At 40.8% G+C, this 244,970-nt stretch overlaps 3 protein-coding genes and 1 long non-coding RNA gene across 8 annotated transcripts; 2 read left to right on the top strand and 2 right to left on the bottom strand.

Annotated features, from left to right (window-relative positions):
- Window positions 1-3,349: 3,349 nt before the first annotated feature.
- Window positions 3,350-67,452, bottom strand: LPIN3 (lipin 3). Of its 4 annotated transcripts, none has more exons than XM_081948356.1 (20): window positions 67,377-67,452; window positions 35,896-36,096; window positions 33,928-34,023; window positions 32,702-32,946; window positions 27,933-28,043; window positions 26,569-26,686; window positions 25,115-25,571; window positions 23,129-23,228; window positions 21,906-22,084; window positions 21,562-21,658; window positions 18,498-18,567; window positions 16,433-16,510; window positions 16,020-16,084; window positions 14,181-14,313; window positions 12,147-12,295; window positions 10,051-10,137; window positions 8,224-8,376; window positions 7,765-7,879; window positions 7,160-7,263; window positions 3,350-5,395 (listed from the first exon to the last, which is right to left on the bottom strand). In XM_081948356.1, exons 2-20 carry the CDS (start codon window positions 36,085-36,087, stop codon window positions 5,251-5,253), a joined length of 2,694 nt encoding a protein of 897 aa, XP_081804482.1. In that variant the 5' UTR covers window positions 36,088-36,096; window positions 67,377-67,452; the 3' UTR covers window positions 3,350-5,250. The 4 variants fall into 4 exon arrangements, with proteins under 4 accessions (XP_081804482.1, XP_081804484.1, XP_081804483.1 ...); XM_081948358.1 differs by lacking the exon at window positions 67,377-67,452 and adding an exon at window positions 48,689-48,821 and having other exon boundaries at window positions 8,224-8,343; XM_081948357.1 differs by lacking the exon at window positions 67,377-67,452 and adding an exon at window positions 48,689-48,821 and having other exon boundaries at window positions 21,562-21,655.
- Window positions 48,860-52,341, top strand: LOC309389703. Its single transcript, XR_014174990.1, has 3 exons — window positions 48,860-48,989; window positions 50,127-50,264; window positions 50,882-52,341. It is a non-coding gene; the product is annotated as an uncharacterized lncRNA (long non-coding RNA).
- Window positions 66,709-122,717, top strand: ZHX3 (zinc fingers and homeoboxes 3). Of its 2 annotated transcripts, none has more exons than XM_081948353.1 (4): window positions 66,709-67,184; window positions 96,287-96,393; window positions 108,038-110,912; window positions 112,780-122,717. In XM_081948353.1, the coding sequence occupies exons 3-4, from the start codon at window positions 108,182-108,184 to the stop codon at window positions 112,788-112,790; spliced, it is 2,742 nt and encodes a 913-aa protein (XP_081804479.1). In that variant the 5' UTR covers window positions 66,709-67,184; window positions 96,287-96,393; window positions 108,038-108,181; the 3' UTR covers window positions 112,791-122,717. The 2 variants fall into 2 exon arrangements, with proteins under 2 accessions (XP_081804479.1, XP_081804480.1); XM_081948354.1 differs by lacking the exon at window positions 66,709-67,184 and adding an exon at window positions 77,380-77,508.
- A 2,080-nt stretch (window positions 122,718-124,797) lies between these two features.
- PLCG1 (phospholipase C gamma 1) lies at window positions 124,798-242,135 on the bottom strand. Its single transcript, XM_081949650.1, has 32 exons — window positions 240,589-242,135; window positions 187,950-188,102; window positions 186,757-186,850; window positions 186,446-186,493; window positions 172,122-172,206; window positions 170,921-171,004; window positions 170,540-170,562; window positions 169,646-169,718; window positions 165,852-165,953; window positions 164,317-164,435; window positions 163,216-163,301; window positions 162,051-162,171; window positions 160,980-161,148; window positions 159,013-159,135; window positions 155,947-156,048; window positions 154,439-154,626; window positions 152,576-152,776; window positions 150,936-151,055; window positions 150,532-150,712; window positions 149,634-149,711; window positions 148,100-148,203; window positions 147,088-147,184; window positions 145,505-145,577; window positions 144,818-144,975; window positions 143,946-144,042; window positions 143,089-143,313; window positions 142,159-142,307; window positions 133,479-133,593; window positions 130,139-130,300; window positions 129,724-129,812; window positions 128,114-128,298; window positions 124,798-126,318 (listed from the first exon to the last, which is right to left on the bottom strand). Exons 1-32 carry the CDS (start codon window positions 240,788-240,790, stop codon window positions 126,276-126,278), a joined length of 3,849 nt encoding a protein of 1,282 aa, XP_081805776.1. The 5' UTR covers window positions 240,791-242,135; the 3' UTR covers window positions 124,798-126,275.
- Between the last annotated feature and the right edge of the window lie 2,835 nt (window positions 242,136-244,970).

Raw genomic sequence — 244,970 nt, 5'->3', positions numbered from 1 at the left:
TTGGCTCCCATGTAATAGTTACGAGCCTTTGGATTCAGAGTAGGAAAGTGTTCTGGATCCAGCGTGGGTTTTCTAATAGTACCTGTAACTGTGACTATTTTAATACGTACAGTCCATGCTAGGAGTCTGAAGGGCCCTTCCTCTTTTGGATCCAAAAAGCTGCCCTTCTACTTGCGACTCCTAAAAGAGCTAGTTCCTACATGTACCTTCTTCACACAATACACAACTATGTGTATTGGTGGATTGATTTTGTGCAATCAAGCTGGCCTCAAATGTTAGTAGACACATAAATTAACATTCTTGAAGGATGTCACTGACCTGGTCCTTCAAGATTTTCACTCATCACTCCTATAATCAAGTCCACCCACTTTATTGCTGGTTGTTCTCTTTCCTTCCACCTCTCCCAGCATTAGAGATTTCTGAAGTGGTCTAGTCCTTGCATAAAGTGTCCGAAATATAATTTGAACCTGGTCATTTGTGCCTCAGGTGACAACTCTGGATGGAAAACTGTGCTTGTGTTTATATGAAGAAATTGAAGTGTAAGCAAGACTGTACATAGTTACTGCAGCAAGGTGTATTTTTTCCTTTTCGGCTCATTTCCTAACGCTTCTCTTAGCTAATTCGCAACCTTTATCCTAATCAACTGCTAATGAAGAGGATCAAGAGATGCTTTCCTAGTGTACTGTACCTGTATCATTCTTCGTAGTTAAGCTGCTAGTTCCTTTTGTTGTTCTTATTTTTCTTTTTTGGTCTAGCAGCCCAATGGGCAATCAGGAATGATCTACTCTTACTGAGGAATGGTACCCAAGAAATTAATCCAAATTGGTAATTTTATTCCAGTGCACAAAAACTGCCCCTTCTGAATAATGAAATAACGAGCAAAATTGAAAATCAAAGAAGAAAGTTAATACTCTTAATGAAAATGAAGAAATTATCCTAGTGCATCTTGTATTTTTCTATAGGATTTAGATTTATTAGGGGGAAAAAATCTTTCCAGCCTAACCTTTGCTCTAAACCAGAGTATATTCCATTCATCTTTCCCTTTCTTTTACCTTGCAGGGTTGTTGTAAAGATAATGTGCATGAAATGCTTTGAACACTTGAAATCAGCTATGTAAATGTTGCTTTTATTAAACTGAGAAAATATATCACATTATGTCAGACAGTATAAACGTATGTACTGAAAGTTATCCCATCAGACAGAGATTTGAAACCTTTACGTTATTTGTCCTCAAATTCCAAGCCCCCCAATAGAGCAATTTAGTGTTATATTGCAAGGTTATTCTGCAAGTAGAACAGGATGGCCCTATTATCAGGGAAGATTCAATGGCTGCTTCGAAACAGATCAGGGCATTAATTAATTATATTGATCTCAGGACTTCATCCAATGCCCTCCTGATGCAAATCTAAGAGAAATCCGCTATCTCAGTGTTGCATTCTGAGGGCTCCTCAGATAAAGGTGAAACTGCAATTCCATAGTGTTGCCTTGATTCCTTGCTCTGAGAAGCCCCAATAGGGCATCTAATAGCTTTCCTCCAACAGCAGCAACACTGTAGAACAGGGCTGTCAAACCTATGTCACGGAGGTGTCACATGACATATTGCAACTTCCCCCGCTCTTTGCTAAACCAGGTATGGGCATGGCCAGCCCATGAGAGCATCTGGCTCATGGGCCTTGAGTTTGATAGTGCTGCTGTGGAGCATATGCGAGACCCAAATAATACATTAAAAGTATGTAAAAATAAGTAAAAATACATTCAGAAGATGGCGGGTGAATGAGGTCACTATGGCAACCCATCTAGGATGCTGAAGAGTTGACAGTGTCAATTGGCAAGCCTTGTGGCCCAGGCCAGTAGATTAACAACACCAGTATGTTCTGGGCCTCCCCTCAAATAGACTGACAACTTCTCCATTCTTCTGTTTGAATTTGGTGGCATTAGTTATGAGTGATATCTTGAACTCAGTCCACTTTTTCTGAACATTCTGCATTCCTTGTGAAGAGGGCACTGGTTTCACTCTTTCCTCCTGTCTTTTCTGTAACAAATTCTCACGGGGTGGTGGTGTGGAGAGGTTGGAACATTAGTGATTTCATAATCAACGTTTTGGGGCCTGGCAATTGATCTTATTGTATATACATTTACTAGAAGTAACTGTAACTGGTTTCAATTAAACTTACGCTTAAGTTATCTAGTATTTTGAACATGAAATATAAATTCAGCATTCTGAGTTGAAGTCTCCACTCTCTATGAAAAAAAATTAGAGACACTTATGAAATTATAGTTGCATCCTGTTTACTTCCAGGCATTGGAGATACTACAGTTCTAATGTGGAGGTTGTATTTGGTTTATCATTAATGAATAGGCCAATTTGACAATTACATAACCTCTTCACTTTTTCTTGGAAATATTATTACATTAGTTTCTATCACATGCTGTTGGACTGACCTCTATTAAGAATTACAGAACATAATATACCTTCCATTTGTCAATTCCAGATTCCAAACTTGTAGTTAATCCATTTTCAGACTACCAATTTACAAACTAAGAGGGAGGGGAGGTTCTGAAGTTTTCGAGAATGAGGGCATTACGTCAACTTGTGAAGGTTTCATATTTATTTGTTGTTTCTGGTAGGTTGTGGCCATAATTGTAACAATAATGATAACCTTGTTTAGTCTGGTTGGTGTTTTTTTTTTAAATGTACATTTGTTGATGGTTAAAACTGAACGATTGTTTCTATTGGAGGTAGGGGAAGAGAGGAAACTCTCTTAAATGTACATTTGTTGATGGTTAAAACTGAACGATTGTTTCTATTGGGGGTAGGGGAAGAGAGGAAACTCTCACCACTTTTTCCAGAATTGTATTACTCTAACATCTTCTAAAGATACATTCTCAGAAAACTATATAGACATTTAAGATATTGAGACAATGGGAAAAAAACTGACCAGCAATGTTATTTTCTGGATCATTGGTAAAAAAAAAAAAGGAAGAAATGTGTAGATACAGATATAATTTATATTTTACGGCAGTAATAACATTTCAATTTGCAAAATCACGCCATTACCAAACCAAGAGGTAATTACACCACTGAAAGGAAGTCTAGATTTGTAAAAAAAAATATGCTCATATGTACACATTTGGAATCAATCACTATCATTTAAACAGAAGAACATCTCTTCATTATGGGCAAACTCATGACTAGGTATTTGGGATGCTTCTCCCGCCCCCTGTGGAAATTAAAATCCTCCCCATTCTTTGATTTTTTTAAAAACTAAGGATTTGATTGGACAAATCTTTTAAAAGGAGACCTCCCCCCCCCCCCCCCAAAGTAGAATATATCAGCTTTCAGTTTTGAAAATGATATCTTAGGTCCTCCAGCCTGCACAGATCCAGCATGGCAATTGGTGTTGACTTAGGATTCTTTTATTTAGCTCAATCTCCAAACCCAAAATCTCAATTATATAATTGTTTTTGGGGGGGAACTGAAATGATGTGCCCCTATAATCTCCAGGAGCTGTGATATATTAACCATTTAATTTATAATGCAAGGCCAAAAACAAACTAACAAACAAATCACATTATGGTTTAGTATGCTGGACACCTGGTCAATTGCAATCCATTTGTACAAATCAAATTGATAAACTCGATAATGTTCAAATCTGAACTCAATAAGTGCTGATAACATTATGAATCTTATTACACACTAATTTAGCATATTAAAGACTAAGTTATCAAATACGAAACTGTAGCTACCTGTAAGTTTTCAAATGTACAGGATCCTTCAAGTTAAGTAAGCACTAATGTACTATTCACATCAGATGTGATATTAAAATGATGTTTATAAAGTTTTGGGGTTAAGAACGGGAAGTCATTGTTCCTTAGGATACCACATAGCAACAGGGATGCCAAAGAGAACACTTTTTCCTACTGCTCTCTTCATATGAAAATAGTTTCTGCAGTTTTTTAGGGTTTGGGGCTGAAACTCTTTATGTCACTTGCTACCTGATCCTTTAAACTGATGCCAAACTTTGGAATTCCAACATATCTAGCATATATTTCATAACGAGAAATCATCTCCTCTTGATAGAAAACAAGGTATGTATAATGAAGACCATAAGAAATTCAGAGTGTTGCAAATAGATGGCTCATAGGACATGAATGAAGTATCACTTTTGTTCATTGTATCTCCATCTACATTTAACGAAGGAGGAAATCATGTGTGAAGTAGAACAAGAACTGGTCCCCTGAATTCAATTTTCATTAAATTCTCAGCAAAACTATAAATGGGGAGGAGGGGGAATCTGCACAAATCTTACAAAACAAGTGATTTTTGCTTATTGTATTGCACTTTTTCCATCTTTATTATTGGTGCTCTTGTGATAAAGAATATATAATCTTTATTTTCAGAACTACCGTGCTAATGGACATTTGGTGTTTTGACTATATCACTAACAAAGTCATTATAAAAATATATATAATAGTTCATAAAGAAAAGCATTTGACAGCCATTAATTACCATAAGGTCAAAGACTACATTTTTCTTTTATCATCATGATTTAAAATATCCCATTGCAGCAAGTCACAGTATTCATGCCTGTTGCTACATTCAAGAGACAGAGTTGAGGATTCAGAAGAGACTCTGTAAAACCAGGGGTCTAATTCAGAGCAGCAATAGAGAATATTTTTTTTAAAAGTCACAGTACTTAGAAGTAATGTGCAAAGAATGTTCTACCCATATTAGATAATACTGTAATCAACAAAAGCAGCAGAGTATTGAAAGCATTATGAAAAGGGCATCATTTCTTGTAGAATACTAACGTCTAGGTGAAATGTGGTTTACTAGATTTTAAAGCACTGTGCTGGTGAGTAGAAGAAAAATGTTCTGTATAAGCTGCTTATCTTCAAGCCCCTGAGTTGTGTTGACCCCCAAACACCGGGGGATGAAAGGCATGGAGGCTTTCAGCCCTTATTAACATCATGAAGCCTATTTGCAATCTAAGAATAAAGACTAGAGTACAATCACTTAAAAACATCACAAATACACATTTCTTGAAAATACAGCACATAAGTTAAATCTTGGGTTGAAAGATCACATTTCCACACGAGATGCTCCTTACTACAAACGTACATCTTTTCTAAAGGCTAAGGACGTTGCGTACTGGATGAGAAACAGCAAGGTTTATTTTGCTGCCCATCCATCACATTGGAGGACCAAAAGTTAAGGATTCTTTGGGAAATAATGTTGGTTCTGAAGAATCAGACAAAGTCTTCAAAGTCTATGGTAGGCAGGAGTGATTTCCAGTAAGAGAATTGGCTGAACTCCGGAGAAGCCATGGAAGCATTCATATCTTTGCCAATAGGTGGAAAGAGAAATTCTACCACTTCACCCAGGCGCTCATACCTAAAAGAAAAAGGACATGAACAATTAAAGAGAACAAGCATCTTTTCTTGCACATTTATAGTTTCAACCTACCCAACTTTCCTAAATTGTATTAAGGAAGCAAATCCAGGTAGTCCTGGTCTAATTGGTGGCTTAGCAACTTTTCATAGTTATGCTGGACCCCCGGGGTGGGTTTCAAAAATTGCAACAATGGGTTACATTGCTGGGTGGGCGTGGCTATGGTGGACATGGCCTAGTCGGCCTCCTGCACCAAGGGGGGAGGGTTGCCCTCACCAGGCTCCGGAGGCTTTCTTTGAGCTTCCGGGAGGGTGAAAACTGCTTCCCCCAGCCTCTGGAGGCCCTCCAGAGGCTGGAAACAGGCCTGTTTCTGGACTTCTGAAACCTCTGGTAGGCCCATTCCCCCCCCCCCCCTTGAGCCTCTGCGTGGGCCCTGCACTTAGCTGGTATGATGAACGGGCCACGTGGAGACTCCTGGGATGGGAAGGGTGAAATGGGCATGGCAGGGTGGGCTTGGCCAGCTAGGGATGGTATTTGGGGGTTCACTGAACTGGGCAGAATCCTAGCTAGAGGATTGGCCGAACCTGTGCAAACCTCCAGCAGCCCACTCATGGGACCCCCCAAAACAGGCACTTATGATCTCGATTTGAAGTTAGGATGGCTGGCTCCCTTCTGAAGTGATCACAATTTGGGTGCTTGGCAATTGGCTCGCATTTATAGCTGTTTACATCATCTTACAGAGACATGATTGTGATTTAGGTTTTTTTTTTGCCAGAAACTGGCATTAACTTCCTGTTTCTGGCAAAAAAAAAAAAAACCAACTACCACTCATGGCAGATAATCAGTTTATTTAATAACTATTGCAAAAAAACTCATAAAATTAGATTGATCTAGTGGTGACCCATTTAATGGGTCTATGACTATAATGTTGGGTTCAATTACGCTCATAAGTCGAGGACTACCTGTATTTACTCATGTTATTTATTTATTATTTTAATATTAATAAATGCAATTATATTCTTATGTCCACCCAATGCACATACTCCTGAACTATGGATCGCCGATTAAACCCATTACAGAGATTTCCAGTAATAGTGGTAACCCATAATAAGCTTTTTTTGTTGCAAATCATTTTTAGGAACATTTGCCATATAATACCCTGACATTGCCATTAATGCTTCCATAATTTCCTCTATACATGCTGGTGCACAGTCTGAGGGCCCAGGTTACATGTGGCCTTTGAAATTGCATCCAAAGTGCCCTCAAAAGTTGGAAAAATTATAGAATAATTGTAAAAATTAGAATAGGGAAATGGTACTCTGTTTAAGTTTAGTAAAACCTGAACTTATAAAATATATGTTTACATTCAACAAATTTTATTACTTTAGAAATAGCCAGGGCAAAAATAAAATTGAGTAATTTAAATGTAGATTAGATTTTATAAGTTCAGGTTTTATTGAAGTTTTATCCCAATTGTGTTGGATTTGGATGGAGTGCTGTGGATACCTTTTAGAATGTATCCAACAGGATTGCATTCAAATCCAGCACAATTAGGAGAAAGCTTTATGTCTTTGCTACATATGATTGAATGATGTTGGTAGACGTTAAAGAATGTTTCAGCTGAATCACATGATGAAGAAAGAAACCCTCTCACTGCATAGTTTTGGCCTATATTAGTCATTTACACGTTTTGTTTAAGAAAATTGTTCTTTACAACTTCAAGGTGTTTTAAAGTCTGAGAAAGAATGGGCTGATTTGCAAACTTACGTGGACTTGGTAATTTTTATGAGTTCCTGGATCAATTCCCCTTTGGGATTTACAGTGAATATGCGGGATTCTGGCAATGCCACTTCCTTGTAGGCATAGACATCCTGTTGAAGAAATCACAAGCAGCATATATGTCAAAATAATAATAATCACCATCATCATCATCATCATAATCAAAGGTAAGAAATTTCCTTTATACATTCTCTTTACTACATATGTTGATACATTTATTTAGTTATTTATTTATTTATTCTTCGCATTTCTAAACCGCCCCCTCTCCCAAAAAGGGACTCGGGGCGGTGTACAGTCCACACAACACATAACAGGTAATAAGTACAATATAAATATAAATATACATATACACATGGAGGAGGTTAAAAAATTAAAAGATTAAAAGAACTGTATAGAAGAATAACATATGGCTCTAAAAGCCCTAAAATCAATTAAATTTAAAATACTACCCTTAAAATAACCAGTGAGAGTATACTTCCAGGAGGTAAAAGTTGTAACAGTTATAATTATAATTATGCCAGGCCAGCTAATCGAAACAGGTGGGTACATACAGGTGAGTACATACAGGTGAGATACATTCTGCTGATACTCACAGTTAGTCTGTTCCCAAACGCAGCATGAAAAGGCCGGCTATTGGGACCAAATAAATTTCGGATATCTGTCAGACAGGCAATTTTGAACACTTCTGGCTTCTTCTCAATTACTTCCCTATAAAGCAATGAATACACAGTTTATTAAGGTGAACTGCTTTTCTCTCTTCCTGGTCAAGTACTTACGAATTTAAAAAGAGGAGGAAGTAATGATAAAGTATTAATTTCCAGCAACTGTTTACCAAGGTAGATTGTCATTCCAGATGCAAACCAAAATTTTAATTTACAGCTTTCCCCTTTCTCCTTATGTAGAATCATAATCAATGAATTCCAAGTGATACTTCCTCAAACATCCCATCCTTCCACTACTAGGCAACTCTATGATCTCTGAAGAAAGCAGTAAAAGAGTGCTCACTCAAAGTAAGACACACCCACCCTCTTCCATTACATGGAAATACTTACCTGTGAAATGCTGAGAAGAGGCTGCTAGGTGCAAGCAGGATCGGTCCTTTGGGGAGCATCCAACCTTGGTCATTGACACATTCTAAATATCCTTTGGTGATGTGCGCCATGCCAATAGCTCTGGCTGAACAATAGAGAAACTTGTATCCGTTGCTAGAATGGAGATGATACCAAATGGAATAAAGCCATTTTGCTTAACAGCCCTCTCATCTGATCTCCCCCTCCAATAGGAATGGTACAACTGCTTTTGTTCCTAATCAGCTCTTACAACTGGGTCAAAGGGACACACATTTGAAAGCAATAGAACAAAGTAATATAATACTCTTTGAGTATTTCTAAAATACCTCTCCACATCAAATACAGGTAGTCCTCAACTTACAGCAGTTCATTTAGTGACCATTCAAAGTTACAACAGCCCTGAAAAAGTGACTTATGGCCGTTTTTCACTGTTACAACCTTTGTAGGTTGATCATGTGATCAAAATTCAGATGCTTGGGAACTGGTTCATACTTATAACCATTGCTGTGCCCCAAGTTCACGTGGTCTCCTTTTGCAACCTTCTGACAAGCAAAGACAATGGGGAAGCCAGATTCATAGTACAGTCATGTTACTAACTTATCAACTACAGTGATTCACTGTAGGTCATATAATGGGGCAAAACTCCCTTAACAAATGTCTCACTTAACAATAGAAATTTTGGGCTCAATTGTGGTCGTAAGTTAAGGACTACCTGTATATTTGTTCTTTCAAATGAATATTTCCCTACTTCAGTGTCCTTTTATGCTCTGCATTAGGCCACTGTCCTTCCCCCTGCAAAATCCCAATAAATCTGAGATCCTATAATAGATATAATGTTGCCAATCAAATTTGATTTCCCACCACAGTGTCACTATAGGCAAATAAGGTGAATAAATTACTACGAAGACAATATTCTATGTCATATTGGCTATACAGGCAAAGAATCCTTCAAGTTAAACTCAACACATGGAGAATTTTTGGACATATAGTTTGGAGCTGTACAGAAATGGTTTGTCATAAATATCATCCTTCTTTTCTGACTTCCCAGTCTAATCTAGCCCTGGGATTTCCTTTTGGCATCCCAACCAAGTACTAACTATATCCAACCCTACTTTGCTTTTTTTTTGGGGGGGGGGGTTGTTCAAATGAGCAAAATGTTGCAATTTGGCTAGGTTTTAATCATGTAGTTGATACCAAAAGCAATATTTTCAGGACAATGCTCCCTAAATAATTGAATAGAAACAAATGTTGTTGAATGCATTTTTAATAGATTTTAATAATCCTCTTGCCTGAGCAGCGGGAGAGCAGGTACATGGGTGCTCCATTTGTGTGGGCGGTGGGCATGTGTGCTAGCCATTTGCACAAATGGAGTTGTGCTTGCTTGCTGGCCACTCATGTGGAACGAATCCCCCCCCCTCACTGGTCCACAAAGCCAGAAAGGTTGGGGAACTTTGACTTAGACTACCTAATTGATTAAGTCAGGCAAATGCATGATTTTCAATGGCTAGTATGCAAGAAGATTCTTTTAACTTTAAATAATAAAGTTAAACTTTCAAAAATAACAAACAGGAAAAAAAATTCAATCTCCATGAGATATGCATCACAAGTCATCAGCAGTCACCTTGTATAACAATAACCTATCTAAAAATATTTTGCTTGCTGGCATATGAGTAACAAAAAGGAGAGCTAGCTTGACCTGCCTTGGAAGAGGGAATTGGGATCTAATATTTTAAAAGGATCAGCAAGTTAATAGAGTTATTGTTGTACACTATAGTGTTATCTTCATATCACTGAACTACCAATACCTACAGATGGATTTTATGGAAGAGCTTAGCAATGCCTTGATGAGTCCAGTCTTTCCCAAGATGTGGCAAGATATGCCCTAGAGCATCAGACCTGATGAGGAAAAAAAACCACAAGTATATGATAAACTCTGCACAATGTAACTGCAAGTTGTCCTATATATGAAGCAACAGTGATGGCACAATGTTCATAACTGGACATGCAGTGACATGTTTCAAGATAACCTGTTGTGGCCCAGCAGGAGCCGTTGGAGCTGCCACCAGACTTCGACAGCGAGGGTCCCTATGAGTCGGCTCTGGAGGATGTGGAGGACCCTGGACAGGGTTCTGACTCTGAGCAGGGATCAGAGAGGCTGGTTGGCCACCAGGAGGCACGGGAGCAGTGGTGAAAGCCAAAGGGAGGGTGCTCCTGATGTCATGCCTTGGAGCAGTGGGGAGGAGACAAGGGACAGTGAGTCAGATATCAGCAGTGAGTTATTGGATGCTCGTTACCGGTGCGCTAATAGGCATCAGGAACAATTGCGCAGTTACCAGAGGTAATTGCGCTCAGCTGATGATAATTAGACTCCTCTCCAGACTATAAAAGGACTGCTTGTGCACACGCCCTTTTGCAGAAGTCAACGCATGAACTAATGTGGGAGTACAGTCTTGTGAATGTGGCAAGCTGGATGGCTGCTATTGCTTATCAGTGGCGGATTGTTATGAAGGCCGAGTTGTGTTGAATTGCTGCCAAGGACTGTCTGAATGTAAATAAATCTGGTGAAGTAGCTTTGGCTCGGAGTGTGTGTGTGTTGGCGGGGGAAGAGTGGGGTCAGAACAATAACCTATTCTAAAATGGATGTTTTTTGTTTTGGTTTCAGCCCACTAAGAGCTTAAGCAAGCCAGCTTGTTTCTGTTTTTGATCAATGAAACTCTTTAGTCCATATAAGTTATGTATTTTGAGTAGAAACAGGTTGACCCTTTGATTTTGTTTTTGTTCAACTTGCATAAATCCCTATGCCAGTCTAATTTTCTCTGCAATGCTTGCCATGTCCCAGCAGCATTCACGACATCTATTGCTATCTCTCTCCTTCCACTGCCTAGAGTGGCAATTCTCAACCTTGGCAACTTTAAGGTATGGACTTCAACTTCCAGGATTTCCCAGCTAGCATGTCTACATATTAAAGTTGCCAAGGATGAGCAACACTGGCTGAGATTTTCAGGATACTCTTCCTGTTGTTTTTCTGCAGGCATTGGTGAGATGTATTTACTCCTTTCTCCCATTCTAGCAATTGCAATAACTTGCAAACACATTTACGGTTACTGGGATAAAAATGCTTGGTTGCAAAATTGCTCGTATGCTATCCTTTCACCAGTGGTGGGCCCAGCGTCCACCACATGAATGTGTGTGCATGTGTCCTTTCCTCTTGCAATGCCTCCGTGAGCCTCCACGATGCTCCAGCTGCTCGGCGGAGCACGGACAGGCGCTGTGCACTCTGTGCACATGCGCGGAAGCACCGAAGAGCTCAAATACACGTAAGGAGCTCGGGCAGGTGCGTGGGCCCTCCAGAGCACCATACTGGAACAGTACCCAGTGCTCTGGACAGGCACTGTACCCCCATACCGGGGCATACCACCTGCAACCCACCACTGCCTTTCACCGTCATAAAGCAAATGTTAAACACTCAAGGAAAACATGCATTATAGCTAGAAACCTTTCCCTGAAAGCAATCATTCACATGTCTTTTGTAAACTGTGAAGTTGGGGGAATGGGGGGGGGGGCTTTTAAAAAAAAATCATCACCATACTTCCCGGTCCACTGGTGGAACCTCTTCTAACCGGTTCGGTAGATTTGACGAACCGGCTCTACCGAACCGGTGCGAACCGGTAGGAACCCACCTCTGTCACCATCTGAAGTTCAGTTAGATCATAGATTAAATAACTAGTGAACTCAGAGAGATTCCTGCACATTCTCTACAAGCTTGTCAAGGCTGGCAAAAGTGTAGACGACTACAGATCAATTTTAAGCCCCTTTGGGAAATGGTAAGAGGAAATAATGGTGGCATGGAAGAGCCCAGTGGGAATCAAGTATTACTAGAAGCATTACTGCCAGTGGGAATCTACCTGGTGATGGTGCCATCAATATCCGAGATCACCACCTTGTCATACCAATTCCATAAGTAAATGTTGGCTTCACAACGACACGTGCCCTGGTACTGAGTGGTCACACTGAACACAACGTCATTGGGGCCGTCCCTCAGGTTCAGCTTTTTCTACAGCAAAAGAAGAGGAAAAAGAGGCAATTACAGTATCTTTATTTAGAGCAGTGATGGCGAAGCTTTTTTCCCTCGGGTGCCAAAAGTGTGCGCGCTCGCGTGCGCTATTGCTCGCCCATGCGTGCCCACACCCATAATTAAATCTCCCTCGGCATTCTGCCCACCTGCACATGTGCGCACTTCCCCCCACACACACATGAGTGCATGTCTTTCTTGGAGCCTTCCCCATGCCCTCCGGAAGGCCGAAAATCAGCTGACATAGGACAATGCTTCATGTGCCCTCAGATATGGCTCTGCATGCTACCTGTGGCACGTGTGCCATAGGTTCATCATCGCAGATTTAGAGCAGGCATTTCTCAGAGCAGTTTTGCTAGTTATATGTCTAATTCAGTTTCTATTTAGAGGTGCCCCAGAATTCAGTACTGTTTGATTTCAAATAAATGTGAACACAAGGATAACATCGGTCTTCTTTCTCTGCTCTCCAAGCAATCAGACATAATATAGCAACTCATCTGTCAATCACAAATTTGCTTCTCTCAAATGTTTATACTATTTGGAAAAGTGAAGCTACCACACCAAAGAGTCTTCTTTGTTGCTCAACAATTATTTAATTTACAAATTCACAATTTAATTGAAATTAGGATTTTAAAATATCTTGATGTTAAAGAATTAAATACATATTAAAATAATTCTCAATTGAAATTGATGCTCATATAAAAAGAACAACAGGAATTGGTGCTCATACTGTATTTGGTCATGCCTCTAGTGACTATCTACTTTTCATTGAAAATTAATTAAACAAAATACTTCATCTTGAGAAAGACTTGGTTATATATTATCTCTTCTTAATAAACTCTGAGTTTTAAAACATAAATAGACATTTCTTTTAGTCCGACTTTTAAAAAATGAAGAGCTGTATAATCACTTCCAAATCTAAGTATTATAGTACTCATGTCCTGTTTCCAAAGCACTGAATGGAGCTTTCAGAGTTTTACAAAAGAAATATTGACTTTTCATATAGAAGTATTATTTTTAATTCCATTTAAAGCAAATTCAGATTTGGTCTTGTTTCTTATTTTGGAGGTTGTAGTCAAACTTGCCATTCAGATAGGGCTACAAATTGTATATGCCTAAATAATTTTAGTCTTTGCTTCACTGATATTCTCCCCATCCTTTAAGATCTCAAAGTGACTTACATGGTCATCATTTGTTTTATCTGCATGATGCAATGGAGTGCCACATTAGGTTAAGAGAAAGTATCTGGCGCAGAGGTCCCCAATGAGCTCCATAATTGATTGAGGACTTGCACCGGGGATTTCAGTGATCTCAGTTCAATGTTTTACCTACTGGAGAAGTGGTACAATGTAGTAGTTAGAGCAGAACTAGGGAGATTCAGTCATGAAAGCTCATTGGTGACTTGACTTTGGGCCAGTCACTTTCTCTCCAGTTAAGCAACTTCCAGGAATGGAGAAAAATTGGAAGAAAAGGTTACAAACATTCCTTTAGGCCTTTGGATCAAAAAAAGAAATGTATATTTTATGAATAAATAAATAATCGTACTGTACACCACTTTGGAAAATAATTATTGATGATCAGTTAACTGAGGAAAAACATGGCCCACAAAACTTCATCATCTACTCATATTTTAAGCTACATTTCCAAATGTCCAGTTTGCCCCAACATTTCTTAATTTTAAGGGCCAAACTCTGGTGTTTTTCCCCCCAACATGCAACTCATAACTGAGAAGTTTGAACAGTAACTATGAAGTCCACCTAAGAGGAATACCAATTAGGTAGTCTGTTTTGACAGCCCTTCTCTGAACAGAAAGTTATCTTCTGAATCAAACAGCAATATATAGAAAAGAAAATTGAAAGCTACATACAATTTCATCAGAGGAGAGTCTTAAGGACTTCTTGTAGGTTGGAAGAAATTTCTGTGTAATAGCATCTGGTATGGATCTGTCTCCTTGATGGGAGGATACATCATCTTCATCACTGGAGGAATCATTTTGTCTCCTATGGTTCACAGGACCAAAATAGATTGTCAACAAAAAAGAGAGTAAGGGCTAAGAAATATGGGTGAAATATGAGTATTTGAGGGGTAAGGCTTATATTAGGCACATGAATTAAAAACCATACTAGGGCTTATTTTCTGGATATTTTCAGGGAAACAGGGTACATAGAAGCAGAAACTCTTAAAATTAACTTCTGAGTCCATTGTTCAAAAATATCCTTCAGTATGTCCAATGTTAAATATTTTGCTTCGTTGTGCTTTAGGAAGTCATTTTTTCTTCTTCTCTAAATATAATCTTTAGTTCCTTCTAGTTCCCTCTAGTGTCCAACCTTCAAAGTCTCATACTATCGTTTTTATGAGAATTTAAAACAAAAGCATTTTCTTATGGGAAGAATAAGAAATTAAACTCCAAAATCTTATTTCAAATCCACCTGGAGGCTTAGTCTATTTATAACTTTCCAAAATCATAGTTGTAATCAAACTTTTTCTGTTTATTCCAAAAGATTATTTAAGTCCTTAAGCTTGCATGTAATTTTTTTGGGTTAAGGATAGAAAGAAACTCGTATGGTGCTGTAAAACCTGTTGAACCAAAGGTACCTAACAGCTGAAAAACACTTAACAAGCAATTTCCAAAAGTTAGTAGAAAAGAAAGTATGCAAATGCAGTGTCCTTTTAATGGCACCAAATGCAGTTTGAGCTAGATGGCTATTCCATTATCTCCTAGAATTCTAAACCCACTAGGAACCACCTCTTGTGGCCTCACCATGAGAAGCAATTGCATGGAGCACTTGTGGGTGATCTCAAGTCCTTCCTTCCTTCCTCAAGTCCTGGAGAGGAATTACAAGGAACTGGACTATTTGCTACTCACTATTTCTTCCCCGAAAGCCTGTTAATTCTTGAGGATTGACAAATCGATTTGAAAGAAATTCTATGTTACAAAGATCTAAAAGCAGATAATTGAACTTAAATCCCAAATGTCCTCTGAGGTTTTCCAAGGTTTTAAGAAAAAACTTGCATTTGTATCTGATGAACTGAGCTGCAGTCTCAAAAGTGTATATACCTTTTAATAAAATGTATTATCTTGAAAAAGTGCTACAAGATCCTTTTGAATTGACTCATTTTAATTTGTAGGCTGCCCATCTCAGATACATAGTTCTTGGTTGCTAACAAGTGCTGGCTTAAACAGAATAGAAAAATCAACAAATAACATAAATGGCAACTGAAATTAAATATAAACAACCAATATAGTATTTAAAATAAAATTCTGGTCAAGGAATGGGATGAGAGGGGAAAGAGGGCTAATTATTTTTTCCAAATTTTTAAGGTAAGTTTTAAATGTGGATTTGTACTACCCTGTTTCCCTGAAAATAAGACCTCCCTGATTAATAAGCCCAATTGGGCTTTTGAGCGCATGCACTAAAATAAGCCCTCCTGGAAAATATTGCTACACAGCAGCAGCCATGAGGTGACCACTCTCGCCGTCTCCTGCACCTCATAAATAATAAGACCTCCCTGCTTATTTCGGGAGTCAAAAGAAAATAAGATCTGCCTTATTTTCGGGGAAACACAGTAATAAATATTATTTGTCATTTTGAGTTAAGACATTTTAATCAAAACTATTAAATGTCCACTAAAATTATTTATCAAAAATACAGCCATGCCCTTAGTTATGCCAAATTCAATGCAATATCAATAAATCACAACTTACCTCTGAAGAGAAGTGTCCTCCTGATTCTTGCCTACTTTGTTGGACTTCCTGGTACTGATTTCATGCTACAGATACATAAATATACCTTCAGTTAATGTTCCTTCAAGCAGTAAATCATCTTTCTTCCATTTGATATCACGTAGATAAGTGGGGATCACACATCCCAGATTTCCCAGTCAGAATGGGAAACCTACCATGTTACAGAATGTTTCATTAAATTAAGGAACTCATCTCTGCTACAAAGGATTGGCTACAAAGATCATAGATTTGGCCATATCTCTATAAAAGGAGAAATGTGTTAGTACCTAATTTGATTAGGCCTATGTACACCTGACAGAAGTCCATTTCAACTGCAACATTTTGTTCTGGACGTTATAGAGGGATGTTTCCTTTCCATATTATAATATATGTACCTCTTTTCGCCTCCAAGAAAACCACCACCTTCCAACTTTCTTGGGCATCTTCTCTTTCATTAGTCTATCAACAGCATTCTGAAACCACAAGAAAGATGAAGAAATGTTATGGTGAATTGGTTTGAATCCAAAAGCAGCTCTTACAATCTTAATTAAGATTGTAACAGTTCTACAATTATTGGCTAACCCCTAACCTCCAAACATGTCATCAATACCAAATATCTAATTCAAGAATAAAACAACCAGACCACAAGTTTCAATGTTCCCAAGAATAAGATAGACGTATATGAGTATTGCTGCAATTGGTTCAGGATAGCAAAAAAAAATGCGAAGTCAGAAAAGGTTTCCGAGCTTCAAGGTGGATGAAGGATGGCACTGAACTACAAAGCCTATTCTGTCGAGGCCATGGGGCTTTCTCAGCTTGGTGGTTTGCTTGCAGATGTTTCATTAAGAGACTAGATAAATATCAGTGCTAGTAAGTATGAGATTTGTTCCTTGTTTACATACAGTAGCTTAAGACCCTATTCTGTGGTGGAAATAAGTCATTTACCTAAGGAGGAGGCATATATTTTGAAGTAAAGTAAAAAGGCTTGCTTAAGTTGTATGTGGAGAGCTAACAGGCTGGATATTGTCTCTCATTGAAGTCACAGCAAGGTGTTTTTTTTTTAAATTGGACATATTGGATACTAATTTAAAAGCCAAAGTTTTCCAAATTAGCAACCTGCTAAGAGTTGAAGTGGAAATGGTTAATGATAAGACTATGTTGCTTAAAATTTTAAAATATAATTTAATTATATATTTTTCTTCCAATAAATGAAAGGAAAAATATTCAATGTAATCTACACAATAGGAATTTAATGACATTTGCAATATTAAACTTTAATCTATAAAACCTATCTTAACTATTAACTACTAAGTTAAAGTCTTTTCTATTGTTAATATACAAGAAATGGCAAAATGATGAAGGCAGAACTATGAACAGCAATATAGGTGGTAATACTTTCTTTGTAATTTGCAATGACATCAAGTTTAACTTGTTTTGCTACTTCATTATACAAACATACGTTGAACCATAAAACATTTGCAGTAGAGCATCTTACTTCTTTAGTTATCTTACTGTAGCATTTGTTTTATTACAGATAGCCAACAGCTATTCACCCTCTTAGTTTATGCAATCTGCCCTACTTTTTAAAAATCTATGATGAATATATTTTATTTCGAGAATAAACCTAATTCATATGTTAACAAGTAACAAGAAAAAAGTTATTTGAGCATTATCATCAAATTCTGGGAAGCTGGTCTACTTATCACATAATTTTATTAGGTCACCCCCCATCAACCTTTTCCTCACTTTCTTCTATTATTAATTTTGAAGATGTATCATTAATATAGTTTATGTATGGTTTTCTTCTGTTAAGTAGTTTAGCCATCTAATGTGAACATTACAGTGACAAAATTCAGACAGCAGACTGCATTTCACAGCTTAGCTAATTATATTTCCAAAATATATAAATATCATAATCTCATAGTATGCTATAGTGTCCTATTAAATGTTTTAAGAACTTGTGAGAGTACACAATCTGTAGTTACATTTGGATTGGTAAAATGGAATATGGAAAATGGAATATAACTGCCAATCCTAGCATCTAATGTTTGAACAGAAAATTGACATCATGTCCATAAAATATAAGCACCTATCTGGGCAAGTAAATTGTCATTTTTAAAAATTCATCTTATAAGTCTGATTATCATTCTCTGGAAATGAGATAACAAGAATTCATAAAAGCTGTACAGAAAGAAGTCAATTTTGATAAATGATTGCTGTAATAGCATTCAAAAGCATTAAGATAACCTGAAAGTTTGGGTAAATGGTTTTCTTCTCAATAGCCCTGATTAATTAGTCTGGACATTTGGAGAGATAATACCAATTGGTTTATTAGGGTAAAAAATATTTACCATTCTAGAGATTAAGAAACTATATTACACCACTCTTTAAATATTGAAACATAAAAACTTAACTAAGAAATTATACTTCATTACTAAACACAAATTCATATTAACTTACTCTGGAAAGATTCTTTTGGAATGCCTGTAGTGAGAGAACCATGGGAGCTGCGACTGCCCAATTGTAGTATCTGCAATTAGAGAGGGGAACCAAAATAATCTGTATATAGTGGCTTGAGCCTGATAGAAAAGTAATAGATGGAAAATGATCATCAAATTACAGAACTGAAAGATGATGCAGTACAAGTGGACCGGAGGTGGTATTCAGCCGGTTCCAACCGGTTCTGGCGAACCAGTAGCAGAAATTCTGAGTAGTTCAGAGAACCAGCAAATACTCTTGACTGTCTCCGCCCCCATCTATTCGCTGCCTCCTGAGTCCTAGCTGATTGGAGTCCCAGCTGATCTGCTGGGTCTTTTTTTATTGCCCTGCACAGAATGGAGCTGGAAAGCAGGTTAGTGGGGTGGAGAGGGAACTGGGACTTTAGAGTATCCTTTCCCCAGGAGTGGGGTGGAAATTTTACAGTATGGAATGGAGATTTTACAGTATCCTTCCCCTGGAGTGGGGTGGAAATGAAGATATTACAGTATAATTCGCAAGCCACAGCCACCAAGTCACGGCCACCAAACCAATGGCAAAGCCTAATGTTTCAACCCAGCCAGGCTCAACTAAATCTCATCATTTCATGAAGTATCTGAGATATTTGTGCAGATATATTTGTGTATGCTTCCTAAACATATAACCGAAATAAGTTTCATTATATGTTTTCATAAAAATCTAAATCTGGTTTCCTAGCCAGCCTCTAGAACAGCGGTTCTCAACCTGTGGGTCACGACCCCTTTGGGGGTCGAACAACCTTTTCACAGGGATCGCTAAGTCCATCGGAACTCTAAACTTTAGACTCCCCCTCGCGTTCCTCGAAATCCCCTGCGGATGGGCTTCGGAGTCATCGCTGGCTGTGCAGAGTGTCGCTGCAGCTCCACGCCATGGAAAACATAGCTGCGTGCGCACACTCCATACAATTACAGCCTTGGAGACTTCGTAATGGCGGGAAATTCTTCTCAGTCGCCCGGGCTTCAGCAGATGCTGCTCTCCGAGGCTTTCCAAAGCTCTCCGAAGGCAGGAAGCAGCAAGAAGGGGCAAGAAGCGGCTGCCAGCAAAGCTCTCAGCGATGGAAAGAATCCCGCTGCCGCACCGAATTCAGCAAAGTGGCTCAAGCAGCAACTGGACATACTTGGGGAAGGGAGAGCCGGAACTGACTGCCCGGGACTGTTTCTGCGCCACTGTAAAAATGTCTGTTTTCCAGCCGCAGGAGGGAAGGAAAGAAGCCAGTCTTTGGAAAAAACCTCCCTCCTCCTCCAGAGAGCCTATGCCGAAAGACAGGAGGAGGCAGGCTGGCTTGAATGCAAGCGGGCAGTTTAGTGGCGTGCGAGAAAGCCCCCCCCCTGCCTGAACAAGGCAGACGGAGAATGAAAGGAGATCGTGTCAGGTGGGGGGGGCATTGGTCCCATTATTACTGGAGCTGCTTTTGCTTACTCCAGCATGGCAGTGGGACTCTTGCCATTGGTTTAGTGGCCCACCTTCTTTGCTAGTTCGGGCAGGTGGAGAAAGGAGGCATGCAATAGTCGAGGGCGAAAGTGCTCCCCTTCGCCCTCGGTGGCAGGGGTGATTTATCACAAGCCTCCTTTCTTCCTCCGCATGCCTGAGCAAAGAAGACGGGCCACTAAACCGATGGCAAGAGTGCCACCGCCATGCTGGAGTCAGCAAAAGCAGCTCCAGCAACAACGGAACCAATAGGGGGTGGGAAATCCATCAGAGGGAGGAAAATGCATGCATTCCCCACCCCCTCCATTGGAAACAATGCAACTGTCAGAAGAGGGCAGCGCACGCCATGTGGGCTTGTGCAGCAGCCGAAGAACAGGAGATGAGGTGACCACAGTATGTGTGTGTGTGTCCGTGTGTGTGTGTGTCTGTGTGTGTGAGTGAGTGAGTGAGAAAGAGAGAGAGAGAGACAGACAGACAGACAGACAGAGAGGCACAGAGAGACAGAGATGGGGGAGGGAGGAGAGAGACAGAGAGACACACAGAGAGACAGAGAGAGAGGAAGGGAGGGGAGAGGCAGAGAGATACAGAAAGAGAATTACAGAAAGAGACAGAGAGGGAGGGAGGACGGGAGAGACAGAGACACAGAGAGAGAATTACAGAAAGACAAAGAGGGAGGAAGGGAGGAGAGAGAGACAGAGAGACGCAGAGAGAGAATTACAGAGAGAGACAGAGAGGGAGGAAAGGAAGGGAGAGACAAAGAGCCACACAGAGAGAGAGAGAGACAGACACACACAGAGTGAGACAGAGAGACAGAAAGAGAGAGAAAGAAAGAATTGGTGGCTGTTTTGTTTTTTCTTTCATTTTTTTTCTTTTTAAAAGAAAGGCACTCTTTCCACTTAGAGCCAGAAGCCTGCTCTTAAACTTCTCAGACAAAATTTCATTTATTTGTAATTAGAAATAAATATTTCACAATATATAATTACATTTTGTTTTTGTGATTAATCACTATGCTTTAATTATGGTCAATTTATAACAATAAAAATACATCCTGCATATAAGATAATTTACATTACTATTCATAACAGTAGCAAAATTACAGTTATAGAGTAGCAACAAAAATAATTTTATAGTTGGGGGTCACCACAACATGAGGAACTGTATTAAAGCATCGCGGCATTGGGAAGGTTGAGAACCACTGCTCTAGAAGGAAGGCTTAGCCTATAATAACATTTGCAGTCCAGCACATGACAAGCCAATTTCAGCTACAATATATTTTCTGCTGTCATGGTTGCTGAACTCAGTTTATGAAAGTGTATGAGCTTTGATTCTCACATATAGGTATTTAAAAAAAACTTTTTGGGGAATAATTGGGAGCCAGAATACATAAGAGGGGAATGTAAGTTCCATCTTCATACAAAATTCACTATCTCAGCAAAGCAGCCTTTAAGGAATGGCCGGACTAACATTTTTTCTCACTGAATACAACTAGAATTCACTCATGCACACTCATGCATGTACATGGCTACACAAAGCTCTTTTGGGGAACACAAACACCACAAATGAAAGTGGCATTTCTACTCACTTCTTTTGGATCTGTATTACCAAGTTTGGGTCTTCAAGAATTGCTGGGTTCTCTGCAAACTCCTGATAGGACACTATATGCTTCATAAACTTCTCTCCTAAAATGGAAGGCAATATATTTATATTTACATTTCATATTTCATTATAAACTGCCCAAAGGGGAGTCTTTGATAGATTGTTGTCTCCTAATTCATTCAGTAACTGGATACTATTTTTCCCACTCAATATATATCTCCTTTAGAACAACTTTATCAGATAGTACTGTAGAAAGCCAACTCAAAGTCAGATCTTTATAAAAACTCTTAGAGTACCAAATCACATTCCCTCCTTTCCCTCTAAACATACCATGAGTTAATTCTCCATCATCTCCAAGACCTCCACAGAGAGACAAGAGAATGGGGCTATTTTCTGTAGGTTCCAGCAGATTATCGGCATTTCTGTCCCCTGTTGCACCACCCAACACATGGGAATCAGAGAAGATTCCAGGGTCAGATTGTGCTCGTGGCCAATTCAGTTCAGCATCACTGTAAACCAAATAATAATAACATCAATAGCACGTTATACATATTATTGTTGTGGTTGTTAAATAATAATAACAATATTTATACCACGTGGACCCCTATTATTCCTTTAAGGCAAGAAAAATGATGACATATTTTACTTATTTGTGGAAAAATTCCCTATTATTCTCATCTCTGAGCCCAATAAGATTTGGGAGAGGCAATTGGCGTACTAAAGAAAGTTCTTCAGAGTGACTAAATTATGACTTTATCTTTTAAATTATGAACCTTTTAACTTCTGGTAAAAAAAAACAAACTATGGCCTTTGGACTCCAATTTTTTCCTAATCATTATTCACAGCCCTTAGACTGGTAGAAATTGGAATCCAGTAATTTTTGGAAAAAATATCACATTTCCTTATTTTTGCTTCATTTATTTATAAACACACACATCTAAAATGTCATCTTACTTGTACTGGATTAATATTAACCACCCTGAATATAGGCATGTTGTCTCACATTTATTGAAACAGTTTGCACATAAATCATAGTTTTATGCCATATACATGTGTTATAGATTTATGGAATTCAGATTTCACCTTCTCTAATGTGGTAATAAGATATTAAGAAACCAAACTATTCGTTGCAGGGCTTCTGGAATTGCCCATTGCACATAATAACTATAATAACTTTAACTATTGACAGATTATAGGGCAGATTGAATATCCTGTTCATTTTACCACTTTTTAAGGACTTTGATAAATTCTACTAATATACAGAAGCTTCAGTAGCATCTCTGGTGACTACAACTAAATTCTTTAGACTATGTCTAAACTTGAAGCTTAGAAAAAACTTTGTCACAACAATGAAACTTGCTACTCTGGTATACCATGGGCTTCCTTTTGATGAATAATTTTAAACAAAGATTATGTGGCCATTGGTCATGATTAAATCCCTGCATTTTGTTTTGGTCAAGACATTCAAGGCTCTTTCCTACTGTAACTTGAATTCAATAATTCTAATTTCTAATCTATAGTTTGTCCAAAGAAATCAGAAACAATAGCCATACCTCTTGGGGAAATAAAGTGCTAATTGCTCCGCATCCAAGTTTGAAAGATCGTCTAAATAAATATCACTAGGTCCCAGGTGAGGGTTTTTCTTTATGGAACCTCAAAGAGATTAAGAAATGATTACAATGGCCTAAATAATTGAATGAAGAAACTGTATTTCTATAGACATTTCTGTAATCACTCACCCTAATAATGAAGACAGTACATCCCCCCCAAAAAATATCTCAGTGAATACCTATATACTGTATAAATTATTATTTTTTTAAAAAATCCTATAACAATTTCATAGAATACCAAGAATTTAGTTAATAAGGTGATATCCAGGTGGTTTCAATTTCTGATGACTGGAATAACACAAAATGGTCAGAATTGTATGTAATGACACATTGCCCAAGGTCAGGTAATTCCCCACTCTTTTATCCTTTGTAAAATGGGTAAAAGCAGTCCTCTTGTACAGAGCATTTAGGAACAAATGTTTTTAACTAGAAGTCAGCAACTGATTTTGTTTTCTTTGGTATTTCATTATATGTTTCAGTATTTTCAATACTGTAAGTTGCATAGAGTCTGACAATAAAGCTGCATAAATCTTAATGTAATTTCCTCCTTTAATAATAAGGGACATGGACATTATAAACTCACCTGTCTCACTGTCTGCAAAATAGAGTTCTGAATTCAGACTGAGTATTCTAAAGTGGCATTTCCACTTGGAGGGCTCTTTCTTAGGAATACAAAATGTAAACAGACCTTTTGCAAGTACAAATAGTTCTCATCTTACAACCACAATTGGGATCAGCATTTTTATTGCTAAGCAAGGCAATAGTTAAATGAGTTGTGCCCATTTTTACCTTTTTGCCATGGTTCCTAAGCAAATCACTGCAGTTATTAAGCACATCATATGATCATTAAGCAAATCTGACTTCTCCAATTGTCTTTTTTTGTTACAAACAGAGCTGGGAATGTCACCAAAGGTGATCACATGACCCGCAGGATGCTGTCACTGTCATAAATATTTGCTGAATTTTGATCATGTGACCATGGGAGAATACTGCGATGGTTGTAAGTCACTTTTGTCAGTGCCATTCTAATTTTGAATGGTTGCTAAAATAAATGGTTGTAAGTAAAGGACTACCTGTACTTGATTTAGGAGTCTTGGTGGTTTCTACAGTTGGGTATGGAAAAGGGTTGGGAGGGACAGAACGTGTTGAAGAAGATTAAAAATGGAACAGCTTCCCCTATCCTCAAACCAGAGGTGGGTTGCTGCGGATATGGCCCAGTATGGGCATACTGGTAGTGGCCCAGAGCAGATGAGAGTGTACCGGTACGGTGGCCCTTTTGGGCCACCTGCCTGCCCATGCTCTATACCTGTTTTTATGGCAAATGGCAAAGTGCACACACACACACACAGCATGCGGTGCCTGCGCGAGCCCCAACAATCAGCTGGTTGTCACAGAGGTGGTGGATTGCACATGCGTGCACAGTGCAAGTTAGGCACGTGCATGAACAGAAGGCGCAAGTGCGTGACCAGCATACCGGTAGTGACAGTAGCAGAACCCACCACGGCCTCAAACTATAAATAATGTTCAAGATTCTTCAAGAGAATGGGAAAAGATTCTTCAATGAGTTCCAAGTACATTTGGAAGACTCCATTCTAGGTTGATCAACATAGCAATAGCACTTAGATTTATATATCACTTCACAGTGCTTTACAGCCCTCTCTAAGCGCTTTACAGAGGCAGCATATTAACCCCAACAATTTGGGTCCTCATTTTACCCACTTCGGAAAGATGGAAGGCTGAGTCAACCTTGAGCCTGGTGAGATTTGAACTGCCAAATTTCAGGCAGCTGGCAGTCAGCAGTACCTCACTCTAACCATTGCGCCACCAAGGCTCTTATAGCAAAAAATTATCTTAAAGTTTAAGGATGCCTATTACACTTTGTTGACAGATTGCTCAACTCTATCGTAATAGCTTTCAATCTCCACTTACTCCTCCTCTTCTCCTGGTTCACCTCTGGACCACTGCAGGGTTCTATGCTTGACAAAGGTTTTTTCAAAGAAGGCACTTCCAAATCTGGATATGTAGCCTGCACATCTGACTCCTTGATAGAATTTGATCTGTCGGTTTCTGCAATTGCTGCTGTTACTTCTATATCTCCTGGAAGTCCATGATCAGGGCCCACTTGTTCTATAGCCATGCAAATGGAAGGACAGGGCTCTTCATCTCCCAGAAGTCCATATCCAGAAGGAAAAACAGGAGTTGGCTTAATTATGGAAGAAGATGCTGTATCATCAGAGTCCACCGTTCCAACTGTTTCTGAGCCAGCTGTAATAGCCACAAAGTGAGTTGTCTCGTCCATAGGGATAACAGTAGTTGGGTCATTGGCTGCTGTTTCGGGGACATTTAAGACAGGTTTGGTTGCTTCTACGCGGTCTAATTTGCTCATCTTTAAAAGGAAAAAGACATGAAACATCTCACAGAAGAGATAAAACAAAATGATTTGGGGGACACAATTGTTTTTTTTTCCTTTTTCTAACTCTATAGGTATTTATTATTGCATCATGCATGCACATGTATACAATATACTACTGCCAAATGAGTAATTTTACTGGAACTCAAACCAAGATTACAGGATGTTAAAATAATGCAAAGAAATGAAATAACATTTTTAAATTTAATTTTAAAATTAATTTTAATTTTTAATATTAAAATATTAAATATAAATAACATGTTTTGGATGTATCTTGTTTGCATAAAAAAGAGATAAGGGTCTTCATAAAGTCACACACTTTGGTTTAAATTATTTTCACTTGCAATTATTTGTCAAATGTATTATATATTGATATAAATCAGAAAGCACAGTCTAAGCTAAGGTCACAAGTAGATTCCAAACTTCTAGGCTCATTGATCCTTGTTGAGTGAAGTTGCTGAAAAATTTTGCAACTCTGAAGCAAGGACAGTTTCAAAATTGTAGTATAAACCTTAGATAACCATAGTACTGATTGAAGCGACTTATTTCTAGTGGTTTCTGCCCAATCACTAAAACTAGAAAACTGGACTTCCTTCAGATATCACTCTTTAGGTAGGTATCTAACCCAACTACAGATTGGTATAAATCTGATATAAATGACACAAGAGTCTAGTAAATCCATCCATCCATTTCCAGGAAAATACTAAAATACCGAAAACCCTGGGATACATCCCTGCCTACCTTATATCATTTATTTGTGTATTTCAGTTTCTGTCTTCACTCCTCTGAAATATTAGGTATATTTTAGACCATCCTGTTATAAAGACTATAAAAGGGAGTCCTAAGCACACATATACAAATGTGGGTATTCTTTTTTTTTATGATTATGATAATAATGGAAAACATTGTTACATCTATCCATATAAGACATGAAGCTATGCATCTCAGAAATCCTTCCTTTATCTACACCCACCTCTGGCAGTCTTCCCCAGGACCATTGTAGCTGGGATTCAGAACCAAGAGGTAGTTCAGGATTTCTGATCTCCAATTCAGAGTCGCTTTTTGGAGCAGATGAACAACTTTGAGAAAGGCTGGGAAAGGGAGATAAATCAGAACGCTTTTAGTATTGATAGCGGAAAATACTGGTGATCTAACCTATTGCAGGTAAATGCATGATAGAAATCAGCACAATCAAGAAATCATCATTAAGAGTTGATGTAATAGATCAGGAAAGAGGAGTTTAGGAATACCAGTAACCAGACTACGGATGTACTTCTTGAAGTTGTAGAGAGCAAAATCAACTGAAGGATTAGAAAAAGAATCTAGCTATTTTATCCCTATCATCTAGTCTCTCCTAAGGAAGAGTGCTTATCCTTTTCTTTTGTTTGGTTCCACCATATCACTTGACTTGAATCTCTTCATTCCCAATCAATACTTTGGCCAAAACTGATCCAATCCTACTATCTTCAAACAAATAATATCATCACCTCTTCTGTATTAGCTTCTGGGACACTTGAAGAGGCCACATGTCCTTTTCTATGGACATACAAGCAACTGGAAGAGAATTATCCAAGATCACTTTTCTTCTTCAACCATTGTGCTCCCTGAAAGCTCAGTCCAATAGCCTTCCTCTATTTACTCTCCAAAAATGCTAGATATTAGTTAAATGTCAACCATAATGTCCAGTTAGACCAGTGGTGGGTTCCAGATCCCATTGCAACCGGTACGGTGCAACGGGGCCGGGCGTCCACCACATGCACGTGTGCAGCACGCGCATATGTACGTACCGCCTGCAATGCTCTGCAATGCTCCAGCTGCTCGGCGGAGCATCGTGCAGACACGGTACGCTCCGTGCACGTGCACAGAAGCCCCGATCGGCTCAAATACCGGTAAGGAGGACCGGCGGGGTGGGCAGGCCCTCCGGAGCACTGTACCGGAACGGTACCTGATGCTCCCAGCAGGCACCGGTACGCCCGTTTCGGGGTGTACCAGTCATATTCCACCACTGAGTTAGACCCCTTAGATGTCATGAACCTCTTCAGAGAATGCCAAGTTTGAATAATCTGTTATATTTCAGCTCTTCTAATACTACCATGGTGACTCCATATTCCCATACTAGCCAAGATCCAGAGTTCTTCAAATATGTCCAAAAAGTTTGGATGTCCCAATAGAAACTGGAATTTTTCTTTTCTTAAAAAAGCAGATAAATCATGTCAGAAATGGCATACAGATGGGATAGTCCTGGATCCATTGGTACAACCATTGCATTTCCCGAGTCATAGCTCATATTCAAACAAGTAGACATGTTTGGCTCCTTTGCATCTCTGCTATATTTACCTTTGCAGGGGAGCTAGCTCTCCATCAGAGTATGGATGTACTTCTTGAAGTTGTAGAAGAGTCCCATCTTCTTGTTGTGGGACATCTCCAAAGGAGTAGTAGAGTGTGTTACTGATGAGAAAAGATAGAATAAAGTTAGGTACAAAGACACCACTATGGTGATAGGTGATATTCATGTGCATAGACCAAAAACTATAGTGCTGGCGACCTGCATGGCTGCCTTAGCACTAGTGGTAGCACTTAGACTTATATGCCACTTCACAACGTTTTTACAACCCTCTGTAAGTGGTTTAGTCTCAGCATATTGCCTGCAACAATCTGGGTCCTCATTTTACCAACCTCAGAAGGATAGAAGGCTGAATCAACTGTGAGCTGGTCAGAATCGAACTCCTGCCAGTCAGCAGAATTAGCCTGCAATACTGCCTTCTAATCACTGCGTGCATAGAAATATTTCAAGTGATTTGTGACAGCCGCAGTGCTGGGAAGCTCTGTGGGTTACATCAGACTTGTAAATAACCAAATGATGGTTGCAGAATGGCCATTTGCAGACTACGCAGGAGGCAGAAATAAAATAATAGAGGCAGTCCTTCACTTATGACTGTTTGTTCAGTGATTGTCAAAATCATGATGACTCTGAATGAAGGGATCTACAGCCCCTGCCTGAAACTAGAGCTGCAGTCATGTGATCAAAATGTGGGCATTTGGCAGCATGCAGGCCCTATAACTGGGCACAACAACTAACAACCAACATTCCTGGCCCAATTGTGGTTGCTGTGAATTGCAATTCTTTACAGACTTACTGAAGAAAAAAGAATGGAATGAATAGAAATCCCTCCAATTCACACTTTAATGCAAGCTTAACTTCTTTATTCTTCTGAAGTCTATAGCAAAGCAAGCTGCAGTTATTTGTTTGCATCTGTATTTTTCAGTGCAACTTTCTGAACAAAAAATGGTAATATCCCCAAAGTATATGCAGATAAAAATGCATTATGTTGCAAGAACATGCTTGCACAATGTGCTTATTAGAAGAATGTATTCAATTATTCCATATCCTGAAAGTAAAAGATACGAAAATATATATGAATCTTTTTTGAAAAATGTAAACTAATGCAAAGACGGAAAACTGAGAAACTAGTCAGGAAAATGAGAAAGGGAATCTTATACATATGTACAACAGACCTCACTTTTCTAAGCACAAGGATAGGACCACACATGAAATTCGTAAGAGGCTGAATTAATTCTGCTGCTATTGCTTCCACAATCTTGTATAAATAAGAATATTTTAAGCAACGCTGTTATTCATGCACCAGCTTGTTTCTGATGTTTTATCATCATAGAGGGCTGGGATGGGAAGAAGATACATGTCTCAAAGGCCAGGCAAAATAATACATTCATGTTTGTATTGCTCCCATATGATTTTGACCTAGACTTTTCAGGTGGCTCTTATAATCCAAATAAGGAGTTTTGTCACAATCACTCAAAATGTCTCAGTGTATTTTGGGAATGGAACATGCTGCTTATGTACAAATAAATTCAGCTTTAATTAGCCAACTATGCTACTGTGATTTCTTCAATCAATTGATTGCTGGAATACAATAGTCTCACTGGGCTCCAAGCTCAAAGGTTTCTTGACTGATGTGGCAGGCAAGAATGCCAGCTGATCAAATTCTGGTTCATGACTGCAACCTTGTTCGTTTGTTCACTGTAAGCAGTTACAATCCCATTTTTAATAAGTTTCCATGAGACTTTAATTTCAAATTATAAATACATAGCAGTATAACAACCAAAATGCTCACTGCATATATAGCAGTCTAACAAACAAAAACTGCACATATTATGTTAATGAAAAAAATCCTGGGAATTTTTTTTAAAAAAGGGGGTTTTCTTGCCACTATAATAGCTTCAAAGTAGATGCTAAGCAAGCTTTCCTGGGAAGGAATTCTGCAGCCAAAGGTCACATTCCCCATCACCTCCTTTTGCATTTGAAATGCAAAAAAAGAAAAACCAAAAACGATTGGAACTTTATTTGCAAGGCTGATATTTCATTAGCTTAGCATTGCTTTCATTTGGCGAGGCAAATCCTTAGGACATATCAAGTCTTAACTGATCTTATATCTTTTTTTTCTCATGTCACTCATGAACAGTAACATCTACCTTTGGAACCTTTAAACTATTATGAAAATTTGAACAGACTTGTTTCTAAAAGCCACAGAGCCAGTTCTCACTTCTTGTCTTTTGTCTCAGAAGACCACTCGGCAAATTCAAAGATCGCATCTGAGAAGTTGTACATGAGTAACCTTGAGAATTTCATCATCTGAATTCATTGAGATTGGGAAAATGACATGAATAGGGAGGGTGTGTCTTCTTATTTGCATTCAGAAAAAAACACAAAAGCTGAGACATTATTACACTTAAATCCTAGTTGAAAACAAGAAGGCTAGAGAAATGCCATTCTGTCACCCAGAGACTCAAAGCACATTTCATTACATTACAGCAGAATATATTAAATTGCAAATGCATAAACACTGTGGGAGAAATTAAGATTTTGAAGTGTTACAGACTTAAAAATCTTAAGTTCAGCACCCTTTCTCCCAGTGGGCCTCATTATTCTGAAATATAGAAAAGGCAATCAACCATGACACAAATTCTCATTAGACAAGATCAAGTAATCTGAAATCTGAACATCTGCCAATGGTCCCTTAAAATTCAGTAATATATTTCGAGAAAGTTTGATCCACCAAATTAAATACAAACTGATAGTTATTTCAAGTAGTCAGTTTCAGCCATCTTTCTGTTCCCCCATCGGAATAGGTAGAAAATAAAAGATTTTCATAAAACCTGTGAAGAATCATAATACCCTGCTTCCCTGAAAATAAAACCTCCCCAAATAATAAGCCCAGTCGAGCTTTTGAGCGCATGCGTTAAAATTAGCCCTTCCCAAAAAATAAGCCCTCCCCAAAAATATTGCAACACAGCAGCAGCCATGAGATGACCACGCTCGCCGCCTCCTACACTGCAAAAATAATAAGATCTCCCTGAAAATAAGGTCAAGCACTTACTTCAGGGTCAAAAGAAAATAAGACCCTGTCTTATTTTCGGGGAAACACAGTATATGGAGGACTGATTACACTCAGTTTGGTCAAACATAAATTAGAGAGGCTTTAGGGCAGTGATGGCGAACCTATGGCATGCGTGCCACAGGTGGCACGCGGAGCCATTTGTGAGGGCACGTGAGGCGCTGCCCTGTTAGCTGGCCAGCGCTCATGCGCCCGCTGGCCAGCTGAGTTCACCGTTTTTAAAAGCCATTTTTTCACCCTCCCCAGGCTCCAGAGGCTTTATAGGAGCCTGGGGAGGGAGAAAAGACCCCCCCCCCGGAGGCCCTCCGGAGGCTTCAGGGACCGTCTGGAGGCTTCCCTGAAGCCTTTGGAATGCTTAAAACGACCCTCCAAGCAAACCGGAAGTGACTTCCGGTTTGCTCGGAGGGTCGTTTTGAATGCTCCAAAGGCGTCAGGGAAGCCTCCGGACCGTCCCTGAAGCCTTCGGAACGCTTAAAACGACCCTCTCGGAGGGTCATTTTAAGCATTCCGAAGGCTTCAGGGACGGTCCGGAGGCTTCCCTGATGCCTCCAGAGGGTGTCCGGGGGGGGGGCAGGGGAGGGTCTTTTTGCCGTCCCCAGGCTCCTATAAAGCCTCTGGAGCCTGGGGAGGGTGAAAAAAGCATGTAAAAATGGGGGGTTGCACCTGTTGTGCGTGCATGCACACTGGGGGGTCGCGCATTGCATTATGGGTGCAGCACGCCTGCACACGACCCCCCTGCACTCCCCCCACTTGTGGCACCTGAGCCAAAAAAGGTTTGCCATCACTGCTTTCGGGTAACAATACTGAATCCACATCTTATAAAGATCACCAAGTGTGCAGTGTTTTTTTTCCCATGGATTTCCTTTCCAATAAAGCTGTGCAAATTTCATAATTAAAATCAGGGAAGACATTTCTATCTGTCTTTAGGGCAAACAACTAACCCTAATTTTAGAGGAATTGTTTATTTTGGTAGGTTATCTTTACGTCATTTATTTATTGATTTCAGATTAGAAACAAACCCTTGGAAGTTAGCAGGCCAGTGTATTTATGCATTTTTTTCACAGAACTAACAGCTGCTTCACCCTTCCCTCTTAACTTGCTTTTTCAATATATCAGCTGAAATATTGAATATAGATAGTCCTCGACTTACATATAACTGGTTGCTTAGCGATTGTTCTATGTTACAGCAGACTTTGGTACTTATGACCCAGTTCTGAAGTTCTGATGACTCCCCCAGCCCTGCAGTTAGGTGACCACTTGGCAACTGGCCTGCATTTACGGCCATTTGCAACATCCCATGCTCCCATCACCTTTTTTGACCCTTTTTTCCTAAAACCAGTATTTACTTCTGGGTTTTGGCAAAACTGGATCATAACAAACCATTGGATCGCTTAACTGCCACCAAAAAAGGATAACAAAATTGAGTCAGTCGAAGGGGTAACCTATTTTATGACCATCACGACTTATTATCTTGATGTGCAGGCTTCAGTATGGCTGTATCTAGAAGACTACCTGGATAAGTAAAGCAAGGATACTGGGTCTAGCAGATCAGCAGCTAAATGAAAAGGGGGATAAATTCAGATAAAAAAGATTCCAAGCTCAGTACATGCCATCTCAATTAAAAACAACCTCAGCAACAGCAAATGTTTGAAGACAAGACAGTACTACTGCCAGTTTGGTATACACACTTACTTGGAAATCAACAGTTTTCGCTTCTCCTCCGGAGATCTCTCACTCTCAGTCCCTTCTTCTTCCGATGTTGAATCTGCAGATGATTCTCTTTTCTTTGGCTTCTTCTTGCGCCGTCTTTTCTTACGAGCAGCTGTATCGGAGCCCAGGCCATCAGAGTTCCCATATAACTTGGCAGATTTGGCAACAGCATCGATGCTTTTCTCAGTGGGGATGGGAGATGTGCACAAGAAGCTTGGGATCCTCTCCTGGGAGACAGAGGGCACAAATCAGCTTCTCAGCCAGGTTTAAGCCATAACGCCAGGTAAATCAAACTGCAAACTCAGCACCAAACATAAACCAAGGACTGCAGACTAGAACAGGAGTCTCCAATATTGGCAACTTTAAGACTTGTGGACATCAACTCCCAGGATTCCTCAGTCAGCTGCTGGCTGAGGAATTCTGGGAGTTGACGTCCACAAGTCTTAAAGTTGCCAAGGTTGGAGACCCCTGGACTAGACGACCTACATATTCTGATTTTACAAGTCCAGGAAACTATGGATAGGTTTCACCCCATGTCTACCAGGAGAAAATCAACTCAATTAGTCAGGGAAAAGCAGCAGCTGCAAAAGCTAGACCTTCCCCCTCAACCATTTTTTTTAACATTATTAACGAACACTTCGAAAAGATTTTAAAATATTTGTTTCTTGGGACTAAATAAAAAATGAAGAACATACGTGTCATCAACAACAATTTTGAAATTTCATCTTTTTAAAAAAATTAATAAAAGATAAACTATCTAGACCCTCAATGATGAACATATTCCTTTGGATATTATTTGGACTTGGATATTTCAGAGGGGAAGATTGCAGTGATGTTCTCATGTTTTCCCAGTGAAGAGCAATCCCTGGCAAAACCTGAGAAATCAATGAGAAATCTCATTTTGGTAAGGGAGGGTGTGTGTGAGAGAGACAGACAGACAGACAGACAGACAGACAGACAGACCAGACAGACAGACCAGACAGACCAGACAGACAACAGGGCTTAAGAATACTATGTCTTTGGTGTAAGCCAGTGTTTCTCAGCCTTAGCAATTTTAAGATGCATGGACTTCAACTCTCAGCATTCTAGGAGTTGAACTTTATAGATCTTGAAGTTGCCAAGGTTGAGAATCAGTGGTCAGGCCTACTAAGAAGTATGTCTGGGAAGAAATGGCCAGATGCATATTTATGCCATGTAAATATGCCCACCTTTTGTTCTTCTGACTCCTGGACAAAAAAGGCTTCTCCATTGTCACCCAGCTTCATATGCAGATTGACTGGCTCTCCATTGATTTCTATGTCAACCTAATAAAAAAGGAAAGGTCAAATTATTTTATGCCTAGGAAACCATTTCTCAACAAATTCTAACTATTTCCTGTATCAGAAATTGAGGGTGAAAAAATAGATCTGGTCCACACACATTTAGAAATAAAGAGATCAAAATGTAAGTTCATTCAGCAGCATTTCTTTCTTCCTTTTTCTCAATTACTGCTAATATCCAAGTTGGATCCGAATTGTCACCTTTAGAGGAAAAAAAAGAACAAAAGGCAGTGCTGCTACAACAAGGAGTCTTCCATCTGATGTTCCTTGCATAAATACTGAGTGTCTATGGAGATTCTCATTCATCCAGGTCATGGTTGCCGCAAAGGTGCCTTTTTTTCAAGAGGCAACTGGACTTTCTGGTTTTTCTTTGAAGACGTTTCGCTTGTCATTCAACAAGCTTCTTCAGCTCTTCACTGGATCTGGCTATGTCCTTCAACTCTTCCATCTCCAGTGTAATTAATGCCACTTTCCTGTTCCATTTTCTGCTGTGGAGGTTTCTCCCTTTTATCAGTAGGAATGACAGATTTCAACATAGCAGGAAATGGGCGAGAAGATTAAAAGTACACAGACCAGTTTAAAAATAACTGGTGTGTTGCTGCAAAGGGCTCCACGGAGAGACAACTTGGTGCAATGTACGTCATTCAACAGATACACAGAGGACTTTGCCTCTAATTCAAAAATATCAGAAGGCAATATACTTACCTTCTGATTCAAAGGACTTAACTAGCCCTTTGCTACAGGTTGATTTAGCATAAACAATTACAGTTCCCATTATTCAAATAATTATTATTCTAAATATTACAGGGCTTACATTATGGAGCTGAAGGTAGGCCCTCCTTATTCAGTTGAGGAGAGAATTTGAAATGTATTTTTTAGCCAAGCCCTTTAGAATTTCATTGTTCTTGGTTGCTGAATTTGATGCTGTAATTGGTAAATGGGATGTTGCTGTTTGTATTATAATTCAGTAATCTGCCTAGAATGATTGCAATTGAGTGCCACACACATTCAATAAATAAATATGGCTTTGGCAGTTGAGGCTATGTAAAAACAATCTTATAATTCTGCTGTATATACCATGTGTGGCATAGTTGACAATAAAATGAGGCAGATGGATTTAGGCTTCAAAGCATGTTGAATTTTTCAGTGCTAAAAAGTAAACATGAATGGAGACTATTCCATTTTTTTTACATGTATTGAGCATTTTCAGAGACTAATGAAAAAAAAATTGAATTGACAATACAGGAGATTATTATTTATTTATTTTGCCTTCCAGATATGTTAGTTCATAGCCGCCACAATCGCTTTGGATAGTGATAGTAATCATTCATTTCCCTTTGGATAGTGAGATGGACAACATATACATTTAATAAACGAATAATCATCGCCAGCCAAAGGAATTCTGGTTGAAGGCTGAAGCACAAAAAACTGGGATGGTTATTAGATTCTTTCATGAAATCTTTGTATCATGCATAGTATAAAGATTTGTGAATATGCCCAGGGGCTATAGGCTTCCACTTTCTATTCTAAAGAGAATGAATGGGTGGGCATTAGATGCATAATGTAATGAGGCTTACTATATATCTTGGTTCCAGTGAGCAGCCAAAGCTGGAGAAATTTTTGAAAGAGCATTCCATAAAAGGCCACATTTCATAAAAGTGCCAACTTTCCCTATGTAAGCCTGCCTTGTCCCAGTTTAATGGCCTGAATAAATGCTTATTTTACTTATTAATGTGCATCCTGCCAAATTAACACACACACACACACACACACACACAAACACACCGAACTTGAAGGAATTCTGTTTAAGTTGCAGAAAATTAAAGCTTTAGCTGTCACACATCTGTAACTACTTACCACTTTCTCACTGGAATGCAGAACTCGGAGCTTCCCAAAGCGCACGTGGAAAGGTGAACAAGACAAGGACCCATCTGGTTGCCTTACCACAATGACATCAATGCAGCCCGTGAGGGTGGCTGGATTCAGACCTCTGTACAGCTCCTTCACCGTGCCAAACACAGTTTCAGCAATTTGGCCCACATAGTTCATTGTCTGACTCTAGGAGGAGAAAGAATAACAAAGAAAAGCCTATTTAAACAAAACATTAACTGTTGTCACAGGGTTAGATTGTATCACCCAGCAACAGTTTCTGAGGTTAAGAAATGGTATCCTTACAGATATTAATGCAACACTAAAGGCTCCCATCTCTCACAAATTTGCAAGTTTTCAACATTATTCCACAGCAAAAAAAAAAAAAAAATCTCCAGATGTCCTATGCCAAAATCAACCTCAGGTTGCGTCTCCCACGCATGAGGTCCGTTCCCCCCCCCCCATTCCATTGCTCGCACCCACCCACAAGGTTCTTCTGGGCCAGTAGTGGGTTCCGGCAACCACTCCTGCCAGTTTCCTCAGGGATGCCCTGTGTGCGCGCACATATGCACAGTACAACAAAATTTGCCCTGCGCATGCGCAGAAGTCAAAAACAATATGGCGGTGCCGGGAAAACCAGTTCGGGGCATGGTAGTCCTGGGTCACTGCCAGTTCCAGCAACCCAGGCTGTCAAGCTACTTCTGGTTCAGCCGAACCACTCCAAACCACTAGGAACTCACCACTGGTCTGGGCCTGCCCTACTCCTTTTTCCCTTATCCTCTAGCCCAGGGGTCCTCAAACTACATCCTTCACTGAAAAGGCGATGAAACAATGGAGAACTGAGTTGGCAGTAGGGAATGAGAACTATGGAATGGTTAATATCAAGCGAGGAATTTTCCAGGGTGATTCACTTTCACCTCTTCTCTTCATCATTGCGATGATCCCACTATCAGTAATCTTAAAAAAAATGAAATTAGGCTACCAAACAGCCAAAGAAGCTGAAAAAATTTCACATTTATTATATATGGATGATTTGAAACTCTATGGAAAGTCAGAAATAGAAATCCAATCACTGACAAACACTGTCCGAGTATTCAGCACCGATATTTCAATGCAGTTTGGCATGGAAAAATGTGCCACTGTATCCATAAAAAGGGGCAAAATCACTACATGTGAGGGAATTGAAATGCCCAATGGCCAACTAATTAAATGCAACGAAAATGAAGCCTACAAATACTTAGGCATTTTGCAGTTGGATAACATCAAACATGGACAAGTAAAAAATATTGTCAGGAGAGAGTACACCAACAGAGTTAGGAAAATTTTGAAATCTAAATTAAATGGTGGAAATACAATCAAGGCCATAAATACCTGGGCAATACCAGTTATAAAATACACAGCTGGTATAGTTAACTGGACACAAGCTGATTTGGACATTTTGGACCGAAAAACAAGGAAACTAATGACAATGCACTACAGTTTACTTCCACGTGGTGACACTGATAGACTATACCTGCCCCGAAAATCAGGTGGCAGAGGATTATTACAAGTGAAGCAAATAGTTGAAGAAGAAAAACATGCACTAGCTGATTATTTAAAAGAAAGTCAAGAACATCTATTAATCGAAGTAAAGAACAAAAATCTACTGAAGACCCAACAGACGAAACAAGAATACAGAAAAGATGTGATAAAATCAAGAATGGAGAGTTGGCAGAACAAAGCCTTACATGGTCAATTTCTGAAAAAATAAAAGATAAAGTGGCCAGTGAAAAAACTTAGTTATGGTTAACAACAGGTACATTAAAGAAAGAAACAGAGTCACTAATCCTGGCTGCGCAAGAACAAGCTATCCGAACAAATGCCATTAAAGCCAAAATCGAAAAATCCTCTGATGATGCCAAATGCAGACTCTGCAAAGAAGTTGATGAAACTGTTGACCACATACTCAGCTGCTGTAAAAAAATCGCGCAGACTGATTATAAATTGCGGCACAATTCAGTAGCACAAATGATCCACTGGAATTTGTGCAAAAATTATAATATTAAAACAACAACAAACTGGTGGGAACATAAGCCTGAAAAAGTCACCGAAAATCAGATGGTCAAGATCCTGTGGGATTTTCGTATACAAACAGACAAAGTACTAGCGCATAACACACCAGACATCACACTGGTTGAGAAAAAGAAGGTTACAATCATAGACATCGCAATACCAGGTGATAGCAGAGTTGAGGAGAAGGAACATGAAAAAGTCGCGAAATACCAGGACTTAAAAATTGAAATCCAACGATTATGGCACAAACCAGCAGTGGTAATTCCAGTGGTAATCAGCACACTAGGTGCTATTCCAAAAGCACTGGAATTACATTTAAAACAGTTAAAACTTGACAAAATCACCATCAGTCAAATGCAAAAAGCTGCACTGCTTGGATATGCACGTATATTACGAAAATACGTTACGACGTCCTAGGCCCCTGGGTGGGGCCCGACTAGTAATCAATGCCAAATCCGGCGAATCAACTGGCCGCTGTGATACAATCGTATAATAATAATAATAATAAATATTTATTTCTTAGCCGCACCCTCTCCCGAAGGACTCGGGGCGGCGTACAACAAACATATGAAATAAATATGTAAACAAGACAAACATATAACAGGGACATATACGGAGACATACACAAGGAGGAGGTCGGCTGAGTAAAAAACAATTAAAATACAGTGTTTAAAACCCCTAAATAATTAAATATAATTAAAATACCCAGTTAAAAACCCGTCAGGAGCGATATGGTTAGATCAAAGTTGAGCCAGGCCAGCTACTTGGAATAGGTGGGTCTTAAGCTTAATACGAAAGGAGCGGAGGTCAGAGGTATTCCTAATATCTGGAGGGAGGTCATTCCACAGGGCTGGGCCCACCACAGAGAAGGCTCTACTCCTAGGCGCTGCCCCCCGACACTGTCTAGTGGACGGCACCTGGAGGAGGCCCTCTCTGTGCGAGCGGATTGGTCGCAGGGATGTATGGGGCAGAATACGATCCCGCAAATATGAATTGTCCAGTTCATTTCTACCCCTATTCCACCTTCAAGTCCAGATATGTAGTTTTCTACTTCCCCCAAAAAAGCAAATGCATGTGTAGATCTAATGTAGTAAGAATTAAGCTGCTGGACAGGAATTTTCAAGTCCTCAAGTCATGAAAGCTCAAAGACAGATTTTGGACCAGTCAATATCTATCAGCCTAATCCCCTGCACAGGGCTGTTGCAGAGTTAAAACTGGAAGAGGAAATGCTGTTGAGGCATCTGATCTTCTAGAGTAGGGGTGTCAAACTCAAGGCTTGAGGACCAGATCTGACTTGCAGGGTGCTTAGATCAAGGTTGTCCTGGAAACAGCAAAGAACTAGCCTGCAGTGCCTTTGCCAGGAAAAATGGAGCTTGGGAGGGGGGGGGGACACAGCCCTCCCAAGCGCCGTTTTCGCTAGCAGAGCATTCAGGCCGTCGTAGGCATCCCTGACACGAGTGATGTCAAGTTGACCATGTCGACCCTGGCCGATGTCCACCTGGCTCCCCGAGGGTCAAATACAACTCTGATGTGGCCCTCAATGAAATCGAGTTTGACACCCCTGTTCTAGAGGAAACTCTAATGCAAATCTAATATATAAATATATATATATTTCTTTTGTGAGACGATAGATATAGTTAAGTAACTTTAGTCTGAAGAGATAACCAAGGCAATGGCAGGAATAGAAGCCAATAACAAAGATAACCATTACAGAGAAAAACTGATGCAAAACAAAACCACTGCCAATTAATAGGAAAAGAACTTGATAAACAACCAACTTCTAACTAATGGTCCATAATAGCAACTTAATAGTGAAGTAGGGAATCAGGGAGGTTGATCATTCTGATGAGTAACAGAGCAGCATCCAATCACCATTCACAATTATAAAAACTATCAGTGAGAATAAAACATGGCTTTATGCTCATCCCATTCCATTCATCTGTTTATTTGTTTTAGGTGGTGAGTAGCGGTGTGGGATTGTGTCATTCTACTGTTTCTATCTACAGTCTCAACAGCCTCAGCATAGGTGACTCTGATGGGTTGGGAGAAACAGAAGTACAACTAGATCACATCAGACTGGGAGAGGCTGTTTTAAAGGAAGTGGAAGAGTCAGTTTAAAGATATTATTAATATTTTAATGACACAACAACCTTCTTCATTTGAATCTGGATCCTGGCCTTCCAACAAAGCAAATAAATCTGCCATTACATTTGCCTTACCAAAAGTAAAACACTCAACCTAGTTAAATACAAAATAAAGACAGTCGAAATCAATGGTATTTTTCAAGAATTAATGCTCAGTAAAATCATCTAAAGCAGCGATGGCGAACCTTTTTTGGCTCGCGTGCCACAAGTGGGGGGAGCGCGGGGGGGTCGTGTGCGGGTGTGCCGCACCCATAATGCAACGCGCGATCCCCCAGTGCGCATGCGCGCACAACGTGCGCATGCACGCACAACGTGCACCCCCTATTTTTACATGCTTTTTTCCGGACGGTCCCTGAAGCCTCCGGGGGGGCGGGGGGGCTCTTTTCACCCTCCCCAGGCTCCTATAAAGCCTCTGGAGCCTGGGGAAGGCGAAAAATAGTTTTTCAAAAGGTGAACTCAGCTGGCCAGCGCGCGCATGCGCATTGGCCAGCTGACAGGGCAGCGCCTCGCGTGCCCTGACAAATGGCTCCGCGTGCCACTTGTGGCACGCGTGCCATAGGTTCGCCATCACTGATCTAAAGCATCTCTAATTTGTGTCAATCCATTAACTATTTAACAATTTGGTGGTTAAACATTTTATAAGATTCCCACTTTGAAGGAGGCCTAGCTTGTTTTATGACTCCTTGATCAATTTGTATTTGAATTCTGTTTTTGCTTTATTGATAGCATTTTTATTGTTTTATTTGAATGCTTTAAACTGCTCAGAGTTTGTATATAAAATGGGCAGCCACATCAATTTTCTACAATTAAAATCTTTTCTACTTGGCCTTCAGGTAACTGCTAGCAAAACAGCATTAATAAGGAAGCAATATCTCTGTCAGCATTCCAAATATCATGCAGAATTAAATCAGAGTCCAAGGCAGAGCTATCCTTAAAGTTCCAATTTAATAAGACAGACATGTTGGCAATGTACTGTGGAATCCCAAATCTGAAAACTTCCTGGGATTCCACCCAGTTGAAAGTTCATGATCTTATCCCCACACCCATAAATCCATCACATGGTCCAATCTTCTTCGGCCACTGTGGCATCTCCATCCAGATCCTAAAAGGAACATAACTACAGGCCTGACAATCTCAAGATTCGACTCCGTCCTGTACCGTTTTTATTATGGAAAATAACCACAGATATTTCGCAATATCCTGTGTGTTAACTAGTTTGCAATTAACAGCTGCACGTTGATTATGAAATACAGAATGTGATCTAAGGACATTCCAACATTATCCCATAATATTTTAAAATATCACCAATACGTCATGTATAAAACAGCATGACCCAAACAAGGAATGTTGCAGATTCCAAAATCAAACTGCAATAAACTGATCAGCATTTCATCATCTTCAGTAGCTACTGCCAAACAGTACTTAACACAAAAACACAGAGACAAAACCAATTGGCTTCCATTTCCAAGAAATTCCATGATGGAAGTTTCCCCAATTTCATTGAATATTGTAACTAGAAAAGTTTAACAGAAAGGTTTACCGGTAATCTCTGGGTTATGAGCATCCTCTTAGCGAATGTTTGAAATTTAGGTGATAAGCACCCTGTAGCATTTACAAACAAGGCCCAAAACTATTAATCTAGCAGCATTACAGCAGTTGTTCACCCTTATGTACAACTGCAGAGGCTCTGCAACATCCATCCTGCACATTGCCAGCCTAAATGGAGCTTCTGAGGGCAGATACACCCCTCAGAAGCCCCATTTGGCATCTAGAGACCTTCCCCAGCCCATTGCTGGCGGAAATTCAGCTTCTAGGAACCAGACCCAGCTCTCTGACGCCCGTTCAGTTCCCCATGGGCCTCCCCCAGCCCATTGTAGGCCAAAATGGAGCTTCCAGGGGCTGGATCTCAAAGACTAGCTGTATTCAGTAGAACCTCTGGTCACAACCATAATTTGTTCCATAACTTTAGTCACAACCCGATTTGGTTGTGATCCGAACCTAACCAAAATTAATGCAAAATTAATGCAGCGGCCACACATGGGTTGCTGTTGTTTGTAAACAAACAAGAAATTTGGTGCTTACAAAAACCCCCAATTTGGTCATGGTCAGAAGCATTCGTGAACAGAGGTTCTACTGTATTTGGTTAGTTCTTGAATAGGAGACACTCCCCGTCCAGGAAATCCATAGGTTCTAAAGAACTTGGAAAAACATCCCAAAGAGGAGCAATGACCAATCTTTTGCATCGTTGCTGCAATTAAAGCGACAAGGATGCATCTACATAACTACTAAGACAGTGGTGGGTTCCTACTGGTTCGGACCGGTTTGGGCCAGTTCAGGACCGGTTCAGGACTGGTAGTAGTTTGGTAGCCTGGCTTGCTGGAACCGGCAGTGACCCAGACCTGCCATGCCCCCAAATCGGTTCTGCGGGTGCCACTGTAGGTGCCACCGTAGCAACCACCATCTTGTTTTTTTTGCTTCTGTGCATGCGCAGAGCAATTTTTATTGCAGTGTGCATGCGCGTGCAGTGCTCATCAAGCACACATGCACACACGAGCAAACCGGCAGTAGTGTTGCTAGAACCCACCGCTATACTAAGACTCAACTTTAAAGAGACATTTAGCTACAGTGACAAGTAGACTAATTTGTACAACTATAGAGACAGAAATGTATGGCATCAAAATATTTAACTTTTCAAAGACACCTCATTTATAATGGAACTAGACGCTCAAAAATTTGGAGAATACACAATACTTTAAAATGCAATGCATATACGCACTGGAAAGGATAGGAAATGCTTGCAGACCTACAGTGACAAGTAGGCATGCATTGTACAGCAACACAAAGCTTTGGCTGTTGTGGATCATAGTCAAAAGTTGAACATTTCTTCACACACAGTATGACCAAGACAGCTTGCCTTCTTCCACAAAGAGAAACCTGCCTTCATCATGCAATTAATGACTGATTTTATTGTCCCGTGTCTGGGACCTGATATGCTTATGAGTTTTAATATTCCAGAAAGGCCATGATTCCCCCTCCAGAATTCAATGGAGAAAGAAGCTACAAATCTTTGATTTTTGTACGCCATGAGTCAAAGATGAAAGTGAAAAAATTGGATAATGACAACCTCAAAGAACACATAGGTCAGAGTGCAATGAGACTGTTGAAACAGTAAAGGAATTCATATTCTAAAATGGATCAAAGTGGTGACTGCATCCCTGAGATCAGAAGGCATATAGCACTTAAAAGAATTGCAATATCTGCCATGAATAACATCTGAAAGAGTAAAGACATCAGCCTCACAACCAAATGTAGATTAGTTAATGCAATAATTTTTCCAATTACTACTTATGGCTGCAAAACCTGGACTCTGAAAAAGGCAGATAGGAGAAGGTGGATGCCTTTGAACTGTGGTTCTGGAGGCCACTATTACACTTCCCATGGACTGCAAAAATAACGAAGAAGTCTAGATCAGGGGTGTCAAACTCAAGACCCAGGTGCCAGATCCAGCCCGCTGGATGCTCAGATCTGGTCCGCAGGGCCTCCCTGAAAATAGCAAAGAACTGCCCGCAGTGCCTCTGCTAGTGAAAACAGGAATTGCAAGGGCCACATGCAGCCCTCCCGAGCTCCGTTGTCAGCTAAAAATGGAGCTCGGGATCCTGTTTTCACTGGCAGAGCACTGGGGACACCACAGGTGCCCCCCAACACAAGTGTCGTCATGCTGGCGATGCTCCCCCTGGCCACGCCAGTGGTAGGTTCCTACTGGTTCGGACCGTTTCAGCTGAACCTGTAGTGGTTTGGCGGAACTGGCAGCGACCCAGGCCTCCTACACCCCCGAATCACACGCGCAGAACAATTTTCATTGTACAACTTGAATTTTTCATTTTTAATGTTTTGCACATGCGCAGACCTATTTATGTGCAAATGCGCAAGCGCACACAGAGCACAAAATTTTTGCATGCAACAAACCGGTAGTGATGCCAACAGCAATTCACACCTGGGCCACGCCCACCCGGAGGTCAAACACAACCCTGATGCGGCCCTCAATGAAATTGGGTTTGACACCCCTGTCCTAGATCAAACTTCACCAAAAATATCACTTGAAGCCAAGATCACCAAATAGAGGCTGTCATACTTTGGCCATGTCATGAGACGTGACTCACTAAAAAAGTCAATCATGCTGGGAATGATCAATGGAAAAGGGAGAAGGGGCCACCCTAGTAACCACTGACTGGATGTTATAAAGAATGACAGGGGATGACCATGGCAGATCTGAAGAGGCAGTGTGAGACACAGGGCCATGGAGTGTGCTTATCCATAGAAGGCCAGAGGCTGAATGGCTGAAGATGACAAAGTCTTCATCTTCCCCATGCACAGAGCCATGAGGTCATGAGACCTGTCTTCATAGTAATCTCCTGAGCTGAGCATTCTTCTCTATTTAATTGGCAGTTCAGCAGCCAAGCTCATAGCACAGAAGTTATCAGAGTCTACAGTACTCCTTTCTGCATTACTAAGCAGCCATGGTGTTTAATAGTTTTAAAAGAGAGATAGAACTAGTGTACGTACAAGCCAGTGGTGGGTTCCAGATCCTGGTGCAACCGGTACTGTGCAACGGGGTCTGGCATCCACTAGATGAATGCGCACAGCGCACCCATGCATCCATACCTCCTGCGACGCTCCACGATGCCTCCATGATGCTCCAGCTGCTTGACGGAGCGTCATGCAGGCGGCGTATGCTTCATGCGCATGCGCGGAAGCGCTGAAGAGCTCAAATACCGGTAAGGAGCGTGGGTGGGCAGGTGGGCCCTCCAGAGCACCCTACATGAATGGTACCATTCATAACCCACCACTGATGCAAGCAGCATTTCTGAGTTTTTCCATCATGTTTTACTCCATGTTGAACACAGGAGAGAAGACTCTAGCTTTGTGTCTGCAGCAAAATGCAGCAAAAAGGACATACTTTTCTCAGTTTGAAGGTATCCGCCTACTGATAAATTAAGCTGCTTTAAAAGATAAAACTGTTGTAGAAAAGATAAAACCTACAGATAGTTCATAGATTTCCCCAGACCTGAAAAAAATTAAGATGATGATCAGATTTCAGGATACCTCATTAAAAGTTAAAGAGAGTAGATCACTCTCCAAAAAGACTGAAAAGTAAAGCATGAAGAGAACATATAAGTGAATGAAAAGTTTAGCCTTTCTTGCTATACTAAATAGGAGATGAAAGGAGGGACAATAGCAGATTCCATTGGAATGAGTGGATAAAGCTATCTTAAACTATTTTATGGTTTATATGTCATAATAGCATAGTAATTCTTCCCCTATCCAGCTTTTGGATCAAGTAAGTTTCCACTTTGCCCAAGCTGTGAGATCATATCACATTAATACATTATGCGTTTCTGAGTTATGAAGCTTAACTGGACTTTAGAATCTTTCCCAGTTATCAAAGTTCAATTATGAAAGTATCAAAAGAAGTCCAATATTTGAACTACAAAAACTAGGTGAATATATTTACATTTGAAAAGAGAAACACTTTCTAGAAGGCTCTCTCTCTCTCTCTCCCTCCCTCCCTCCCTCCCTCTCTTTCTCTCTCTATCCCCCTCCTTCTTCCTCTCCCCCTCTCTCTCCTCTTTTTCAAAGATTAAAGCAGCCTGTTGAATGGCCCCCTCTTCAACAAAGCACACACTGCAGAAATATTTCAACATGAAAATCCTCATTTATTCAGCAAAGTGTTCTTTAAGGATATTTCCTTAAAGAATTCCTTGCAAAAATTGTTACCATCTTCATCAACAAAGGAAAGCAACTTATTTCCTATACAGGAAATTTAAAAAGTAGGCTTTTAAGAGTACACTAATAAAATAATAATAATGCCATGAAAGCAAATGTACAAAAATCCACTGACAATCGAAACTGCCAATTTTGCAATGACTGTTTCACATTTAATATGTGAATGTAGCAAAATTGCACAAACTGATTGCAAAGCTAGACAAGACCGAGTTGCTAAATTAATCCACTGCTCATTATGTAAAAAATATGATTTATCTGTATCCAAAAAGTCATGGGAACATAAAGCGGAAAAGATTATTGAAAATGAGAAGGTGAAGATCTTGTGGGACTGTTGAATACAGACGAATAGTCATTTAGAACACAACATGCCAGATATCACAGTTGTCGAAAACTGAAACATACAATTTATTGATATCGCAGTATCAGGAGACGCCAGAGTTGAAGAAAAAGAACTGGGAAAAAAATCCCAAAATATCGTGAACTGGCCATCGAAACTACGCGATTGTGGACGAAATGTGTAACAGTGTTACTACTCATTGTCATCAGGGCAATTTGCACCATGTCCAAGAATTTTATAAAATACATCAAGAAATTGCAGCTTCCTGCAATAACACCAGTGGAATGCAAAAAACTGTGCTACTCAGAATATTGTACATCTTAAGAAGGTAATTGGTTGATACCTAGGATGCTGGCAGCAACCCGTATCAACCATCAGTACCAGTCAATGGTATTTGTGATGCATTTTTTAATGTTCATTGACTGAGTTTCATGTTTAATGAATACAAGTTTATATAACAATAATAATGATAATAATGATAATAACAATAATGATAATAAATATCTGTGACATACAAAGCATATTTTCCTATGCAAAGAAACACTTGGGAAATGGAATGGAAACCTGACATACATGTCATCAAATACCTTGGTTAGCAATTCCATCTATGTTTCCACCACTTGCATTCTCAGGTTTTTTTTAACCAAGATCACGAGGGTACAGCTTGCCTTTCTTCACCCATGAAAGGATATTCCTTACCACTGGGGAAACCTTTTTGGATGATGGATAAGATACATATCATACTGAATGTTGGAGGCCATATGTAATAGAGATATGGGGAAGATGGATGCATTTATCAAATCAAAACATCATTTCTCCTCTACTGCTAATCTATTCTCTCGTCTTATCCAGTCATTTAAGATTGAAAAGTGGGAGCAGCTAGAAAGAGAAAGATAATAACTGAGTTGAAACTGACATTAATATTTTATGGGGAAAGACAACCCAGAACAAGACAAATGAGACTTGGCAGGAAAGAACCCTAACAAGAAAATTCAGCAAGGTTTAGATATAAAAGCACAACTGAGATTTCCCCCAAAACTGTGAAATAGTCCAGAGTGTATAACTAAGAAAGGGGTAAGAGCAACAAACCTATTTCATGGGGTACTATTTAAATCTTTGTGATAATTACATATAAACTAGGGCAGAAAAATAAATTTAAAAATGAAGAGTAGATTAGCAGGAGACAGTGAAAGGACAGTCTATTATTTTAATAAAACTTATCCTGTCAGGAACACAACATAGCTATAATCTAACCATTTCACTTCATCCTCACAATCACTGGCTAAAGTTGAAAAATTGAAAGCCAAGGTCCCAAATATTTGGGTCAGTCACTAATTTGCAGACCTTACAGTGAAAGATGGAAGATGGGTAGCCAGCTGTTGCTTCTTGTAATGCAGTGTTTCTCAAACTTGGTAACTTGAAAATGTCCTGACTTCAACTCCCAGAATTCCCCAGCTGCTGGCCATATGGGAAAATTTGTTTTGAAAGCTACAAATTAAAACTGATTTTATCTAGATTTAAATAGCATGACATTACATTAAGTATATTAGAACTCTTCTACATGAATTTAATAATTCCCCCTTTTATTATGTTAAAACAAACTAATTAGAACACCTTGAGAAAGTCAGGTTTTACCAGCTTGATATATACAAATTAGCAGTAATTGAATTATTGGGGAAGTTCATTAGTTACATCAGTTTCTTTTACAGTGAAGCATTGTCTTCCATAATGAATTAGAAAATACCTCATGCCTCATTGAATTGTATCTTACTATAAATTTTGTAAAAGGGACATGCGGTGGCTCAGTGGCTAAGACACTGAGCTTCTCGATCAAAAAGGTCAGCAGTTCGGTGATTTGAATGTCTAGTACCGCATAACGGAGTGAGCTCCCGTTACTTGTCCCAACTTCTGCCAACCTAGCAGTTTGAAAGCATGTAAAAATGCAAGTAGAAAAGTGGGCACCACCTTTGGTGGGAAGGTAACAGTGTTCCATGCACCTTCGGCATTTAGCCATGCCGGCCACATGACCATGGAGACGTCTTCAGACAGCGGTGGCTCTTCAGTTTTGAAACGGAGATGAGCACCAACCCCTAGAGTTGGGACCAACTAGCACCTATGTGTGAGGGGAACCCTTACCTTATACATTTTGTAGGAGAAGGCTAACAAGGTAGCACTTGCTCACATATATTGAATACAAGCAAATAAAAGAATGCACAAGCTGCACTATTTTTACAACACAACTTAGACAATACAGTGAAATGGTTTCTCTTTAAAACAAGTCTTGCTGCTCAGCTAATGCACCTTACTAAAAAGTTCCTTTGTTTCCAAAACAATCGCTAGCAATGTAAATAAATAAATTAAAATTAGGCAGTAACACTTCCAAATTTCTACCAAATAATACAGGTATTAAAATGGTTACAGTTTAGTAACTCACTCCCAGTATTTGCCATTCAGCTCATCTTACCTGGAGTAGTTAACCCAACCTCAGCAATTTGTGGACTTTGAAAGAAGCATGAGATTGAATTCAACAGGTAACTAAGTACAGATACTGCTCCACCCACTGCAGCCCGATGCTTCCTGTTTTCCTCATACCTGAGCAGGTAGGAGGAGCCTATGCTGCAAGCGTCACTAGTGTATTGCAATCAGAGCTTCTGGAATAGTCAGAAACCTACTTAGGCTTTCTGTCATCATAAATATATCTGACTGCATACTTTTCAGCTTGTTGTCACTTTAATTCACTTTGCTCTGCTCTTTTCATGCATAAGGTAATGATCAGATCTGAACTGGTTAGGTTCCGGATTGTTCAAATGACTATTGATTGGTAATGGGTTTAGCAATGCAGTTTCAAGAAACGGGTTTTTTCTAAATAAATAAATAAAAAGTAAGCGGATTTAAATTTTCACCAGTGATAGCAAATAGGCTTTTAGCTATTAGATGGCCTTGAAAATTGCTTTTTTTGGGGGGGGGGGGGTGCAATTTGTTCAGATTTACTTTTAAAAACAACTCTCACTTGAGTTCAGTGGGAGTAGCTTCCTTATAAACAGGACAGGGTTGTTGCCGAAGTATTGAGGGGAAAAACCTGTTTAAATTTTTGGGAATTATATTGTGTATGACACGTTTGTACGTGGGGAAATGAAAGAATCATGTTTGTGTAGTATTAAAAATGAAAGTTCTAGTTTTTATCTTTGGAACTTTTACAGCTGTAAAAAGCAGTGTGCTGAACCAGAAACCTTGGCTTAAAAGCAGAAATGGCCAGGATGGCGTTGCGATATGGCCTTCACCACATCTCCTGTTTAGTCTAGATTAGTGTTTCTCAGCCTTGAGAACTTTAAGGCATTAGGGTTTCAGCCCCTAGTATTCTCCAGCCAGCATGGGAGGCAGGGGGGGGGGGGGAATGGAATTCCTGGGAGCTGAAGTCCACGCATCTTCAGGTGACCAAGGTTGAGAAACACTGGTCTAGATTCAAAATAATGATACTACCTGACTTCATGCTAGAGGATAAACTCTCCTAGCAGTATCATACAGCTATTAAATAAGAGGGATAAGTGTTGAGTCTGGGACACACCACAACATAGGCACCAAGTACAACCTTCACACATGCCCTAATTGCTTCAAGAAGGAGGAGAACCTTGCAAAACACTGCTTCTCACTCCTGATCCTTGGACAAAGTTGAGTAGGATATGTCGTGTTGATCGTGTAGTAAAAAAAACTTCCATGTATACTCATAGAGAAGCTGAGAATGTTAGATACCACACTGCACCTAAACAGCCTATCCATGAATATATACTTTTTAAAATACCATGTTTCCCGTATATATTTATGTGTTAGCTCATCTGCTGAAAAGCAGACCAAAATGTGGGTTGGTTTATCTGTGGATGCACATTTTCCATATTTTTTTGCAGGGATCTCCAAACTTGGCAAGTTTAAGATTTGTGGACTTCAACTTCCAGAATTCCCAAGCCAGCATGGAGTCAGTATTATTTGGGCAGGTTCCCCACTCCTGAGTATGGATATGTAGTAGACTTATCCTTCTAAATATGGTGAGCATAAGAGTTGGACTTAATGATATCATGCCCGACACCTGGGATTTAACATTTTATTTATTTTTCAGTGCAATATACCATATAATTTGGCAATTTTGTTTCCAATATGCTATGTACCACATTGTATATAGAAGATGGAGCTTCGTCATGGCTGCCACCTTAACTTCTTTGACTATTTCCTATGAAGCATAATAAATAAATTCTGAATTTTAAAATAAATAGATGCCTTTAAAGGATTGCACATTCATTTTGGTCATATTTATTCAAAAGCAAGCACAGTTTACTCAATGAAATGCCTTCTTCCTTTAAACATTTTTATTCACATAAAATGGATCTGCAACTAGAGTGATTTGCAAGCTATAGTGCAGTGTTTCTAAACCTTGGCAATTTAAAGATGTGTGAACTTTAACTCCCAGAATTCCCCAGCCAGCATTGCATACTGGGAATTGAAGTCCATGCAACTTAAAGTTGCTGAAGTTGAGAAACATTACTATAAAGGGGGGGGAAAGCATATCTGGGTATTTTATTGCTCTTTCCTAGTCAGATTGCTTTGTATTCATTACTCAGTTGTATTTTGTGCCTTTAATATGCTAAAATTCTGTTTCTTCCAACAGATTTTCTTGCTGTGAGGAAAAAAAATCTGGGTGTAGCAGAAGCAAAGTACAGCTTGACTACTGATGTATCTTGCTGGAGTCTGGAGACTTTATAAAGTTCTATCATGCGGTGAAAGTTTGCCATGAACTATGAGGATGGTAGATGGGAGGGTGGGTTGCTTGGGGGAAAGCGAAAGTGACTGCTGTGTGGGGAAAGTGAGAGGAACTGCTGTATTACCCTCCCCTCCCAGACGCTGCTTGCTGTATCAAGGTCACCTGCTGGGAGGAGAACACAGCTGCATACCAATCTATGCTTGAATTGTCCATTCTCAAAACATCTTGCTTGAACCTGGTTGGTAGAGAGGGGGGAGAAACAGTGATGGGCGGGAGCTAAGAGAGGGAAAAGTTGAACTTAGGGCTTTTGGCACTGGATTCTCCTTTCTGGCTACTCACTACTGCAATGCACTTCACTTCTAATAAAACTATATTTTTCTCAACAAATGGTGCCAAGAATCGTTTCTATTTAGAGCAGGGGTTCCCAATCTTTTCTATATCCCATACCCCTAGAATGCTTCTGATATATTTTTGCAACCCTTACAAAAGTAAATAATTATATGCATATAATTATGCATATGCACGATAATTTCGAAACTTCTAAACCCAAGTTTTCGCACCCCCTGGAATATTATCTCGCAGCTCCAGAGAGTGCGAGCGTGCCTGGTTGGGAACCCCTGATTTAGAGGTTTAAGTTGCGGCAGTAAAAAGCAGCTGCTATTGATGCGAAATATTTAGCCCCCAAAGAGAACGGATTTTCACCACAAGATGGCAATCACTCATCTGTATTTAGTTCCTTGGCTCCGTTTATTAATCCTATTTGTTCCAGGTTCTCTATCTCCATGCTCAGATAAATGGATTCAATATAAAACAAATATGCTGCAGACAGACACAGGGTGAGTTCATGCTATGCCATAATATGAGTTGCTTGTGGCTTAGCATTTGTGTGAACTTAACTGGTGATCATATTTTTTTGCATATTGGCTGGAGCTTTACCACCTTATAAATCAAACTGAAAAATATTAAGACTGTATTCATAGAGCAAGTTAATATTGTAACAGCTTAACCATGGTTTATTGAATAAAATGAGATTAACTAAGTCTAAAGTGCAAGCGAAGTTTTACAAACCATATTGCATTTGAAGGGCAATAGACAAAATGTAGACTTTTTACGGCTTTTGAGTAATGGTGCTAAATATATGAGGAATGTAACTCATTCCCCCAAAAACATATTTATACACTGAATTAATTTTCAAATTTCTCCCTCACAAGGATGTCCCTGTTCCATTAGTTACTGTAAATGGGAAGAGACTGTCAAATGAGTAATACAATTCAAGTATAAAATTAGGTAAAAGAAAACATTTTTCTATACCATTCCTAATTTATTACAATATTGCTCAGAGGCCCAAGTTCAGCTCAGTTCTATTTATTCTCAAGGAAAGGAGCAATGTAATCAATGATGAATTTCATTTGAACGCAAAGCTCACCGTGGACTTTGCTCTTTCAAATAACAATTGTAGCCAATCCCAGTTAATATCTTATTATGATAAGATTTCAAAATACATATCCGTGATTTTCTGCTTATGAATATTTTCAGAATTCAAAGATCCATGTTTTTCCATATTTTTGACTCCCTTAAATTTATTCCAATTTTTCCTAAATGTAATATGAGGATGGAAGTGTGTCTGTCTGAGTCATTGCTCCATGTCATCTCTGGTATATTGCCCTAAAAACACAGAGGCCTTCTCTAATGTTAATTGACATATCTGTTCATAATTTTCAAGTGTCTGTTTTAAAATCTCCCCCATCTATTTGCATATCCCCAAAAATAAATGCATATGTATAAATAAAGGATTGGAATTTGGATGACCATGGAATAATGCCTATTACTGGTATCTTAAAGAGAACATTCAAAGTGAAATACTGTAAGAGCCAACCATGTCACACAACAAGGTACAGATGCATAAACCAACTCATTCCATACATCCACTCCTTGTTTCTGAACAAGTACAATACCACATTTGATGGTGATGGATTTAAAGTGACTTATGAGGTGTGTCTTGATGTGTAATCATCTGGATTAACCTCACATTTTCTTCTGACTCTGCCTGTTTTTCTTCCAAATAGAAAGGCCAAAACAAACAAGGGTATGATAGTAACCTTCTTCAAGTCTGAACTTGAATTTCTATAATTCCAGACCATCAAGACAGATTAGAGAAAGATGACTTATCATTTGTTAGATTTATATTCCACCTTTCTTCCAGAAACTTAAGGTAGCTGTGTACTATAACCTCCAACAATTTTTTCACTATAACCTCCTTGTGAGAAAGTTGGATTGAGACGGTGATTGGTCTAAAGTCTACCACTGAGTTTTATGGCTAAGGCTGGGTTTAAACAAGAGAGAGGGGAAGGGGAGGGGGGAGAGGGAGGGAGAGAGAGTGAGTGTGCAATAGTATATCTAAGAAGTCCTTGATGCTCTCTGAGTTTGGTTGTTGAACTTCAGTGAACTGAAAGTTTTATCTACTTGGGTAATGAAACATCTGCAAGAAAACAATAAAGCTCAGAGAGCACCATTGTCTCCACAATTCAACCCTGAGCTACAAATATCCTATTAATAGCACATTATTCTGTACTGTTGCCAAGCAAGCAATATTGTTGTGTCTATGTAATCATCAAGAATCAACTCTCAGGTATTAATTCCCAAATACATAATATCTTTCGGCTTCAAGTCTAGATTGATCTATCCACCAGGGATGTGCGGTCAGGAGAGGCAGGGGAGGCAGAGCCTCACCGCTCTCATCATGAAAAAAAAAAGGGAAAAAGCGCTGAGGAGCCTCGGGGAATGTGACTACGTGAGCCGTGGTCCCCTTCATGTTGACTCAGGAAGGCGGGGAATGGGACCATGTGTGCAGGACAGAGGGAGGTGCAGGAGGCTCCTCTAGCCTCAGCCTCCCTCCTGCACACGTGGTCCCATTCCCCGCCTTCTGTCGGCTTCTGACCTCGGAGCTCCTGGTTCCAGGGCGAATGCGCATGCGCGAGCAGCTCCCTTCCTCACACTGAGCAACGGCAGGTTTATGGAAAGTTGCTTGCGAAAGGACAGACTTTTCGGACCGTCGGCTACCGTTTCCCTGTCAGCTCGCTCGTGAAAGGACCCTGGAAACCGAGTCGTGGCCGACACCTTGCTAAGAATTCTCTGCCTTCCTGATGATGTCACCAGCCTCACCAGCCATAAACCTCACCGCATGTCACTGCTATCCACTATTGTAGGCCCAATAGGCACAATGCCTAAGGCCTATGGCAAATGTGTTTTTTTTTTAATCACAAAGAAGAAAAATAAGATAAATGTACTTCATTCCATGCCTTTTAGTAAATATTTATTTACCAATAAAGGAGACTATCTGTAGCACAGGGTTGAAATGAGGAGTCCTTGGTGCTCTCTGAGCTTGCTTGTTTTCTTGCAGATGCTTCATTACCCAAAGATTAGATTGCTAGCATTGAGTAATGAAACTAGGTTGATAGTTAGTTTGAGTAATGAAGCATCTGCAAGAAAACAAAGTTCAGAGAGCATCAAGGATGCCTCAAATATTTATTTTCATACGATTTATCAACAACAACAACAACAAAAACTGACAAGAAAAGTACAAACTTTGAACATTGAACCAATGGTCTTATTTGTAATCTATAGGCAAAGCGTGAATACTAAAATTTAGTAACCTTGATGATACATAATCGACATCATTAATCATCATAATGGGAGATTATTACAAAATAATACATATTTTACTCACTTTTCCCAACTTCTCCGTATAAATACAAAAAAAAAAAACATCCCTCCGGCCGATTCGCTCACACAGAGACGGACTCCTCTGGGTGCCGTCCACTAGGCTGTGCCAGCGGGCGACGCCTAGGGGAAGGGCCTTCTCTGTGATGGGCCCGACCCTCGGGAATGACCTCCCCCCCCCCCGACATTAGAATGACTACGGATCTCTGCTCCTTCCGTCAGAAACTTAAAACCCACCTATTCCAGCTAGCCGGCTTGGCCTAATTCCACCTATCCCACCTCAGTCCTATTTCTAAATTTTTAAGATTGGTTTTAAGGTCTGTTTTTTAATTTTTATAAATTGTACAGGGGTTGTTTAATTGGATTTTTACCTATGTGTATGATTGTTTGTATGTTTTCAATTTTTTCCTGTACACCGCTCCGAGTCCCTCTGGGGAGAGGGGGCGGTCTAGAAATTTAATAAATAAATTAATTAATTAAAAAAGAACATCGTATGAATTGTAATTTTTAATGCTGTTATTTTTATGGAGGGAGAGACACAAAGTTGTTATGCAGTTGTGCTTCTAACATTAAAAACTAGTGTGAGCAGGAATTTTGACAGGGAGTTCAACTAAGGACAGGGAAGAAAGAGAAAGAAGAGAAAGAAGGAAAAAGAAAGGGGATAAAAAAACGCTGACTGATTGCTGCTGGTTGCTTCCTGAGAGTTGCTGATTACCCATTGTGTGTGATTGCTGACCTAGTTGAATCAGCTTCAGGAGACATAAACTTGTTTCTCAGAAAATGGACCAACAGGAAAAACAAACAAGTCTTCCGTGGGGAGGCCATTGTTTGTTCATCAAAGGACAAATTCCCTCTATTGTGATAGAGGGAATAGATGTCTTGACTTGCAGGGGATGTGCCGTGTTTGTTTTTCTCCTTGAGCATCCCAGACTACACATGATTCAAGTGTACGCTGACTGCCTTATTGGAAGAGAAAGTGAAGGAACTAAGGCAAACAATGTCCTCTTCCTAGCTCATCAGGAAAGGTGGGAATTTATTGAATCAGATGTCAGACCTGGAAGCCATCTTTTGCATTGGGCCTTCAGGCCTGCCATGTTTTTTTCCTACGGTGGGAAAACGGGAGAGGGGATTATATGGAGTATGGGGGATATATAGTCAAAATAACATTCTTTTCTCAGAGAGTCAAGGACACCTTGCCTGGCAGCTGCGATAAGATGACTGGGAGGCATCTCCTGTTTTGGACGGTGCCTGATTCGACCATGTGATGGCCATGTGGGTGCTGGGAAGGACTTGAACTTTCTTTTGGGTGGGGAAAACCTGGAAACTTTCAGATTCGGGTTTTCCAAAATGTGCCAATAGGACATCTCTAATAAAATGGAATTTTGAGGAAGCTCAAGCCTCGGAGTCCTCTTTCATTAGGGGTGATATTTGGAACCCCGACATCAGACATAAGAAAATGTGTGGTAGTACTTCCAAGAAGCTTCTCAGAAGATAGAAGAAAGACAAGCAGAAAGGATTGAGGTAGAGAACGCTTCAGTATAGGATTCCAGGGCACAACTGTTGTTGATGTATCTGTATCTCTGGTTGAAGAGCTGATGCACAAGGCTCAGAGACTAAGAAAGAATACACTGCAGGTTCTGTGAAGGGAAGGATTCCTGCATATGGTCCAAAGATGCAATAAGTTGTGATGATTGGAAACTTCCAATAAGAGGGGCTGAAAGAACCATCAGTAGGCAGACTGCCTATACCAATGATGGCAAACCTTTTTGGCACCGAATGCCCAAACCGCAACATGTGCATGTGCTGTGTGCATGCATACATGTGCCAGAGTGCTGGAAACCGGAAGAACAGCTGGCCACTGCGTATGCATATGCTGGCCACCTGGTGTTTGGGTTTCCGGAACGTGCATGCATTCCAGACAGCTGAACTTTGCACATGCGCTGGAAACCTGAAGACCAGGTGGCCGATATGCGCTTATGCACTGGCCAGCTAGTCTTTGGGTTTCCGGTGCTCCGGCACACATAAAGACCAGCTGGCTGGTGTGCATGCAAGCACCAGAAGAGCAATTGGCAATGGCGTGCATGCCTACAGAGTGGGCTCTGTGTGCCACCTCTGGCACGCATGCCATAGGTTTGCCATCACAGACCTATGCTGTATATAGCCGTGATAGTGAACCTATGGCACACGTGCCACAGGTGGCACGCAGAGTCCTCTCTGTGGGCACGTGAACCGTCACCCCAGCTCAGCTCTGCTGTGCATGCATGCATGCCTCCCACCAGCTGGCTGGTTTTCGGGCCTCTGCCACGCACGCATGGTGACGCATGCACATGCGTGAGGGGCACATGCATGTAGGTGAGGGGTGGGCTGCACACGGGATCATATGCATAGGGGTGTTGCACGTGGTGGTGTTGCATGCGCATTGCATTATGGGTATGCATGTGCGCTTTTGGCACTCAGCACCGAAAAGATTAGCCATCACTGGTACATAGTATACTTTATGTGCACTTTCCGGAGTACACATTCAGGATGTGATGGAAAGATGCCGAGAGTCTGACAAATATCACTTTCATGGATATTTGAGATTTATTGAAAACAAATGACACAGCTAGACAGAGACTTGAAGACATTTCAGTTATGAATCCCAGAATAGGAGACTATAGACCCAGTTATTGCTTTATTCCCTCCTTTGTGTCAAAGAACATTACTCAGGAAGAGAGAAAAGAAAATGGGAAAGGAGTAACTATGTGGATGATACTCACAATAATTAATTGAATTGCTTGATAATGGATGCATTTTCACAGTGAAGGACTCCTGGCAGGAGACGGGTTGTGTTTCACAAGAACTAGCAAGAATATAAGAATATGTTTGGAAGGCACCTTGCGAATCTGATCTGTTGAGCTTTCAACTAAATCTGGCAGGGGAGAAAGAAAACAATCCAAATGATAATGGAACATCAAATATTGTACTGGGAAGGATGAGGAAGACTGACCCAACAATTACCATTTAACTGCCATCAGAAACAGGTCAAATGGCATGATCTAGGGATTTCATCAACTATATATAAGTACAAAGATTATGGGGAACAACAGGAAGAACTAGAAGTTCTAAAACATGAAGGCCGATATGATTTAGTAGATATTACTGAAACCTGGTGGGATGAAATTCAAGGTTGGAGTGTGAATGTTGAAAGTATAATGCATTGAAAAGGAATAAATCAGACAAAAGGAGAGAAGAGTGACATTTTAAAGGAAATATGTGAACAAAATGCACATATATATTGACATCTTGAAATATAAGCTCAAAAGACCGGTCAAAAATATTTCAATAAGAATATATGAAAGATGAAAGAATAAATTATTACTGTGGGGGTATCCTATAGATCACCATGCCAGGCAAACAATCTCCCTAATGCCCTCTTGGATCAGATTACATAATTTTTAGGGAAGAGAGAGGCATCTTGTTAATAGAAGGTTTCAGATATCCATTTAGTACACAAAAAACCAAAATCATGTAGAATAGCAGTATGCTTATTATAAATCTCTATTTAAAAATCTAGAAAGTCTAAATGCACTTCTCTTATCTTTGTGAGAACTAGGGAGGACCTGAAACATTTTCTCAGGTTACATTTCTGCCCTGAATTCAGTCCTCTTTTATCTGTCTGTTGTCTTGGCAGCATCTCTTTCTCCTTTCTTTCAAGGCCATTCCTCTTTCACTATAATGAAATAATTATTGTTTCATTGTTCAAAAGACTGTTCCAAATTCAAACAGCTTTTACCATTGGGAAATTTGTCCTGATATTTAATAACAATTGACATTCTTACAGTCTAAACCTATTCTTTCTTGTATTGTTTACTGGAATAATTCTGAATACGTCATCTACCTGAATCTGATACTCTTCAAATACTATAGCATAGTTTACTATACTCTGGGCTAATCACACCCAGAGCCTCCAAGTGTTTCTCACAAGCTTTTTTTCCAGTCTCATTATCTTGGACATACTCCATTTTCCCAATGCATGTGAAACGGAGTCAACAATACATGAGCACACAATAGATACAAACTTAAGGTAAACTGCTCCAAACTCGATTGCAAAAAATACGACTTCAGCAACAGAGTGGTCAATGCCAGGAATGCTCTACCTGACTGTGGTTTCTTCCACAAACCCCCAAAACTTTAACCATAGGCTGTCTACTGTCGACCTCACCCCATTCCTAAGAGGTCTTTAAGGGGCGTGCATAAGCCCACCAACGTGCCTACAGTCTCTGTTCTAATGTACCTTTTTATTCATATCCATTTCATGTATTCAAAATGTATGTTATCTAATACATGCTTGACGAAATACAATAAAATAAAATAAAATGAATAAAACTGATGGAACACAATCTAACAGTGAGATGGAGCGACCAAAAAAAACAAAACAAAACACCACCCTGCAATTCTATTCTGTAACAACAAAAATACACTTGGGAATGCTTAGTGTTCCTGTCTGTTCTCTGTGAGTCATGCTTAGAATATTGCCTCTAGTTCTGAGCATTGTGTTTTAGAAAATGCATTGGGAAAATGGAGCATGTCCAAGATGATGTGACTGGGGAAATAAAGCTTGTGAGAAACGAAATGCACAGGTACAGTATAGGAGGTACCTTGCTCAACAGTAGTAATTGTGAAAGGGATCTTGGAGTCCTAGTGGACAACCATTTAAATATGAGCCAGCAGTGTGCAGCAGCTGCCAAAAAAGCCAACACAGTTCTAGGCTGCATGAACAGAGGGATAGAATCAAGATCACGTGAAGTGCTAATACCACTTTATAAGGCCACACTTGGAATACTGCATTCAGTTTTGGTCACCACGATGTAGAAAAGATCTGGAGACTCTAGAAAGAGTGCAGAGAAGAGCAACAAAGATGATTAGGGGACTGGAGACTAAAACATATGAAGAACGGTTGCAGGAACTAGGTATGTCTAGCTTAAGAGAAAGAAGGACTAGGGGAGACATGATAGCAGTGTTCCAATATCTCAGGGGTTGCCACAAAGAAGAGGGAGTCAAGCTATTCTCCAAGGCACCTGAGGACAGAACAAGAAGCAATGGGTGGAAACTAATCAAGGAGAGAAGCAACTTAGAACTCAGGAGAAACTTCCTGACAGTTAGAACAATTAATCAGTGGAACAGCTTGCCTCCAGAAGTTGTGAATGCCCCAACACTGGAAGTCTTTAATAAGATGTTGGATAGCCATTTGTCTGAAAAGGTATAGGGTTTCCTGCCTAGGCAGCGGGTTGGACTAGAAGACCTCCAAGGTCCCTTCCAACTCTGCTATTGTATTGTATTGTATTGTATTGTAAACACTTGGAGGCCCAATGTAGTCCCACCATATTCTATACTATATAGATTCCAGTTAAAAAATACTTCACTAAACATGATTAAAAATCCAAGTTTTTTTTTAAAGGAATAGCTGTTCAGCTGGATACTAATACAGCTGATCCTTATACAGCCTGCGTACAATAAAAAGGGACAAAAACCCACAGTGGGGGAGGAATCTTCACAACATATAATGAAGAGATTTCAGATAACTCTTATTTCTTTTGAGAACAGAGATGTTATACAGAAGCAGAAATGTACCCTCATGCATGTACAAAATATTAAATGTTCATAAATTTTACACATGCAGATGGTACACAAGCACACATGTAGAATATAAATATCCCTTTCTTGCATGTGTATGTGCACACACAAACATATGAAAGAAGTACAATTTTACTTTTACTCCAAAACTACTATACTAACAGGCAGACCGACCCACTATTTTAGTGTCATTTCAATGCTGGAGATTGATCTTGATTTTCTTCCTTTATTTCAACAATAAATACTTCACTTAGATTATCTTTAATGATCATCATTTTTATAGCAAGTTTATTAAAAGTTGCAATTAAAATGATAAACAAATAAAAACTAAATGAAAAAAGAAAAATTAAAAAAAGTGTTTTTTTTTAAAATCAGGGCAACCTGATCTATCCAAATATGGGATGGAGCATACTGCTTCCTCTTTCGTCTTTCAGCCCCAATTCAGGAGCCTTCACGTAAATATAAATTCAACTTAAAAAATAGAAAGCTGCAGAAAAGTAAAAAGTGCAAAAAAGAAAAAAAATAGAAAAATAAAAGCAAGACATCATATGATCATGCCACTTAGCAAAAGCAGTTCCAACAGTCCCAATTTCTCTCATTAAGCAAATCCCATGTAATTCTTAGGTGAAGAGCTTACATAACCATGACTCAAAACTTCCCTACTGACTTGCTTGTGGGAAGCCAGCAGGGAAGGTTGCAAATTGTGATTTCGTGACTATGGAACACTGCAACTCTTGTAAATCTGGAGAAGTCACTAAGCACCCAAGTCATAATCACATGATCACAGAGGCCTGTGATAGCCAGAACTATTTTAAACTCAAGAGAGGTTGGAGTAAAGAGCAAAATAAACTGGACTCTTTCCTGTCTTGGGTGCTCAGCTGGCTCTTTGAAAAGAGGTGTTATATTTTTTTAGGAGATCAACAAAGAGGTATTTTTAAGGAGATGATTCAGCAAAGAGAAAACAAAACAGAAGCACCAAATCATTTTTTTTCTCCAAGAATGTAAATTCTCATGCAGGACAACAAAGCCCAAACCATTTGTTTATATAATAAACCATTGTTTATTTATTTTTTTCTTACGAGGGTGATTAATTTCAGAATGCTAAAGGTCACTGCTTGTGTCAACCCTGAAGTGAACCTGGCTGAGGCCATCTTGGGGGCTTTAGGATTGTCACACAACAGAGAACGGGGAGAAATAGTTACACCGGGTTTTGTGGCCAAAACAATCAAGCTTTCCTGTGGGAATCAAGGACATTTGAACCGGTGGCTGACCAGAGGAGCGAAGTAACCAAGCAACCGGCTAGCAACTGGATTGGACAGCATGACCAGTGACTTGGGTGGGGGGGAGAGGGGAAATTTTTACTCTTAATTAGATGAAAGCCGCAAGAACTTTAGAGTCAGCTTTCACCAGTTGTGCCAATATGATGTTTCCAATAAACTGTTCTTTGAGGAACTTGCCTGCTTCAGAGTTCTCCTTTCTATGGGTACATTACTTGGAACGCTGAGAGCTTGCTTGCATACAGCTTTCTCATAGAATCTTCTCTGAAGATTGTCTGAAAAACTACTGTTTGTTGATAGCTTTCTCTGAAGTGTTGGGGAGGGAATTTGGTTAGGGATAAGAACTTTCCCTACCAGAGAGACATGAGCGTCTTGATTATACCCAGGCAACCCTAAGCAAAGTGCCTTAAGCTGAGGTGAGGAACATCCAGAGGCAACAGTGAGCCAGTATTTTCCCATCCCAGGAAAAAATAGACTACGTCAAGAGCAGTAGTATCAAAGTGGTCTTTGGATCTCTGGCTGATGTTGTACTAAACTTCTTATCAACTCCAGATGACGTGGACAGAGAGAAGGAACTCTTGCATAAGACCTAAGAGGTCTGTAAGGGAGTATGCATAAGTGCACCAGCGTGCCTACCATCCCTGTCCTACTATCCCCATTTATTTGTACCCATTTCCTCTGTTCATGTCCATGTTTATACTTATACCTGTTATCTCGTGTGTTTGTGTGTTATATCTGGCACGTCTGGGGAGGAAAAGTTGAGAAGATGTGGAAAGAATTAATACCTATATTAAAAAGTTATCACACCCAGGCAACAAAACTGAGATAACACCACTACTAGATAGCAACAACAAATATAGCCCTTTGCTAATTTATATTTATTTGTACTTTGATACATTATAGCTCTATGAATTGTCTGCATTTGTGTAGGCAATATGTAGGATTCCTACTTATATAGTCCAACCATAGGATCAAAGTAAGAACTTTGCTCAAAGGCTATTTTCTCTGGGCCTCAAGGATACTCCAAATTAGATACTATTTTTAAATTATAAAAATCTGTGTATCGTATCTCACTCAATTATAACTGCTTAAACTGTAAGTGCTTTGTGGCCTAAAATTTAATGCCAGGCTATCATACTCTTTGTGTGGTTTTGACATAAAGTTTTGCCTAAACCCAACCATTTGTATCTTATTTGATGTGCCATGGACATACAAATAGTGATTAAGCATGACTTGCTATGAGGTGTCAAGGTGTTTGGTGTACTTTACAAGAGTACTGGCTTCCTGGTGTAAAAACGCATAGGTAAATGTGTATATCATATCACCTGACCACCATTCATCATAGCAATAATTAAGAAGTCAGAAAGATTTCTAACAGAAAAGGCAAATCTTGTTTATTTAACTTTCAACATCCTCCTTCAGTAATATTCTATATTTGTTTAAATTAAAGCTCGCGTGCCATTTCATTTTAATAAATACTTTTCTACAGGTTTTCCTCGAGTGTGCCTTGTATAAAAGTGTTCTGTAACAAATACCATTTGAAAGCCATTCCTCCTGATGTTTACTTTTGTTTTAAACACGTGAAGTGCATTGCAAAATCCAAAGAAAAAGTCATCTATACATATAATTTTGACAAGTGTAAATTAGAGTGATGTATGTTAAAAAGCAAAGTCAAGGTCCTCCTAAACGCAGGGGGTAAATAGACACCTTTGCTTTGTTTATCAAGAGGAGGCTACCACTTGGGTACAGCACCACGTACCACTGTTTGCACCATCATCTAAAGAAGATCTTCAGGATGGAGCAGTAAAATACTGTCATTCCAACAGTGACACCCTTTGCAATGAGTCAGACAAGGTGAAGAAGACCAAAGCTGGGTGTGGACAAACATATCATTAACTAAACAGGTTGTGCTTGGAAGTTTCCCTGAATAGCAGGGATGTAGAAATAGTAGGGATGTAGGAAGCATGTTGGCCCAAATACATTTATTTACAAAGTTCCACCCATATGCATGAAGCAAATTTAGGTTCTTTTGGCCTAAAATCTGAAAGAATGTAGGAGTGAGGGTAATTTGAAAACCTCTTACAATGAAACCTCTTCAGAAATACATATAAATACATGTTTCTTTCATCGTTAATAGGCAATGTTACTAGTTATAATCACTTGTCTGTTTTCTGAAACTACAGATTGTTCTCGGTTAATGACTGCCCTGTTTAGTGACTGTTCAAAATTACAATGGAACTGAAAACGTAACTTTACAACCAGTGTTCTTACTGAAGACCATTACAGCATCCCCAGGGGGCATTGATGCGTTATGATGGTGGCAGTGTCTCAGAGTCATATGATCACAATTTGTGCTCTTCGTAGCTTCCAAGCCAGCAGGAAGCTAAAAGTCATGGTCATGTGATGTTTTGCTTAACCACAGGTGATTTCCAGTGGAGCTGCTGTCATAAGTCCAGCACAGTCATGTGACATTTCACTATATGACTGCATTGTTAATGATGAAGTTGCCAGTCCCAATTATATTCTGAGGACCACATGTATTGATTTCCCCCCCCCAAAGTATTCCCAAGATAAATAACAGGGTGGATAGTTTGTTTTGCTGGCAATTCATTTACTTAACGTGGCATAACCAATTGATGAAAACCAATTTAGTCTGCAGACCTATGCATATGTATCAAAGAGTAAGCATCATTACACATTGAAGAATTTACCCAGAGTCAAGTCATTCCTCTGCATTTTTAGTGGAAGGACTTGCAGGCAAGGCAGATGCCCTGTTTCCTAAACATTATGAAGAGATGCAGATGGTGTAGCCTTCTGTTTTTAACCCTTCTCCATCTCTCTTCCCTTCCAAGACACCTTTCAATATTTGTTTTTTCTGGGGCAGTGCTTCCTAACCTTGGCAACTTTAAGACCCCAAGGCTCTGTTTTGGGCCCAGTACTCTTCAACATCTTCATCAATGATTTGGATGAGGGGATAAATGGGGAACTCATCAAATTTGCAGATGACACCAAGCTGGCAGGAATAGCCAACACTCCAGAAGATAGGCTAAAGATACAGAAGGATCTTGACAAACTTGAACATTGCGCACTATCTAACAAAATGAAATTCAATGGTGAAGAGTAAGGTTCTACATTTAGGCAAGAAAAACAGGTACAGTATAGGTGGTACCTTGCTCAGTAGTAGTAACTGTGAGAGGGATCTTGGAATCCTAGTGGACAACCATTTAAATCTGTGCCAGCAGTGTGCAGCAGCTGCCAAAAAAGCCAACACAGTTCTAGGCTGCATAAACAGAGGGATAGAATCAAGATCCCATGAAATGTTAGTACCACTTTATAATGCCTTGGTAAAGCCACACTTGGAATACTGTATTCAGTTCTGGTCACCACAATGTAGAAAAGATGTGGAGACTCTAGAAAGAGTGCAGAGAAGAGCAACAAAGATGATTAGGGGACTGGAGGCTAAACATATGAGGAACAGTTGCAGGAACTGGGTATGTTATGACTGTTTTTCACACTTATGGCCATTGCAGCATCCCCATGATCACAGGATCAAAGTTCAGACTCATATTTAAGACATTTGCAGTGTCCTGGCGTCACGTGATCACCTTTATGACTTTCTGACAAGCAAAGTCAATGGGGAAGCCAGGTTCACTTAACAACCATATTACTAATTTAACAACTGCAGAGATTCACTTAACCCCTGTGCTAAGAAAGGTTGTAAAATGGGGCAAGCCACATAACAAATGTCTCACTTAGCAACAGAAATTTTGGGCTCAATTGTGGTCGTAAGTCGGGGACTACCAGTATGAAACCTTCACTCACCTTACATTACTTATTTTGTAGTTTTAATTCAGAATCTTTATGGACATCTGTGCTTAAAAGCCAATAACTATGAGTAATCCCATATGAGAAAGAAAAGAGTGGGGAGAATTTAGTAGGATATTATCAATTTGGGGTGGCAAGAATACAGATGACCTCTGGGTGGTGGTGAAGAGCTACAGAAAAGTCTCTTTGCTGTCATCTTATGGTCGTTCACATTTGGCACTTCAGATCTGACATGGCTATTTTATAAAGTACTATAAATGGGAGTTGCCCGGGTATTTATTTATAGGGAGAAAATGTCCGGACCGAATGTAATATCTAATGTTGGATTTTCCCCCTTACCAGAGGGAGCCCCCTTATGTAATAATGTGAAGCCATTACCATGGCAACTCCACTACACTGTACAGTAGAATCCATTTTATGGCAGTACAGTAGAAGCCATTTTAAGGCACAACAGGCTTTCTTAACAGAGTACACACATCAAGGAGTTTTAGGGGTGTTTTACCCTCCAGTATTTGTTTCCAGAGAGTAAGTCATCTGTGTACCAGGTTTGGTTGAAATTGCTAGAGGTGTTCCAAAGTTATGCTGGAACATACACACACAGCCATAGAAAAAAAGAAAGAAAGAAAGAAAGAAAGAAAGGAAGGAAGGAAGGAAGGAAGGAAGGAAGGAAGGAAGGAAGGAAGGAAGATTGAACGGATATGCCTTACTGGTTACATCATCCCCTAACAGGGTTTGCGTAACACAGAACGAAAGTAGAAGTTGGCTGGCTATGGCTGATGTGTGATACAAGCTCGGCTGTTGAAATTCATCCAATAAATCGCTATTAATCTCAGAGGCGCAAACATAGCAGCTCGAAAGGCTTTGCTTTGAAAATCTTGGGGACTTGAGTTGCCGGGTTTAATTTAATCGGAATTGTTTTGCCAAGTGGAGCTCGGCTGGATAGCGCTGCCCTTCTCCACGGAGACTTGCACGATACTTGCCGGGCTGCTTCTACGATTTCTGTCCACTTCCTGCCACGCCTGGTGGGGAGATGCCTTTAGGACAGAGGTCTTCAAACTTGGCAACTTTAAGACTTGTGGACTTCAACTCCCAGAATTCTCCAGCCAGGTGGCTGGATAATTCTGGGAGTTGAAGTCCATAAGTCTTAAAGTTGCCAAGTTTGGGGACTCCTGCTTTAGAACGACCCCCCCCCCCCGTTTAATATTTGCGCTCTGTTAATTATGAGGAATTGAGAAATTGAAAAAAAGAGGTGGCGAGAATAAACGCGCAAAAACTGCGCCAACAGAAGAAAAATCCGCCCAAGAAAAGAAAGAGAAACAAACAATTTATCAAAAGGAACACTAAAAAAAAAAAACCCTCGTCAGCCTCAGTCGAATGAACCAACTCCCCAGGCCTGGGCGCATGCGTACGGCTCTGATTACGTCACGCCCACTTCGGCTTCGTCTCCCCCGTCACTTCGTCATTCTGTGTTGCAAGCCGGGTGCTGATTTCCTTGTTTGCTGCGCTCGCCCGCGCTAGTTTTTTTTTTCTTCTTCTCACTCTTCCTCCCCCCCCCCCCGCCTCCCGGCCCGGCGAGCCTGGTGACTGAGCCCACCCCTCGGCTTACGTCGGTGCTGTGGCGTCGGTTCGGCAGCCCCCCCCTTCTCTCTCCCCCCACCCTCCCAGCCGCCTCCACGAAGGAGTGAGCCACAGTGCGGGCCTGGGCAGCTGGGTGGCCGGACGTGTCTCCGATTCTCCGACCGGGAACTGCCTAGGAAGCCACGCTGGAAGAGGTGAGTGCTGGGAAATGGGGAGCTTAGTGGGCTGGAGGCGCCCCGGTTCCGGGTCTCGCACCTGGAGCTGCTCCAGGTGGGTCCCACGGCGTGATTCCCACCCTGCACCTTAAACACCCTAAGTCATTCCTTCCATGCCTTCCGGCTCCGTCTCTCTTCCCCAACACCCTTTCCCGCTCCGCTCCAACATACGGTCTCCTGGGAAGCGGCCCCTCTCTGGTCTCACTGCAGTTTCCACCAGAGTCCCCCGGGCGGGAAGCTCTTTCTCAATGAGTTGCGCTCTTTTCTCTTGACCCAGTTCTCTTTCTCTCCCGCCCCCCCCCCCCCCCATCCACCCCATGGGCTTCCTCTATTTTCTCCCCACCCCTTTAATCTAGTCTGGCTCCCCCATCGCATCCATCTCCCTTTGTCTTCCAGCCACACTGTCCTCCCCAGCAGCGCACACGGCTTCTTTCTCAGCCGCACAAGAGAACAGAATTCCTCTCTGGTTTTCCTTCTGTTCCTCCCTGCCTCCTTCCCGCTGTTCAGCTGACTTGCAGTTCCTTCCATTGCTTCTCTTGGGTTACCCTCAACTCTGATAGTTTGTGAGTCTTTCTATCTATGACCTCTCCCCTTACGAGCCATCCCCTTCTTTTCCGGCCTTGGCTACAAGGCCCTTATCTCTGGACTTTTCATAACTTTTCTTTCTTTCTCCCCCCCCCCCCCCAAACCTCTCCACAACTTCTAATCCGCTAAAAGGCTTTTTCCTCTCAATTCCCTAGAAATGGTTTTGACATCAGTACAGGCTGTCCCCTATCCTAACATCCTAATATTACAGGAATTGGCTCGCTGGCTGGGGCTGCTTGAAGTTGTACTGTCATTCAGCTGTCTCTGAAAGCCACAAGTTCTTCAACCTCTTTACTAAAAAAAAAAATGGCAAGGAAGAAGAGACCTTTGCACACTAACTGTGGATACGTTTTTATGCTTGAATGGCCCTTAGGAAAGTTATTCAGTCCCAACGTTACTATTCTATATTTTTTCCCCCCACTCTTGATTCATTCACGCACTGACTTGCATTTCTTATTTTATCCCTGGTCTCCTCATCTTTACTCTCATTGTTTTTAATCCCTGGATATATGTTATATGGGGAAAATAATTTGGACTGGCCGCACAAGGTTGTTGTAAAGATTTTAGCTGATTTGTGCATGGAAAGCAATTAGAGCAGTCGAAAGCATTGAGGGTGTCATCTTACGCTCTCTTCCTGCCTCCTGATTTTCAAGTTGTTTGGTTATTGCCCGATCTTACTGCCTCCATCTTTTATCCCCTACATCTGGCAGCTTTTCTACAATCCTGTTTTGCAGGATTATGTAAATATTCAATTTACCGATTTGATTTGAAATGTACTTGAATGAATTGTTGAATTAAATTGAGTTTCCTACTTGAACTAGAAAATTTTACTTAATGCCTCTGAATTCATTTGGACATTTCTACATATGCAGAAACAGCTGTTGATTTGGAAATCTGAATTGAAACACTTTGAGTTAATACTTCCACTTAAGTGCTTAAATCGAATTGACTTGATGATACAGATCAGAATTTAACTGATGTTCATAGTTTTGCCTAGCACATTACTAGAAAGCTTTGCAAGCTATTTAGTTTGCCTAAGAGGGAACTGTATTAAAATGTAACAGTGAAACCAATGAAAAACCCTTAATGGTTCAATACATTTAAGTGGTGTGGAATTCACAAGAGCAAATGCATGAAATGACAGTTGGCAGGTAAGAGTCATGTAGAAATGATTGAGTGAAAAAATGGGTAAGCGTGAAATGAAATGGTTGTGAAATGCAAAACATAAGGTATATAACAGTTTTTAATTTATACTCTATACATAATTCATGCAAATAATGTAGAAGAAATATTGTTCGTCTGATGAAATGGACTACAATCCATGAAATATATGTTGTAATAAATCTGTTTATCTTAACTTGTCACAACATTCTCTTGGTTTATATGTAACTTACAACCACAATTGAGACTGGAATTTCAGTCTCTACGTGATTAAGTGAGTCACCACATGACTGGTTTCATTACAATTTTTACCACAGTCGTTGAGCTGATCATGCGGTCGTTAAGTGTACTACACAGTTTTAACCGAATCCAGCTTCCCTAAGGAGGAAGGAAGAACCCTGGTGATGCAGTATAGCAAGCTAATTCTGCCCACAGCCTGCAGTTCGATCCTGAGGGGCTCAAGATTGACTCAGCCTTCCAACGTTAATGAGGACCCAGATTGTTAGGAACAATATGCTGACATTGTAAAGCATCAGAGAGTGAGGTGATGCATTTGGAAATCCCATTAAAAAGCAATTGTAGGGTAGGAAAACTTTTAAGCTGTTTTCATATCAATCTGCATTGGCAGGGCTGCATCAATTTTTTGAAGATATTTACTTTGTTGTATAAAGTATGGCTGTCATTAACCATAGTTGATTTGAAATATATTTTACAAATTATTTTAGTTTCATTTTTTTACAGAAAATGTGAATCTTTCTCCTCCAAAATACCATGCTACTTCCCCTGTACTTCTCTCCTTTTCCCACCACAAAGACCAGAAACTTTTTTTTTATTTCAGTTTTTGAGGCTTTATTTCAGTTTTTGGTGCTAAAATACTGCAAGCCTGAACAGCTTGAAAGCTGTCTGGCGTTGATGTACATATTTCATGAACAAACAGCAGTTAGAATTGTTTGAGTGCTTGAAGCATGTTGATATTTTTCAATATTGTGTCCTTATATCCTGGCAGAAAAATCAAGTGGAATGACTAAACTTTGACACAGTAACAAGCATATACGGATAGTACAGTCTCTGCTCAAAGGGTTAGTTCTGAGCATTATATAGAAAAAAGAAAAAGCAGATAGGAAAAGAGCTCTACAGAATTGAGGGGGCCAGCAGTGAGAAGGATTACAATGTGCACTTTTCAGGAAAGACCCCTATAACAGACTTGTAGGAACAGATAGGATTGCCTGAGAAAAGGCTGACCTTCAAATAATTTGGATTTAAGTTATTTGGGACTTTGATAGTTACATTAACTTGATACAATTATGTGTCATACATTAATAGAGTTATCTCACTCGGAGAGGGTGCTTGGTCATCATTTATTTATTTTTCAAATTTATATGGCCAACCATCTCACGGAGGGCGACTCAGGTTTGCATACAACAATCCAATAAAATAATAAATATAAAACAATTGTTACCTATAACCATTAAAAATATTAAAAATATAAAAGCAAGACTAAAGAAAAAATGGAGGGATGTTAATAATGGAGGCATTTTATGACTTAATCTGTCCCTTGCCTGCGGGCATAACTGGGTCTTGAGGGACCTTCAAAAGCTCAGGAGTAATGAGGCCAAACTCCTCTCTGGTGCGGAGATTCCACAATAAAGGGGCCACAGCAGCAAAGGCCCGTCTCCCAGGACTCATCAAATGTAGCTCGCAATCCAGTTGAACCCGTAACGTGCCATTCTGTTGGATCTTGTGGGACAGGCAGATGAAATCAGGAAGAAGTAGTGTCTCAATTAACCTGGTCCCATGCCATGTATTGCTTTAAAGGTCAACAACCTTAAATAGGACCAGGAAACAAACTGGTAACCCATACAGCTTGCGTAGGAAAGGGATAACGTATACAGAAACTCGTGTAACTGTTCGCACTGCTGCATTTTACACCAGCTGAACTTTCTGAATAGTCTTCAGAGGCAGCCCCAGAGCATACTGCAATGGTTGGACTGGAAAGTCTTATCATGTCACCTGGAGGCCATTTTATAGTGAACCATGTAAGTTGTGTCACTTACAATTCTATGTCTTGATCAAAAACTGAGAACACAATCTAATCTGTAGAGTACTCTGTTATTCCACTGAATTCTGACATGGCAACTGTGTTGAGTATATTAAAGTAAACGTTAGTATTTTATCTCACTTTGTTTAACTTAGATGCATAAAAACAACAGAACTTGTTTTCTTTCGGTTAGTACTGACTGTTAGGTTGGAATAATAATTCGTGCTTCAATATCTTTTTTACCTGTTGTTTTAAAATTCGACTGGTGGAAGTTTTTTTTTTAAGTTGTGATCAGTATTAAGGATTATACTAAAGTGGTTGTTTGTTTGTTTTCAGAGCAACCTTGCATACTGAAATATTAGGATTCACATTCCAACCAATATGGCTGACTTCCTGTGTCTTCAGGCCGCAAACACATTTCTCTAGTATTTTTAAAATATTCACTTGGGATACCATATGTAGTTTTCTTCATAAAAATGTTGAGCTGGAAAATACAGAAATATGGAAAGAAGAGCAATCAGGATGATTGAATTCTCCTGTTCTCACAAGAAAGAATATGCTGTTGTGTCTTTTTAACTTAAGGGCAATGTCTCTCAACCATAACAACTTTAAGATGTGAGGACTTCAGCGCCTAGCATTCTCCAGCTAGCATGCTGAACCCTGGGAGTTGAAATCCCTGCATCTTAATGTTGCCAAGATTGAGAAACATAAAGAGTGATAGGTAAAGGCATTTTATTGATTCAGTTGCAGTACAGAATTTAGCTTGTTTTAAAAGAGGATTGGCTTCTAGTTTTGATGGTTGTGTGTTATTTCCTCAATCATAGGTAGCATACCTGACAAACAAGGTATGTTTTCCCCTGCAGCAGTTAAAGCAACTGGAAATAATTTTGAGTTGGGAAAATAGTTGGTGTGGGTAAAATAAAATGTGGATCTGCCCTTTTAATCCTCCTAATTGTCACACTCTCACTTTAAAATAAAATGTCAGCAGTATAACTCATGGGTGTCCAACTTTTTGGCTTGCATTGAGTGAAAGGGAATTGTCTTGGGCCACATATGAAATATAGAATATAGCTAGTGTACGTAAATCACATAATAATGTTAAAAGTTTACAATCTTGTGGGGCCACATTACTAGCTGTCCAGGGCTGAATGCAACCCACCGGTCGCATATTGGACAAGCTTGCTTTAGATTTATATGCTACTTTACTGTATTTATTTACTAATTTATTGTATTTAGATCCTACATGAGTTATTTTCCTACTTTTATCCTCATGACAAGAATGATGAGAAACAGATTGGCGCAGTCATCCAGCAATCATCATCATCAGGAATCCCAAACAATCCCTAGAATTTTCATTCTAATCTTAAATCTGGGGTTAATTGTTTATGTATAAAAGTACTGTAATTCCGTTTTATAAAGGCTTGCATTTAAAACATAAGTTAGTCAAGGTTGTGTTGGATTCAGGGACCACTTTTTTTGCATGTGGTTAAAGAGGACTTTGGGAATTGGAAATGTTTGAGTGGGATGTCAAAGCCAGATGGAAGGAACATGTGTTGGGATCTTGCGTCACTTTCACTTGGAAGGTTAACATTTCTGGGAAATGACTAGTTGGGATTATCATGTTCTTTAAGCACTCCAGGTTTTAGGAAAGGAAAAGCTTTTTATTTAAGAATTGAATGCCTTAAGTTCTTCCTGATCTTGTCTCCTTTTCCTTTAAAAGTCTTCTTTCACCCACTCCCCAATTTCTAATTATAGATCTTGGGAATAAATATGGGTAGCCCTTTATTTTTGTAGATTTGATTCTTTTCCATCTGCAATTTTAATTTCAGATTGATTTACTCAGTGTTTTTTCCATGCCATCATTTGTGTTTTGTTAGTCCCTAATTAGGATCATGGTGTCCTAAGAAAGTTGGATTCTTCATGGGTACAGAGGAGCCAAAGGTTTCCTCATGAATTGGAACTTCTTAGAATAAAATATATATATATATAAACACAATTTCCTCTTTGTACCAGAGTCTTCCAACAGCCAGCCCACAACCATATAGTGTAGTCCCAGAGCGGCCGCTGCCGGAAAACTCAGTAGCGGATCTCCGGAGTTTGGAAGCCGGTTATGCTTGGAGCATGGCGGCGGCAGCAGGGCAGCGGTGGCGCCCTGGCCCAGCCCTGCAGGGAGAGTTGGGCATGGTGAGGCAGGGAGGCACGCAAGCTGGAGGCAGAACAAGTGCTCGCGCAACCTCTCTTTCCAGCCGGGCAGAGCGCCATGTGGCTTAGCGCCTTTGGGATATTACTGAATCGGTGAGTGACACTCTGCCTGGATGGAAAGGGGCATTGCTGGGGGACTGCTCGTGAGAGCAGCTGCCCGGCAACCTTCCGCTCCAGCTGGGCACAGCGCCACCCACCAACCTAGCGGTAACCCAAAGATGGCAAGCAATGTGAGCGCCTTTGCCCTCCCTCCCCCTGCTCCTGCAGCTTTGTGCCTTCGGGATATCGCTAGGTTGGTGAGTGGCGCTCTGCCTGGCTGGAGGGGGGGTTGTCCAGGGGGCTTATTATTGGGGGAGGGCATATATTTTTGCCCACAGGAAAAATATGGCATGGTCTTATTATCAGGACATGTTGTAATTTTGGAGAAACATGGTAGGCAGAGGTATCATCACGTTTATTCATGTTGTGGGTTTTTTTCTCTATTTTGATAGCTTCCATAATTCTCTTGTTGAAGTGTTCAGTTTTGGAGATTAATTTGGTTCCTTCAAAATTAATTTCATATCCTGTAGCTTTAAGGTGCTGGAAAAGGGAGGAAATTTTTCTTTTTTTCTTACTGCGTTCTTGTGTTCTGCAATGCATGTATTTATTCTCCTGTTCGTTTGTCCTATGTATGTTGCAGGACAGATTTTGCATGGTATTTCGTAGACTCCTTGGTTTTCTAGCTGGATTTTGTCTTTGGTGTTTCTTAAGATGTTAGCTATTTTTGGTCAGTGCTGAAGGCTGTCTTGATATTGTGTTTGTGGAGAATTTTGCTGATTTTATCTGTGGTGCCTTTGATGTAAGGGAGGAGGGCGATGCCGTTGTCTTGTTCTATGTCTCAGTTCTTGGGGGGAGTCTCCCTTTGGATTAGGTTGGTAATTGTTTTTCTTTGGAATCTGTTGGAGATTAATATGTTTGTGAGAGTGTGTAATTCAGTTTTCAGGTGGTCTTTGTTGGCTAGGCGTTTGGTTACCAACCTAATCCAAAGGGAGATTCTCCCCAAGAACTGAGACACAGAATAGGACAACGGCATCGCCCTCCTCCCTTACATCAAAGGCATTACAGATAAAATTAGCAAAATTCTCCACAAACACAATATCAAGACAGCCTTCAACACTGACCAAAAAATAGCCAACATCCGACCACGCTTTAAGCCGAAAACACCAGCCTGAAGATGGTGAGTGAGACCTCGCCAAAACGTTGCCAAGACAATTTCAATCTTACACGGGAAAAGTCCCGAATAAAACAATTCATACATTTAAAACATGTTGAATGAGGTAGATGCATATTTTTGTAAAATGTTCATGTTGAATAAATGCTTTTTCTGCATTTTGGCTATTTTTTTTCTTGCAGCTTTAACCTGGACATCTGTCTCTTGGTTCTGGTTTTACCATCAAAAATTGCTTCTGACCTCTCAACACTAGCATAGTTATTGGTGGATTGTAGCTACTTTATGAGAGTCGTCTTTCAAAAATATAAACTAATATGTAAAGTGTTGATTTAGCCCTTTCTATTCCATAGAATTTTGTAGCATTCTTGCAACATGGTTAGCAAGGCAGCCAAGGCATTTTTTGGAGGACTGTTGCTTATTGATGACACAGGTGTTTTGAACAGAGATGTTCTTCAGATAGCGCTGAAAAATCTGGCCTGAAATCTGTAGGGTTGTGAAGTTGTTGGAGGGAAGACAACCCTAGTGTAGAGACAGTCATAAAAATCAAAGTATACTTCATTCTTGATGTTTATTTGTGTTATCCACTTTGAATGAAATCATGAACTCTTGCGTGGATTTGAAGTTTTTGACTAGTAGTTTGTTAAGCAGTGTCCTCTTTTAATTTTTTTTTCTTTGTTCCTGAACATATAGTAGCTTATTAAGTTTCACCCATAATCTCAGTGTTTGGGGCATTTCTAGCCACACAGATAATATTAATCTTAAATGCAGAGATTCTGACTTATTTTCCCTCTTTGATCATGAAATTAACTATGTTTTTATAGTGATGTAATATTTTATCTTTCTACATGCTAGTTTGGTATACATTTTGAATACATTTCAGTATTCAAAAGCAAGCATCAAAATCTTTCCATATTAACAATAACACTGCTCGTAAATTGTTCCTGAGGACAACTTTGATTAAAAAAAACACCCATTAACTTGTAGCTTGTCTCCTAAGAGAAAGATGGTGTGAGTTGAGTATTAGGACTGAAGAATTCTCAAGAAAATCAAATCATCACTGGAAAACAGAGAGACTACATGGAGTGGTTTACTGCCTTTTGAATCAATGATGACTCAGATGTTCTAGCTGTGTTTGCTGCAGCCTTAGTGTGCTAATATTGAACCATCTGGTTCTTACATTCAGAACTAAGATATTAACCATTTACAAATTATTTTTTATTCTTATATGATAATAGACTTGTCAGTAGCAAAGTTATTTAACTCCTTATTGCTGTCATTTTTTTTTCATTTTCTGAGCTGAGTTTCAGGATCTTCATCTTGCAGGCATTCTGGTGTTTAGAAATTTACTGGATTTCAAATAGATATTTGAATATCCATTACCGGTGTTAGATTTCAAAATAAATATTAAATTAATTTGATGGGGAGCTTCCACTATGCATGTGTAAAACTATACACTCAGGATGAACAGGGTGTAACCTATGGCCATTAAATGTTAGTTATCAATACATGGTGTACTAAATTTATCATGCTTGGGAATTCCATGTATTGTGGCCAAAAGAAAAGCTTGAATGCTTTAGGGTTATAGCTATAGCAAGGCCCATTTTAGACTACTTCTGTGGCACCACAAATCACATTTATTCCTGAAAACCACCAAATTGTCCTGTGAAGGGGAGGGTTTGTCATGGACTGGAAGAGGAAAGGAGCGTTTCAGAGTTCTCCAGTTTCTGAATTAGTGAATTTTGTCCATCCTATATTTGTTATCATTTAATATAATTTATCTGCCTTAGTCCACTAGGATTCAGGTAAAGTACAATATCCAAATATTTTTTTTAAATTAAGTACCCTGTTTCCCTGAAAATAAGACCTCCCTGGATAATAAGCCCAATCGGGCTTTTGAGTACATGTGCTAAAATAAGCCATCCCCTAAAATATTTAACCGCATGCGCAGCCGATCCCTGCCATTTCCTGGGGGGAAGGGGTGAACATGCCCCATGTGCCCCACATGCATCTGCCATCCTCGCAGAATGGCCTCACGGCGGCTGTTCCCACAAATCCCAGCTACCGCGCCCCTTCTCTTAATGGCGGCCACAAAAAGAGTGGCAGGCCCAGTGACGCTAGGACTGGCACATATGTACCAGAAACAGAGACAGAACTTCCGGCCCTCTTTGGATCAGCTGACCTGTGGGCTACAGGCTGAGGTTAAGACCTGCACCTCAAAAATAATAAGACCTCCTCGAAAATAAGGCCAAGCGCTTATTTCAGGGGCCAAAAGAAAATAAGACCCTGTCTTATTTTTGGGTAAATATGGTAGTATATGATATAGTGTGAGATAACACATTTTAATAATAAATATTTTCTGGCACTGCAGACTCCCCAGTGATCAATACCCAAAGGTGTTCCCAAAGAGTCACATTTGTTTTGCAAGTTTTCTCCAAAAGAGGGAAGAGAATATTTGCCATTGGACCCAGTCCTGTTTCATCTTGTAGTAGAAGAGAACCTTTAGCAAACACTCCCCGATTATCTGGATTCAGCAAGGAGAATCTATGTGGGAAAGATGGTCTCTTAGGTACCTGGGCCCTGAAACACATAAGTACTGACCAGGCTGTTAAATTCTACTCTAAAATAGGTAACCAGTGCATTTCCCCCACAATGGCAGTGCCAAGACTATACAGTAACCTTATAGGATGCTTCATTTTGGATCAGCTACGGTTTCCAGATATTCTTCCAGGGCAGCCTTAAATGGAAGAAACAATTATAAAGGCATGAATGATTGGTGCATGCTGTGCTATGTTGGACTGCAACTAATACACTGGCTGAAATTGAGAAAAGACCCTCATAGCCATAACTTCTGTTAGAATATTCATGACTGGGAGAGACATGATAACAAGATCAGCCAATGAATAGGCATAGCAATAAGGTCAGCCAATGGGAGCTGAAAAAGCTAGGGCCCAGGGCGTGGTTTAGCCTGCAACCTTATCTGAGTCTGTGCAAAGAATTGAAGCAGAAACGTATACTCTGTTTGCTCTGAACTCTGAAATGAAAATGACTGTTCTGTCCTGCTTGTGTTCTGCTTGTAACTTCTGCCACGTTGAAAGAATCTACTATTGGTATTGTACATTAATTCAAATGTTATTATGTATATAAAGAAGTTACTGAATCCAGCTGAACCAGTTATCTCTGTGTTTTCTGGATTTGATTTTTCTGCAACAAACTCTGACAACTTTTACCCTCATAGCCATAAATTGTACCTCATCCTCCATTAAGGGACCATGTTGCTCCTACCCCACATCTTATGACTTCTGAGCTTCAGGCATCCTCCTGATCTTCTAAAAGGAATGCTAGCCTGGCAGCTTTACATCTTTACTATAGAAGGCCAAACAAGTTGGGTGTGGCTGAAACAGACTAGGGTATTGGTCAGTTTTTCCCCTTTCTTACACAGTAAACTGTGTAAAGGGAAAGGTTTTAAGATCCTTGGGTCTTATAAAATTGTTTTTCTCTTTTGTTGTAGAAGGGGGATGAACAGAATGTTATGGTTGCAAAAGCTTCAGTAGCTTAGAACGGAGCAGTCATTATCATCATTGCTTGTCAGTGTTTTTTATTGGACAGAAATGAAGATGATTGGGGTTATTTGTCCTGTTGATGTGAAATTCAAGTACTTGTAAGAGTATAATAGTCAACTTACCTTCCTAGTGCTATATTCTATCTAAGTATTAGAAAGTATACTATCACTTCCCCCTCTCAGGGAATAAGCAGTTTTCAAATGGGATGGCATAGTGTTGTGTGGTTCTATTATAATGTACTGTATTTTGATACTTGTCCAAATGTCAGCGCTTGGCCTCACTTATTTTATTAACTGAAATTTGCTAAAGTTAGCTATTCCCAAATATTTCTTAGTTGTCTATAATAATTGGGTTCTTTCTGTTCATGGTCCTTGATTCCTAGAAATAGTAATGAGCCACTTGAATACCTATCTATCTCTTAAATTGCTTGAATCTCCATCTCTCTCTTAAATTTCTAATGCTTTGGAGATTTCAGAATTAAATATATTAGCACTGGTTAAGGTGTGATATATTAACTTTGATTAAATAAGTACGAGACGTGCAAAATAGATATATTGCACCTTGACAGCTAGCTTTGCACAGCAGCAGACTGCGTGTTCTTTCTTGTAAAGCATTGATATAGAGCTGATCTATTGGGCTGGCAGCTCCCCAACCCTGAAATAAAATAGAGAAACCTTAGAAACCATTTTGGTCAGTCAAAGATAAATAGTTAAGTTTTACTTCAAGCTAGTGCTCTGCTTCTTTGATGTTCCATATATTTCTGTGAGGTATATTAGTTTAATGGTAAAGTATTGAAAATCTTACTAGGACTCCCAAAGGGGACATAGTAGGATCCAAGTAGGATATAAGGTGTATTGGTATCTACAAATGTCTACAACACACTTGAGTTACAAATATTCTCTTCTATCGGAATTTGATATAGTCAGGACTAAGCAGCCATTTGATGCTGCACTTTTAATTTTTTCGGCTTTCCAGGGTCTATGGCAGGGATGAAATGAAATTCAACAGGTTCTGACAGGTTCTGACAGGTTCTGGAGAACTGGTAGCAGAAATTTTGAGTCGTTCAGAGAACCGGCAAATACCACCTCTGACTGGCCCCAGGAGTGGAGTGAGAATGAGGATTTTGCAGTATCCTTCCTGTGCCATGCCCACCAAGCCACTCCCACAGAACCGGTAGTAAAAAAAATTGAATTTCACCACTGTACTATGGAACCATAATTTCATTGGAACAGGCAAGGTCATATATTTGTGAGAGGGGAGAGGAGGGGAAGGGAGGATGTTTGCTAAAGGGACTAAAAAGACAAAATGGATCTTGGAACTTTGGAAAATCATGTTGCTATTTAACTCTATCACGATGAGAAAACTGGCCCAATTTCTAGTATGCCCCTTAAAGTTAACCGCCACCCATTCAAACAAATAACCACAAATAACAACCTTGCTGCCTGGGGGGGGGGGGGCACTTTGGAAACTCTAAAAGAGCTTAGTGTAATGTAAGAAACTTATTGAACCTCAATAAAGGTTCAATCTGGTTTTGTTCTTACACATGAAGTGAAGTCAACTTTTGAATGGCAAGCTAGGACTGTATGATACTCCAGAAAGTAGGTCAGGGTAGTATAAAGAAGTGGATGGGACCAAGAAAGAAAAAACTCAGATCAGTTTCAATGTATTGAAACGTGTAGATCACGTGTAGATCACGTGTAGATCACGTGAAGTGTTAATACCACTTTATAATGCCTTGGTAAGGCCACACTTGGAATACTGCATTCAGTTCTGGTCGCCACGATGTAAAAAAGATGTGGAGACTCTAGAAAGAGTGCAGAGAAGAGCAACAAAGATGATTAGGGGACTGGAGACTAAAACATATGAAGAACGGTTGCAGGAACTGGGTATGTTTAGCTTAAGAGAAAGAAGGACTAGGGGAGACATGATAGCATTATTCCAATATCTCAGAGGTTGCCACAAAGAAGAGGGAGTCAAACTATTCTCCAAAGCACCTGAGGGTAGAACAAGAAGCAATGGGTGGAAACTAATCAAGGAGAGAAGCAACTTAGAACTGAGGAGAAATTTCCTGACAGTGAGAACAATTAATCAGTGGAACAGCTTGCCTCCAGAAGTTGTGAATGCCCCAACACTGGAAGTCTTTAAGAAGATGTTGGATAGCTATTTGTCTGAAACGGTATAGGGTTTCCTGCCTAGGCAGGGGGTTGGACTAGAAGACCTCCAAGGTCCCTTCCAACTCTACTATTGTATTGTATTGTATTGTATTTATTAATTTATTGGATATATTAGCACCTTATGTATTTCACAATTTTTCCTTTTGTTGCAAAAGTCTCTGCTAATTATATTTAAGATTTTTGCAGCCTTGTATGGTTGTGAAATTCAGGTAATAGATTTGGTCGTAAAGAGAGATAAATAAGAGGTGTGAATAAGCAGCTACTGTATGCACAGTCAAATAATATGGATGGACAACGTTCTGCTATGCCTGTCTGGTCATGCATAAGAAAGGGTTGATTGACTTCAATATCAAAACAGTAGTTGACTAAATCTATTGTCTTTGAGATAAGTAAAATTCAAGAGACGGAATGATGAAAAAAAAAACTTTTGTGCTAACGCCAGGGAGGATCAACATAAGAGAGTAAACAAGGTGTCTTTCTTATTAAGAAAATAAAGTCAGCTGTTTTAAGAGCTTGTTATGAATTGCTTTTCCTATAAATCCACTCTTGCGTGTAACCCAAACACCTTTAGTAAGGCTGTAATTATCTACAGTTGTCTAGGCTTCCAAATGTAATAAAATTCATCGCTCTGCCTATCCAAAAATACAGGATATTAATTTTAAGAAACCTGATCTAAAGCAAAGTAGTTGATGAGAATTCTAGGTAGGGTCAGGGTTAGAAAAAAACTCCAAGATGTAAGCAAGAAGTGAGGAAACCAAAAAGCAATGTTTATTGTCCAGACATACTTGAAACCTTTCAGGGGTACTTTCTACCCAAACTGATATTTATATTTGAAAGTTGCCTTTTCCTAGTTGAAGTAGTTACTCTATTGAGTTTTAATCTGGGTGCCTGATGTACAATGTGACTTGCAAAATGAAGGAATAACAACTAAAAAAAATAAGGTAGGCATCAGGCAAGCATAGTGACTTCTAGTTTTTGAAGCAGAATGAGAATTAGAAATAAAATCAGCAGTATGCTACCAAGTATATTATTTAAACTATTGACAATTGTTTAAAGAAAAGCATTGAGAGTCCCAAATGGGCATGTGGAAGATTGGGAAAATGGAAATATTCAGAATTCTCCAATTCCTCCTGTATTTTCCATTTTTCACCATCTGTCTTGTAGCTTCCAAATCCTGTGAGCTTCTTTTCTAAGGGAGTTTCGTATAGCAGATCCTTATTCTTGTTCAAATCTGTTAGGCTTCAAAGGGTGTAATACTGGAAGGAATTTGGATAAAAAAAAATTGGAAGAAAATTTTGAAATGATACTTGAAGCTTGAAGTTCTGTACTTCAGTCCAAGAAAGGTCAAACAAGCAGGATTGTAAAATCATAGAATGTAACCTCCTCCTGCAGAACCTCCTCTTCACTGCAGAAATCCATCATTGCAATATCCTTGCCAGACGGCCATCGTTTCTTTGTTTAGAAAATGAAAAATGAGATTCTATGACCCTCCCATAGTTGTCTGACTATACTTTCTATTTGAAAAAAAAAATTCCTGATGCTCAAACAAAATCTCCTTTTGTGAATTGATGCACATTGTTTCTAGTCCCGTCTTCTCTACTAACTCAAAACAATTCTATCCAACATGGCTGCCTTTCAGATGCTTGTAGACTGCTGTCATACTTCCCTTTTCTTCAGATTAAAATATGCAGAGCCTTCAGGCGTTCCTTATTTTTTTTCTTTCTACACCCCTTATCTTCTTGGTTGATATCATTTGACATGTTCCTTTTTCTCAATAGCCGCCTTAAAATATCGGACCCAGAAATGCATGCAATATTGAGTGTGGCCTATCTACTAAGGGTGGTTTGTCCAACACAGAATAGACAGCAATTGAAAATTCTAGGAGAGAAAGGAAAGGATCTATATGAAACTTGGGTGCCAAGAGGAGCACATCATGAGATGCAAGAGAACAAAGGGGGAAACTGAGAGAGAAAAATGTTTTAAGAAGGCGGGAGTAATGGACATGAAGAAAGAAGTGCAGAATTTATGCTGATTTGAAAATCGGCGAGATAATCTACTCTAAATGTTGTATTCCATTTGCAGAGTAAGATATAACAATAAGCACCTAGAAGAATGTTTAGAACATTTTATGCTGTGGAAGAACTTTTATAGAGGCTTTTACAGTAAGACTCACCTGGTCAGCATTTTTCATAGCTTACTCTTTTATTACGCATTATTTATTTTTCCTGGCAACTTCTTGGTAACTTTGTAGGTCAAGGTCTTTGCTGTTCAAAACTGGGTTCTTTCTAAAATACGTTGAAATCTTAATCACCAAAGAGAATAATCCTTTTGTAATTTTTTTTTAAAAATTGAACTTGAGTTGGAAGTTTAAAATAGTTTGGCTGCCCTCCTCTATCCTATCTTTATTTTTCACTTTATGGAACGTTGAGTAGGAGTGCTTTCTGAATAAATCACCACTCATAATTTCCCTTCCATCATTATGGCTTTCAGATGTGCTTGATTTCACCTTCCAGAATTTCCATTTGGGCTGGGTTTACTGCCTAAGTAGAGGGTTGGACTAGATTCCAAGGTCCCTTCCACCTCTGTTATTCAGTTCTGATCAACAATTTGACTAGGGGTGTCTGAGTGAGTCCAGAAAACCTACCTGCAGTATGTAGGGTTTGCTATGACATCACAAACCTCATTCTGCTGTTATAGTTACCAAATAGCATTGGAACACTGCATAAATATTGTAGAAGTGACTTCCAAGTCTGAGTTTAGTTGGAAGATACAGGAATAATGCTATTCTTGCTGTTTTTCCAGAGGTCTAAAGTAAGGGGGCATTTTTGCTTTTAAAGTACTAGAGAAGATAACACTGATCAAGTGAAACGCTCTGAGTCCCGTAAGCTATTATAATATACTTTGCAGAACTGAAAGATCTAAATTCTCCATGCTGTAGTAATTGTTATGTAGCATTGTTTGTAATTGCAATGTTTGCTAGACTTAGGCCCGAAGAAATTCTCAATAACTGTTTATAAAGTTCCTACATATTGTGAATATTGAACTGGGGTTAACCTTTGATCTTTCTGTTGTTATCTCCATTTTATTGGGGATATTTCACAGCAAGTCTGCAGAGGAAGTAAAACTGAGTGAAATTGGGAATTGAGCTTACTCTGTGCATATAAAAGTGAGGAAGAGAGAAAAACTTTCTTTTTCCTACAATTTATACTATGTAACAAATCATGTGTATGTTATAAATGTTCTTACAAACATTTCTGTATGTGATGTAACACCAGTCATCAGAATCCACATTTCTTTTCTTTTCTGAACTATTTCACTGCTGTTTTACAGTATTTTTATTCATTATTTGCATAAGACTGCATATTCTTGTGTTTTAGCTTTTCTCTTGACATTCCCTGCTGCTTTAAACTATTTATTTAATGTATCTTATTAGAATGAATATATATATATATATATATATATATATATATATATATATATATATATATATATATATATATATATATATATATATATATATATATATATATATATGCACACAGAATAATTACAAAAATCTATAATTATTGTTGAATATCTGGTAATCTAATTTTTTTAAGAGTTGCATCAAATTTCACAGTTGCTGGAGAAACAGCTGTTTGATGTGCATGCATTGTGTGAGGGAATGCTGCAAGTATATACATCTTTAAATATAATAACTTAGTCACATTTATTTATATCCCACCATTTTTTTTTAATAAATAACTTAAAGAGCATGTCCAACACACATTCCTTCTCCAAGGCGCTGCTTGGAGTGTCCAAGCATGGGTTAACTTTAGCTTGCTGCCCAAGGACTGAGTTTAAATCTTTAGTGTAGCCATGCCTCCTGCTCCATTTGGGGGTCAGTTTGAAAAACTCAGTCGCCCTAAAAGGATGTATTTGAATTTCCAGTCCTTGAATAGCAAGCTGGATTTCCAAACCGCTTTTTTCCCATTCACTCTGCTGCAGCCTAGTCCCTTAGCAGATCGCTGCCGGGAGGGATGCTGGTCAAGTGGCCTTGCCCTGGGTCTCCAGGCAGGCCTCCCCCTTCCCTGAAGATCTTGATTGAAGGCCACAAGGAGTTTGGCTTTCTGGGCCATTCTTTGTCTTTATTAACAACGCGGATCTGCAGCGCCCTGAGGACTTCTCCTATTGGCACCATTTTGTTGCTGCATTCCCTGCCGCGCCGTTGCCTCAGAGACTCTACTTACTCCAAGCAACCTTCTGAATACCGAGGTTTGAGGGCTGAGAGTTCACCATGACCAGCAAGAGTATGGAGAAGGCCGCAAATCAGGCAGGGCCTACCAGCAGCAAGCGCAGCCCAATCCTTTGGCCAAGGGTGCCAGTGCAGCATGCCCCACTAAAGGGAAGCAGCCTAGAACAAAGAGTGGGTCCAAGGCAGAGGAGAGGCTGGCTGAGAGACGCCAGAGAGCCCTAGAAAAGCAGTTTCAAAAGGCTCAGGGCAACCAAGGGCTTCAACAGGATCTCCCTCCACCTGCTGGGATTCCTGCTGATCCTCCCATTCTAGATCCTCATCTAGATGAGCCCCCATCTATGGTAGAGGAGGGTGACTTTGGGTTCTCCTCCAACCCCTCTAGAGCCTCTCCCAGATCCTTAGCCTCGTCCCTAGAGGAGGAGTACTTTGAGGAGGTTGGTTCCCTATTGGAGGAGGAAATCCCTCTTTCTGGGCCTGTCACCAGGGCTTTTCCCCAGGACCAGGATCACACCCCCGAGCTGACCACAGCCATGAAGTAGGTGGTTGCAAGGGCCATATCTCAAGGGATTGCTGATGGTATCCAGCAATTGGGCCTCTCCCTACCCTTCCCAGGCCAAACCAAAGCCAAGGCAAAGGTTCCTAATCCCCGCAGCAAGCTGGCAGGGTCTCCCCTCTGCCCCCCTTGTCTGTCAGTGAAGCATCTGACATAGAGGAGGTCGGTCAAGATGCCCCAGATTTGTTGGAGGATGAGAATCCAACCCCTGACGTCCTCGCATTTTCGAATTTATTCAAACCCTCCATGTTCTGGGCCATTCTTACCAAGTCTAGGGCCTCTTCTATCCAAATGGGGCTTCCCGCCCAATCAGATTAGAATTCAACCGATCAGGGCAACAAGCCAGTAGATGGAACTCAGGATCTAGATGCAGGACTGTTCAAAGAAACCACTCCCCTCCAGGAGCTGGTTCCACCTCCCCAGTTTTTCCTGGACATTATTCAGTGCCAATGGGCCCAGTCGAGTTCCATGGCAAATCCAAGTGGGGTGGATAAGAAGCTGTATTCTATGGAGGCCGCCATGGAGGATATCTTAAATCTTCCTCAGGTGGACGACCCCATAGTGTCCCTAACCTCAAATTCGTCTCTCCCAGCTGACCTGCTGGAAGGACTTAAGGCTGAGGACAAGAGGGTGGAGAAGTCCTGTCACAAAACTCACATGGCCACACCGTGGGCCGTAAAGGCTTCCTCTTCCTACTTTGGTAGGGCGGCACTATTTTGGCTGCGCAAATTGCTGTCCACTCTCCCGGCTAGTGACATTAAGTCGCGCCAGGATGTCAACGAAATAATCGTGGCAATTGAGTATTCGGCCGATGGTTTGCTTAACGCCACCAAATTCTCAGTCAGGGCCCTTACCTCTAATGTGACCTCGCGTCGTCTGCTGTGGCTTTGCAACCAGGCGCTCTGGATCCTTGAAGAGTAACAACAGATGCCAGCCTGTACGGCTGGGGTGCCCACTTTCAGATTCAGGTGACGCAGGACAGATGGTCACCACAATATAAATTGGCTGGAGCTCAGGGCGGCCAGGCTGGCACTTCGACATTTCCGCCAGCAGATATCCGGCGCACACGTCCTTGATCGAAGGCCCTGATGCTGGAGGCAGAGGCTATTTGGCGTTGGGCCGGATGCCACCTGGGGTCGCTGAAGGCGGATCACATCTCAGGGGAGGAGAGCACAACGGCAGACTAGCTGAGCAGAACGACAATCAGCAACTCAGAATGGTGGCTCTTTCCATCTCTCTTTCACCAACTGTCCGAGAGATTCGATCTTCCGACGATAGACCTGTTGGCCAGTCCGTTGAACACGCAACTCCCTCGGTTTCTCTCGTGCTACCAATGCCCCGGAGCAGAGAGGGCGGACGTCCTGCGATGTCACTGGCCTTCAAGTCTCCTTTACGCCTCCCCCCCTCTCAACCTCATTCCTCAGTTGATCAAGAAGATCCTGCTAGAGGGGGCCAAGGTGCTGCTGGTCGCATCCCATTGGCCGAGAAGATCCTAGTTCGCCAACCTCGTCGAGCTGTCCGTGATCAAGAGCTTGCGCATTCCTCAGGAGCAGATATCCCTCAGCCAGGGGGCCATTCAACACCCGGACCCTCAATGGCTCCAGTTGGCCATCTGGCATTTGAGGGGGAACTCCTGAGGCGTGACAGTTTCTCGGACAGGGTCAGCCACACCATTCAGGCGTCTAGACTCCCTCTACGGTGTGCATCTATGACGCTACTTGAACTGCCTTTTCAGTTTGGTGTCTACCGCGTCAAATTGTCACCACGGCCGCAACTATACCACAAATCCTTGACTTCCTTCAGGACGGATTGGACAAAGGTCTTACCCCTAACAGCCTTCAGAGGCAGACTGCCACCTTGGCAACCATCTTATCCAGAGATGATTCTACACCGCTTAGCAGATACCCCATGGTTCATAGCTTCCTGAAGGAAGCTGCCAACTTACGTCTTCCAACGGTCCACCAATACCCGACTTGGGACCTGGCAGTTGTTCTGCAGACATTGACTTCTGCTCCATTCGAACCACTTCATTCTGTTTCTTTACGCCACTTATTGTTTAAGACTGCATTTCTCATTGCAATCACTTCGGCTCGCAGAATCTCTGACTTGGCGGCCCTATCGATCAGGGAGGACCTTTGTGTTGTGCATCCGGACAGTGTCATTCTTCGGCTTGACCCCTCTTTCATCCCTAAAGTCAACACCTTGTTCCACCAGTCACAGGAGTAATTCTCCGTGATTTCTGCCCACATCCCAGACATCCCAGAGAGCGGGTCTGGCACAAACTCGACGTACGATGGGCAATACGCATATATAAGAAGATGACAGCCTGTTTTTGCAAGTCCGAATCCTTTATTTCCTTCCAGCCCACCTCAATGGGCAGGAAGGTTTCTTCTTCGACTATTGGGCGTTGGCTGCGCACCTGCATTAAACTGGCCTACAAACATCAGACCCAGCCAGTTCCTCCTCGCATCACCGCTCATTCCACGAGGAGCGCCGCGACCTCAGCCGCATGGACAACCCAGGCGCCCATCGAAGAGATATGCAGGGCAGCGACTTGGACCTCGCCATCCCCATTTGTTTGTAACTATAAATTGGACTCCTTTGCAGCAGCGGAGGCCTCTTTTGGCAGGAGGGTCCTGCAGTGAGTCTTAGCAGCTCCGGAACAACGGACTGTTTCTGTTTCCCACCCTGGGACTATATAGCTTGGGTATGTCCCATGCTTGGACACTCCAAGCAGCGCCTAGGAGAATGACCGTTGGCTTACCTGAATGATCGTTCTCTAGGCGCTGCTGGAGTGTCCAACCCCACCCTGGGGTAATCTGGTGGAGCCGAATCACCTCTCCTGAGGACATAGTTCACCTTCTTCGACATCCTTCTGGACTTCACCTCCTCGTTTTTCAAACTGACCTCCAAAGGGAGCAGGAGGCATGGCTACACTAAAGATTTAAACTCAGTCTTGGGCAGCAAGCTGAAGTTAACCCATGCTCGGACACTCCTGCAGCGCCTAGAGAACCACCATTCAGGTAAGCCAACGGTCATTCTCCTCCTATTTTCCCCACAACAACCATCCTGTGAGGTGAGTTGGAGCTGAGAGAGAGTGACTGGCCCAAGATCACTCAAGCTTATCTTCTAGTAGATCAGAATTCCTAAGGAGGTTCTCAATCATCCAGGTCAGGGCTCCCCAGCCTGTGGGCCGCAGTCCATTACTGGGCTGTGGCCTATTCACAACCAGGCTCTGTGAGTGGTGAGCTAGCACACATAAGCATGCATGCAGGTTCATTTGTGTGGGTGATGGGCACCAGCACACCACCCCACTTGTGCAAGAGGTGTGTGTGTGTGTGTGCACCCGCTGCTCACACAAGCGAAACTGCATGTATGCACACATGCACACTTGCCCCTCACACAAAATCATCCCTTCTTCTCCCCCTCCCCCCCCCCCCCCCCCGCAACAGGCCACCAATCCGGAAAGAATGGGGAGCACTGATTCAGGTCATTGATTTTTCGATGACTTGGATCCCAAATTTTAAAAAATATATATTGGAAAGTCTTCTTTTGGGAAAAGGTACTTGAGACATTGGGACAGCCATGACTTGGATGATTGAAAATCCCATAGACATTGTTAGGCAAGGTGGGTATTTAATGAGTTGTGCTAAATTTTATGAGGTTTGTTTTAACAATGATTGTTCAGCGAATCATTGCAGTTACATGAGTCATGCAATCCTTCAGTGAACCTGGCTTCCTCTGTTGACTTTGCTTGTTGGAAGGTTTCAAATGTTGACTTTGCTTATTGGAAGGTTGCAAATGTAGATGAACCTGGGCCACTGCAACGACTGTAAATACGTGTTGGTTGCCAAAAGCCCTATCACGGGGGTACTGCAATGGTCATAATGAAGGACTGATTATAAGTAACTCTTTTCAATCCTGTTGTAATTTCAAACAGCCACTAAATAAATAGTCGTAGGTTGAGGGCTACCTGTATTTTCATTGTTTGTAGGTGGGATCAGAATGAACATTGATTGTCTAGAGGACAGGTCCAAACAGTAGAAATTTAGAGATTTATTTGTTTGTCTTGCTATCTGCAGTTGAGCTTAGACTTGAATGATTAATTATCATGCTCTTCTACTGGTATGTAAGACAGGATGTAATAAGAACCTGCCCTAGGTCTAATTCTTATGGTTAACTGTATGGATTTTTCCAAGGAAAAGGGATCTATAATGACTGTTTTGCGCATACTGCTCTTTCTAAGAATTAATCCTACAATTATGCACTTCAGTAGTTAGTCAGCAGCATTGTCTGGATGTGTGTTGTTAAATGACATCACTAAATAGCTATTGCAAAGTTTTTTTGTATGTGTTACTCAGGGTGATTTAAGAGTTCTTTAATTGTACAGTCGATGCAAAATGTAAGTCCTGAGAGCAGGGTGATTTAATGTGACTGCAATTTGGGCTTGATCACTGCAAGGGAGTTCCATGAAGAAGTATTGACCCCATTCAGATTTTCCTGAGTGTTTGCATATCTTTGATACTGAGTGTTATCAAAGCTTCCTCAGGGTTCTATTGATACATAAAGAGAGCTTGAGAAAAGAAACCGCACCAATGTTTAGGGCTTGTTTCTTTTATTTCATAAAGAGAGTCCTCCAAGATGTGATATAACAATGCAAAAAAAAATTAGTATCTCCCGGTTGTGCCATGTTTAGTCATAATAAATGTCATCACTTAATACGAAGAAATTGAAGTCAAAACCTAAGCCTAATAATAAAACTGAAGCTCTAGGAAAGCTATAAATAGGTAATCCCATGACAAAAGAAAGAATAATGAATGTAATACATGAACTTGGTTCTCTGCCAACCAATGAAAATCAGAATACACAAATGCATGCATCCATCTATTTCTGTTCATGTTAATTCATTTTAATTCACTGATTTCTAAATAGTTGGATTCAGAGGTGGTATTCTGCTGGTTCTTACCAGTTCAGGTGAACTGGTTGCAGCGGCTGCTGGAGGCTCCGCCCACCCACCCTGACGTAATCCACAACCTTCTGCGCATGCGCAGGTGGTGCGTGTGAGCAAAGCGAACTTGTGCGCGAGCGCTCTCACATTTGCAAACTGGTAGCAAAGGTAAGTGAATCCCACCACTGGTTGGATTCATTTAATTTTCAAAAAGCTTGAAAAAGCAAAGGAAGATAGCCTTTCCTCTCAAATACGTCCTTTTTAAATGGAAAAACTCTGTGAATGTGTGATTCTGCTTCTTTTGTTTGCCAAGCAAAACCAATTACCACTCAGGAAACTTGTTAAAAACCTTTAAAAAGATTTTGAAGAAAATTTTGTGGTCGGCATGTAACAATAAGAAATACAGATAGTCCTTGATGTACGACAACAATGGAACCTGGAAGTTAAGTTGAAAGTCATTGTCATCATAAGTAGAGACACCACATGGCTATACTCGATTTCAGGATCATTTTAAATATCAGCCCCAAAGTAAAATCACTGTGGTCATTAAGTGAATCATGTGGTTGTGAAACAAACCGCATGGTCTTTAAGGAAGTCCAGCATACCCAATGGCTGTTCTTTTCTATTTTCTGCTAGAAAACATAAACATTGCAAGTTGCAGTCATGTAACACTGGAATACTGCAACTGGTTGTAAACAAGCAAGTTGCCAAGTGCCCAAACTGTGATTCACGTGATCATGGGGTGGGGCTGGAGTCAAGGATGGGATGTAAGTAGCTGGTGAGCTTCAAATCAAGTACTGAGCGATCATTTAGACTTGATTTGGGAAAAGTGAGTTTGTTTAAACAAAATGTGAACCATTTGGGGTAAGGTGAATAATAATTATCTTGGGAGTGGAGTCAATTGAGCATTTGGCTGATTGCTTTTGTTCATAATCTGCAATCATGGCAATGATTTTCTGGATTGTTTCCCACAAGCATGATATACCATTTGGCTTACCAGTTGCATGGAAAATGGCAATGTCAGCGTGTGATTATGTCAAAGACCTCAGAAACATTTACAGTGTAGCCTGAGTTTATGCAGTGAACACCCCGTGAGACTAAAAGTTGAAAAGCACATTTCATATACAGCACACAAACATTGTTTGTAGATATACTGAAAATGTATACTAGATATCTCGTAAGCTGGTGAATATGGTTGGAAATTTATTTAGACTGAAGCAAATTTAGTGATATTTGAAGCAACAACAGCTGTTGAAACACTACTTAAATTATATCATTTTACTGTGATCATCTTGCATTTATACAAAACTTTGTACATATCTCTATAACTTACATACAATAAGGAATTTTAATTGTTTTTCTATAGACTATTTCATTTTTTGCCCTATTTTTCCAAGTATACAACCATTGCAATTAGACTATGCATAGCATAATTGAGGTACCATTCATGGCAGGCATGCAATTTGTATTGGAGATCAAGTTTTATTTCAGAGTGTAACACTATAAACCAGTCACTTAATGAGGGATATATTACTTTCCAGTTCCATGAATCTTTCCCTACTTTGTTGTTGCAATATTGCAAGGAAATTTGATAAAGAAAAGAGGACAAATAACAACTCTTATCTGAAGTATAAACAGTATGTTATCAGCATTAGAATAAACAAAAGAGAGTTTGTTATAAATCTTACCTTATCTTTTTTTGTTTTATTTTTGTGGGCAAGAGACAGTAATGTATAAAACTTTTCCTATTGTTATATATTTTGTCTTCCCAAAAGTGGCATATTTTTCTTTAAACTTGTGTTGCTTACGTCCAACACATTGCTCAAATGATAGGCACTAACGCATATTGTACTTTTATGTAATAGGTTTATTCTGCAGTAAATCATCTTGGGTTAATTTTCTTGGAAATTGTCCTCTAGTATTAGCAATTTTATTTTGAACTGGTGAAAAACATTTGACAAAGTTCTTCACTAAAAGCATCTGTAAATATAGTTGTGACTTAAGAGAACAGAATCTGGAATAAGCAGCTGACAAAATGCTTAGGCTTTGGGCATTCTCTACCAATTATTTAAAAGTGGCTTAAATTTCAAGTAGTTTCCAAATATTGCACAAGCTTTATTAATCTCAGTGGGAGGCTATGTGGCCATATCTTGCAACATTTAGTTGAGGATTCTGAAATCTCACAATATTTTTGTTTTTTAAAAAATCATAATGGAAACAGAATTTACTGTAAGTTGCAGTGGATGTCACTGATCCTGCTAATACTTGGTTTCCCGTTGCTTTTTTAATTGCTTGCAATTTACCTAGAGTAGAATGTATAGTTTACAGACAGTGTGAAGGATGGCAATTTGTAAGGCTCTATATTGGTATTCTTGTTTACTTAAATATGTTAATAATTGCCATGGATTAAAGAGTATCAAGTTTTCAAATGACAGCAAATTATACAGACTTAGCAGATGTAAGAGTTTAAGAACTGAGTCACTGGATGATAATATACCAGGTATAATTAACACAAATAAATGTAAAGAGCTGGGCATTGGAACATTTTCTTCTAATTTTGCATAGAAGCTCAGGATTGGTGATCAACCAAGAAAAACATTTATTTTCTTGGTTTATGGGGCCAAGATATAAAATTTCATTACAGATCCAAGGTATGGGGAACGGTACATTCCACGGGACTGAAAAATAAAATGGCCATTAACAAGGTTTGCTAAAGCTTCCCTATTGTAGTTGTTTGGACTTCAACTCCCAGAATTCCTACACCAGTATGCCATGGATCTTAAAAGCTGCCAAGTCTAAGAAACACTGAGCTGCAACGTTAATATTGTGACAGAGGTTTTAATGTTTTTGTTCCTCTTTCACGTTTGTTGCTGCTACCATCCAATTTCTGCAGAGAGATGGACGGGGCATTTCAATTGTGAGCTATCTTTATTTACCATGGACTATCTGTTTTATTATTCCTCTGTTATATTACAGTGTAATATTATTATTATTATTTATTAGACTTGTTAGCCGCTCCCTCTCCACGAAGGGACTCGGGGCGGCGTACAATAAATAAATCACATGTTACACGATTAGACATTACATGATTAGACATTACATGGAGGAGGTATAAAGTCACAACAATTGTTACAATACAAAAACAACAACAATAATAAGGTTAAAAATTAAAATACCCCAATTTAAAATTTTAAAGTGTAAAAAGTTTAAAATTGCCAGGAGGATTAGAGATAGAACTATAGTTGAGCCAGGCCAGCTAGTTGGAAAAGGTGGGTCTTGAGTTTTGTACGGAAGGAGCGGAGGTCGGTAGTAATCCTAATGTCGGGGGGGAGGTCATTCCAGAGGGCTGGGCCCATCACAGAGAAGGCCCTGCTCCTGGGCGCCGCCCTTTGGCACTGCTTAGTGGACAGCACCCGGAGGAGTCCCTCTCTGTGAGAGCGGATTGATTGTAGGGATGTATGGGGCAGGATGCGATCCCGCAAGTAACTAGGTCCTGTGCCATGGAGCGCTTTAAAGATGGTGATCAACACCTTGAAACGCACCCGATAGACCACAGGGAGCCAGTGCAGCTCGCGCAGGAGAGGTGTTATATGGAGGTATCTCGTACTCCCCATAATCACCCGCGCGGCCGCATTCTGGACCAGCTGTAGTCTTCGGGTGCATCTCAAGGGAAGCCCCAGGTAGAGAGCATTGCAGTAGTCCAGGCGGGACGTCACCAGCGCATGAGTGACTGTGCGTAGGGCATCCCAGTCCAATAGGGGGCACAATTGGCGCACCAGGCGAACCTGGTGGAACGCCCCCCTCACCACGGCTGCTAGTTCACTTATTTTTGTTCACATGCTTCATAATAAAATCCCTTTCAACCCAAATTCAAGTATTACCAACCAATAAATTAATGCTAAGCCTCTGTGTAGAGTAGAAAAGCAGCATACAGAAAAGCTTAACTGAATAAATATGTGTAGTGGTTTATAAAAGGGTAAAACATCTTCAGCCATGCTGCCCTCTCCCCTTTCTTACACTGTTCAAAAATCACAGCTGCCTGTTAACTCCTACTAACTCCTGCACATTTATAGCTAAAGGCTTATAATTTTATTTATTTATTTATTTTGCTGTATGAGTTTATCTAAACAATTCCTTGACTAGTTGATTATGGCATTTGGAATTTCAGTAAGCAAATGACCTGGGCAGCAGCTGGTTTGTAGCATTTAAATAATTGATGCTTGTCCAGTTTAGTCTGTCCCCCTCCCCCTTCCCCCCCAATCAACCCAATGGTCTCTAATATCTAGTCACGGTATTGAAATTAAGCATGAACATTCACTGGTACTGTTTCTGATTATCACACTTTGTGGAGTGAGAAAGACTGACACTTTTGTATCCTGCATGGAACTCTCCAAGAGAAATGTGCTTGGCATCTCTTGGAATTAGAATGTTTTTGATCTTGGTCTGAATGGTGAAAACATCTGCTTCATTGCCATGTATTTTGAGAGCCAGGAAAGTCTATAGAGTAGTTTGGCTATGGGATCCTACATCAAACTGTAGATCGGGGTCTCCAAACTTGGCAACTTTAAGACTTGTGGACTTCAGTTCCCATAATTCTCCAGCCAGCTGGCTGGAGAATTCTGGGAGTTGAAGTCCACAAGTCTTAAAGTTGCCAAGTTTGGGGACCCCTGCTTTAGAACGAACCCTCCGTTTAATATTTGCGCTCTGTTAATTATGAGGAATTGAAAAATTGAAAAAAAGAGGTGGCGAGAATAAACACGCAAAAACTGCGCCAACAGAAGAAAAATCCGCCCAAGAAAAGAAAGAAACAAACAAACAATTTAGCAAAAGGGAACACTAAAAAAAATTTCCCTCATCAGCGTCTGGAAATTGAAGTCCACAAGTCTTAAAGTTGCCAAGTTTGAAGATCTCTGCTATAGATCATATCGTGTAAACTGAGGGCATATACCGGTCCGTAAACCGGTCTTGTATCTGATTTTTTTAAAAATATAAATGATGCTGTGCTTCAACGGTTAGATAGACACTGGCATTTGAACATAGATCTTTTTAGCATTTATATTTTGTTGTGTTTTACTAATCTAGGTGAAATGTTAATACCGATTGCTAGTCCACGTATGATGTGCCATGTACTAAATAAATAACAGCTACTTCAACATTTTTAACTCATCAGATAGCCATGGTCCCAAAGGTGCTTTTTCAGGAGGCAACTAGACTTCCTTGTTTTTGCTTTTGAAGACGTTGCGCTTCTCATCCAAGAAGCTTCTTCAGTTCTGACAGGATGGTGGGGAATGGAAGGATTTATATCCCTTGCAGAAATCCTTCCATTCCCAACTGTCCTGTCAGAGCTGAAAACGCGTCTTCTCTCTATTTGTTTAGCATTTGGTAAAATTTAATCACAGGAGAAGAGCAAGATGCTTGCATGTCACGAAGTGTACAAAGTATCAAGATGATAGGAATTCAATAGAGGTCCAATGGATTTTATATTAACTGCTGTTGCATCTATGTCTGCTTGTCACTTGCAGGTGGTTCTTTCCATACTATATATGCTTTGGAAACTAATCTCCAGTTCCCATAGTTTGGGAACAGAGTAGGGAGGGAAAACCTGATAGCAAAATGATGCAGAAAATAGAAAGAAGGGAGGAAGGAAGTAGATAAAGATAAAAAGGAAAGTGGCATCTAGGTAAGCAGCGCAAAAAAAGAGCATTGCTGGATTACTATTCAGAACTTACCTTGAATCAAGATGGTTCGTTTCTATCTCCTCATGAATTCCGAGATAAAGACAGAATGCTCTGTTATATTTCTAGAAAAGTTATTTGTGTGTTTCAAATTATCCCACAGATGAGTTCATTAAGGAGTTATAACAATGCTAGGGAATGAATGGCTGATTTCAAACAGAAATGGGAAAGAAAATAATTGGGGTCACATTTCACTTTTTAGATTTATCTAGCTATTATCACCTCTGTCAATTTGTGAGCTAAAATATAAATAACTTGTATTCCGACCTTTCTGAATTTTAAGATGATATTTTCAGAGCAGAGAATATATATATATAAAGATACATTCTGGATGTATTTCAGAAAAATGTATATTAAGGAAGTGTGTAGAAAAAGTACATTCAAAGAAAGCTTGAATCAAAATGTATGATATAAAAATGATTAACATAAATGTGATTATGAGGAGAAATGTTTGAGTCTTTGCCATTTTTAAGAAATACAATGATGTTTATCAAAATGGGAGGAAGACTAAGTTAATTTTAAATTGATAATTATAGATACATATACAATAAATTCTGATATACAACATATACATATACAATAATCTCTAGTGTTTAACTTTAAATAAAAATAAATTGTTCCTTTCGTTTGAAATAGTACTAATAATTTCTATATTAAAATGAAGTTTCTTAATGTTTTCAGGGCTGAATTTGGAATGCAGCTGCCAAGATACAAAAGATCTTATGATGCCTAAAAGGAAAAAAAGAGAATTTGAAAAGAATTAGACTGAGAAATCATTTATTTTTCAGGTATCACATTTTCCTTTTTACTGGTTTTTTAAATTAGATTTAATTTCTTTAATTTGATCAAAAGTTCATCATAATTTTGTGATAGAAATACATACAGTATATGGTATATAATTGTACAATGCATTTCAGCTTTTATTTGTGGATTTTTTAAAATGCCGTTATATTTCACTATATGTATATATTTAAAAAATCTGCTAAGTGAAGAAACTCTCCTATTTCTCCCTTTTCATTTATTTTTACTTAGATGGTTAAAATATTATTATACTGATGTTCTTGATGTCAGTTTAATCACTGTTAAGACTACAGGGGGAGAATACATTTAAGAAGGTGACATCTGTTACCTGTTTCTCTCCTTTTAAAGCCAGACTGGTATCTTCAAAGGGTTTTTGTCAATAGTTCTACCACAGTTTTAGACTTATCTTTCTGATAAAGTCCAACATTATTCTTTAGTTAGCAACTACAGACAATTTTCTTTCAACATCATTAGGAGTTTTAGCAATGAGGCTATATCTCTGCACATATTCATCGGAGAGACAATTGCATTGAACTAAAAAAAAAATGTTTTTCGATCACAAGATGCTTCATCCTTGCTACTCTCTGTTTTGGAAGGGGCCATTTCTTCTTAGCCTATAAACATTTCATTGCTTGTGTACTTTATTTAAGTTATCCAAAGCATAGTTTTAAAACCAAAGTGGTATACAAAAAGCTTTAAATCACAAAACTTAATAAAGATAATGGCAAAATCAAAAGCAGCCGTTAAAACCAGCAAGTAGCAGATACTCATGGTAATTTTAATTCCATTGTAGACTAAGGGTAAATAGGGGTGAAATAATAGGGCACCTCAGCCTCTGTCTCGAGGTAGGCACTTGAATAGCCTGATATCTATTCAGGTAGGCCTGTGTCACTCTTGCTCATCAAGTGTATTGCCTCTGTCATCTTGCTAGTTTATTCTTAGTGTTCCATAAAAATCCACATGTTGGCATTGTTCAGTGCTTTTACAACAAGCTGACATAACTTTGACTGAAATTATTCACTGTAGCTTTCTTGCTACTTTGCTCTAAACTGAGATTTTTCAGTTTGAATAAGCACAATATCTTTTTTTACTTTACTTTACTTTTACTTTTATTCATATTTCTAGACCGCCCCCTCTCCCAAAAGGGACTCGGGGCGGTGTACAGTCAATGGAATACATAAAAAGAATACATAAATAAACAAATACTTAAATATTTAAATTCTTAAATAATTAAATGCTTAAATGCTTAAATGGAGGAGGTTATAAAGACTGTGCATTCAAGTAAAGCATTTAAAATACAATATTTAAAAAACGACCCCTAAAAATACCCCAAAGAATTAAATTTAAAATAGTTCCCCAGAAATTCCAATTAAAATATCTGCCAGGAGGTAAATAAAACTATGAGTGTGCCAAGCCGGCTAATCGAAACAGGTGAGTCTTTAATTTTTGTCGGGAGGAGCGGAAGTCGGTGGTAGTTCTGATGTCAGGGGGGAGGTCATTCCAGAGGGTTGGGCCCATCACAGAGAAGGCTCTACCCCTAGGTGCCGCCCGTTGGCATTGCTTTCTTTTAGAGAAGAAAACTCTCCATCACTAAGTCACAATGGAATGTTTGCACACAACCTACATTCATAGGTTTCGTCACTGGCAGGCGTGCTTAAATCCATGCCCAAATCTCTAGAAAGTCATTATTAGCATGTACAGTACAGAGTGTTATATTTGATATAATGGTCTGACTTAGTAAAGCAGCTTCCTATTTAGGGGAAATGATTCCTAGGGAATAACAATAGTACCTGTTTCAAAATTCTGTGAGTTAAGCAATTGAACTCAAACGTCCCCATTTAAGCATTGGATGAGGAAGGGAATGGTATTTCTCAACCATGACAACTTTAAGCAGTGAGTTGAAGTTCTCAACACTTTAAAGTTGTGAAGATTGAGTGACACAGTTCTAGAAAAATATGTACTCCATTCATTCATTTGCTTGTAATGCTAATAACCTGTATAGTACTTCATGTGCATTATTCTGAACTCAAGATTCTGAGAGATGTTTTGCTTTGTCATTGTTCTTGTTGCAATTTGAGAAAGGGGTAGATAATTTAGCTGTAGTAAGATGGAACAACAATGTGATGGAAGGAAGTGGAAGAGTTTTAGCCCTTTTTTTCTCTTTTGAAGGGATTTTTTTTAAAAAAAGATTTAGAGATGCAGTAAATCTTTGTTAAAGAAATTAGTAGCCCTTAATTTGACTTCCACTGACCTGCCAAAAACAAAATACGTCTCTATTATTTCCAAGAAAATTATGCGTCCATATAGTTATCAGCAACAAATTTAACATTAAGGAGACTTTACCAAACCCTTACAATAACTTTTTGCTTAAAATTAATAAGCACCCATTTCCCTTAGATTATTCAACAAAAATTAAATGAATTTCAAGTCCCACATAGATTTCCTGCCTTTTAAAATAGATATACTTAAATTGAGATAACTCACATGCTTGGGTATATCTGCCTTCCCCTGATGAATTGTCCCTGATTGGTAACTTTCTATAATCTTTCTATTATATTATCTGGTAACTTTCTATACTCTTTCTATTATATTATCTTTTAATGTTGTTTGTCTAATAATGATGTGTATTGAGCCAGCTTTGGCTTATTTAGTGAACCATATCATAGCACAATGCATAAAACAGCATGGAAACTGATAGCCACAAAGCAAGAAGTGAAGAATTCGGTAGAGTTTGTTGTTTAGCTATTTCTTATTTTCTTTATTTGTATACATCCAGTCTCCATTGCTGAGTTTAATGAAGAGAACTTTAAGTTTCACTTTGAGAAATAATATTTTAGTCAAGCAGTTTCAGATTCTTTTCCAGCTTATTGACTTGCACATTTATTTGTTTAAGTACACTTTCTGGGGGTGTTTTTACCATTTGGAGAACCCCTTGTAGATGCATTCTAACATTAGATGGGATTGGGGGAGGAGTCAGAAAAATCACTATGATAAAAGACCAATTTTTAAGCTCTTGAACAAATCGGGAAGCCAATGAGTTTCTTCTGAGTTTCACATGCTGAAGAAAAATAGCTTAGTCCTGATCATCTTTCTTTTCTTAGGTTTCAGTCAATAAAAGTTAAGTATCTTTCTAATAAACATTGGCATGGCATGGACTTTATTCTTGCTGATAGTAACTGGGGAAAACCCAGCATTTTTCTAATTTGGTTCTTTCTAAGATTTCTAAGGATTTTGAAAGTTGCACAGATAGTCTTTGACTTATGACCGCAATTGAGCTCAACCTTTCTGTTGTTAAGTGAGACATTAGTTAAATGAGTTTTGCCCCATTTTATGACCTTTCTTGCCACAGTTGTTAAGTGATCGCTGCAGCTGATTAGTTAGTAACTCTGCTCTTAAGTGATTCTGGCTTCCCCATTGGCTTTGCTTGTCAAAATGTTGCCAAAAGTGATCCCATGACCATGGGACACAGCAGCAGTCAGAGATATCAACCAGTTGCCAAGCATCTGAATTTTAATTACCTGATCCTGAGGATGCTGCAAAAGTCATAACTCTGAAAAGTGGTCATCATTTTTTCAGTGCGGTTTTAACTTTGAATGGTCACTAAATGAACCGTTGTAAGTTGAGGAGTACCTATAATTCTGTAATATTGGGAGAGTCCGAGTTAGGAGGACTTGAAATTACTCCATGGCCACAAGTTATAAGTTCTAGGAATGTTGTAACAGCACATTAGCAGGAAAGAGTTTTCTGAATCATTCTGTGAAAAATGATGACATGAGAAGTCTTTGTGACAACCTCGATGTGTCCATGTTATTTTCTTGGTAGAAACGATTTTCCCCCTCTCGTTCCTACCAATACTTGAAGAAAACTGAGGTTTCTACAACCATCCACAAATCAGGAAGTATCAGGCCCACAAACCGTAGATTTCCTTTCAGTTTTATTGTTCCCAAAACATATTGAGGGCTGTCATTTACCTCTGCTCAGTACCTTTGTGAACTTTATACCTGCTGCTTGACTTGACCTCCCTTGACATTTTGTATCTTGGCTCTAGAAATATTGCCAAAAGTAAAAAAAGAATCTTTTGTTAAAGCTCTGCCAGCTCCTTTCTCAGTGTGGTACAGTTTGTTTTCTTATAAGAATGAGCCAGTTCAGTGATTCAATGAATACATAGCTGTAGACCTGCAGGTTGTGGGAGGGTTTGGGGGGGGGGGGGACTTGATAAAAGGCTCTAAGGAAAATAAAGAGGAAAGTTTACCTGCATTTGACAGCTGAATGTTTTTTCTTGCGTTGGGTTTGGTACGTTCTCAACTCACTGTGGCATAGAGGAACAGCAAATTGTGCATGTATTCAAAATCAAATTCAAAGTACATTAATAGGTCACCAACTAAACTTACAAACTGGGTGTCTTCCACAGTTTAATACGTAGGCTTTGTTGGATGGGATAATAAGCCAGGCTGAAATAACCTCTCAGATTATATTGCAGAGAAAGATAATATAATTTTATAGAACTGGCTCAATCAAAAATGTTTACAAAAGTTACTGTAGTTACTGTACTAAATTTTAGACACAAAATACACTGCTAAAGAGCTCTGTTAAATGGATTTAGTCAAACTGATCATTTGAAAGAGGGTTTGGTGTATGGTTTAAGGCACCAGGCTATAAATCAGGAGACTGAGTTCTAATTCCACCTTAGGCACTAAGCCGATTGGATGTTTTTGGGCCAATTCTTCTCTCTCGGCCCTAAAAAACAAATAAGCCACTTCTGATATCTTGCTGAGAAAACTGCAAGGACTTGTCAGTCAAGTCACAAGACATCAACACTGACTTGAAGACACAAAAATAAAATACAATTCAATACCAATTTGAAAAATAAATGTGAATGCTATATTCTCTTTCAGTATAAGCCAATTAAGCATTTTTAAAATTGGATGCCATCTACAAAGCACAACTGGATAATAAATGAGCCTTAATTGATACCAGTGCTAATTTGAAATTGGTTGGGGGCCAGAGTTTGCACAATGGAGTCACATGTAAACACATTCTCCTAGGCCAGGGGTGTCCAAACTTGGGAACTTTAAGACTTGTGGACTTCAACTCCCAGAATTCCCCAGCCAGCCATGGCTGGGAGTTGAAGTCCACAAGTCTTAAAGTTCCCAAGTTTGGACACCCCTGGCCTAGGCGCTGCTTGGAGTGTCCAAGCATGGGTTAACTTCAGCTTGCTGCCCAAGGACTGAGTTTAAATCTTTAGTGTAGCCACTCCTCCTGCTCCATTTGGAGGTCAGTTTGAAAAACTCAGTCGCCCTAAAAGGATGTGTTTGAGATTTCCAGTCCTTGAATAGCAAGCTGGATTTCTCCTAATTGTATTAGTGTAGCCTTTTATTGTTTTTTTCCACTGTGGTCGTCTTAGATAGACCTAGGTTTTTTTTTTGTTTTTTACCAACGAACAGAGTTTCCTTCATCTAATTGCTTCCTCACTCGTGGACCAGGCTGCTGGGAGCATTACAGCCTTCCTCGTTTCCACAAGGCTCTGGCAGTACCGGGAGGCTTGTTGGCGGACGCTGGCGAGCTTTGGGGTCATGTAGGGAAGTCAGGTACCCTTGCAATCGGTCGGAAGAGTCCTCTTAGCTCCGGACACTTTATTGGGCACTCCGGATCTCTGACGGCAGCCCGGTGTCGCTCCAAAATGCACGGCGGCCATTTTAGGAGGGAAAAAAAGTGCACGCTTTAAATCAAAGCCACTTTTTTCCTGTTCTCTCTGCTGCAGCCTGGTCCCTTAGCAGATCGCTGCCGGGAGGAGTGCTGGACAAGTGACCTTGCTCTAGGTCACCAGGCAGGCCTCCCCAGAAGATCTTGATTGGCGGCCACAAGGAGTTTGGCTTTCTGGGCCATTCCTTGTTTTTATTAACAGCGCGGATCTGCAGTGGATCATCCTGGTCTTCCATAACACCTCAGCAGTGCCACAGGCTGATAGCTTCCATGCCACACCACATTGAGGCAGTAATTGCTGCAAAAGGGGCCCAAACCAAGTACTGAGTACATATGCATGCTTATACTTTTCAGAGGTCTGATATTGTTCTATGTACAATCCTTGTTTTATTGATTGCATGTAATAATCTAATTTTCTGAGATGGTGGATTTGGGGTTTTCATGAGCTGTAAGCCATAATCATCACAATTATGACAAATCACAGCTTGAACTATCTTGCTTTGCATGTAATGAGTCTTATCATATATTAGTTTCACCTTTTAAGTTGCATTACTGAAATAAATGAACTTTTGCACGATATTCTAATTTTTTGTGTTTCACCTGTACAATTCCAGTTAGGTAGTTCCTAATTCTTTTTTTTTTTTTTTTTGGAGTGGGTGAAGAAGGAAGATATACTTATCTAAATCGTTTCCCTTTTCTGAAAGACAAACAAAGAACAAGAGCAATGAATGCATCACAAATCTCAATAAGGGTTATCAGAAACATTTTCTGAAACTGGAGCTTAGGAGACATGCTATTATTTTTTTTCTTGCAAGTTCAAATTGAGTGGAATCAAAAGCAACTGCTTGATCCTTGCACTGTTGGCATCCTAATGAATGTAACACATAGAACGTGGTATTCCCTTGAATAAATCCATTATTTTGATTTGCTATTAACTCCTATTTTTAACAGGTTTGGTTACTCTGTGCTTGGAGACAAGGATTAAACCTCTCTAGAACAGAAATAGAGATAGAAGTAGTGAAACCTGCGCCCTAAAACATGAATATTATCATTAACATCTGCTAAAAAAGATGTACCATTAAATGGAACTTTTACTGTAACTTTCAATTTCAATATTACATTGCTTGAAATAAAGCTAAAGAATAGTGCGTTTTATATGGGAATATTGCAAAATGGCATATATTGTATGTATCTGGCACAGATATGTATACTGAAAGATTAAAGAACAGAATAATTTTGTTTAAAATATTTAAAGCTGTCTTTTTAAGTGCCAAGGAAAGCAAATAAAAATAATTTAAAAGAGTGTACATGCAGCCAAAGGTAGCCTCTGAGTTTCATGACTGAGTTTAATTTGAACCTCGGATTTGAGCAATTCTTATTCAACACTCTAATCATTATACTAGGACAGTGATGGCGAACCTTTTTCTTATGGCATGCCAAAAGTATCTGTGTGCGCACTATTGCGCATGCGTGCCAACACCAGATCAATCCTCCCCTCCCACTTTCACATGCACGTGTGATTCCCTCTCCCACACATGCGTGCACGACCTTTCCCGAGGCTCTGGAGGCTTTCCTGAAGCCTGGGGAAGGCGAAAATGGCATCCCCCAGCCCTCCAGAAGGCTGGACGTCAGCTTGCCGGTGCAGGCATGCACGCCAGAGGTGACAGCTTGTCCCCTGTGGCACACGTGCCATAGGTTTACTATCACGAAATATTGTGGTCTCTTCCAACCCTATGTTTCTCAGATGCATCGCACTAAAGTTAGATCAACCAGTAGTCTCTATTGCTGTATAGCAACCTCATTCATGTTGCTGTGTTAGAGTAAATCAATCCTATGTTTTAGTAACTGTAGTCTGTTGTGCTGTGAAACTGTAAGATTGCATAGTTCTCTTGCAACTATGCAAATTCAGAAGCTCAATTTGCCTGTTAATCAAAAACATTCAGTAATGATTGGTCTGATCAGGACACAACTCAAGTTGCTGCGCCAGGTTTTTGATTGTAATTATATAACTGTTCTAGGGGAAACAGAAATGTACAAACAGTCCTTTCGATTACACTTTGATATGTGGCTGCCGTGCTTCAGTTCAAGCTAACTTTACATGCAAGGGCCCAGCAAATATTAACTCTGAGGGAATAAGGTCAGGCAGTTTAAAAATGTCAGATTAAACTTGTCTAGTAATTTAACTGCATCAGACTTGAGTTTCCCTGGTATGTGGTCTATAGGTGATATACTTGTCATTGTTTTTAATTGTGAGAGTCTTTTTGAGAAGATTAATGAATTTAAGGAACATTCATTGGAGCCGTAATCCCAGTTTATGAGATGTATAATTGAAGTTGTTCTTTTTTTAAAAAAAAAAAAAAACACCCTTCCTGTTTGCATTTGAGGCCTTTTTTAAATGGGACATTACACTGCTCCACTGAGAAATTATATCTTTTGTATCAATAGAAGGAGTGATAGGCAGGGAGGGAGAGTGGGAGACTGATTCTTAAAAGCCTCCCAAAGTTGTTTGGGAAGTGGATGACCAATAAATTAAGTAAATAAGGAGTAGACCCCCTTGAAGTTTAGTCATGGGTTATATGGTTTCTGGGTTTATTTCAATTTAAAGGAGCTTATCGTGACCATGGGGGGGGGGGGGGGGCTGCAACAGTCATGTGAGAAATAGTAACAAGTCACTTGTTTTATTGCTGTTGTAATTTTGAACAGTCACTAAATGAATGGTTGTAAGTCGACCCTACCTATACTGCACCAATAAGACCACATTTGGAATACTGCGTCCAGTTCTGGTCATACTAAGACAAAAAGGATATTGAGACTCAAACAGTGCAAAGATGATTAGGAGTCTGGAGGCTAAAAAGAATGATGAATGGAACTAGGTATGTCTAGTCTAGCAAAGAGAAGGTCTAGAGGTGGCATGATAGTGGTCTTCCATTAGGAACTGCCACAAAGAGGAGGAGGTTGTCAGAATATTCATGAACTGGCAGAGACATGGTGACAGGGTCAGTCAATGAATAGGCATGGTAACAGATCAGCCAGTGAAGCTTATTTGGAATCAGAAACTTAAGTAAGAAGTCTGGGCGTGGCTCTGAGTCTGTGCTGAGAAACGAAACTAGTCTGGACTTGTCTGCTGATCTGAACTAAAATGAAACTGTTCTCTGCTATTGGTATTCTGTGTGTGTGTGTGTGTGTTGTATATAAAGAAGTTTCTTATTTAAATCAATCCTGCTGAATCAGTTATCTGTGTGCACTTTCTGGATTTGATTTTTGCAACAAACTCTGACAGAGGTCGACCTATTCTTCAGAGCAGGACAAGAAGTAATGGATAGAAGATTATTAAAGAGAGATCCAGCCTAGAATTAAGGAGAAATTTTTCAGACAGAACAATTAATCAGTGGAGCAGTTTGCCACCAGAAGTTGTGGATGCTCCATCACTAGAGATTTTGAAGAAGAGATTGGACAACCATTTGTACAGAGTAGAATAGGGTCTCCTGCTCGAGCAGGAGGTTGAACTAGAAGATCTCAAAGATCCCTTCCAACTTTGTTATTCTATAACTTCTGTAGGAAGTTATCACCTAGCCCTCTCCCAGAAAAATGAAATATCCTAGGAAATATTGATAAGGCAGAATATTATATTTTCCTGAATGTGGAAAAGGGAGAAACACATTTTAAACACAGAGTAAATTCCTGCAGCTTCCCCGCTTTGTCAATGGGCCATTAAGAAGGCCAAGCTAGTCCACTTTACATAATAAAGAGTTCTCCTCTTCAGCTGTGATGGGATTAAGGCAGGATAATAAGCCTTTACTCAACTGACCACATGGCATCTGAACCCAATCAAACCTGAATTCAAAACAGCCTAGAGGGTTGCCCCTGCATGGGCCCATGTGAGTCTGGCAACCAATCAGAATACATTTCTTACACAGGAACAGGAAACAGATAGGTGGGGCAGAACAGATTATAAAAATCCCTGCAAGCCCTTCTTCAGTCCTTCTCTTCCCTTCTCTTCCCTTCCACCAACATTGAAGCATGTGATCACCTTTTCTGTTCAGGGCTCAAGCCATGTGGTCCTGTCCACCATTAAAACCATCTTTCCAAGCAGCCTCCATGTCTCCAGTGTCTTTTTCCCCACTTGGAGCCGAACCCAGAAGGACATTTCTTCCAACACTTCTATGACTCTTTTTTCCTTTCTCCTGCTCCCACTCATTTTTGATTGCTGGGTGGTTCCTTTCATGCAGTCTACAATCTCCCCTTTCCTAATTGCGCGTCATTAAACAATTTTAAGCCTCTATTGTCCGAGCACCCCACATTGATTCCAGTTGTGTCTTTTAATAGCTTTGTAGTTATTGTTGCAACCACATATCTTCTGGGAGATGCTTTACATTGTTCTCCTGGTATCTGAGATAAATTGGGAACTAGCAACCTCTATACTTCAGTGTGGAAAGTTATCACCCAGCCCCCTCCCAGAAAAATGAAATATCCTAGGAAATATTGAAAAGGCAGAATATTTCTCTGGATGTGAAAAGGAAGAAACATGTTTTAAAAGACAGAATAGCTACGTGCAGCTTCCTGCCCATCCCCCTTTGTCAATGAGCCATTATAGCCTGAGCTAGTTCACTTTACATAATAAAGAGTTCTCCCCTCCAACTCCAGAGTGATGGGATTAAGGCAGGATAATATTGGCCCTTTACCCAACTCCCCACATGGCATCTGAGAACTCAACCAAACCTGGATTCAAAACGCAGCCTAGATAGTTGCCCCTGCATAGCCCCATGGGAGTCTGACAACCAATTAGAAGACAAGCTCAAGATCAAAGGCCAGAGAGGGCATAAAACCAGGGACTCAGCTTCTCTTCCTTCCTCTTCTTCTCCCCAACATTGAAGCATGTGATCACCTTTTCTGTTCAGTACTCAGGCCATGTGGTTCTGTCCACCATTAAACCATCTTTCCAAGCAGCCTCCATGTCTCCAGTGTCTTTTTCCTTAGAGCTGAACCCAGAAGGACATTTCTTTCAACAGAAGAAAAACAATCTTAACAAAAATGAAATATTTTTATAGTGCCATCTTCTGACCTTGTGGCATGAGGAAATCAGCCTGTTTTCTTTTATGAACAATCTCATAAAATATTGACAAAATTAACTATATTTTTGAGGAAAAACAAAAAAGTTAACATTCTTTTTTAAAAAAACTTTAGTTATGTGCAAAACAATCTCATGGAGGAAATAAAAACAGAGGGCAGTGAGAATCATAGACAGGATCTCAAGAGAATTGCTAATGGAAAAACCTACAATTCTGAGTAGACTATTGGACAATTACCTAAGACACACAATTGCTAAGCATCCATCAGGGAAATACATACTGGGATAGTGGAGACAAAACTTACAGATATGTGTTCCCAATTAAAATTAATCTCATGCAATATTTCTAGCTCAAACATAATGCCCATTCTTTGGAAATAAACAGATTCTTGAACATTTATTGCTTGCCTTTCTGGATCTTTCAGATTTGTATAGATCAGAATGTAATTAGTTTAATATTTCTTAGTTCTGTTCCAAAGCCCTGGTACATGGCTTCTTTCTTGGATTTTAAAGGCAAAGATTTTTCCTCTACCGAAGGGATGGGAGCTGGGGGCTGAAGGAATCTCCTTTTGCTATGTGCCAAGGTAAGCATCCTTCATTAGGAGGATCCTACTTGAGGCACAGAAATGTGCTTTGAGGAAGTCTTTGGTTTATGAGACATGCATCTGATAGCCTTCACCACAACAGGGCTCCACTTAGACGAGCCACCAGTATATTTTGTATTCGGTTCTGATTTGAATTCTAGAAAAGCAAATCGATACTATATCTTCTTATATGGCTGAGAAATAAAAGCTCTATGATTATACTGGTATAAGGATTTCACAGTCTTTGGTTAACATACTGTTCCTTTTGTTTTTTAGATTCAATGGCAGACACAAGAGGTTGTTCCATTTCTTGACCTACATATGTCTGGGATCATGGATTTGCTCAAATGTACTCTGCAAACTTTATTCAAAAAATAATATTTGCCTCCTAAGCTTTGATTGTACTCACTGGTTGCAATAATGGCCAGCAAAAGGAAATCCACAACACCTTGCATGATACCAGCAAAAATGTTGGCACCACAGAAATCCACTTCTGTTGGAGCAAATCATGAAGGAACTCATCAAACATTGGTTCCCAGTACTCTACCTAATTGTGATACCACTGTTGATAATCCCGGGAGTGGGACCTTGTCCAATGGACACAATGGAATTATAGGCAGCACTTCTTATAGATGTACAGGTTGCAATTTCACTACTCAAGAAGCTAATCAGTTCCTTAGTCACCTTGATTCTGAGCACATAGACTTTAGTAAAGACCCTTCCTTTTTGTGTGTGAAATGTAATGTCTTGGTAAAGAGCCACGATGATCTTTCTCATCACAATGCAGAGCACCATGTTGGAGAAACGAACTTAATCTGGAATGTAGTGAAACAAGCTAACCACATGATTGTGGAACAGACTAGTGGAAATGGTAGTCAGGACCACTTGGGGGATATTCCTGAGGAGAGTCAGGAGAGTCAAGCTGAAATTATTATTACCAAAACTCCCATTATGAAGATAATGAAAACGAAACCAGAAGTTAAAAAAATCCACACACTCAAAGAAAATATGCCTAGTAAATCAATCAAGGATGTAGAGACAAAAGGTGAATTGTCATTTACCAATGGAGCACTGCTGGTTAGCCAGTCCGGCAAATCAACCACCGTTGTCAATGGGTCAGTAGTTGGAAATGTACCTATTTTGCAAGCAGGCATAACACAACTTGTGCAACTGCAACAGCAAGCACAAGTTCACCAGCACCTACCAACATCAAAATCCCTCCCTAAGGTAATGATTCCCTTGAGTAGTATTCCAACTTACAATGCAGCAATGGATTCTAACAGTTTTCTTAAGAACTCTTTTCATAAGTTTCCCTACCCTACCAAAGCTGAACTTTGCTACTTGACTGTGGTGACCAAGTATCCAGAAGAGCAGCTGAAAATTTGGTTTACAGCCCAGAGGTTGAAACAGGGTATTAGCTGGTCACCTGAGGAGATAGAAGATGCACGGAAAAAAATGTTTAACACTGTGATTCAGTCTGTTCCTCAGTCCACTATTACAGTGTTGAATACACCTTTAGTTGCAAGCCCTAGTAGTGTTCAGCATCTGATTCAGGCCAGTTTGCCTGGTCATTCAGTTGGAAAGCCTGAAGGAGCAAGTGGCATGCTGGTAACCCAACCAATAATAGCAAACGGACTTCAGGGAGCAACTTCATCTCATGCAATAGGTTTAACCTCCATTCCAAAGACCCAGATAGCTAAACCTCCAACCACTGTGTCAGTTTCCAGTATTGCATCAACTGTGAATGTAGTTAGTGCTGCTCAGTCACAACTTTCTGCTTGCCCAAACATCTCTACACAAGCATTCTTGGATCCTAACTTATTAAAAAATAAGAAGTCTTATGAACAGTTGTCTGCACTGAAAAATAGTTTCTGTAAGAATCAGTTCCCTGCCCAAACTGAAGTTGAGCGTCTGACAAATATCACAGGACTTAGTACCAGGGAAGTTCGGAAGTGGTTTAGTGATAGGAGGTATCACTGGAAAAATATTAGAGGCAACAAATCTGTGCTTGGTGGGGATAGCGCAATAATAATAGACTCTGTACCCGAAATCACTTTTACCACTTCACCCAAAACAACCACAGAGTTAACTTCCACATCAGCAACACCTGTTCACACACCAGCACGTCGGCAATCCTGGCATCAGACCCCTGATTTCTCCATTGCAAAATATAAGGAGAGGGCCCCAGAACAACTCAGAGCTTTGGAAAGCAGCTTTGCACAAAATCCCTTCCCTTTAGAGGAGGAAGTAGACCGTCTGAGAAGTGAAACTAAAATGACAAGGAGAGAGATTGACAGCTGGTTCTCGGAGCAAAGGAAAAAAAAAGCGGACAAAGAAAAAAAGAAACCAGCAGATGAAGATGCTGAGGATGAGTCTGTAGAAGAGGAGGAGGATTTGGATGACTTCAGAGTGTCAAGTGAAAATGGTTCCTTGGATGAAGCTGGAAGTTCTCAACTTCCAGGTGAACGTAAAGTGACCCCAATAAAAATCAACCTTAGAAACTTTAAGGTGACAGAATCAGAGGGGAAAAGTGAGTTGGCAGCGTCGAGTGCCCAAGCAACAACAGAGAGTTTTCCTAGCAGGGCACAGAAACCTAGGCTCTGCTTTAAAAAGACTGCTCAGCAGAGGCATTTGCTTAAACTGCTGTTTGTAAAGACACAGCGTCCTACTAATGAACAGTATGACCAAATATGTTGTCAGACTGGACTTCCCAGAGTTGAAGTAATTCGCTGGTTTGGAGATAGCCGCTATGGTTTTAAAAATGGAAATCTGAGGTGGTATGAAAACTACAAAAAAGGCATTTTCCCCAAAGAGCTATTGATTTCCTGTGAGATCAGCCAGGAGGTCCTCCAAGACTATTTTCAAAAGAACAAGGTTCTGTTTGAAGATGATCTCCAAGATCTCTGTGAAAGAACTCAGATGACCACCTCGCAGGTTAAATTGTGGTTTGCTGAAAGGCTAGGGGAAGAAAGCAAAGCAACATCTGATGCAAGTAGTGATAGTCAGTCCCCAAGTGTTGGTGATCCAGCCAATACTCAGAAAGGAACTTTTGATACTTTTTCTGAAGTTTCTGAGAACAGTGAATCTTGGGAACCTGGAGGTCAAGATGGGAGCTCAGATACAGATAGTCATTTGCCTATAATGCATTCTGGTGAGTGGTTTTGCATTTCTTGTTAACGTTTCTGTTAACTTGGCTTTATTTTTGTTAAACTACTGCATAAGAAATGTATTTAAACAAAACAATGGGGAAGTGAACAAAAATAATAATATTAGATTATCTGCTGCTCTTTTTTAAAATAGGAATAATAGGGAAGAGGAATGAGAACAGGATCGTAAGCGATCTGAAGACATTTCTTTCTTTATATCGTTTGTGATTATTTTCTGTCACCCTGAATGAAGAGAAATCGAAGTTATCCAATTCCTATAAGAGTGACAATGTAATTTGTGTTCCATTGGGATACTAATTTTTGGCTGATTATAGTTTGGATGGAAATCTAAAACAGCAATTTTGACTGTTTGCCCATTGTTTTCTAGATAGATTTAAAGTTCTATGCAGGCATTCCCTTCTCATATTTAACAATTGCACTGGTCCAGCCATCCCTTCAACCTAGCTTAATGTGTGTTTAGTGAGGCAAGATTTGTAGGCTCCTATTATGTGTATGCAAATTTTGCCACTGATGCGAACATGTGAACAATGAGACTTCAACACAGGGAAGAAGAGCTTTGCATTAGTGCCTTTATGTTATACTCATTTCTTTTTACACTTCTTAGACTCCCTAAAATAAAAATAAAACATTATTTTAATCCTTTTTTTTTTAAGAAAAGAAAAAGCTGCCATGCTACAAAGCAAATCACTTGCCTCTTAGTGATTTTTATTTTCAAAAATGCCCGTTACTCTTTCTTAGAAAATGAAAAAAAAAAGTTTGGTGAGAACAGCCCAGAACCTGGAAATGTGCCAACTTGTCTTCCAAAAAGACAAAAGCAAATTTTGAGTATCTTGTGGAAGGGAAGAATGAATGTCAGGCAACAAAATCATCAGTTTGTCTTCTGAAAGAAATATGGCCTGTAACTCATCACATCCACGGTGACAGGCACTTTATTTGAGTCCATATTATGCTTTCAAAATGTGAAATGTAATCTGACCTCCCAAAGTGTGGTGAATCCTATTCTGTATCTCCCACCATGAATGGTTTTTTGGGAGGGTCAGGAAAACTCTGGAGTTTAGTTTCAGCTTTCCATATGATTATTCACATGAGAGGAGTGTCTGAATAGAGACTATAAATCAGTAAATACTGCCTATAGATCATGTGCTCCTTAATCCTTAATTTGTATATTACAATTTATAATAGCACTTTCGAACAACAATTGAAGTTTCAACTATAGGGGAGGCAACAAAGGGGGAGAAAAAGAGAATCTGGAGTAGTTGAACAGTTAGAGCAGGGATGTCCAAACTTGGGAACTTTAAGACTTGTGGACTTCAACTCCCAGAATTCCCCAGCCAGCCATGGGGAAGTTTGGACACCCCTGAGTTAGAGAATTCAGCTAGAGATGTAATAACAAAGATGGGTTTTGAGATAAAATCTTGCTAGATAGAAAGAAGACTGTATATAATTCAGGACTGAATTGTGGAATTAGAATTGTATAGAATTTAGGATCTGAATTTGAAATGAACAGAGTAGAAATGATCCATTAGTGAGGAAAACTACATTTTTTTTAGGGTTTGGAGAGGGAAAAGTGAGAAGCAAAAATCATGCAGGGATTAAAATGCACAAACACGCACATTCACACAAAAGTTCAGAAACACAGCTGAGGGGAAAAAAAGACTTTAGCCAACCCGTCCATAATATGAGGGCTTGGTTCTAAAGCACAATTTCCCATAAACTCTCTTCTTCTCAGAGCAGTTCAGGTCATGGTGACTTCTCTCCCCCCCCCCCCCCTTTCTCTCTCTTGGCCCCTTTGCTTGCTAATTCATCCAATACTGTAGAACACATTGTGACACATGTATTTGTTGCTTTCAGAAATGGATTGAACCACCACTGCCTTCGTTCGAACAGACGGCCAACTTTGTAAGAACCTAGCAGCTGTGGGTCATTCTGAATCTTTGTTGAAGATTGTAATGCCAAAATCATCTTTTCGTGAAGCACAATTTGAATTTGGAGGTCGCAGGGAAGACGTCAATAAAGAAAACTGTAAGGTTTGGGTTGGGAGAAATCTAGTATTCTGTTTTATGATTTAGGAGAGTGTTGGCCAGATAGTCTCCTCCAGGCTGCAATTAGTGGACACTGTCTTTCGAACTTCATATTCATATGGAACCAGCTTGTTAATGCCAGCAACCAGCCTCTCTCTGCATTGGATCATGCATCTGAAACATTGTGTTAAACATTCTCTCTCTCCCCCCCCACCCTTTAGAAATGAGCTGTCATTTGTACAACATATCCTAAATACTTTCAGTGTTTGTTCCCTGAATGCTCCATCTTTGCAATTACTGTATTCTCTTTATATTTTAATCTCTAGATTTTGCTGATTTTGAAAGTACAGTAAAAACCTTGCTCCATAGGCCTTTTGAGCGGAAACAGTGGCTGTTGATACCTAAATTGATGTCATTTGTGGTGGCTGTTGGTACCTAATTTATCATTTAGGTAATCTGCAGTATTAGAAATGATGTGAATGCAATCACTTGCAGCAAAATCGCCATTCTCAAGGATTGAAACCACTTTCCATTGTATCTAAAACTTATCAAACTGAGAGCCATTGAACTGAGGATTTGCTGTAGAGGTTGCAGTCTATGCTCACTTCCCCAAGAGTAAATTCCCCCCCAAAATCAATGCAGCTTCCTTACATACAATGGAGTTATATATGTCACTAGATAATCTGTGAACAGTTGTGTCATCCTTTGAGAGAAAGGTAGTACAGACATGTATGACTAGAATAAGTATTAAATTTTAGCTTGATCATATTTTTTTTTATCCCAATGTGGGATGGCTACATGATCATTTAAGAAGAAAATATAAAAATAATTGTAATTTCAAATGAACTTCAATAAATCAATATTTACTTACCTAAACAGATAGACTTAATGACCACAGGAGGACAAAAAACCAGGGGGCTCAGGAATAACTTTTGACTTCCTGCCATCTTCCCCATTGACTTTGCTCATGGAAGGCTGGCAGAAAGACAGAAATCATGATCACGTGATTGCGGGGAATTCAGCAATAACAGAACTTTGTGATTAAAATGGTTTGAAACCATGGAAATTTCAATTCCACTGGAGTAATGGGCTCTGGATTATTTTACACTTCTTCAAGTTAATAGATTTAGGTACCCTGATTTAAAAACTTGTATAGTGCACCATTTGGGCTAACAAATAAACACAGTGAAAGTTTTAGTGGTATATAGATAGGGAAGGATCTGGTGAATAATATTTCTAGTTCCGTGCATAAAATTACAAAATAAAATTGGATAACTATAACAATCTTCACCAAATTTCACGTGCATAAGAAGCAAATGAATGTTTCTTTGAATGCATTCCAGAAACTAAAAGGGTTAAAATTTAGGTCGTTTGTGTGTAAAAGAAAGAAAATAACAAATCATGAAAATAAAAATACCTTTGTGGATGTCATCTATTAGCAGATGTTCATTAACCGTGAGCCCTGTAAGAATTTCAGACTTGAAAAAGCACCCCTTAATCCCCAAATTAATTATTAACTCTGCTGAGTTTCCAGGATTGTAAATGCTAAATTGTGACTGTTTTGTTATTAATTGCAAATACATTTTTTTTAATTTTATCAATACTGTAACAGGAAACTAATACCCTCAAATAGTTGTGATCATGAAGGCATTTAGTTTGCAGTATACACAATTTCTTTCCTTACATACAGATCAGAATTGTATTGGATTTCAGCACTTACAAGAATGCACTGTCTGTATTTCTAACTTTTACTGCTTTTTCTAGCTATTCATAAACTAGAAAAAAACCTGAAAAGCTTCAAGCTTTGCTAAGTTCATAACACACTCAAATATATATACTTGTAGTAGGCATGTATTTTTGTCTTGTTTTGGAAAGGTAACTAACTACTGCATTATTTTAATAATGTGGAAAGTTAGAATATAACATGCTGGGGCTAATTACTGTTGGTAATAAATGTTTTAGATAGTTCATTTGGTGGCATTAAATTTTCCCAAAGTTCTACAGGATAGAGCCTGGGAAACCTGCTTTTGATCAGAGCCATCTCCTGACGGTCTTCCAAAGGAAGTGAGAGATACCAGCTCTCATGCTGGGGTTGTATTTCAGATTGAATCTTATCTGTTTTGCCCCAAAAGATTAACTTGCCTAAATCAACTTATACAAACCCTGGAAACCTTCCAAATATATGTTCAACTTCCAAGAGTCCCTGGCCAGCATGATCATTGTTGAGAATTTCTGGCGTTGTAATCCACTTATTTGAGTCTAGAATAGTTTTTCCCCAGTTTGGTACTATTGGTTGGAGAAAAGGAGAGTTCTTTCTAATCCAACCTATCTGAAGGCATCAGATGAGGAAAGGTTCTTGTATTTGTCCTGTTTAGGATTTTTGTCAAGAAGCCTTACCTTCCTTCATGGCATTAATATCCAAGATGTGTTCTGCAAACCTACCTGTGTATTGTGTACCTTGTTTTCCCGAAAATAAGACAGGGTCTTATTTTCTTTTGCCTCCTGATATATGGCCTTGGGCTTATTATAGAGGGAGGGTTTATTGTTTTGGGGTTGCCGGGCAGCTTCTCCCTTGCGAACTGGCTCCCGAACAGCCGGGCATAGCCTCAGGGGTGAAGCAACCATGAGGTGACCACGCTCACGAGCAGCCGCCTGGCAAACCCCATCTCCAGCCAGGCAGAGTGCCATTCACTGACCCAGGGGGTATCCCTAAGGCGTCAAGTAGCATTGCGCTCTGCCCGCCCCCCAGCTCCTGCGGCTTGGCCCATTCGGGATACCCCCTAGGTCAACGCATGGAGCTCTGTCCGGCTGGAGAAGGGGGTTGCACTCCTTTTCCGCCTGGCCGGAGGGGTGTGTGTGTCTGGGGGGCTTATTTTCAGGGTTATATTTTTGCCCATGCAAAAAATGTGGCAAGGCGTTAGTTTCAGGACAGGTCGTATTTTTGGGGAAACATGGTACAATATATTATTGGCCACCGAGTTCAGTTTAGCAAGGGACCATCAGGATGGAAATAAATATGCTAAAATTTATTTAAAAGTTTTAAAATGCCACAATAGATGCTGCAACTTAAAATGCAAAACCGGAAAGTGTGCATCTGTGCACGTACACTTTCAGGTATAAAAGCTTTGTATTCTTTCATATTTGATGTCATTCTCTCAATCTGCCTTTCAAGGAAAAAAATCAGTTTGCTCAAATGCATTTTAATTTGACTTTCTTTAATTGCGTAGATAAATCCATACGCTGAAAGAAGAATATAATTGTAGCTCCCCCTCCATAGCATGTTTAAAAGCTCATCCATGGCTCACAGATGTCTTTCTACAAAGGAAACTTGCAATCTGCCATTTATCCTTGAGGGAACCAAACTAACATGCGCATCTTTGAGAACAAAGAATTCTGCTTCTAACACGGTGAGAAGGCTCCAGCAGATTCCTTGTAACGCAGAAGCGCCAAGATCTACCTGTTACACTGAGCCGGGGTGGCGCAGTGATTAGAATGCAGTACTGCAGGCTACTTCAGCTGATTGCTAGCTGCCGTTTGGCAGTTCAAATCAGCCTTCCATCCTTCCGAGGTGGGTAAAATGAGGACCCAGATTGTTGGGGGCAATAGGCTGACTCTGTAAACCGCTTAGCAAGGGCTGTAAAATCACTGTGAAGCAGTATATAAGTCTAAGTGCTTTTGCTATTGCTACTTCTATTGGCTTTTTTTCAAAATACACGTTACATGTAGAGTCTGAAAATGACTTTGCTCAGAGAAAGTTACCCTTGGTAATGGATAGGAGCTGGAATAATAGGAGGTGGGACCCAGTTTGGTATTACAGGAAAGCCATCAGAGAACCACAGCCACTCCCAACTGGAATGACAACAGCGCTTGAGTTCCCAAAGGAAAAAGCAATGTTGGTCAGTTCAGTGGAATTCAGTTCTCTCTTTTCTCTCCGAACATGCTGATTTGTTTTCAATATATACATATGTATATTCAATTAGTTTATTCCTAGCATCCACATAAACATGATACATGTACAGATGGCTGTTTAATTGGAAACGCCACTCAACTCTTTGAGGAGAGCTTGGAGTTTGGGATGCATTTAAAGCATTGCAAGCATGTTCAAAATCGCTCTCTCCAGATTTTATTCAAGGAGGGCAGCATGGTGCTCAACCAGATTTATTTGGAAAAGAGAAGCCATTGATATGGGAGCAACTCAATTCCTCATGTTAGTTGGATCAGAGTGGGCCAGGCTTTGTGGCAAATTTAATACCCTGCGCATGAATTGCAGGACATAAATTTCTGCCCTGACTTTGGGCAGAATAGATCATAGTGAAGATAACAAACATAATGAGATGGATAGCTGTCTTACGGAAGTATCAAAGTATTTCTGGCATAGGGAAGTGTGTCATGTGCTTGCTTGTGATAACGTTGCTACCCAATGGAAGTAATAAATCTGCAGTACAACCACTTGCTTACATGCAACTACCAGTTTTGATCCTAAAAGAGTGCAGAGTCTAACAGTGGCAATTTAGATTGAAATGCAGTCTGAAAACTTGGGATTCATCGAATACACAAATGTATGCATTATGATGGATAGGATACATTTAGTTGCACCAATAACTTACTTCTGACATGCATATTCCAGTAAGCCCATACTGAAGCCTCCCTTCACTTTCTGGAGTCTTTCCCTTTTTCTGTATTAAAAGGTGATACACTTGCAGTTAAATGTATCCATTGAGTTAACTGTGAGCATATCTATTGATCGATTGATCAATCTATCTAACTTAAATTCAGGGGGAGTTGTACTACCATGTCATGTCTATGCAGCTCAAATTCATTTAACAAACAGGCTTTGGATATGCAAGACTGCATTATTTAATAGGAAATTAGTATCTATGGTAAATGCATTATCTTGGTTTCTTTGTCTAGCAAAAAGTGCAGAACTTTGAAGTGGAATTTTAAGGGTAGATTTTGATCTCTTTAGTGGTTTTTGCAGCGGCATTTCTTGTCACAGGAAGCAACAACACAATGCATAAGGCTGTACATGACAAGACCAAGTATTAGATTCAAGTATATAAAGAGATTGGTAGAGAGGTAGCTGTCATTGTTTATATTTTGAATATTTTAGGTCACTCCCTGGCATTCTAAAAAGGGTTGAAAGACCCAAGCCACTACATAACTATAGCTAGTCCTTGCTTAACAACCATTCAGCAACTATTCACATTTACGATGACACTGAACAAAGGGGCTTACTTCCAGTGCCTGAAATTATAGCCATTGCAGCACCCTGCAGTCATATGATTGCAATCTGGGTTCTTGGAAACCTGCCCTAACTTATTCCAAGAGTCCCACAATTATGATTGGCACTTGAAATTTTCCCTGCCAACTTCCCCAGAAAGTCAATGGAAAAACCAGCAGGGAAGGTTGCAAGCTGCTGCTGGCTGCTGACACCACTCCCTCTGGTTCCTAAGGGGTTGGCTGAAAAAAAAGTCCACTGGGACCCGTGTTGGGACAGACTTATTTAGCTAGCCTCTTTGAGAGCGGAAGGGCTGCCTGCCAGATGGATTTCACCCCGTGCAGGGTGGAGTATCTTTGGTAAGCAGCCCTATTGCTCTCAAAGTTATTGACTGAAAAGGTCCGTGCTGAAAGCCAAATGGGATTTTGGCACATGGTGTTTGCACTAAGGGGTGTTTACAGGCAGGTTGGGTCCAAGGGCCCCATACTGCAAGTGCCCCAGAATTTGCTTAAGAACCACAATGACTTACGACCAAAATTGTGGTAGCAAGTCAAAGAGTAGCAGAACAGTACTGCAAGTGATATTTGGCCAGCCTCCCTCAACCTTGTGCCCTTCCAACGGTTCTAGAGTACAGGTCTTATGGTCCTGAGCCAACAGAACTGGAGGACATGTTGTAAAAATATTTTTAGAGAATAATGAGCTAAATTAGTTTGTATTTAACTTACTGTAAGTTCCCACTTCAAGGGAACATGATTTTTGATGGAATATGAATACGGTAGATCTATCCAGTCAAACAAAAGTTAATTACGAAAGAACCTGAATATTTGGTGCTAATTAATATTAATACTGAATTAATAAGAATTTTTGTATTCATTTGATTCATTAAACTGATTAAATCAATTAGAACAAATAGAAATTGTGGCCAAAAAGGCACTTCATTCCTTTTTGGAATGATCTTCCTTCCAGAGATTTTAGGAAAATTTGCTCTCATCCTTTTAGTTTTTCAGAAAATCACTAAAAATGTGGTTATTCTCCCAGTACTTGGGAACAGGATTATTGTCTTTTGATCTGGTTTTACTTTGTTTTGATCTGATCTGTTTTGGTTTTGTTCTGGTGTTTTTGCTTCTCCATTTGGTTGTATTTTTATGTCAGATTTTTTTTTAAAGTTAACTATCCAGAGTCACTTAGGAGTGAAGTGGCCTATAAATCAAATAAATAAATAAATGGCAAAGTTAGATACTTTTTCAAGAACCAGATTTTTTTTCCCCATTTTTGTAAGACTATTAAAATGTTTTGGTTAGAAATGTATGTATCTCTAGTTAAAAGCACTGTACGATTTCAGAAAGTATAGATATCCCATTAAGAGTTGTGCTAAATCTTATAAATTTCCTAAAAGCAATAACCTTCACACTGTTTCTATCTCTCATATTTCACAAAGAAGGTGCAGAGTGGGCGTTAAAAGCATTTAGTAAGCCCATTTACTGACTTTGCAAATAAATCATACCTGGATAGTCTCACTGGAGTTCCAGTAGTGTTTCAGTCTGAACCTTTATACTATGGTCTCCTTCATGAACCTGGCCATTCAAATGTAATTATTTAAAATAAATTTTAAATAAATTTAAATAAATTATTTAAAATATTTAAAACCATTTGTTGTTAGAATAATAAGCTAAAACATAAGACATAAGAACATTTTTCAGTAAAACATATTTTATGAGGGAAAGGTAGGTAATCAAAAACAGTTTCATGGCAGAAGAATAGATGTTCCAGAGGTATTGCCAGAAAATAATCTGCTATAAGAATTTTCAGAATCCCATTTTAGTAACATTTCCCATTATTGCCTTGGTGATCCAATCACCCTAAAACAGGGGTGTCCAAACTTGGGAACTTTAAGACTTGTGGACTTCAACTCCTAGAATTCCCCAGCCAGCCATGCTGGCTGGGGAATTCTGGGAGTTGAAGTCCACAAGTCTTAAAGTTCCCAAGTTTGGACACCCCTGCCCTAAAAAGAGGGAGGCATTCTGATCTGATTTGTATTGAGCGTTTTTTTCCCCAATCTAGAGTTATTTTATTATTTATTTCATTTTCATTTTTTGTTTTATTTCATTTATTATTAATTTTATTATTTTATTATTTTTATTTTATTATCTATTTTATTTTATTATTTAATTATCCAAAGCCATACAAGACTATATTAGAGACATGGCAGTGGTTGCCCCATTGCTTCTTATTTTAGAATACGGAAACTACAAGGTTCATACAGACTTTTATAAAAACCCACCTTCATTGAGTGTTGGCAATATTTTACATCATAATTATGCAGTGCAAATTGTTAGGGAGCACATACAGCTTAAGAGTCATATACCAGGAAAAAAAACACAGCCCAGCGTAGTCGGGGACATACCTTGGATCAAGCAAACCTGCCTTAGTAACTCCAATAATTCTGGTATCATTTTCACCAGGCCAGGTGAGAGCATTCATTTCATCCCCATTTGGAACAGCTTCTACTAGGTTGCTACTTGAGAATGCAACAGAGACAGTAAAACCTGTGTGTTGCTTAAAGTTTAGACGACATAAAAATCACTGGATGGGTTTTCCTCTGCTTTTTTCTACTTTCTGGCCTACCCAGCCTTTCTCAAGCTGTGAGGTGAGGCACTACACAATATAAATTGGCTCAACTGTGACATTCCATTTGTCTCTTTTTTCAAAAGTTTCAAATACGATAGTCTAGTGTTACACCCAGAGTCATTGTGGGCCATTTCTGATTTGAAGCTGCTATCGGGCAGATCAGACACATACAGTTCCAGATGTCATTTTGCTATCCTTTGAAATCCTCGAAGGGGTTCTTCTTTTCACCCTTTGTGATTTTTCTTCTTCTTCTCTAAATAAACAGGCACGGGAATACATGAAATGTGAGGCTGTGGGGAAATTCTGAACCAGAATGCAAAATGTTTTTAGAAGGGGGGGGGGTTGGAATTTCTTCAGCCGGCACACATTGTCTCTTCGTGTGGTATTTATTAGTCATACTTTTATCGCTAATTTCATCTGTTCCCGAGACTGTTTTTTATTTTGTTTTGCTTTAAATTAAGACTCAGTTCAACCACCCTTTTGGAATAGAAATAGCACATTGTAAAATGCTTAATCACAAGCTGGTGTGCATGAAGTTTACAGAATAAGCTCTGTCTGCAAGGGCATCTGTTTATTCTGTTTGCAAAGAGCCATGCCTCAGAAAGTGCTAGGAGGTTTTCCCAACACTGGGTGAGATTTAGATATAGGAGGAGGAATGAGGGAGCACCCAACTTCCAATTAAGAGTCACCATTTGGTCCCCAGGGTCTCCATTACAAGGCCAAAGTAGTATAATAGGTGCTACAAAAGACCAGCCTGAGCAGAACACCTGGGCCAGATGGACATGGTCTACAGTAATTGTCCATGTGCAACTCTTCTATGGAATTCCCATAAGAACTGACTGGTTTAAACATACTGTTTCTGCTGCCTTTAAATAAGACAAGTTTATCAACTGGAATTATAAGCCTTGGACAAATCCACCAAACTGCCATTGCTTAGACATGCCAAGAACTGGATATATGTTATGCCTGCCTAGTATGTATTTCTTCCTTAGATATTGCAAGATGGGGGGAGGGGCATGAACAAGAGTGACTGTAATACTACAGCTTTGAATTTATGCATAAGCACTCTTGAATTCCCCTAAAGTTGCAACATGCCTTTTGAATATTACTAAGACCAGCAAAAATACACTTGAAACAAAAGCTCTAGATATGTGCCCAGGATAAGTTTATAACACTTTTCAAAACTTGTATTCCTTTTTAAAACCAGGTGTCCTGATGTTGTTAATGAGTAGGAAGGCTCTATTCTTAGGATACAAATACTTAAGTGAAAAGTATTCATGTCGAAGCAAAATTGCATAATACTGAATTCACTCCCCCCCCCCCCATCCAATCTTACACAGATCCCCCCTCTATTTTGCCAACAAAGTTACCTATTTAGGATAAGCGGGGATAAGGATTATTTACAGGTGCTTTTGGAGAGCTTTGTAGATACCATCTGTTTTAGGATGCTTTCTGAAGACAGATGGATAAAGCTTTTTTTTCATCCTTTGTAAAATTATCTCACTAAGCAGACTAGCTAAGCTCTTTAGCTTCCCAAGCTGATGATAGGAAAACTATTGTAAGTAGTGCTGGGCTAGTACAAACTTCTATTTATATAGGAGGAGGATTAATTTACAAACCATGACAAAATCAACTAATTTTTGTACTTTTGGTAAAACTTTTTTTGAAGAAAAGACTGAAGCTGTTGATGTGGGTAAATGCTAATGTAGTTCTCCTGCAAGAGAGAACTGGTGCCTGGCAACTATGGCGCTGGCTCTTTTTCAGCAACGATGCCACTTCTGCGAAGTGAACTGCAGCAAGTTTCCCTTCATTTTGTATATGTGGCTATGAGGGTGGGAACAGCTTGCTTATACATTTTGATGAAATGAGACCTTATTGGTTTTGTCTTAAATAAACAATTGAGAAATAAACAGCTCTCTGCACATTCTTGATGAAATGGGTTTTTTTTTTGGGAGGGTGGGGGAGGTCTGAATGGTAATCATGTTCAATGACAGTTGGTTACCTCCTTGAGTTGCCTGTCACAAAATCATCATCAACGTATATACAAGTGGATTTGAAAAATGTGGACCATTGTCCTGTATACACAGCTTTCCAAACTCACTGGGGAAGAACCAGGCTGCCAGAGATTAGAGATGGGACCAAAATAAAGATGATCAGTCTAGTTCTCACTGCAACATACTGGTAGATGTGGGGTTTTAATAGTCATCAAAGGAATAATGGGCATTTAAATGCTATCTTTCTTATGGATCAGTTTGCTATTCAGTGGGCTTTCATGGTGTATTAACTTTAGTGTATGTTTGTACTGCCATTCAGATATTCTTCTTTTTCAACTGTCTGGTGTACTTGCAACATTCCACATCCACCTACAGTTCAGTTCGTTGTCAACTCTACTGAGTCTGCTTGAAATATGCCCCTCTTGATGTTAACCTCTCCCAGTCTATCCCCACTGACTAGCCGCCGTGTCTTCTATAGTGCCATTATTTTTTGCACAAAGCTTCTGATGTTTTAGTGATGTCTTTTAGTTTGATTATCCAGTTATGTGGCAGGGAATCAAATGCCTTTTTGAAATCAGCACAAACTACATTCAAGTTGGTCTTCCTTCTCTTAGTTTTTCAAAAACAACTTGGCAATTATTACTATTATATGTACAACAATGTGAAAGCTCCCAATTCTTTAGCTGGTGTTAGCCTACTCTTATTATTGTAATTCATGAAAGTGTTTTTGGAAAATAACCACCACAAATGCCTATCCTAATCCTTGGGAAGGACTCAGTAGGTAGATAAAAATGCCAAATCCAATGTAAACATCTTGCTGACTATGTGACCAACAATAATAATTTACACTTATATGCCACCCAACGCCCAACAACTCTGGACAGTTTGTAAATGACTGAAAACAGGAAACAAAACAAAATCAAAAAGAACTGATTGATAGGGATGATAATCTAGATAGAACCATAGAAAAAGCGGACTTCAATCATCCTCATGAAATATCTGATCAACTGTCTAAATATGTTAATGCTAGACAAAAACAATAATTAGAACATGCTTTAGGTACAATTGGCAGGATTGCTCTTCTTTAAAGTAAACACATGTTCCAGCATCCTAAGTTTTGTTACACTTAAATCACTTAGAAAGTTACACTTACTAAAAGATATTTCAAGGGTATGATTTTTTTTAAAAAAAACTAAAAAAGAATGTATTAGACAAAATGTGTTTTTATATCATCTGTTTGGGAATTTTGTGCAAAATGCAGAAAAGACACACTTTCAGGTATGGTAGCCCAAGCTGATAAATGTCTTAAGCTTCAGCTTGTTGTAGGGAAGGAGGGGGGGGGGGAGTGAGATAATGACTGAGGTCCACAGTCTGGCCTCCAGAATGAATAAGACTACTTGTACAAAATGTACACAAGTAAATTATATGGGCACATAGCATTCCTGTGTGTCCTTATTAGCTTCAGCTTTGCTTAGCAAGACACTTTGTGCACATACTTTAAATTCAGACTTGGTAACAAGTAAATCTAGTATTCCACCCCCATGCTTTTCAACTAATTCATCTTGCATTTAACTTGGAAGAAATGAACACTGTATAGTCAGCACAATGAATGGGAGAGACCTGTACATTCAATAAATGACATTCATTTCCTGGTCTGGGAAGAGCTAAAGCATCATTAGCTTAAATTAGTTGGGTTTTGTAAACCCATCTGTCAATCTAAAGGCAGCCAATATATGCTTTTGAGGTAACCTGGTTTCACGACATTACTCTGCCAGTGTGTATGCCTACTCAACACACATTTGTTGTGATTGTGCCCGTTTGTAACCATGCTGTCTTGGGACAAAATTTATAAGAGTCTAGCATACCTTCAATGATTAATTTTTAACCTGATTTTCTACCTTGAAGCAAACCTTTTGTTGTTTCAAGCAATGCTACAACACATATGGCTTAATTTGAATCCCAATTTGTTTTCCTCTTCTTACAAAATACACAGCTGGATCTCAGTATATTAATTCAGAACTTTTATTGTGCAGCCTGATTCATCCCAACAAATGGTAGATCTCTATCCATACATCGGGTGGAGTTAGAGGATCTAAGCTCCTCCTTCAGAAAGTCAAATAATGCATTGTTCACACAACCATGTAAGGTGAAGCTTGCCTTGGAGATTGGGATATATCTGCTCTCCCTTTATCCAGCAAAGTAAAATAAAAACACTGAGCACTATTCTTGGGTTTTTGTCACCTTGCTTGCAGACAAAAGACAGCAGCATGTAATTTTCACTGTTTTTGTAGCAATAGACACGTTATGACACGCTGGGCAACTGGCACATCATGACAATGACAACTGCCTTCAGATGGCCTGACCTAAAGAACATGGAGAAAAGCTTCCTTTAAAAAGAGGAGATGGCTTGGTCCTATACAAAAAAAAAATCATCTCCTCCAAAATAAGAGGTGCAATGGTGAAAACTCAAGAGAAGCTAAAAATGCTTCCTTAGCTTATTAACTCTACAAAGATCTGTAGGGCCTCTCTTCAGCAATACTGGTCATAAGAACTATTGCAGCAGGGCCCATGGCCCCAGACTACTATTCTGCTCCAGCACAAGTGGCCGAAACTCTGCATTATGGAAGCAGAGACAGCAAAGAAGTAGGTTAGTGGCAAGAGCTCTACATCTTGCAGAGCTGGCTTTGGCTCATGTATTCCGTCTGTTCCTACCTTTTCAAAGTTGCCTCTTGAAATCTCAAGTCATCCATACTCTACTGGGTGGCCCATTTCTGCTTGACACTAGTCATTAAGAGATCACATAAAAAGGAGGCTATTGGACAGCTTTGCTGATGGTTTTCTGCACTTAAACCCCAGCTAATGAAACCCAAGATCTGCCGAATTAAGAAACTTGGCAGCTCTGCTCAATACTGACAGATTTAAAACCTTGCATAGCTTGACACGGCCCCAAAGACTGGGCCTAGTATGCCCTTTTGGGCTTGTGCTCTAATACCACGAGAATAATTGTACTTTCTCTTGAAATGGAAATATCTTTTTCTGTGCACCATCAGTGATTAAGAAGTTTAATAATATTAATAATATTTTTTTTAAAATCAGCTTCTCTCAGCTGAGTAAAGGAAAGCTGCTTTGTTGGCAGCTCTGAGGTATTATCCTCTTTGGAACTTCAGTGACACAGAAAAAGGAAACTGCTGACTGGATTTTGTGTTGAGCCTTAGCTACTGACAAGATACACACATTCAGTACTTTTTCCCTCTGTTTTGGTTCTGAAGGTCTTTTTTCTCCTCAACAATAAAGTGATTGATGTGTGATTTGAGGTTTCTTTTCTTAAAAAAAAAAAGTTTTCCACTTGAACATCCTTCAGAACAGAAACTGGAAAAGCTGCCTGAAAGTAGGCCAAAGCATGTGACGTTTCCATAGAAACCAGTTCACAGCAATCCGTGAGAATCACAAGCACCGGAGGAGTGCTTTCCAGCAGGCAAACTGGAGCTAGAGGCGGTTATCCCCATTCACCCGTGTCCTTCGCAGGAACCTGCAGGGAAAGAAATTGCAAATTCAACTCATTTTTAAAATAGTCAAATATGGGTTAGAATTCTGTTGGGGTATCTGTTTACCCAAGAGTGTTCTGACCCAGGCTTCCTTAACAAGTATGAAGCAGAGTCTTGGTCCCAGCAAAACTTCTTTTATTTACACGACTGTGAATTCCTTTCATTCACAGTCAGCAAGGCTCGGCAAACAGTCTTTCAGAGGAATATTTATCAACACGAACCTTATCGCTTGAGCTGCCAGATAGCAACTTTCCAACCACAGGGCAAGGCAACACTTGGCACAGAGTCTCTTATAGTCACAAATGAAACTCTCCACTCTTGAAACGACTGAAGGAACGAACTGTTTCCTGCAAAAGCCCTCTCCCCGTTCACTCCTCTTTTGTTTCCTATGGGAGGGGGCCAATCAATGCCAAGGTGTGGCTTTACTCCTAAGTCGACCCTGCTTTCTTAGTTGTTCTTGTCTTCTGGCAGCTCTGTGCATGCACACACTGGGAACAGGCTCCAGTTGTTCCTCTGCCTCACTGATGTCTAGCTCCCTCTCTGCCTCTGACGCAGAGCCCTCTTCTGATCTTTCCTCAGCCCCCAGGATTGGCCCCAATCCACCCCATTCTCACTGTCTGACTGCTGCCAGTGGGCCACAACAGAGAAGTAGACATTTCCCCATTGCCTATCCAACTGAGTTTTTTGTGAAGATAAAATGGTGAAGCCCTGAGCTCCTTAGAAGGTCTAAATACAAAAGTGAAACTAAATTAAAAATAATTATCGCATGCTAGGGGGGAAAAAAAGAGACCAGCAGTTTCACTGGAACATCTGAGTCCCAATGATAGCTTAGATGTTCCTCTTCCAAAACCAATAAACTTTTATGACCACATACTCGTAGAGGCAGGATGCTTTTGCATTAAATATTCATAGTTCACCACATTGTTCTCCATTCTGATAGAATTGACCACCTTTGGCAGCGGAGGTGGTGATGGGTTTGGAAATGTGATATTTTGTACCAAAGAGAGAAGCAACATCATTTGGGACATTTGGAGTATTAAAAGACAAGTGGGTAGAAGGTACTTTGTAACATGGAAGGCTGACTCCACAACATAATGTTCTTCCTTCAAAAAATAAAAAAGGAAAATTCCATCTCAGCCATCTGGATTAATGTTTATTTGGATTCTTTGCAATGACAACTTTATAAAAGTTTAATTTCCCTTCCTTATGTGACGTCATTGCAAATCTTTGGGGAGAAAATATAAGGCAACAATCATGGAATAAGTTAGCTCTAGAATATATAATAAGGTTATCTTGGGCCAAGCAGAGTTAACCAACACAAGCCCAGTGCCATATAATGTCAAAATAACCAACTTTGAAAACAAATACCAAAAACTTTATTTTATTGTGGGGTGTGTTGGCTCAGTGATTAAAGATGCCGAGCTTGTCAGCTGGAAAACTGAACAGCCAGAGTTTGAGACCCAAGCATCATATAATGGGGTGAGCTCCCATTACCTGCCCACCTAGCAGTTCGAAAACATGCAAATGTAGATCAATAGGTGCCACTTTGGTGGAAAGGTAACAGCATTCCATGAGACTCGGGATATCGGTATAATCATGCTGGCCATATGGAAATGTCTTTGGACAACATTGGCCTCCCTTGGCTAAGAAATAGAGTTGAACATTGACCATAGAGTTGGACAAGACTGGACAGTGAAACCTTTACCTTTGTTTACTTTATCAGAATTGGTCTACTATGCACAGCACCCAAATATGTAAATTTAATTCCTACACACTTACCTTCTATCGCGATTGTCAAAATGGTCTGATAGCTGCTCCTGTGACGTCCTGAAATCTTCAAATGGTTGCTGATATCGTGCTTCCAAGGAACCTTCTCTGGCTCTGCCTGCCAAGAGCTGATTTGGGGAATCAGCAGACCTCTCTCGGAAAGGCGATGCTGCAAAGGGGTTAGTTTCACCATTTTCCTGTTCCAGAATAGAAAGAATAACTACTAAGAACCTTTGATCTCCTTTCTACAGAGAGGAAGAAAATTCAATTCAGCCAAGAATTCACTGGATCTTCCTCGGATCTCCCCATCCAACGTCATAGAAATACTTAAGGAATTTGTTATTACATGTATGCATACACACATGTATCATCAGCAAATAAATTTGTGGAATTTTGTATAATAGGACAAAACAAATTTAAATATGAATATATTTTAAAAATGACATCACTTAGTTAAGGTTTTTTTTAATCCTCACTCTTATTCTTTTTTTATCCTACTAAAATGAAAACAGACCTACTTCTTCACAATCATTTCATTAAAATATCAGTCAATAAGCTAGCTTAACTCCTTACTTAGGTTTGAAAGCCAATTTCATTTTGCTGGCCAAGTTAGCAGGAAGTTTGGAAAACTTTTTTTTTTAATGAGACTCAAAGCAATGGGTAAATTACAAAACCACTGAATAACACCCATTTCTTCCTTTCCCAGGGAATATAGTAGCTACAGTTCTTTCTTTTTTTAAAAAATAGAAGTGTTTGTTACCATACATAAGCAAATTTATTTGACTTGCATGCTTACTCTTACAAAAAAGAAGACATTTCACTATAGTCCCTTCAAGTAAATTAGCTTGAAGATCCTAGGGGCAAAAGAACTAAAAGTTATTAAATTCCTATCTTAGCAAACCTTACTCTAAATCAGAATATAGATAATACTGCATTATAATTACTACAAGAGCCGTGATGGTGCAGTGGTTAGAATGTAATACTGTAGGCTAATTCTGCTGACTATCTGCAGTTTCATTCTCACCATGCTCAAGATTGACTCAGCCTTCCATCCTTCCAACAATCTGGGTCCTCACTAAAATGAGGACCCAGATTGTCGGGGGAAATATGCTGACTTTGTAAACCATTTAGAGAGGGCTATAAAGCACTGTGAAGTGGTATATAAGGCTAAGTGCTATTGCTATTGTTATCCTTTTGGTCCAAGTGGGCTGAACTCTAAAGAGCAGGCAAAGAAAAGATTGATCGAGTTTACTTTAAATACATTTAATAAAACACATTTAATATATATTTAATAACTTCCTGCTTTTATCATAATTAGAGTTCAGCAGCAATTCTGAAGACCATATGTGTCCCTGGGACATCACGTTGTGTAGCCTTGATAAAGATGATCTGGAGCAGAAAACACATTGTCTAAAGTATGCCAGAAACTACAAAAATGCAAAGTTCCCAAAGAGACATGATATCGTAAGGCTACTCTTGGTACCCCCCAAATCTTAGCCATTCTTAGTTAAATGTAGACTGATTAACTAGTTTATTCTTAAAGCTAGAATAACCTTTGTCCTCCTGTTCTAGTTACCACAAAATAGTGGTATTCAAACTTCATTTGTAAAATAACAACTTACCATCAGGGGAATTATATCTATCTTAACAAGCAAGGAGGCCAATTCCAGATCCTCACTATAGTTGTTCTTCAAAGGTACAGCCCGGTATCCTCAAAGGTAACAAAATGAATTATGAGTAGGGAGCAAGTCAGCAGTGTTGAGCATTTATAATTTTTAAAAATATAACATTTAAATAAGGTAATTTTGCCTTTATCATGCCCTTTAAAAAAAAAATCTAATGCTACATTGAGAATTTTTTTGCCGCTTACCGTGCTGGCCATCTACATAATGACAGCTGTATGTTTTAGGACCAGTTATGAATTTATTTTTTCAGCACTGACAAAACTTTAGTTGAACAAGGCAATCATTAACCAAGGACTACCTCTTTCTGTATCAACACAACTATCCTTGACAGAAGACCTTTCTTCTCATTTACCTGCCTTTAGGCCTTTAACCAGGAAAGTGGCCTGAGCTAAGAAGTTCTGGTCGCTGAACATATCCTCTTCATATACCACGAAACGCAGAAAAGCAAAGTCGGGATTACTGACATGGAACTGAAAAGTCTTTGGGATCCAAGCAGGATTCAGACCATTGTCCACTAGAGTAAACAAAAGATACCATCAGATATATGTGGAATTTATTTTATTTATTTATTTAGTTTTTATTGCTGCCTATTCGCCAATGGCGACTTAAGGCGGCTTACAGAATAAGTCTTTGTATTTATTTGCATACAAAGAAATATAATGCTTTAAACAGCAGTGAATTTAAATTATAACCAATATGTTTTTTGATTACTTATCTTCTCTGCAAAGCGCAAAATTGTGTTTTGGAATTTAACATCTAAAGCACCATTTCTGAACCTGACAAGTACATCATAATCCTTCTCCCTTATACCTAGCCTGCAATACGGCAGTCTAACCAGTGTACCAAGAGCAGTGATTAGAATGCAGTACTGCAAGCTACTTCTGCTGACTGCCAATTGCCAGTAGTTCGATTCTCACTGGCTTAAGGTTGATTCAGCCTTCCATCCCCCTGAGCACGGTAAAATGCGGACTCAAATTGTTGAAGGCAATATGATGACTGTAAACTGCTTAGAGAGGACAGCAAAGCACTGTGAAGCGGTATATAAGTCTAAGTGCTGTTGCCATTATATTTAAGAGAAAAAGATTAATAAGCATAATAAGTTACATTTGGGTGAATTCAGACAGTATTATTCAAACTGACCATTGAAGCAATGGGTTGATTATGTGAAAAGGTAAAAAAACAAATGGACATCCCTTCTAAAATGATGATGATAATCTTTCCAAAAGAATATCATGAGAAATTATTACAGGCTTTGGTAATAAGAACCTTTGGTTTGGTTATTCTTCCCTGGGCCTAGGCAAATTGTCTATTTATCTTATATTATTCAAGACAATGGGATAAATCCCTGCACTAGCTTCCATTAGAGGTTAGAGGATTGCAACCAATGAAAACATGCAGCTGGATCTTATTGTCTTAAGCATAAGAATTCCTAATGGGAGAAGACTCCCAGCCAGTCCCTGAATATGTGTTACAGACTGAGATAATTTTAAAATTAAGTTTCTACCCCTCATGAAAGCTGTTTTTTATTGGAGGAAAGCAATGCAGCTGCCTAACACTGTACAAACTAAGACGCTCTGGTTATTGAACAGATCTTCATATACCACAAAACGTAGAAAAGCAAAGTTAGGATTACTAGTTTCGCTTATGGCTGAGCAGGAATCCTAAATTATGGTCTTTCAGGCCCAAATACCATGTGATGCAACTACACTGGCTCCCAAATATGGCTAAGTTGAAAAGCCAGGAGTTGACACATCTACTGCAGCTATTGTCAACATACTTCATCTCACTTCTCATCCTCAGTGATGAAATTAAAGACTTCACTGTCTTATTAAAAGAAACACACCAGTTACAAAGATTTCATTTCTTTATATGTCAGCTAGGGCTATATAAGCTTATTCCTAACTTTGTGGATTTCTTACAAAGCATACAGCCTAAATCTGTATCTAAATACAGTCTAAACATCTTGATTAACTAAAGGGAAATCATTGTTTTAAAAACCTGAGATACAAACATCCACCTCTGGGATAACAGGCTGAAGTTAAAATGGTTTTCACCTGATGAACACAGATTTAAATGGAAGTAAGCATTCATAGTTTTAAGGAAATCAGATTTGTATGGCAATAGGAATTTTTAAAAAGGACAATTCTAAAAATGGCAAGAAACATGAGCTAATAGAAATGATCTTTAATGTATTAGGTTATATTTTTCCCCAAAAAGATATGTTGAAATTTAATTCATTCCAAGAAAATGTTTCACTTTTTTAGTACAGACTGAACAAATAAAAATACTACATTTTATATTTATAAGCACAAAAAGTTGTAGTGGCCACCAACATGGAAATTTTTAAAAGGTTTTAGACAAAGAGTAAAATCTTGCTAGTTATAATCAATATATATTTACCACTATTATTGAAGGCTGGATACACTCAGTATCATTCACTAAGATAAAGAAGCAGGAAAATACTATAGTATTGTTGTAATATTATAAGACCCTTTTTGAAGGAGATGGGTGGTTTAGAAATATGAAAAATAAATAAAATAAAATAATAAATAATATCCTGCTTCTGGAATTCCCACCATCAGTGGCTGACCATTATGGAAACAAATTGTTGGTCATCATACTATATTTCTCTTTTGCTTATATTGTAAAATCTCTACAGATATTTAGATTCCTTGAGCTGCATAATCTAATTAGTAATTACAAGCCAATATCCTAGCAACAGATGATTCCTGAAGGTGAAATCTTAACTAAGGAACACACATAACCAAGAACAAGTGCTACTTAAAACAACAAAATAACAGCAACAACAGTATATCAACTTTTAGGCACTTCATGATTGAAATTTTCTACAAATCTGGAAAATTCTCCAATTGTTGATTAGGCAACTATGCAAAGTACAGGATTAATAAAGGACAGGATTTAAAAAATAAATAAATAATAAACTAGCCCAAGAGGTAAAGAATCAAAACTCTTAAAACCCACAGTAAATGCAAACTGTATTTCCATTCGTTGCAGTTTGAGTAACTACAGTTACTAAATAATATTTACACATTAAAATTTTGTTCTGAGGTTGGCAGGGGAGAGAATGTTGACTACAGAAAAGCTGACACACTCTGAAAACTTTTAATATAAAGTTTAGTTTAGTTCAAACATCTGCTCCAGTTTAAATAGCTTCTTCCAATTCTACAGCGCACAATTCAAAACAAAACATATTACATCCATTTTCTCTCTTTCTAATGTAATGCATGTTAAGTAATCTATAGTTGTACAGGTTTATCTCTGCAGTTGCCTACACTTCCAGAGTTAGTGTCAAAATAGAAAGTAGCTCCTCATCACCTGCCCGGAACAATTTGCAGACATTCAGTGAACAGGAAACATTTCTACACTTCTCGCCACAAGAAGGCCCCATAGTAAATTTGAAATAACTGCCCACAGATTCCTCAAACATTTGCGAGCTTCTTTTTCACACTTCAACCAGAAAGTCATGAGAAAAACAGATGAGGAGGAGCAATAGGACATAAGCCCCAGTGTGAGATCAACTCTGCACCTGTCTGATGATGACAAAGAAGCTGATTTTTAAAAGTGATAGGAGTACATGTTCTCAATTGCTATCATCATGTAGGAGATATTAAATAACACTGACATCTTTGGCAATGGAATCTGAAATTGAAATGGCAGGATCAGGTACTCACCCACCATCTCGGTCTTCTGTTTTGTATTATCATAATCTGCTCCAGATACCTCAACCTCTACAAATGGGCAAACGATTCCCCTTCCATTTTTGGGAAGATGCCGTGCCCCCAGAATCTAAACAAGACACACAGAAGGGAGACAAACCATACTGTTAGATAAAGTTCTGTTATATCGAATGGTTACAGAGCCAAATGGTTACAGAGTCTTCAGTCAACGGATGCAGTTATCTGCTTCCGAAGGCTCTTCCCTTGAGAAAACTTTAACACCAATAACATTTCAGTTGGAAAAAATTCTGTCTTCAATTAGAATCTGTGCAGGGCTTAGGTTTGTGGTGTTCAAAAAAGTTGAAACAATACAATTAAAAAAAATTTAAGAACAAATTGTAAAAGCCCTATGGCCATAGTGATCCTATAGAAGCCCAACCAGTGTGGTTAGTTAATGGCTCAAAGTGTCATAGGAAATACATTTAACTAGTATCATGTTTAGAGTTCTAAGTAAACAAAATTACTTAAGACTGCCAGACTGAAATAATTGGAACACATTAGCTCTTATTAACTTAGGTTCCAGAATAGAAATGATACTTAAGACAATTAAATATTACCTCTTACAATTAGCTCTCATTCCCTACTGTGCTGTTATCAGTCACACTGGCTAAGATTCGTAAGTCCTTTATCTATACTGATATTTGCTGCCATTTTTCTCTTAATAATCCTAGATTAATAATCCTAGAATGGCTGGGCTAGGCATTCTGTTTGGCCTTTATTTTCCATCATCTTCAGCCAACACGACCAATTACAAGTGGCAAGAAACATCTCAAGAGCCATAAATTGTTGTCCGTTGCAATAAATTGGGGCATTGGTTCTCACCTGGTACCCCCCTTCTCGAGGCAGGTGGAGACAGTGGTCATGCATGGGTTAACTCAGTCAGTAACCAATAGAACCAAGTCTACCAAAGTGATCTCATCGCCTCAGAGGAGTGTCCTCCCGCTTTTGTGACAAAGGAGATAAGTAGACTGCTGTGCATTAGTCGACTGCTTTCAATCTTCCGATACTCCAGCCTAGCTCCTAAAACGCACTCCACGAACTAGGCCAGGACCCAAAGGGTGGGGATGACCGCTGTCTCCACCTGTCTCGAGAAGGGGCGTATCAGGTAAGAACCAACGCCCCATTCTCCAACGTTGGTGGAGACAGCAGTCATGCATGGGATGTACCAAAGCTGGGCGTGTCCCCGGGTGGGAATGAGACTGGGCTAGGAGCTCGAAGAGGGAAAAACCTGTTGAAGGACCCGCCGTCTGAATGCCGCATCTGTCGAAGCGTATCTATCCACTTTATAATGGCAGCTAAAGGAAGTAGGAGTCGCCCAGGTGGCCACCTTGCAAATCTCTTCCACTGAGGCCTGCCTTGTCCATGCGGCTCATGTAGCCGTGACATGTGGAATGCGTCGTGATGTTGGATGGAGGCGTGAGGTGATGCGCCAGGTAAGCTCTAGTTATGGTTGACCGGATCCAGCATCCAACCATAGATGGAGAAGCCTTCAGACCCTTGTTTGTGGGATAGAAAGACACAAAGAGCGCTTTGGTGCGCCTGAAGACGGCCATCCTGGCAATATAGATCTTAAGCGAGCATCTTATGTCTAACCTGTGCCATTTGGGTTCGAGACTGTGAGAAGATTTACGACAAAAGTTCAGTAGTGTGAGATCTAGAGACCGATGAAAAGCCGAATTGACCTTTGGAACAAAGGTGGGATCATGTCGAAGGACCACACGGTCTGAGTGAAAGGTACACAAGAAGGAACGGATGGAAAGGGCCGCCAATTCAGAGACCCGTCGTGCAGACGTGATGGCCACCAGAAAGGTTGTTTTCAATGTGAGGTGATGCAGGAAGGCCAATCTGAGAGGCTCAAAGGGTGGTCCAGTGAGAAAGTCAAGGACTTTGGTTAGATCCCACAAGGGGAAGCGGTGAATGACAGGAGGGCAGAGATTAGACGCGCCCTTAATGAAGCGGCGTACATGAGGGTGCAAGGAGAGCGGCTCATCCTGGTGAAGAGAGAGAACCAAAGAGAGTGCCGACACCTGCCTCCGTAAGGTGTTAGGCGCGAGCCCTTTATCTTTATCAAACTCGCATGAAGAGGGACCCCTGAGAGATAGCTGGGGAGATCCACCAGTCCAGAGAGTGTAAGACCTCTGGAGTCAACCTGAACTTCACTAGGGAACAGCTGCTGTTGGTCTTCTGGAATGGGAGAAGAAACCAATGGAGGCAGCGGCTGTGAAGCCGCGCCCAAGGGACGATGGAGAATCAAGAGACCATCTTCCCCAGCAGTTGAGACAGCTGGAGAAGAGGGACCTGCTGTCTCCTCCGTACCTCGAAGGTTAAGTCCCTGAGGCTGATCTGTCGTTCCCGAGACAGGAAGACCTTCCCCTGAGTGGAGTCGATGAGGGCTCCCAAGTGCACTAGACGGGAGGTGGGAACAAGGTGGCTTTTCTCCTGATTGAGGGAGAATCCCACCTCCTGAAGCACCTGCAAGGTGTCCTGGAGATCCCGAATGACCTGATTGCATGACCTGGACAACAGGAGAATGTTGTCCAGATAGCAAAAAATCCAAATGGGTCTGGCAAGTAAGTGGGCTACTATGACTGACGGAGCTTGGTGAAGACCCTTGGGGCTGATGATAGCCTGAAGGGGAGGGCCCGATACTGAAAGTGACGGCCCGCATAGACAAAGCGGAGGAACTGTCTGTGTCGTTTGTGAATGGGTACGTGGAGGTAAGCCTCCGTGAGGTCCACTGATGTTAGGAGATCGTGTCTGCGCACACCCTCCAGAATTGATAGGAGAGAGTGCATTTTGAATCTCCTGTATCTGATGAATCGATTTAAAATTTTGAGATCAAGGATTGCTCTTCAGCCCCCTGAAGACTTCGGCACGATAAAGAGACGAGAGTAGAACCCCCGTCCCACCTGGCCTGGAGGCACAGGTTGAATGGCCCGAATGAGGAGCAGATGATGGATGGCCTGCTCTACTAGGAGCCTCTTTTGAGGTTCCCTGGATATGGGGCACAGGACAAATTGGTTCGGAGGGCTGGAGCGCAAGTCCAAGAGAAGGCTGAATCTGATTGTGAACCTGACCCACGCGTTGTCGGTGATGTCGTCCCAATGATCCGCGAAGGTCGACAGACGTCCCCCTACGGGGAGATCCTCCAGACAGTCACTTCTGCCTCTTGTAGGATCGGTTGTTATTGTCCTTGAATGACTTTCTGGGCTGGAATCTCTGGTTGCTTCTGCCTGACCTGTTGGAAAAGGAAGGGCCCTGCCTGGGGGGAGCCTAACATTGCGGACGGGAGCTGGAGGAACCCCCGTCCAGACCCCGAAAGGGCTGCCTGCAATAAAAGGATTGACTGGGGCCCTTTTGTTTCTTAGTGGCCGGCTGCAAGACCTTCCGCTTATCCTTGGACTCTACCAATAGAGGATCTAATAGGGGGCCAAAGAGAAGGGAGGAAGAATAGGGAGAGGAGGCTAGCCTCCACTTGGCACGGGCTTCCGTCTGCCACTGCTTTAGCCAAAACAGGCGAGGATGGAGATGGAGGATGCTATGGACTTGGACGCAAAACGGGTTGCGTCCAAGGAGGCATCTGCAGTGTATTCTAGGGCTGCCTTTATTTTGTTAATATCCTTGCGAGTCCTAGTCGGGAGTACAGACTTCAAGGAGTCTGTACTCACGACTCCTTGAAGTACCCAAAATGGCCACCCGAGATCTTCGCACCAAAACAAAATGGCCACTGAGGCTACAGAGCCTATGGGCCGGGCGCCACCAGGTAGCTGAGGCCACAGAATGAGTGAGGGCATCAAAGGCCCTGCGGAGAGGCTGCAGAGGCTGAAGAGAGCAGCAGCAGCGATCCGGTGGAGGAATGAGTGCTGAGGGGTGGCAGTGGCATGTAGCGGCGGTGGTGCTTCCCGGCGGTAGCAGCAGCTGCTGGCAGCCTTTTTGACAGCGGCTGGCGGTTTTGCGACGCTTGGAGGCAGCTGAGGGCTTGGAGGCAAGAAGAAGAGGCCCGGAGGCCAGCAGAGGTGGCAGCGCTGAGCGGGGCCTCCAATGGCTGTTGCTAGGAGGCGCTGCTTGCAGGAGAGCCTCTGAAATTGCTGGTAAGCTGAGGAGGCAGAAGCCTCGAAGAAGCCCTGGTGAGTCTCTTCAAGAAGCCCGGGGCTAATTGAGAAAATTAGCTCTGAGGAGCTATCCTCTAAGTCTTCCCAATTTGGATGTAATTTAGGCGAAATTTAGAAAAAAATCCAATTAAAGGAAATTATAGTATCTACGAAAGTTGAGGAGAAAGCAGTTAACACAGCCAATTCCTATCGAACTGAGTCTAAAAAAGTGGGAGGACATTCCTCTGAGGCGATGACATCACTTTGGTACACTCAGTTCTATTGGTTACTGACTGAGTTAACCCATGCATGACCACTGTCTCCACCAACGTTAGAGAAAGGGCACATCCCAACCAAAACAACAACAAAACATAGCCTGAGGAGTGTGTAGTGTTTGCATCTTTTACATTCCAAGACAGCTAGAATCCATGGAGTTGGTGAGACAGACAGACACACACACACACACACACACACACAAATAAATCCCTAAACAAGATTAATCTAACTGGATTTCTAAACAAAGGGAGCCACCTATGGGTAGGAGATTTGTATGTTGTCAACTGCCTCTCTCACAGAATGATTTATCACTAGCAGTTCCAATGATTGTTTTGCTCATTTATTATTTGTCTCCATTAGGTTTTGTTAAGAGAAGCAGCAACTACGGTTTTGGTTTTCTGTCACTAGGGGATTGCTCAATACACTGACCTAAGAAGGTTCAATACCCACACCAAACAGCCACAGTACTCTATGCAGAGAACAGGTGATGGTGGGCCTAATCCTAAGCATGCATTTTCAGGGATCTTGGTCCATATAGGGCAAAACAAGATAGTTCTTGATAGAAATCAGGGTAGGGATGTAAAAGCAGGAAAAGCCAAGGTTGGGGTGATGCTTTAGCAAGTGTGGATATGGATGGTGCAGTAGTTAAGAGGAGGCAATAAACAAAAGGAAGGATAGGAGTTGGGAAGAACAGGTATCAAGCAAGTCACATGGGACATGAGGCTTATCACATGGTATATGTTGCCAGGGATGGCTCATGTCAAGTGAGACACCCGTGGCAATTGTGGGGGGACGTGGGAGCTAAGGCACTGGAAAAATAATGGGGAGATGGGTCAGTTCAAAGTGATATATGGAAAGAAAAAGTTCTGGATTTTATTTTGGTAAGAACAGTGAGACATGAAAAGGTTCTGAGTTTGATTTCTGCTAAAGCACACTTAAAGGTGAATGTTCCCCTCGCACCTATGTGCTAGTCGTTCCCGACTATTACTGAATGACTATCACTAGTGAACGATTAGCACTGAATGGTGGCTCTGTGGCTAAGACGCTGAGCTTGTCAATCAGAAAGGTAGGCAGTTTGGTGGTTCGAATCCCTAGCGCCGCATAACAGAGTGAGCTCCTGTTACTTGTCCCAGCTTCTGCCAACATAGCAGTTTGAAAGTATGTAAAAATGCAAGTAGAAAAATAGGGACCACCTTTGGTGACAGCGTTCTGTGTGCCTTTGGTGTTTAGTTATACTGGCCACATGACCATGGAGACATCTTCGTACAGCCCTGGCTCTTTGGCTTTGAAATGGAGATGAGCTCCGCCCCCTAAAGTCAGGAACGACTAGCACATATGTGCAAGGGGAACCTTTATCTTTATCTAAAGCACACTTGTCCTGAAACAGTTTCGTAGAACTTCCAGAATGTGACCATTTACTTCAAAATAGATCATATTTTCAGGATGTGTCTGTGTGTGTGTGTGCATGGCCTATTTTTAACTTATGTCTATTTGAGCTGAAGTAAACAAAGCTGACAAAGCCAAAGAATGTCACCGATGGATTTTTCCTCCCAAGTGAAGTTCAGCTAGTCTAACGGACTATCTCCCTTCAGGAATCAATTTTAGATGCACTTGTTCATCCAGGTGCTAAAAGCTAAGTTACAACCAAACTGCTTGCTTTTAAAAAAGAAATACATTTTCATTTATTCTTTAGTAGAGTGTTCATTTTATTGTGATTTGTTTCAAAGCACTACTACACTTATTCTCTTATAAATAACTCCTCCGAAATGAAAAGCAGTCTAAAAATAACATGATAATTAATAATGGTAACAATAACAGCAACAACATGAAAGCAGTACAATATGTTCACTTTTAGTCTGTCTTTGAGAAGTCAGATTTCCTGTATGTTAGGGCTGGTTTTATGGAGTAGCAAGTAATAAACCCTTAAGACTTAGTTTGGGTAGTAGGTAAACTGCAGGAAATCAGGGGAAAGACTGATAGATACAACTTGTGAGCCATATGTTTCTACAGTTGGAAATGTTTGATTTTTAAGGAAAAGAAATGCGGACTTGAATGTTAAAGCAGTGGAAGAAAAGTGGGTGGGGAGAAGATGAACAGAGAGAGAGAGCAAAGAGACAGCAAAGAGCGCTGGTGATTACCAGGATGATGGAAATGTGGGCAAGGAAGAAATTTAGTAGCAATCTTAGTTGAGAGAATTCAGAGAAGACGGGGATAAAGGAATAGGATTTCTGGGCAAGGAATATGGTCCAGATAATCTTGACTCAATTAGAACAGCAAGCTGTTGGTGGTAGCAATGTACAAAACTGAACACAAGTAAAAGTTCAGGCATCAGTCAATACCATGATGGGTAAAAGTGACAGAGATGTTTTCTCTTACTGCATCTAAGACGTACCAGAACCATAAAACGCACATTAGCTTTAGAGGACGAAAACAAGGGGAAAAAAATCTGCCTCTGCTTTCCAGCATCCATCCAGTATTTAACTGGCTAGCATACTTGCAGCAACAGAAACAGCCTGGTCAGCTTCAGTACATTATTGCAGCCCCAGCACATGGCTCTTCAGGGCTCCACTCCATTGCACCCACCATTGGTCAACTGAGCTGAGCTGCTGCTGCTGCCAGGGAGCACTGGAGCCTTCACTGCCGAGCAGCTGAACTGCAGTTGGATTGGCCTTCTGGAATACCGCCGATCAGCTGTTCTAGGCGACGGGGATCGATGTCTCTACCATTTGGCGGTGATTGGTGGCAGCGATCCCTGCCACTCAGCTGATCGGCAGTATTCTGGGAGGCCGATCCAACCACTGCTCAGCTGCTCAGCAACGAAGTCTCCAGTGTTCCCTGGCGGCGGCTAATGCGGTGGCACCAACCCCCTCCCCCCACCGCAATATTCGCTCTATAAGATGCACAGACATTTGCACCCACTTTTTTTGGGGGGGGGGGAGGGCATCTTAAAGTGCGAAAAATACGGTAGTTATTGGCATGTCTACATTTGCTCATGTGCTATCTCCATCAGCATTGGCTGCTGGTTAAAATCAGCTCCAGATAGTAAGATCTTACTTTTGCTTGTTACAATAATAATGCCATGTGTGCTAGAATTGTTATTTAGACCATGGCAACTTTTAGATGTGTGAACTTCAACTTCAGAATTCCCCAGCCAGCAAGAATTCTGGAAGTTGAAGACCATATTTATTTATTTATTTATTTTATCAGACTTATTAGTCGCCCCCTCTCCCCACAGGGACTCGGGGCGACGTACACAAGCAACGGTCTACGGACTACAAAGGAGGAGGTAAAAATAAATAAATACAATAATCAGGGAAGTTAAAACCCCAATAAGAATAAAAGTTTAAAAGCTAACGTTAACAATTAAAATTAACCAAGGGGTGGAACAGTTGTCGAGATTATGCCAGGCTGGCTAGCTGAAACAGGTGGACCACACATCTTAAAGTTGCCACGATTGAGAAATACTGTTTTAGACTCATGCTTTAGTGTCCCCAAGTATTCTTAGGAAATAATACTAGAGAAAAACTGAGAATTTTTTTAAACAGGCATGTGGCGCTAAAGTCCTTAAGTGTTTAAGTAGTTTCAAATAAGGTTTAGCTTAAGCCAATGAATATCCTGTGTCTAAAAACAATTGGAAGCTGGTGCCATTTTTTATGTAATGCTATGTTCCGGGTAACAAAAATGAATCTATATGAATCTTGAGATTAGTCAACAACATCTTCTCTTGCAAATCTTCACCTCCAGCATAATTACAGAGATCAAAAGCATTTGCATTTATTTTTAAACTATGGTTAATTGCTGCACCTTGGTAAGGGCAGCTGGAAATTAATATTATTTATAAAAACAAGTAAACAATAAATCATGGCTTCAGGCATTGTGGTATGTTTCAATAAATCAGTTTAAACCAAATTCAGAATTTATACACAGTAAGAAACAACTGGTAGTTTAAACCAGGAAGTTGATGTCACTATCTTTTCCTTATGATAAAAATTGGCTTACTATTTCAAAATGATGTTACGAATTTAGCAGCACATACATCTTTTCATATTAAATATGTGGTTTTAAAAAGTGAAAGCTAGATAAATTACAAGGATCTTTTGAACCGAAAAATCTCTGTAGATGTATATGCACCACACACATCTTTTCAGGGTATAATGTAGCAATCTTCTGAAGCTCCAAGCAACAAAGAAAAGAGGCACATTCAAGCATTATAAAGTCAAAATTAGAATTCATTCTAGTGGGCACTTGGATAATCATAAAATACAAACCTCAATGGAGATGGAAAGTGGCACCATTCCACGAAGGGTGTTCTTGTCAAAGGGATCAAAGATATCATCCCGCATGTTGGCTGGCTGCAACGCAAAGCCACTTTGGCCTCCAGACACAAATAGAGCCTGATTCATTTGCATTGGCTTGTCTGCAAAAACATAGGCATTTCGATGACCAACACCTCAACATCGGTAAAACAGAATTGCAGTTTGGTAAAATAATAATAGTGCTTTATATTTGAATAAAGTTCTTCCTATAATTTAGTGTTTGCTGCACAGTTCATAAATCTGGAATATTCCATTAATGCATGCAGCTAAAATAAAAAATAGTGCTTCCCAAATTATAAGTAAACAAAAAAAGACTTGTTGGCAGTAGTATTGTTTATTTGATGTATTTCCTGAAGTTTATATGCTGGCCCAACTGAAAATGATTGAGTAGTTAACAACTCCAAATACAATAAAAGGTTTTTAAAGAGACAGAAAAAAATACAATGCAATCATGTACAACAAAACTAGACAGGCACATAATGAGCAGTATGCAAGTGGCAAAAAGATTCAAATTGTTCTCAAAAAGCAGGGCTTTAATAGCTGTTGAAAAACATAGTGTAGTTGGGACTGTTTGAACTCAAGAGGAAATGTAATTCCAGAAAACGTGGGCACAAATGGAGAAGATCTGTGATAGTTAACAGCCTTGAAGGATTGGAACTCAGAACATAAAAATCTGAAGCAATAATATCTTCATGCAGTAACGTTTGCCAAAATGGTCAAAGCATGGCCTTCCAGGTATGGCTGAATTGTAGCCCCTGGCATCCCTCATCGATGAGCGTGCAGTCTATCAGGATACCAAATCAACAACTTCTGGAGGGACACATATTGCCCATTCCTGCCACAGTCACCACCATAAAATATTCAGTAAAGAGTTGGCCTCACCTGGTGTTTGAAAGTTCAGTGCCACCAACTGACTGCCACAGATCCACATAGGAAGGGGATCATAATTGGAAGAGTCCAGGCGCTGTCCTTTGGGGTATATGCGGGAAAGCTGTAATCGGTTATACTGCAGAAATTTCTTCCCTTTGATCTTGTTGACATACTTTTCTGCTTTGGTTTCAGGGAAAGATGACATATCTCTATAACAGGCTCTTTCTGTGCCGATTTCTGTAGAGAATAGGGAGATGCTAATCTGAAAAAAAATCTTAATTCCTCGGAGAATGAATGAGAAGATTTTAAAAAAATGAGATGTATATTTGTTCATTATGATATATATTTTAAGTAAGGATGGTCGGGAAGATTAGAGTAACAAAAGTAAATCCCAAAGTACTGAATAATGATGCAATTTTACAATATTTGTAAGATTTTGATACAATATCTCAAAACAAATAAGCTTGCAAAAGCCCATTCATTTTAGTTCTGGAATTATTTTTTTGTATTTTTCCACAATAGCAGTAAAATACACATGAGAGTTTTCTTAATCACATTGGGACAAAAATAAATCAGTATCAACCTGCTGATACAATTGATTTTTAAATCACAATGCTCACCAATCCTTAGATTTTAATTAGGGATAACCTAATTTTGTGATAATAATCTAAAAGTCTAATTTTGGGATAATGTACATTTTAAAATCTATTTAATTTTTGTAATGTTAACTATTTCTATATTTATAATTGTTTTTATACAGTAATGTATTTTTATTGCATGTTAGCCACCTTTGCTCTGGATAGCAAAATGGGTGGCATATAAATTTAATCAATAGATAAACAAGTATGTCCAGAGTCATGAATACTTACTGTCTTCATCAAAGGGAACAGGACGACAGTAGATTACAAGCTCTGAAAGCTCCAAAGCTATCTTTTTCCTCCGTTCCATCATCTTCCCTTCAGAGAGCTTCCAAAATAATTGTTAAAAAAGATTTCAGAGCTCATGGTAAAGATGAATAGCTTTGGAATTAGTACAATGTTGATTGCACAATTTGTCCAATTATAGGTTATGAGAAACAGCAACATTCATCAATACATTCATACTCAAGAATAAAATTGGAGATTGAGCCATTCCCATAGGTGCTTTAATAAGGATTCTTAGTCCTGCCACCAACTTCAGTGTGAGAAGTGGAGTTTCTAACTGATAAAGCAATTCGGCCAGGCTATATTCAGCCCATGAAACAAGTACAGTACGTTTCGGACTATAAGGCACACCAGAGTATAAGACGCACCATGATTTTGAAGAGGTAAATTAAAAAAAAAACGTTTTTGTATTCTGCAGGCTTCCCAAACTCTCTGTATGCCTCATTTTTTGCAAAAAAAAAAATGGGGGGGGGCATGCAGAGCTTTGGGAGGCTCTTAGAGCTCCTGGGGGGCACAAATGAACCCTTCCCAGCCCCCTGGAGCACTTTGCAAGCCTCCCAAACCCTCTGTACATCCATTTTTGCAAAAGGGGCGGGGTTTCAGTAGGCCAAAAATGCTGTATAAGACGCACCCAGATTTTCACCCTCTTTTTTGAGGGAAAAAAGTGCATCTAATATTCCAAAAAATACGGTAATTATTTCAAGGTTAACTTCTGAGAAAGAAGTTTTATACTCATCAAACTGTGACCTGTATGAAGTACATACAAGGACTTTTAAAAAAAAAACTCTGAAAAGGTGTAAAAAACGAGCATCCTTTACCCTGGCATCAGCAGTTTGGGCTGCCTCGCGGATCTTCTTCACCCAATCCAACAGATCTTCATGGGTATCAGCTGCGACATCCAACGACCAACGTGAGACAGATGCCATACTAATGGAGAACACAAACATACGGTTGTTCTTCCCCTCAGGGCGGATAGCTATATCAAGGAACAAAAATATAGGAGATTGTCATTAGATTTTCATAATCATCAACATGAATAAATGACTACAAGCAGGGTTACAGTAAAAAAAAAATAGTTTCAATAGTATCACCCAGTAGAAAAATTTAGAAGTTGAAACAAAGAACAGAAAATTAGATATGTACATTTTGTCCTGATTTCTTGTTATGCATATCACAATGAACTGTTTCATAAAGTCCTGAATTTCTCAGCCTCTAGCTCCTAATTTAAATGTTCTTCTGTGGAACAGGAACTATTTTAAAATTCTCTGTACTGTTGTCCTTTTCTCACTGTCTCTAGCTAGTAGTTCTAAATCTATCTCACTATTTTTGCACATTTGTCTGGGTGAAGACAAGGATGCTAGACTGTGTCACTGATCGATTTACAATTGCTTATTTAAAAACCAAACTGGTTTTGCATCTACAGGGCTTACTAGCAAGGAAGGAAGTTCTACAGAAAGAAGGAATAACATTGATTTTTTTAACCCCCTTTTCCCTCCATAACTTACCAATCTGACATGATGGTACATCCAGTACCCCTCTGAGTAGATCTCCCAAAGGGCTGTTTTCATCTAGCTGTTGCTGGAAGCAAAATCACAGTATATTAGTAAAGATTTTGTAGTTTGTAGTTTGCTCTGCCATACAAATTTCAGGACAATCCATAATGTTTATTCAGATCAATGCATTTTATTTTTAAAAACACACATATTAAAAATCAGTCTAGTATATTACGAAACTATTAAAATGCTTTACTTTGCCTTAGCTACCACTGTATTTGTTAGATACTAGCTACAGTTATAATGGTTTCCACCAAGGTCCTCTCAGGAACAGAGGTTTAATCTCATTGGTCAAAGGGTCTGACAGCTCCTTTTAAAAGGGCTGCTGTCAGACTCAACCTTCGCTGGATTGTTCATACCTGTTCTGTTACAATAAAGAGCTGTTGTTACCGTTATCCTGTGTGTGCCTTTCCATTACCCGATCTAACAGTATTACCCCCTGACATTCTCTCTCCCTTTTCTGCTTCTAGCAGCGACTATTCAGTTTCCATATCTTCCTACATCCCTGCAATTTCTGGGTAGCAAAGATCAATCGATAATAAATGCTGAACACCAGTAAAATAAATTTGAACATTACCGTTATGATGTTTAAAGGGAAAGGAGTTTAGCTACAACTGCCCTTCACTTGCAAAAAACTGTGTTTCTAAATGATGGTACATGAAGGTAAACAACCAACAGGGGCAAAACACTTGTAGCTTAAAGCCTTTGTGCACCTGATTCATGCAGATGAGCTACACATGCATTATTCATTCCTAAAGGCATCTCTACTCTGTTTGCCACAGCAAGCATCCATCTGAAGTAGGGGTTATAATGCAGTAAAAAGAATAAACCAGTCAAGGGTCAGAGTGAGAACCTAACACATACAATGAGCACTTAAGGATAGTAAGAACAGAAAGATAAACAAAACTATGGGCAAAATGGAGGAGGAGGGGAGGGACAGGGACTAACAGAGAGCATACCAAGAGAGACTGAGCTAGATATAGCTACATTGCAGATGGTATACGTTTGCTCATATAAGATGGATGGGCAACCTTAGACAAAAGGATGGAGTCTTTCAGGTCACCTTCTTTCAAGGCAATGCAACGCAGTCCTCAACTTATGACCACACTTGAGCCCAACATTTATGTGAGAAATTTATTAAGTGAGTTTTGCCCCCATTTTACGAATTTTCTTGCCACATTTGTTAAGTGAATCACTGATTGCAGTTGTTAAACTAGTAACATGGTTGTTAAGTGAACCTGGTTTCCCAATCGACGTTGCTTGCCAGAAGGTTGCAAAAGGGGAATCACATGACTCCGGGACACTGCAACTGTCATAAATATGATTCAGTTGCCAAATAGCCAAATGTTATTCATGGGACCATGGGAAGCATCAACAGTCATAAGTGTGAAAAATGGTCATAAGCCACTTTTTCAGTGCCATTGTAACTTCAAATGGTCACTAAATGAAATGTTGTAAGTCGAGGACTACTTGTATTCAGACTGAAGACTTGAAATGTTATAGTTCTCTGTTCTTTTTCCAAAACAAGAACTCACCTCTCTCTCAGGCTCCAGGCCAGTTGGACTAGTTATTTCTTCTACATAATTAGAGGGAAACCACAGTTGCTTCTTACCCCCATAATCTCCTCTCCACCTGAAAAAAATTCAAAGCTCATGCAAATATGTACACATTCTACAGCAATGTTACAGTACATACCAAATGCAGTTATCAAAGTTGAAATTGGTGGCATTAAACTTAATTGTAGAACTTACTGCACTAATTGAGCAGAGGAAACATCAACAGTGAAGAAGAAGAGAGCATGCTCTCTAAAGAATGAAATGCTCAAACGGAAGGGAAAATAAATCCTGAAATGCCCCTTTCTATTGTGTGTGGGAAATCATTATTTTACCAAAATACTTTGTTTCCCTGAAAATAAGACCTCCCCAGATAATAAACCCAATCGGGCTTTTAAGCGCGTGCTCTAAAATAAGCCCTCCCCTGAAAATATTGCAACACAGCAGCAGCCATGAGGTGACCACACTCACCACCTCCTGCACCTCAAAAATAATAAGACTTCCCCAAAAATAAGTCAAGTGCTTATTTCAGGGGGTCAAAAGAAAATAAGACCCTGTCTTATTTTTGGGGAAACATGGTAGTTTGAAATCAAGTTAAAGTGACCATGAACCTGAAGCTTAATTCAAAGCAGGATCAGGATAAATATTAAGATATAATGAGGAAACAATATGCAGTGCACAGCAGAGAAAATATATCAGGGAGAAGTGGTAGGATAAGAATTAACAAAGCTTATCATTTCCTACTCAATTTAACTCTTTCCTAAGTACTTTTTAGTAATATGTCAATAGCCCAGCAGCTGCACACATGTGACTCTGTTGATAAACATGTCTTTAGCCATAGGCATGCAAATATATAAACTCGTTTTACGTGCTTCAATCACATAATGAAACAAGCTTCCATTAAACTAATATCAAAAATGAAGGAATAATCGAATCTTTTCTGGGGGAGCATTAAGAAAGATTTCATTATCTTCAGAACAATAGCTATACCCACCAGCCTCCTTCTTGTTTTTCTACGTTTTGGATGATTGCATTTTTTGTGAAGGTAAGCTCGTCTTCTCGCTGTGCTTTGTAGTCAAACAAAGCTTTGACGGCGCACTAAAAGAAAGGCACAAGAATGTGGCAAGGTAACTATGGCAATAATTGGGATGGGTGTACCTGTCCATGAAAGTGAAGCAGTTTTGCTAAAGAGTTATAGAAGAATCCACTTGTCCAGATATCTTTTTCTATCTACTTTTGACAAGATGATTCTGTGTGTGTGTGTTGTGTGTGTTTGTGTCTGTGAGAGAGAGAGAGGGGGGGTAGTTTACATTTGGAAAGGGATGTGTCAAGTTCTCTATCAGGAAAGTCAACAAAGGTGTATTACAGGTAGTCCTTGACTTACAAACTTATGGCGGACCACCAAAAGGTAGCATGTGACCCAATCCCGAAGATCCAAAAACTGTCACCTGACTGCATTTTGGGTCCTTGGCAACTAGCTTGCCTTTACAGCTGTTTGCAGCCCCCTGCAGTCACATGACCATGATTTATAATGTTTTTGCTGGTATTTAACTATCCCTTTTCAGGAAAAACGCCCACGAGCAAACAATAGGCTTGCTTAACAACTATGATTCACATAACCACCATGAGAATTCGCTAAACAATCACTGCAAAAAAAGGTTTTAAAATCAGGATGGTCAGGCGATGGCCCGCTTTACAATCATCATTACTTATGACCCTAATGTCATGACTCAAGGGCTATCAGTAATGATATGTCATATGATTATGGCATATACATATATGGACAAGCTAACTATCTTACATTTTTTTTCTTGGATTTTGGGTAGGGGTAGGTATTTTTGTTAATTATGGTAAAATTATTACTGGTAAAATAACTTTTACCATAGTTTTCATATATGTACTTCCTACCTCACTGATTTTTGGCAACTGATTCCTTCTCAGGTTTAAAGTTTACTACAGAGGTCCCTCCAGCTCCATTACATACACAAACCAGACAGTTTTGCTAGTGTCCCTGGGGTAGAAAAGCGTGACTGAATATGTACAATGTAGCAAACTAACATTTGTAGAAAGGAAACATGTAGAAAAATAACATCCTGACCCATTTTTAAAACCTTCCTCGTAAAAATGTATGCAAGAATAGGGAAATTACAGCACATAATTCAAATTCATTCCTGCTTCTGCCAGCTGGTAAGTTTCACTGTACTAATTAGAATTAGAAAATCATATCATTCTCTGATTGGAATTAGGATATTGTGCTTCTTAAAACTATGACAACATTCATAGAAAATCCCGATGCAAATCAAAACTATGGTGTTGAAAATGGGAGTTTATTACATATACACCTGCAACTTTTTAACACAAACTACTCTATTGCTATTAGGTCTGAGTGAGAACATACAGGTATATAAAGCAAAACTATTCTTATAGTTTCTACAAAAGATCTTAAAAAGACTTGCAAGCCTGGTAGGAAAATTCACTAACTCTTATTAGCCTAATCAAGATATCAACCAAAGAGTTAGGAAAAATACCTTAAAGGTTGGCATAGGGTTGGCCTCCACATAAAATCCCGGATTCCGTCCTTCATATAGTGCACCATAATCTGGTTCCTAACAAAAACAAATGCAATACAATCCTTTGTATACTTCTCATTTGCTAATTATTTAGACAAAACTGTTTAAAAATGTAGCAGAATCATTTAAAGAGATAAAACAGAATATAGGAGGAATAAATCCATGGCATGAAAATTGGCTGGGTGACTTTGGGCCAGCCACTCCCTCTCAGGCTAATTCACCTCAGAGTAGTTGTTGTAGGAGAAAGAAAGAGTATTGCATGTGTTGAGTTATTTATAAGAATAATAAAGGTAGAGTATAAATAAATACCTAAATAAAATAAATTTTAAAAATCCCTCTGCAGAAAGAGGAACATGGTCAGTTATCGGATTAGGAGAAAAAAAAATTAAGATCTTTTGGGGACCTAGCCATACCCCGAAACCTCTCATTAAGGACGTGAAAGAGTTCAGGAAGTGAAACTCTAAAAACACCATGTATAGTCCTAACCAGTGGGTGGTGGGTTCCTGCGGGTATGGTCCGGTACGGCCGCACCAGTAGTAGCCGGGAGCAGCTGATAGCATACAGGTACGGTGGCTCGTTTGGCCCACCCGCCCGCGTTCTATACTTGTTTTTAAAGCAACCGGCCAATTGCGCACATCCACACAGTGTGCGGCACCTGTGTGAGCCCCAACCAGCAGCTGGGTGTCGCAGGGGCGATATTGCGCATGCGTGCGCAGCACGCATGTACAAACAGGACACGCGGCCCCGTGAGCAGCGTACCGGTAGCGACAATAAGAGCAACCCACCACTGGTCCTAACTTCAATCCAGAAGAAAGATATTGGCTTCCACCCAGTGTAGACCTCGTGCCATACTCACCGCTGTTCCAATCTTCTCCAGTGTTTCTTCATTGATAGGATATCTTAACTTCATTTTGCGGTACAATGGATGTTTTTCATAATAGCTGATTAAATCCACCAGGCTGTCAAATTCTGAATTGCCCAAGATAATTGTCTGACCCTCCTGCTGCACACGGCAATGCTTGATCTTTCCTTCGGCCCTAGAAGACAAAAGACCAGCCCAGCAATTAATTTTCTAAATCAGGAGTCTCCAAACTTGGCAACTTTAAGACTCGTGGACTTCAACTTGTGGAGTTGAAGTCCACAAGTCTTAAAGTTGCCAAGTTTGGAGACCCCTGTTCTAAATAACCATGAGATAATGGAGATGGTTTCAGCTTGTGCAGATATAAGACTTAAATCCACAGCACTTGGCAAATCACTCACCGAAAAGAGATTGCATAGGAATTTGACTCACTCCTCTTGCGCACCAAAAAGGCTCCATCCCGGGGGACCCTCATTAGCATGCGCTCAGCTGAATTCCGAGTGAGATTAGCATGGTACCATCTGGGAACAAAAATAAAATAATGCAGGTTATTTCCCCAGGCAGCAATTCCTGATAAATACTTGGATGCTAAAAATAATTTTGCTTCAAGAAGAAAAAAGTAGATACTAGGCGGTTTCTCTGCAGGTTTTGAAATATGATTCAGCCCCAAAATTATTGGATTCAATATTACAAGCCAAGTCTTTTTCCTTTCTCAGCCCTGGTAGAAATGCAAAAGCTTGTTTGGTTAACAAGTCAGAAGCAGGTCATATGTGAATTGTTCTGTAAACTCTGGATTATCAGTTATGACTCTACTTCAACAAAGAGATTGTAAACTGTTACATTTTTGCCAACATTAAACATAGTCTAAATGTTAACCGGTATTCCAAGTTGGCATGCTTAGTTACCACAAGTGTACACTTAGTGATTGTGTGAGATGTCAGGAGGTAAATAATTAATACACCAAAAGGAGGAAAAAACGCATGATTCTATGGCTTATTCTTAATTACAAATAAGTAACAAGAGTTATATCTGCACCAGGTCAAGGATAGCTGATTCTGTAGGAGAAAAATCAGCTTATTTTCCTTTTATATTATGATTATGATCTCAATAAATACAACCAAGAAGGCATACTCAGTTAGCCTTCCTAAGTTGATTAGGAGGATAGGCACTGTACCTTTCTAGAGGATACAAAATTGTTACAAATTGATTGAGAGGTTTTATTAAAGACTTTATTTTATTAAAATTATTGGATCAGTTGTAACAAATGCTCTGAATGCTCCTATTGTATATTTTAAGTTTAAAATAAAATATTTTTTGAATAGAAAATGAAATGTTTGTGCTGAGAAAAGGCAGTCCAGTTGTATTTATTTAATTTAAAATAAGAAATAAAATGTTCATGCTGAGAACAGGTCAAATGGCATTAAAAAGATGTATTTTCTTTTCTGTAGCAAAATAGATTAAAACACTACGCTGGAGGGCAATGCAATCAGTGGCATAAAACAAGAACATCGAAGGGCTGATTTAAACCCCCAAATCGTCACTCAATCTGCTAAATCCAAACTTCAGGACTCCAAATTAATACTAGAAATTTGCAGACATAATTCTATTAGAACTGAAGGACAAAAACATTTACTTGAATGTCTATATTGATAAACTTTAAAAATGTTTCTCAGAATAATGAAATAAGAGAAGTGGCTGCAAGAAAGTTTCCTCAATTGTGAGACTCCATCCATAGAATCTCTTTCCTAGAGAAACCTGATTGGCACCAACCATAAATCATTTCAAAACTAAGCAGACACAGTTTGATTTTTATCTTTTTTCTTTTCTGGGCTGTTTCGTGGTAGCATTTTATTGTTTTATACATTTCTTTTTGCCTTTAAAGAATTTTAAAGATTCTGACTGTCCTAAGTAACTTTGTCATCTGCCGGAGAACTCTGAGGATGATTATAAAGGGGGGGGGGGATGGAAGAAGGAGGGAGGGGTTAGAGAGAGAGACAGACAGACAGACCAAGGATAGAACCTGACTCCTTTATTGGCTTACTCTTTGCTCTCATGTGCATTTGTCTGGGGCACGGGTTCTGTCAACCTCATTTCAAATTCATTGCATCTCAGTGGCACTTGCTGGTAATGAGTAATGAGATCATAGAGGCTATTGAATACTAGGTTATCAGTGAGGAAGAATTTGGGGCTGCCGGCGTCTTGCCGAGAATGGATCCGGCAGTGCTGCACTTTCCCATTGCGCCTGTGTAGGAGAAACAAACAAACAAACAAAACAGGATTAATTGTGCTGCCCTAGACATGGTTATCCAAAGGTAAACTCATAATATTTAGTGCACCTTACTTTCCAGTGGATATATTTAGAGCGGCAGCCTAAGTTTGGTTTTTTTTAGTATCTTATTATGGAGTATGTTTGCCCAACAACACTAATTATACTGCCATAAAATAAATATGAGAGAATGAGTCAGGTAATGACTGAGGTCTGCATATTTGGTAATCCAATACCTTACTTTCTTTAATTTAACAGCCTGTGTGGTGGGGGGGGGGGGGGAGAGACAGATCTATTCTGCTTTCTTGCAGTGAATTCTTCTCCTTGTTTCTCAAGGCATTCTTAGGTGTTTCTGCAATGCTGAAAACCTATTTCATATTCCCCAAACAAAGAGGATAAAGTAGCCATATGTATTACAAGTGAACCTGCAGAGTCCAAAGCTTCTACTATTTTGTCAAGCTCTACCCAGACAACTGTTGATTCGGAAAACCTGCAGTCAGAGATTCAAGAACACAACTCTTGACAAGCTAGTTTTACTGCCCATATTAGAAACAGCCAATATACTGGAAACTAACAAGAGCAAAATGTAGGACTGAAGCCATGCATGTTAGCCCCAAGGCTTAAATCTTAAACGTTCTTCTTCCACTCATAAATCTTAGTGGACTCAGAGCTGGTCATTTCTCCACAGGAGAAGCAGGGCACTGTCACCGTAACAGGCTTCTTTGGATCAAGGCTCTCTGCTTCTTACTTTCCCTATTTTGACCCTACTGTTTTTTTTCCCATAGAAAAGCCCCAGAGGATTCTGAAGAAGCAAATCCTCCTGCTGCTATGTGAGTGTGTAGGAAGTTTTTTAAAGAACCCTATAAAAACAGAAACTCTACAAGCAAATTCTTTACTCTTTTGCAAAATAAAACAACCACCTCTACTTTCTCTATGATAAAGCCTTTTAGTTTAAAATGGCTGATTTCATGGTAGTCTGCAAAATCTTTCATTAACAATGTTGTAATGTAAAAGTTTGCAAATTACTACTGCAGTCATTATTTCTTGGATAAGTTTAGACATTGCATGAACTACAGATAATGAAGCAAAAATGAGAATAACTTCTATTTGGCATCTTTTCCAACTCTTACTTGAAAAGGTAACGTAAAGGTTCCCCTCACACATATGTGCTAGTTGTTCCCGACTTTAGGGGGGCGTGTTCATCTCCGTTTCAAAGCCGAAGAGCCAGCGCTGTCCAAAGACGTCTCCATGGTCATGTGGCTGGCTTGACTAAACACCGAAGGCGCACGGAACGCTGTTACCTTCCCACCAAAGGTGGCCCCTATTTTTCTACTTGCATTTTTTACGTGCTTTCGAACTGCTAGGTTGACTGAAGCTGGGACAATTAACAGGAGCTCAGTCTGTTACACGGTGCTAGGTATTCGAACTGTTGACCTTTCTGATCAACAAGCTTAGCATCTTAGCCACTGAGCCTCCGCGTCCCTTTGTCCACTTAAATCAGGACAAATACACAAGTTTATGATTTCCCTAACAGACATAAACTCTTTGGATCTCATAGATGCAGAACTAATGATTGTATTATTCCCCTATTGAATGTGAGCAGTTTAGATAACAATTCTATGCCCAAAGGATGCTTACCAGAAGGAAAGTGTGTAATCGCCAACAAAGGTCTCACTTTCTCGCACCAGGAATGAGCCATCGGGGGCTCCAGTGTCTACACAATATTCCATTAACAGCCTCTCTGCTATGTGGCGCCCATCACGCCCTGCTCCCAGTTTGCCATGGAACCACTTTTCAGTGGAATGGAGTTCAGTGCTGTTGCTTGTCTGCCATGGAAATGAAAAACAAGCACTTGATTTAGTAGCCTACAGACCAAAAGTGGCTGAATCAATTAGTTTGGAAGAAGAGAAATCTCTCTTTTCCAAGTATAGACATCCAAACCCAAGGTTTAATGTAACAGGAAACTTTCCCGGGTCTCCCCAAATACCTTCATTCTGTTATTGCACCACAGCATAAACAAACAGATAGGGCTAAAGTCATGTATCTCTTGCCTCCAGGCAACATGCAATGCTAACATTTCAGAAAACAATTCACTTAAAGCAAATAACAAACCATTTTAGGAAGTTGTATAAAGTAGCCTTTTATGTTTATCACTCATAATTGTTTCTGGCTGTATGCACTACCCAGAGTTCTTTCCTTTCGTTCTTCAAAAGCAGAAACAAAGAACCAAAGATCTTCTTTCTCAGCCTTATAAGCAACCCTCCTCTAATACATTTGCCATAAAAAAAGGATAATGAGATTTCCAAGTGTGAGTGACTGGCGAGCCAGCCAGCAAAATCCAAAGTATTGGGACTTGGCAAAGTTTTGGATTCAATTGGGAAGAGCTGGTTCACATTCAGGATTGTGAATGCAGCATTTAATGACTCATTAAAAGCACCTGTGTTTGTTTCTAGGATTGCATAACTGCCATGGAAGGTCTTCTTTATGCTAGGGACAAGGGTAAGCTGTTTTAATGAGTCTCAGACAAGGGCTGCCTTTGTTCTGCATGTTCTGAACAATTATTTCAAATCAAATCAAACCTGAAGCCTCATAAGAGTTCTACAAAGCGTATGTATGCCAGACAATCTTCTCCAGCCCTCTTCTTCATAGTCCTTTCATGATTGGAGCAGAAAGTATAAACATGCCCTTCTTCTAACCCTTTCCAGATTGACGTTACTGCTAGCTTTCAACTTCATCAGTGTTAAGTGGAAATATCATTACAAAGCTACATTCTTCCCACAGGAAACTCAAGATAAACACACAGCTCCTTCCAATTCAAGAAAAAGTAGATTCTTCCAGATTTCTTCCCATCAAAGACTAATAGGAATGAAGATATTCAACTCCTTCTCATTATGTCATAAAATGATATAAATGCAGAACATATGTAATGGAAGGGACCTTATGGGCAATTTAATCCAACCCCTTGCTCAATGCAGAAATACTGTACAGAAAACCATCCTGCCCCTGCTTGAAAATCTTTAAAGAGGGTGTATCTACCCTTGGTCTAGGCAGAATAACCCACTATTTAACTGTTTTTACCATTAAAAAATTATATAATTCAGCCATGTTTGCTTGCCTAGTTTTCCAGGATATCTTCTTTTACATACCTCCTTTTGCTCTTCCTCCTCTTCATTTCCTAAATCACTGGTTGTCTCTCCAGAGTAATAGATTTTACTGCTGGTCAAGACGAAATAATGAGGATTCCAGTCCTGTAGAAACATATATCAGTAATTAAGTTGTTCCTGGAATAGTCTCCTTCAAGGACAAAGCTTTATAAAATTCACTAATCTGGACTATGAAGATGCAGTATGACAATAGGAGCAAAAAAAGTGTTATGCTCATGAATTAACTTCTAAATAATGGTTGTTCAATCCAAAGAATGATTTGCTGATATTAAAACCAAGTGTTGTTTGACACCTTCCTCAAATAAAGTTTTCAAGTCTGCAAGCTACGGGAAATACAAAACTGTTTAATTCTAACAATGGGCCAAGAAATTGGAATGTAGTGAAGTTTCTTTTAAATCTCCTCCGAGTAGGGCTCCCCCCCAAACCTTTTGTCCAAAAAACTACCATAAAGAATAAGCTTGATTGGTTTATAACCAAGCCAGACATGTGTAAATGTCATAATCACATACTCCTTTTCTATTTTCTATCTAAGCTAATTGTTTTCAGACTGATAGCTCTTTTGAGCAAAAACCCATAGTCTTGAGTTATGCAGAGCAACTGACAAAGCTCTTTTTCTCCATGGGGCAATGAATGAAAAACTTGAAACCAACTATCCAAAAAACCTGAACTGCTTCTGTTTGTTAAAAAATATATCTGCAGAACAACTAAGCAATGCCAGGAATTATTCAGGGTTATTAATGCTTATGTGATCATGCAAAAAACATTGCTTCATCTGGGGCCAGTACTACTTTTTGTAATAGCTTTATATCATTCTCAAAAGCAAGTCATGGGCGTTTTTAATCCCGGACACATTTTTACTGAAGCAACCTGTTGTTCTGACCCAGGCTACCTTAAAAAGCAAGAAGCAGAGTCTTGGTCCTGGCAAAACCCCTCTTATTTACACGACTGTGAATTCCTTTCATTCACAGTCAGCAAGGCTTAGCAAACAGTCTTTCTGAGGAATATTTATCAACATGAACCTTATCTCATTTGGAGAGCTGCCAGATAACTAGTTTGCAAGCTCAGGGCAAGGCAAAACTTGGCAGAGTCTCTTATAGTCACAAACAGAACTTTCCACTCTTCAAACAACTGAATGAACAAATTGTTTCCTGCAAAAGCCCACACCCCATTTGCTCCTCCTTTGTTTTTTAAGGGAGGGGCCAATCACTTCCAGGGTGTGGCTTTACTAAGTTGACCCTTCTTTCTTAGTTGTTCTTGTCTTCTGGCAGCTCTGCGCATGTGCACACTGGGAACAGACTCCAGCTGTTCCTCTGCCTCACTGCTGTCTAGTTCCCTTTCTGCCTCCGATGCAGAGCCCTTGTCTGAGCTTTCCTCAGCTCCAGGACTGTTCCTCCCCAACCTCCTCACTGTTTGAGTCTGCTGCCAGCTCTGCTGGTAAGCCACAACACCTGTCCACATCATATGGCAACATTTAAGAGTATTGACAAAGAGAAGCAATCTTTACTCTTCTCTGTCTATCATTGTGGAACCCATATTATAATGCCACAATTGGGATGCAGTGCTGAAAGTGGCAGGAAAAGCTTTGCGTGAATCTCTGAAAAAAAGCAGACATTATCACGTTGAGTCCATTGATCAGGACACAGAACCTTATCAGATCTGAGCTGAGCTTTCAAATAAGCACTGCAAGATAAATCAAAATGGGCAGAGCTGAATCAAAGAAATAGGTCCACAACAGCATTAAGATAATTAATTATTATGATTACTGAGAACCAATTCAGTGTAGTAGTTAAAGCTGTGGTGATGCAGGGGTTAGAATGGAGTATCGCAAGCTAATTCTGCTGAGTGCTGATTGCCAACAGTTCGGCAGTTTGACTCTCACTGGCTCAAGGTTGACTCAGCCTTCCATCTTTCCAAGATCAGTAAAATGTGGACTCAAATTGTTGGGGGCAATATGCTGACTAAATGCTATTGCTATATTAAAGGTACAGGAGTCAAAACTAGGGGACTGTGTGTTTCAGTCCTGTCTTACTGGGCTATCTTGGGCCAGCGACTCACAGCCTAGAACAGTGATGGCGAACCTATGGCACGTGTGCCACAGGTGGCACGCGGAACCATTTGTCAGGGCACGCTGGTTGGAAGGTCGTTTTGAGCACTCCGAAGGCTTCAGGGAAGCCTCTTGAAGGTCTCTGAAGCCTTCGGAGCGCATAAAACGACCTTCCAAGCAAACCAGAAGTGATTTCCGGTTTGCTCAGAGGGTCATTTTGACTGTTTCGGAGGCTTTAGGGAAGCCTCCTGAAGGTCCCTGAAGCCTACGGAGGGCTTCGGGCGGGGGGTGGGCAGGGGAAGGCTGTTTCCGCCCTCCCATGCTCCTATAAAGCCTCTGGAGCCTGGGGAGGGCGAAAAAAGCATGCAAAAATGGGGGGGGGGTGTCACACCTGTAGTGCACGCATGCGCACTGGGGGGTCGCGCATTGCATTATGGGTGCGGCATGCCTGCACACGACCCCCCTGTGCTCCCCCCACTTATGGCACGCGAGCCAAAAAAGGTTTGCCATCGCTGGCCTAGAAGAAAGCAGTTGGTAACCCATTTCAGATAAAGGATGCCAAGAAAGCTGCAAGCAGCCAGTCAGAAATCAAAACTGATTTGAAGTCACAACAATAATATAAATAATTTTAAAAATCCAATATATTTAATTAAACATTAAATTAAAGCAGGAGTTAATATTTTTTCCATAAATATGGAACAGCATGCTATTGATCCACTGTCCAAAAGGTAAGTGCAGCCCTGTCTGCCACATTTTTTACCCCACAATTTTTAACACTGGTGACTCTGGAGACTATATGCAAGGATTTCAGAAGACCTAGTCCTTGAAAAGTTATGCACTCTGTATTAAAATTATAAAGTAAATTGTAACCAGGTTTGGCAATTTCTGGGGAACTGAGGTCCAGATTAGGAGGGGTGTATATACGGTCCTAGAACAACAGTTTATGTAAGATTGTACAAATCAGTCAGCTCCAAGTAACAGTAAACTAATACAAAGACACCCACATGGTTGATTGGGTCTTCCAGATACAGAATTCCATTCTTTATTGAGTTGCTGATGTCATTCTCCGAATACACTGCAGATGATGGCACTTCTTCATAAGCACTACCCTCAGCCAGTTTCTTGTGCTACAGCAAGAAATATAAATGTCAAGTGATTTTAACAAAATATAAAAATCTAGATTGGAATTAGGAGAGGGCATGTACTCCACTGCAAAATTAACTATATTCTTTTGTGATCCTATAAAGCAGTGGTTCTCAACCTGTGGGTTGGGACCCCTTTGGGGGTCGAATGACCCTTTCACAGGGGTTGCCTAAGACCATCGGAAAACACATATTTTCGATGGTCTTAGGAACCGAGATACCAATTTTATGGTTGAGGGTCACCACAACATGTGTAACTGTATTAAAGGGTTGCAGCATTGGAAAGGTTGAGAACCACTGCTATAAAGTCAGTGGCTAAGACGCTGAGCTTGTCAATCAGAAAGTTTGGTGGTTCGAATCCCTAGCACCGTGTAATGGAGTGAGCTCCCGTTACTTGCCTCAGCTTCTGCCAAACTAGCAGTTCAACAGCATGTAAAAATGCAAGTAGAAAAATCGGAACCACCTTTGGTGGGAATGTAACAATGTTCCGTGCACCTTCAGATTCGGCCACATGATCACGGAGACGTCTTTGGACAGCGCTGGCTCTTCAGCTTTGAAACGGAGATGAGCACCACCCCCTAGAGTTGGGAACGACTAGCTCATATGTGCGAGGGGAACCTTTACCTTTACCTAAAGTCATTTGCATTTCCCACCTGAGCCAAGTTCTTTCTGATTTAGACATTTTTTTTCCTGGTGTCAAGTCAATCTTTCAATTCAGCCACGGGGTAACTTTGAATCTACCCTTCATAGCAAGGTAGCTTCACATTTCCCCCTTCTAAATCACATCTTTTTAAGTTTCTGGGCAAATGTTCACTTAGGACTTAGGTGAACCAACAATTCAGAGAGGATGGCAGTCCCTGTTATTTCTGAGCTCTCTTATTAGACAGCTGCCAAGAACAACTGATTGGCTTCTGCTATTTCTTAGCATTTTAAAGCTTGTAATTATGGTGAACATTTCTACTTGAATCAGTCCCCATTTGAGAGATTGATCAGTGGAAATAGCAGCAGTATAGAAATGCTCTTAGAGCTGCCTGCTTTTTCATGGCAAATACATGTGGAATTTCTCCAACAAAAAATAATATATGCTCTAAGGCAGTGAAAACTTCCCTGATAAAAATGGAATGAGAAAAAAATGAAGTGGCTTTTGGAAGGCCTTATGAAATAAAAGATCTGTAGGAATGCTGAAGACCTAAAATTAGCAACATGTTTCCAGGTTGAAAAGTGGGTACTACATTTCATTTTAGTGTAACTACAAGGCATGCACAATTATAAAAACGTTATTCTCTAAGAGACTTTTTCCTGAGAGTCATAATATTTAATTTCTATTTGGATTTTCTGATGCACTTGGTAGAATTTCTCCTGTATATTTAAAAGATTTAGTTAAGTAGCAGTCCCAATAACTTAAAAGCCCCAAGTTAAAGGTTGGCTTAAGAAATAAAAACTAAGGGAGCCATTATTTTTAAATTTCATTTGCTATGCAGGAAGCATTATTGTAAAAGGTTGGGTTGTGTTTCTTTTTTGAATAGGGTTATTCTAACAAGAGAGTTATAAATTTGTCATATTCACCTACGTAATCGTTAAAATGCAATACTGATTGATGTATAGAGCAGTTTTGTAGGTCTCATCTTCATCACAAAATGTCTATTGCAAAGCCAAGATTTACAGCATCCCTACTCTTGCAGGTTAATAATTATTTGGATCCTAAAAACCAGGTATTCTGAAATAAGGTGCAGTAATTTGTGTGGGAAGGTGTGGGAGGTTACGAAACATCAATGCCTATGTCACCTTTTACATAGACCCCATTCACAAAGGCTACAAAACGTCCTTACCTTTATGAGAATCTTCCTCTTGAGCTGGTTTGGAGATGGCAGACCATCAGCAGAGATATCTACCGGTTTGGTTAGCAGCATGTCTCCAAAGACCTTCTTAAAGTTCTGAGCCATATTCCTCTGCTGGGCAATGCTGCAATGGTCTTCAATGGATAGGATAACAGGATAACTTAAAAGAAACAAAATCATTAAGAATAATTCCAGGTGTTGGCTGTCACCTTTAAAGCCTTCAATGATCTGGGGTCAGGTTAGTTGGAGGACTGTCTTTTCCCAGGTACATCTACCGTACTCACCAGAGCAGAGAGGCAAGGTATTGTTCTGACCTAGGCTTCCCCCAAAAGCACGAGGCAGAGTCCTGGTCCCAACAAAACTCCTTTTATTAAACAAATGGGAATTCCTCTCATTCATATTCAGCAAGGCCTGGCAAACAGTCTTTCAAAGGAATATTTATGACTACAGATCTTATCTATCTTGGAAAGCTGCCATGTAAATATTTTCCAAATGAGGTGCTGTGCAAGGAAAGACTGGGCACAGAGTCTCTGAGGTTCACGGACAGATCTTCACACTCCTGAAACGAATCTAATGACTGAACGAATGAATTATTTCCTGCAAAAGCCCACTCCCCTTTTGCTCCTCTTTTATTTCCTATGGGAGGGGCCAATCACCTTCCACTTGTGACTTTACACCCAAGTCAACCCTGATTTCTGAGTTGTTATTTTCTTCTGGCAGCTCTGCACATGCGCACACTGGGAACAGGCTCTGCCTCACTGCTGTCTAGCTCCATAGGCACCCAATCACTGCCAGACGGCCTCGGCCCCATCTCTGGCTCCAATGCAGAGCCCTTGCCTGAGCCTTCCCCAACCTCCTCACTGTCTGACTCTGCTGCCAGCTCTGCTGGCAGGCCACAACAGGTATGTTACAGGGCTCTTCTCTTAAGGAGATCCACCTAGTGTACAGGTGTCAAACTCACAGTGTCACGTTGCCGGCTCGTGGCCTTTAGGGCTCAAGTGTCTAAGCTAAGGAAAGGCAAATTTCCAAAGAATGTGATTTTACAACTGACGTTTTACTTACTCAGAAGTTACAAAAGCATGCTCCTTGATGGTGGTAAGGACATCAGAAAACTTAATTTTTGTAGTTAATGTGTGTCCATGATAAATCACAGGCATCCCATCAGGACCATCCCAGCAATCAACTGAAAAAAGATAGCCAGTATAACTGAAAGTTCATCAATACAAGTTAACACTGGAATTAATTGTCTTAGACAAAATCAAGCTGCATCCAAAAACAAGTATAAATAGTTGTTTGTCACCTAACAATCCAGGTAGAACAAGTTTCAATGAAAATGTTTTCCTTATTTCTGTGGAGTGAAAGTGATGCCACACAGGGAGGCATTTCAAAACAGATTTGGGGAAGTAACTACAATGCATTGATAATACCCATAAATTCCATGGGATTAAAAGAGTGCCTTTCATTTCAAGGTCACAAGCAAATCTTTCTGCAGAGGTCTCTCGTCAAAGAACTCTGGGCAAGGTTTATATATGTATATTTGAAACTGCCTTTATTTTTGACTATCTATCTAGCTCAGGGGTGTCAAACTCAATTTCATTGAGGGCTGCATCAGAGTTGTGTTTGACCTTGGGGGGCTGGAGTGGGCGTGGCCAGCTCGACATCACATATCAAGGCTTCGTTTTCAGCCGCAACAGCCACCTGCAACCCTCTCCAAGAAAAAAAGGAGCTTGGGGAGGCCATGTGCAGCCTGCCCCGTGCTCTGTTTTCGGCTGCAACCTCCCTGCGCTTCATTTTCAGTGGCAGGTGGTTGCAGGTGGCCGTTGCAGCTGAAAACACAGCCTGGGAGAGCCGCACGCAGCTCTCCTGAGTTCCATTTTTGCTGGCAGAGGCACTGCAGACCAGTCCTTCGCTGTTTCTCGCGGGCAAGATCTAAGCATCCCAAGGGCCAGTTCCAGCCGGCGGGCCTTAAGTTGGACACTCCTGATCTAGTTCAATATAATCAATTTTAACTTGTAGGATCTCATAAAATCCCAGGTAGACACTTTCATATCTCTTGCAATCTGATCCTTTTATCTGGAATATTCAGTGTGTAGTGTGTACACTCCACTACACACTTGATTTGGGCCTTCCCTCATGTACAATTTATTCTACGTTCAATATGGGATCAATCTTTCCTAATCCTTACTAGGCAGATGAGGAAAGAAAATGGGAAGAGACCAGCACTCACGTTCAATACAGCGGCATCCCATGCGCAGGCAACGAGCATAGGCTTCCAAGGAAGACTCACTTGAGAACTGATCTCCTGTCAAGTATCTACGATGAAGGGGCAGTTATGGACATAAAAGCAAGTTGGGTTGGATTAGCACAACATCAAAAAGACAAAGCAGTAGCTCAAATGCAACGGAGAATTTATCAGCAACTTTTTCATGTATACTATCCAATCAGAGTGTACTAGTCTCTGGCCCAGATTTCTCTCCATCAACTGCTCAAAGATTCCCCTCCACTGTATGCAGGTAGTCCTTGACTTACAACAGTTCACTTAGTAACCACTCAAAGTTACAACAGCACTGAAAAGAGTGACTTATGATCTCCTACGGAGAAAGGGGGCGGTCTATAAATTTAATAAACCTTTAATAATAATTTTTCACACTTATAACCATTGCAGCATCCCAACCGTTACGTGATTTATATTCGGATGCTTGACAACTGATTCACATTTATGATGATTGCATTGTCCCAGGGTCATGTGATCAACTTTTGAGACCTTCTGACAAGCAAATTGAATGGGAAACTAGATTCACTTAACGGCAATGTTACTAATGTAACAACTGCAGGGATTCATTTAACAAATGTGGCAAGAAAAGTCATAAAATGAGGCAAGACTCACTTAACAAATTTCTCACTTAGCAACATATATTTTGGGCTCAATTGTGGTCGTACGTTGAGGACTACCTGCACTAGGGTAACATTAGATGCTTATATTCATCCTAGCTCCAGTGTGCTCCAATCCAAAATTTCCTCTTCCTTCAAAAAGTTTGAAATAACACAATGAGGTATCTTTAGGTAATTATGCAAATCAGGATTCTCTTCACCTAGAGATCCCTAAATTACTGAGTCCTCTGTTGACCTGTTGCTATTAATGGAAAGCAAAACTCAACAGGCAACTCATGATTTGGAGAGATACGTAAGACAGTGTAATTGCAAGAATTGCATTGTTATCCCAGAAGGGGCTTTTCAGACAGTTTTGCACACAATTTAATGGTCTCTTCTCAAAGCAAATTACAAACAGGAGAAAATTATTAGCAAGAGAAACCAATTTTTCCATTACGTGTTATGAGAGGATGAGATCCAATAATGGGACAAAGGATTGTTCATGTCTTCTGGGCGTATGGCATCAAGCTCCGAGTTCCAGATGCTGTTCTCTTTGGAAAACAGGAAGGTGAGAAACTGTACAAGAAGAAGGGGGGAAATGGAGGTGGGGGATGGGAGGTGAAAGATGGAACACTAAAACCCCCAAATTTCAGCTGTTTTTTCAGACTTCCCTCACCTGACTCTCTCCAGATGCATTGGATTACAGCTCTCATAATTTGGAAAACACGCTAAATTATGGTGCTGGAAGGGAGTCTGATTGAGAAAATCTGATACGGACCAGTTGAAGTTTCTGGGTGGTCTTCAAGATCGGTTCCATGTAGAGAGCACTACAGTAATCAAGTTGTGAAGTGACTAGAACATGAGTGACTATCTCAAAACCCCTCCCAATTTAGGAAAGAACACAACTTGGCTCACGGACAAAATTATGTAAATGTCTTCGTAGCCAAAACTGACTCCTGCTTTTGAAGCAGGATCTTTGAGTCCAGGAAAAACTCGACTGCACACCAAAAGTGTAACCCCATTCAAGGTCGAAGTGGGAATATACCCAAATCTGGGTGGTTGAAATAGCCGTAGTCACTAGGTCTTGGTAGTAATGAGTTGGAGGTTATCCCCATCCAAATCCACACAACCTCCATGCACTGGAACAAAATCTTGACAGAATCATTTTCTGGTCCAAAGTCAAAAGATACAATTGGGTATAATATCAGCATGCTGATAATACCAAACCTCAAACTAGCAGATGATTTCAACCAGCAGTTTCATATTTATTTATTTTATTTTATTTATTTTTCCTATTTCTAAGCAGCCCGTCTCCCTCAGAAGAAGGAGGTGTGAGAGAGTAAGCATGCAGGCTGATAACAAATTGACCAGTGACTTAAAAATTGTCTGGAACAACTACATCATACTTTGTTTCAATCTCAAAACTGCTGGTGAAAGGCCAATTGCTTAAGAAGTCCTTGGCTTATTTAGGCAGATCCCTTACATCTGCCTTGGAGAATACTCTAGATAAGATAAGATTGTTTCTGAGATGACATTCCATGCTAAAACTAGAACTTTGTATTAGGTCTAGAAAACAACACCACCACCACCCAATCAACTGCATGCTTTCTATATAATTATCTATGTTCCACCTCAGACTAATTATTCTTACTTATAATTTCTAGGACTACATAATTGCCCAGCATTATTACAACCAATTAAATATAATTCCAGCAATTACCAATGAGAAGTCTTTTCTCCCTTAGAAAAGTCAAAGTTGCAACTTATTTAATATTTTAAATTGCAAGAAAAGACCTGACAAAAAAAGGAAAGATAACTTGCTACAACGTTCCTTTCCTGCCACATATGAATTGACCTTTATAATACATTGCAGCACTACCTATTACAGTGTAGTGTAGAGAACACTGATATCAATGATTTGAGAATTGTAAAGCCAGCTGCCTCTATCATTCTTATTCTATTTTTTTCCAGTAAGCTTCTTGGAAGTCTTACCTCATCTGAAGAAAAATAAGGTTCTTCAATTACTCTCAATGGATCTGACAAGAAAGTAAACATGAAATCTTGCACCAAGGAAATGTCTGCAGCCCAAAGCTCCTGTAAATGAAGGTGGAGAAAGGTGGAGTTTGAGAAGCCAGATTTTCTATTTATTACAGTGTTCAAGGTATTTTGTAAATATTCCCTTTCCCAGCCTTCTAATATTCTTGAAAAGTAGCAAGTAATTATTAACCCCCTATTGCTAGTGGAAAGCTACGTGGGATTAGAGATAGGACTGGAAGGGACTTTGGAGTCCAACCTCCTGGCCATAGCAGGACTCTTCACACCATCTCAGACAAATGGCTGTCCAATTTTTGCTTGAAAACCTCCAGTGATAACAAGGTCACAAGTCACAGTCACCTGATGTCTTCCTTAACACTCACTCTGCTTAATGAAAAATTTTCCAGTCCTTATTGTGATTGTGAGTCAAGAAATGCTGGTATTCCAGGTGCAGACTGACCAGTGAAGCATATAACAGAACAATCACTCCATGTGATCCCAACACTATCTTCTATTTATGCCGTTGTTATGGTACACAGGAATGACTTTAAGAGCCATGGCCAATGGTCGATGGCTGAATAAGAGGCAGCTTAGCTCACCATAGGAATTGGGGCATGGCAAATATCTCAGAAGTGATCCTTAGTATCTTAGTAGTTATGTAAAGATCACATGGAAGAAATGTATTTAGCAAGATTCTATTAACCTTGTTAACCTTGAAATAACCTTGAAATAAAGTAGAATTAATTCATTCAAGCATGCATTCTATTCTAACTACCTTGCATGGCTAATATCAATCTTGCTGGTCTGAAAGTGCCGTATTTTTCGGAGTAGAAGAACCACCTTGTTTCTCAAAAAAGAGGCTGAAAATCTGGGTGCGTCTTATACATCAAATACAGCATTTTTTGCCCCGCCCTTCAGCAAAATGGCAGTGCATACCCTTATGGAGGCTTTCAGAGAGCTCCTGGAGGCTGGGGAGGGAAGAAATGAGCAAAAAATGGGCCATTTTTTGCCCAACCCCCAGCAGCACTCTATAAGCCTCCATAAGGCTATGCATACTTTGTTTTTTTTTTACAAAAAAGGGCGGTTGTTTGCTCGTTTTTGCCCCCCGACCCCCCAGGAGCACTCTGCAAGCCCCCCTCCCAAGTCTATTCATGCCTCTTTTTTGAAAAAAAAAAACAGGCTCGTTTTCATGAAAAAGGGCCGTTTTGGAGAGGTTTGCAGAGCGCAAAAACTTTTTTTTCCCTTTTGGAATGTTCTTTAACTGATTGATGAGAATTACATTGATCAAGTGCTGTGTCAGCAGAAACAAAGTCTTAGGTGCTGCAGATTGTCAGCAATTTCCTTCTCCAGCACATGGATAAAAACACCTGGAAACATCTACCTACCAACCTACTCTCTCTCTCTCTCTCTCTCTCCCTACCTACTGTATTTTTCTCTCTCTCTATCTCTCTATTTACCTACCTACCTACTCTCTCTCTCTCTCTCCCTACCTACCTACTGTATTTCTCTCTCTCTCTCCCTCTCTGTACCTACTTACCTACCTACTCACTCTCTCTCCCTACCTCTATCTACTGTATTTCTCTCTCTATTTCTCTTTCTATCCCTCTATCTACCAACCTACCTTACTCTCTCTCTCCCTCCCTATCTACTGTATTTTTTTTTCTCTCTCTCTCTATTTCTCTCTCCCTCTCTCTCCCTTTATCTACCTACCTACTCTCTCTCTCCCTACCTCCCTACTGTATTTCTCTCTCTTTCTTCCCCTCTCTATCCCTCTATCTACCTACCTACTTTTTTAAAAAATTGCCTCTTCAAAACCTTGGTGAGTCTTATACTCCGGTGTGTCTTATACTCCGAAAAATATGGTACATTTCTCCCTCACTGTCTTTAAAGCCCAAGAAATTAGAAACATCTTTTGATTTGCCCCTACTCCTGCTGCAGACTGAGCCGCCTCTTATCTTATCTCCTAGCTGTGGCTGTTCTCCTTGTCCTTGTGTCTCCCAAGGTAATTCCTTCATACCGTTACAACAATAGCTCAAGGTTACAATGCCTCTTTTGACAATGTAAGCACATGGCTAGTTCAGCCTCAATCTTTAGTCTATCAGAAAAGCAAGATCCTTCACATAAGTCATACAACTGCACTAAGTACAATCTATCTTGTACCTCTGTAGCTATTTTTTCTTCTTACCTAAGAGGGAAACCTAACATTTCTTGTCACTGAACTCCACACTGTTGCCAAGGGCTCACTATCAAATCTATCCTTTAGGATCCTGAACCTGTCTTTTGAAGTTTATCCACCTACACCACTCTTCCAAAAGTTTTGGGTCATCCTCAAATTTTATGACCGTCAATTCTATCTCTTCATCTAAGTCATCTAGATTTAAATACTTCCTCAGCTACAAAGCCCCACTGATAGCCTGGGAAAATGCTTCTTTTTAAACTTAACTTCCATGTATCAGATGCTTAGGATGATAAATTTTGAAACTTAAGAGAAACTTGAAAAATATGAGAAAAAAAATGATATAAAAAACAAATAATGAAGTGCCTCTGCCTAAATGGCGTAATGCCAGATTAAGATTCAAAGTGGGTGCTTACCAGCTCAAAGTATTCAAGCACTGCATTATACAAGCTCCCATCCTCTCACATAGTTCTAATTACCTATATACAATAGCTTTTTCTGAAAGACTAAAATTTGTTTCCTATATTAAGGCCTTCTCTTTAAGGCCTTTTTAAACATTTATAAAGGAAAATCTAATCAATATATCAGAATACAGAAATTATCTATTAGAGAACAGTGTCCCATTTCTTCATTCTACCCAGAAGTTTCTCACAGTGCATATTCAAAACAAGCTATGCTCACATCTATGAAGTGAGATGTTTATTTTCCCCTAAAATATATCTTGAACCCCTGTTAATTGCTCCATTAATGTATTCATAAAAACCAAAAGTAAACATGAGAGATCATCATTGGCTGGCAGCCATGTGTAATGAAAATTGATCAGACAAAAATAATGCTAGGTTGATCAATTCAAATCTGAAGCAGTACTACTTTAAAAAGTATTTCCATTATGATGACTTCTGTCTAGAGCTCAGGACGACATGAATATGATCTTCATCCATGGTTAACTTGCAAGTATACTGTATAACTTTAGATCAATCCATGAATATAGAGAAATATTTGACAAAGCGTATCAGGAAGGTGTGTTGGATATGTTCACCATCTTATTTGTCAAAATAATAAAGGTGGGATACTAACTAACTAATGAATAACTAACTAACTAATAAATAAATACACATGCCCGCATGCACACACATACACACAATCATATTTTTAAATTTTATGACTGATATCTAAGTTAAGTCCATATTAAGTTACTTCCCTAGCTAACCTTAGGTGATGTCAAAAAACTTGAACAATGTTGAACTAGTTGCCCGAGACACTAACAGAAAACACTAAGCCTACCAAACAGAGTAGTTGAGTAACACCTGAAAGAGGCAATGACAACAAACCATTTCTTAGTGATTGCTAAGAAAACAATATAGGCATATTCACATTAATTACCAGAGATCAATTTCAGCGTAAGCAAATCTTTTATCTGCATCAAATTTTGGTTCTTACGCTTCCTCAACATTGGTGCATGAGTTCTCGTTCTCTCTCTCTCTCTCTCTCTCTCTCTCTCTCTCTCTCTCTCTCTCTCTCTCTCTCTCTCTCTCTCTCTCTCTCTGTGTGTGTTCCTTCTATGATATGAACTTACCATTTGGTACTCTAGCAAAAACGTCTGGAACTCTGACACAGAAATTCTGTTGTATTCAGATCTCTCCCCACTGCTTTAAGATAAAGTGCAAGATAAGATAGGTTGGTTAGAAGGCACCTGCCACTTCTTGAAACAAGCTTAAATATATAGAGAGACTGTTTACATATAATTCTCATGCATAACATGGAGATGCAATGGTGAATTCACACATGAAGTTATGCCAAAAATAAATCACATTATGAATTAGTGTCAAACAATGCCAATGCCAAAATTAATATGGCAGTGAAAGTAATATCCTTTACACTCTATCAGGGAAAATTGGGACAAAGAACATATCCGTATAAAGCAGGGGTGTCCAAACTTGGGAACTTTAAGACTTGTGGCTGGCTGGGGAATTCTGGGAGTTGAAGTCCACAAGTATTAAAGTTCCCAAGTTTGGACACCCCTGGTATAAAGGATTGCTATCAGATATTATCAGACACACATTTGATAACAATAAATAGATTTCAAATGCAAAGTTGATTAAGTGGAGTACAGAACTTTCAAGAATACTGAAGAAAAGCTGAACTTTGTTTTCACAACAATTGGTAAAAAAGTGAAATAATTTGCATAAATGTTGCATTTTGCTATCAGATATAATTTTGTAATGGCTGGCACCAAATTATTAGAAAAACCAGCTCTTATCCCAGAATTTGAGATTTTATATTTCTAAAACAGATCAATATAACAATACACAACCACACCATACTGTGTTTTGAAGTAGAAAACAGAACACTATGAGTGCATAATCTGTGCTTTGACTAATTAACTAATGATTACTTATCAGTAATATTATCATAGTTACAAGCCATTTAAATTTCCATCCCAGCCCCAATAGGAAATAATGCAGTTTACCTTTCTAAGAGTGGAACAGCCATCTAGATAGAAGAAACAAAATTCAGTCATTGTGCTTACATAATTTAAGCATCCTACTTCAAATGTCAATAGAGGAACTGCAATACTGCTTCTCACAGAAATAATAAAGCCATTTTCCATTGTATAGTTTACAAAGGTCTTGAAGAGACCCTTCAGGAACTCCTAATGTACTATCATTAATTTGCATATATGGATTTTTGCATATGCACATGAAAATGTGTGTGAATGTGAGTGAATGTGCATGACAGTACCCACTTCTAACAAAATATTGCTGAAACACAAAAATAATGACTGCAGACTAATACATTTATTAGTTCTTTTTTAAACATGTCATCAGAATTAAGATCAGAAGCGTCTTACTCCTTTCTGTGCATTGTACATCAAGCTCTGGTACAATTGAACAAATTGTCCATACGTGATATCCCCATTTCTCTGTTCCACATCCTGATTGTAAAAAGAAAACAAGCAAACAAAAATCTTAAAATATGCCACTGTTCTGTCATATATGAGTGATTAATTATCTCGTTTGTGGAAAATAAATCACTCACTGCTTTTTTCTTGTACCATTTTATAAAAGAAGGAAAGGGAAAAACTTTTGTGCTTTAGTAATGCATCTTAAATGTACAAAGCAGAGGTGCATTTTCAAGGACTCTTACCACCTTTCCCCAATTTTCCTTAACTTGCTTTGGCCATGTGGGCTCACCAATTTGGGATTTCAGGATAACGTACATGAGAAGAATTCCAGATCGGGAAAGACTGGTTTATTTAGTAATAAAAAGAAGAAAAGGTATTTAAGGTATTATTTAAGGATTACCACCAAAGAAGTTTAGATTCAAGCCCTCCCTTGGCCAATGAAGTTCACCAGGTGATTTAGGGACCAATTATATTTTCAGCAATACCTACTTCATATGTTAATTGTGTGATAAATGAGATGAGTTAGCTCTTTGTACCCCACCCTGGGCTCTTTAAGGAAAGATATGTTATAAATCTAACAGACAAATAAATGCAGAAGGTTCCAGGTTTAAACTCTCAGTAACAATGAAGTTCTTAGTTTGAGTAGAACAAGACCAATCTCAATAGATGGGTTAATTCATAGGGTGCACCAATCCGAAATCCAAATGTGACATCAAGAAGTTCTAATCCCACTTTAGGAATCAATCCAGCTGGGGGACCTTGGGCCAGTCATACATTTTCAGCCCTAGGAAGCAGGCAATGACAAACCATTTCTGAAATTTTCCAAGAAAGCTGCAAGGACTAGTCCAGGGGGTCACCAGGCAGCAACAATGACTTGATAGCACAACAACAACAATAACAACAATAATATACATTTTATGAAGGTACTTGGTTGATACCTAGGATGCTGGCAGCAACCCGTATCAACCATTAGCACTAGTCAATGGTATTTGTGATGCATTTTTGAATGTTCAGTTGACTGAGTTTCATGTTTAATGAATAAAGCATATATAATAATATCATACAATAGTATGTTAAGCTGCAACTTTTATCAATGAGTATCAAAACTCTGCACATATAAACAGAGAGAAAAACTCCAAATACTTACTGATAATCTCTCTCTTAGAAATCTCATGTTTGGAACGCGGTAGTTGACTTGAGATAGCATATTTTTTAGGTCTTTTGCAGAAATCCTAGATTAGCAGGAAAGGGAAAAAAAAGAATAAATGAATGAGAGCATATTTCTATATTCATGTATTGCCAACTTATAAAATTCACAAAATTGCTTGAAAGACTGAAAGCACAATAAAACAAGCCAAGCATTATTATGGAAGGATAAAAGCATTTCCTCCACTCCACCCCTCAGATGCTGTACCTGTCAGCCTCCTGACAGTGTTCAGAATTGTTGTTAAGAGTAGCCAATGTTGGCCTCTTGTAAGGCATGAACTCCTAACCTTGCCTGTTATTCTCCCATAGATGCTGGCTTTGTGGGATCACTATGGAAACTGGATTTTTTAAATAAGCTTTCTTCCAGTTTTCTGATGTTCCAATTGTCAGATTTAAATTGATTATACTTATGTTTTCCAAAATTCTATGATTTCTTCCTTAAAAATGGACAAAAAACATTTCAAGCTAATCAGTGAATGGAAAAATAATGGGATAAAACTATCAGCAATCCCTGGACAAATAGAAGAGATTACAAATATTAGAGTAGTTATTAAAACCAGCAGTCTCAGATTGTATTACTTGAAAGGAACTAGTCACTATAATTGTTGTGGTTCTTTTCCAAACAATTCAAATTATTTCAAAATAAGCATTTTTCCCTTCTTTTTTCTCAATAACTGTTGAAAATGAGATTTGCTTTCTTTCAAATTCATATATTACTTGAAAAATGAGTCTCCTTCAAATAACATAAATGTATTATACTGTATGGACCTTTAAAAAGCAATACAGAAAGAAAATTGACTCATTTGAGCTGTAGTGCTTGATAGCTGGACACTATCAAAGCTTGACATCAGCCAGAGCATAGAAAAACTCAAAAAACAGTCCAAGATCAGAAGATGAAAAGAGGCTTGGCCCATGGAGTTGCCAATAATTGATATTATTGTCAGGTGAACAAATATCATCATTATCATCATCATCATCACCACTATACTGTAATAAATTGTTTAACTTTTTCAAGAAAGAGTATGTTTTTGGATTTTAATTGTGCGGAAGATCTTCTGAAGTTCAATCTATGCTTAGCAATGAGAAAATCATTAACAATTGAGAGACTTCCCTGAAAAGCAGTTATCTTCCAGGATTGATCTTCCCTTGCAGTTTGCAGCACTTAAAGAAGTAACCCTCATGTTTATTCATGAGGGGTCATCAAGCAGACCCAGGCAGTCATCCACAATACTGTATGAGGCCAAACATCTCCAATCAGTCTAGAATCACTGCATTTTTGTGGCAGAAATACAATCTAACAGTGATTTAATGTATTTCTTTAAAGATCTGTGGTTTGAAAACTGTTAGACTGAAATCATGCCTTGCTGACTCTACCCACTCTTATAAAAGCAATGTATAAGAGGCTCCTTGAAAATTAAATTGCACAACTGTTTGGCCGAGATCCCATGAAAGTAGTAGGCTTATCACTCCTACCCAATATACCACCACATCTCTTTTACGTTCTGATCAGCAGTTCAAATAATCGATTCCCCAAATGTTATACTGGAATACAATAATCAAAGTCATTCTTCTGAAAAACTGCAGGTTTCATATGTGCTCCCATAACCACAACCAAATATTGTAGTGACTGTAAAACAATGGAAGCGGGGGTGCATGACTTTTTCTGGAATGAGGGTACCAGGAAGCCCCAGAATGTGGTGCTATTTTGTACTGAACCACTGGGTTCTTTTCCACAGAGCACGTCTGCTGCTGAGTTCTTATGATATATTGCAATTTGTCAGTCAACCAATGACTGATGAAATCCAAGTAAATCTATTGCAGATGATGAACTGTTGGCAAATAACTCATGTATTCCTGGCATCCAAGAAATGCTGGTCTCCTCCACCCAGGAACAGAGACTATAAAACTCTCTCCAGAGCAAAACAAGATAGCTGGAATTCATCCACTTAAGAAGGGGGAAACCCCCCACCACCACCACTTTCAGCTGAACTCCTGAGAAATGCATGTTGCAGACATATAACCTTACAGTCCAACGATTAGCTCAGTCATTAGGTCAGGAAATGGAACTGGCTACAACCCATTTATGATTTCCAGATCTCAGTGGGTGAGAAAAAGTATCTTCTCTGTTTTATACATATTTACACACACACACACACACACACACACACACAGGGAGAGAGGGAGGGAGGGAGGAAGGGAGGGAGGGAGGGAGGGAGGGAAGGAGAGTGCTTAGTATTTGATGATTCCAGTAAAAAATGGAAATCCTTTCCATCATGTTATGTCTGCTTTTTGGTCCTGCCCCATAAAACCTCTGGAGTGGGTAGTCCACAATGCCATTTAAATGCCAACCACAGCCCCTCAGCTCACAAAGACATTCTACCTCTGCAATATTTATTTTATTTCTTACATTATTTTTATAAACAATTCAAGGCACTGAATATAATACTCCTCCTTCCTATCTTCCCCAAAACAATAACCCTGTGAGGTGAGTTGGGCTGAAAGAGAATGACTGGCTGAAGGTCACCTAGCTGGCACATGTCACTGAACCCGTTTTGATTTCCAACATTTCACAAATTAGCAATAGCAAAATGTCTTTGGAAAGAGTTTAAACAGGGTTGATCTTCTGGGGGGGGGGGGAACAAGTGTTGTAGTTGCCTCCTCAGACACTGCTCCAACACGAAGATGCCAAAAGTGACCTGTTCAACATATAGGGGAAAATAAATGATAATACTTCAGCTAATGATGAGGACATCACTCTTAAGATTGCCAACTCTCAGCTGTTGTGCCTGTATTGAAGAACAGCTCAGGACTAACTATTGCTCTTGCCTTGATATTTGTAATACACATGTTTGAAAGTCACAATCTTCAGTATTTCTTAAAAGAGGCCTGGTGTGTAGGTTTAATATAGCAAGGAAGGTTTAGCAGCCCACTGTCAAATATGCATGAATTGTTAATCTGATTCCTGGGGCACAATTTCTCCCTTCCCTCTTTGGCTGGAAGCAAAGAGAGACTGACGCCAACAGGCAGCAGTAGAAAGCACTGCACTTAAGCATAAACACATTGTCAAATTGAGCCATTCTAATCTGTTCTGAGGGATACTTTGAATTTTCATTGCCAAATGCGTTACACATTAATCTCATAGATTTTAACTGGACTTTATATACTTTATTACAGCTGCCCTCTCAAGAAGAAGTCTCTCAATAGTTTGATGACCTTGGAAACACATGTACACTAGATACAGCTGTTCTGTTGTCAAATAAATGTTTAAATGTTAGGATTTGTTTAGAAATGTTTCTCTTCTTCACAAAGGATGAGACACTACCATGTTTCCCCAAAAATACGACGTGTCCTGAAACTAACGCCTTGCCACATTTTTCACATGGGCAAAAATATAAGCCTACCCCCGAAAATAAGCCCCCTGGACACCCCCCTCCGGCCAGGCAGAGCACCGCTCACCGACCTAGCAATATCCCCAAGGTGCCAAGCCGCAGAAGCCGGGGGGGGGAAAGGCGCTCACATTGCTTGGCGCCTTGGGAATACCGCTTGGTTGGGGAGTGGCATTTTGCCTGACCAGAGGGGGAAGTTGCCGAGCGGCTGCTCCCTTGCGAGCAGTCTCCCGAAGAGCTGGGCACAGCCTCAGGGGCAAAGCAGCCATGAGGTGACCACGCTTACGAGCAGTCACATGGCAAACCCCCTCTCCAGCTGGGCAGAGCGCCATTCACTGACCTAGGGGGTATCCTTAAGGCACCAAGCCACGTGGCGCTCTGCCCACCACCCAGCTCCCGTGGCTTGGCACATTAGGGATACCCCCTAGGTCAGTGCATGGAGCTCTGCCCGGCTGGAGAGGGGGGTTGCGCGAGCGCCTCTCCCTGCTCTCCCTGAAGGGCTAGGGCGCCGCCACCATCGTGCTCCGAGCATAACTTCTTCTCTGGCTTCCAAACTCCAAAACTTGGATGCTGAGTCTTCCAGCAGCGGCCGCTCTAGGAGTGTGCTCTATGGTTGTGGGCTGGCTGCTGGAAGACTGTCCGGAAGACTCTCTGTCCGGCAGCTGGCCCACAACCATAGAGTGCACTCCTAGAGCGGCTGCTGATGGAAGACTCGGCAGCTGGGTTTTGGAATTTGGAATCCGGAGAAGAAGTTATGCTTGGAGCACGGCAGCGGCTGCAGGGAGAGCTGGGCAGGACATGGTGAGGCTGGGAGGCATGCTTGCTGGGGGCGGAACAGGCGCTCGCACAACCCCCCTCTCCAGCTGGGCAGAGCTCCATGCACTGACCTAGGGGGTATCCCTAATGTGCCAAGCCGCGGGAGCTGGGGAACGGGCAGAGCTCCACGTGCCTTGGTGCCTTAGGGATACCCCCTAGGTCAGTGAATGGTACTCTGCCCAGCTGGAGAGGGGGTTTGCTGGGTGGTTACTCGTGACAGTGGTAACCTCATGGCTGCTTCGCCCCTAATGCTGTGCCCGGCTCTTCGGAGCCAGTTCGCACGGGAGCAGCTGCCCGGCAACCCGAAAACAATAAACCCTCCCCCTATAATAAGACCAGGGCCATATTTCGTGGGGCAAAAGAAAATAAGACCCTGTCTTATTTTGGGGGAAACACGGTATTGAATTGATATACATCAAAAGGCTTCAGTTATCTCAGAATTCTCAATGAATCCAATGCATTTTAACACATTGCAATTGTTAATTGATACGGTTAATTGATTATCAGGGACTTTCAGGGAAGAAACGGGGAGCTGAAGATAACTCTGCTGAATGAGCAGATGATCATGGCAAAATCTGTTGCGTGTTAAAAGGGGATAAATTACTAAAATTATCTATACTTGTTGAGATATAGGGGGAAATCATTTCTTTATATATTTCTCTCTTTTTGGGTAAGATATACTTATTTTCTTCCTTTTTTATTTTCTGCATTTTATTTGCATATTTAATTTACATTACTATAGTTGTATTATTTTAACTGTAACTTTTAATAAAGTTAATATAATGAAAGATAAGTTACTTGTAATCTGTCTGACGGTTAAGTTGCATCTGCATAACTAACTGATCTTCCTTTTCCTTTCCACCCCATTTCACCACAATTTAAGTTGTACATAGTAAACTGCAGCCCACAAAAGCTTATGGCTTTCAATAAAATTTGTTAATCAGAAAGGATGCTTCCAGATTTTCTTTGAGTGAGCATATTATGCTATTGAAAATAGTTGCAAAATGTATTAATTTTGTGAGACACAGTTTCAACTGTCATTTTGATTGACAGTTCATTCATTCATTCAATTTCTATAGCTGTCCAACTTGATCAGGTGACTCTGAATGGCTTACAAGCACATAAGCTATGTTAAGTTTTCTTATTAAACAGCTTACTTAGACAATGACATCCACTTTTGATGATGCTACAGTGGCCTATATGAAGAAAAAGGTTGGAGACGATTAAGACATCTCAATGACCAGTGATGATTTTTTAGCTGAAACTTTCAGCCAAAAAGCAGATACATTCACATAAAGAAGATAAGTGCCATTCAGAATTTAAAAGCCTATAATAAACTTTAGAGTTTATTAAACTCTAAATAAACTCTAAATAAATTTGAGAGAGAGAAGTGGTGGCTCAATGACTAAGACACTGAGCTTGTCAATCAGAAAGGTTGGCAGTTCAGCGGTTCAAATCCCTAGCGCCGTGTAATGGAGTGAACTTCTGTTACTTGTCCCGGCTTCTGCCAACCTAGCAGTTCGAAAGCACGTAAAAATGCAAGTAGAAAAATAGGGATCACTTCGGTGGGAAGGTTAACAGTGTTCCATGCGCTTTTGGCATTTGTCATTTTGGCCACATGACCACAGAGACGTCTTCGGACAGCGCTGGCTCTTCTGCTTTGAAATGGAGATGAGCACTGCCCCCTAGAGTTGGGAATGACTAGCACATATGTGCAAGGGGAACTTTTACTTTTTAATAAAATTTATGATTGTTAAATTGTTCATAATTTAATTGTTCTCCTTTTACAAAAAGAAGCCCATTAATTTTTTCGTGGAAAAGGGTCATTGTTAAAGCTTGCAAGTCAATTGCATCTTGGTCCTTTCTCTCTCAGAGAGGGGACAGTGAGAACAGGAAAACACACTGGAATCTTTTTAATAATAATAATAATAATAATAAATTTGAATTTATTAGCCGCTCCCTTTCCAGACAGGACTCGGGGCGGCGTACAATAAAACATATAAAACATAAAACATATGTACAAACACATAAACATACACATATACAAAGACATACATGCATACATGCACAGAGAAGGTAACAAATTACATCACATTTAGACAGTTAAAAATCACCATTAAAATACCCCATTAGTAATAACACAATTTAAAAATTTAAAAAATTTAAATGGACTGTCAGGAGGAATAAGAGAAAAAAAAAATTTTTACGGTTGAGCCAGGCCAGATAATTGAAAGAGGTGGGTCTTCAGCTGTACACGGAAGGAGCGGAGATCGGAAATAATCCTGATGTCACGGGGGAGGTCATTCCACAGGGCTGGGCCCATCACAGAGAAGGCTCTGCTCCTGGGTGTCGCCCCCCGACACTGTTTAGCGGACGGCACCCGAAGAAGTCCCTCTCTGTGTGAGAGGATTGGTCGTAGGGATGTATGGGGCAGGATGCGATCCTGCATGTAACTAGGTCCTGTGCCATGAAGCGCTTTAAAGATCGTAATCAAAACCTTGAAACGCACTCGGTAGACTACAGGAAGCCAGTGCAGCTTGCGCAGGAGAGGTGTTACAGGGGAGTATCTAGTCCTCCCCATAATCACCTGCGCGGCCGCGTTCTGGACCAACTGCAGTCTCCAAGTGCATCTCAGGGGAAGCCCCATGTAGAGAGCATTGCAGTAGTCCAGGCGAGACGTCACTAGCGCATGGGTGACTGTGCGTAGGGCATCCCGGTCCAATAAGGGGCGCAATTGGCGCATCAGGCGAACCTGATGGAACGCCCCCCTTGCCACGGCTGTTACATGGTCATCCATGGACAGCCGGGCATCCAGGAGGACGCCCAAATTGCGCACCCGTTCCATGGGGGCCAGTTGCTCGCCCCCAATGGCCAGAGATGGAAGCAACTGGTTGAAGCGGGAGGCCGGAAGCCACAGCCACTCCGTCTTGGAAGGGTTGAGTTTTAGTCGGTTGCCATCCATCCAGACCCGTACGGCCTCCAAACACCGGGACATCATTTCAACGGCCTCGTTGGGGTGGTTCGGGGTGGAAATGTATAGCTGAGTATCATCAGCATACAGATGATATCCCATCCCAAAACCACGGATGATCTCGCCCAGCAGTTTCATGTAAGTGTTGAACAGGAGAGGCGAGAGCACCGACCCCTGAGGCACCCCACATGTGAGGGGGCTCCGGGTCGATCTCTGCTCCCCTGCCAACACACGTTGCGTCCGGCCAGAGAGGTAGGAGCCAAACCACCGTAAAACGGTGCCCCTGACTCCCAGCCCCTCTAGCCGGTGCAACAGGATACCATGGTCGATGGTATCGAACGCCGCCGAGAGATCTAATAGGACCAGGATAGAGGAACAACCCCTATCTCTGGCCCTCCAGAGATCATCAACCAACGCGACCAAGGCCGTCTCCGTGCTGTGCCCGGGTCGGAAGCCGGACTGGCGCGGGTCTAGATAATCATTCTCCTCCAGGTGACGTGGGAACTGTTGTGCCACCACACTCTCTACAACCTTCGCTAAAAAAGGAAGGTTGGAGACTGGACGATAATTGACTAGATCCGATGGGTCCAGGGAAGGCTTCTTGAGCAGGGGCCTCACAACCGCCTCTTTCAAGGCGGCCGGCAGAAACCCCTCACCCAACGAAGCGTTCACTAGGCCCAGGAGCCAGTTGCGCGTAACCTCCCAGGATGCCAGTACAAGCCAGGAGGGACACGGGTCCAATAAACATGTGGTAGGTCGCAGACGTCCACGCAACCTGTCCAAATCCTCGATGGCAACCGAGTCAAACTCCTCCCAGAGCGGTCCCTCAAGACTCGCCTCGGGCGTCTCAACTGGACCACTGAAAGGGGCCCATCCCATCCGGATTTGAGCGACTTTGTCCTGGAGATATTTCCCAAACTCCTCTGCTCTGCCCTGTAAAGGGGCTTCCCGCGGTCTCTCAAACAAGAGAGAGCGAGTCACCCGAAACAGGGCGGCAGGGCGGTTATCTGCGGACGCAATAAGAGCGGCGCAATGTTGACGTTTGGCCGCTCTTAATGCCACAAGGTACGTCCTCAAATAGGCTCGTGCCTGTGCTCGGTCAAATTCGGAACGGGAGGATCTCCAACGACTCTCTAGGCGTCTCTTGTGGTGTTTCATCACCCTTAGCTCCTCGGTAAACCAAGGGGCCAGGGTGGTTCGTCGCCGCAGGAGAGGCCGCAAAGGCGCCACCCGGTCTAGGGCCCCGGTAGTCACACTATTCCATGCGCCTACCAGGTCCTCCACTCGGGGGCGGGTCAGGTCCACAGGAGGTGGCCCAAGCTCCGTCTGGAACCTATCTGGTTCCATCAGGCGCTTGGGGCGGAACCATCTAATACCTTCCGGTTCCGCCTCCCCGCAGCGGGGGGTAGCACCGGGGAAGTCAAGCCGGAGAAGTGAGTGATCTGACCATGACAGGGGAATAATAGTTGGATCCCCTATTCCCAGATCACTCGTCCACTGGCCAGAGACAAAGACAAGGTCCAGCGTGTGGCCTCCCTCGTGAGTAAGGCCCTGAATTAATTGGGTCAGGTCCATGGCTGTCATGGAAGCCATTGTCAGGGAAAAAAATGCCCTGGGGAAATCTGAGATCAATGGACCGTGGCTGATTCCCTTCCGCATATCTTTTGAGATGTTGAGAAAAATAAAAGTCTTCAAAAGTATTCTAATTAATAAACAAACTTTAATAATAAAATAATAAAAGTAAATGAAACAGAAAATAACTAATGGTTACATTTTGATAATGAAAGCTACGTCTGCCAAGTTGGCTGCCGAACAAAGAAGAAAAGAAATTTTTTGGAATGTGTAACGCGTGCGCAATAAATCACTTTCAGATAACATTTTGTGTTATGACCTGCGCAATAAAGCTTTCTTAGTTTAACTCTTGAATGTCTTGTTTAGGCAGTTCAGGCCTAGCAAACCTTTTAACATCGTGACAGCCATGAACTCCCGAACCCCCTCAGACGCTTCTCCCATCGACGGCAGATTAAAATCCCCCATCACTAAAAGTTTGGGGGTGTCAACCGCCACCGATAAGATCAGCTCGAGGAGTTCAGGCAGGGCCGCTGATGTATAGCGAGGAGCCAGGTATACTATCAGCAGGCCCAACTGCCTCCCTGGGCCCCATCTCACGACAAGGGACTCACACCCGGATGTCTGTGGCACAGTGAACTCTCTCGGCTCCAAGTCTTCCCGGATAATCACTGCTACCCCACCGCCCCTTCCCTGGGCCCGAGGCTGGTGAAATGCTCGATAACCTGGCGGGCACATTTCCACGAGGGGTAAGCCTCCCTCGTGGCCCAGCCAGGTCTCAGTTATTCCTGCGAGGTCCGGCTCCCCCTCCAAAATTAGATCGTGGATGAGGGGGGCCTTATTGACAACGGACCTCGCGTTGCATAACAGCAGTCTCAGGCCTTGGGTCTGTAGATCCTGACCACCTAGTATGCAGGGGTTGGTACAAACGACCGGGTATGACCAAAAACCCCGGTCTCCCAACTGACTACGCGCTCTTGATCTGTCCTCGCACCTGCCCCTCCCCACGACCGTTGGTATCAAAGAGCCCTGCACAGGAATGCTCTCTTCCCTCTCCTCCCCCACTCCGCTCCCTCCTCCTTCGACCACACCTAGATGCCTGGCTCTCCCATCCCTCCTGACCTGTTCCCCCCCCCATCCCTGGAACCCCTCACAATTTTTAAAAAGCAATTAATTAAAAAACCCCTCAATGTGCGCTTCCTCCACCTCTCTGGGTTAATGAACCCGTCCTCAAGGTGGGCCCTCGAAAGGGCAGGAGGCCATAACTGCGAGAGGGGGGACTCTCGTAGCTGTAGCAGGTCTAGCCTCGTGTATAACATATTGGACAGGGCCAAGTTCATCAAGTGGGAGCTGTCGATGTTAATATGCATCAGCAGCCGCAATTCCCACTAAGGGGATAGTCCTGGCAAGGGGATAGTCCAGGCAAGGGGATAGGCTGATGAAAATAGTCCACATCTGGATGGAAATGATGGGCTGATGGAAATAAAATAGCCAGCTGGTGGATAAAAGACTGCAGCTAAGAGGTAGTTCGTAATAGGCGGTAGGTCGTAATAGGCGGTAGGGCGGATAGCCCATAATAAGTAGGTGGTAAATGAGTGGGGGGGGGTAGTAGTGAGCACAGCAAAGCACTGGGTCTGACCTTCTGCATGGGCCTCTGATGTTCCAAAGCCTCCGTTCCATGGCCTGCCATAGTTGTAAATAGTCCTTCGTTGGCCACCCATAGTCGTTGTTATTGGGCCCGGGAGGGCTGCATCGGCCTCCCTGCGGCCTCCCTGCAGCCCTTCCACCGATCTTTCCACTCTCTACTTCCTCCGGCGCCTCAGGCCTCACTCTCCTTCCCTTCTTCCCTTCGGCGCCTCGGGTCTCTCGGGCCTCCCTCGGGCCTCACACTCCTTCCCACGGCCCTCTCGCTGGTCTAGAATCACAATCGCCGGCCAGTTTGGAGCTCAGCGTCCCCTAGATCGTAATTCGGGCCGCTCGGCTCTCCTGGGTTGCCACCATCTTTCTGAATGTCTCCAGCCAAAATCCGACCAGTCAAACAGACCACCGCCGCCATCCTCCAACCTCCTCCAGCCTTCTCCGCCCCCTCCGCTCAGGTCTTTACCGCATCGCTGCTCCACTGGCGCTCCGCTGCTCTGCCGCTCCGACTCAAAAAACGCCAGCCGCCATGCCGGCTTAAAAACGCCAGCCGCCATGCCGCGCCGACTGGCGCGCTATCCTCCTCCTGCCCGGCTGCCCGGCCGACCTGACGGGCCAGCTTGGAGCCGGGCAGGGTGCCAGAATATTCGGCGCCAGAAATCCCCGACCCTCGAGGTGGAAATGAGGGTCGGCAGCATCCCGCCCGTCAAAGAGCCCTCCGCATCTAGCGGAGCTCAGAGGCAGTCCTCCATTCCCTCCGGAAGCTCCTCCTCCTGGAATAGTGGTCCACAATACTCAACACATAACGTGCACCACCGATACTTGGTTTCATGGGACCTATCAAATCTGCAAATTTTAACAACACATAGAAATAAGAAAGAATGATAAAGGTTCATTAGCTACCAGGCTAGCTTAGTGTATCTGTTGAAAACTTCTCTGATCAGGCTTACAGCTCCATGTTTTATTAATGTTATGGACTGGCTCTGTTTTGGTTTCCAAACACCCTGCAAACAAGCTAAAGTCTCTTGTCAGGGCAGGAAATCATTAAAAATAAAAAACCACAAAATAGAACAGGGTGAACAGAGCACTCTAGGGCTGGAAGGAGGTCCTAGATCCAGCCCCTCATTTTCTGGTGCTTTTGAGTTTCTTGAATAGCTCCTTGGCTACTCCAGCCACAGGTATCTGATTGCTAGGTTTCCCTTGAGGCTGGCCTTCACTTAAGGCCACCTTAAGCAACTTTCTCCATCTCAGAATCTTCTCAGTTTTAGCTATTTATCATACTATGAAACTTGGAAGGAAAGAGAATTGTAGCAGTGACAGGTATACCATTGAAAGGCCTGAAGAGCTGACTGGGGATGTATCATCCTGGAAAAGCTGTCTAAGTGCTTAGATTATGACCTAATGGCTCATAATCAAAAACCAGTTCCCAGCATATCATGCTTCAGGAATATGTTGCATTTCTCAGAATTCTCTCTTTTTAATTTTCATGAATCAATCTGTCAGATACATAGCCACATATTCAACACTAGCTTTTGGAGCTAAGAACACATGGGAAATACTTATCAGCTGCTGGATTACACTACTGCCTTGTAAGTTTTTAAGCATTAATCTTGATGAACGTTCTCAGTGCTCCCCAATGTGATTTCTCATAGTTAAAGACCAATAATGATGGTCAATGACTGTGGTTTAGTCCAAAGGAATGAAAAAAGGTGAATGATGAAAGTTATTGCTAGCAATCTCCTAGTCTTTCCTGTGTTGCATTATGGGTTACTATATCGTAACTGAATGCACTTCCCTAGTGGAGATGGTAACCTAGAATTTTACTACTCTAATCCCTACATCATTTCATCACACCAAGTCTTTCTTTCTTTTTGTCCCTCTGTTAAAATAAAATAAATGATATTTTCTTCTCATATCCCATCTCTTATTTATAAATAATTCCTTAAAAGCTTGTCAGCAGAAATCCATTAAGGGTTGGAAGAGATAACATCATATCTGTTTTAACCTCGATCAAATAATCCAAGTTTAAGTTCCTTCCTTTTACTTTTTCAAAGTTTGTCTAGTTATTATACAGTATATTCAGTCACTATGCATTTGGAGGTAAACATATCATGCAAACACAACAGAGGTTGTTATTCCACATAATGAATGTCCTCTCCAAGATTTAGTTTTGCCAGTCATCAAAAGAACCTGAAAGGAAATTCTGGCACACAAACATTTGTTTCTGAATCTCAACCAGCAATTGTGCAATTATTAGAAATACTTTGTAGAAAAGTGCTACTGTCATGTGGGGAGGCTAACGTGACATCCTCTCACACCCAAACAAGTTGAAAGAACACATATGAGAGACCACAATAAAGAGTTCACATTATACATTTTGAAATAATATTTTTTAAGTGGGGAGTGAAAGGCAATACAGAATAGCCCATCCCTATTCAGCATAATGGCAAAGCATACATTCATATGAATCTTTTGAACTTCCTTAATAAAATCTCCAGGTTGGAAATTGAGATTTGTTCTTATGAAAAAGACAAGGGATTTTGTTTCTCATGGTGTGCAGATATTTTGTTCTATTGTTGCTTCTAGTTAAATGCATTTTTAAAATTCAATTGGAATGAATATATCAATATATTCATATATATCTCTTTCAAAATGCCTTCACTTTCTTGAAGAGAGAGCGAGAAAAAAGATCAGACCTCCAACATTCATCTTTGATGTCCAAACTCATTCATTCTAATATGTGGATGTCAGGAAGATAAACCCTCTTTGCATTAAATTATAGAGTACCTCAGTTACAGTTAAATAAATTTAATTAATTATTAATTCATATTGGTCCCTTCATCTATTAATTAACTTGCATACATTTATATGCAGAGAAAAATATTATCAGAATGGGATGTTAAGTTTCCTATTATTTTACTTGAAGCATTCTTGCATTTTTCAAAAACAATTATTGTTGTCTGCAGGTTTTTTTCCCCATATTATACACTTATACACTTATATTTACTTATACACACACACATACACACACACAAAAATGTTACTTACCGTATTTTTTGGTGTATAAGATGCACTTCCCGCCCGCCACCCCCCCCCCAAAAAAAAGTGAATGGAAATGTTTGTGTGCCTTATATAGTGAATGCTGCCGAAGCTGCACCCACCCAGCGGCTCTCACCCTTCGGCCTCTGCCTCTCAGCAATTTGCCTCCTTGCAGGAAACAGCAAACAGCTTGGTCAGTTTCAGCACAGCTGATTTAGCAAGAGCAATGGCCACCCATTGCTGCCTCTCTGTGCCCCGTTTTCAGCCTTCCAGTGCCCCATTTTTGGCCTCTGTGCACCCGATTTTCAGCCCATTGCAGGCAGCAGGGATTGCTGCCACCACCTATCCCCACTGCCTGGAATGGATTAAAAATGGGGCACCAGAGGCCAAAAATGGGGCACGTGGAGGCGGTAATAGGCAGCAGTGGCGATGGGCAGCGGCGATCCCCACAGCCTGGAACAACTGCTAGGCGATATTCTGGGAGGCAGATCCAACTGCCACTGCTCGTGTTAAATCAGGCTGTGCTGAAGTTGACCAGGCTGTTTGCTGCAAGGGGGCAAATTGCTGGGAGGCTGAGGCAGATTTTTTTCTTGTTTTCCTTCCAAAAGCTAGGTGCATCTTATAATCCCGAGAGTTTTATAATCTGAAAAATACTGTAATTAAAGTGTCACTTTTCCCTGTTTAGAATAGACACTATTCCAACTTTGATTATACTTTTCTAATCATCCAAATTCATTTTTCAATTAATAAAAATTAAATAGAAAACTAATTTTTAGACTTGTATGCCCCCTTTTGTTACTCAAATACACCACATCTCATAATATACAACAGTAACTTTCTATTTACCTATCCTCTCTGTTGCGGTCGACAAAGTAGAACTGTTTCCGAAGCCACCTAAAAGTAAATAGTTTTCAAATATTTGTAAATATGTCAGGGAATCACAAAATCTTCCTCTTTAAGAATCTCCCAAATCCTGCAAATTACATAAATTTGAACTGCTATGAAAGGAAGCACAGATTTTAATACACATAATCTTAAATTCCACATAATCTTAAATTCATATAGAAAGATGCTGGCAGTGAAGGAGAGGCAGTGAAATCTATATATAGTATGCCCCTTATTTGAAATGGTCCCTCTGTTCCAATTTTTTGCTTTACCTTTCAATTTGCAATGGAGTAGCAGCTTTTAGGGTATCTGCCACAAGCCAGTTCAACCCTTTGGTCCACATGTTGACTTCATCTTCGGAAGTGGCTGTGAAAATAAAGAACAAACTGAGCCTGTCAAGACATGACACAGGCACTGACCCTTATATCCAAGAAGGAAGTCACTTTGCAGCTGGTTTCCAAAAGACGGAAACTAGCCCCATCAATTTTGATATTTACAAATTAAAATAGCCATAAAACCAGTCTTTAAGGAGGAACAATCACATCATTTCAATGTTCAGCATTCAATTCATTATGCTCACTAAGCAAGGAAGAATCTTGTTTTTTTATCTTTGGGGGCAAATCCCACATGGCAAAAAAGAAGGATCTCCAGGGAACTTCAGTAATCAAGTTAGATATTTTTTTCATCCTTTTCAGGTCACAGATGTGCATGCCAAAACTTACTTTAGCATAGCTGAATGTCAGCAAACAGTGCCATGCTGTGCAAGGCTAAAAATCATTTAAAATATGTCTATTAGCCAGTTCAAATAATTATCTTAGCTTAATAAGGATGCAGATTGATTGCTCTTATTCAGAATATGGCATATAGTAACATGTTTGCTTAATTGCTTCATACCACATTCACTATTCTAGTTTGAGCACACCAGATTCTGCACAAATCCAGAATTGTGCCCTATGATTCATGCCTTTTGAAGATTACCATCAACAAAGGGAAGTGAGCAAAACATGATCAGTATTGAGCAATGGGATTTCTCTTTATCTTCCCATCGGTTTACCTTAGAAAGTACTTCATACGAGAAGCACACTCCCCCATTTCAAATTTTAGAAGGTATACAGGAACACACCTGTGTACTGTCTAGAATTTGGAGAGGGAAAAATGACATTTAAGACTCTTTTTAGCTTTTGAAGCCATAAGAGCCAATACTTGCAACATGGCTAGCCATAGAGTTAAACAAGAATGTCCATGTGCTCAAAGACTCTGGTTCAAGAACTGGCAATGGCTATCAGTTCTAGCAGCTGCTAGCAATTCTAGTCTCATTATTTGTTCCTCTTCACTATTCTAAGCCAAGTTTTGCACACACACACACAAAAGTAGATGAACAGCAGTGGTGTTGCTGGTGTTCAAAAAGCTGCAACAAAAATTGGATTGTAATCTCATGTCAGTGACAAAGTAAAAGACATCTAACCTTGCAAACTGAGTGTTTTCAGTCTGAATTCCATGCCATAAAGGATGACAAAGCAGTGAGACTGTTCTGGGCGGAAACAAGAATCTTCTTGGTATCGGTCAAAATCTCTGGAGTTCTTTCCCTGACGAATTTCTTGGATTTCACGAATATCAACTGTTAAAATAATAATAGGAGGAAAAGGGGTTGAATTAGAATAAAATTAAGAACAAACGTACTTTGTAGTCGAAAGCTTGATAAACACTGATAAACAACATTATCTGACAGTATCATGCTGTTACAAAATATGGTCTTCTATTTGCAATATTAAGTTTACTGTTGCTTAACCTCTAAACCAGTGGTTCCCAAACTTTTTCAGTCCACCGCCCCCTTGGTGCTACAAACTGATCCTCAGTGCCCCCCACCCAGTGGTGGAATTCAAATTTTTTTACAACCGGTTCTGTGGGCGTGGCTTGATGGGCGTGGCTGGGGAGTCATGTGACTGGGTGAATTGCATGAAGGAATAAAGATAGTAACAGTAAAATTCAAAACTGTAACAATTAATTGCACATTTATTCAAAATCCAATTTAAAAACCTTTGTAGTTAGTTAATTCAACAAAATTGTTGAACATGATCCAGTGATACCAGGTTTTCAAAGTCATTTATCAAGAACCTTAGTAACTAGTAACTTAGTAAACTCAGCAAAATTTAGTAACTACTTCACTGTTCAGTAAATTGTTAATGTGACGGATGGGCTTGATGAAGTGATACCAGTTTCCCAATGTCTGGTTTTAAGTCACTTAGCAGGAGTCTTAAATCACCACATTCAGTAATCTGGAGTCATTTTCTTTGCTTGGAGACCACACTGAAGCCATGTTCCACCAAATATGATGTTGGAAATGCAACAAGGAGCTTCTTAACCACTGTCCATAGTGCAGGATAGCGATCAGAAATTTCTTTCTGTAACCAAAACTCTTGGTACAATTTCTTGAACATTGGCGTCAGCTCAATGTCACCAACATTTGCTTGAATTATTTGATGAGATTATTGCATGGTTCCTAGGGATTCCCAATATGGAAAGTGAGAATGGGAACATTTTAACAGATCTATATGTTCTTGGGTTATAATTTTCACTAAAGAACCATGGGGATGGAAAGGGAAATATAGACAATGGAGTCCAATCCCCCTCCTCAACAGTTTGGAAGAATAACTCTAGCAAAATGCAGCCTTTTTACCTCTTTTAGGAATCATTATTATTATTATTATTATTATTATTATTATTATTATTATTATTATTATTATTATTATTATTATTATTATTATTATTATTATTATTATTATTATTATTAATTATTATTATTATTATTATTATTTATTATTATTATTATTTATTTATTTATTTATTTATTTTTCACAATACAACTCATGCAAAGGGTCATCCACAAATACATTACATTTTCCACACTCATATTTGTGATTCCTTATAACTTCTTTAAACTAAACATTTTTAGTACAAATCAACGCATTGACATATATATCACTAGTGCAGTTTCCTATCTCTTCCATTGACATAATTAACACCTTATGTATTGAATACAAGTATATCAAGTATAGGTTAAACATGAATTGAAAAACATCTAATTCAAATGTATAAGCTGTGAATTTATTATATAATCACAGGCAAACATTGCACTTATGCCTAAGTCCTCTACCCACGCACATTATAAGACAGATAAAACTATCTTAGCTGGCTGTTGTAAATATTACTCTGCTAATTCAACAAGAAATGCTACTGCATGAATTCTTAATGCAGAACACAACTAAAAGTGATTTTAGCAATTTTCTTTCCAAGTTAATTCAAAATGTATATCCAAATGTTCCTCTTATTTTTTCCCCAAGCACTAGGGAGGATTATATTCAAAACCAGACACTTTTGCTGTGTGTGTGTGTGTTTTTGCTTGCTTGCTTCTGGTCTCGAGTGTCAGATGGGCCGGTTGGTACCCCCAGAGGTCATCTAGTCCCACCCCAGACAGCGCCTCCCTGCCCCACATTCCCCCACCCCACCTCCTCTGGGAAGGCTCTGGTGGGGGGGGGATGCAGAGCCCCTGCAGAGAGCCCCTGCTACTCTCCCTCACCCTTCATTCTTACTCCCTCCCTCTCTTCGCAGGCCGAGCGGCCGCAGTGTTACTGGGACAGTGATCATGGATGTGCTGTCGCCCCGGGGAGAGCAGGTCTGGCCGCCAGCAAAGGGCTTCTGCCACGGCACCCCATGCAGGCAAAATAGCGAGCGAGTGAAGGAGGATCAGGCACGGCACCGAGCCCCCTTCGCCTCCCACTTTGTCTTCCGGGCGCGGACGGACGGAGGTAGCCAAAGCGGCCCGGGCGGGCGAGCAGGCGAGCAATGGAGGATCAGGCAGCTCTCTCGCTCGCTCACCCGCCCGGGCCGCTTTGGCTACCTCTGTCCGTCCACGCCCGCAGCTGCAGCGACCTCATCAAGACAAAGTGGGAGCGAAGGGAGGCGAAATGGCCTCCCTTTGATCACTCACTTTCCCCTCCTGTCCGCACTATGCTAGCCCTGCTCTCACTGATTGGCTGGCTCACCAATCGTCCTGCCCACCTCTAAGAGCCCTATCTACAGAAAGCCAAGCAGAACAAAAGTTAACTGGGTTTAGATAGGGCTCTTAGAGGCGGGCGGGGTGATTGGTGAGCCAGCCAATCAGTGAGTGGGCAGGGCTAGCATAGTGCAGGTGGGCGGGGGAAGTGAGCGATCGAGCAGCTTCTGGATGGGTGGGGGTGAGTGAGCAAACTTGTTCTGAATAGCTTGCTAGAGGAGGCCATCTCCAGCACTCCTTTGCTGCCCCTCTTGCCTCTTACCGCCCCCCTGCCGCCCTCCTGGCCTCTTACCGCCCCCCTAAGCCATCTCACCACCCCCTAGGGGGTGGTAGCACCCACTTTGGGAACCACTGCTCTAAACCAACAGGTACTGGAACTTTTTCCTTGCTGGAGAGATCTCTGCCTGAATTACCTTTTCTCTTGGAAAGATGAGATGCTGCTTTCCAGTTAAAGCATTTCAAGCATTCCCAGATTCATATACATTAAAGTTCTAAGATCAACATTTAAGAAGTTTAATTACTGTATGAACTTTGGGGTAGGAGTAAGGCTTGCATGACACCCTTAAGGGATTTTAAAGAAGCAGGATAGAAAGAGTATTAACTCTTTTGACCTTTGCTGTTGGAGAAAACTCCTGGGAATTCTGTCAATAGCCAAGTAAACAATCAAATGGATTGTTCACTAAATCAACTTAGACTTTGTCATTCAAGGAGCAAATGACCAGGGTTAAATTATTCTACTTCATACACATTAAGCAAAGATATAGATTTCTGGAGAAGGCTCTAATCTGGGAAAAGTAAAAGGAAAGGGAAGAAGAGGATGACTAAAAGCAAGGTGGATGAACTCAGCTACAGTGGTGATGGGTATACAACTGGAAGACCAAGTTAGGCATGGATCATGATCCAGAAAATCTATCTATGTGACAACTAAGACTCAATCAAATGGCTTGACAGTACCTGATCAAGGAAGGATTTGCAAACATTTCTAAGATATATTTAGAATAGAATATAATTCTTTATTGGTCAAGTGTGATTGGACACACAAGGAATTTGTCTTTGGTGCATATGCGCTCAGTGTACATAAGGAGAATAAAATACATTCATTAAGAATAAAAAGATACAACACTTAGTGATAATCAAGGTTACTAATAAGCTATCAAATTGTACTAGGAAACAAATAAAAACAATATATATTGAAAGATACAAGCAACATGGTTGTAGTCATAAGTGGAGGGAGACATATACAAGGAAGGAAGAAAAGAATAATAGTAATACATTTTTAGTAAATTATTGACTGTTGTGGGAATTAGTTGTTAAGCAGAGTGATGGCATTCGGGTAAAAACTGTCCTTGTGTCTAGTTGTTCTGGTGCGCAGTGCCCTATAGCGTCGTTTTGAGGATATACGTTGAAACAATTTATGTCCTGGATACGAGGGGTCTGTAGATAATTTAATTTCTGACATAGCAAAGTATACAGTCATCACAGTAAATATCACTGCGTAAGAAAAAGCAGAATAATCCAGAAGAATGAGGTGTAAACAACGTTGGCCAAACCAACTAAAATTACAGTGCTGATGCAATTCAACATATATTCATATACTCAAACTATTTAGTCTACTGAGGAGTCCTATCTTGAATCTAAAATCTATCGTGAAATTCTTATCTGAATTATAATTCTCTCCAAGTAATTCTAACTCTAAACGGCACTGTGAGCAATTAACATCAGGGGCTGACAGGCAGTGACTGACCCAAAGTTGGCTTTCATGTTGTTTTGGAAAAAAAGCAAGAGCCTGCACTTGTAGGAAAATGCTAGGAAGAAAAAAAATGTACATGAACAGTCCTGGGACCACTAGAGGTCACTATGGGAAATCCCAAACTAATAGCAAAGAATATCCTCACTAGAAAAAAAGAAAAGAAAGGAAACTGTAGCAGAAAGTTTTTAAAAGGTCCCCTAGGTACAAAACTACGGGGGGGGGGGGGGGGGATAGTTTTATGAAAGTAACAGAGAACTGAAAGCTTGGTTTCTATGTTTGCTATATGAACAAATGCAAGTTCAACAAAGAAATGCAAGTTAGCACTTTTGCTCGCAATGGATATTGTTGACTGTATGTTTGCTATTAAGACTAAATGAACATCTAAGCATTTAAGTAATTGCAACTCACTCATATAGGCTATGCAATTCTTAGCCCAGAGATGAAGTCTTCCTTGGCCTCCTATCCCAAATTCCAGTATGAAGGCCTTTGTTTTATTGCAGCTCCATGCACTTACATTCAACACAGTTAACAGGAAGATTAAATAAAATTAATTCTAGATTTATTTAAATCCAGCATGATAAAGCTTAATGATGAAAGTTGAGGAATGGTATGGGGAAAATGTGAAAGGCAGGAAAGAAAGAGGAACCAAAGCTGATGAAAGACAGAACACAGCGTCCTTTTCTGCTATGGAAAAAGCTAGCCACCTTTTCCTTCCTAAAGAAGAATACAGCCCTTGAGTATGGATCCACCCCCATGGATGGATCTGTGATTTGTGGTTTCTACGCACTTTAAGAACCTAAGAAGCACTTTAAGAACTACCTCTGGGCCTCGATGGTGGACTGTTAGACTATTGTGGTTTGGCGATGTAGGCTTCCTCTCTCCTTTTAGTTACCTTTTACATCTATTTACATCTTGGCCTTTTTACATTTATCTACATCTTGGACTTATTGCAAAGAAAACCCTGCCATAGCCATACTCACGGACTGAGTAACAGCATAATTTATTCTAGGGCTGACATTCTACGACTGCGAGGGTCCCCCCTCTCGCAGATATGCCCCCCTGCCCTGGTGAGGGCCCACCTCGATGAAGGGTTTATTAACCCAGAGAGGTGGAGGAAGCGGGGGATTAGGGGTTTTTTAGCGAAATGTTTTTTAAAATTTTTAAGGGGTTCCAGGGAGGGAGGGAGGGTTATTCAACCTGGGGGTATGGATACAGCCAGGTCAACAGGTGGGATCAGGACGGAGGGGAGCGGAGTGGGGGAGGCGAGAGGATACAGTATTCCTATAGGGGGGATTCCGATAGCGACGGTCGTAGGGAGGGGCGGGCGCGAGGACACCAGAAGAACGCATGGTTGGTTGGGAGACCGGGGCTGTTGGACACGCCCGGTCGCTTGTACCAACCCCCGCAGTCTAGGTGGACAGGATCGGCAGAGCCTGGGCCTTAGGCTGATGTTATGTAACGCGAGGTCTGTGGTTAACAAGGCCCCCCTCATCAGGGACTTGATCTCAGAGGGGGAGCCGGACCTCGCAGGAATAACGGAAACCTGGTTGGGCCCGGAAGGGGGGGTTGCCCCTCCGGGAAATGTTGGACCCGTGCCCCTCCTGGTTGGTACTGGCTTCCTGGGAGGGTTCACGAGGCTGGCTACTGGGACTGGTGAACGCTTCGTTGGGTGAGGGCCTTTTACCAACCGCCTTGAAAGAGGCGGTGGTGAGACCCCTGCTCAAGAAGCCTTCTCTGGACCCAATGGAGCTAGCAAATTATCGTCCTGTCTCCAACCTTCCTTTTTTAGCGAAGGTTGTTGAGAGTGTGGTGGCTCAGCAGTTCCCGCGTCACCTGGAGGAAGATGATTATCTAGACCCGCGCCAGTCCGGCTTCCGACCCGGTCACAGCACGGAGACGGCCTTGGTCACGTTGGTGGATGATCTCTGGAGGGCAAAGGATGGGGGTTGTTCCTCCATCCTTGTCCTATTAGACCTCTCGGGGGCTTTCGATACCATCGACCATGGTATCCTATTGCGCCGTCTGGAGGGGTTGGGGATCGGGGGCACCGTATTGCGGTGGTTCCGCTCCTACCTCTCTGGCCGGACGCAATGTGTGTTGACAGGGGAGCAGAGGTCGACCCCGAGGCCCCTCACTTGTGGGGTCCCACAGGGGTCGATCCTCTCGCCTCTCCTGTTCAACACATATATGAAACCGCTGGGCGAGATCATCCGTGGTTTTGGGGTGAGATATCATCTGTACGCTGATGACACTCAGCTGTATATTTCCACCCCAAACCACCCCAACGAGGCTGTTGAAGTGATGTCCCGTTGTCTGGAAGCCGTGCGGGTCTGGATGGGTGACAACAGGCTCAAGCTCAACCCCTCCAAGACAGAGTGGCTGTGGCTTCCGGCACCCCGGTACAACCAGCACATTCCATCGCTGGCCATCGGGGATGAACAATTAGCCCCGGTGGAACGGGCACGCAATTTGGGCGTCCTCCTTGATGCCCGGCTGGCTATGAAAGATCATGTGGCAGCCGTGGCGAGGGGGATGTTCCACCAGGTTCGCCTGATGCGCCAATTGCGACCCCTTTTGGACCGGGAGGCCCTGCACACAGTCACTCACGCGCTGGTGACGTCTCGCCTGGACTACTGTAATGCTCTCTACATGGGGCTCCCCTTGAGGTGCACCCGGAGACTGCAGTTGGTCCAGAATGCAGCCGCGCGGGTAATTATGGGGAGATCGAGGTTCTCCCTTATAACACCGCTCCTGCGCGAGCTGCACTGGCTTCCTGTGGCCTACCGGGTGCGCTTCAAGGTGTTAGTTACCATCTTCAAAGCGCTCCATGGCATAGGGCCTAGTTACCTGCGGGATCGTGTCCTGCCCCATACATCCCTGCGACCCATTCGCTCACACAGAGAGGGTCTCCTCCGGGTGCCGTCCTCTAGAGATTGTCAGAGGGCGGTGCCCAGGAGTAGGTCCTTCTCTGTGGCGGCCCCTACCCTTTGGAACGACCTCCCCCCAGACATTAGAACAACAACCGATCTCCGCTCCTTCCGCAGTAAACTGAAGACCCACCTGTTTCGGCTAGCCGGCCTGGCATAATTCGACAACTTTTCCACCCCTAGGTCATTTTTAATTGTCAATTTTAGTTTTTAAACTATTAATGTCATTGGGGTTTTAACCTTTTTCAGTATTGTAATTATTTATTTATTTTTTACCTCCTCTGTATGACACTGTGCTGACTGTTGCTTGTGTACGTCGCCCCAAGTCCCTGTGGGGAAAGGGGGCGACTAATAAGTTTAAATAAATAAATAAATAAATAAATAAATAAAATAAATGTTCCCCCATCCATAGATTCTCCATCTCCTGGACTGTAATGAACCTTTACACCTTGGCTATTTCCTCTGGAATAACTTAGAAAACCAATCTTTTCTGGAAAATTAAACTCAAGAATTTCCTGAATTCTGAATTACAGGAAGTACTCAATTTACGACTGCAATTGAACCCAAGATTTCTGTTGTTAAGTGAGACATTTGAGTTTTGCCCCATTTTCTTGCCACAGTTAAGTGAATCACTGAAGTTAAGTTAGCAACATGGTTGTTAAGTGAACCTGTCTTCCCCATTGGCTTTGCTTGTAAATAGGTTGCAAAAGTGACCCTGGGATACTGCAACTATAATAACTATGAGTCAATTGCCAAGTGTCTGAATTTTGACCACACTGGTTGTGGAGCTGCTACAATGGTCATAAGTGTGAAAAATGATGATCAGTCACTTTTTTCAGTCACTAAATGAACGCTTGTAAATTGAGGTCTGCCTGTATTAAGAAGCACCATTTTTTTCTATTCTAATCCAGACGGGTTTTTTTTTTAATCTCCTTGAGCTAACATTTTTCTTTTGCTTGTTTTCATTGACCATTCAAAAATGTTCAGTATGCAGGAACTCCGTGACTCCTGCTTTGTATCTTGCCGCCAAGGTTGAGTACAGATTAAGAATAATCTTACAGTTTGTTAGGTTTCAAGACTCCGTATTGTTTTCCCCTGATTGTGTACGTCTTTTCATTGGAATTCAAAATTTCAGGATCTATTTCTCACAATCCCATGGGCTCCATCTAACCGAGAGGAAATAAGGAAAAAGCAATCTAGTTTTCTTCTGGTGATTGAAAAGAAAATTCTCATTCCTTGCTCTCGCTTCCAAGTGAATAAATTATCTTGGAATTGTAGTCTTTCTTCATGAATACAGGCAGAATCATGTAGTGATGAAGGTCTTGGACTGGCACCAGGCAAACACAGGTTCAAGTCTATTCTGAGCCATAAAAGCTCATTGGGTGACTTTAGGCCAATCACTTTTTTCAAACCAACCGCTTGGTGTGGTTGTTGAGGGAAAAGGTAGGGGATGCCACTACATCTGTTTGGACATTCCAAAGGGATCTGAAGGGACTTATTGTAGATAAAATACATTCCAATATTTAGCTACGTCCTTGTAGGTTTATTAAGGCACTCCAAGCCTGACCAGCCCAACCTGAGACATTTGACAATTCAGGATATAAGAGCTGCGGTGGTGCAGTGGTTAGAGTGCAGTACTGCAGGCTACTTCTGCTGACTGCCGGCTGTCTGCAGTTTGGCAGATCGAATCTCACCAGGCTCAAGGTTGACTCAGCCTTCCATCCTTCTGAGGTGGGTAAAATGAGGATCCAGATTGTTGGGGGGCAATATGGTAACTCTGTAAACCACTTAGAGAGGGCTGTAAAGCACCGTGAAGCAGTATATAAGTCTAAGTGCTATTGCTATCTCTATAAGAAAACATTGGAGTAGTTACATTGCAGAATTAAAGATAACAGATAAAGCCAGAAAACATTCAGTATATGAAACTCCTTCGTGACCCACCAACAAAATAAAAGTAGAACTCCTGTCAAGAGACTGATCAGAAGTAAGTGAAGGGTAAATTCAGCCCTTGTTTTCCTTGTCAGATAACTGGTTGATGGTATTTCATGTATATTTTTAAGAGTTCTGCATATATAGCTTCAAAGGATTCCCAAGTACTCTACAGAAGCCTTTGAACTAGGCTCCTCATGTATTTCTTGTTGAAATATTTCATTCTAGGACCTCAACGTTTATAAATAAGAGTACACCAACACATTTAGTTTAACTTAGATTAGTGTTTTAAATAACTTACAATTTTTGTTTAGAACGTCTTTTTAGCATGTTATAGAGACTGTGAGCATAAATATAACTTCTTTTTCTAAAAGAGAAGAGTGTACCATAGTATTTATTTTGTAGTTTAGAGTATGAGGGTTTTCTTTGGTTTCTTAAAAAAAATTGATCCAACCCAGATGTTCTCCTTTTCATCAGTATTCTTAACTAAGCGGTAGCACCTTATCAGCCCTGGCTAATCTTGAAAAGTTAAGCAGGGTTGATGTGGTTAATATGTGGATGATAAACCAACAGAAAACATCTTATATAAGACGACGCTAAACCACTTTCATATCATTACTAAGAAACCTGTATGCCCACAAAGTTACTAGCTTGATTTTAATTAAATGTTCCTTTTTTCACTACTTGTTTTTTCAGCTTCTGAACTCAGGAGGCCCAACTGGGAATTCTAGAAATCACACTCAACATATGTGGAGATTAACTAAGATTTAGAAGCCAAATACAAGTAATTAAACTTGTTCCAAAATAATATTTCCAGTGGAGAAGGTAATGTGACCAAATAAAGTCAGACTATCTTGAAGGAAAGATGGACTAAGGAAGTAGGGAAGGATTCCTATCTGATAATAATGCTCCTTTTCCCCATCTGGTTCTCAAAGTAGCTTCTGCACACAGATGTGGCAGAAAATCAGACACTTCTCTGAGCGGTGCGTCTGTGGTATACTAAACTGCATACGGCTCTGTTGCTGCCACGTGCGCAGTTCAAACTTCCTCTCTATATTTCATAGCAGAAAGTGAGCATCTGTACTGTAAATAAAGTATTTTGGATTTCAGCTACAAAATCAGTTATGTCTCTCTTATTTACAAGATCTAATTATGAGCTTTATGTGCCTGGGAAATGGAAGACTGTTTATTCTTAAAACCATTATACTGGCTTTCTCCATCAAGAATGTCATCTCATAATATTTTTGTGAAGGGAACACCCATTGCTGTGAATCTTCTTATATACCGGCAGTCATAATAAAAATGATAATTAGCATCAATACATAAACACTACTGTCAACTTCCTTTCTTCTTCCTTCCAAACACCACTTACTTGATCCTTTAACTGAGATAAATCATACAAAAGAACATCAATGTGGGTGATCATATCCTTTTGCTTTAAATAACTAAATCAATCACAATCAAGCATGAAGTTAATGGCTAGTGCATCAGCAATTAAGATTTAATTACTGGGTTTGCACACCACCTACACTGGGCTAAAATGAGGTTGGATAAGCTGTTATAGAAATCAAGCCATTATCTTAGTAAGTTTTATGAATCAATTAAACTGAAATATGTGAATTTAGCAAATATGTTTTGTTAAGAAGGGTTTAAGGTTTACCATGTTGCATTAATAAAGTCAGTGTCCTAAAGTAGAATCAGTTATTTTTCTGGGTACAAAGAAATTCCTCTCTTTCACTTTGCTTGGAGGACACAAGCAATAAGAAGAGTTATACAACAGAGAATAAAAACCAATTCAGGTAATGATTATTCTGTAACTTGGGCTCTTCTTGGTCCATCACAATTGACTCTTTCTCAAGATTCCTGAACTAGCAATAGCACTTATACTTTGTACTGCTTCATAATGCTTTTACTGCCCACTCTAAGCATTTTACAGAGTCAGCATATTGCCCCCAACAACCCGGGTCATCATTTTACCAACCTCAGAAGGATGAAAGGATGAATTAATCTTGAGCCGGTGAAAATTGAACTTCTGGAAGTCAGCAGAATTGGCCTGCAATACTAATCTCTGTGCCACCATGGCTCTTCCTGGCACTAGGTAAGAGGCTGGCCTAGATAGTCTAACCTTTATAATATATAATACGTTTCTATGAAATAATAATAATATTACAACCTGAACTGGTCAGTTTAGACTGAAAAACAAAAAAAATCTCACAATTTTTCACTGTGCATTACCCAAAAATAAGACAGGGTCTTATTTTCTTTTGACACCCCCCCCGGAAATAAGCGCTTGGCCTTATTTTGGGGGAGGTATTATTTTTGAGGTCAGGAGGCAGCAAACATGGTCACCTCATGGCTGCTGCTATGTTGCAATATTTTCTGGGAGGGCTTATTTTTGGGGAAGGCTTATTTTAGCGCATGCACTCAAAAGCCCAATTGGGCTTATTATCCGGGGAGGTCTTATTCAGGAAACGGGTAGTGATATTGATAGATAATATCCATGCCACAGAAATGGAGGCAGAGGTTTATTTCAAGTCAAACAAACAGTTAAAGAAGAAAAGTGTGCATTGGCCAATTACATCAAAGACAACCAAGAAGGCAATGATGCAAATTAAAAATTTGAACTTATTGAATGTGCAGGAAACAAAACATGAATATTAAATTAATGTAATAAAAATCTGAACAGAATGCTGGTAAGAAAAAGCATTACATGCTCAATTTCTACAAAAGGTCAATGGAAAGTGGATGAAAATAAAATCATTTACTGGATTACAACTGGAACATTAGAAAAAGAAACTGAAGGTTTGCCTTTGGCTGCTCAAGCTATTTGAACCAATGCAATCAAGGCCAGAATTGATTTAAAGTGCAAATTATGCAACAAAAAGCTGCAGAAAATGACCATTGGCTTACCTGAGGGGTCCTTTTCTGTACACCACGGGAGAGTCCAAGCAATGGGTTAATTCAGTCTGCTTGCCCTTAGGACTGAGGAACTATTTTTCCTTTAGCCACACCTCCTCCTGGTGTGATCAATCCCCCAGAATTCTTAGGAGTCAGTTCGTGCGGACGGAGCGAAGCGTCCAAGATGATGTACTGTTGACACGAAGAACCCGGATCCCGGCCTTAAGAGCCAGGGTGGGTTGGACTCTCCCGCGGTGTACAGAAAAGGACCCCTCAGGTAAGCCAATGGTCATTTTCCTGTACACCGCTTGGAGAGTCCAAGCAATGGGACATACCCAAGTTATTGTCCATCTGGGTGGGCAGAAGAAGGCTCCCGGGATTCGGTCTCTGACACAACCGCCTGGAGCACACGCCTGCCGAAGGACGCCTCAGCTGAGGCGAAAATGTCCAATTTATAGTGTCGCACAAAAGGAGAAGGAGAGGACCACGTAGCGGCCTTGCAGATGTCCAGGATTGAGGCCTGGGTGGCCCAGGCCGCCGAGGTAGCAGCACTTCGTGTGGAGTGTGCGGTGATGCCGCGCGGAACGGCTTTGGATTGGCTTTCATAGGCTGTCGCAATGCAGGCACGAAGCCACCTGCCAATCGTGGAGGAAGAGACCTTCTTCCCTAGGGAACCAGGCTGGAAGGAAAGGAAGAGAGCCTCTGACTTCCTGAACTCCGCAGTACGAGCGATGTAAACCTTCAGGGCCCTCCTGACATCAAGATTGTGCCAGGAACGCTCTCTGGGATGCGACGGATGAGGACAGAAATTTGGTAACACAATGTCTTGCGCTCTATGGAACCATGAGTTTACTTTGGGGGTAAAGGTCGGGTCCAGCCTCAAAATGACCCTGTCAGGGTGGATGACGCACAGGTCCTGGCGAACAGACAGAGCCGCCAGCTCCGAAATCCGGCGGGCGGACGTGATGGCAATCAAGAAGGCCGTCTTCAGCGTCAGGAATCGAAGAGAAGTAGTGCGTAGAGGTTCGAATGGAGGGCCGGAGAGGGCCCGTAGGACCACGGACAGCTGCCAAGTGGGGTAGCGATGAACGGTGGGAGGGCGAAGGTTAGAGGCGCCCTTGAGGAAGAGGCGCACCTTCAGGATTTTGCTGAGAGGCAAAAGATGGTCGCCCGACCAGACGGTGGACAAGGCCGCTTGCTTGGAGGGGGAGCTGCCTGATCGGGTTTGGGACCCCTTGGGGCCACTGCAGTGGGATTCTTAAATTTCATGGCCTCCGTGATGCCCTTGGCAATGGCACGGGCCATCAGTTCCTGCATGCGGGGAGATAACTCCTCTGAGTCAGAATCAGGATCCAAACCCTCCTCTAGGGGGGGTGAAGCCTCACCCTGCATATCATCTATGCTAGCATCCCCAGGGGGAGGGGCCTGCTCACAGGCCCAAGAGGGTGCCGGGGAAGCCGGCTCTGCAAATGACCTATTTGGGGATAGGTCCTGGGACTCCACCTCCTCGGCAAGGACCATTTGGAGATCCTCCCGGGAGGGAGGGATTCCTGAGTGGGACTGCTCCCTGTCTGCCTGGCGTCTGGCCTTCTCAAACTGCTTGTCAAGGGCCCGCTGGCGCCTTTCAGCATCCTTGGCCTCGGCCACGGAATGGGTTCTGGAACGCTGTTTCCCAGAACTACCCCCACCACTCTTGCCCGCACCCCCACTCCCCGATGAGGAGGAACCCTTGCTAGGGGCCTGAGAGAGGCTCGGCCTAGTATCATGGGAATCGGGGGGACTAGGCAGGTCCATAGTCAATGACCACACAAGATGGAGCAAGGCTATGACAAGGCAGAAGTTAGAGAGAGAGACTGGTTGCTGCAAGGAGAACAAAACAAAAAGATTTGTCAAAATTGCTATATGCACAGTAATTGAGTCAATACGTATGAAAGTATCCCATGCTTAATACCAGTCAGAGGCCCAGGGGTAGGATTGGGGCCTGCACCGAGGCGCAAGGCTCCGCAGGAGAAGCAGGGAGGAGAATGACTAGAAAAATGCTTTGGCCTGCGCTTACTTAGGCCTCCTCCCTGAGCCGGTATAATGACCGTTGGTATGGCCCAGGAACCAGCACCGCTCGCAAAAATAGGCAAAAGGATGGAGGTGGCGATCCCAGCCTGAGAAACCCTTGCTAGGCCCTGCCACCTCCAGCGGTCTCCTGATAACGAGGCTGATGCAAAATGGCGGCCATGGCTGGGCGCGCATTTTTCGCGCCTAAAATGGCCGCCGCAACAGCGTGGGGCTAACGGAGAGCGAGGAGCGAACGCGTCTCGAATGGCGACGATCGCTCACTCCTCCCTGCAGCAGAGGTCCTCTAGCAGGCCGGGGAACGAAAAAAACTTCGTCTAAAATAACAAACGAGGGGCCTGGGAACGTAGGAACCTCGCCGCTGCAGCCGCGCCGTTTTAAACGACAAGCGGCAGGCCTCCGAAACCGTCCCATAAGGATCGGCTGAGGGGCACCCCCCACCACCTTCCAGCTTACCTCCTGGCCTTCAAATGTAAAATTCTGCTGGAGAAAAACGCAGCGATGAGGAGAAAAACGTCTCACGAAATTGGGGAAATGTTAGGAAGAGAAATAAAACGCAAATAGAGAGTCCAAGCCAAAAAAGGATTAATTCAGCTCAGAGCTCTAGCTAATTACGTCCAAACGGGCTGACTGAGGAAGAATTCTGGGGGATTGATCACACCAGGAGGAGGTGTGGCTAAAGGAAAAATAGTTCCTCAGTCCTAAGGGCAAGCAGACTGAATTAACCCATTGCTTGGACTCTCCAAGCGGTGTACAGGAAAAAACAGTAATCATACATTTAGCTCATGCAAGTTCACACAAACTAAATATAAACAACATAATATAATTACTGATGATTCACTGGAATATATGAAAAAATATGGGCCAGTAATAAAAAGTGGGTGAGAACATATATTACATTGAAAATGTAATAAAAATGAGCAGGTTAAAATATTGTGGGATTTCCAAATACAGACTGTTAAATCTTGGTGCATAATACACCAGATTTGATTATGGTTGAAAAGAAGTGCAAATAATTGATGTTGCAACACAGGAAATAGTAGACTAGAAGACAGTGATCATAAAGTATCAAGTTCTGAAAGTAGAAATGAAAGATTATGAAGACAATGATGGTCTCTATGGTTATTGGCACACTGGATGCCATACTGAAGAACCTTGGACAACACTCAGAAAATTCTACTCATTGATAAAAAATTCCGTATATCAATTATAAAAGGCCATACTGCCAGGATATGCTATTGTCAGGCTTGGAAGCCATCTTTTAAATGGGCCTCAAGCCTGCCAGTTATTCTGCTGTGGGAGGGGGGAATTGTATGGAGCATAGACACATTGTAGTCAAAATAACATTCCCTTTCAGAGACTCAAGGTCATCTTGCCCTGCCCCTATCACTAGGAAGAAACTTCTTTAGGGATAGTGATTGATTGGACCATGTGATGGACATGTAGGTGCTGAGGCAGCACCTTGAACTTTCAACTGGGTGGGGAAAACCTGGAAGCTTTCAGATTTGGATTTTCCCAGATGTCCCAACATGGCTCTTCTAATAAATTGGAACTTTGAGGAATCTCTAGCCTCAGACTTTTATTTTATTGAGGATGCTATTTGGAATCCTGACAGCTACACTATAACATCCTATGTTCTTGGAAAAAAACTCAATTCAAATGGAGCCCAGCAACAGCTAAAGAACTGGCAGATGTGATTTCATGTTGTTATGTGCATAATAATTTATTAAATATGTATTGTGTCTAAATTTTCTACCTACCCACCCATTTCAAATTCTGAAAGGACACTCTATTTCTTTTTCTTTTAAAAAAACATGCGGTAATCAAATTAGCATTATGTATTTTCTCTACAGGAGGGGTGTCAAACTTGATTTCATTCCGCATCAAGGTTGCATTTGACCTTGGGAGGGTTGGAGTCAGCGTGGCCAAGGTGGGCATAGCCAGCTCAATGTCACTCCTGTCAGGGGCACCTGTGTTTTGCTCTGCCAGCAAACTTCATTTTTGGCTGCGATAACCTCCTGCAACCCTCTGCCAGCAAAACCGGAGTTCGTGAGGCTTGCGGACAGCTCTACCGAGTTTTGTTCTTAATGGCAGAGGCACCGTGGGTCAGCCCTATTCTGTTTCCAGGGAGGATCCGCAGGCCAGATCTAAGCACCTTGCGGGCTGGATCTGGCTCCAAGGCCCTGAGTTTGACACCCCTGCTCTACAGAATAGGGTCTTCTGAAATAACAAAAAGAACGCATCTCGAACCTAAGTGTCAAAAAGTACAGAAACTCTGAGATAATTCTAAAATTATTTGAAATGTGACTTGTCACAAAGTGTAAATATTTTAAGTCCATACATATACAAACACATACACACAAATAATAGAAAAAAGATTGCAAAAATAGAAAAACCAATAAAACACTAAATACTGAAAAATTAGCTGTTTATTTTTCAATTTTAGAAGAAATGCAGACCATTTTAAGTCTCTTTTTTCACATGCCAGAATGGCAATATTTACATAGGGCGTTTTTGGTATTGGGAGGTGAGGATTGACATGAATTGAACATTACAGACGATATGGCCAGGGGGTTCAAAATTAGTTTCTGAAGATTTTGTCCTGTGGCCCTTCATCCTTGAAAGGTAGCATCTTTAGGCTACAACTCAAAAAATAATAATGTTTTAATTGCCTTAAAAAAAACTTTGTCCTCTTTTAGTTAGTTTGAAATTCATTTGTAAAGGCAGAGAACAGAAGATAAGGAAAGTGTTCTGTATTTCCCCCATAAATATGACCTGTCCTGAAACTAAGGCCTTGCCACATTTTTTGTGTGGGCAAAAATATAAGCCCCCCCCCCTTGAAAATAAGCCCCTGGACACCCCACCCTCCAGTCAGGCAGAGCACCGCTCACCGACCTAGTGGTATCCCGAAGGTGCCAAGCTGCGGAAGCCGGGGGATAAGGCGCTCGTGTTGCTTGGCACCTTCAAGATACCGCTAGGTTGGGGAGTGATGTTCTGCCTGACCGGAAAGGGGAGTTGCCGGGCGGCTGCTCCCTTGCAAGCGGGCTCCCGAAGAACCGGGTACAGCCTTAGGGGTGAAGCAGGCATGAGGTGACCATGCTCACAAGCAGCTGTCCGGCAAACCCTCTCTCCAGCCGGGCAGAGCGCCATTCACTGACCTAAGGGGTATCCCTAAGACGCCAAGCTACATGGCAGTCTGCCCGCCCCCAGCTCCTGTGGGTTGGCACATTCGGGATACCCCCTAGGTCAGTGCATGGAGCTCTGCCCGGCTGGAGAGGGTGGTTGCACGAGCGCCTGTTCTGCCCCCAGCTCACATGCCTCCCAGCCTCACATGCCCTGCCTCAGCTCTCCCTGCAGGGCCAGGGCACCGCTGCCGCCGCGCTCCAAGCATAACTTCTTCTCCAGCTTCCAAACTCTGGAACTTGGCTTCTGATTCTTCCAGCAGCGGCCGCTCTAGGAGTGCGCTCTATGGTTGTGGGCCGGCTGCCATAGGGACCATTGCAACGGGTTATTTGGGCTCCCAGCTGATCCAAACCTTCCTGCCACCACTGCGGCTCGCCTTTGCGCTCTTCCCAGCACCCCTGTGGACGCCGCGGCTTGATCCCAGCCGCTGATGCAGCCCGCTGTCTTCAGAGCCCTTCGGGAGGCCCAGGGCTGGAAATCCCGAGCCCTTTAGCCTCCCAGCACCTTCGCCGACTGTAGCCAGCTCCACGTGGCCGGTGCGGCTCAAAATGGCCACCAGAATGGTGACCGAGCCTCCAGCAGCAGCCTGCTCCCACCTAGTAGCCAGCCAAGGCAGGCAACCTCAGGAGACTTACAGAAAAGGAGGAAAGGACCTGAGAAGAGGGGCTTGAAGGAGAGGTGAGGAGGGTCCAGAAGTGTTATAATCACAGAGTCCAAGTTTGTGTGTCTCGTCACTGGCTGGACTGAGATGAAACTGGACACAGAAGGGTGCAGCACAGAGGTGTAGCTTCAGCTTCATCCCAGTCTCGAGGCCAATTGGGCTTGGCTGTACCACAACTGGAGCCTCCTGTCCTTCACTCTGGAAAATTTTTGTGTTCAAATCCCACCTTAGGCATCAAAACAGGCTAGGGATTTGGGGCCAGTTCACTTATTCTCAGCCAAACTCATTTCTCAGGGTTGAGTTGTGGGGAAAAGAGGAAGAGTTACCTCGCACCTTATATTATCTATACCAGCGATGGCGAACCTTTTTTGCTCGCCTGCCATAAGTGGGGGGAGCGCAGGGGGGTTGTGTGCAGGCGTGCCGCACCCATAATGCAATGCGCGACCCCCCAGTGCGCATGCGCGCACTACATTTTTGCATGCTCTTTTCGCCCTCCCCAGGCTCCAGAGGCTTTGTAGGAGCATGGGGAGGGCGAAAGCCCTCTGGAGGCTTTAGGGACCTTCAGGAGGTTTCCTGAAGCCTCCGAAGCAGTCAAAATGACCCTCCGAGCAAACCGGAAGTCACTTCTGGTTGGCTCAGAGGGTCGTTTTAAGCGTTCCGAAGGCTTCAGGGACTGTCAAGAGGCTTCTCTGAAGCCTTCGGAGCGCTCAAAATATGCTCTGAGAGTCGTTTTAAGCGCTCCGAAAGCTTCAGGGACCTTCAAGAGGCTTCCCTGAAGTCTCCGGGGCAGTCAAAATGACCCTCCGAGCAAACAGGAAGTCCGTTCCCGAAGTTCCGGTTTGCCCATAGGGCCGGGTTTTTTTGCGCTCCGGAGGCTTCAGGGAAGCTCATGAAGCCTTTGGAGGGCCTCCAGGAGGGGGGCTTTATCCAGAGGCTTTATAGGAGCCTGGGGAGGGCGAAAAATGGCTTTAAAAAAGGCTGAACTCAGCTGGCCATGCTCACTGGCCAGCTGACAGGGCAGTGCCTCACGTGCCCTGACAAATGGCTCCGCGTGCCACCTGTGGCACGCGTGCCATAGGTTCGCCATCACTGATTTATACAAATAACATAGACAGGATATAAGTTAATTTAGGAATAGTTACTGAAGGTCAATACCATAGGAAGCCTATCAGCTCCTAGTTTAGTGGATATTGTTTCTGTATTTACGTGTATCTTACTAGAACATAGACATTTATCCCCAAATACTATTATATATTTATATAGTTATTCTTTTTTTTAAAAATCCAAAACTATGGCAAAGAAGCACAAATTCTGTTCAAAGAATTTATGCACTTACCTTATAATTCTTTGTCTGAACAATCTCAGTGGGAAAATATTTGGAGGGAGGGATATTTTCATTTTACTGAACTGTTGAAATTTTGTTCATTTTGGAGTTGGGAAAGGAGGAATCGAACTCAATTCTATTCAAAGGAGGCTAAATAAAAGAAATGTTGCTATTTGGGAGAGGAAAAGGAAGAGAGAGAAGGAGAAGGAAGAGCAGCAGCAGCAGCAAGATTAAGGGTATTCAGAAAACTGGGGAAAATAACCCCAAAACCATGTCCTCCCTCTCCCCCTTACTTTTTTTTAGTGTGGGGGGGGGCTCCCTTTTAAAATGTGGGATTCTCAGGAATCCAGATGGCAATTCTTTTTTCCAGTAATCCGCATTGCATAACAATGATAGGATTATCCTTATTCCGGCAATAAGGCACTTCAAGGCACTGCCACCCAACATGCCTGCTAGGAGACTACAGTAGTCAGCGGTAAATGTGCTGTCAGCTTGACTCTTTCACTGCTCCCTTCTCAGATAAAAACCAAGGGAGACATTTCAACTTTGATTTAGATTTCAGTTTCAACTCTAAACAAAGTAGGGAAGCATGCAGAGCATGGCTGCTGGAATTCTTCCCAATCAATTTACCAGCAGCAGCCCACAGGATACATCTGTATTTTCTTCTGGGTAACAAAGTAAGATGCTAGGTCAGTTTTTTTCTGCTCTCCTCCACACACATATACTCCCTCCTCCCTCAGTAGCATGTGTTTGTGTGCACCAGGAAGCCAGAGCAATCAACAAATACCCTGCTCTGGATCACATATTCAGAGGAAGAAAGGGGGGGGGGGGAGACTTACGATAGGAGGGACGTTTCAAATCATTGCTCAAACTCCTTCTCCTATAGAGTTCCCTGGTAGGGCTTTGTTTGATTCTCCTGGCCATATCCAATACCCCTCTGATCTTCCTTTTGCTGGCTTTTCCTGCAACACCAATGTTGGTCCCATTCAGTTCTGTTTACTGACAGAACTGTGAGCTTCTTTATACTGTATACTATTCGCTTACGTTAAACTTTTACTCTATTGGAACATCCAGATCAATTAGGATAGTTGTCCAATTGTCAACTCTTACCTGGTGCATTTCCCCTCCCCCTCCTTTTTTTTAAAAAAATAGAATTTTCTTTGCCCGTGTATGGTTAGACACATAAGGAATTTGTCTCTGGTACAAAAACTCCCAGTGTACTTACACAACAATAAAACATAATAATATATAATACCAAAATGTGCAACCTTGTTTTATTTTTATTTATTTATTTTATTTATTTAGTTTTAGTTTTATATATTTTGTTTTTATTAATTATTATTATACTTTACATATTAAACATGAAACTCAATCAACTGAGTTGTTGTTGTTGTTAGGTTCATTCCTAAAAACTCCCTATTTCTCCCATTTAGACTTAATTTTGTCCATTTCAACCCACTATTCATCCTGTCTGCATTATTTTGAATCTTTCTTTCCTCTTTCAAAGTGGAAGCTACTCCTTATCCTTTTGCATTATGTGATTAACTACTATTTACTACTATTGTTTGGGGGGGGGGGGAAAGATCACAATTTAAAATACACACTCATTTTTCTCTTGCTCTAAATCAAGCTCCTTTTAGAAGATTACTGGGAGCGTTCCACCTTAGATCAAATCCTGCATACCTTTTCATCTGTCTAGTTGTGCTCCAAGACACAAAAGTAAAGATTGCAATAAAAGCAATGCAATTTTTCTAGCTCTTCCTCCCCCATTTCTCAGGTTTCTCCAAGTCACAAATAACATAAAAGCCCAGCCAATAGCAGTCAACCTCTCGAAGATAAACAGGAAGCGTCTTCAGTAGAGCTCGCCTTTAGGCTCCAGGCATGGCAGCACACCCACTTGTTTCAAGCACAGCTCCTCTCTTGTTTCAGAAACAATGATTGCTTTAGCCAGGGTCAGAGGTCACCAATCCCACGCACTGGGGTTTGGTTACACAAACATTCATTCTCCCTTGTCAAGGCAATCATAGCTGGGTGGAAAGATCCTTGAGCAGCTGGAACAAGATGGCTGGTGTAAGAGTAGCCTGGGGTGGTGATTTGCTCCCGTGGGTGGGGAAAGAGACTGGAAATCGTCCCCAAAGAGATGGATGTCACAATAGGAGACTGTTGCAGATGTCGAGAAATATAGAGCAAGAGAATGGCACACAGTCAAAGGCTGGAAAGCACATTGTAACATTATACGAACATTATAATGGTTATGATGGGACAGGATTAGCCTCTCAAGTGACACTCCTGAGTCTACATCACTGTTGTCTCAGTTGTCACATAATGCATGCTTAGTTGGCAGACAGCCACACAGCCAAAGCATTATTGTTTAATAATCCCTTTTTCTATTTCCACTCATAATTCTAAAATTGTCAGTAATAGCAGGTATCTGTGATAGTAATCCTGCCTTGAAGGACACAGACAGTCATCCCAGTCAGTTATCACAATAGAGGGTAGAGTGCCTAACTTCTGCCTTTGAAGAGAATTTCCTTCACTCACCCTTCTCTGCCAAATAATCCCAGCAAAAGCCAGAAGCTGCAGCAAGAAAGAGCGCCTCGTTGAGACAGTGTTAGAAGGAAAGCAGGTTTGGCCCTGGTTAGAGCATGGATAGGAGGCAAGTTCAGGGCTGTAGGCTAGACTAAGAAGCTTAAAATAGCCTGGAAGAAAGCAGTGGAATTTTACTTTTGCACTGCGGCCAAGTACATTGGATTGTCCTTGAAATACGTTAAGCTTGACTCAAGGACTTGGCAACATAATTCCTCTATTTATTTGGGGAATGGACTCTCTTTTGCTGTTGGGTGGCTTTCTGTCAGGACTACTGCCCTAGGCAAAAGGGCTGCTGGACCTGATACACCTGAACACCCATTTAAAGCTGACAGTCTATGACAGAATTGAATGGGCAACCGAACAATATTCCCTCCTAAGAAATATGAGCATCAATATGGAGATTAATGGTGATTAATACGTTAATTTCATTTCTGTCAATTTCTTTTTTATATACATTTTTTTAAATTTTACTTTCATTCAAACATCGTCTTCCATTAAGCAGTGTCATCTGGGTACATATAATTTGTGCAAATATTTTATACAATTACAATTTACACCCATATTATTTATTTATTTATTTATTTATTCTTACCTTAATACTAATACTAATATATACCATACTTAATACTATAACAATCCTCTTCTTAACTTATTTAACTTTGTTAAAACATTTTCTCTATTTCACTCTTCTGCTTTTTTCCACTTTTCATATTTATTCTCTAACCATTGATAAAATAATTCCCATATAGTATAATAATCAGAGTGTTCCTTCTTTTTAATTCCAAGTGTTAACTTATTCATATCTGCACATTCTAATATTTTCCTAATCACATTCTCATCCATAGGGAAAGCTTCATTTTTCCAATTTTGTGCAAATACAATTTCTGAGAACATCACACGAAAGAAAGGAAAATTGAGCTGTGATAAAAGGACAAGAGGCAGAGGTGTCACAAACACAAAACAGGGGTGGCACTATTCCTCTGAGTCCTAAGCAGAAAAAAAAAAAGGAAATCTTACTCAATTCCATAAAAATCAACTGAATGTGATTGTTACAGCAAACACAAAATGTTCTTAGGCATCTTTTAAATATTTAATAAACCTCCATGTATCTCCTGAGGTTGTAATTATTTTCAGTACATTGCAGTGAACCTAAAAGGATAAATCATATAAAAATAATGCAAATAAAGCCCAGCTAAATAAGTGGTTCCCTTCAAGCATGACCTGGTCCCAAAATGAAAATGGAAGGCAATTAACTTCTAAGACATTATGAAAAGGTCCTCATTTAACAACTACAATTGGGACCCACAACACAGAGAAAGTGAAGCAGTCACTAACTGAAATGGTACCTTCCGTTTTCTTTTGCTTTACAGACCTTCAAAGGTCATAAAATTTAAGCACTGGTTTCAAGAGTTACTTTTCATCACTGTCGTAACTGTGAATGGTCGCTAAATTAGTCAATTGTTAAACAAGGACTATCTGTATTTTCAACACCACTTCCTTCTTTTCACATTAAGATATTATACTGATTTTCTGCAGGTTTTTCATTAGCACTGCCAAGGCACTTCATCTGAACATTTGAGGGCTACAATGAATATGGAATATTTATCTTATTTTAGGAACTGTTTTTTTTTAAGTGCTGGTGTGCACTGTAGAACTTGATTCCCAATCCATTATCAGTTGGGAATAGATTACAGACATTCAAATAAAATTATTTTATTCTTCCAACAAAAGCTTACTTGGCTTTGCACTTTAGCATTTGACATAGTTTTACATAAAATTTGTTCCAGCATATGAAAGTCACTGAATTTATATCATGCATCTAATGAAGCGGGTTTTAACCTACAACAGAGTATGTTCCAATTAATTTGCTAGTCTTTCAATGCCATAAAACTCTTAGTGGCTTTTACTTCAAGAGATTTTGATAGCTTCTTGATTTAACAAGCATTTTGGCTCAGCCATAACACAAGCACAGGGGTTGTGACACATGTCTTCCTCAATCCATATCACTTCTATCTGTTGTATGTGAACAATCTGTTTTGTTTCCTGTTTTCAAATACTTTTAGACAAAAAAACCAACAATAACAGCCCATACTATAAAATCAAAAAGATCAACTAACTAGAATCACTCCCTCGGCAGCCTATGATAACATTTTACCACTTTTTAACAGCTTAATCTAGCCTCAGAAGTACTAAAATCCATCTGTCAGTACAGTATTCCACAGCCAATGACATGAATGACAGCAGACAAGAGTGAACAGCTATTGCAACTTTACTAACTTGGAAGCTTTCTGATATGTTTCAGAACAGTTCCCATTATCCCTTACTACTTTACCTAATGTAGGATCAGAGCAACAGACCAAAACAAGCAAACTAACATGGAGGCCATCAGATTCATATGCTTGGATTACTACATCAATACCTTTTTCATTCCTGCTAGCAATTTTTTTTTTCTCTCAAGTAGGATCTAAAGACTGTATTTGGGTCCATGAATCATGTACAGTAAGCCATGATGTGCTTAACCATGGTTTACTGAATCAAACAATAGTGGCTGGACTCATAACTGTTTTCCTTCACATCTCCCAGCTGGACATGTGGAATTTGACAAAGAGGAAAGGAAAACATTTTCTATCCAGCTTCTACCCCTCAGGAGGTAAATTCTTTAAGACAGCTTAGATCGCTCCATGGGGGCTAGGGAGTTTTGACGATAGGGCTTTGTCTTCAGCAGTCTGAACAATCATATACACCAAAGGTGGGCCTCATATAATTTAACAAATGGTTCTCCTAGTGCAGGACCAAAAATGTGAGCACACCCACGCACTCTTCACTCACACACATGCCTTCCATGCTCGTGCACAGCTTCAAACACATGGCGATTTCATATGCGCGACTTCTAGCACACCTTCTCGGGCAGCCGCAATGCGGAGGTCAGCTGGGCTGCGTGGGTGGGGTGAGTGAGCCAGATAGTGAGATATATAGGACAGGATAGCACTGGAGCAGGGGGAAGGGCCCAGTCGGTGGTTGGAAGTACCAGCTCGCCTGAACCAATCTGGACCGGCAGCAGCCCATCTCTGATATACACTGATAATATTCAATTTTCTCTATTTCTGATTTCCACAATAACACCTTTTAAAATTATGTGGATAGTGCATGCGTAAGAATATATATTACTTCTTACAATGAATTTGCAGGGCGATCCTAAGTCTTATGTCCTATTGATCATTTCAGCTCTATAGAATTTAGATGCAGAGTAGAATTGAAGTTCCTAAAAATCAGGAAAAATGTATTTTGAACATTAAAAACAAATTGCTTAATAAAACACACAATCTATTTTAAGGGGAAAATCACTTCCACTGAAAGCTTATGAGGTCAATAAAATAATTTGCTGAAAAGAAGCTTCATCCCACCCGTCTCTCTACTTTGTCATCACACTGGTAGCACTTCTTTGGGAACATTATTTTATTCACAGAGCAGCTAAACAAAATATATGGTCTCATGCTGCTTCCTCTTTGTGCCATTAATTTTAGAGCTATATCAATAAACATGAACAATTTCCTGCTAATTATACTGTTATCCTTCAAAAACCTGGAAACTACACCCACTAATCCTTCCTACAATGCTCTAATTTCCAAAAGGTAACATTACATTTATTTTTAATCAAAGGAGGGGAAGGGGACTATTTTTGGAAAACCAAGCTAGATCAATTGGTGTTATCAGTCTTATTTTGCGTACAGGTGAAACTCGAAAAATTAAAATATTGTGCAAACGTTCATTTATTTTAGTAATGCAACTTAAAAGGTGAAACTAATATATGAGCTAGACTCATTACATGCAAAGCAAGATAGTTCAAGCCGTGATTTGTCATAATTGTGATGATTATGGCTTATAGCTCATGAAAACCCCAAATCACAATCTCAGAAAATTAAAATATTACATTCAATCAATAAAAAAAGGATTGTACATAGAACAATATCAGACCTCTGAAAAGTATGCATTTGTACTTAGTACTTGGTTTTGTAGCAATTACTGTCTCAATGCGGTGTAGCATGGAAGCTATCAGCCTGTGGCACTGCTGAGGTGTTATGGAAGACCAGGATGCTTCAATAGCGGCCTTCAGCTCTTCTGCATTGTTCGGTCTCATGTCTCTCATCTTTCTCTTGGCAATGCCTGATAGATTCTTTATGGGGTTTAGGTCAGGCGAGTTTGCTGGCCAATCAAGCACACGGTCATTGAACCAGGTTTTGGTGCTTTTGGCAGTGTGGGCAGGTGCCAAGTCCTGCTGGAAAATGAAGTCAGCATCCCCATAAAGCTCGTCTGCGGAAGGAAGCATGAAGTGCTCCAAAATCTCCTGGTAGATGGCTGCATTGACCCTCGACTTAATGAAGCACAGTGGACCAACACCAGCAGATGACATAGCTCCCCAAATCAACACAGACTGTGGAAACTTCACACTGGACTTCAAGCATCTTGCAGTGTGTGCCTCTCCATTCTTCCTCCATACTCTGGGTCCTTGGTTTCGAAGTGAGATGCAAAAGTTGCTCTCATCAGAAAAGAGGACTTTGGACCACTGGAGCAACATACCAGGTCTATTTTTCTTTAGCCCAGGTAAGACACTTCTGAAGTTGTTTATTGTTCAGGAGCGGCTTGACAAGAGGAATACGACATTTGAAGCCCATGTCCAGGATCTGTCTGTGTGTGGTGGCTCTTGATGCGCTGTCTCCAGCCTCAGTCCACTCCTTGTGAAAGTCCCCAACACTTTTGAATGGCCTTTTCCTGACAATCCTCTCCAGGCTGCGGTCATCCCTGCTGCTTGTGCACCCTTTGAAGGTGTTATGTCTTAATTAGCTGATTAGAGTGGGACACTTTGAGCCTAGAATATTGCACCTTTTCACAATATTCTAATTTTCTGAGATTGGGGATTTGGGGTTTGCAAAGCCACAAAAGACGTATGGATGTTACCGAGGTGGACAACGCCTGGGATGCAAACTTTATAATAGAGTCTAAAGTGGCATCCGCAGAGAACTGCGTGGCCGAGATGATTTTGGTGAGGTCTTGGTGAAGACGCTCATCCTGAATCGGGATGCAGTCCTGTAACTGGCGGAACCACATAATGGTGGTGTGATTAAAATAGGAAAAAGGAATAGGAAGCAGCAGCGGCCGATGTGATAGCTCATGCGGAGGCGTTGAAATTCTTAAGTAAAGTAAGCTCCACACGCTTGTCCTCGGACTTTAGTTTGTCAGCCACATCTCCTGAGACCATGGTAGAAGCATTGGGGAGAGAAGCAATGGGGGCATCTACCGTCGGCAATTGAAGGGCCTGGGAGAACACCTGCTCCATATTGTAGAAGCGGCGATCATTGCTCCCAGGATTGGGCAAAGAGGAAGGCCGAGCCCACTGGTTTTTGATCACTTCCAGAAACAGTGGTGGAGCTGGGATTTCCTCCTTATCCGTGTTGGTATTTGTAAACATGGCCAGATTGGGATCCCTAGGTTGGGACACAGGTCGAGCACCAGTACCAATCAGAGTGGTCTTTTTCGCCTTGTGCAGGAGAGGTTTGAATGCCGGGGGCACTAAGAGTCCAGGGAAGGCTGGGGGATCAGGAGGGATGGTGTCCTCATCCTCAGAGAACCCCAGATCCAGGTGTGCACCCTCTCCCAGTACTGAGCCCTCGTTAACCACCAATGGAGAAGGGGGCCTAGGTGGACCCTGTCCATGAAAAGAGGATGAAGATCTAGGGCGTCTGGAGTCAGAATCAGAGACCTTCCCACCCCCTGCGAAGAGCGTTCCCGTTGGGAAAGGCCGGAAGAAATTCCTCTTAGTAATTGCAGAGGAAATGAGCCTCCTGATGCTATCAGACAGGAGCTCGAGGTCCTCAAGGTCCTCATCTGAAGGCCCAAGGGTTGAGGGGCCCTGGGGGGCTAGATGTGAAGCGATCTCGGGGAGATGGGAAGGAGAAGCCATCTGCCTGCGAGGCCTAGCAGGGGATGTAGAAGGAAAGGAAGGACTAAAGCCTCTGGGTGGTGAAGTAGAGTGATGAGAGCTGGGCCTCACTGGGGACCTGGATCTGTGGGGAGATTCAGGTCTAGTAGTCTGGACTTGTTTCTCTGGCCGCACTGCAGGCTGTAGAGTGGAGAAAGGTCGCCTGCCAGCCTCGATTTATGGCCGCAATGCAGGCCGCTGCTGTGGAAAATGGCCACTTCCACGAGGTCACCCCAAAATGGCCACCGTGCCTCGTGGAAGAAGAGGAGTCCACCTGGTGTAAAATGGCTCTGAGGCAGCGGCCTCGCGACGAGCTGATTCCCCTTCTCTTGCTCTCTCCGGCCAGACAAGCAAATTTCATGGTCGTGGCGGTTGCTTACAAGCCACAGTGCTGGCTCTGAAGTCGCAGCTGTTAGTCAAGCTGCGGCACGCTGTTTGAAGCCGCTGCGGTGTTCCAATTAGGGGGGGCGCCCTTCGGAGCAGCGGCGAGGCTTTTGAAGCCGCGACAAGATTTTTGAAGCCGCGGCAAGGCTTTTAAAGTCACGGAATTCTTTAGGCTAATCCCAAAGGTATGTGGTGCGGGCTGAAGCTGACCCACCACCCACGCAGAAGCCTCTGCAATGTTTTCGGCTGCAAATATAGGAGCCTGTCACCCCTGTACACCCAGGGACTGGGCAGGGTTCCCCCAGGCCCAGAGGTAGGAGACCAGGTCACTCCTACCTCCTTCTGAGGCTGACAGATCAGTGTTTATGGCCAGCAGTCGAAAATTTAGGAATTTGGAATATCCAATCAATCAAATTATTAATATATAGCAATAGACAATTATTAATATATAGCAATAGACAATTATTAATATATAGCAATAGACAATAGACCCCAATGGAGCCAAAGCTAGTGCTTGGACCAAAGACTGAGAGAAAACTGGGATCCAATAGGGAAGGAAGGATACTTTCCCTCAGTCTTTGGACCAATCAGGCTGTGACTAAACCCAGTTGTAGCCCCTCCCGCCATATCTACAGGAAAATATCTGGTGCGTCTTATACACATATAAGAATACAGCATTTTTGACCTACTGAAACCCCGTCCCCCTTTGCAAAAATGGCCGTGCATAGCCTTTAGGAGGCTTCCAAAGTGCTCCTAGGGGCTGTGGAGGGCAAAAATGAGTGAAAAATGGGCCATTTTTGCGTTTTGCCCCCCCCCCCAAGTCCTCAGAAGCACTCTGTAAGCCTCCCAAAGGCTATGCATGCCCTTTTTTGACAAAAGCTTTTGCAAAAAATGGGCTGTTTTTTGCTCATTTTTGCCCCTTCGCCCGCCCCCAGGAGTACTTTACAAGCCTCCAAAAGGCTATACAATAGCAGAGTTGGAAGGGACCTTGGAGTCTTCTAGTCCAACCCCCTGCCTAGGCAGGAAACCCTATACCGTTTCAGACAAATAGCTATCCAACATCTTCTTAAAGACTTCCAGTGTTGGGGCATTCACAACTTCTGGAGGCAAGCTGTTCCACTGATTAATTGTTCTGTCAGGCAATTTCTCCTCAGTTCTAAGTTGCTCCTCTCCTTGATTAGTTTCCACCCATTGCTTCTTGTTCTACCCTCAGGTGCCTTGGAGAAAAAATATATTGCTCCTGGAAGCACCAAGCCGGAAGCACCAGCCTGAAGATGATGAATGAGACTTCATCGAAACGTCGTGAAGATACTTCCAATTCTATGCGGGAGAAAACCCGAACAAAGACGTACATACAATCACCCGCGAAAACCTCAGAATATATATATATATATATGTGTGTGTGTGTGTGTGTGTGTGTGTGTGTGTGTGTGTGTGTGTGTTGTATTTGTGCTGATAAATAAACACAAATGTAACAAGGCAACATAAAAAAATGGCTTTCTGCCTGGATGGCTCCTAGGGTGAGCTGATAGGCAGAAAAGGGAAGCAGTATGCTCCCTCCCATATTTGGGCATACCAGGGGCTGTGACACAATACATACATACATACATGCATGCATGCATGCATGCATGCATGCATGCATACATACATACATATTATTTTTTAATTATATAAATATCTCATTGCAACAAATCAGAAACAGTCAAGAAAAACATATATAGTATTTTATTTCGTATGTGATCAATTACCAGTTGGACCAGTATGATCAAAATACTTGTTATCATCTACATAATCCCACACAACACAGAACCAGACTACATTGGGGATTGTGTTTCCAAGGTTTTCTGGTTTATCGACTGATTTTATACTCACGTAATTTGCAAAAGCAACTCTGGGTGGTTAAATTCAAATTAAAACAAGAAACAGAACATGAAACCAAAATCTTTAAAAAACTCCACACTCATCACATCTGAGGCCACTCATACATCTGCCTATTTGTTCCCCAAAGAAAAGGCACTGTAATGCCTTGGCCCAATGCCATCCAATGAGAATACTGAAAAAAGATCTTCTGAGAGATCCACTCCACTTGAAGTTAAGGACATGTTCAAGGCATCAGCCTTTTCTGTTCTGACTGCCATGCTTTAAATGTCCTTGCAGTCAGAGGTTCATGAAATCCTCTCCCTCTTGGCATTCCATAAAGCTATTAAAATAACTCATTTTTTTAAAGCTTTAGCCAAAATGTTTACAATGTACCTGTAGGAAAGGAGGGGGAGAGGTAGGGGAACTTATTAATTGTGCAGGGCATTTATTTTGTCATACATTGCCCCAAAAATATGGATTGAGACAGGCCATGAAACCTGTAAAATAAAATGAGCAAAACTGATTTTGATATAGATTAAGATGTTAGGATCTGACTGGATAATAAACCAGTAGCAATTATTTTCTAGTCTGTAACTGCCTAGATCAGGGTGTCAAACTTGTGGCCCGCAGGCTAGATGCGTCACGTGCTGGCCACACCCACCCCCGATTTAGCAAAGGGGGGGAAAGTTGCAATATGTCACGTGACGATGTGTCATTGCAAGTTTGATACCCCTGGCCTAGATTGAGGATAGATACCATTTTGCAAGTAGGATGATATTTGATATAAGGTAAGGTAAAGGTAAAGGTTCCTCTCGCAGATATGTGCTAGTTGTTCCTGACTCTAGGGAGGCAGTGCTCATCTCCGTTTCAAAGCCGAAGAGCCAGCCCTGTCCGAAGACATCTCCATGGTCATGTGGCCGGCATGACTAAATGCCAAAGGTGCACGGAACGCTGTTACCTTCCCACCAAAGGTGGTCCCTATTTTTCTACTTGCATTTTTACATGCTTTCAAACTGGTAGGTTGGCGGAAGCTGAGACAAGTAACAGGAACTCACTCCGTTACGCGGCACTAGGGATTCGAACCGTCGAACTGCCAGTTTTTCTGATTGACAAGTTCAGCATCTTAGCTACTGAGCCACCATGTTGCCTGATATAAGGTAGGCAAAGGTATTAATTTGTGGTATTACTGATGTATATAAGGATAGGATTGCTGGACATAGAAGGTTTGGGATAGGGTGTTTAGCCTAGACTGAAACTTCTATAGCTGTTAATATAAAGATAAGAAATTATGTCTCCATTATAGGGAAGCTTTGTTCAAGATTTGGAAAGACAGTTTTAAGAGCTTCTGGAGACTCCTCTTGCTATCACTACTGTTGAAATAAACTGCTACCATTCCACTGTGCTGAAACCCAATTATAAGATTTGCTGAGTAATCTGGTGAATTTATTATCTATTTTTGGTAATCATTCCCCTTCATAGCCTCCAAATTCCTCTTCTTTTTAAACTCTTTTAGCCCATATCTCATTACTGATGCCATTCTAGAAATCTTATACAAACTGAAAAAGTGGGGTAAATTTTTTTAAAAAAAATCCCTGCCTAGATTTTTAAATAAATTTACAGAACACAGTTACATTTGGAAGACTCTGGGATTTCTCCTTCTCCAATCTCAAAAACCACCTGGAAAGATGCAGAAAAGACAACCAAAATCATGGAAGGATTTGGAGTGTCTTACGGAGAAATTTTTTACAAGGTTTATCACGCGCACACACATGAAAAGAACACCTCTAATCAGGCAGCAGGTATATGATAGAGTTCATAAAATGAAGCATGGCATGGAAAGATTATCTACATTTCTCCCAAAAAAACTAAATTTCATGCTTATGCAACTGAAATGATTTGAAAGAGATACAATGGAATCCAAACAAAGTACTTCTTCATACAGGCCAAAATTGATAAATAGACTTTTGGAAGAAATGTCCTTCTGGGTTCAGCTCCAAGTGAGGAAAAAGACACTGGAAACATGGAGGCTTCTTGGAAAGATGGTTTAATGGTAGACAGGATCACATGGCTTGAGTTCCTGAGCAGAAAAGGGGATCATATGCTTCCAGATGTTGGGTGAAGAAGAGAAAGAAGGGGTGAAAATTCCTGGCTTTATACTCTCTGTTCAGCCCCACCTCTCTGTTTCCTGTTCCTGTGTATGAAATGTATTCTGATTGATTGTCAGACTCCCATGGGGCCATGCAGGGGCAACTCTTTAGGTTGATTGAGCACTGCTTTTTCCCAGATGCCCTGTGGTGAGATTGGTAAAGAGCTAATACTATCATACCTTAATCCCATGACCCTGGAGCTGAAGGGGGGACTCTTGGTTATGTAGAATAGACTGACTTGGGCATTTTAATGGCCCATTAAGAAAAGTGGGGACTATTAACAGTGAGTCTGTTTCCTGCCTAAAAACATATTTCTCCATTTCTGATCCAGGGAAATATTATATTCTGCCTTTTTAATATTTTCGAGGATATTTCATTTTTCTAGGAAAGGGGAGGGTGCTAACTTCCTACAAGACTATACAATCACAATATTAACTGGTAGCTACTACTCTACATACTTTAAAAGTATGCAACTCAGGAAGGGACAATCTAATACAGGTTATTAGCAAGGTTTATAAGGAATCCTAAGCCGTACATCATGAGAATGTCTTGCTGAAGACAAGGACAGAAGGACTCTATTCCTTTAATGTTCTGTTTGTGGGCTTCCCAGGGGCATCTTGCTAATCGCAGGAGGAAGCAGGATGTTGGATTAAATGGACCCTCAGTCTGTTCCAGGAGGGCTCTTACGAAGTTCTTACGATTCTCACTGATAGTCTATGAAATCAATACACAGGAAATGATGAAAGAAAATGGAAGTATTGTATTTTACAGACAGAGAAGAACTAGCAATAAGAGACATAATCTGGCACATGGAGAAATTTTATGGAAATCATATGGGAATTAACCCTTGAAAAGTATAAAAATTTAAGATTCAGAAAAACCAAGTCTGTCTATATCTATATCTATATCCATGTTCTGAAATTTGCCCCTTCGACCTTCCACGTTTGTTTGGAAACTTCAAAAGAAAGTTACATCTTGCACAAATAATATTCCTGTTTACACTTAATACAAATATTCTTTCTTTTAAAATGCACTCTTCAACGACTTAGAGGCTGACATTTAAAATGCTTCAATATTCTTCTTTAGGTTTTAAATATATATATATATATATATATATATATATATATATATATATATATATATATATATATATATATATATATATATATATATATATATATATATATATATATATATATATATATATATATATATATATATATATATATATATATATATATATATTTAAAACCTAAAGAAGAATATTGAAGCATTTTAAATGTCAGCCTCTAAGTCGTTGAAGAGTGCATTTTAAAAGAAAGAATATTTGTATTAAGTGTAAACAGGATATATATTAGGTTCCAGCAGGCTATTAAACTGAGATTAAAAGTATACAGGTAGACCTAGACTTACAACCACAGTTGGGACCAGCATTCTCTTGCAAAGCAAGATGGTTAAGTGAGTTGTGCTTGATTTTATGACTTTTGGCTATGGTTAAACAAATCACTACCGCTGTTAAGTGAATAGGGTGTTGGTACTTACCTGATACGCCTCTTCTCATAGTGGGGGAGGAATATCCGGGATGGGTTGACCTTGTCCTCTCATTGATTGGGCTGAGTCAGATAAGCTCTTTGGGCCACGCCCTGGTCACCAGGTACGAACCAGTTATTGGCGAAGAACCTTATCCGACTCGCTGTGTCATCCACTCCAGACTTTGTCTTAGTTTCAACCTTTATTTATTTCTTCAACACAACAGCTCAACCATCAAACAAAACGTTCAGGTTACATAACCATATCAGGGAGGGGCTGGATACTCCCCCCCCCCACTATGAGAAGAGGCGTATCAACTAAGTACCAACACCCTTTCTCCATAGTGAGGGGGGGAGTATCCAGGATGGGACGTGAAGGTGAAGAAATTGAAGGAGGGCCCGGCGGACCGCCCTGAGCTCCAACCAGTTTATATTGGGAGTCAGTTCCGCCTGGTTCCATTGTCCTTGCACCATCTGAGCCCGCAGAAGGGCGCCCCATATGAATAGGCTTGTTACCGTCACCCTGTCTGGCATTCTGAAGATCTCGCCCTTGGAGATTGCCGGGGATGTCCACCAAGTCAGTAAGCGGGATACTTCTGTGGGCAGAAGAACCTTGGTGTGGGAGCAGCTCATGCGCCTTCGCTGGAAAGGCAAAAGAAACCATTGGAGGTCTCTGGTGTGGAACCGAGCCCAAGGGACAATGCCAATGGCTGACACCATGGTGCCAAGCTTTTGGCCAGGTTTACCGAAAACCCGTGGTCTCTCAGGACTGCCACAGTAGTGTCTAGATCCCATAGTGCACACTTGAAGGAGGACGACTGCAACAGCAGATCATCTAAATAACACTGAATTCGAACAGGAACCTGCCTCAGGTGAGCTACCAATGCCACCATTACCTTCGTGAAAACTCGAGGGACTGACGACAACCTGAAAGTAGTGCCCTAGGTAGCAGAACCTGAGATGTTTACGGTGTTCGGTGGCTATGGGTATGTGCAGGTAGGCCTCTGTGAGGTCTATGGAGGTGAGAAAATCTCCCTGCCTAATCCCTTCCAGGATGGAATGCAGTGAATGCATCTTAAACCTCCGATAGCAGATGAAACGGTTCAGGCGTTTCAAGTCAAGAATCGCTCTCCAGCAGCCCGAGGCCTTAGGAATTACAAAGAGAATAGAGTAATACCCCTGGCCTTGCTGCTATAGGGGCACTGACTGGATGGCCCTGATGTCCAACAGGTGTTAGATGGCTTCCTGCATCAGCAACCTCCGGGTCGGATTGCTTGAGACAGGGCAGCTCTGAAAGGAACTCGGGGTGTTGGAGAGGAAGTCGAGTGAGAGACATACCAAATGCTGTTTTGGACCCACTTGGAGAAGTCCCAGCAGTCGGTGAAGTACGCCAAGCGCCCCCCAATGGGAGGTGAGCTAGGTCTAGGTCTAGTTCTTGCGGAAGGAGCACCCACCGCCTCCTCCTCTGCCCTCTCGAAAGGGCGTCTTCTGCTGCCTGCCCCTCTGCTGTCTATCTGGGTATCTCTGCCTGGATGAAAAACCTCCCTGGTACTGCCTGGGACCCGAGTACCCAAACTCCGACCTCCTGAATGAATCCTGCCCCGGGAAGGAGGACCCAAAATCCTGCCCCTAGGGTATGGCGCCCCCTGAAGTTGGACCTCTTGTGAACAGTGGGAAGCACCTTCCGCTTGTCCTTGTTCTCTACCAGGAATGGGTCGAGGGCTGCTGCAAAGAGGGATTATCCCGTGAACTTCAACCATTTGTGGCGTACTTCGGCTTGCCACTGCTTCCGCCAAAGCAGCCTGTGAGATGCCACAGATGAGGCAATCGCCCTGGAGGCAAACCTGGCTGCAGCTAAAGTAGCATCTGAGGAGAATTGGGTGGCGGCCACCAGCTTGTTGATGTCTTGGTGGGGCGTGCCACCCGAAATGGGAATTCGCTGCTGCAGGTCTTGCAGCCAAAGCAGAGAAGACCGGTTGAAGAAGGAGGCAGTGGTGGCTGCTCTCACTGCCTAGGCCGCTGCTTGATGTGTCCTCTGTAAGGTGAGGTCAGTTTTTTTGTCTTCCGCCTTCAGGGCATCCTCTGGTTCCCCTGGCATGTTAGTAGGCATATGGAGGACCGTGACAGGCGCGTCGGTGGTGGGTTGCGAAAGCACCTGGGCCATGTCCCTGTCCGCGTTGAAGAAGGTCTTGTCCGTGGAAGTGGGCATGGGGCCTGCTGTGGGAGAGGCCCATTGCCACTTGATCATGTCACTTGGGTGTGGGCAACGTGTCTGCCTCGATGGCTGCTCCTCAAAAATGTTTTCCGCTGAAAACCCCTGGGGTTGTACCGGGGCTTCTGTTGGCCTGTTGCCAAGCTTGGCAGATGTCTTGGTCTTGAACAGAAGTGATTTGTACAAAGAGGGCTGGAACAATCCGGAGAAGGTAGGTTTGGGAGGAGGCATGTCTTCGTCCTCAGAGAGTCTTATCCTCTCTGATTTTGCCTTTGGAATCTGAATCGCTGTCCCCCTAGGAGGAGGCAGGTGATTCTGGAAAATCTTCCTCCTGAGTCTCTAGCCCTTCCGAGACCCTAGGCATGGGGGCTGCCTGGGTCTGCATCTGTGGCTGCTGAAAGGTTGCTGCCATGCACTGCTGGAAGGCCCACATCATCATATCCTGGAAGCTGGGCATCCCTGATGTAGGTGGTATTCCCACCCCTGTGCCAGCAGGTGTGGATGGAAAGGGCTGTGGCGAGGGTTCAGCTGCTGTGAGGCGTGGGGGTGATTGCCATCCTTGTGCAGCCCCCCAGATGCCCAAAGTATCAAAGGGAATCTTCACCTGTGGGGGGATTCCCCATCTGCAGTCCTGCCAGGAGAAAGAATCCCTGGAAATCCTTCCCCCAGGTTCCTTGCCAGGGGTAGCCCTCTTGCTGCTGGCCTTGTGGCAAATGCACTCCAAGGCTCGGTGCTTCCGTCTTTCGTATTTGGAGCCAGGCTTTGGGGGCTTGGAGCTGCAGCCTGCCTCTTTGGCCCCCTTGGAGGAGACGTGCTTTCTCTTTGCCTTTGCCTTGCCTCCTCTTCCCTTATCAGCCTCTGTAGCAGTCTCTTACTGTTTAGCTGCTCCTCTGCTCCTCTGCTCCTCCGGAGGGGCTGCTGGCTGGAGTCTTGAGTCTTGCCGGTATCCTCTGTGCTGCTGGGCACTGCCATCTTGGATCACGTGGTTCCAAAATGGCCACTGGCTCCAAATTCAAAAAGTTCCCCTCCCTAGGAACATGTGGAAGCGGCTTGTGCCTTTGGGGCTGCCGCGTGGCTTCCGCTGCCACTGGAGAGCTCTCTGTCTCTCGCTTCCTCTGCTCTCTTCCGAGCTTTGTGAGCTACTGTGGGCCGCTCTCTCTCTCCGGCACTTGCAGGCAGGCGCGGGCGCTCCACTGCGTTTAAAAACGCTGCGGTTTGCCGCTCAACCCCCTGGGGGGGAGCAGCGGAGTGCTCTGGCGCCGGCTGAGCCTCTCTGACGTGACTGCCTTCCCGGGGCTTCCAGGGGAGCGCCCCCTCACCCGCAGTCTTGATTAGTGCCCTGGGTCTCTCTTTAAGACCTGGGCTGCGCGTTGCCCTGAAGGGCCTGCTGCACATGCTCTCTCTTTCTCTTCCTGGCCAGGGAATCAGCCAAGAGCCAGTTACTCAGGCAGGGAGGCAGCGAATGCAATCCAGTTAACAATGAATTCAATCCTTTTTTTAAAAATTTTCCAGGAGCTTGGGATGATCATAGCCGCCCGTTGAGGGGCTGAGTCGATAACTGGGTGGTACCTGGTGACCAGGTAGTGGCCCAAAGAGCTTATCTGACTCAGCCCAATCAATGAGAGGACAAGGTCAACCCATCCTGAATACTACTCCCCTCACTATGGAGAACACACATTTATTGAATGAATCCAGCGTCTCCTTTTGACTTGCTTGTCGGAAGCTGGCTGGTAAGGTTGAAAATGGCAGTCATATGACCCAGGATGCTATAACCATCATAAACACATGCCAGTTGCCAAGCGTCTATCTGTATTTTGATCATATGACCATGAGGATACTGCAAACATTGAAAATGCAAGAACTGATCGAAGGTTACTTTTTTTCAGTGTGATTATATCATTACCTAAACAAACTAGAATTTTAGGAATACAAACCAGCATTTAAACGTTCCAGCTGCATATGGAATGTTCTTATAGCTCCCTATCCTAATAGAAAGTATACTTAAGAAGGAAAACATTTTCAGTCAATGATGATCATGATATCGCTGCATCAGTGTTTCTCAGAAACAAATTCTACTACATGCTTGAAAGGAGGAGGAAGTAGTTGTGCTATTAGAGTGGCACAATTACCAATACCAGCAACATTGGTAATAGCACAGTATGCATATCTGAAAGTGGTAAAAAGACAACAAGTGGTTTAAAAACCTTTATCAATGGCCAAAGATTATCAAAGATGATAAAAATCCAGGCTTAATGAAACATATCAAAGATTGGCACTCTTTTTATCTTTGGCATACGTCCCCTATATATTGACACCTATACTGTATGTGTATAGATACAGAGCCAATAACAAAAACTAGTTTAGGTTTTTATTCATCACCTGGTACCATTCCCACCATATAAACAGGAGGAAAATAATTTAAATAGCTTCTGTCGGTCTACCACTGTCAGATAATCTCTTTTCTTGTTTTTAACTGTGTATTTCCATATTTAACACAAAACGCATTCAAAAATCTAAAGCATAAGGAGTAATAGGTAAACCATGAAATTTGTCAGAGCACTCATAACTTGCATATTCGCTTACTGAGCAATAAATAACAATCCTAAACTGATGGACTTGTCACTTCCTGAGAGTTAGCAAGGTGTTGAGGCAGAGCAGGAGGTGTAGAGAGGCATCTGCTCTTCTTCTTTCAATGTAAGTTTTTCATACCACAAATGTGTTTCATTTCTTCCAGTCAAATACTCAAAAGCACAACTTGGTCTGGTTATTGGCTCATAAATTAATAGAATGATATCTGTGCAATTATTGACATCCAAAACAGAATCATGTAGAACCAGTGGGTGGATGCCAGCACGACTTATCCAAAATCAACCAATCAATACAGTTATTTATCTTCCTTCCCGCCAGATCACTGTTTGAAAAGTAAAGAGATTGTTCAGCCAGAATCCCAAAGAAAGAAAACAGAAGCTAGTTCTTTGTTTCTCTACATCAGGGGTGGGGAACTGTGGCTCTTTTGCGACTTGTGGACTTCAACTCCCAGAATTCCAGAACCAACATAGCTGCCTCAGGAATTCTGGGAGTTGAAGTCCACAAGTCGCAAAAGAGCCACAGTTCCCCACCCCTGCTCTACATAATCTCAATAATCAATTTGTCTGCTGTGAACACAACAGAATGACTTGTGTGGGGTAGAAAAAGAAAAGTACTGTGCTGCCATACTAGCATGGTAGATTACCTCCAAAAGGAATAGAATTGAAGACAAATTCTTACCAAGCTATGAAAAGCATTCTCTATTAAACTCACATTAGGGAAATGGAAGTATAGTGATGGATAAGTGCCAAAAGTGGCAATTAGTGACAAATGGGACATGGAAAAAGAACACCAGAAATCACCAATCATGACCTTCCAAGAACCTCTGAGCAAGGTGGATGAAGATGCTTCTGTGTGGGGTTCATGGCAGGTCTGATTTAAAGATTAGAAAAGAACTCCGATGGTGCTGCAAACTACGTGTGCTAGCACCCAGCTTTTCAATTAGCATTTGCCAGAAGTATGGGTTTTTTCTGCCTAACAAATTCTGGTTTTAACAATCCAAATCCCTAGAAGAAAACTTGCATATCCGTTACCAAGAGTACAATTCAGTGCAAAGAAGCTTTGGGATGAAGCATTCTGCAAATTAATGAGGTTTATTTTTAAATAAACATAAATATAGGGGTGGCAAGACTCCTGAAAAGCACTGTCTTTTGGCAAAGACACATTTGAAAGATTAGGGTTCCTATGTTATTAACTATTTTTCAAAACTTAGATTGAGTTCTTTTCCTAGGAAATGGAGAATAATTCCCTTAAAAGAGCGGACTGCACCCATTATACAAATAAGAAAATACAATTTAAGTAGACAACTCTCTAATGTCTATTATCATATTTGCCTCACAAAAAGATGACCCGGATATTTAAAAGGATTGTCCCCAAAAGCAGACAGAGAAGCAATACAAACATAGGCAAAAATTATATACGTATTCAACATCTCTTGTCAATATTAGATTGTCAATGCCAGTTGCAACCAACCCTACAAATTTCTACCATCTCTACCAAAAGTAAGAAAGAGACAGAGAGAGAGAGAGAGAGGTGGGGAAAGAGAAAAAGAGAATCTTATATATATGATATATATACATGATGTAAATTTATGTTAACTGATAATCTACAGATAACAATACATAAACAGAGTCCTCCTGCCTATGAAAAGAAACTAGGGCCTTCTCTGTGATGGGCCCAACCCTCTGGAATGACCTCCCCCCGATATTAGAACCACTACTGACCTCCGCTCCTTCCGACAGAAATTGAAGACACACCTGTTCCGACTGGCTGGTCTGGCATAATTTATAACGTCTACCTCCTGGCATACACATTCTTACTGGTTTTTAGAGGGATAGTTTTTTAAATTTTTTGATATGACATTGGGATTTTAAATTTTGTATATTTCGATTTATTTATTTAGCTGTACAGTTTGGCATATTTTATCCTCCTCTCATATACGTATTTATGTAGTTATTATTATGTTTTAATTTGTTGTATTTTGATACGGACTGTACACCGCCCCGAGTCCCTTTCGGGAGAGGGGGCGGTATATAAACGCTAATAAATAATAATAATAATAATAATAATAATAATAATAATAATAACAACAACAACACAAAAGAAAAAAGGGTGGCTTGCATGTAGAAAAGAAAACAGGAAAAAAGGGAGAACAAAACTAGTCTGAGATAAGACAAGGGAAAAAATTGGATGGGGAGGGGAGGAAAAGAAAAGAAAGTCCCTCCTTTAATATCATAAAGGGTTAAACATTCACTAGACAAAAGTCTACCCCAAACAATAGTTAAGCTTCAGACTAACTTTCAAAGGCATTTTACCTTTACAACACAACATGCTAATTTTTTTGTTCTCAACTGCTTATTCTATTCTTATCAAGGGCAAATATCCCTGCTATTTGTTTCAAGGAGAAAATATCTTTTTATCTATAAAGGCATGCTTCTTTTCTAAAGCTTTCAGCAGTATGATACAATAATAATTTAAAACAGATTTTCACAAAGCATATGTAGTATGGTAAAAATATTTTAATTTAATATATATTTAGTATATTGAAAGGCCAAGAATTTACTCCACAGAGGATATCATGCCTGAATGAACCAACCCCATTTCAACATAATCACTAATCCTGTTCACTGTGAAGGCAGTTAAAACAAAAGACCTTTCAGAAATAACTTGATAATACTGGTGAATGGCGAAATCCTTCACCAACATGTAACTATTTTATACTAAAGCACTATGCCAATAGCATTTGTCTTCACAAAGATAACAAGCAAAATCTATATAACTTGGAAGAGAAAAGCATAAAGTAAACTTTAATACGATGCACTAGCTTTAATATCTGACCTTTAAATTATCTAGCCCAGGGCAATCATATAGAGAATGTTACGGAACTTCACTTTAAAAAGGGGCGATGAATTCCATCTATCAAAAAATTAATTAACAGACTGAAAATGGTTTTCCCATTTCTCTCAACTACACTTTTCTTCCCCCATTTATTAATCTGATATCCAAATTCCATTGTAGAGGGAGAAGTTATATCTGCACAACATTAGAAGGTTATTACCATGTTGACAAATATTTAAAAACTTGGGAGAAGGAAAAGAGTAGTATGCCATTTTTCAAAACTAGTCTGCTGTATCTGGTCTCTAGAGCTAATCATTTTTCAAATGGACTAACTTAAGGATGTATGTTTGGTGGACTAGAAAAGCCAAGAGGATCAACTGCCTTACTAGCAAGTACCATTACAGGGCACAGTATTATTACAGGATCTTCATAAGCAGCATCTAAAAAAGGGATGTTATTAATACTATTCACCGCTCTAACTCTTTGCCTTCATTCCTTCCTTTATAAATGGTGGCTATCAGATTTTCTCAGTGCTGATTTCTGAACATCTGCTATTTTCAGCTTGACTTATAACTAAGAACATTTTGATTTTCATTTTTTTATGGACGACATTTCACAAAGATTCTAACAAGATGATGGCTGGAGAGTGTTGTACAAGAATCAGTTTTCAAGAACTGAAGAAGCTTCTTGGATGAGAAGCAACAAGTCTTCAAGGAAAAACAAAGAAAGCCCAATTGACTTTTGAAAAAGCATCTTTGGGACAACCATGACCTGGATGACTGAGAATCTCCTTTGACAACTAATTTTCAAGAATAATTATGACTGCTTGAAATCATTTTGTGAGAAATAGTCTTAATAGGTACAGCTTTTCCTCCATCTTGGAACTATATATATTGTGGAGTAGATTAATTATGCCCTACTTCTGCTTTCCATATTAATTTTTTTAAATGGGGTGGTACTCTTCAAAGTCATGTTTTTCTAGGGCAATTTTTAACAAAGAAATGGCATAATCTTATTTTTCTGCACATGTATTTTGTTATCCAGTATTTACCCATCATGAGAAAACATGGGAAGGCAAAACCTGTGATATCTCCCAAAAGGTACCCATGCAACTGGCATATGTAATGGCTGAAATCTTAGCAAGATTGTCAAATTTCATAAAAATATTTATGTGAGCTCTCATTAGGTCTTGAGAATGAGGACAAATTTCCACTTGGCCATGATGCACAATCATAACTCGGGGTTATTTGTGGCCATGGAGCATTTCTTAATATACTTCACACTTCTTGAAAAGGATAAAATGGATATACAAATATATCTGCAGTTCACTAGAGAAAAAAGAATACAGGTTTAGCAATACAGGTAATCCTCACTTAGTAACCACAGATGAGACTGGCAACCCTCTCATTGAATGAAGCAGGTGGTAAGGGAAGCTGCAACTGTACTTATGATCTTACTATCTTTTGCTTACTATCTTTTTGCAGAGTGCAAAAAAGTTTTTGCACTCTGCAAACCTCCCAGAAAAGGCCCATATTTTGCAAATATGGGCCCATTTGTTTCCCCCCAAAAAGGCATGAATAGCCTTTAGGGGGCTGGCAGAGTGCTCCTGGGGGGTACCCCCCCAAGAAACGAGCAAAAATGGCCTTTAGGAGATTTATAGAGTATTCCTGGGGGCTGGGGGGGGCAAAATTGAGCAAAACATTTTTCACTCATTTCTGCCTTCCCCATTCCCCAGGAGCTCTCTGAAAGCCTTCTACAGGCTCTGCACGGCCATTTTGGTAAAGGGGGCAGGGTTTCGGGAGGCAAAAAATGCTGTATTCAGTGTATAAGATGCACCCAGATTTTCAGCCTCTTTTTTGACGGAAAAAGGTGCATCTTATACTCTGAAAAATACAGTAGTCACTGTAAGCCTTTTAACGCCAGCAGGTATTTTACATATCATTTTAAAATGATGACATTTATTTATAGATTCAAAATGCCAAAGTGTTATAAAACAGATGATGTTAATTAAAAAAAATTATAGATTGATGTAAAGATCATTAATAAAATAATCTTTTTTAAAAATATTTTATTTATCCTAGTTTTAGTTCAATTAGAGGAGCACAAATGTTGTGTTCCCTTTTATAGACTCCCAAAAATATATTACAGCTAGGCTTTAATAATTCAGTAGAACAAGTATAATAGAATAGAATAGAATCACAGAGTTGAAAGGGGCCTTGAAGGTCTCCTAGTCCAACCCCCTCCTTAGGCAGGAAATCCTACACCAGTGATGGCAAACCTATGGCACGCGTGCCACAGATGGCACGCGGAGCCATTTGTCAGGGCACGCGAGGCGCTGCCCTGTCAGCTGGCCAGCGCGCATGCACACGCTGGCCAGCGGACTTCACCTTTTTAAAAGCCATTTTTCGCCCTCCCCAGGCTCCAGAAGCTTTATAGGAGCCTGGGGAGGGCGAAAAGAGCCTCCCCCGCCCTCCCAGAGGGCCTCCGGAGGCTTCAGGGATCGTCCGGAGGCTTCCCTGACGCCTTCGGAGCGCTTAAAACGACCCTCTGAGCAAACCGGAAGAGTCTCCGGAGGGCCTCCGGGGGGGCGGGGGAGGCTCTTTTCGCCCTCCCCAGGCTCCTATAAAGCCTCTGGAGCCTGGAGAGGGCAAAAAAAGTATGTAAAAATGGGGGGGTCGCGCGTTGTGCGTGCATGCGCACTGGGGGGTCGCGCATTGCATTATGGGTGCGGCATGCCCGCACACAACCCCCCTGCGCTCCCCCCACTTGTGGCACGCGAGCCTAAAAAGGTTCACCATCGCTGCCCTACACCAAGTATGTCACAACTAGTATGACACAACTTACCTCCCAACTGTTGTTGTAAAGTTAGATTTTTCTGATAACCCTGCAGAGTTTGTACCACTGTGCCACTACTAGGAAGAGTAGTGATTATTTAGCAAGTAATTGGTTAAGGTAACTTGACTGAAAAATTGAGAAGTGCCAAGATTGAGTCTATCATCAGCTCATTGGGTGACTTCAAGCCATATAAAGTCTTTCACTGGAGGCTAACTAACCTGATGAGGCTGCTGGTGGAAGAACTGGAGAAGGAACTGCTCCCTTAAGCTCTTCCAAGAAAGTTGGGAGAAAAATCCAATACATAAATAAGGTGCTTGGTCAAAACAACTTGCAGAGATTTAGTCATAAAAAAGTAAAATGCTTGGAGCACCTCCAAACATTTATGGTATCCAATCTGATACTTTCCAATCAGAGTGGATAAAAATCAATGACATTTTTTAATAAAAAAAATATCAGATGTAAAAAAAAATCGGATTTTTTTTTATTTTTATCAAATTTATTTTAATAAAATGCTTTTGTATTAAATACTGATCTAAAGATTGTTTTCTATTTAAGATACATTAATAATCTAGTTTATTCAGCATGAAATGGAGCTTAATTATATAGCACGAGGCTGTATATTCTGCAATATTTGCATATTTGGTAAACTCATTCAATGAATCCAAGCTCTACAAGCTAAACAGAAAACTTTCATTTTGTTTGCAAATAATAATATTAAAGATTTTAACTACCAGCAAGAATGAGTCCTTACATTTAAAGAGCACCTGTCATTTCAGATCCATCATGGCAGCGCTGTTAGCGGGCATCCACTCACATGCTGCCCGCCACGTCCCTCACCTTGTTGTGTCACTGCCGCATCAGCAGCTGTCCCATTAAAGTGAATGGGACTGTCGGTGAGTCAACAGTGGGTAAGAGGAGGAGCTGCTGCGGGACAGAGATGGCAGTTGCTCTTTAAAAATTATGATTTAAATCAAGCTTTTTTACTAGTGATTGAAATCAATTTGATTTAAATCAAATCCACCTTGTTTCCAATGGGATTTAATCCAATGTATTCCACTCCAAACTCCTTTTTACTCAGGAAACACGATTCAAAGGCAGACAACTGCAATTCTTAGAGTTGCTAGGCAAAAGCTAAAGGTCTCAGATTATGGCATATATTTTGAGATATATAAAAAATGATACTGTATACAGAGAACCTATTCTATACATTAAATATATATACTGTGCTCTGAACATAATGTATGGATTGTGGTATTAAACTATTGAATATTTAATTTATAGTCTTTGGACAATTACATGCATTAGTCAAATGGGGTCTAACTATCTCAAATCTTGCTGTCAGCAGACAGAATAAATGAAGAAAAAAATCAACACAGTGGTTCAGAAACAAAGCAATTGTCAGCTTTGTCCTTTTCCTCTTCTTTGTGGCTTGAATCTAGTTTCAAAACAACAGCCACGTTTTGTTGTAAGTTAGAAGCATTTCTATTCTTTTCACTCCCAACCAAATACAGTAAAGGAAAATACGAAAGTAAAGTTGTTAAAATTTTACAACTGTACATTTCTCAGGTCACCATCTCTGTTCAGCTACATCAGGAATATCAAACTCGATTTCATTGAAGGCCGCATCAGGGATGTGTTTGACCTTGGGGGGCCGGGGTGAGCATGGCTGGGGTGGGCGTGGCCAGCTCGACATCACTCATGTCGGGGCGCCTGTAGTGGCCTCAGCACTCTGCCAGCAAAAACAGATTCCCAAACTCCGTTTTCAGCCGCAACGGCCTCCTCCAACCCTCTGCCTACAGCTCTTGTGAGCTATTTTTGTTGGCAGAGGCACCGCAGGCCACTCCTTTGCGGTTTCCAGGGCAGCCCCACGGGACAGTTCTAAGCACCCTGGGCCTTGAGTTTGACACCCCTTAGCTACATAAAGAAAAGAAAAAAACCCCATTTGATATGAGTATTTCAAAGAGAGATTGACAATTCTTCATACAATTTTCTTTCACAATTATTTAAGGAAGATGCCCAGTAGATAGGGCGCATATCAAGATGTCCCACCAACTTCCAGGTGCCATTAAGCTGACTAATATTTAAATATGAATGCAATGATAAGTTACTCTACATGATCAAGAGAAATACAGTGTCTGAGGTTTCAATGCTGTCGAAAAATAATGTTCCTGTTATGGCAACATCGATGCTCTTCATCAGTTGCTATAGTGATGAAGAGCTTGCCAGAGGAAGGAAGGACTTTAAAGAATCTTGCAGTCAAGCATGATAACCATTACAGGACGGGTGGGCTCTGTGGCTAGATCCATACCAAAGCTTTGATTAATTTATTGATGAGAAGCTCCATTTATTAGCTCTCTGCTCATGCACATTTTTCTCAGTTAAGTGCTTGGACTCCGTCTTTCATATAGATCATCTCTGAAATAAACTCTTAAGAGCAATCACTCTGTGTGTGTGTGTGTGTGTGTGTGTGTATCTATATTTACAATGGATTTGAATAATAAATGTAGAACTGTCCTTCAGCCCAAAAGGTCACAGCAACACTTTAAAAAGTTTTGCATAATGTATTTAATAAAACAATCCAAACACTCTACTGTCTTCTTTCTTTAACTATACTGGAAGCATCTGGCAAAGCATTCAAATAGATATAACCACACTGGCCTCTGGATTCCTAGAACAATACTACTAAATTGCCCAACAAAATACAGCTAAGCATAGTGGAAAGAAATGGCAGCACTAACTGTGGAAGCAAAGTTTGCTTTATGATAGATGTTGACTTTCCTCCCTTTTAATGTGCTATAACATACTGACTAAAATTTGAAAATAGTTTTCTTTTCATATTTGATGAATATTTACACAGCAAATAAATCCTTGAGGAGGACAGAGCGAGATTCAGAGTTTGGCTCAACTTTCCTAAAGTCATCTGGATCTGATCACAAAACAACTGCACTTTTATTGTTTTCTTATTGTGGTACATTGCAGCATGTATGTATGTATGTTAAATTTATATGGATGATCTATAAAATCAATCTGATTGACCTTTGAGCACACTTAAATTCTATAAGGTTTCAATTAAACAAATACAGTACTGGAGTAAACATTCTATTGCTTTCAAGGATTTGGAAAATCACTGATGACATGTACATTTATCCTTCAAAAATAAATGACAAAAACAGATATGTAAGAATACCAGACTTTCCAGAAAAACATCATTTAAAAAAAACCAAAAACCTGATGCAACTAAACCAAACCCCTAAAATGTTCCAGAGGGAATAATTTTCATATATCAACATGGAAAAAAACAAATTTTACGTAGAAAATTATTTTGTAGCAGAGACATTGTGTGTCTATTTCTGTGTCGGTGCGGGGCAGTAAGTAAATGAATAGATATAAAAAGAGAGATGGTACATTTGTGCTTATGCACCACAAAAAGAAAGTGTACCCATTACTCTAGCCCAGGGGTGTCAAACTCGATTTCATTGAGGGCCACATGAGGGTGTGTTTGATCTCGAGGGGCCAGGATGGCCATGGCCAGCTCAACGTAATTTGTGTCGGGGGGGGGGCTGTGGTGGCCCAAGCACTCTGCCAGCGAAAACAGGCTCCCAAGCTCCGTTTTCAGCTGTGATGGCCTCCTGCAACCCTCTGCCAGTGAAAACAGAGCTCAGGAGCCCGTTTTCACTGGCAGAGGCATCGCAGGCCAGTCTTTTGCTGTTTCCAGGGCGACCCCGCGGGCCAGATCTAAGCAACCCGCGTGCCGGATCTGGCCCCCAGGCTTTGAGTTTGACACCCCCGTTCTAGCCAAAAGCAACATAGCCATTAAGGGTAGGGGGAAATGTTTTCTAAAAAACTTCATAGCCTTTATCCAAAAGCTACTTCCTATAAAGAAATAACAAAATCCATGCCTATCTAAACTATCTTGGAAAGAAGCCATGTTATGTTTTTATGCAGTCAGATTTTAAAAAAAATGATTAAAGACAGAAAATGAGGATCTCCTCACAAAAAAGGTTTCTTCCCAGATTCATAGGACAAAAATAATCATTTCATTGCAGCTGTGTTAACTAGGCTGCAACCTAGAACTCAAGCTACAATCCTCAATAGCCTATTGGGGAAAAAGTGGAAAATTTTGATCCTTGGCATTTGGTTTTTTTACTAAAATCAAGTATACTACCTAGAACTAGAACCATCTAGATGTTTTTTCTGCACTGCATTCTGCTTCAGACATTTACACATAAAATCAGTGAGGCTGATAAGGCTAGACATTTTAGAGAGATTCTAATGAATAATAAATGGTAATCTGAATACACCTGAATTAAGGCCTGGAGCATTATAGCGATGCCAGGTCCATGAGATCATATGCCGTTCTTCATATCACATCACATCCAAAAGTTTGCTTTCCATAGATGGATTCTATTTATGGATTTTCTGCAGCAAAACTATTTCTAGGAGAATCTATTTTATTCATGTCATCAAGATTATATTAGTTTAACTGGGTGTAGACTATAAAACACAGGCACTCTTTTTTTTAATTTCAAAATTGGCAAATTTTATTGGGGGATGTGTGTGTGTGTATGTGTTTCATATTAGGAAAATGAAGTGACCACAAACCAAATAATAGTACATGTCTCCATATACTACTGTAAGTCTATTCAACTCACGATCTGAATTACGGAAAGAGTAGGCACCTTTTGAAAAGCAACCTTTCAATTAAAAAAACAGGAAGCAAGACAGAGGATGAGACCTTGTTTTATAAAATATACTGTAAAACTCAAACACATTTAGATCTAGAACACAATACCCTGACACTGAATAAAACTCAAGAAGCAGTGCTAAGTCGCATTGTATCTCAGGATGACCTGCCTATCTTGAACACTTCATCCAGATAAAGTTAGTAAAACTATTTCCTCTTTCACAGATAATACCACCAAGTATTGATGTGTACAGTGTTAATCAGCAGCCATCACAGATCACAATACTACACTGTGACAGCAGAAAGGGAAGAGTATCTCTTCCTATGACTTCCATCACTTTCTAATGAAATCAACTTTTATATTCACATAGGAACTAGCTTAGCTTTAAAACTAGTTTCCTGGATTTGCCCTTCCTTCCTTATTCCAAAACAAATTCTCACCAGCAAGCCATTTTCTCGATCAGTGTTTTTCAAACCTGGCAAATATAAGATGTATGAACTCCCAAAATTCCCCAGCCAGTATCTTAAACATTGCCACATTTGAAAAACAGCACTGTATATATTCTTCACCTTGGACAAGAGGGAATCCCTTTTCAGAAAAGAAATAATCAAACAACTTAAAAATGAATGTCCTGGGTCATATAGTTAAACGTATCTAGAGAGATACCATTTGACTATAAGACTGCAGTACAAGGTTTGTGAGTCACACCATACTGAGCTATAATATGCTATTTGCTTAGCATGTGTGCAAAACCTTCAGTGCAATTTATAAACCAAGTTTTCTTTTTGCAAGGCTTTATGCATTATACTCATAAAAAAGCAGATAATATTAAAAAATATTAAAGTGATATGTGAGTCAGTAAGAACAAATAATACAGCCCTAGAGCATATTGTATTTTGGAAATTATGAGCTACTTAAAGTATCTGTCAACTAATTCATTATAACTCTCTTCAACTACACATAAATTAGGAAACATATTTTTATGGACTTCAAAGTGGTTGAATTTAATTTGCTGCTTGCTCAAGGTATCTCTAGACAAACATCTATCAGTGACAAATTCAATTATGTATTTTCTCACTAATCACAAAATCTCACACTATTTTATCTGCTACGTTTACTGCTAAAAGAAAAAGGAATAAGCTGTCTGAAGAGAAAGATAGAGATAGAGAGAGAGAATCACTGCCTTATTCTCCATGGAATCTTGGTGCTTCTAAAGTTATTCATCTCAAATTGAACATCTTTCTCAGAGAACCCAAGTTTCCCTGGGCTCTCCAAACTTAATTCATATATTAGTTATAAGTGTTAAAAACATATCTCATGAACATAGAAAAAGGATTACAGTACAATTAATCAATCCATCATCCATCTGTGAAAACATCTGCAAGACTGATAAATTGGTTGCTAATAGACTATTTAAGAGATCCGCATTTCTCAGCTCAGATTTCAAAGGATATCACGATTAGTCCAATATAGAAAGAAACAGGGCTGACAATAAATGCTGTAAACTGACATATTATGTCTGAATATATGTATTTTAATTACATTTACAGGCATGCACATGCACAAAAAGTAGCTGATCCAGAAATTTACAGGAAATGTAAAAAAAAAGGGGGGGTGCATTTAGGACCTCTAGAAGTAACCTAGATCTACTGTGGTTTTAAATTTCATGACCTTTTCATTCCAATATTTATATTTCTTTCCTCCCCAAATACTTCATACATTTTATACGCAGAATTTAATCCACAAAGACTATACCACAATGTATCTATTAGAATTGAAAGTATTAATCATTCATTCATTAGATTTATATCACCTCTTTCCTCCAAAGGTCCAAGACAGCCTACCACAAGGTATTGTAAGTCTATTTGCTTTGTAAATGTGTTTCTAACTCTGGGAAAGCAAAAAGGGAGAAAAAGCTGCTTAATTCTCAGTTTTATTTGGCATGGGAATCCAATAATCCAGCTTTCTGAGCTTTTTGTATCGATGACCTCACTGCAGGGACAAAGGGAGGAAGAATTATATTTAAAAATTCCAACTCTGCTTGTCTTTACTTTCCAAGGCAGATGCAGCAGTGTTTGTCAAAAAGCGCAGTTAAAAAACAATTTCAGATTTGAATGCCACCACATAGAAAACACAGCATCCTTTTTGTTCATATTAATAAAAAATGTTAGTGAAGCACTGTACATCAGGAGACATATAGATAATACAACTGATGGAGAAATTCATCTTTCAAAATAAATCCATAAAAACCAAGCAAACTTACTAAGGGATAATTAACATATAAACTTAATAATTAAATTTGTGCATAAGCTCTGATGCTTCCATACTGCTTATTCACTTATGACCCATTCAAAAGCAAAACAAATAACAGTTGTTTATCTACTAACCTGAAAGCAACCTTTTCACACCATAGGTCTTCAGGTAACATTTTTCCTACCTGTAGAAATCATGAGTTGTGGCCTTTAGGCCAAATGTAAAGAAAAAGTGTCCCATTTTTAAAATATTTGGACATGCTTTCGCCATTTTGAGCTTTTATATATATATATATATTTAGAACTGGATATATATATCCAGTTCTCTGTATACACAGAAACATCACAATTCTCTTTTCCTATTATAGGTTTGATGTTTTGAAAAGAGGGAGAACCAGAATGTTTGGATTCTCAAATAAGTGAAACTGATATTTAAACCATCATCGACTATGATCATCAATAAGCATAATACATAAAATATTTTGAATTCTGAGTATAGTGAAGGTTCGAAACTAAATGGTTCCACATTAAATAACATTTTTAAAACATACCAAACTGTTCTCTAAAATGAACTGTGGGGAAATAATTTTACCAGGACCAGACAAAACAGCACAAAACAATGTTTATTAATAGAGATGTACAAAATAGGTTCCACACTGAAAGAACTGGTTGGTAGTCCACATAGTTTATTCTACAAAAGGCAACCATGCGCTTCTCAGAAACTCCTAGGCAGGCTATAAAGTCCATTTTAGCATCGAATGGAAAAAGTAGAGATTCTAACAGGACATAGCAGCCAACAATAGTCCACACCTCCACCAATGGGGCTGATCCAATTTTAGAGCCAGCTAAATCTATGAATATCACAGGCAACTCACACCTCCAAATTCTACAAACTATGTTTTGTGTGACAAATAGTATTTTCATATTAGAACCAGGTTGAGAGGTAACAACCGATTCAAGATCAGCCAAAGATCTGAACGCAAATCTTAGTCAAAAAGTCTAAAGGGCCAGAGTACTTTGGGGACAATTTTACCACAATATGTCAACAAATATACAAAATACAGCCAAGCCACTGGCAAGTTGCCTACATCAGATAGTTAGACTACAACTCCCAGTTTTCTTTTTTTAGGCCAACGTTACACCACAAATGTCTACCACAGGCATAAGCAGCCAAAGATGTGGGACTATCTTCAGCATCATTTCTGTTTACTCTTATCGAAGGGAAGGGAAGGCGATTATTAACTCGTGAAGACCTTCGTAGCTCCAAGTTCATTCAAACGAGCCAGCACAACCATAAACATGCTCGGTTGGAGATGATCGGGCCAAAACTCCCGGCCGTCGGCATGCAGAGATTACCTCAAATTTTACTCGCTCGTTTTTCGGGTGTTTAACCAAGGATTAAATCCAAGCCACTTACTTGCGCCTTCGATTTTGTCCGACCCCCTGCTCCAAATGATCTGCCTGGTTTCCAGCTTGACCTGGAACGTTTTTCTCTCGGGTCTCTGGGACTTCTTGGAGTAAAAGAGTGTCATGACCGTACCCACTTCCAGGCTCCGGTAGAGGTGACCCACTTCGGCTTCACTTTGGATGCAGGGTCCATTGATGAAGAGAGACGCCATGGTGACTCCCCAGCCTTTTCCTCCTTTCTCCAGCTGGGCGAGAGAGAAAAAGGAGGGGGACTTCACAAACAAAAGAGAATTGTCTCTTTTGGCACCGGAGCCGAAGCCAAAAGAAACTGGTGGCGGAAAAAAAAAGAGGGGGGGGGAGGAACGGGGGAAGGGCAATTTTCTCGTCGTTTTAACTCCGTAGCAACATCCTTCCCAGCTACTCCTTTCTCTGCTCAGAGGCAGCGCTTTTTTTTTAAAGGTTAGTCTCCTTCTTCCCGGGAGAGAGAAGAGCGGGGGCGGGGAGAGGAAAAAAAGAAGGCGGCGCGGGATGGTGAGGGGTGGGAGTGGGGGTTCGTCTTAGTCCCGGCCGGTTGCTGCTTCCTTGGGCCCCCCTCAACTTTTCAGTCCCAGCAAGTGGCTTGAAAAATGCCCTCCTCCTCTTTTGCAGCCATACACCATTTTCTGCCCTTGCCTCCTTCCCGTTTTTTTTTTATTTGCTTTTCCCTCCCATCCTGAAAGGAGTTTCAAGTAAAAGGAAGCCGGGGGGGGGGGGAGAGGAACAAGGAGCGGGAAGGGAAGGAAGAATGAGAACGAGGAGGGCTTCCCGGCTCAGGGAAGGCTCGGAGGCCGGAACCCAGAGCGCGCCTTTCCCCCTTTTCTCTTGCGGAGCTTTTATTTCCAAAGCTTTCCCCCCCCTCCTCCTCCCGTCTCTCTTTTCCTAAAAACGGAGCTTTTGGTCCGAACCGGGGGGGTGGGGTTGAACCCCTTTCTCCCCAGAGCTGGGCCAGTAACGGCTGCAGGGAAAGAGAGGGAGGCGAGTTTTTTCACGGCTCTGGAAGCGAGAAACCCCGCCGAGCTCTCCTGCGACAGAGCCAATGGCACGCTCGGGGAAGGCTCTTTGGGTCTCCCGCTCGCTGCGGCCTCGGCCCGAAACGAAAGCAAGATATATTTGCTTCGCTCGCTCTCGCTCTCTCTCTCTCTCTCTCTCTCTCTCTCTCTCTCTCTCGGACAAGCGCGCTTTGCACCTCGTCAGAGGATCAACCATTGCTCGGCGTGGAGCTCCAGGAGCGACGCCAGCCGACTCCAGGAGCGCCCTGGACTCTGGAAGAGGAAGACAAAAGATCCCAGGCGGAAGGCCGGAAAACGACCTCGGGGTTGCTTTTTCACACACGCAACAAAATGAGAGCTCTATATCAGCACGCACCACTTAGCTCTTCCCCCCACCCCCGCCTCTTTGCTGTCCTGAACTATATTAAAGCGGGGGTAGATGGTGTGTGTGTGTGTGTGTGTGTGTGTAAGAGGCAGGATTCGTTCCTTAAAACAATTCGACCCTCCACCCGTGTAGGGTCACGCCCCCCTCCTCCCGCGGGCCCTGTGATTTACGTATTTCATTTTCTTCTTTTCTTGGGAGGCTTAAGAATGGGAAGGTAGGGGCCTGACAAATGCAAAGGTGTAGACAAAACACCTCAGCAAAAGCTGCGTTGCACCCGTTTCTGGGCATTTACAGGCTTGGCCGGCTTTGCTGTTAGGCAAAGGGTGGTAAGTGGACTGACCATTAGAGCTACTGTGAAAGGCTTAAGGGATTTTTTGGCTGCACTCACTCAGTATATTTGAATGACTCCTAGCACTGAGATATTTGATAACGATCATTCTGGGCATTTGTCACCAGGAGAGACCAATCCAAATGAACGATTGTTATCCAATATCTCAATTTTATGTATTTTGCTATTGTTGCTATTATATTTGATTACTGCCCTTTTGTCATTGGTATTCTGGACTTGCAGGTGATGCCGATCAAACGTTATCTTCTATTGGAGCACATATACACGCATACATAGTCTTCCAGGAAATCACCAACCAACATGTCCAATGATGATAGCTGAAGGACATCAAACTGAGTCATGTAAAGATCCTAGCAGTGTTTGGGACTTTTGGAGTGGATGGATAAAGTGCTCCAGAGAAGGGAAATGGCAACAGAAAACTGCTTCAGTGGACCTAATGGCCTCAGTCCTGAGGTATTGGGGGGGGGGGGGGTAGCTCACTCTTCCAGGTCTTATTGGGCATATAAACACCACAGGCTGTTTATTCTTGATTTTTTTTTCTTTTGAGTTCCAGCAGTACAATGAGCTATGGAGGATGTACGTTGGCTAGTTTACACAACACACTAAACTAAAACCAAATTGGCTAGGTTGTGGCTTAATGTATTATATAGTCAGTCACTGTGGTGTATTGGTTTAGCACTGATTGCACTGTCTTGGCAGACCAGTGATTATACTTCAAAAGAGCGGAAAAAGAGATGGGGCAGATAGTAAACCATGTTTCATTTTATTTATATTTTCATGTAAGAACAAATGAATTCAATGTAGGTAGCATTATTTCCATCTATTAAATAATTTCCCCTTCTGTTATATCAAGCAACAGTTGGTGGCCCCTTTGATGGAATGTTTGAGTAGAGAGCATGAATTCTAGCACCTCAGTTTGTGCATGTTTGCAATAATTATGAGCTATAAACCATGGTTTATGATTTGAGCTACTTGAAGAAATATAAGTGCTATGTTTCACCTGATCTCACATATCCATAAGTGTTAGACATCAGTTTCCATAATTTCTTACCAGCATTATCAAAGGAAGCGATAATGGAAAATACCCAGGTCACAATTGATCAGGTTTAAGGAAAACCAAGTTGAGCTAGTTAAGTAGGGAAAATAAGTACTGTCAAGGTTCAGTGCAAGCCATACTAGTATTCCAAACAAATGAGTCAAAATGGTTAAAATGAGTAGTACTTCAATTTGAAGAAGAAAAGCATAGCTCTGACTATTGCTATGATTTTTTTCCCTCCTATATTCTGTTGTTTAAGTATACATTTTGTTAATGTAGAAATTTTACTTCAAGCCTATTAAAACAACTGATCTAGCTGTCTGCCTGTATCTATTTGGAGTGAATTCCATTGAAAGAGAGTAGCCTTACTGCCGACTAAGCATGCATAGGCTTTAGGTTGTAGAGGGACAGGGTATTGATTACTATCAGGTGTATTATAGAGAGAAATGAGAACTTCTGTAACAACAGGTACTTTCCCCAACCTTACCTTCATGCACACATACCTAGATGCCTTTTATTAATGCTGACATCTACTCAGGCAAGTAGCTTAACTTTCCCCCCTTTACAGACAAACTTGTCTGCTTTTAATATGTGTACGTCAGGCAGAAAATGAACAATTAAATGTTTGCAACAAAACAAAGCTTCAATTGGCCCAGCATGTATGTTAAGAACAGAGGCCACTTGTTGCAAACAAAGAGGCAGTGTTAATGAAAAAGAAAATGGTGCTGACTGTTCACACATCACACTAAGTCATGGTGCAATATTAATATATTACAGAGGTCACATTTGGCTGTCTTCATATAATACCAAGCTAAAAATGTTGATTTAAAAACCAGTCATTTGGTTCATACTTTGTGCTAAGCTAAAACTAAATAAGCCACATTATAGTTGGCTTGGGTTACCATATCAGGCTTGCAAAAACCAGGTGACCACTAAATGGCAGCAAAGAATTGAGACTTTTTGTAATTTTATATTCAAGGGAGTGCAGTAGTACTATCAATGCTGTAAATCTAAATTGTACTTTTTACCCAAAGTTCAACTCCTCCCATTTCTCTAATTGATATGAAGTTCCGAGAATAAATCTGGGTTTGAATAAACAGAGCAACAAACTTGGTTCATATATAAATCATTCTATGGTAAGCTGCCCAGAGTCATGTATGTGAGATGGGTGACTAGTACATATATAAATCAAAAAAAAAGCTGGAGGCAATGGCATAGCACTTCTTAAAAATCTTGCCAAGAAAACTGCGAGTCCACTCAGTTGCCAGAAGCAACTGAACTTTTAGGGACGCACAAATAAGCACTAGTCAGAACACAAGTGGGGGAAAAACTGCATCCATTCCTACAAAGCAGCAGTTTTCAGGAGTTTCCAGGAAATTCTGTGTTTGCCCCTTTCCCTGCTCCAAAGAGCTGCTGCTTCACACCACTCCTTAGTTCTGTGTGTATGTGTGCGCTGGCATTTTTCACATGTTCATAAAAATAATGTGGAAGGCAACAAAATATGTTCTCATTGTCTACAATTTGTTGATAGAGAAATCTGAATTAATCTACAGATGTAGTTACAAAATCCCATTGGAGCACAACCACCATACTG

Source organism: Natrix helvetica (assembly GCF_964273705.1).
Source record: "Natrix helvetica genome assembly, chromosome: 3".
NCBI classification, from domain to species: Eukaryota; Metazoa; Chordata; class Lepidosauria; order Squamata; family Natricidae; genus Natrix; species Natrix helvetica.
The sequence above is the reverse complement of the archived record's forward strand: the minus strand, read 5'-3'. Positions and strand labels throughout refer to the sequence as shown.

Coding starts and splice junctions, on each gene's coding strand:
- LPIN3 (XM_081948356.1), bottom strand. CDS start 36,087: ATGAACTATGTGGGCCAAATTGCTGAAACTGTGTTTGGCACGGTGAAG. Junction 23,229..25,114: donor GAACCAGGAGAAGAGGAGGA/GTAAGTGGAGAT, acceptor AATCTCTTTGAG/GTTCCATAAAGAAAAACCCT. Junction 22,085..23,128: donor GCACTTTATTTCCCCAAGAG/GTATGGCTATTG, acceptor TTTGGTTTACAG/TGATGCTGAACTGAATTGGC.
- ZHX3 (XM_081948353.1), top strand. CDS start 108,182: ATGGCCAGCAAAAGGAAATCCACAACACCTTGCATGATACCAGCAAAA.
- PLCG1 (XM_081949650.1), bottom strand. CDS start 240,790: ATGGCGTCTCTCTTCATCAATGGACCCTGCATCCAAAGTGAAGCCGAA. Junction 154,627..155,946: donor AGGAGGAAGAGCAAAAGGAG/GTATGTAAAAGA, acceptor TTTCCATGGCAG/ACAAGCAACAGCACTGAACT. Junction 129,813..130,138: donor GGTTAAAGGCCTAAAGGCAG/GTAAATGAGAAG, acceptor GTTACCTTTGAG/GATACCGGGCTGTACCTTTG.